Genomic DNA, 288,358 nt, shown 5'->3' on the forward strand with positions numbered 1-288,358 from the left:
CAGGCATGCAATGTCTAATTATCACGTCAGGGTAATTGGGGTGTCTATTACTTCAAACATTTGCCCTTTGTCTTACAAATAATCCAACTATAGTCTTTCAGTTATTTTTAAATGTACAATTCAATTATTATTGACTATAGTCACCCCGTTGTGTTAGCAAATGGTAAGTCTCATTCATTCCATTTTTTGTACCCATTAACAATCCCCAACACCCCATCATATGTCTCACCCCCACGATCCTTCTATACTCTCTCTGTGAGTTCAATTGTTTTAATTTTTAGCTTCACAAAGAAGTGAGAACATATGAAGTTTGTCTTTCTGGGCCTGGCTTATTTCACTTAACATAATGACCTCCAGTTTCATCCATGTTGCAAATAACAGGTCCTCAATCTTTTCATGGCTGAATAGTACTCCTTTGTGTTTTAATAATCACATTTTTTTATCCATTCACCTGTTGATGAATACTTAGGTTGCTTCCAAATATTGGCTATTGTATTTTTTGAGGAACCTCCAAACTGTTCTCCCTAGTGGGTGTACTTATTTACACTCCCATCAACAGTGGACAGGACTTCCCTTTTCTTCACATCTTCACTAGCATTTGTTATTGCCGGTCTTTTGGATAAAAGCAATTTTAACTGGTGTGAGATATGTCATTGTAGTTTTTATTTGCATTTCTCTGATGATCAATAACGCTGAGCACCCTTTCATGTACCTGTCTGACATTTGTATGTCTCTTTTTGAGAAATGTCTATTCAGATCTGTTGCCTATTTTTAAGTTAAATTATTAGTTTTTTTTTTCTATAGACTTGATTGAGCTCTTTATGGATTCTGTTTATTACTCCCTTGTCAGATGGGTTGTTTGCAAACATTTTCTCCCATTCTGGGGGTTGTTTCTTCACTTTGTTGATTGTTTCCTTTGCTAGGCAGAAGCATTTTAACTTGATGTAATCCCATCTGTCCATATTTGCTTTGGTAACCTGTGCTTGTGGAGTATTACTCAAGAAATCTTTGCCCACTCCAATGTCCTGAAGAGATTCCCCAAGGCTTTCTTTCAGTAGTTTCATAGTTTGAGGTCTTAGATTTAAGTCTTTAATCCATTGTAATCCATTTTGATTTGACTTTTATGTTTTGTGAAAAATAGGAATCTAGCTTCATTCTTCTGCATATGGATATCCAGTTTTCCCATCACCATCGATTGAAGAGAGTGTCCTTTTCTCAAGAAATGTTCTTGGTACTTTTGCCAAAAATGAATTCACTGTAGATGTATGGATTTGTTTCTGGATTCTCTATTCTGTTCCACTATGAGTCTGTTTTTATGTCGGTACCATGCCTTTTTGGTTACTATAGCTCTGCAGTGTAAGTCAAAGGCAGGTAATGGGATTCTCCCAATCTTATTCTTTTTATTTAAGATAGCTTTGGCTATTCTGTGACTTTTGTAGTTCCAAATATATTTTAGGATAGTTTTTTTCTATTTCTGTGAGGATTTTTTTTGGTATTTTGATAGAGATTGCATTGAATTTGGAGATTGCATTGAATCTGTAGATCGCTTTAATAGTATGGGCATTTTGAAAATACTCATTTTTCCAAACTGTGAACATGAAACAACTTTCCATTTTTTGAGGATCTTCTTTAATTTCTTGCATTAATTTTATGTAGGGTTTATTGTAGAGATCTTTCACTTCTTTGGTTAATTCCTAGGTATTTTATGTTATTTCTAACTATGATAAATGGGATCAGTTTTCTTGATTTCTTTTTCATATTGTTTGCTATTAGTATATAGAAATTCTATTGATTTTTTTTTTTTCTAATTTTGGATCCTGCAGCTTTCCTGAATTTGTTTAACAATACTAATAGTTTTTTTGGTGGAGTCTTTAGGTTTTTGCAAATATAAGATTATATCATCTGCAAATAAGGAAAATTTGATTTATTCCTTTCCAATTTGGGTGCCCTTTATTTCTTTCTTTTGTATGATTGCTCTAGCTGGGACTTCCAGTACCATGTTGAATAATAGTGGTGAAAGTGGGCATCCTTGTTGCGTTCCCAATATTAGAGGAAAGGGTTTCAGTTTTCTCCCATTTAGTACGATACTAGCTGTGGGTCTGTCATATGTGGCTTTTATTATGCTGAGTTATGTTCCTTCTGTACCCAGTTTTTTGAAAATTTTTATCATGAAGGGATGTTGAATTTTATTAGATGTTTGTTTTAACATCAATTGAAATGATCATGTGGCTTTTGTCCTTCATTCTGCTAATATGATGTTTCACATTGATTGATTTGCATATGTTAGCCATCCTTGTATCCCTGGGATAAATCCCACTTGGTCATGATGAATAATCTTTTTAATGTGTTGTTGAATTTGGTTTGCAAGTATCTTGTTGAGGATTTTTGCATCAATCTTCATCAGTGACATTGACCTGTACTTTTATTTTCGTTGCTGTGTCTTTCTCTGGTTTTGGCATCAGGGTAATAATGACCTCATAGAATGAAGCATTTGGAAGTATACCCCCCACCTCTACTTTTTTAAATAGTTTAAGTAGGACTGATGTTAGTTCTTCTTGAAATCTTTGGTAGAATTCAGCAGTGAAGGCCTTGGCTCCCAGGCTTTTTTTTTCTTCTGGGAGATTTTTTATTATGGCTTTGTTCTCATTACTTGTTAGTGGTCTATTCAAGTTTTGGATTTTGTTATGTTCAATCTTGATAGGTTGTATGTTTCTAGGAATCTATCTATTTCTTCTAGATTTTTACATTTATTGGCATACTGTTGCTATTGTAGCCAGTAATGACCTTTTGAATTTCTGTGGTATTGGTTGTAATGTCTCCCGTTTTCCTCTCTAATGTTATCATATTATTATTATTTTTGAGACAGAGTCTCTCTCTGTCACCAGGCTGGACTATAGTGGTGCAATCTCGGCTGACTGCAACCTCTGCCCCTGGGTTGAAGCGATTCTCCTGCTTCAGCCTCCCAAGTAACTGGGACTACAGGCACGTGCCAACATGCCCAGCTAATTTTTGTATTTTTAGTAGAGACAGGGTTTCACTATGTTGGCCAGGATGATCTCGATCTCTTGACCTCGTAATTCACCCACCTCGGCCTCCCAAAGTGCTGGGATTACAGGCATGAGTCACTGCACCCAGCCTCTAATATTATTTATGTGGATCTTCTCTCTCGTTTTTCTTACTTAGTCTGGCTAAAGTGTTGTCAGTACTTTTTATCTTTCAAAAAAAAAAACCTCAACTTTTTGTTGCACTGATCTTGTGTATTATTTTCTTCATTTCAATTTCATTTATTTCTGCTCTGATCTTTATTATTTTCTTCTCCTAATTTTGGGTTTGAGTTTGCTTTTGTTTTTCTAATTCTTTAACCTGCATCACAAGGTTATTTACTTCAAAATTTTCTTCTTGTTTGATGTAGGCACTTATACACTGCTCTTTCAGTGTGACTTTTACTGTATCCCATAGGTTTTGGTGTGTTGTGTTTTCATTATCATTTGTTTTAAGAATTTTTTTATTTTCCTCCTTAATCTGTTCATTAACCCACTGGCCATTCAGGAGTCAATATTTTAATTTAGTCTTTAGCAACTACTAAAGAAAATTACTTGTGTATTATATTATGAAAGGAGAACCATTTGACTTTTGATGTGGCTGTAAGTACCTAAATCGGGAAAGACTCATTCAAAAAAATCACAAGCTACATATGTCTCAATAGCAGAAGAAATTCAATTTTGAAATTTGCAAAGATGATAACTGAAGAGCCAAATGGGGAACAGTGAGTCACCCCAAGGACCAACAACAGCAGGAAAAAGGTACTGCCTTTATGCCTGGAAGGACAATGAAGGTTGTGGTATTGACGGAGCCCGGAAGTCAGAGCTTTACATTGAGAACCAGAGTGGAGGCTGTCCAGCATCAACTATGTCCATGAAGTGAGGAGTAGTCCGGTGGTAACTGGAGAAGCAGAGAGACACTGTTACTTTCAGCGGCATTCCATGTTGAAAGCAGAGCAAGAAAGGGCAAGATTCCATGGCTTTTCCCCTCTCCCTGCTTTCTAGTGTTCCATGGGTATCTCCTATTAGCTAAATATATGGAAAGTGACATATCAAAGGATCTGGGAATGTTCTTCACTGAGACAGAGACCAGAGCTAGAAGAAAACAGAGAACACATAAGGACAGTCAAAGTTAAGTAAAATAAACGCAACTAAAGGAATCATATTACCTGACTTCAAATTATACTAGAGAGTTATAGTAACCAAAAAGGCATGGTACTGATGTAAAAACAGACACATAGGCCATTGGAATAGAATAAAGAACTCAGAAATAAGTCCATACATCTATAGTGAACTCAGTTTTGACAAAAGTGCTGAGAACATACATTACGAAAAGAACAGTCTCTTCAATAAATGGTGCTGGGAAAACTGGATATCCATATGCAGAAGAATGAAACTAGACCCCGTCTCTCACCATACAAAAATAAAAAATAAAAAAATAGATTAAAATGGATTAAAGATTTAAATCTATGACCTTGGGGAAACTCTTCAGGACATTGGAGTGGGCAAAGATTTCTGAGTAATACTCCAGGGAAGAAAGAAGACAGAGAATACCCAAGACATCAAACAAAAAAACTGACTCAGTACTCTCTTAGCATAATTCTGCTACAATTTATGCTAGCATAAGAGTATGTTCTAGCTATGCTGAAGTACTGAAGTATATGTAATTTCCAAAACTATGCTGTGTCTTGAATCTGTGCCTTTGCCCAAGCTGCTTTCTTGCTGGAAATGCCCCTTTTATTTACATCCCCTTGGTAGATAGCTACTTATCTTTAAAGATTTGTTACTCTGAAGCCTGTCCTAACCACCTTTTCCTATTCCACTAGAATTAGACACATCCTCCTTTTTGTACCTATTGTACTTTCTCTATATAAATACCATAGCGTTTCATCATTATAGTTAACATGTCGACCCTCTCCTACTGAATGGTAAGCTGGAGAGAGTAAGAGCTTATTTTCATTGTTTCAATGTTTATGACACCTATCACAGTGCCTGGCTTATAATTCTGCACATAAATAGGTAATGAGTGACTAAGTCGTTAGATGGATAGTGGATAGAATCCCAGGAGATCTAAATAAATATTTACTCACATCCTGCCTTCACAGTCTAGTGTTTCTACTACAATTCTAACCCTTCACTTTCTGATATTGAGATACATATTAACTACTCTGTTAATTGATTGCAAAGATGAGAAATCCTTTTCTTTCTTGATAGACTCTTTATTAACCTCCTATTTGACTATAAAAGACTATTTTAGGAGTTAAGAAATACTGAGGAATGTATAGTTTAACTGAATCTTTTGAATGACCTCAAACCAATTAATTTTTTTATGTAGGCTCACCTTAGTACATATTAAAATAATTTGTATTCTGATTAATATATTTAGCTGTATAACTGAATTTATTTTAAAAAAACCACTACTATTCAATAAGCAGATCAATAAGTATGTGATGTTAATTTTATCCATCAACTTGATTGGGCCATGGAGTGCCCAGATATTTAGTCAAACATTATTCTGTGTGTGTCAGTGAGATTATTTTTGGATGAGGTTAACATTTTCATCAGCAGACTGAGTAAAAAAGATTATGCTTTGTAATGTAATGGGTCTCATCCAATCATTTGAAGACCTAGATAAAACAAAAATGTTAACCCTTTCTGCATTAAGGGAAACTCCACCTGCCTGGCTGCTTGATTTTTTTCTGCCCTTCAGACTTGAACTGAAACATTTGCTCTTCTCAGAACTTCAGCCTGCCAGCGCTTGAACTGGGACTTATACCTCATTGGCTCTCCTGATTCTACAGCTTGCTAACTGCAGATCTTGGGATCTCTCATCCTCCATAACATGTGTGCTAATTTCTTATAATATGTATTTTTATCTCTCTCTCTCTCTCTCTCTCTCTCTCTCTCTCTCTCTCATCTCTCTCTCTCTCTCTGTCTATTATCTATCTATCTATCTATCTATCTATCTATCTATCTATCTATCTATCTCTCTCTCTCCTATTGGTGCTATTTTTCTGGAGATTCCCAACTGATACAGATTTTGGTACCCAGAGTTGTTTTAGAGGAACATAATTTTAAGAGTATTTTCTGAATTGATTCTGGGATTTCTAAAATTGGCTCCTTAATTTGCTTAGATTTAAGTATAATAGTAACTCAATTTCCGGTAGTAAAGAGAGCACTGACAGTCTATGGCAGGCAATACAGATACATAAGATGTCACCATTAGAAATTCTTAACCATTTAAAGGAAACAAAGATCTGGGTAACTGTATAATGTGATATTTTTGAATATTTTCTGCAAACTAACAAATTTAATGAGATGGGCTGGCTGAGCTTATTGTCTGAATAAAGTGGGAAAAGAAAAGAATGATCTCAGGGATTTGAATTCTCAGCTCAAACATCACATACACAACTTGAAAGCTTGTATGTGTGCCTTCATAGAAACGTTTATCTCCAATAAGGGCTGAGATTGCTGAAAGTCAAATGCAGAATCTCATTCTGTGATTAGTTTAATTACAATTCAAGTTGAACTTCCAGCATTGAAAGGTGTTTACAATTAAAGTGAGGGCATGAAGTGGAAAGAAATGGCATCCTGAAAGCTAGAATGAGACAGCTTATGCCTGTCCAGTCATTATATTTGAAGCACATAACTTGTCTGGTTTTACAGATTGACAGCAGGCAAGGAATTTTGCCTCAGGATACATCATACCTCAAGTATAAACCATATCTGATTTAGATAACACTTAGTTGAGACTTTGGACTTCAGACTCAGAGTTGGGATGAGCTAAGAATTTTAGGGCTATTGGGATGAAATGACTGTGTTTTGTATGTGAGAAGGACAAGAATTTAAGGGGGTGAGGGAAAAATGTTAAGGAATGAATTGTGTTTCCTTCAAAAATATGTGTGATAAAGACCCCAATGTTAGGGTATTCAGAGATGGAGTATTTTGGAGAAAATTAGGTTTAGATGAGGTTATGAGAGTGAGGCCCTCATAAAAAAAATTAGTGCCCTCATAAGAAGAGACACCAGGGAGTTTACTCTCCCTCTCTCTTTCTGCTGTGTGAGGAATTGTGAGGAGCTGGCCATCTGCGAGCCACGAAGAGAGCCCTCACCAAAATCTAATCATGCTGGCATTCTGATTTCAGACTTCCATCCTCCAGAACTGTGAAAAATACATTTATGTTGCTTATACCATCTAGTAAATGATATTTTGTTATGGTAGCCCAAGCTGACTAAGACATTGTACCAATGTAGATAATGCCATTAGTTTTCGGAATCTACTTAAACCAAATGAGCACATGAGCTTTGTTTCCACTAGCAGCGTAATCTACATTGCTTCTGCATCTTAAGAAAGCTGTATGTAGCAATATTTAAATTGGTATCAAGTTGAACTAACCGAAATATGTTTAAAAGTCCTACATAATATTTATTATGAGCTATAGTCTATGGGAAATTATTATTGGTGAGAATCTGTAAAGCAGGTGGCTATCATTTTGGAAACATAGTCCAAAACCATATACAGTCAGGGTCTTGCCTGCTGTGTTGCCCAGACTGGAGTGCAGTGGCATGATCATAGCTCACTGCAGCCTGGACCTCTTATACTCAAGAGATTGATCCTCCCACCTCAGCCTTCTGAGTAGCTAAGGTGCCACCTTGCCTGGCTATTTGTTTTTATATTAGTATTTTTTAGTAGAGACAATGTCTTACTGTGTTGCCCACACTAGCATCAATTTCCTGGGCTCAAGCAATCCTCCCTCTTCAGCTTCCTAAATTCCTGGTATTAAAACAATATTTTATGCCAGTTTTAATTTATAGGAAGAAATATAAATTTCTAGAATAAAGCTTTTTTAATCAAGTAAATCAAGTGAATCATATTGACATTTAAATTAAAGGTTTGACAGTTTATAAAATCTTCAATTTCTATATCTTTTTATACTATTCAAGATAACTTATAGCTGACATATAGTTTCTACTTTAACATGATGGTATCTCCCAATGACACATTTATTTCTAAATTCCCATTCTCTCTATTAAATACTCAAGCCAATGTTATTTAGAACAAACACTGCACTTCCCTGGAAATTTGTTTGTAGGCTCTTCTATTTTTATCAACTCTTCATTACAATTTGATCTTATACAAATTATACTCATAAGTCAAATGATTTGGCAAACAGAGACATTTCGCAGATCAGATTTAAATAGTAGCAACAAATATTTTGAAATATTTAATAGTTCAAACTTTTTAGTCATTTTTTCCAAATGTGTAAAGCAAGTGAACATACTTAAAATAGCAACAGTAAAAAGTCAGTGTACTAAACAGAGACAGTCAACAGCTGGTAGAAAATTGAATTGAACTTTGTCCAGACACAATAGAAAAAGGAAATTAAAGGCTTCAAATTGCTTATAGCAGACCAGAGTAAATCCAAATGCATTTTGGGGTCATTAAAACATCTTGAACAATTTTCCAAAGATTTTAGTTCAAGAAGCCCCCCTCAAAAAAAAAAAAAAAAGAAAAAGTAAAAGAAAATTTACCAAGCATTACTTTCCTATCATATTTCATAAGAAGGTTAATCCATATGTTTCTGATTCATTTATACTTAAGCCATCAAACAGTTTTTGTGCAAGAGCTATTTGATTTCTAAGAAATCATTTGAGCCTTTTATAGAAGTCCACTCATTTTCTTTGAAGTAAGTTTTGCAAAACTGAAAATACTTGACTCACTTCTTAAACTTAGCTTTTAAGGTTTTGTACAATCACAGAACCTCAGATTTTAGAAGAGATAGTAAATGTAATCTATTCCAACGTCCAATTCAAAATAGAATGTCTCTTAAAAATCTTTGGCAGATAAAAATTTTATTTACTTCTTGATTATTTGCAGTGATAGGGAACTCATTATTTCAGAAGAAATTTTATCCCATTAAACCTCATCATCTCTTTTATCCTATCACAGTTATTTAGCATTCATAATATAATGGTGTGTGTGTATGTGTGTGTATTCACATGTGTGAATTATGACTTATTTCTTTTATTAGAGAGCCTCCTAGTACTTTACTGCTACTTTGTATTGATTCTGATAATTTTAGAATTTAGCTGATGTAAAGAAACTAACTCAAGTTTGATACACTAATATTTTTTCTTAGAAAAGGAGACATATCATCTTTTTTATTTTTATTTTTTTCTGTCACCCAGGCTGGAGTACAGTGGTACTTGGCTCACTGCAGCCTCCACCAGCCAGGGTCAAGTTATTCTCCAACCTCAGCCTCCTGAGTAGCTGAGATTACAGGCATATGCCACCACAGGCAGCTTATTTTTGTATTTTTAGTAGAGATGGGGTTTCACCATGTTGGCCGGGCTGGTTTCGAACTCCTGACCTTGTGATCTGCCTCCCTCGACCTCCCAAAGTGCTGGGATTACAGGCGTGAGCCACTGCGCCTGGTCCGCAAGTAGATATATTTTCTAGGCAAGGAATATGAATTGAGATATTACAAGAGACTAAAATAAACATGTCAACAGGGATTACATAATACAAACAACAGAATGGAAGATGCTTTAGAAATTATCTCATTCAAACATTATGAATTTACAGAGAATTACACAAAAGCTCCAGTTTTTCCTAGGTAATGTCTGATACAACTGGTACTGGATTCTAAAAATCAGAACTCTAAATCCAATGCTTTCTCCATTTGTGTGAGTGGTGTCGTTTGGTAGGGTATGGCAAAAGAATGTAAGAGAGAAAAGTGAAAGCTTTGAAGATTCAAGTTACAGTTGTATTCACTGGTAAATTCCAAGCTGTGTTGCTTAACTGTATGATACATTGAATAGATATGTGAACTTCTTGAAGTAGAAATCTATCAGTGGATGTGAAAGGAATACATTATTCATTCAGCAAAAGGTATATACTTAAAATAAAAATCAAATGTGAAATTTTACAATTAAATTGATAGGATAATAAATAGTTTAGCTGGGACTCCAAATCTTTGACTGTGAATCAGACACGTTTGGGATTCAGGCAAGAAAATACCTGAAGCTGGGTGGAGTAAGTAAAAAGTTTGTCAATGGTTATGTTATTGATCTATGGTATTAAACATGGATTGTGTGTATAATAAATCCTAAACCAAATCAAAGGCAGTCCTATTTGTGAAACTGTCGGTACTATTCATTTAATTTATGATACCAGGTTGCCAGAGCTACTAAAAAACATATAGAAGGATCAATCATCATTTGAAACATTTGAAAAAATGTTATAGAGCCGGGCGCGGTGGCTCAAGCCTGTAATCCCAGCACTTTGGGAGGCCGAGACGGGCGGATCACGAGGTCAGGAGATCGAGACCATCCTGGCTAACACGGTGAAACCCCTTCTCTACTAAAAAAAATACAAAAAAACTAGCCGGGCGAGGTGGCGGGCGCCTGTAGTCCCAGCTACTGAGGAGGCTGAGGCAGGAGAATGGCGTGAACCCGGGAGGCGGAGCTTGCAGTGAGCTGAGATCCGGCCACTGCACTCCAGCCTGGGCGACAGAGCGAGACTCCGTCTCAAAAAAAAAAAAAAAAAAAGAAAAGAAAAAATGTTATAGAAACCATCACAACTGGTTTTTGACTTGGGGCAGGGAGTTGGACAAGTCTGCACGGGATCTTAGAGCAGATATTGTTGTTATTTCTCTGTGGATAAAGAAAGATAAAGTTAAGAAATATTACATTAGCAAGAAAGGTAGAGCAGTAGTTTTATGTATGAATTGTTAATACTCCTTAGAATTGGTTTTTTCTTTATATATTTTCTTACAGCTAATATATTTTCATTTTAAAGATTTACCTTTTAAAAGTATTAAACATCATATTTTATTCAGTTAGCAGCTATATTACTAGACCCGTAGAGATGAATGGGGGAAAAATCTAACTTCTGAAATATAATTGTTTTTTTTTGCTTTCCAGAGGAGTAATTGAAGTGTTTACTTTTGTAATAAATCATCGGGCAGATCTAGATCTGATCTCAGATTCCAGGGCTCTTTCCTTGTCTCAGAGCTTCCTCTTTCTACTAAAACGCTAATGGTGAGTTTTAATAACAACAACAAAATAATAATTTAATTTGCTTGCACAGTGCAGGTGGTTGCTACCAAAGTATAATTGATGTATTCAGATGATTTTAAATGCCAGGTGGTCATTTTAAGGTGGCACATTTTTATACATCCTGATTATTATGAGTAGCAGAGACTCTGCCAAGATTTGCATAACTACTAAGCATCCTTACGTATGTGACGGCCTTAGATTCTTTCAGCAGCCCTGTGAGACTGTCAAATAAAAGCAAAGACCAGGAATATGAAGTTACGCTCCCAAGCTTGGAGGATTAGTAAGTAGCAAAGATAAAATTTTAACCCAAGCTGCCTGGAAGCCACTGCCCAGCTTTCTGAGTGTTCTAGCCACAATGAAGCAGGGGGAAGGTCAGAGAGACAGAACATAAGAACTCTTAAAATTGTTTACATCCACGTCTGTATAATTCCATCACTCCAACACTGAGAATAAAAATTATAAAACGTTCACAGTTTCACCAGGCATATGCAAATGTTAGAGTCACTATCCTTTTTTTTTCACTAAAATACATAATTATTAAACCTTAAATGCATTAACACCAGAGTTACTCAAATCTAAGTACAAATGCCTACTTTTAAAAACCATATATGTGAATTGTCACAGACCCTTGCTCATAAAGCAGGGATTTTAAAGTAATCAATAAAACGGTTAACTTTTGTATAAACAGCTCACATCTGTGACTTGCCAAGGTGAGACAACTAAAGCTTGGGGAACTTAAACTGAGCCTGAGTCTCCTCCCTAGGTTCCGAGTGACTTCTGCTGCAAACAATTCCCCAGAGGAAACAAAAATACCAATATTATCGATTTTTAAAAAACATGTAGTATATATAACTACATAACATATTACATGGTACTATTTGGTATATCTATATAGTTCTAATTGTTAGTTGATAATCTTTTTCTGAATCATTGTGCCAAACTCAAGGACCCTAAAGAGTACTTGAATTCGGACTGAACAATATTTATCCAATTTTAAAAAGCACATATATGTATGCAGTGATGGGTGCCACACTACGTATCTTAATGCGATTATTTAATATTTACTTCTTAAATCTTAAAATGTGAGTCCTACTTTAATTATTTTTTTCAGTCCATAATTTGTCTAATGTGATGTTTGCTTGCATTTCTTCATCCATAGAACACTGTAACTCAAGAGGTTCCCTTTACTGTTCTGTCCAAGTACTTACATCCAAGAGGTGATTGGCTGTACCACCATGACTCTCCACACCTTGAAAGAACATGCAACATCACTGCTTTGTGTATTGTCTTTATCTGTTCTTCCTCTTTATGTCTCTTTTATCTTTTTAATATTTTTTTCTTTTCTATGATTTCCTTTCCATCACCATTTACCACACTCAATTCCATGATTCCCTGCATAGCTTTCTCCATTTAGCCAGATCTAACTGCTGTGATTCTGTCGTGAGAGGTGGAAAGATTACAAGTGTAGGTGACAGAAGTGTATAGCTGCTATAGGTTTTTGTAATGGATGTCTGCTACATCTTCCCTCCAACTCAAAGCTTGGAAATTTAAGTGTAGGACTCATTTTGGGAATTTTCTGCAAAAAGGAAAATCCTCTTGTTCCCATTAGAGTTTATTTGTGAAGTCCTCTTATGCAACTAACACCATGTGGGAAGAAAGAGAGGATTAAGAACATCACAATAGGCACAAAAATAGGGTCAATTTTCACATTACACAGTTAAATTAGAAAGGAAGGAAATAAAGACATCAATGGATAAAATTAATGTAATTGGAGAATATTGTAGTCAAAGTAGTTTGTTTGCTCTAATCTTGCACATGATATAAAAATGTTGTTGTGAATGGACCCCAGCTGCAAGTAATCACAGTCAGAGACTAAATGGCATCAACAGTGATGATCGGGTAGAGAGGCAAATGCCTATGCAGCTTTTCTTAGAGGGGAATAGATAATTAACAGTCCCATGATTAATGCATAAAAGTGTGTTACAACTCTGAAAATTAATTCATATACCCAACCTAAGAATTTGAAATGATGAAAAAATTGTTTCCAGCTCTACAGTTCTTCTATTTATAATTTTCTTTTCTTTTTTTCTTATTCTTTTTTGAGATAAGGCCTCACTCTGTCATTCAGGCTGGAGTGCAATTGCACGATCTTGGCTCCCTCGACATCCCAGACTCAGGTGATCCTCCCACCTCAGTCTCCTGAGTAGCTGGGACTACAGGCACGCACCCATCACACCTGGTTAGTTTTTGTATTTTTTCGTAAAGACATGGTTGTTTGCCATGTTCTCCACACTGATCTAAGACTCCTTAGCTCAAGCAATCTGCCTGCCTTGGCTTCCCAAAATGCTGGAATTACAGGGGTGAGCTACCGTGCCTGGCCTATTTTTTCTTTATTTAAATGGCATAGATAACCACCTTGCTTGTATGGTCAGTCCATCATCAAAAGAGTCATTTAGTATGAAAGGCCTTGGAAGTGTGTTTGTACCAAAAAGGAGATGGGTACCTATTCCTCAGTATACCAAGTAGTGTGTGATCATACATGTAAAACATTGCTCTTTTTGCCATCCAAATTTAAAGAGTAGCATCATCATCATCATCATCATCATCATCATCATCAACAACAACAATACACACACAGAAATTCAGGAAGAGAATGAGTCTTACAGGTATATCTCTACTGCTTTGGACTACAGGAATATTATATTTATTTAAGAATTGGTTAGCTTTGGTTGTGAATATCTTCTAAGTAAATGATTAAACCCAATGTTAGTCTATGAAAACCTTGAGTCTCTCTTGGACAGATCTTCACAGAAGAATACAGGATATACCCCTAACAATAACTGGGTATTCACTAATACCTTCTCCAGTGATTTTCTCTCTGATGGTATAAGTAGCACTTGCTTAGAGCAGGATAAGCAACACTTGGCATTCTGGGTCACTAATTTTATTCTGATATTTGGGAGGTAATTTCAGTAATTTCTATAGTAATTCAAAATATCATTTTGCTACTGAAGCAAATACAGGGTGTTGAATTTGCATGGATATAAAATATAAAATGTGAAGCATATTATTTATTTAGTTTTATCTATCTTAACAATCCCTGCTAATAGAAGCTTATTCTCACCCGCATTAAAACAGCCTCTGTACAAGTTTGCTTTCCATCACATTATTCTCTTTATTTTTTCATAGACATTCTCACAATCTGAAATTATCTTGATGGTATTTGGATTACTTTTTAATTATTTGTGCGATGCCAGAATGCAAGATCCACAGAAGCAGAGTTCTCACCTATCTTGGTCGTGCATATTTACACATGCCTGTATCAGAGCATCCTTGGTTGTTCGGATTTTATTCATTGAAACGGATGATTGAAAGATTTAGTTAATTGGATTTTTTAAAGCTTTAGAATTATTGACCTAATAGATTCCAGGCACACTTCTAAATGATTTTCCATAACTCGCTAGCTATTTTGAGGTTATTTCTATTTTTAAGAAGATGACATAAGAATCTAGTAGGTTAAATATTTTATTCTAAAACATAGAAATAACTGTTATGTCTTCAACCTAACCCTTTCTCTGTTACATTCAGTGTTAAAATTTACAAAGATGAACTGAGCTGAAAATAATGCAGTGGTTAAAAGCTTGGGTTTTAATATTAATCTAAGTTGATATCTAACTAAATCCACTAGTTTCTAAACATGACCGTAAGTCAACCTCTCTAAAGTGAACATAATAATTCCTATTTCCTTGAGTTGTGAGAATTGATGCAGTAATATATACAATGTACTTAATACAGTGCCTGGCATGTAAGAAGCTCTGCCACATAGTAGCTCTTCTTATTACTTGTTTGAGTGAATTTTCAAGGAAGGATGGCATGCAGTCTGGGCGTGACCTGACAACAGAACTAGGAATTAAGCCAGAGGAAAGCATGATCTTTGTGAGGAAAATACAGTTGGTTCCATGAATGATGCTGTATAATGTGGTACACATGCAAGGTCCATGCTAAACATCTTGTTTACTTCTGCAGGTATTAAAATGTTACAAATATTAATATACTTCCCTTAAAATTAAAGTTATAACATACAAATTACAGGATAACTCTTATGTCACCATCAAAAGTTATTTACATTATACAAATATAGAATCTTCATACAATCTTTTTTCCCCAGTTGCACTGAAGTATAATTGATAAAAACAGAAATCTTACATGTTCACGGTATACAATGTGATGTTTTAATACACGACATATTGTGAAATTATTACCACAAGCAAGCTAATTAAGATATTCATCACTTCACATGATTCTGTGTGTGTATATGTGCATGTGTGTGTGGTGAGAACACTTAAGATCTACTATTTTAGCTATTTTCAAGTATACTATACGTTATTATTGACAATAGTAACGATGCTGCGCAAGATACCTCTAGAACTTCTTCATCCTAACTGAAACATTGTAACTACTGGCCAACATCTCACCATTTCCTTCCCTGCCTTAATCCTTTGACATTCACAATTTTACTCACTGCTTCCCTGAGTTCCACTTGTTAAATTCTACATATAAAATGAGACCAAGAGGTATTTGTCTTTCCATGCCTGGCTTATTTCACTTAACATAACATCCTCCAGGTTCATCCATGTTGTCTCAAATGACAGAATTTTCTTGTTTTTTTGAGGCTGAATAGTGTTCCATTGTGTATTACACCATTTTCTTTGTCCATTCATCTTTCAATAGACATTTAAGTTGATTCCATATCTTGTCTGTTGTGAATAATGGTGCAATATACATGAAAATGCAGGTATCTCTTCAACATACTGACTTAATTTCTTTTGGATATATACCCAGAAGTAAGATTGCTAGATCATATGGTAGTTTTATGTTTGCTTTAAAATGAATCTTCATGCCATTTTTCATAATTTCTGTACTAATTTACATTCCTACCAATAGTATACTGTTTTATCCACATCCATGCCAAAAGTTTTAAGTGTTTTGTCTACTGAAAATAGCCATTCTAGTATGTGTGAGGTGATATCTCACTGAGGTTTTAATTTGCATTGCTCTGATATTTAATGATCTTGAGCATTTTTTCATATACCTGTTGGCCATTTGTATATTTCCTTTCAAGAAATGTCTGTTCTGTTCTGTTGACCATTTTTTAATTGGGTTGTTTTTTGTTTGAGTTCCTGAGTTCCTTATATATTTTGGATATTAGCCCTTTGTTAGATGTATGCTTTACAATTTTTTTTTCATTTTGTAGGTTATCTTTTCACTCCATTGATTGTTTCTTGTGTTGTGTGGAAGCCTTTTAATTTGATATAGTTGAATTTTTCTCTTTTTGCTTTTGTTGTGTGTATTTTTGTGGTCATATCCAAAAAATAATTGCTCAGACCGATATCAAGAAGATTTTAAAAATATTTTCTGCTACTAGTTTTATAGTTTGGGGATTTTAATTTAATTCTTTTATCCATTTCAAGTTGATTTTTGTATATGGTATGAGATAACGGTCCAATTTCATTCTTCTGCATGTGGATATCTGGTTTTCCTTTCCAAAGGAAAAGAAGATATTTTACTGTCCCTACTGTGTATTCTTGGTACCTTTGTCAAAGATTAGTTGAGTATATAAATGTGTGGATTTACTTCTGGGGTCTCTATTTTGTTATATTGGTCTTTATGTCTTATTATGGCAGTATGATGCCATTCTGTTTACTACAACTTTGTTGTTTATTTTGAAATAATGTAGTTTAATGCCTCCAGCTTTGTTTCATTTTGCTCAAGATTGCTTTGGCTATTCAGGGCCTTTTCTGGTTTCATATGAATTTTAAGGTTCTCTTTTCTTTCTCGGTAAAAAATTCATTGGAATTTTGATAGAGATTGTATTGAATCTGTACTTTGCTGACATGATTTGGCTGTGTCCTCACCCAAATCTCATCTTCAATTGTTGTTCCCATTATCCCTATGTGTCATGGGAGGGACCCAGTGGGAGGTAATTTAATCATTGGGACGATTACCCTCATGCTGTTCTTATGATAGTGAATGAATTCTCACGAGATCTGATGGTTTTATATGGGCCTTTCCCCATTTTGCTTGGCACTTCTCCTTGTTGCTACCATGTGAAGAAGGATGTGTTTGCTTCCCCTTCTACAATGATTGCAAGTTACCTGAGGCCTCCCTAGCTATGCTGATCTGTGAGTCAATTAAACTTCTTTCCTTTATAAATTACTCAGTCTCAGGTATGTCTTTATTAGCAGTATGAGAATGGACCAATACAGTAAATTGATACTGAAGAGAGTGGGGCACTGCTGTAAAGGTACCCTAAAATGTGTAAGTGATTTTGGAACTGGGTAACAAGCAGAGATTGGAACCATTTGAAGGGCTCAGAAAAAGACAGGAAAATGTTGGAAAGTTTGAAACTTCCCACAGACTTGATGGGCTCAGAAGACAGAAAGATATGGGAAAGTTTGGAACTTCCTAGAGACTTGTTGAATGGCTTTGACCAAAATGCTGATAGTAATATGGACAATGAAGTCAGGCTAAGGTGGTCTCAGATGGAGGTGAGGAACTTGTTGAAAACTGCAGTAAAGCTCCCTCTTGCTATGCAAAGAGACTGGCAGCATTTTGCCCCTGCTCTAGAGATCCATGGAACTTTGAACTTGAGAGAGATGATTTAGGGCTCCTGCCAACAGAAATTTCTAAGTGGCAAAACAGCCTGACAATGTGATAGAAAAGAAACCCCCATTTTCTGGGTAGAAATTCAAGTGGGCAGCAGAAATTTGCATAAGTAACGACGAGCCAAATGTGAATCAACAAGACAATACAGAAAATGACTCCAGCGCATGTCAGCGGCCTTCATGGCGGCCCCTCTCATCACAGGTCTGGAGGCCTAGGAGGGAAATATGGTTTCCTGGGCCAGACCCAGGGCTTCCCTTTTCTATGCAGCATCATGGCATGGTACCCTGCACCCTAGCTTCATCAGCTCCAGATGTGGCTAAAAGGGGCCAAGGTATAGCTTGAACCATTGTGTCACAGGGTGCAAACCTCAAGTCTTGGTGGCTTCCACAAGGTGATGAGCCTATGGGTGCATAGAAGTCAGGAATTGAAGTTTGAGCAATTCTGCCTAGATTTCAGAGGATTTATGGAAATACCTGGATGTCCAGACAGAAGTTTGCTGCAAGGGTGAAGCCCTCCTGGACAACCTCTCCTAGGGTAATGCAGAAGGGAAATGTGGGGTTAGAGCCCCCACACAAAGTTCCCACTGGTACACTGCCTAGTCCATCTGTGAGAAAGTTGCATCCTCCAGACCCCAGAATAGTGAATCCAGCAACAGCTTGCACTGTGCACCTGAAAAAGCCGCAGACACTCAATGCCAGCTCATGAAAGCAGCCAGAAGGGGAGCTGTACCCTGCAAAGTCACAGGAGTGGAGCTACCTAAGGCTGTGAGAGCCCACCTCTTGCATCACTGTGCCCTGGATGTGAGACATGGAGTCAAATGTGATCATTTTGGAACTTTAAGGTTTAATGACCACCCTATTAAATTTCAGACTTGCATGGGTCCTATAACCCCTTTGTTTTGGCCAATTTCTCCCATTTGGAGTGGGTATATTTACCCAATGCCTGTACCCCATTGTATCTAGGAAGTAACTAACTTATTTTGATTTTACAGGCTCATAGGCGGGAGGGACTCTCCTTGTCTCAGATGAATCTTTGGACTTGGACTTTTGAGTTAATGCTGTAATGAGTTAAGACTTTGGGGAACTATTGGAAGGGCATGATTGTATTTTGAAATGTTGAGGACATGAGATTTGGGAGGGGCCAGTGGTGGAATGACACTGTGTGGTTTGGCTGTGTGGCCACCCAAATCTCATCTTGAACTGTAGTTCCCATAATCCCCACATTTCATGGGAGAGATCCATTGGGAGGTAATTTAATCATGGGGGTGGTTACCCTCATAGTGTTTCCATGATAGTGAGTGAGTTCTCGCAAGATCAAAAGATCGTGTAAGGGGCTTTTCCCCCCTTTGCTTGGCACTTCTTGCTTTCACAATGTGAAGAAGGACATGTTTGCTTTCACTTCCACCATGACTGTAAGTTTCCTGAGGTTTCCCAAGCCCTGCAGAACTGTAAGCCAATTAAACCTCTTTCCTTATAAATTACTCAGCCTCAAGTATTTATTAGCAGGGTGAGAATTAACTAATAAATACAATTACCTTGGGTAATGTTGACATTTTAACAGTACTGATTCTTCCAATCTATGTACACAGGATAGAATTCCATTTAATTAGGCCTTCTTAAATTTCTTTCATCACCATTTTATAGTTTGCATTGTCCATAGTTTTTATTTCTTTGGTTAAATAGTATTTTATTTTTCTGATGCTATTGTATATGAGATTTTTAAAATTTCAATTTAGGATCGTTCATTGTTAGTGTTCAGAAACACTACTAATTTTTGTATATTGATTTTGTATTCTGCAATTTTTAAAATTTGTTTATTAGTTTTAACTCTTTTTTGGTGGAATCCTTAGGATTTTTGTGTTATTTACAGAGACAATTAAATTTCTTTCTGATTTGATTGCCTTTTTTAATTTCTTTGTGGTTTTGCTTTTGTTTCTGCCTAATTACTCTGATGAGGACTTTCTGTACTGTATTGAATAGAAATGGTGAAAATGGGCATCCTTGTCTTGGTCCTCATCTTAAACACAGTTGACTGGGATGTTAGCTGTGGGCTTGTCATATATGGCCATTTTTATTATGATTATATATGGCATCATGTTAAGGTACATTCCTTCTATACCTAATTTTTGGGGAATTATTATTATAAAAGTATGTTGAATTTTATAAAACCCTTTTTCTGCATCTATTGAGATGATCATATGAATTTATCCTTTATTCTCTTAGTGTAGTGTATCACATTAATTGATTTTCACATGGTGAACCATCCTTGAATCCTAAGGATAAATCCTACTTGACCATGATATATGATTATTTTAATGTGCTATTGAATTTGTTTTACTGGTATTTTGCTGAAGATTTTTGCAACAATGTTCATCAGGAATATTAACTTGTAATTGTTTTCACATTATAAAAACTTTCATTTCTGATTTCTTTTAAATAAAAATAAACTCTCATAGGTCATTTATTCCTTTATTGAAATGATAAAAATAAACCACAAATTATATAAAATTAGTAGCCTCTCTCAGTTAGCATGTGAGTGAATATAAAATAGAATTAAAATTCTACCAGATAAAACAAATCTAATTTTTAGAAATGTACTTTATAGATGACCTGAGACTTTTTTATGTTATTGTAAGTAAAAACTATAAAATAACTTAAAGGTGTCTTCAAAATTTAGCCTGTGAGAACTCAACAGTCTGCCATGTTCCCTGATTCAAGGCTGCCATATTCCCTGCCTCAGAGCTGCTCACCCTATAGAAATTATGATCACATTCTATACTGCTTATAAATAAGTCCAAATTTATTTTATTACTATCACAAGAACAACCTTCTATGATTAGCCAAAGTCTTATGAAGCCAGACTATTTTAATATTTGGACAAAACTTGTCAAACACATTAGCAAAACATTAATGTGTTATATTACTAAGCCCAAAACCTTTATGCATGGGGTATTCCATAAGTCTATCCCCTAAAATATAGTTAATTTAGAGTGGCTTTGCTTTACAACATGAAACAGATTGTGTCTTATATATTATAGCTCAGTTAGTCCTAGCAATTTGGAAGCATGTAACAGAGAAAAATAAATCAAGCTATTTTTAAAACTGGGAAACCAAGTTAGAGCCTCCAGTGTAAAGTTTATAAAATAAAACTACAATCTGAATACAAAAATAATTTCAGTCTTGGAGTTTGCCACTGAAATCCTTTTGGATTTATATCTTACTTTTACAGTTATTATTTGTATGTGTTTGCAAAAATGAAAAACGAAAAAGGTGAAGTTAGATTCTTAAAAGATGGAGAAGAATGATTGGCAACAATAATAAAAAGAGGAGGAAAATGTGTTAGACAGAGCTGTCTCTCTCTGGCCCTTCCACTAGAGACAATGAATTTTAACATGAAACTTTGTGGGAGCAGGACAGAATTTGAATTTTTAAAACTTAGATTGCTGAATATTTTGTATCCAGTTTTTTATCATTAAATTCTGAAAGTCATTCCCTAATACTGAGTACTTTATTTCAGCTTTAGGACAAATATTAGCCTCAGGAAGCCTGGAATCAAGATTATGCTGCCTCTTCAGGGTGTCACTGAGCAAATGCCTTTCTTAGTTTTCGATGGATGTGAAATGGGCCTATAACACCTAGCTTGTAAGGATGTTTATATACAAGCTGATGATTGTACAACACTATGTAAGTGCTAATTGACCTGTATTTGTGTTAAAGATTTTGTAGTTATAACTGCATCTTGCCAGGTATAACTGCAAAGCCTTTTTTTTCATAGTTTTTTAATGAATATTCATTCACTAACCCTCTGGAAAGTAGGTTGGAGTTATGAGCATGATGGGTGGAGGTAAAATGTGGCTATTTTAACCTGATTTTGAAAAGGATTTCACTACTACTCATATAGGCTGTGCTTATAGCACTACTAAAACACATTAACATTCTACTTGTGACTATAAATCCTGATGCCTAGAATGAGTCTAATATTTTGACTACAAAAAGGAGACCTGATGAAATTCCAAATGAGATGTAATGAAGTCTTAGTTTTTCATGCCACAAAATATCACCAATTAACAAACATAAATGATGAAATCACTCCACTTGTAAATAGCAAATATAATATTTCCGTGTCCCAGAGTGATGTGATGGCTACTGGAGGCAAAAAAAAATTGTTAATATTTGTAAATGTCTTAACAAGTATATATTCCACATAAAGTAATATGTGGAATTTTTAAAACAAACAATTGTGGTATGTTTGAAAAAGTGTTTAAAAAGAGATATTCCAATGAATTTTGGTGTATACTAATCAATAATTAAAAACAATTTTCCTCAAAAACAAGAAAAATATTTGGAACTTTCTTAAAGACTCTTAATAGAAAGAAAAATTTTGAATGGTAATTCATATGTGGCAATCTGCCAAATAATAATTTTGTTTTGATATGTCTAGGCAGCAGTAAACTTCTTTCTCAAGAAGATAATTAAAAATAATAAGAAAAAATGCAATCTGTAGGAGTTATTATAGATACTTGTAGCCAAAATATAGAGTTATAGGGTAAGAGCATTAAATACACTTCTGAATAATGAAGGTATGTTCCAAAACTACTTTTTAATGTCTTTGGTTTTGAAACTTGCCCTGTCATCCATGTCTCTACATGTTCTCTCCTGCCTTGGTACAATGGACAGGTAAGAGGAGTTTTGTGCCATCTGAGTAGCAGGTCACACAGCTAGTCTAAAATCACTTGGATATGATTTGTTGATATCGCTTAGTGTTATTGATCCAAAATAAATTGCTCCAAGTTCACATCTGCTAGATTAACGTATTTCTCTAGTGCTGTCAGTTAAAAATGTATTTTCATGTAAGCACCTGTACATTTTCCATGAAATATATTCATGTTCCTTCAGCACTTACAGAGCATAAATATATTATTCACACTTTCCTCCCTTCTGCATCATGAGACAATTCTGGTTTTTTTTTTTTTTTTTTTTTTTTTTGAAATCTTTTTTTTTTTTAATTTATTTATTATTATTATACTTTAAGTTGTAGGGTATATGTGCATAACGTGCAGGTTTGTTACATATGTATACTTGTGCCATGTTGCTGTGCTGCACCCATCAACTCGTCATTTACATCAGGTATAACTCCCAATGCAATCCCTCCCCCCTCCCCCCTCCCCATGATAGGCCCCGGTGTGTGATGTTCCCCTTCCTGAGTCCGAGTGATCTCATTGTTCAGTTCCCATCTATGAGTGAGAACATGCGGTGTTTGGTTTTCTGTTCTTGTGATAGTTTGCTAAGAATGATGGATTCCAGCTGCATCCAAGTCCCTACAAAGGACTCAAACTCATCCTTTTTTATGGCTGCATAGTATTCCATGGTGTATATGTGCCACATTTTCTTAATCCAATCTGTCACTGATGTACATTTGGGTTGATTCCAAGTCTTTGCTATTGTGAATAGTGCTGCAATAAACATACGTGTGCATGTGTCTTTATAGCAGCATAATTTATAATCCTTTGGGTATATACCCAGTAATGGGATGGCTGGGTCATATGGTACATCTAGTTCTAGATCCTTGAGGAATCGCCATACTGTTTTCCATAATGGTTGAACAAGGCTACAGTAACCAAAACAGCATGGTACTGGTACCAAAACAGAGATATAGACCAATGGAACAGAACAGAGTCCTCAGAAATAATACCACACATCTACAGCCATTTGATCTTTGACAAACCTGAGAGAAACAAGAAATGGGGAAAGGATTCCCTATTTAATAAATGGTGCTGGGAAAATTGGCTAGCCATAAGTAGAAAGCTGAAACTGGATCCTTTCCTTACTCCTTATACGAAAATTAATTCAAGATGGATTAGAGACTTAAATGTTAGACCTAATACCATAAAAATCCTAGAGGAAAACCTAGGTAGTACCATTCAGGACATAGGCATGGGCAAAGACTTCATGTCTAAAACACCAAAAGTAACGGCAGCAAAAGCCAAAATTGACAAATGGGATCTCATTAAACTAAAGAGCTTCTGCACAGCAAAAGAAACTACCATCAGAGTGAACAGGCAACCTACAGAATGGGAGAAAATTTTTGCAATCTACTCATCTGACAAAGGGCTAATATCCAGAACCTACAAAGAACTCAAACAAATTTACAAGAAAAAAACAAACAACCCCATCAAAAAGTGGGCAAAGGATATGAACAGACATTTCTCAAAAGAAGACATTCATACAGCCAACAGACACATGAAAAAATGCTCATCATCACTGGCCATCAGAGAAATGCAAATCAAAACCACAAAGAGATACCATCTCACACCAGTTAGAATGGCAATCATTAAAAAGTCAGGAAACAACAGGTGCTGGAGAAGATGTGGAGAAATAGGAACACTTTTACACTGTTGGTGGGATTGTAAACTAGTTCAATTCTATGTTTTTATCTTCTGTTTCATCAGTGATTCCCTTGCATTTAAAAATGTTTGTGAACTGCAAGCTACATAATTTATTTTTCTTGCAAATTAGGAGTCCCTCCAAATTTTCTGCTTGAGGAAAAAACACCAGCATTGGAATGAACAGGAGAACTTAAACCAACTGGGAGTTGACATATTAAATGTAAACATAGCTTAGGTAGATAGATCGGTAGATAGAAAGATAGATAGATAGGGTAAATTACACCTTTCCTTGGTTAACACATCTAAACTTCTTGAAGCTATGGTTTCAAAACCTATGATATTTTCTTCTTAAGTACAGAAAAGCTGAAAAATTAAAAACTTAAAAACTAGTGTGTGTACAATTTACTGGATACCAACAATCACGAAATTGTTTCTTTAGAATTCCAAGTATATATACAACTATACATATATGCACACATATGTTTAAAATCTATTTTATTTGTCCATTTATTTATTTATGAAATAAATATTGTGACTACAAAATTATTTGAGGGCAAATTATCTTCTTAGATACTGAAAGATAAATAATAAAATTAATCCCAACTTTTAAATATATAATTTTATGTATTATATTATCAATATGTATTATATTAGCCATATGGTTTATATATAAAAGACCTTGCCAAGCTATTCAGATATTAACTTTATCAAATACTTATTTAAAATATTTAATAAATATTTTATTAAATATATGTATTTATTTATATTATGAATTAGGAATAGAAGACATTTATGAACTTACTTGGTTTTTTTTCTGCCAGTTTAACAGAATACTAACCCATATTTCAGTTCTCCATATTGATAGCCAATACACACTAAAAACACACCAATTATCTAGTAGGGCAATTACATGGTTCCATAAGTTATCAAGAAGTAGCTTGGCAAGAGGAAAGAAAATTACAGATAACCTCTGTAATTTTTTGTTTAGCAGCTTTGCCACAAAATTGTTTTGGGAAAGTAGTTGATTAGCAGGCGGACATAAAAACATGATTTTACTAAAAGAAAATCCATATCTCCTTTCAAATCTACTGATGTTTTCTGTAATTATAGAATAGAAGATTTTTTATTTGTTAAACCAATATTTTGGAAGTGTATGGTCAAATCAGGAGAAGCAGGTCTATATTAAGAAACACTGGGGTTTTCTATCTTCCATTCTTCCCTTTCCTTTCTTTTCTGTTTATTCCTTTTCTTTCATCTTTTCTTTCTTTTTTCTTTTTATTTCTCCTAGACAGGCAAATTCAAAGAGCATCAGTAGCTAAAAAGTTCCCAAATACTCTACACGTGGTCAATACTAATGATTACACTACCAAGATTCTAGTGATTTAGTGGTTCATTGCTAATCTCACTCTTACACTTTCTCTGCATGGTTTAGTTCCATCCCACAACTTGAGTTACTCTTTCATCCAATGACAGCACCACTTACTGTGTTATGTTGAGAAGGTAGTTGTTGCCAGTTACAACTGACTGAGAATTTTATAACTGAGATAAAAGCCAAAACTTTCTAGTTTAGATCCCAAACTTTCCTAGTCCACAACTGTGGTTCAGAGACAGTAAAAAAAGTTTGAAGGTGGAAGGAGAATACATTTTGATTTCAGTGTCTGGAGTGATGAATTTTTGAAGCTCTGTTGTGTCTGTTACTATCTGTGACACTCCGGATGTGTTTTTAAAATTCTCTAAACCTCAGTGACTCTATGCAAATAAAATAAAATCATGGAGGGGGGATAAAGTATCTGACACACAGTGGATCAGCAAATGTGTGGATATTATAATTTTTAATAGGAAGAGCTACATTCCTATGAAGTGACAGAATTGTGATGATTCAGGCTTCTTGACTTTTAGTACATAATTCTTTTCATTATTCCATATTATCTCATATTTGTCTGGAAGTAGGGAATCGTGTCATAATATACACTTGGAATTGCCAGATGAGAGGTATAGTTTTGGTTCATGGCAAGCCTCAAAAATACTAGCATATAAAAATATTTTAATATATTTATTAGGGAAAGCCAACAACTACAGGGTTTAAAAATGTGAAGACAACTTACAAAGTAGTATATGAAAATATGGAGAAAATATTATAATTTATTTCAATACTGCAGATTTGAAAATACTTTGTGAATAATGTTTGCGCTAAGAAGAATTTCTTTAAATTAGCAACTGGATTTTCTTGCATTTTTAAAGCAATATTTCCTTAAGAAAAAAGCAGGCTTAGTTTTTCTGTGACACAGAAAATTCCTATCGTTTTCACTTTGTTCCAAAATTATATTAATGGAGTTTTTGTCATGGGAATAAATTAAAATGGGGCATACCGCATGTGGAACGTGATGGTATTTCTGCAGCATGCGATTTACAAGAAAACAATCTCATTTAGATCTTATCACTGACCGCGTGGCCAACACGGGGGACCACCTGGAGCCCATGTGTAACCTCTCCACGCAAATGGGTTCATTCAGTAAGAAACATGTGATTTTTAAGAGATTTCATTTAGAATTCTTCAGAACAAGTTTATGAAAGGATCACTTATATTTAGATTAGAACGGGCTATTTCTTGCAGCTGTGCAAATTTCACATTGTATTGAAGTCCTGGAGATTTCTGACAGAAACGTAAGTTGAATGACACTGACAGAGAAAGGGACACCTTAGCAAAAACAGCCAAAACCGTGACCTTTCCATATCAAAATATCTAAGTTTTAGCACCTTCTGCATAACCCTGTTGCTTTTAGATGTGTGACTTTCCAATATAAACGATAAAATATACCATTGTATTAAACTTTCATGATCATGCCCTTTTATCATCGACTTTAATCTATTTGTAAACTAACAAGGGCAATAAGACTGTATCTAAAAACAAATCACAGAATCAAACAAACCAAATTCAGATACAATAATAAGCTGGCAATATTAAAATATCAGAATTGGCATTGAAGTATTTATTTATGTTTAATGAACTTAGAAATGAAAAAAGAGTAGAACATACATTTTTGAAATGTTTCTAGGATTTGGAAGATTGTTTTAGGTTTTATTGTAGGCATTTTCCCATAGCAATTCAAATTGTGCTATAAATCTACATATATCAAACCAAAGCATATTCAAAAAAAAATGGCCTATACAATGCACCCATAAATTAGAATCTCCCAAAACATGTCTTCTCTCAGGACACTAAGGACAAGGATAGTGGGTAAACCAAAGTAACTTTTTTTTTTCTATGTAGTATTTAATTAAATCAACTGGAAAATGCTGGTAATCAAAAAGTTTTGAAATCACTATTTATCATTTATTATAAATTCTTAAAAACATTATATAAGTGATGGATTGTACATTGGGAGAAAGAAAGAAAGAAAGAAAAGAAAGAAAGAAAGAAAGAAAGAGAAAGAAAGAAAGAAGGAAAGAGCACATGATAAAGAAAATTTTTATTTAGTATTACTGTGTTCAACAAGTTTCAAGCTGATTGTTTCTCTGGTTTGTGAAATTTATGCTTTTAGCTTATAATGTTCCAAAAGAAATAAAACCACCCACTGCATGTAAGTCAATATCATTCTCTCTTCATTTTTCTGTTTTGCCATCCAAATTTTTTTTTTTCGAATTCACAGTTTACAAAATAAAAAGAGAGTCTTTATGGTCCAACAATCAAGAGACCCTCTGAGTACAGAAGAGCCAAAGAGGAGGCCAAAGGGAGGTGGAGAAGGGAAGAGAGGAGGCAAGATATAACACATTCTCAGGATAAATCCGATAGGAAATCGCACAAGTAAGGCATTCAGCCAACTGCCATATGCCCTGACAAAGATACCAACAGCAGCAGTGAGCCCAGGGAGCTGTTTTATCATTAGCCCCTCACCCAGCAGTGGTAGAAACTCATTTAGCCCCATGCTGGACTTTCATTAGGCCAGACTCGCATCAGATGGTCCCGTGCTTTGGCTCAGGAGCGGTGTGGCCCTTTATTGGGGGAGGCAGCCACATCTCAGCTCAGCAGGGAGCCCAGATTGGAGTGTTCCTCGCTGACAGATGCCAGGGCCTCAGCGGAGGACCCAGTGGCCAAGGGGGCCTGATGCAAAACTATCCTTTATGTTGGCATTTTGTGGCACAAAACCTATGGAAAAGGAAAAAATAATAATCCTAAGGCTTTTAAGTTTGTCTTTAACCTGACTTCCACTGAAAGTAAGATAGAGTGAAAAAGAAAATCCACAAAGCTGAAAGCAAAGAGAAAATGCCAAAAAATCTTCACTTGGAATCACAACAAAGAGCTGAGCTGACACTGACAATCGTTTTGTTGTTGTTGTTTTTTTTCCTCCGGACTGTAATAAAAAGTCAACGAAGCAAGGGATGTCAATATATTCTAATAACAAAGATGTGAAATTTTAGAGGGTCCTTTTCCTTCTTCTTCGTAGGGAAGCTTTAAAATATGCAGAAATAGAGAGAGCAAGTATCCAAGTCTAGTAGATGCATATAGGAAAGATACGTTTCTTTAAAAAAAAAAAAAAAAAAAAACTAAAACTTACATCATAGCAGTGATACATATTGTGGTTTTGGGAAGAAAAGAATTTAAAAATTGAATTTGTGTTTATTTCTTCTAAATCTGTAATTCTATCAAGAATCACAGACAAAAGGAGAAAACTAGCTGATGCTTTTTTTTCTATTAGACTCTTCAAGGAGGAAAAAATGGTGTTTTTAAATAATCCCTGATTATTTATAAAACTATATTCCAATGCTTTATTATCTGAAAGCTTTTTAGAACTATATAGGAACCCAAAATGTATCTTTCTGTTCATTTTTTAGGTGTCTGTGAATTATAGAATAAATAACAGATGATCTAGGAGAAATAGAAAGCATTTTTATTCTTTTATTTCATTCATTTAATTGGGTTATTTTTATGCCAATTACAAATGCCATTACTTTATATATAAAGTTTTCATGTCAATATGGTAAAGAATACTTTTTAAACGCAAGTTATTTTATATTTACTAACTCTTCTGAAAAGTGTATTTCAATTTATATAAAAGCAGCAGATTGAAAGGCAAAGGAAAGCAGAATGAACCTTCCTAATATACAGTATTTTCTATGGAAATTTATTTATTGTATATTTAGAAGATTTCAATAAAACATTAGCAAATTACATAACAATCTAAAATACCTGTGATATTCTGAGCTCTGAATGCTGGTCGACAAATCAGGAAAAAAATACTTGTCAGTTTCTCATCTTTTCAAAGATGAGTGCCTAGTTATTGCAAAGTAGTCTAGTCTCCTTCTTCATCTTCTCTTGGATGAAGTTTGCGGATATCTTTAGGTCAATGGACCATAGGGAGCTTTCTTGGTGCAGTGAAGCCCTTTATAGTACATTTCTCTCCAGGCATCTCTATTCCTGTTTGTCAATGACATGTGGCTTATCATCCAGTTAATCATCCTGGTTTATGTCAATTTACAGACATATTAGGGAGCATCACTGCTGATAGTTTCTTTTACAGAATTATTAAAAATGAACTTTTGGTATTTCTGTATACTCTTTTATTTATTTAAATAGTAATACTATTTGAAAGAGAAAATCTTTTTGTTTACTAAAACTAATGGTGCAAAAATACTGCAAAATTCTTTTTAAAAGAAAACAAACAGACATGCATACAAGCAACTACAAACCAATAACCCAAACAAAAAATAAATAAGAAGCTGAAATTATTGCAGTATCATTGATATTTTGAGATCAGCTCTCTCTGGCTTTTAATTTTAGAAGTAGAGCTAGTGTAGGTATGTTTGAAGGTGTGTGTGTGCGTGTCCGTGTGAGTGTGTGTGTGAGAGAGAAAATAATTACCAGTGACCTACAGTAACAGTCCTTCCCGCCTAGATGTTTCAGCTGCATTTGACGTCGTTATTGCCTGAGACAACAGTCTGGCTGTGATGTTAACAAACTGGGCCAAGCCTCTTTGATGCACCACAGGTATTAGAAAGTTGAGCGCTCACGTAAGCCCTTGAGCAGGTGGGCTGTGTTGAAGCGCCACCTACTGAAACATTGAGTTTCCCAATCCTGCATTCCCAAAGTTGTCATTTACTACAGCACTGGCAAAACTGGTTCAGGGGAAAAAATTCCAGTACAAATGAAATCCTATTTTTGGCAAGCAGGACTCTATAAGTGTGTCAGCTTCCAACTTTACTGATTACAGCAGTTTGTCTATGCTGATGCATTTGTGATCTCTCTTTTCTGTGTAAGAATATAGACCAAAAGGAATACCAGCTTGCATGTTCATAAATTGGGTCATTTATGATTGTGGGAAAAGAAGGGAGAGGAAGGAAGAGGACAGGACAGTGTTCAATGCAATTTACACATTTGCAAGATTTTTTTCATAATAAAATAGATGTGAGTAAAAAATGTGACACAATCTCATACACTCGCACATGCACATACATAAATCTCTAACGGATTATATTCATCCTAAGGGAGGCGATTAAAATGACACCCAAATTGACATCTATATGCACATTCCCTTATTGTTGCCAACCTACTCTCTACTATTAAAAAAGAAAAGAAAAGAAAAAAGTGTTCAGGAGGAACTGAATATTCTATCTCTCTTTATAAGTGAGAATAAGAATACTGTCCAGTCACATTGCAAGAGGTATCACTAGCTCGTGACAGGCAGGACAAGCTTTAGTAACTGATCTTGAGGTTGGTTGAGATGTTGTTAGGTTTTAAAACAGAATGGCATGTTACAGATCATGGATATTGAGAAAGCAAGATGATTTTCTTTCTGAAACAATTTTTAAAATATAATGTCGCGTTTCTTCTACATAGCAGGCTTGCCCTTGGTGGGGAAAGCCATTTAGGGTGACAGCATAAGGATTTCTATTTGTAGAATTTAGGGGAAGAGATTATTTGGTTTTTCTTTTGATGCCATTTTTAAAGTTATGCAAGTAGTAAATCCATTCTTCATGGAAATATAGACTATCTATTTAAACAATATACCAAAGGCTAATTCTGACAGTGCTAATGTAGTTTTCTGAATCAAGGCCGTTTGTTTATATATATATAATATATATAAACAAATGTGTGTGTGTATGTGTGTGTGTGTGTGTGTGTGTATTTAAACAATGAAAGTAAAAGTTCCCAGGCCTGATATATTCTTAAAGTTCTCTTTGGTAAATATATATTTGTATGATATAAGTAAGAGCTGTGCAGAAGTCTATATAAGAAGAAAAGTCATTTATATACTTAACTACTGCAGCAACACATTTACATAGGCTCCCTTTAAGACTGCAATGCTTTATTACATTGACTTTTAGACTCATAAACTTCCAAAGGTAATACCCCTTATAACACTTATTATCTTTTTTCAAAACAACCACTGCCCTTTCATTACATAGAAAGTTTAATTGTCAAAGTCAAAATTAAATCCTATTAAGGGATTGGTTTAAAGCCACAAAGGAGTAAAACAAATTTGAGAAAGCGGCTTAATCCTCTTCCTCAGCTATGTACCATTAGGCTGAGGAATTGTGTTTCAATGTAAAAAGAACTTGGAATTTAGATTCAAAATATTTATTCACATATAACATTTTAGGTATTGCTCTAATTTATTTTTAGGCCATTGTTCTTAGTCAGAATTAAAAGCTGCACCCTTGGGAATTATAACCCTGGCAAGAAGTGGGGCTGGCTTTTGTGGCCTCCACTAACTCATTTGATCAAAAAGAATGGGAATTCTTTCCCTATTATCCATAAAATGTGGGTCATGGTAACTACTTTTTCTCCTGGAAAAGCTGTGGAAATAATACCTTAAATCATCAAGATTTTTGAAGAGAGACATTATTTTAAAATCAAAATTTCAAAACTTTCCTGAAAATGCAAATTAAATTTTAAGCTTAATTAATCCAAATTTGCATCTGGAAATACATACCAACAGGTATACTAACATGCTCTTATAAAAAGGTCGGCCTCAGAAACAATTCTTTAACTAGTTTATGAAAATGACCGACTTAGAACTGGTGCCAGAGTCAGCACTCCACGTTATTAAAAGGCAAATTTAAGGATAGGGTTTGTTACAGGCAAGTCTTCATTCTATGATGGAATTTTTTTTAAAGGTTTTCGAATATCTACCGGAATAGAAAAGGAAAATATGGGCATTAAACACCTGCAGCCCTGAAAAGCAGACCATCTCACTCAACAAAAAGAAAAGAATGAAGCCCCCCTAAGAAGAAACTTTTTGTCACTTTATGGAAGCATGTGCTGCTCAAAACTGCCCTTGCAAAAAAGCGTAGTGATCAAAATATGCACATGCTTCAGGTCATAACAACTAACACCTAAAATAACAAAACACAGGCGCACGAATACAATCATGAACATATTGATAAAATGGATTAGACTTCATCATCTTCTACTGTGTCCCAAACAAAATATCACTCATTCATGAATTCAGCCCCAAGGCAGAATCTGAGTAAATAAATGGGCCTTGCCCCATGCTCCAAGGTCACCACGCTCTGGCTTGGCTTGCTCAGTGGAGAGCAAATTCCAAAGTGGAGAGCACTCTGCCCGATTACACCCAGTTTCAGCCTGAAGACTATTAGGAATCCAAGGTAGCCGGTGCTTTGAGGTCATACACCACATACACACAATTTGGAAATAAAATAAGTGCCTAAACCAGTCTATCTGGTAGATACGCAAGGGTGCTTTTAGTTGGTTCTTTTCACCTTTAGACAATTATTTAAAATAAGAGTGCTTTCTTTACAAGTCTCAAAGTTGCCTTAATCTTTATACTTCGCTAAAAAATCAGTATGTAATCAAGTCCTCTAAGGAATGGTTTTAATTTAATGTATTCTGGATTTCATTTAAAGAAATCTGGAAGGACTTTCAAAGCAATGCAACTTTTTCAGAGCAAATGAAAAGTATGTCTTAAATGGTATTTGGCAGTTAACATCCCCCTAACGACACCATTGCTAACTTGTTTGAAAACGATGACTCCCATTGTCTGGACAGAAGTGCCCACTTTTCTCTCTAAGAATGTCCTATTAAGCTTAGTGAAACAATGCTAGGACTTAAGTCCATGGTGTACGATGTGGCCCAAGTATTAAGCATTTAAGAACTCACAGAAGATATAGAGTAAGATGGCGCAGATCAAACCTAATTATGTATGTATACATGTATTTTCTACATAAAAAATAAATACTTAAAAATAAATAAATAATAGCAAATGTCTTCTAGATATTTAAATCCAGATATTTCTGATTAAAAATTTCATGTTGCATATATAACTGGATTACATGGTTTCTAAGCCTAGTGCATAGCCTGGATTATCCTATCCTCTACTGGTTGACAATTCTTGATATAAATAATTTTATTCTTATATTTTTCAATCATGAAAATTTACATCTTATAATAAAATCATAAATACTTCTCTTCCAAGAGCAAATAGGTTGCTCTCTATACATCTAATTTTTCCTATATTCTCTACCAATAAGATTTTAATAAGAAATATTACCACTTACCCTCCCAAATACCTGCAAAGTATTTTCTTTATAAAATTATAAAATAAATAGTTAATTAAAAACTGAAACTTCCATACTTACAAGTTAAGAAAAGAAGTTTTGTAACTATTTAAAGACTATTACTCACTCAAAATACTGTATATATAAAAAGAAAAGCATGTTGAAAAGTTGATAATTAACTCAAATAAAAATCAATGTGACATTCGTTTGTAGTTATTTATATCATTTTTCTAAACTTCAAAGCAGCAGCAGCATCTAAATGTTTGTCCAAAGTTCCCAATTTTGGTTTTAACTGTAGCTATTTAGCTTGTAAAGCACAACGCTGGCCTAATTTCCAAGCTTTAGACCTTATTAGTGAACAAATTTCTATATTTAGAACCTCATGTTACACTTGATTCTTCACATACCTAATTTTTAGTGCCAAGCCCCTGATTTAGGTTCCTAAATGCATATTTCAAGCTGCCAACTATTTCTTGTCATAATAGGATTAAGTTGTCTATTGTGGATCATAAAATAGATAAGATATGCCAAAACTGTTTATACAAAACTTTAAGACCATGAGCTAGCAGAGTGTCAGTCACATTATTATCATAATCCTACAAAAACCATAAAGTCATCATTAGTAATTGGTTAGGTTCGTAAATTAGGTTACTGAATTAGCAGATCCAAAATAATACCAACGATTCTTTTTCTTAAATTAAGAAAACTGTATTTATAATAATTCTGCTAGAAATTCGGCATAAAAATTGGCAGCTGCCCAAGTTATCTGATATCTAAATATTTTACTTATGTAATGCTAGGACTAAAGGTAAGCTTTGGAAACAGCAAGCTCATTCTTTCATTTTATAGATGAGGTCAAGAAGCTCCTGATCACACAGAGAACTCAAGATTTCTGGTTTCTGGTGTATAGAGCTTGCTGCTACCTTTCCTGCATTTAACTCAAAGCTGAATAAATAATAATATCTTCTGGTGGAGTTCTCTGGTAGAACTACATTCAAGAATTATTGATCTGTTTACACTAAAACTCAACTCTTTTCAAATTTGGATGTAAGTCCATTTGAGAAATAAATAACCTCCGTATATGTTGACAGATTAAGTGCCAGTGGCTTTGAGAGTAGAAAGAAAGAGTGGTTATGTGAACCAAACGAAGCTCTCTATTCTCTTCCAGGTTATACCTGCTCCTGAGTCCCTTACTTTGTGTAGGTCATCTGGTTTATCTATGGAAACAGCAGGCCTGCTGGTACTTTTATGCTCAGATCAAAACTACATGCCCAACAGGGAGACACTTTTTGCCAAATTAGATCATTGGAGGTGGTGTCTTCACTAAGAAAAGGTGCAGGGGAGCATGGATGCAACTGATTCAAAAAAGTGCCGAGACCAAGAGGACTAAGGTACCCAAGACAAACCAAAGTCAAATCGAACGCTCTTTCACCCCTCTTCTTCCGCCTTTTCATTCTCATCAATTCATAGAAATGTAATTCTCCCTGGGCCACTCATCTTTGCTTTGGCACTTCGGTCCCTATCCCGTTGCTATCCAGAAACAGCTTGCTTCTTGTTTTATTTCTGCCCTTCTCTGATTCTGAAAAGGACAGGAAAAAGAACTATCTAGATGTCACTCAAAAGGCAAATTGAATTCCTTAAATAGAATCAACATGGGGAGTTCTTCCACCTAAAGCACATGTGTTCCCCAACATCAGAGAATTCATGGAGAAAACAAAGGGAATGACTTCCCCGAGGATTTATCCCCAACACCATATCAGAGAGACAATGAATGTGACCGATTAAATAAATGCACCGACTTCTTCAGTTAGGGTTGTTTTTGCTTTGGCATGAGAAAATGGAAAGTTCTTGAATGTTATGGAATATCTCCTATGTCAAGCCTTCCCTTGTTTTCTCAAGGAAATAAAAGTTTCCCTCATCTCTTCCCTTCTAAAAAATAGGTCTTTTCAGGCTGGGAGTGGTGGCTCACACCTGTAATCCCCACACTTTGGGAGGCCAAGGGGGGTGGATCACTTGAGGTCAGGAGTTTGAGACCTGTCTGGCCAACATGATGAAACCCTGTCTCTACTAAAAATACAAAAATTAGCCAGGCATGATGGCATATGCCTGTAATACCAGCTATTCAGGAGGCGAGGCAGGAGAATCGCTTGAACCCGAGAGGCAGAGGTTGCAGTGAGCCGAGATCATGCCACTACACTCCAGCCTGGGCCACAGAGTGAGACTCTGTCTAAAAAAGAAAAGAAAAAAAAAAGAAAAGGACTTTTCCATCTATCAGGCACTGACTACATCTTCCTGTAATTAGTAACTTAGGAGCCTGCCCCTAGCACCCTACCCAGCTGACAGCTGATTGAGAGCAGAGCCCATGATATTTCCATCTTTCTGTGTCGTTCAGGTTCTGCGTTCCTGGAGCACACACCTTCTCCCTGGCCAACCCCCATGGGGAATGCGTGTTCATCTTGAGAGAGTCACCTCCTTCCTCTGGTGTGTCTATGTACGTGTGTTCCCATTCGCATGTCCTAAGTATATTCAACCACATTACAACCTGCGCTGTGTGATATTTCAGCCTTTTCAAAAACTATTTAATATGGAGCCTGGCACATACTACACATAATTATAATCTAGAATTAAGAAAATAATATCCTGGCCGGGTGCCCTGGCTCACGCTTGTAATCCCAGCACTTCGGGAGGCCAAGGCGGGCGGATCACGAGGTCAGGAGATAGAGACCACCCTAACACGGTGAAACCCCGTCTCTACTAAAAATACAAAAAAAAAAAAAAAAAAAAAAAAAGCCAGGCGAGGTGCCGGGCGCCTGTAGTCCCAGCTACTCCGGAGGCTGAGGCAGGAGAATGGCGTGAACCCGGGAGGCGGAGCTTGCAGTGAGCCGAGATCGCACTACTGCACCCCAGCCTGAGCGGCAGAGGGAGACTCTGTCAAAAACAAACAAACAAACAAACAAAAATATCCTGAAATAGTTTCTAGAGTTTTTTTAACTCCTCATTTAATTATCTTGGTGTATTTCCTATCGAACTTAATGGGTAGTCAGTAAAACTGAACAAAAAACAAATTCAGCTGGGTGTTCTCTTATTAATGCTTTTATTCTCCCAAGAACTAAGAAGAAAAATTAACATTCTAAATTCGAGAGAAGAAAAATATATTTAGGAAATTTTAAAAGTGGAAATTACACTTTTACCTATTATTTTTATCATTGTTGCTTACTAAAATGTTAAAAATACATGTTAAAGAATTAGCAGCTACAGAGGGTCTTTGCTATTGAAATAGTCTTTACTTCATAATAATTAAAAAGTAAACATAATAAAAATTGACTTTTAGAAAAGACATTCTCTGACCAGTCACTTTAATGAAAATATCTGAGATTAATTTGAAACAGAGTAGCAATTTTCTTATCTCTTGATATGCAGAGATCTGAATGCTTTAGAAGATGAAGATACATGATATCCTACTTACAAAGAGAACATGTTCTGTAAAGCTGCCTAAAGCAGGTTTGTTTGGCAAACACTTACATTGGGTTTACTATATTCTAGGAATCATTCTGAGCTTGCTACCGATCAATAATCTAAATAGTATCATTAACTCCATTTCACAGTTGAGGAAACAGAGGCACATAGAAGTTGAGTAATATTCACGGTTCTATAGCAAGTGGCAAAGTTGGAATTACAATCTAGCCATTCCGATCACAAAGTTTATGCCATTGTCCTGCACAAGAACTAGAAAATGACAAATAAGGACTCTATGTACCCATGGGCTTACCTTACCTGTGGGATAGAAGTAAGTCTTAGGGGGAAAAATGTCTCAGTCTGAGTTGAAGACATTGATTAAACAAATCAGCTTACTTTGTGACAAACAATGTTTTACAAGTGCTCATCTACAGCAGCAATTGCTATCCCATAAAATACTATCTCTTTTTATGGTTAGAACACACAGTTAAAAACCTGCTGGGCACCTCAACTTGGCAAAACTACATGCAACTTAGTTAATAAGCCTAACCAAAGCTCATTGTCACTGCCCTATCAATGCTTAGTGGAGCTTCAAGCACTCCTCCAGGTACTCAGTGCAAACTTCAGAACATGCCTTTCGTTCTTACTCCCTTCTCCTTCCCCAGCCCCAGGTGCAGTTGGTCACCCAATCCTATGAATTTGGCTTCCTTACCATCCTTCAACTCCATTCTCCTCTCCATCCTCATTGCTGCAACCTTATCCTAGCTTCCAAGTTCTCTCCTGGGCAACTGCCATGGTCACCTCATGGTCTGCCAATTTCCAAGCTTTCTTCACTCATCCCAGTTCATCCCCCATACAGCTGCAGCAGTAGATGAACTTTCTAAAAAGCAAATTTAATTATTCCAGTTCTCTTCTGTGTTGCCATCATCTTCATTCTTCCCCCACTGCCACCTGCCCACGATAAAGTGTAAACTCCACAGGATGGAATAAAAGGCTGTAAATGACTGTGTCTAGTCTTGCATTGTAAAATATGGTAGCCATTAGCCACAAGTACTTTGAGCACTTGAAATGTGGCTAGTCCAACGGAAGTGTGCTTTAAGTGTAAAACATGTGCCAGATTCCAAAGACTTAGCATGAAAAAAGAATGTAAAATATCTCTTTAATAGTTTTATTTTGATCCCATGCTGAAATGATATTTTGGATATATTGGGTTAAGCAAAATATATTATTTAAATTACCTTTTTTTGTTTTCTTTTTCTTGCCTTTTTTTAATGGGACTACTAGAAAATTTCAAATTATGTACGTGGCTTGCATCAAGATTTCTATTAGGTTGCATTGACTGACTGTTAGTTCAACTAGCAAAGTTCAACTGCTGAACTTTGGGTAGCTTCCAGGATATACCAATCTGCCCAGAATGCCCTGCTTCCACTTCTCCACTTCCACAGCTTGCCCTGGTAAAGGTGAGCTGGTCTTGAAACACTCAATTTCCCTACAAAACTCTTACTAACTTTAATGCCATGTGCAAGGGCCTTCATTGTGCAGCCACATATGGGCGTCCAAATTTCCACAATCTACTCATCGGGCACATAACCATCATCATCAGAGCAAATTCCTAACTAGGGTTTCCCATGTGCTAAGCACTGTTCTAAGTGCTTTACTTTTATTCATTCAATCTTTATAAGAGCCCCCAAAGGAGTCCTCTAGTACCATTTAATCACCATAGCAATCCTATGTGGTAGGTATTATTCTCATGCCATTTTACAGATGGGGCATAGAGATGTAACCTTCCTCGTCACTCACCCAGCTCTGGAAGGTGCCCCTAGCAATTCCACTCTACTGGCTGTCTAATTTTCAGCCAGTTATTGCTGCTTCCACTCCAATCTTCCCTGCCTCATGCTTTTGTTCTTGCTGAACTTTTGCTTTACTGAATTGTCACACTTCATTATCCAGTAGCAATTGCTTGCTAGCTTAATTATCCACCATCAATTGATAAAATGCCCATGACAGGAACGATCAAACCATCTTGTTCACTGAAATATCCTCAGTGCCTAACAGATGCCTGGCACATAGTAATCAGTCAATAAATACTTTTAAATTGAAAAACAAAGATTCCAGGCCTATTGTTTTTTCTTCGGAACTACATATAGGAACCATAGACATATAAGCAAGACATAAAAATAATAGTAATCGTAATAATAATAGCAGTTGCCTAGCATTGAATGTCTGTTGTGACAGGTCATACATACACATTTTTCTCAGATCCTCACTGCCCTGTGTGGTGGGCACCATTGTCCTCAGTCATAGATGAGAACACTCAGACCGGAGTGCATCTTGCTGGAGGAATCACAGCTGCCTAAAGCCCCTGGAAGTGTTCAAATCACGATTTGATCCTTTCTCTCCATCGTAAGGCTTTAGGAAACACTACCTGAAACCAAAAGCCTACCAATACTAGTTGGAAAGAGAGTGGATTCTCTTTTCACTAAAAGTACCAGAGAGCTGCTTTCACCAGGTAGAAAGCTGGCCCATAGAGGGCACTGACCAGCTTGAAGTTTCTTCTTCCTTCCCTAGGGCACCAGGATATGGGAAAGCGAGGATGCTAAACACAAATTCTCCTTCTACTGCCTTGCACAGGGTAGCCCTTCGGTCAAAGGATCAGTGACAGTAGAACCATGTGTCTCTACTCAGTTCCCCTGCCCGTAATCCCCCACTCTGCCCCTAACTCTCCCTGTAGCCACATAAACCGTTCAGATCTGCAGGAGACCATATTTATTCAGACTTTAATAATTGAGCACCCCTCAAAAACTGTTTCTGTTTTCACCCAAATCTCTCCTAGGATTCAAGACTAAGCCCCTGCACTCTGAGGCTTTGCCTCATCAGGACTTGGTGATGGGCGCCTTCTACAATTTCTGGAAAACACAGTCTCTCAATAACTGGTTCTCAATCGGGTTTCATGTACACAGGCGTGCTTAAACTATACAACATTGCAATAGAGTTGATAGCAGAGAGAGAGAATATCTTCTCTTGCTTCATATTGTCAAGGTGCCCACTCTGCTGCTGAGCATGCTTTTGCTGAGTCATTCATTTATTCGGCAAACATTTATTGTGATCTTACCATGAGTAAATGCATTAGACCATGAGTCTTGGTGAAAATCAATATAAGTTCTTCATGGTTCTTGCTTTTAAAGACAAATATGTTGATGCACAAATATCTAGAAGGTCAAGAAGAATGGCATACATTCTATGGAAAATGAACATACCAAGTCCTATAGTTTTCTCGTGGAAAAATGGGTGAGGGCTGATCAAGGAAATTTTGATGGAAGAGATGACAATGAAACTGAGCCTTGAAAATTGGATGGTGGCTTGCAGCGACTGTCAGAGATTTTTTATGGCCCCATTTGGTTACATCACATCTATTATTATTATTATTATTATTATTTTGAGACAGAGTCTTGCTCTGTCGCCCAGGCTGGAGTGCAGTGGCCCGATCTCCGCTCACTGCAAGCTCTGCCTCCTGGGTTCACGCCATTCTCCTGCCTCAGCCTCCTGAGTAGCTGGGACTACAGGGGCCCGCCACCAGGCCCCACTAATTTTTTGTATTTGCAGTAGAGACGGGGTTTCACCGTGTTAGCCAGGATGGTCTCAATCTCCTGACCTCGTGATCTGCCCGTCTTGGCCTCCCGAAGCGCTAATATTACAGGCGTGAGCCACTGTGCCCAGTCCATTATTTTTTTTAAGATTACGTATTTATATAGTTTTAATGATTATCTAAACTAAATATAAAACTGGCCTATTTGCCCATTGTATGATTTTGAATGCATTTCTAAAGCTTCAGAGAATCAATTAATTTAATAAATACTAGTTAAGGGGCTGTCAAGTGTTTAGTAATTTAGGAAATCCGAATATATACAAAAGAGAGTTTTATATCTTCAAGGATTTTCCAACCTAATGAGGTGCTAGAAATAGTAACAGTTAAATATGCTGAGTACCTTCTATATGCCAGGTATTGGTCTAAACTTATTTTTGAATATTAATTAATATATACCCTGAAAACAACCAATATTATTCCCAATGTACAGATGAGGAAACTGGGGCACAGAGCAGAATGACACAGATGTTTTAATACAAACATAAAATGATTGGCATTACCACAGAGGTTGGATGCCATAGAGCAAGGGGGCCTAACCTAATGTCGGGGTTCTGAACCAATGGAAAAATGATCATTGTTTGGTTTCTTTGTTCTGCTTATAGACCATGACTAGATAGTTATTAAGATGAAACTATTAATTCCTTCTTCTTTTCTAGTGCTAACATCTTCATTATGACGGGCCAGTAACATTTATATAAAAATTTCACTTTTCTTAAAAGCATCACGTATATTATTTAAAAACTATATTTGAAGTAGTAGATTTCTGCACCACTAAAAGTTGAAATAATATTCAAAATTTACTGAAGGTACATAAACATCATTGTAAATATACTTCCAAAATCATTTTAGGTATGTTTTTTGGAGTACCTAAAATAATTACTTAACACAAGCAGGTAGCTCAGACATTCAATGGTAAATAAAATCAAATTCAATTCTGGGGGTGGGCATAATTCTATTGACAGAGAGGTCTGGGAGGAGGCAGAGAGCTGAGGGCAGCGTTTTGGTCCTGGAGTTGCCAGATGCTCTTTTCACAATATTCTGCAAGCTTTGGAGGAGGCTGTGGTAGAGCAACTATAAGATATGAATTTAACCCCTGTATTCAAACCTATCAAAAAACCAGCAGAGAGATAAGCCATCTAATAAGGATAGAAACAGTAGGGGAAACAAATGTGACTTCCTATCTTCAGGGTGCTCTCTAGGTGATGATAAAGAAAATCATGGAAGTTTAGGAATTGTGGATCTAAAGTTGATTTATTAAACAGTCAGAAGATTTTTTGCACAATATACTAGCTATAAATGCATAAAAAACCTGCAGGACTTCTCTGGAAATGTTTCTGCATTGATTTCATTGTTGCTTGAGTCAGATATGGATGTTTTCCTTTTATGCAAAATGCTGATGTGCACCAATTTGTGACTGGGTTCATGCCTTCAGGAATTCTCTGTAGGGCATGTAAGCAACCATATTGTAACAGTTTGAAATTGGAAGAATCTCATTTTCCATTTCTTTTCACTTACTCAGCAACAAAAAACTAAAGGCCAATGACAACCCTTCTCTTCGCCACTCATCTCATCCAGAAAGAGAAAATGCTTTAGTTAATACCTTGACACATTGTATTCATTTTCTGGACTCTTTCACCTTTTGATTACTGCACTGCTCTCTCCCAGTTCTTTATAGAAACAAGTATGCTCTGGAGACCACTGTTCATTTAACATAAAATATTATCTTCCAAGGAAGGTAATTACCAGGTGATGGTCCTAACACATCTCAAATGACATCAGTTTGCAATGTCCCATATGCAGTGCTCAGCAGAGGGTTAAATAAAGCAGCGGGTTAAGATTGACTTTCAGATGAAATTTATAAAGCACATACAGATTTTCTTTTCAAGAAAGCCTTTTGTATTTTTCTCTTAGTTATGTGCTTTTAATTTCCTGCACCTACATCAACATTTGTGGCACACCTTTGTTGGCTCTGCAGCAACTGTAAATATTTTGCAGGGAAGGCAATGCGTTGCAATCATACTTCCAAGTCTGTAGGACACAGTTGACCCTGTCCCCCTGTCCTAGTCTTTGAAAGTCAATAGGTGAAGCTTTTGACAGAGGGGACTTTGAAGATAGGTTGGAGCCCAGGGACTGTTCAGGATGTCCACTAAGCAGTAGAATCTGGCTGAATCACACTGTATTGGATTCTGATGAGTGAGCTGAGTCTATGAGGGCTCAAGGGCATTTTGTATGGTTAACCTCCAAGATACAAGAACACACTGGAAAAAAACTTGAGAAGAAAAAATAGTATGAGTAATCTGCCTATAGATTTTTAAGCAATAAACAGTGTATATACATCTCACTATTTGTTAAATATTACAAGAGAATAATTTCATCTAATATCATTGTAAAAGGGAACAGTGTGGCAAAGAAGTACAACTGTAGCAAATTATCTAATTGTGACCCTCTGCGTTTCACTATCTCTTGGGCTTTGTTTATTTTAATTATGGGTATCACACTGGACTCAAGGGGACACTCATTACGCCCAATTAGGACCTGAATCCAGGTGAGGCAGAATTGTTTAGGCATGAGTTGCCCTACGTTCAAATCTCAGTTCTGCTCTTACTATCCTTGTGACCTTGAGTATGTTATTTAATCTTACTAAGACCGCTTTACTTACTGTAAAACAATTACAACAGTCATAATACCAAATTCACTGATTTTTTGGAGAGAAGTTAGAGAATCTATATTAAGTGCCAGTGCTAAAGTCTAGTACATTGGGGAAAAACTGGCTGAATATTAAGTAACCATTATCATATCAAACAAAACCTTTCGTTGATTTATTATTTCTACACTTGAGACCTGATGAAATTTTCAAAACATTGTTATTATTATTATTATTTTGAGATGGAGTCTGGCTCTGCCACCAAGGCTGGAGTGCAGTGGTACGATCTTGGCTCACTGCAACCTCCGTCTCCTGGGTTCGAGCAATTCTCCTGCCTCAGCCTCCTGAGTAGCTGGGATTACAGGCATGCACCATCACACCAGGCTAGCTTTTGTATTTTTAATAGAGACGGGGTTTCACCATGTTGGTCAGGCTGTTCTCAAACTCCTGACCTCGTGATTTGCCCACCTCTGTGTCCCAAAGTGCTGAGATTACAGGTATGAGCCACCCACCCTGCCCAGCCATTTTTATTAAACATTAGCATATATTTAATCTTCGAGGCCACTGTAATTCAGAAAACACATGCGTTCACTTGCAAAAGATGCACACACACATACACACAACCCATAAGTCAACAACAGGACTGAGAAAAACATAAATCAGATTTGAAGTCTGTACTTGCAGCACCCAATCAGAAAGCAGAAGCCACACCAGTTTCTTAAACAGAGAATATTTAATGGGAAGAAGTGATAGCAATGTAGGAAGTTGTTACTTAGGTAACTAAAAAGATAAGAACACAATTAAGAAAAAAAAAATTAGAAGAAAAAAACAACATGAGTAAACTGCCTATAAATTTTTAAGCAATAAAAGTCTGTGTACATATATATGTGTGTATATGTATATATCACTATTTGTTAAATATTGCAAGAGAATAACTTCATATGCTATCATTGGAAAAGGGAACACTGTGGCAAAGGAATATTTGCAGAGGTACAACTTCTGAAAGCAGCTTTCATACTTACAGATGAGGGGAAAAAGGGAAGAGGTAGAATGATTCAAATTTGTGGGTTGGGACCCAGACCTCTGAGGAAGGGCCTGGTTTTGCAAGTACTGGCAAATTTGCAAACTGGACTCAACTGCTTCTGCAGGAAAAAAACTGCTAATGCTGGGGTGAAGAATGTTCCTAAGGTGAGGGTCACAGAGACAAGGAGCAGTAGAACAGAGCACCAGGGAGCCAGTGAGAAGGAAACAGGAAGCATTAAGGCTCTTCTTCTTCCAGCCTTGCCATCTCCCTCCAGTGTCCTCTATCTCCCCCCACCACTCTACCCGTGCCAACTCACAAAGCAGCATATAGGAGAGTGGGAGACAGAGATGATGCTGTATCTGAATTCCCGCTTTGAATCTGAGCCTTCCTGTCTAGCAAATAAAAAGAAAAAAAAAAAAAAGTAAAATGATCAGGCAAAAATAAGCGCAAACTTTGTTCTCAGAAAGCCTCCCTATGTCTTCCCATCTTTTAAGAAAAGCCAAACTCAGGACATCGAAGTACAAGTAAGAAAATATTCATGCCTCTAAAACAGTATGACTCAATCAAAGAAAAAACTGAATTATCAGAAATGTAACACCAAATTGAGTTAAAAAATAAAAGTTGTTCTCAACTAAGAAAAGCAGAGAAGAACCTCATTTGAGTGCAGTTAATCTCCGCACCACCCACCCCCCCAAAAAAAACCAAAACGGTAGCGCAACAATGGGGTTGGTCTGGAAACTACTTTACAATTTTCAAACTATTTTCAAAACAGTAATTTCTAATTTATGAGCTTAGATGCTAAAGATATTATATACTTTATAGTGAAGCCTATTAATTTGCTTTCTCCAGAGGACATTAGACACGGTTTTGGTTGTCCAATACAGTCAATGTGCCACATAACGTTTTGGTTGAAAACCATATGTGTGACAGTGATCCCACAATATTCTAAAACTGTGTTTGTACTCTACCTTTTCTATTTTTAGATAGGCTTTGATATACAAATGCTTACAATCGGGTTCTAATTGCCTGCAGTACTCAGTACAGTACCATGCTGTACAGGTTTGCAGCCTAGGAGCAATAGGCTCCACTATAGAGCTTGGGTGTGTAGTAGACTCTGCCATCTAGGTGTGTGTAAGTATCATCTCTGATGGTCACACAATGACAAAATCGCCTAATGACATGTTTCTGGGAATGTATCTTCATCATTAAATGATGCATGACTCTGTCACAATTCTCATGTTACTGTGCCTAGGTGAGTAGCAGAAATCACCACCAACTAGAAATTTTGGAAATTCTAGATATATATTTTCTCATTTATCCTCACAACAGTGGCATGCTAGTTGTGGCATTCAGCATCCAGGGCCTGGGTAGAAAGCATCTAGTGGTCAATGCTGGTGGCAGTGGAGCTCTCATTAGACACATCCTGTGTCCAGTTTGGGGCATTGTCCTCATGAGAGGGACTCTGGCTTCTCAGCTGTCTCAATGTCTTCTCCTCTTCTTGGTTACCTGGCTGCTCAAGGAGGTATTGTTTGTCCTCCGCACTCTCTGTTGGCTTCTCCCTAGGCACAGTTTTACACAGACAGCCCTGGATCTCGGTGAGTCACAAGATGAGGTCAAGGTAAACATTCTGAGGACAGTGATTCTGGTACCTGAGTTAGCCAGCTTCTGAGGGCTCCCATCTGACGAGGCTGAGAAGAGTGTGACTCTGTCTGAAGAATGAAAATGTTTTCGGCAGCTCTCTGTGGTTCTGCCTCAGAATCCCAGTTGGAGGAAGAACTAATAGGCTGTGTCCAGCCAGCCACCTACAGGAGTCCTGCTCTCTTCCAAGCTGTCTATCCTGTTTGTTCACCTTCAGACTGATCTACGGAGCCCTCCCTCTTTGGCCTCCCAATACAGCACTGTGTCCCAGCCACAAGACCTGTCACTGGGAACAACGTCTCCCTGGTAGAGCAGTGGGTGGATTGCACCATCTAAATTCCAGTTCAGTTAAGAGCCTCACCTGCAATCCGGGGACATGGATCCTTTCTCTGCCTAAAATTTGATATAAAGTAAATGAGTATTTGAAATTAACAAACTACAATACAGTTGACTTTATAGGGTCAGTTTTGACTCCCCATGCAGTCAAAAAAATTACATGTCAATTTTGACTCCCCCAAAACTTAACTAGCAATAGCCTACTGTTGCCAGGAAGCTTTACGAAAATATAAACAGTTGATTAACATGCTTTTATGTTATATGTATTATATACTGTATTCTTAACGTAAGCTAGAGAAAAGAAAATATCATTAACAAAATCACAAAGAAGCAAAAATATACTAACTATTCATTAAGTGGAAGTGGATTATCCAAGGTTTTATCCTCATTGTCTTCACATTGAGTGGGCTGAGGAGGAGGAGGAGGGAGAGGAGGGGTTGTTCTTGCTGTCTCAGGGGTGGCAGAGGCCAAAGAGGTGGAGGAGGTGGAAGGGGAAGCAGAGGAAACAAGGGAGGCAGACACACATTTTGTAATTAACAGAGATACATAGTAATTTCTGGCCCTTTTTTTTACTTATTCATTTCTCTAAAAAATGTTTCTATAAGGTACCAATCCTTCTTCCACCGCTTGCTTTAGTTTCAGCACCCATGTCATAGAAGGGTCTGTGTTGCGGAAACAGTCAAAAGCAGTCTTGAATCATCAGAACCCTTCTACCAAATTGTCGAACGTCAATGTGTTTCCCAGCACTGCTTCTCCTATGTCTTCTTCCTCATCGTCTGGCACTGATTCGGAAGCGCTCATCTCCATCAGGTCATCTTTTGTTAATTCCTCTGGTGTGATGTCTGTAAGCTCTTAAATTTCTTCAAGATCCATATCTTGAAATCCTGCACCCTCCATCTTTTTTGCCTTATCCACAATCTCTTTCATGATTTCCTTGATTGGCTCTGTTGTAAATCCTGTGAAGTCATGCGCAACATCTGGACACAGTTTTCTCCGGCAGGAATTTATTGTTTCTGCCTGGATGGCTTTCACAACTTTTTCAATAACAATGATGGCATCTTTAATGGTGTAATCCTCCCAGACGTTCATGATATTCTCTAGATTGAGGGTTCTATTCCATAGCCTTAACAATCTTTTCCATATAATACCCTGTGAAATAAAACTTAAAAGTCCTAATGACCTCCTGATCTGGAGGGCAAATTAGAGACTTTTGTGGGGGAGGCACATAGACTACTTTGATGCTTTTATGGTTGAACTCATGGGGTTCTTGGTGGCCAGAGACATTGCCCAATATCAAAAGAACTTTGAAAGGAAGTTGCTTACTGGCAAGGTCCTGCCTGTCTTCAGGGACAAAGCATGGATAAAACCAATACAGAAAAAGTGTTCCCATTGTCCAGGCCTTCTTATTATACAATCAAACAACTGACAGTTGGTGTTTACCTTTTCCCTTCAAGACTTGGGGCTTAGCAGCTTTATAGATAAGGGGAGTCCCGATCATAAACCTGACTGCATTTGCACAAAACGTAGAGTTATTCTTTTCCATTCTGCCTTAAATCCTGGTGCTCACGTCTCTTCCTTACTAATAAATGTCCTTTGTGGCATTTTTTCTTCTATAAAAGGGCATTTCCAATTGCATTAAAAACCTGGTCAGGAAGATGTCATTTCTTCTCAATTATTTTCTTTTTCTTTTTCTTTTTTTCCCTGTTCTTTATTATTTTTTCAAGATGGAGGCTTTTCTTTTTTATTTTTTGGAGATGGAGGCTTGCTCTGTCACCCAGGCTGGAGTGCAAATCTCGGCTCACTGCAACCTCTGCCTCCCAGGTTCAAGTGATTCTCCTGCGTCCGCCTCCCAAATAGCTGGGATTACAGGCGTGAACCACCACACTCAGCTACTTTTTGTGTCCTTAGTAGAGATGGGGTTTCACCATGTTGGCCAGGCTGATCTCAAACTTCTGACCTTGTGATCTGCCCTCCTCAGCCTCCCAAAGTGCTGGGATTATAGGTGTAAGCCACCACATGTGGCCCTCAATGATTTTCTTAATGGCATCTGGGACTTGTTTGCGGCCTCCTGGTCAGCAGAAGCTGCTTCTCCTCTAATTCTAACATTTTTAAAGCAAATCTCTTTCAAAAATTATCAAACCATCCTTTGCTGGCATTAACTTCCCCAGCTTTATGTATCTCCCCTTCCTTTTACTTCAAGTTGTTATAAAATGACTTTGCTTTTTGTCAAATCAAATTAGAGTTTATAGGTATGTCTTTCTTATAGTAATCCTACACCCACATAAAAGCTGCATTTTCTATACGAGATAAAAAGGTATTTTACAAAAAAGTGCAAGTTTTTTGTGCCTGCTGGCACAGGTGCAGCTACAGCTTCATAAATTTCTTTTCCATTTTTCACAATGGTTTTTTATGCTGGACCCATGAAATGAAATGGTGGGCAACCAGCAGCTGGTAGACCTCTACCAAGGATATATATCGAGCAATTCAAATAATTCTTGCAATATCATGACTTTTTGCTGCTTTTGGGGAGCAATTTCAACATCACTAGTGGCCCTTCATATGGGTCCCATGGTGTTATTAAAGATTTGCAGTGTTGCATTAAACATGATGAAGAATATGCAAGAACCACAAAGATCACTATTTATTGCAATACACTATTTACTGGAGAGAGGGACTATTCACTCAGGGATGATGAGCATCACATGTGTTTTAAGTGAATACTGGCAACACCTGAGCTCACCGCAATAGCAACAGGAGGTGGCTACAAAATTACGACAGTAGTATAGTATATACGACAGTGAATTTTATGCACTTATGACTTCATATTGCATCTTTGTGTTTGTTTATATTTCTTTCAACAGCAAATGGCACCACATATGGCCTGTAAATGTGTGCATAAGTTTTGAACATTTTAAAATGTTTATTATAGATTTGTGTATATTTTATAGTAGTAAATGTTAAAATAAACTAGAATGTACATGTATTCTATGCATTCATGACACATCTAATTTCTTGATTTTTTACATAGTTCCAAGTTACACAGTTCACCTGTGAGTTTTTTCAAATTGTCACAAATCTCCAAAAAATTTTCCAGTGTATTTATTGAAAAAGATGCACATGTAGGTGGACCCATGCCATTCAAACCCATGTTGTTCAAGGGTCAACTGTAAATCTCTGAAATGAAGAAAAACGTGACCATGTGACTAAGTTATCCCCAATACAATATAAGCAGGTGTGCATTTGATGTCCCTTGTACCCTACTGTCCTGTGCACACCAGTTCTACCATCCGGTGAATGCTCCGGGCAGGAGACATGTCCAGGGTGGGTCCCACTGCAGCATTCTCCAGATGTTTTCTCTGCCCTGTAGCCTCTTCTAACCTTTCCATGTCTACCAGTAGTCCTATATACATCCTATTGCCAGCCAGCCAGGGGTGATGTATGCTGACCGTGTAGTTTGGATGCTATTATGAAGGATACCCACACCCATACCCAGGGAATATTGTATACTAATGTTTCCACCCTTCTCATGCTCTTTTAAAAGAAGATTCTGTTGAACAAATGACTCTTGTTTAACAGTTCCCAAATGATATTTAGAAAGATGTGACCTCAAACCTTTCTCTTTACCAGGGAATACGCCAAAGGTTCTACTTATTTCCTTTCATTTTATAAATACTTGAAGGAGTCTTTCGAAAATATTAGGAGAATATATTTGTAAACATTCACAATAAATTCCTCTTAGATTTTACTAGAAAATTTTAGTTTGTGTATATGTTTTTTTTTTTTTTAATTTTCAAAATTCTTCTATTGCTGAGAGTTTTTGAGTTTTATGAGTCTTCCCGTCATGGTGCCTAGCCTGGGAGAGATTTTTAGCATCATAAACATCTACAAAAGAATATAAAATGACGAAGTGATCTAATCCCCATGGTACCACGTACAATAATATGAAAATGGGTCAAAAACATGTTCAAAGTTGCATAATTAATATTTTACCCTAAAAAATGTGGGAAGTCAAAAGCATGGCATGAATATGATGGCACTCTGTGGTCATTTCGAAATACAAGAGTGAACAATTAGAAAATTATCTTCCTTTTAACCAGCAAGTTTTCTGTAAAATTAGAGTCTCTCAGTTTTGCTCAGGGCCTGTATTTCCAGTGGCCATCCTGCCTTTACCTGCCGACAATGGACACAGTTTTTAAGTTCAATGAATGATACATCAAAACAGATGTTTGGTTTCCACAAACCACACCCTAAGCAAAAGAAAACCTTCAGATACTAACAAGCTAATGTAGTTTATGGGCATAAGAATTCAATGTTTAGGAGATTTCAAAAACAAGGTTTGCAGAATTATTTTAATTATTCATTAATATATTCTCTCTTTTGGGAATATCTTTTTTATAATACTCAAGATTGTATGGTCATTAAAAAAAACTCCAGAGGGCACAAGATTTTCCCCTCCTTGCCTGGGAAAGATTTCCTTTTGAGCTATAAATGTTAAGATCCTAAACCTTTATAGATGCCTTCTGGTGACACAAGAGGCTTGGGGACAAGTTTTGGAAAGAGATGCTTAACAATATTCCCTGGGAATGGACGATGTTAAAAAAAAAAAAAAAAAAAAAGCTACTGTTATTCGGAACCATATGAAATTGCTGATACTCAACTATTTTCATCTACAGAAGGGCCACTTCATATGGCTCAGCCTGCGATTCTGACTGATATACTGTATTATAGGTTTATAGTACCTTATAGTTAGCGGAACCCTTTCTCATACATTATTTTATTCCACCCTCAAACAATCCATGTGTTAGCAAAGTTATAACTATTTCTTTCTCATAGATGAGAAATCTGTGCTTCCTGGGGCTTCCTGGCCTGGATCATGAAACTCTAAAGACGCTGAGCTGATGCTGACTCCAACTGCAGGCTTCTTGGTAGCAGGCATGGCCTTCAAATACAGGTGTCTGGACCACTCCCAGCTGGGGCAGGAAGTGCAGGCCAACGTGGAGACAGAACTCATCTCCCAGCTGAATTTTCCTGGCTGTCCTTTTCTAATTTATATGAAAACCTGGTCAAATGCATACAGAAACAGAATCATTTCCCTACAGCAGGAATAATCCTTCATAACTGGCCTTCGTTACTGATGTTTGGAATGTATTTTTCCCCCAGTGGAATAAAGACTGTCGTTATACCAGTATTATTGGGCATATCTGGTTTGTTACAACTTTGAGAAGGGTGGACAACCTTAGGGGTATACTCATCGTATAGATTCCCATTAGTGATAGGAGGTGAGCAGAGTGGTAGGCAGAATTCTTAAGTGACTCCCAAGATTCCCACCCCCCGGTATACATAGCCTGTATATGCACCTTCCCTTGAATGTCTCAGTGGGACCTGTGAGTGTAATAAGGTTGTTATTCCCATGACTGTGTTATGTTCTATAAGACTGCTTCTTAGATGACTAGAGAGGGATTCTCCTGCAAGACGTCATACCAAATTCTGCCAATAACCAGTGAGCTTGGAGGAGACGCCTGAGCTCCAGATGAGACCACAGCCCCAGCTGACCCCTTAATTCAGTCTGGTGAAACTCTGAACAGAGGAGTCACCTAACTTGAACCTGGAATCCTGATCCATTGAAATGCTAAGGTAATAAATTTGTGTTGTTTTAAGCCTTTAAGTTTGTGGAAACTTGTCATCCAGCAATAGAAAACTAATACCAAGACATAGTGCTTCAGATACTTTCATGATTTGCCTACATAGGATTAACCCAACTTGCCTAACTATTCACTTTTATGGCTTGAAGAACATTTATGTGAAGAGAATAATCCATAAGCCTGTACCCTAAACTCAAAAGCTATGTTATGTCAACTCATACATTTTCTTTATTCAGTTTCTGGAAAACAACATAATAATAGACTTTCTGTGACATACATATATTTGATATCTGAACTATTCTCAACAATAGACATTTCTGTTTTCTTTTACAATATAGAGAATTTAAGTAAATACATGTAGTTTTGTTAGTTTTTTTTAACATAATATAAATAATTGCTGTGGTATATTAGATTGTGTTAGTGTTTGCATGGTCCTGCACGTTGGTTATGTATTAGCTTCATTTTATAGATGAATATATTAAACCATAGATTAGTTGAAATAATTTGTTTAGAACTAGTAACTGGCAATGTTGGAATAAACTCAGCTTTTCTGACTCCTGAGTTCAAGATTATTTTGATCATGGCACTCCTAAAAAAATAAAATAAAGAAAATACAATAACGGTAATGGAGAAAGGTGAATATTTTTTTCCACAAGAACTAAAATAACAATAGCAAAAATCCTTTGGTTAGGAGTGATCATATTGGTGGATGTTGTGTTTAAGCCAGTTTTCTCCGTAACTAACTTAGAGCCTCAGGAGCCTGGGATTCCCTCCTGAGAGAGCTCCACTCTCTGTTAATTCACCAGAATGTATATTTTTTACCTTGTTGATATTGATTTGATTTGCAGAAACTTCTTCAGGATTTCGACTTTCTGCTCATCTTTTGTGTAGATGTTTTCGATGACATTTACTGCTTTTGAGTCTGTCCCTACATTAAGTCTGTGTCTTTTTTTTTTTTTTTTTTTTTTCCCTTTGTGTGTGGAACTCCAGCGTAGTTTATACCCTGGAATCTCCTGGAGGTGTTAAGGTCATCTTGGGTTCTACCATATTCCAATTCTGTCCAGGTCAAATTGCTTTTACTGAGAGATGAACGTTCAAACAATTTAAACCAATAAACTATGTCTAGTATTTGTTTGTTATGTATAAAATATAAAAATAAGTAATTTTGTATCTATATTCACTTGCTAATGAATTGTATAAACCCTTAATGACTGGAATTTTTCATAAATTAAGTAACTAACTATAATTAAATTGGTTAAAAATAATTGAAGTAGACTTTATGGCCAATCAGGCATGAGATATCATCCATTGCAAAGGTGTTTAACAATTTATTTTCATATTATGGAGAAAAATATAGGTCAGAAGAAAATAGCAATGTTTTTGTATTTTTCTATAACAAAAGTTGATATAAACACTTTTTGGGCATAGTGTATATAAAATATTTTATTTCCCAATGACTACAATTAATTTTGGAACAATAGATTATCTACTTGATGCATGTATTTCAAAAAATACCAAAATCAGGGTTAAAAAATTAGAAGGCTTTAAAAAGTTTAATTGCTATTTCTTAAATTTTATTTTAAATGTAATGATCCAACTTAACCCAATTTATAATAAAATATAATTGGTTATGCTATAATATTATGCAAAGAAAACGTATTTCAAAGTAATGTGTATAGAATGATAATTTATTTGAATAATTCTGATGGAAAGAGCAAACATCAATATTGTTTTTCCTTTCATGTGAAGAATATGGATCGTTTCTCTACTCTTCTACATTTGTTAAGTTATTCCACAAGGAAATACATTATTTTGGTAACAATTAAAATATGATATTTTTACATTCAGCAGTTGTTACAGATAAGTATAAAGGAAAGGACTTTCAAAAGTCACTCACCTGGGGTGTGTTCTCCATGAACAGTTTCTGGATTTTGGATCAGTTCATCTCTGATTTCTCTGTCCTGACTTTTGACCATACTCTCTATCTTCGCTTTCTTTGGTTTCCTGGTATTTTCTTTCAAGTCCTGGTCTTGCCTCTTGACAACCTTTTTTTTCTTTTGCCTCTTCTCTGGTTTTCATTTTGAAAAAAATGAATGGCCTCCTTACTGGTAAATCCACATTTCTTAATCTCTATGTTGATAATTCCCTACTGTTAATGGTCTTCTTCTTCTTGAAACACTCTCTCCATTGACTTCCATGCCACCGTATCCTCCTGGCTTTCTTCCTCTCTGACCACTTCCTAATCTTGTTTACCAGTTATTTCTCGTGTTTTATTCTTCTGTGTTAAATGTATGCTTTCCTCTGGACTCTGACCTAAATTATTTTCTTTTCCTGTAATATGCTCTTAACCATTTGCCAAATCTTTACTACCTAAATGCTGCCAAAACCCACTCTTTTATCTTCAACACATGACTTCTCTTCTTAGCTCTATACCTATGTAAGTGAGAGCCCATATATCACATTCATTGTGTCAAAACCAGAGCTCCTCATGTGTCCTTCCAATCCTGATCCTCTTCTACGTTCTTTATGCAACAAATAATACTATCATCTTCCCAGCTGATTGTTCAGAAATTTTGGAGTCCTATGTAACCCCATCTTTTCTTCTGTCTCCTATGTTCAATTAATTACCAAAATACATTGATTTCCAAAATCTGTCCAATTGTCATTATCTCCATTATATTCTCCATGGTTTAATCCAACATCAACTGTTTTCTTGGCTAAAGCAAGTCTCTTAACTGATTTCCCCACATCTACTCTTGCTCTCCTAAATCTATAATTCACACTACAGTGAGGATTATTATTATTATTATTTTGCCAAAGCAAAATGGTCGTTTATTGTCTCAAAAAAAAATTCTTACTAACTCTAAAAGTCTCTTTATCTAGCCCCTGCATTCCTTTCCAGTCTTATCATAAATCTTCTGTCTATATTCCAGTCATACTGAATTTTTTCCCTTAGGGTCTTTGCATCGTATTGCATCATAAATCTATTTTTCTTCCATTCTGTTTTCTGGTTTAATGTCTATTCCTCTTTCAGTTCTCAGTTTATATGCCACTTCTTCTAGGAAGCCTACATTGATTCATCCCTTTCCTCAGACTCAGTAAGATCTCTTTCTTTTAAACTTCAATAGCACAAGTTAGTTCCTTAATATCTGCCATCTCCACTTGACTGTACATTTCAGGAGGGCAAGTCTGTGTGTACTTTGCTTTGCAGTTTTTTTTTCCCAGAACTTACAACAATGCAGACTCTATAATGATGCAGTCATGTTGCAGATACTCAGTAAACATGTGTTGAATAAAAGACTGACGGGACTGCTTTTCTCTGATGGGACAGTGTTGGTTCTTATATACCAGCTGTCCCCATTGTTCCGCCAGCTCCTTGTCAGCTGAGGCCTTGTCCCAATTATGAAAGAATACAGAGCATTTTTTCATGTGTCTGTTGGCTGTATGAATGTCTTCTTTGGAGAAATGTCTGTTCATGTCCTTTGCCCACTTTTTGATGGGGTTGTTTGTTTTTTTCTTGTAAATTTGTTTGAGTTCTTTGTAGGTTCTGGATATTAGCCCTTTGTCAGATGAGTAGATTGCAAAAATTTTCTCCCATTCTGTAGGTTGCCTGTTCACTCTGATGGTAGTGTCTTTTGCTGTGCAGAAGCTCTTTAGTTTAATGAGATCCCATTTGTCAATTTTGGCTTTTGCTGCCGTTGCTTTTGGTGTTTTAGACATGAAATCTTTGCCCATGCCTATGTCCTGAATGGTACTACCTAGGTTTTCCTCTAGGATTTTTATGGTATTAGGTCTAACATTTAAGTCTCTAATCCATCTTGAATTAATTTTCGTATAAGGAGTAAGGAAAGGATCCAGTTTCAGCTTTCTACTTATGGCTAGCCAATTTTCCCAGCACCATTTATTAAATAGGGAATCCTTTCCCCATTTCTTGTTTCTCTCAGGTTTGTCAAAGATCAAATGGCTGTAGATGTGTGGTATTATTTCTGAGCTGAACAATGAGATCACTCGGACTCAGGAAGGGGAACATCACACACCGGGGCCTATCATGGGGAGGGGGGAGGGGGGAGGGATTGCATTGGGAGTTATACCTGATGTAAATGACGAGTTGATGGGTGCAGCACAGCAACATGGCACAAGTATACATATGTAACAAAACTGCACGTTATGCACATGTACCCTACAACTTAAAGTATAATAATAATAAATAAATTAAAAAAAAAAAAAAAAAAAAAAAAAAAAGAAAGAATACAGAGGAAAGACAGAGAAATAACTTATCACTCTTCCTTGTCCTGACATGCCCTGGACTGGACCGTGCCTTTTTACAAGCTGCTGAGCCTTAGTTATTATGTGTGAGGAAGAGAGTATTTCTTGCAGCCCAAGAAAGTCTGTCTTTCTCTGCATTCATGGAGAGAATAGGGATAACTGTGTGTAATTGCTGGCTCTGTTCCTAATCAGAAGCTTGAAGAACCAGAAAACCCATGACATATTTCTTGTCTTCTGTCTGAGAGTTTGCACATTGACATCAATCAGTGGTCAGTGAGGAACTGCAGACTATGTGGAATGGGGCTGGGAGTGGAAGAAGTGTTACTGCTTCATCCAAAACAAATTTCCCCATTGTTTGAGAGTTGTTGAGCAATGAGAAAAGATGCAGTCAATTTGGGATTTTTTGTTTTGCACTTATGATCTGAAATCTTTTGGCAACATATCATGCTAGTCAAGAGTGGTGGAAGAGACATTACCATAATTTCTTCTTTAACGTTTGGGATCTAGATGGCATACAAAAAAACACAAAGGTAAGGTAAAACAAGACTACTGTTGACATAACTCTATTTATTGACATAGCTCTATTTATAGACATAGCTCTATTTATATAATGTTAAGCCAAACTAACAAAATAGAATACCTACATAATCTCCGAACAAAGTTTCAGAAAATTATTAAACATTAAACAAGATACAAAAAGTTAAAGTTTGGATGTTTTGACATTTCAAAGTTTTCAAGAATTAGAAATTATTTCTAAATTTTTCCAGTCACAGCCTCAGACTCACTAGAAGTTTGAAGAGGGATTTCACACTTGGAAAGATCATCTTGGGTTTGGTTATAGGCCTGTTCAGTCAAATCATTCATATTTTTCTTCTAAGGGGAAAGGCAAAAACTCCAAATGATTTACATAAATGTTCCTAGGAAAGAAACCCATAAACAATATAAGCAAATTAATGGGGAAGGATTGTGAAGAACTGCAATATGTCTGAGATTTTTATCCTATTTGGAGATGAACAAATTAGCCTGCCATAATTTCATGGTTGCTAGCAGAAGACATGAGACTCCTGGTTCAGAGACGAGGACTTTATGACTCACAGCACAGTAAGCAGCATGGACATCATGTCTGTGCTGAATCAGCTTGCCTCTTACCTTCCAAATCCTAGAGGGTAATACTGAAGGGCCCTGGTGGATCTTTCACATACAGTTGGTTTGTGTTGGGAAACCAACACATACAGCTGGGGAACCCTAAACTCAGGATACCTGAATGTTTTATAAGGGGTTAAAATCATATTGGCCTTTTCTGCCAGAGGGGAACTCTAAATTCCAAGGCTCTTCATTCTATCACCATCCTTGAAAAAATAGCCTCTGTGCTCACAAGACATACAAAAAAATGAAGAGCCATGATAGTTGTTAAAAATAAAGGGAAGGAACTTAGTTTTGCATTTTTCCGTTTTCTTTTTATCTGTCTTAGCTTAGACTTAGAAAGCGGAGGATACTTCAAATAAAATCAGTTACCTGTGCTGTTACAAGGAATGTACATGACTAGAAGTTTATTTATATCTTTTCTTTCTTTGTCTTCCCTCATCATGACCCAGAGTTAATTTGTTTAGTATACAGTAAGGACTGATAAATGTTTTTTATCTGTATGAATGCTTAGAGAGGTGTAAAACAAGCATCACTACAGCTCATTTCCAGAAAAGAGGCCACAGTTGTATAGATTTTTTATAAAATTACCAATGACTGGCCCAACCCAACTCTGACTTTGACCACACAACTCTCAATACTGAATAACATCAAGCTGTAGTCCAGAGATATCACTTAGTACAGACATTTATTGTTATTTTATGTCTGTGTTACACTGATGAAATTAAACAATACTATGACGCATCACTTTATTTATGCTTAGGAATACAAACAATTCTACCAGTAGTTTTAATGTTAGTTGTGCGTATCAGGTCATAAAACAATGAAAAACACTTTCTTTACCTATGGGAAGCTGATACCATCATAAATATGTGGCCTTCTCCTGCAGAATGTAAAGGCTGGTAAATAAAGGGCTCTCTGATTGATAGAAAAAGTGCTCATCCCTGTGAGGTCAATGAGTCCTTTAAAGGCACCCTGGTTCTATTGAGTGCCCTGGAAGAGTTCATTAACCTGACACAAATAGACCATTTACTCCTACCTAGAAGATCATGCTAATTAAATTGTTCTGTTTCCCCACTTATGTCCTGATTTTCTATGAATACTTGAATGTCTTGAGTCTCATTCCCCATGTCTTTGTTGAAAACAGAGATGATTACAGATTCATACTCTCGTACTTGAACAACTGTGTTATAAATCTCAGGCTTCTTTGGACTTCTTCAAAATCATTTTTGTACAACCTTGTCACAGTAATGTTATACTAAGATCAGTCAAGGTGGAGGATTTTTTTTTTGGGGGGGACGGAGTCTCACTCTGTCACCCAGGTTGGAGTGCAGTGGCGTGATCTTGGCTCACTGCAAGCTCCACCTCCCGGGTTCACGCCATTCTCCTGCCTCAGCCTCCTGAGTAGCTGGGACTACATTTCTATCTCGGCTTTGTTTCATTCCCAAAATCGCAGGTTTCTCATGAGTTTTATGTTTGCTGGATGAGTCGTTTAATGTTAAAGTGCCTTGTATACAAAACATCAATAATGATGTGAATTATTTGTTGTACTTATGTGCAATTGTCTATAAATATCTATAACCATTATCTATGCATAAGTTTTATAAACTTCCTTCTTGCTAAAATTCAAAAATGTCATTTCTCTTAATGCTAATTTCTATATTTGTGCTATGGATTTCATCCTCATCAGTCTCAAACTATAAGCAGTCTTCTCTCTTTTACATATACAACCTCTCTTTCCAAATCTCTCTATCTCTATGTCTCCCAACTGGAACTTTCCCTTTCCCAGTCGCTTTTAACTGTACTCATGTCTCCTCTATAAAACAACAGTAAGAGATAATCTCTAGACATCGTTTCTCTTTCTAGTAATTTCCTCTCTATTTTCTCCACTGTATAGCCAAACTTCTCAAAAGAATTAGCTTTATTACTGTCTCCTCACTTTATTCCAATATGGATTTGTCCACTTTATGCTATTGAAATTGTTTTCATTAAGGTTAACAATAACATCTATTAATAGATCATGGAATCCAAGAGATATTTCCAGTCATTTTTTGTACAAGTTATCCTAGCTGCATTTAAGATTTTTGATTACCTTTCAATATGTTTCTCTTATTTTGGCATTTAGACTCCACTTTCTCTAGATTTTTTCTTTTTAACTTTTGGCTGTCTTTTTTTTAGAACCAGCCTTATCTACATTAAACATGAAATGCAGGTCCCAGGGATTCTCTTCTCTTCTGTTGATTTCAGGCATATTTGTAGTTTGAATTATATCATATAGAAAATTTACAAATGTATAGCTTTAGCACAGATATCTTCTGATTTCCAGACCTATATATTCCACTACATTCTCATCATCTTCTTTTAGAAAGTCAAAGCCCTCTAAAACTGGAATTGTCCACTTAGAACTCATTTGCATTCCCTTACCCTTTCCACACACATAATTCTCCAAAACAACAACAACAACAACAACAACAACAAAAACACCATCTAACTTATCCCCACCAGAAATATTGAGTCATCTTTGATACTTCCCTTTCTCAAATACATAAGCAAATCCCGTTATTTTTTCCCTCCTAGACAGTTCTTACTATCTGTAGTCCACCACCCTGGACCACACTCTTAATATCTTCCTCAAAGATGACTATAATAGGTTCCCGGGAATCTGTCTGGCTCCCTTCTGATCCATTCTGAAAACAGGAGTTTTTGACATGTATGACTCTTCCAAAGAAATTATCTATGTCACTCTTTCAGCCTCGCATTGTCCTCAAGACAAAGCCAACTCCCCCATGTGGCCAGCCTTGCCTTTTCCAGATGCCCTCTCCATGTTTGTCTTCATCCTCTGTCACTGCCCACGAGGGCTCTTCTTTCCAGCCCTCATCTTACATGTGCTCCTTCCTGCCATGGTTATTGTGTATGCACTGTTCCCTCTTCTTGGGATGTTCTTATCATGCATCTTCATCAAGTTCACTCTACCTGATCCTTCAGCACTCGGATCAAGTGTTCCTTGCTCAGGGAAGCCTCTGCTGATTCACTGACTAGGTCAGTTTTCCTTATTGTATATTCTCAGAGCATGGTTTTTACCTCTCTGTTGTAGCTCCTGTCAACAGTAACAATTTTACATGTTTACATGATTATTTGGTGAATATCTGTCTCCACCAGAATACAATATACACAAAATTAGGAGATGAGTCTGTTTTTGCTCACTGTTGAAGATCACAGTTGAGAGGCATATAAAAGGCACTTGACGAATAATTAAAGAAATGACAAAAAAACCACAAAAGCAACAGTTTAGGAATGAAAGACTTGTAGAATAGAAGGAAGTCAAGAAATTCAGAAAGAAAGAAAAGGAGAAAAGAGAGAAAGAAGATAAAGAACAATGAGAAAAGAAGGATTAAACAAAAACTTTGAGGGAAAAAAGAAAAAGGAAAAGAAAAAAAAAAACAATGAAAACAAAAAACAAACAAAACCAAAAACAAGTATTAAATATTTGGCATGTCCTAAGCACCATCACCATGTTAAAATCTTTGTAAGTATTAGGCTTAAAACAAATCCAAAGATTGAACTATTCTTATGGATGAGACAACTGGGGCAGGGGCATAGGGAAGTACAGGGGCAACAGTCTGCTTAGGTGCTGGGAATTAAACCCAGGACTATCAGAACGGAGTGAAATGAGTTACCTTAGAATTTTTAAGGCCAAGATTTTAATTTTGAATTAAACATTCTGGGCAACACAGAATGTCTGAGCGCTTTTGCGAAGACAGCTTATGTGTTCCCAATAGCATATATAAAAATAACCTAACATCTGGCCGGGCATGGTGGCTCACACCTATAATCCCAGCACTTTGGGAGGCTGAGGCAGGTGGATCACCTGAGGTCAGGAGTTCGAGAGCAGCCTGGCCAACACGGCAAAACCCTGTCTTTACTAAAAATACAAAAATTAGCCAGATGTGGTGGAGGGTGCCTGTAATCCTAGCTACTCAAGAGGCTGAAGCAGGAGAATCACCTAAACCTGGGAGGTGGAGGTTGCACTGAGGCGAGATCATACCACTTCACTCCAGCCTGGGTGACAGAGCGAGACTCCGTCTCAAAAAGTAGATAAATAAATAAGTAACCTAACATCTTTTTTTGATTTTTTTTTTATTTTACTTTAAGTTCTAGGGTACATGTGCACAACATGATGGTTTGATACATGGGTATACATGTGCCACGTTGGTTTGCTGCACCCGTCAACTGGTCATTTACATTAGATATTTCTCCTAATGCTATCCCTCCCCAAGCCCCACACTTCCCAACAGGCCCCAGTGTGTGATGTTCCCTGCCCTGTGTCCAGGTGATCTCATTCTTCAATTCCCATCTATGAGTGAGAACCTACAGTCTTTGGTCTTCTGTCCTTATGATAGTTTGCTGAGAATGACGGTTTCCAGCTTCATTTATGTCCTGCAAAGGACATGAACTCATCCTTTTTTATGGCTGCATAGTGTTCCATGGTGTATATCTGCCACATTTTCTTAATCCAGTCTATCATTGATGGATATTTGGGTTAGTTCCAAGTCTTTGCTGTAATAAATATACATATGCATGTGTCTGTATAGTAGCATGATTTATAATCCTTTGGGTATATACCCAGTAATGGGATTGCTGGGTCAAATGGTATTTCTAGTTCTAGATCCTTGAGGGATCGCCACACTGTCTCCCACAATGGTTGAACTAATTTACACTCCCACCAACAGTGTAAAAACTTTCCTGTTTCTCCACATCCTCTCCAGCACCTGTTGTTTCCTGACTTTTTAATGATTGCCATTATAACTGGCATGAGATGGTATCTCATTGTGGTTTTGATTTGCATTTATCTGATGACCAGTGATGGTGAGCATTTTTTTCATGTGTCTGTTGGCTGCATAGATGTCTTCTTCTGAGAAGTGTCTATTCATATCCTTTGCCCACTTTTTGATGGTTTTTTTTTGTTTTTGTTTTTGTTTTTTTTCTTGTAAATGTGTTTGAGTTCTTTGTAGATTCTGGTTATTAACCCTTTGTCAGATAGGTAGATTGCAAATATTTTCTCCCATTCTGTAGGTTACCTGTTCACTCTGATGGTGCTTTCTTTTGCCATGCAGAAGCTCTTTAGTTTAACTAGATCCTATTTGTCTATTTTGGCTTTTGTTGCCATTGCTTTTGGTGTTTTAGTCATGAAGTCCTTGCCCATGCCTATGTCCTAAGTGGTATTGCCTAGGTTTTCTTCTAGGGTTTTTATGGTTTTAGGTCTAACATTTAAGTCTTTAATCCACCTTGAATTAATTTTTGTATAAGGTGTAAGGAAGGGATCCAGTTTCAGCTTTCTACATTTGGCTAGCCAGTTTTCCCAGCACCATTTATTAAATAGGGAATCCTTTCCCCATTTCTTGTTTTTGTCAGGTTTGTCAAAGATCAGATGGTTGTAGATGTGTGGTGTTATTTCTGAGGTCTCTGTTCTGTTCTACTGGTCTATTTCTCTGTTTTGGTACCAGTACCATGTTATTCTGGTTACTGTAAACTTGCAGTATAGTTTGAAGTCAGGTGGCATGATGCCTCCAACTTTGGCCAGAACTTCCAACACTATGTTGAATAAGAGTGGTGAGAGAGGGCATCCTTGTCTTGTGCCAGTTTTCAAAGGGAATGCTTCCAGTTTTTGCCCATTCAGTATGATTTTAGCTGTGGGTTTGTCATAAACAGCTCTTATTGATTTGAGATATGTTCCATCAATATCTAGTTTATTGAGAGTTTTCAGCATTAAGCACTGTTGAATTTTGTTGAAGGCCGTTCTGCATCTATTGAGATAATCATGTGGTTTTCATCACTGGTTGTGTTTATGTGATGGATTATGTTTATTGATTTGCATATGTTTAACCAGCCTTGCAACCCAGGGATGAAGCCGACCTGATCATGGTGGATAAGTTTTTGATCTGCTGCTGGAGTCAGTTTTCCAGTATTTTATTGAGGATTTTTTCATCAATGTTCATCAGGGATATTGGTCAAATATTCACTTTTTTTTGTTGTGTCTATGCCAGGCTTTGGTATCAGGATGATGTTGGCCTCATAAAATGAGTTAGGGAGGATTCCCTCTTTTTCTATCAATTGGAATAGTTTCAGAAGGAGTGGTACCAGCTTCTCTTTGTACCTCTGGGAGAATTCACCTGTGAATCCCTCTGGTCCTGGACTTTTTTTGGTTGGTAGGCTATTAATTATTCCCTCAATTTCAGAGCCTGTTATTGGTCTATTCAGAGATTCAACTTCTTCCTAGTTTAGTCTTGGGAGGGTGTATGTGTCCAGGAATTTATCCATTTCTTCTAGATTTTCTAGTTTATTTGCATAGATGTGTTTATAGTATTCTCTGGTGGTAGTTTGTAGTTCTGTGGGATTGGTGGTGATATCCCCTGTATCATTTTTTATTGCATCTATTTGATTCTTTACTCTCTTTTTTATTAGTCTTGCTAGCAGTATATCAATTTTGTTGATCTTTTCAAAAAATCAGCTGCTGGATTCATTGATTTCTTTTTGTGTGTGTGTCTCTATCTCTTTCAGTTCTGCTCTGATCTTAGTTATTTCTTGCCTTCTGCTAGCTTTTGAATGTGTTTGCTCTTGCTTCTCCGGTTCTTTTAATTGTGATGTTAGAGTGTCAATTTTAGATCTTTCCTGCTTTCTCTTGTGGGCATTTAGTGCTGTAAATTTCCCTCTACACACTGCTTTATATGTGTCCTAGAGATTCTGGTACGTTGTGTCTTTGTTCTCATTGGTTTCAAAGAACATCTTTATTTCTGCCTTCATTTCATTATTTACCCAGTAGTCATTCAGGGGCAAGTTGTTCAGTTTCCATGTAGCTGTGCAGTTTTGAGTGAGTTTCTTAATCCCAAGTTCTAATTTGATTGCACTGTGGTCTGAGAGACAGTTTGTTGTGATTTCTGTTCTTTTACATTTGCTGCGGAGTGCCTTAGTTCCAATTATGTGGTCAATTTTAGAATAACTACAATGTGGTGCAGAGAAGAATGTATATTCTATTGATTTGGGGTGGAGAGTTCTGTAGATGTCTACTAGGTCTGCTTGGTGCAGAACTGAGTTCAATTCCTGGATATCCTTGTTAACCTTCTGTCTCGTTGATCTGTCTAATATTGACAGTGGGGTGTTAAAGTCTCCCATTATTATTGTGTGGGAGTCTAAGTCTCTTTATAGGTCTCTAAGGACTTGCTTTATGAATCTGGGTGCTCCTGTATTGGGTGCATATATATTTAGGATAGTTCTTCTTGTTGAATTGATCCCTTTACCATTATGTAATGGCCCTCTTTGTCTTTTTTGATATTTGTTGGTTTAAAGTTTGTTTTATCAGAGACTAGGATTGCAACCCCTGCTTTTTTTTTTTTTTTTTTTTTTTTTGCACTCCATTTGCTTGGTAAATCTTCCTCCATCCCTTTATTTTGAGCCTATGTGTGTCTCTGCACGTGAGATGGGTCTCCTGACTACAGCACACTGATGAGTCTTGACTCTTTATCCAAGTTGCCAGTCTGCATCTTTTAATTCAGGTATTTAGCCCATTTACATTTAGGTTAATATTGTTATGTGTGAATTTGATCCTGTCATTATGATTTTAGCTAGTTAATTTGCCTGTTAATTGATGCAGTTTCTTCATAGCATCAATGGTCTTTCCACTTTGGCATGTTTTTGCAGTGGCTGGTACTGGCTATTTCTTTCCATGCTTAGTGCTTCCTTCAGGAACGCTTGTAAGGCAGGCCCAGTATTAACAAAATCTCTCAGCATTTGCTTATCTGTAAAGGATTTTATCTGTCCTTCTTTTATGAAGCTTAGCTTGACTGGATATAAAATTCTGGGTTGAAAATTCTTTTCTTTAAGAATGTTTATTTAAGAATGTTGAATGTTGGCCCCCACTCTCTTCTGGTTTGTAGGGTTTCTGTCAAGAGATCGCCTGTTAGTCTGATGGGTTTCCCTTGGTGGGTAACTCGACCTTTCTCTCTGGCTGCCCTTAACATTTTTTTCTTCATTTCAACCTTGGTGAATCTGACAACTATGTGTCTTGGGGTTGCTGTTCTCGAGGAGTATCTTTGTAGTATTGTCTGTATTTCCTGCATTTGAATGTTGTCCTGCCTTGCTAGGTTGGGGAAGTTCTCCTGGATAATATCCTGAAGAGTGTTTTCCAACTTGTTTCCATTCTCCCCATCACTTTCAGGTACACCAATCAAACGTCAATCTGGTCTTTTCACGTAGTCCCATATTTCTTGGAGGCTTTGTTCATTTCTTTTTACTCTTTTATCTCTAACCTTGTCTTCTCACTTTATTTCATTAATTTCATCTTCAATCACTGATACCCTTTATTCCACTTGATCAAATTGACAATTGAAGGTTGTGCATGCATCATGAAGTTCTCATGCCATGGTTTTCAGCTCCATCAGGTCATTTAAGGTTTTCTCTACACTGTTTATTCCAGTTAGCTGTTTCTCTAACCTTTTTTCAAGGTTTTCAGCTTCCTTGCAATGAGTTCGAATATGTTCCTTTAGCTCAGAGAAGTTTGTTATTACTGATCTTCTGAAGCCTACTTCTGTCAACTTGTCAAAGTCATTCTCTGCCCAGCTTTGTTCCGTTGCTGGCAACAAGCTGCAATCCTTTGGAGGAGAAGAGGTGCTCTGATTTTTGAAATTTTCAGCTTTTCTGCTCTGGTTTCTCCCCATCTTTGAGGTTTTATCTACGTTTGGTCTTTGACGTTGGTGACCTACAGATGGGGTTTTGGTGTAGATGTCCTTTTTGTTAATGTTGATGCTATTCCTTTCTATTTGTTAGTTTTCCTTCTAACAGTCAGGTCCCTCAGCTACAGGTTTGTTGGAGTTTGCTGGAGGTACACTCCAGACCCTGTTTGCCTGGGTATCACCAGGGGAGGCTGCAGAACAGCAAATATCACAGAACAGCAAATATTGCTGCCTGATCCTTCCTCTGGAAGCTTCATCCCAAAGGGGCACCCACCTATATGAGGTGTCTGTTAGCCCCTACTGGGAAGTGTCTCCCAGTTAGGCTACACAGGGGTCAGGGACCCACTTGAGGCAGCAGTCTGTCTGTTCTCAGAGCTCACACACAGTGTTGGGAGAACCACTGGTCTCTTCAGTGCTGTCAGACAGGCACGTTTAAGTCTGCAGAAGTTGTCTGCTGCCTTTGTTCAGCTAAGCCCCCAGAGGCAGAGTCTAGAGGCCGTAGGCCTTGTTGAGCTATGGTGGGCTCCACCCAGTTTGAGCTTCCCAGCCACTTTGTTTACCTACTCAAGCCTCAGCAATGGTGGATGCCCCTCCTCCAGCCAGGCTGCTGCCTTGCGGTTCAATGTCAGACTGCTGTGCTAGCAGTGAACAAGGCTCTGTGGGCCTGGGATCCTCCGAGCCAGGCACAGGAGAGAATCTCCTTGTCTGTCGGTTGCTAAGACCTTGGGAAAAGTGCAGTATTTGGGTGGGAGTGTCCTATTTTTCCAGGTACAGCCTGTCATGGCTTCCCTTGGCTAGGAAAGGGAAATCCCCTGACCCCTTGCACTTCCTGGGTGAGGCGACACCCCACCCTGCTTCAGCTCTCCATGGGCTACACCCACTGTCCAACCAGTCCCAATGAGATGAACCAGGTACCTCAGTTGGAAATGCAGAAATGACCCATCTTCTGCCTTGATCACGTTGGGAGCTGCAGACCAGAGCTGTTCCTATTCAGCCATGTTAACCTAACACCTTTAACTAGATCACGCAGAAAAAATTGGTTAAAATAGTTGACTAGGTTAGCTATTAAATAACCCTTATTTTATTATAAAATCATACTTCGATTTGAAAATAATAGTTCATGTTCAGTACCAACAATGACTATTTTTTGAATGGGCAAGGAAGAAGAATGAACATTAAACTTTGATTGAGTATCTTCATAAGACAATAAGACAATTTATATTCTCAGGCTAATTTTCAGTTTAAAAGACATGAAGTTCTATACTTTAAAAATAATAAGAATTTTTAAGGCCAATTAAAAGTGTGATTAAAAGTGTGAGAGTGTGGCAATGATAGACACACTAGGTAAGAGCAAAGTGAAAACAATTTGTATTTGTTCCGTAGTTATATCCAGGTGAGGCAAGGCAGTGTCAGTCTCTACTGTTTCACATGCAGGTCACACAAGCTTCACGTCATCCATTAATATAGGTCAATATATGTATTATTCTTTTTGTTTATTTTATTGAAGAGGAGACTGAGTCTCAGACAGACATAGCACATTATACAAGATCATAAAATTAGTAAGTAGAGAAACCAGGGTTAGTCTGAACAGAAGTCATACGGGTTTTCAATTTCACATGCTCCCCCATAGGACTGATTATGGAGAATGGGACAAGAAGGAGGATATAGCACTTTAGCAGCTAAGGTCATTAGTTTAAAGTAGTTTGAGAAAAAAATCCACATATTTCATTAAACTTTCTTAGTTTAAACATAACTATTAACTAACTTGTGTTTACTATCCTGTACTTTCTTAAAAGCACTTGGCATGCAAGATATCAATTTAGTATTATGATCACCCATTAAAATAGGTAATATAGCTTCCAATTTACAGATACAGAAACTGAAGTGGAGACATGTTAATTGACCTGCCCAATATTATTCAGTAAGTGTTGGAGTGGGAACATGGACAAACTGTTTTCCAAAACCCGGTAGTATATTGGATATTCATTGGAAACAATTTTTTTGAAGAAAGGAAGTTGGAGTATTCCTAAACATGAAAAGAGAAAAAGCTAAATTGCTGGTTAAATAAGAAAAGGAAGTATTCATAATTCAACAAGATCTTAGTTTCAAGAGCTACATATTTTGTAACAACTTTAGGAGTAAAAGAAAAGAAAGGAAAATAAATTTTGCTTTTATCATAATTATTAGCATCCTACTCTACTATTCTTCATTCATATTCTTAGTATTGTTAACTAATTTTAAGCAGATGTTAATGGTCTGAAAAAAATCTATGCAAAAGAAAGCCATGTTAGTCTTTCTTGATAAAATATATATTGCTATTAAGAAATTAATGAAAGTCTAAGAGCCATGATAAAAACACATTATTTATAGAAAACATGTAGTATCTTAAATAATGAACTGAGTCAAAATTTCAGCTTTCAAGTCAAGTTGAATAACCAAATGTTTTTCATGTTTATAGAAAGCATGTGTCTTGGGTATGTGTGGACTTTTAAAATATATAAGCTAATTCTTAAAAGCCTTCATGAGGTTTAGACTAGGTAACTGGTTGCCCAGCTAGTTTGGGAGAGCATCTGATTTCTCAATTTTTAGAAATAATTTAGAAACCTCAGTTGCAAAGAAGCTAACAGTATTCCCATTTCCATCCCTAGTTGATGGAAAATAGCTTTTAAATATATAACAATACATAGCAGTAATTTCCCAACTTAAGAAATTAATTGGCACACACAGTTATGAATAATAGAGGAGAAAAGAGTTGAAAATAGGGACATAGAATCTCAGAGCTTCTACTTTGATAAAACCCATTTAATAATATTAAAATAAATGAAGATGCAGTAGAGTTCCCTATTTTTAAAATAGGTTGAATGAGACTATAGGAAAAAAAAACCACACAAATTTAAGCAGTGAGAAAGGATACTCTTTTAGGTTCTTAATATTATAATGACCTCCACATCATCTACTTGAATTAGTATAATTTATCCTATTCAGATTTTTCAGAAGTTGATATTATCTATGAGTTTCTCTGATTTTCAAAAAGCATGTAAATTGCCTTGAATTTGTATATGCAAATCCATTATCTCAAAGCTAGAGAGAGCTTTGGAAAAGCTGTCTTGTTAGGTGGTAGAGGAAAGGTACTCCTCCTAACTTCAGCATTCCCTTAAAGAAAGGTCAATCTAAAGTTTTCCATGTTTGCAGAAACCGTCTCCTACCCTCCTTTCCCCATTACACATGGCCAAGAAAAGAATCTGCTCTAATAAACAGGTCAAAGTTTAAAAAGTAGCACTAGATGAGAAGAAAAGGAAGTGTGTGTATCAACAAGATCTTTTTCAGGAGCAAGGAATAATCAGGAGAGAATCGAACTCAGATGGACGTCCTGGCTTCCAGTGGAACAGAAACTCAAAATCAAAGCCCTGTCATCTCTCCACGTCCCTTTTAAACTGTGGCTTCAGGGTCTGTAAATTGTCCTCTATGTGATCATTGGCGCTGACTCTATGGAAATTATTTCTCTTTGGAGTGCAGGATAATGCAATAATTGAGAGCCTAGGTTTTATAGATAGAACAGAATTAAGATAGTATTCTAGCTCTGACACCAGGCAGGTGTCCTCAGGCAATTGACGTATACAAGGGCCTTGGGTAATTGTACTTATACTTCTATTTATATAAGTGCCTTGGGCAATGGTTTCTACTCTCTAACCATTTTAGGAATAACTTAGGATGCCTATCTCACAGGACCACTGAGTGTATTTGATGAGATAAAATATAGAAAACTCTCACACTTTATTTGCTAGTCCTGTTGATTTTTCTTTTAAAGGTAGCTACTATAACAATTATAAAGAGTAATTATAAAGAGAAGAAGGTGATGAAGGAAGCAAAAAGAAACAAGAAAGCAAAAAGTGAACAAAATAGGGTCACAGTTGCAGCACCGCCTTACTAATATGTCTCTGGGCTCCTTGTTGATAATCACAGAATCTTATTTTACTTTGGACTTGTAGCCAGAGATGTGTATGTGCAACCATAAATTCTCTCTTTGCCCCTCCCTACCTTCATTGCATAGGTCTTCGTCATGCCTAGACATCCTTTCCTTCATCAGACACTTTTCCCCTCCTGCAGTCTTTTTGAATGTCTAGAGCCTATGGGATGACCACTCCCATTCTAAGACAGCACCCATTCCCCATCACTCCTATCATTTCCCTCAGAGCTCCATATTCAGTAGCCTGTCCCTTGGAAAACCATCAGACAAAACAGTGGCATTTTAGTGTTAACATCTAATAGAAACTTTAATGTATTATTTGCCCAAAGGTTTTTAAATGACTGTATCCATCAGGGTTCAACCAGAGGGACAGAACCAGGAGGACAGATCCAGTCAGAGATATTAGAGATTTATTATAAGATACTGGCTTGCCTCATTGTGAGGGACACCAAAGCAATTCTGAAATCTGAAGGACAGCTGTCAGGAGGGACAGGCCAGAACACTTAGGTATAAGCTGAAGTTGCTGCCCAGAAATTGAAATCTTTTCCTCTGGGATTCCTCAGTACTTCCCTTAATATCTTTCAACTGTTGGAATCAGGTTCACCTAGCGTACCTAGGATGTCTCCCTTACTTAAAGTTAATTGGTTACGAACTTTAATTATCTCTACAAAATACCTTCACCACATACCTAGATGTGTGATTGAATAACTAAGAATTATAGCCTAGCCAAATTGACACATAAACTGACCATCACACTCCACCCCTTGTCAACTTAACATTCGTGTATCTATATATCCTTAAACCGTACTTAATCTCCAAAGGACAATAGCATAGTTGTATTTCTGTCTAACATGGTATAACTATTCTGTCCATAACCAAAACCATGCCAGCTTGTTTCCCAGCAGAGGATAGAAAGCCTTTAAATAATATTCACCCCTCTCCTTTGATTTCCTATAACTTAAATACTGTGGTGTAAAGTTAATTACAGATACCTTATGATAGATAATAAAGACATAAGAAAGAGAAGAAACAAAACTATTTGACTAATACATATACAAATATATTTACAATTTTAAAAAAGGACACTCTCATTTTGAAACTGGCCATGTGGTCATAATTTGTATTTATAAGCACCTCTTCCTGTACCCAATCCATATTCACTTTGCCCTCAGAATGCACCTCAGCTGGTTATGGTTTGTTGCTTCATAGAGTAACTCAAACCTTCATTCTTGAAGAGTCTGGACAATTAGAAGTCTTGGCTGAATTGGGCTGCTTAGTTTTCCATTAACTGGAAGTCACAGGACATGGTAGTAATTAGAGATGCCCGAAGCCATCTTCTGCATTGCAGACACTCTTCCTTACCCCCACAATGTAGTAGCCGTGAGGTTTTCCCCTGGTAATCAGGATCACTCACTCCAACCAGTTCTGCGACTGCTTTCTTTGCCTTTGACCTAGAGGCATAAAGAGCTCAAAGTGGCCAGTTGGCAGTCATAACTTCCAGTTCAATGGGTTATTGTTATGTATCCTAATGGAAACATTTCTCTCTTTGGAACCAAGACCAGCAGTGCCCTAAGATCACAGCGATGGGGAGCAAATATTTTGCTATTCGATCCCTAGCAGTAGTATAGAGTGGTGCCACTCACATTTCTGCCTCTTGATTCCTGGACCCATGAGTCCTCGCCATAGGACAAGTAGCACCATATATTGGATGCTTAATTTAGAGCATATACAGCCACCTGGAGAACACTGCCCCAGTTCTGTAAGGCATTTCCACTCAGTCAGTGCTGTAACTGAGTCTTTAAAAGGGCATTCCACCACTCTATCAAGCCGGCTGTTTCAGGATAATGGAGAACATAATAAAATCAGTGAGTTTCATGAGGATGGGCCCATTGCCACACTTTTGTTTGCTGTGAAATGAGTTCCTTAATCAGAAACAGTGTGGATGAAACAAAATGATACTGGATAAGGCATTCTGTAAGTCCACCAAAGGTAGTTTTGGCAGAAGCGTTGTGTGCAGGTCAGGGAAATCCATACTCAGGATAAATGTATATTCCAGTAAGAACAAAATATTGGCCCCAGCATAAAAATCCATGAATCAAGCTGCCATCAGTTACCTGGCTGATCACCCAAGTGAATTATGACAGCTCAGGGACTTAGTGTTAGTCTCTAGTGTTGGCATATTGGGCACTCAGCAGTGGCTATAGCCAATTTGCTCTTAGTCTGACTATTTCTTCTTTGAGACAAATGTCCAGGTGCACTGCTTAAATTTCTGCCCTGTGGCAGGAATTTTTTGCACCACTGTCCTTAAGAATAGCTCAGGAAGAGGCTGATGTGCTATAAATGACCAAGTTTCTAGAGGGTGCCTTCAGATCATGAAGAACCATCTGGACCCAGGCCTGAGTTCTTTCTTCCTTAGTCAGTTGATTGTAAGGAACTCTTCATGAGGTGAGAAGTGAGGTCTGAGAGAGAGAAGGTAGCGTAGCAGGATTAGGGGTCATGGGCATTTGGGACACTCCTTCATGCAGCTTACACTTGCCTTCAGGCTAGTGGTGGAATATTTCAAGAAGAACCCTGGAATATGAAAATTCTCAGAGGGTTCTACCAGGACTTGCTGGTAAAGCAGGAATTGCAGGGGTCAGGCCCAGCATCAGCCTGTAAGAAATCGCATTGAAGGGCCAATTATGAATGAAAATAACTCTGCCTTTTGTAGTAATTTATCTCATCTTTTTCTTGAATGTGGATTTTCTTTAATAATGTCCTTAAGGCCAGTTGGCCAAGGCCATATCCCAGTCCTATTTCCCGGGTCAAAAATAGAAGATTTTTGTAGTGCCAAGGGGATGTTTTAGAGTTGAAAATATCACTTTAACTCCCAATTTCTCTAAGTCTTCTCAACATATGCCAAACCGCTATTGTGGTTTAGAAATATACTCCATCCTTTATTAATATCAGGCTGTGAAAAGGCAGTGTGAATATAATTAGAGACTTTTAGTTTTTGTTAGCCAAAAGGTATGTCTTGAATAATGAGTAACTCTTTGTCTTCATTCATGCATTTAATGCCTAGTAGTTCCCAGCTTAACACGGGAGTACTTGCCTTTTTCATTCTTATACAGCACATAGATAGAAGACACCAAGAACCTACAAGTAAGAGTTTACCCAAAACCCTGGGCTTCTACTCCCTCAAGATTACACACGTTAAATTGTCTTTTATCTGAGAATTGTTAAAAAAAAGAATATTTGCCTTATTTTCTTTGTTAATGGCTATATTGCCTCTAAATTGAGTTTTTACTTTTAAGTGTATAATATTGTGTAATAGCTCATGTAATAGAAAAATATTCATAATATAATTCAACCTATATTAAATAATACACTTGGTTTAATCTTAAATTCTTGGAATCATGTTGTCTAACATTCGCCATACAAATTTTATAAATTACATGCAACTGAGGTTGCCAGTTCAATAACAGGAATAAAACCCAGAACTAAATACTCAACCACTTAGTTTGACAATATATCTATTTTCAAAATGCCCTGACTAGGTTGAATGTTATTTCATGTAAATACATTTAAATCTTTAATCAGGATGACACAGGTTAATCAATTCCTTCATGCAAATATAAATTCAGCTTTATAAATAACTATTCATTTATCCTTTGTAACATAGAAATAAATTTTACCTTTAGAATTTGTAAGTTACATATTTGAAACACTTACGTTGCTTAAGATATTTTTACAGCTATATTATAAGATAAAATGACTTTTATCTCATTTTAGTTAAAAATTTTGTGCAGTATATGTAGTAAAACATTTTGATTATAGTGATTATACTATTTCTGGTGGATATTTTTAGACAATATATTTTTATAAGTGGATATCCAATACCAGCACTATTTGTTGAAAAGATTGTCCTATACCCTACTGAACTGCTTTGCAACTTGTGTTGAAAAATTAATGGATCATAAACATAATGATTTATTTACAGATTCCCAGTTCTGCTCTGTTTAACTACATGTCTATCATTATGCCAATATCATATTTTCTTGATTACTGTAGTCTATACTGTAATGAGAGATGCCCAAAGCCATCTTTTGCATTGCAGACACTCTTCCTTACCCCCACAGTGTAGTAGCAGTGAGGTTTTCCCCTGGTAATCAGGATCACTCACTCCAACCAGTTCTGCAACTTCGTTCTTTGCCTTTGACCTAGAGGCATAAAGAGCCTCTAGGCTCTGTTTCTTTATGTTTTGTAGTGGGAAAGTATGAATCCTCCAACTCTGTTCCTTTTCAGAATTGTTTTTGCTTTTCTGGGTCCTTTGCATTTCCACATAAATGTTAGGGTCAATTTGTCAATTTCTACAAAAAAGCCCATTAGGATATTAAGGAATGAAGAAAGGCTAAAGATCAATTCCAGAAGAATTAACATCTTAATAGTATTTAATCTTTCATTTCATGAACATGAGTGGATCTCCTTTCATTAGATCTTTAATTTCTCTTGTCAATGTTGTATTCTCTTGCACTTCCTTGGTTCGATTTATCTTAGGTATTTAACTCTTTTCATTCATTAACATCAGAGAGCTATGTCTGATGTTAGCTGTAGGTTTTTTGTAGGTGTCCTTTATCAGATTGATAATAATCTCTTCTATTCCTTATCTGTGAAAATTTTTGTTATGAGTGGGTCCTGGGTTTATCTTTCTGTGTTTATTGAAATTTTCATGTATTTTTTTTTAGCTTTATTCCATCAATTGGGCATATGACATTAATTAGTGTTTCAATGTGAAACCAAATTCTGTATTTCTGGTATGAATCTAACTTGGTCATGGTTTATAATCTCTTCCATATACTGCTGGCTTTTGTTTGCTAACATTTTGTTGTTGAGAAATTTTGTGTCTATATCTATATACATGAAAGATATTTATGCAAATTTGTAGTGAATTTTTTTGGCTGTAATATCAGAATAATACTATCCTTATAGTATAAGCTTTGGCAAGTATTCTCTCCTCTTCTGTTTTTCTGAAAGAGTTTGTAATGAATTGTCATTTTTTTCTTTAAATGATTCATAGAATTTACCGGGGAAATCAGGTTTGAGTTTTTCTCTGTAGGAAGACATTTTCATTTCCAATTCTATATTTCATTTGTAATATACCAATTAAGGTTGTTTATTTTTTTCTTGAGTCAATTTTGGTAGTTTGTGTCTTTCCAGGAATTTTAAAGTTTCTTCTGATTTGTTTAATTTGTTGGCATCAACTTGTTCTTATTAATCCCTTATGATCTTTACAATTTCTTTAAGGTCAATAGGAATGTCCTCTCTTTCATTCCTGATTTTTGGTAATTTGTCTATTCTCTGTTTTACTTTGTTGATTCTAGCAAAGTGTTGTCAATTTTAATGACCTTATCAAAGAACAAACTTTTCATTTAATTAATTTTCTCTGCTGTTTTTCTGCTTTCTGTCTTATTGGTTTTTGATCTAGTCTTTATTATTTTCTTCATTCTGCATGCTTTGAGTTTAGTTTGCTATTCTTTATCTGTTTTCTTAAGGTGAAAGTTTGTTCTTCTAATGTGGGTGTTTAATGCTGTAAATTTTCCTCTAAGTGCTACTTTGGCTTCATCTTGTAAATTTCAATATGTTTTGTTTTTGTTAAAACTTTCTTCTTAATTTCCTTGTGGTGTTGTTGACCACCAGTGTGTTGCTTAATTTTCAAATATTTGTGGATTTGTCCACATTTTATCAATTTGTTGATTTCCAATTTAATTTCATTGGGTTGAAGAATATATCTTGCATGCTTTTGATTCCATTAAATTTATTGAGGTTTCTTTTATAATCAGGCTTATAGTAGCCAGTCTTTATGGTTTGTACCAATTTAGCTGGGTCAGTGGAACTAGAGCCGCTTCAGGATAAAACTCCAATCTACTCTTATTTAGAGAATTTCTGAAAGAGGTAATAAGTATTTAGGATTTAAATGTGGGGAGATAACTCTGCAGCCAAATTTTTTTGATAAGCCTGAATATAATTCTATTTAAAACTGCAATGTGGGTAAATATCATTGTGAAGAAAAGCTCTGGATAAAAATAGTTATTCTGTCAGAACATACCCATGGGAAAAGATTTAGATGTAGTTCTAAAAATTGTCTTCATAATTAAAGAGTCAAACACTTTCTTTGATTTCTACCCAGGGAAAAAAAAATATGTATGAATTTATGGTCAGAAGAAAAGCTTGAAGTGAATGATTTAATCCAAACAGGATGTAATGAGTAACCACTTGCATCAGGCTTAATGCCAGATATTGGAACCCAGTACCAGGGAGCTCAAGAAAGATTAAAGAATGTCTACTTAACTAAAAGTAGAACATTGAATATTATAGGGCAAATTTTTATTTAAAAAAAAATCAAACTGCTGCATTTTACCTAATTTTCATCTATATTAGAAAAAAAGTACAACAAAACTTGTAAGCAAAGTATCTGAGATGACTGTTTTATTATTTTATTTGGTAAAACAAAAAAAATAAAACAACAGTCAAAGAACACTGTTGCCATCCTCTCCAATTGCCACCACAAAAAATGTTAGCAAATAAATATAATCTTTTTATGTTAAAAAGAACCTAAACCCAGGGGTTTTCAGCTCTGAGTAGAAAGATAATTGTCATATCTCCCTCTTCTGTCTTTTTTCCCTCTCTTTCTTCCTTTTCCTTCCTCCTTCCCTCCCTTTCTTCTTTCTTTCTTCCTGTCTTCCCTCTTACTCTTTTCCTAATTTTTCTCTATCTCCTCCTCCCCCTCTTTCTTTCCCTTCCTCCAGGAAAATAGGAAGCCAGTATATTGAGCTGAAATATCTCAGGCTTTAAATGCAGATAGTGGCCCCAAACTAATGTCCAAGATAAAATATTCAGTACAAAGATATACATAAGCTTTGACACTGATTCAGTCCAGACCAAATGCTGTAGAATATCTTAGTTTTTAAGGTTTGAATTATAATTAGAGTTTTGCAGTAAATAAGATTCAGAATAAAGTTTTACAAAAGCAAGACAACTCAAGTTAAAAAAAGGTACTTTGATAAATCTCAAATTTAAATATTGCTTCAATATTCTTCTTTATTTTATTGTGATTAAAATTTTCTAAAGTTTTGCTAAAGAGATCAATCTTTGAAACATCTTGACTTTATATTTTTACTATGGGCCTGACACTATAATGTGTGTGGTGACAAGCACAACATGTGTAGGATTTGCCCCTTGCCATACAGGAGCTGACAATAGAATGGTGAAATGTCATTGCAAGTGACAATAACAACAAATACTCGACAATGCATGAGGAGAAGCAGAGTACTAACAAATCATAGATGTAGAAGAGAATTTCCATTTGGGATGATTAAAAATGTTTATAGCTTGAAAGAATAAAATTAGTTTAATTGTACTTGCATTCATTAGAAATGATACTATTTTAGGCTATTCTACTATCCTCTGCAGCAAAGTGAGGATGGGGCTACTCACACTTTCGCTTATTGGTGTCTCTGCTAAATATGTAAAACATAGTACAATTAATTTACAATTTAAAAAGCCTCATTATTTTAGAATTTGATGAATATCTTGAATTATTAACTAAACTTTAATTGTTGACTTCAAAAATGAATTTTCCCAGACTTATTTTTATTTAGTTTTGAAATCAGAGTGCAATTTTAAGAAAAATTTAACCCACATGTTTTTATTAATCAGTGCTTAAATTATTTAAGTACATTATTGTTTTTCATGGATATTTTATGTTCCAAAGGCGTCTTGAGTTATTTTAATAACATTTTTATTCTCATAAAACACAATAGTTATTTTTTAACCAGAGGATTACAAAACAATCTGGAAGAAAAATAAACCTCAAGTCTTGACTCTTTGAACACTTTTTTCTTTAAGTACATTGCTACCACAGTTAAAAGACAGTGGGTGTAGCCACCTTAGGAAAGAGAAAACAGTTGGACCCAAACCAGTACAAGGCATTTGTGGAATAGCTTCCTTCTCCATTTATGAACAAAGAGCACATTCAGGTTTACAACTGAATGCAGGAGTATGAAGAATCACTAGGCTTGTTCATAGTGATTCAAGTAAAATTATTTGAGATGCATTTAGTGATGAAACCATGTCAAAATACAAAATATTTATAAGGAGAGAAAGAGCTCCATTTAGTAAATTTGTAAGAATGATAGAGATTCTCTTCATAGTCAGGAGAAGCCAGCCTTGACATAGTCCAGTGGCAACACCAGGACTTTCAGAATGAATCTATGCATGGACACCATGCATAGATTTTTCATCTGATCACTGCTCAGCCCAAAACAGCCACAGCTGTAGAGAAGTAAAGTAAGAAATAAATAGCTAGATAGACTGGATTATATGCAGGTGAACTAGGACACTGCTAGTGAGATTGGGAAGTGGTTCATCATGGAAAATTTCTCTTCACACAGGTTGTAATCTGGCATTCCATGATTAGGAATTTATTTCTTTGGCTAGAAGCTTTGTACTCTATAACAATTTCCATCATTCCATTAAAAAAACACAATAATCTTTCTTAGTCAATGAACATTAGTGATGAAGTTTATCAAATTCTTTACAGGGATTTTGAGTTTTGATGGGAAAGAACAAATTTTGCTTTTTGGGGAGAGTTTTGATAGACTAGATATAACTGTAAAAGTCTTTAAAAATGCACTTAATTTCCCAAGATCCCACCCACCTAGATTTAAAATGGCAGAATAAAAAGGAAACTTTCTACCATGTTCATAGTCAATTCCAAAAGCAATCTGTCAAGGGAATTCAATTCTGTAGTTGGTTGAGTTATTTATAATCTAATAAAGATCAGATGATATTTTCTGGTACAGTTCTCTTGGTGTAAATCTTCATGAACAATACCAATTTAAGGTTTTTTTTCTTCTGTTGAAGGCAAAATATCCAAACAGCAGTTAGATATTTTTTTTAAATCTTTTAAATATTATTTTTAATTAAATAAGTATAACTATATATATTTATGAGTAAAATGTGCTATTTTTGATATATGTATACAACTCATATAGTCCTCCCTCTACTCTGAAGAAAATAGATATTGACCCAGCTCTACTGGGGTAGCTTTATTGTATACAAAGGTGTAAGTTTTCTGCCAAAGGCTAAAGAGTTATCATCGAAACACTAGAGGTGCAAATCTAATCTCTAGAAAGCATGTGTGGCAACTCCCAAATCTGTCTCCTAATAATAGATGCCTGGTAATAGTAATGTCTGAATTTTTCTTAAATTTGGGATCTTTTCAAACATTACATTCGTATATTTCCTCATTTTATCACTGCATTTTCATAGAGGAAGGTATAAATCAATGATTTTTACAGATGTAGTAATTGAATCTTAGAGTAGCTATGAAAACCAAATCTTAAAAGTGCCCCGTGGTTCTATTCTATGAACTACAGTTCCTTTCTTATTCAGGCATCTCCTTCTTTGTTTCCAAGTGCAAGACATGGAAATCTCTCAAGGTTTCCTTTAAGAATATATTTCTGCACTTTTCAGAATAAAGTTTCTGAAGTCCATTCTAGGGGCGGGTAAGAGCCCAGACTCTGGACATTTAAAACTCCCCATGGGATCTAACATCTGAGTACCATGATAGATCCTTTTTGCCCTTCTCTCTTATTTCAGTACACCTGAACCGAAGTTGTAATTCTTGGAGAGTTTCAGAATGGGTATGCAGACCTGGGTGCTAGCTACTTTCTGCATGTTAAAAGGTAATTGAATAGGAGCAAATACAAGTACAATTGGATATGTAGGCTGGAGGCACTAAGTTGCAGTCTCAAAGAGGTCACACTGAAATGAATTTTTTAAAAGAACTATAAAATTGCATCTAAGATAGATGGGGAGCAAAAGCAATATTTAAATGAAATTGTTATGGATATAAGTCACTTTTCAAGCATTATAACTACTTCTACCATAAAATATGTTTTCACTTCATATATAAAACATTGTTATTATTCACATCTTATGACATGTTAACATATTAAAACTTAAATGTTTAATGCATATATTAAAATTTTGTGTCATCATTAACCCAGCTGATGAATTCTTTTTGGACAAAAACACTGGAAAAGATATATCAAGAGAGATAATTTTTACAATTAGAATAAAAATATGTAACTTAAAGTATAGTGAGATAAAAATGTCTGATTCAAAGTTCCAACCCCCCTTTTCTCTTTTCTCTCTCTCTCTTTTGTTTTTCTCACAGGAAGGAATCCTAGTGCCATTTGTTTTCCTATTAAATGACATTTCAAATACTTTATTATAAACATAAATTACATCTTTCAAGAAGGCAAATGACAAACTAAATTTGAGATCTGGCTTGCATTTCTACACCCTACCCAAGACTAAATAGATGAACAGTTGCTTTATAGATCGTATCTGAAAGATAAACAAAAAGAGACAGTATCTTATAGAAAACACGTCACTTGAAACTGACATCTGCCCTTTAATTCACGAACATCATCCTAAACCCTGTCACTTCACTTGACATCTGTTACATATCCTGATGCATGAAGTTGTGGAAAAGAGCAATCTTATTTGCAGTTGGTGAGAAAAAAAATTATATATATATATATACACACACACACACACACACACACACGTATACACACACACATAAAATTTTTTACACATATGTATGTGTGTAACTTTTTAAGCTGCTTTGATTTAAAGTGCTTTGATTTACCTACAGATATGACTTCCTCTTCATCAGTGTTTTAAAATGACAATGCTGCTGTTCATACACTAGTTCACCTACATCTAGTAATGGATGCTGTGAGAGATGCTGAAAGTCCCCTGTGCCCAAATAAACATCCTCTGTGATATAGAAAACTTTCACCATTAATTTGGTTTCTTTGAATCGAAGCATCTTAAGAAGATCCTTATGAGATGTCCACAAATTACCTGGGATGAGTCACTCATGAATACATTTGTACTAATTATCATCAGTTATTACATTAATGGAGAAAGGTTCCGTTGAAGTAGAAAAAGGAAGAACTGCAATAGAACGAGACAATGAGTGGGAGAAATCTGGAGTCTACATGTAGACGTTTGCTACTTGCAGTACAACCGTTTCTGCCTCACCTGGGAAATTGTTAGAAATGCAAATTCTCAGGTTCCACCCAGTGCCTACTAAAGTGACATGCTTGGGAGTGAAGCCCAGGAATCTGCATTTTATTTTATTTTTTTAAAATTTATTATTATTATTATACTTTAAGTTCTAGGGTACATGTGCATAACGTGCAGGTTTGTTACATATGTATACTCGTGCCATGTTGGTGTGCTGCACCCATCAACTCGTCAGCACCCATCAACTCCTCATTTACATCAGGTATAACTCCCAATGCAATCCCTCCCCCGTCCCCCCTCCCCATAATAGGCCCCGGTGTGTGATGTTCCCCTTCCCAAGTCCAAGTGATCTCATTGTTCAGTTCCCACCTATGAGTGAGAACATGCGGTGTTTGGTTTTCTGTTCTTGCAATAGTTTGCTAAGAATGATGGTTTCCAGCTGCATCCATGTCCCTACAAAGGACACAAACTCATCCTTTTTTATGGCTGCATAGTATTCCATGGTGTATATGTGCCACATTTTCTTAATCCAGTCTGTCACTGATGGACATTTGGGGTGATTCCAAGTCTTTGCTATTGTGAATAGTGCCTCAATAAACATGAATCTGCATTTTAATAAGCTCTTGAGATGATTCTGATGCTTGCTAACATTTGTCAAGCACTGGTCTGAACTTGAGAATAATGAGACCCACTGGCAGACTGAGAAGGGTGGGTAAGTAAAGCTGGAAGAAGTACCTCACACACCGCTTATGTTTATTTCACAAATTTATTTACATTCACCGTGATCTCAGTTATGTTTAACCTCAAACATAATACAAAATTAAATTGCCAGTATAAATTTATATCCCAAAACTCCTATGATATTTGCATATGTCATAATGACATCACTGGTTAAAAATGCTTATATTTAACAAGTATATAATTTCAGAAGTTTTGGGAGTGTTCCCTAGGGAAATTAAAATTTTAAAGAATCATTATCTATGCAAGAATTGTTATATCTGAAGCCACTGCTAAATCTTTGGGCATGAATAGTACAAAAACAAAATGATAACAAACAACCAAAAAATACTACTGGGAATCAAAGGGTTTAAAGAGACTTGTGAAGTCATCCATAATCTCTCAACTTGTAGATTATAATTGTGCTCACTAAGGATGAGTCCTTCTACACAGGAGATGTGGCTCTGAAGAAGACGAAGCTGGTGACTCAGCAAGAAGAGGATGGACTGGGCTGGAGTTGGGCTACCTTGGCCTCAGGACACAGGAGTTGAACTGAGGCCTCCTGATCTATAGGAAGCACCTTTCTTCCCTAAATCTGCCATGGACTTTGGTTAGGAGAGTTCTTACCAGCTTCCTGTGTGGACAAAATATTGGCTCTGTGGCAACTTGGAAATCACTTCTGCTCCTTAAAAAAGTCTAAGATTTTGGCTAGGCACGGTGGCTCACACCTGTAATCCCAACACTTTGGGAGGCCAAGGCAGGCAGATCATGAGGTCAGGAGTTCAAGACCAGCCTGACCAACATGGTGAAACCCTGTCTCTACCAAAACCACAAAAATTAGCCAGGCATGATGGTGCGCGCCTGTAATCCCAGCTACTCAGGAGGCTAAGGCAGGAGAATCGCTTGAACCTGGGAGGTGGAGGTTGCAGTGAGCTGAGATTGCTCCACTGCCATCCTACCTGGGTGACAGCATGAGACTTCATCTCAAAATATGTATATATATATAAGATTTTTTAAACTGGATTTGTTTTCATCAAAATGAAGGATTATAGTAATGTTTTTTTATTACAGAAATAAATTATCTAATTTATAGAAAAAGTGGGAAATCCAGGTAAACAAAGTACAAAATAAACACGGATATACTTCCTTCCCAGGGATGAGCAGTTACTTTAGCATCTATCTCTGCAGATCTTTTTATTGCTGTTTTACAAAAATAAAGTCAATACTGTATGTTATTTTACCATCTACGTTGTTCACCTATCAATATGTCCTAACACCTTTTCATGTCAATAATTGCTCTTCTATAACATTCTTAATGGCTACTGAGCATTCCATTTTATGGTTGTATCATAATTTATTTACCAAATTCCCAATTGTTTCTTATATGCAATTTCTAATTTGTAACTATTATAAAGTGTGTTCTGGTGACTCATCCTGATAGTTATGTTTTTATGCCTGTCCTTATAAATTCCCAACAATAAATTTGTAAAATATTTAACACATGTGTGTTACTAAATACCTACTCATCAGTTGACCTATCTTACTCAGATAAAGAAAATACTATGTGTACTTACCACTGAACTTCATCTTGTTAGATCTAGTGCATTCCTCAAGCCTGCAGGGAAGTTGTCAGAGCCCAATTTGATAATCAAATGAAGTCACTGCTCTACTCTACTTCATGGCAACTGGAAATTTTGTACCTAAGACTTTTGCATGTGCACAATTTTAACAAGATATCCTAGGAGCAAGACAATTTTAAAATTCATGTTCTTTTAGATTTTAGGAAGAGAATGTGGCATATATACTATGTATTGATGTTCCTGCTATGATTCCATATGTGTGTTACTGGAAAATCTTGTGTTCCACAACGTGGTACTCTAAACTTAATGAGGCCTATGAGGAAAATAAGTTTGTGGCAGACATCCCCAAATCCTTTGGAATTTTGTAATCAAAATATTAACAACAAAAGCAACAAAAAGCTGTTTTAATAAAATTGTAGCATAGCTAATCTCTACTGACATTTACACCTAGTGGCCCAATTAGTCAATCCTTTACCACACAAAATCATGGAGCTCTTGCGTTGTAGGGAAAGAAGTAAGGAACGATATTTACTTTTAACAGTGACCATTAAAAAAAAAAAAAAACCACTTCGACTTAAGGTGTAGCCTTCATTTATCTGCTATTTAATATCAGAGGAGGAGTTATCTTTGCAGAATTTTTGTTTACACTTGTAGCTTTTCCTGATAACTAAACCTACTGGTTCTAGAAACTTAGTAGTTCTAGATGCCACTAAGACAGCTACTACTAGTACTTGCAATTTTGTAGGTTTTCAGCTGGTTTTATTAAAATTATACATTTCTAGTGTCTTATTTATTTATGTTTTGCTTTGTTTTATTTTATTTTATTTTATTTTATTTTATTTTATTTTATTTTATTTTATTTTATTTTCGAGACAGAGTTTTGCTCTTGTTGCCCAGGCTGGAGTACAATGGTGCGATCTCGGCTCACTGCAACCTCCACCTCCTGGGTTCAAGCGATTCTCCTGCCCCAGCCTCCTGAGTAGCTGGGATTACAGACTTGCACCACCATGCCCAGCTAATTTTTTGTATTTTTAGTAGAGATGGGGTTTCACTATGTTGGCGAGGCTGGTCTCGAACTCCTGACCTCAGGTGATCCACCCCCCCCTCAGCTTTCTTGTGCTGGTATAATAGGCGTGAGCTAACATGCCCAGCTGGGGTCTTATCTTTAATTGTAAGAAAAGTTGCCCTAACTGCTTCAAAATATTAACATGCAAGAAAAAGACTAAACCGAAAGGAATTCTACATTACATTGGCATAATTCTCCCATTTTCAATAGAATATGAGTCAATTTATATTAAAGAAGCATAAATTATGGCAGAACAAACTGCATTGTCAACATTCCAGTGATGTCTAGGGTAGCACCCTGTAAGCTGATTCATTAATATTTGTTCAGTAAAAATTAAAATCTTCATAGTAAGCAGAATCAATAAAGACGATAAAGAGACTCACATTAGTTCGTTCAGGGTTAACACTGATGAGTTCAAGTCCCATGCGCTTTTATCACCAAAAAATACAGGGAAAACCCTTTTAGGTTTTGGTACAGCAGCTAGTGAATAATAGACACTTACCCCTTCATCAAGACCCTAGTGAAAGTTTGCAGAAGGCAGTTATGAGGACAGTCCACCAGTCATACTAATCTGTGAGTTCTCACCTGCCCCTGGTTAAAAAGCCTGGCATTCTTGCATTAAGTCAACTTCAGTTTCTAAATGTTGGAGACTTTTCATTTCCACATGCCCGGACATAACTCCTGGATTCAAGGCCCCAGTCATTCAGTCTTTCCTGACCTCCTCACTGTTAGCCCCACTGCTCCTTTCAGGAAACTCTCTTGACAGCATGCCAATAGGTTACAATGGCCTTGGAATAAGATTTCCTGTTCCCAGGCTTGCACTTCTCTAGTTTTTGTTTTGTTTTGTTTTTTTAACCTAGAATTACATTCCTCACTCCTCTCTGTGTCCAAATTTTTACTCTCAATTAATTATATGATAACCCTATTCTTAGCAACTCCTTCTTTTCAATTACTATAGAACTAATTACTAATTACCGATGATAATCATATCACACTCAATATATAAAGGCTTGTAATAGCATATATAAGTGTTATAGATAACAATTCTTCCCATTTCTCTATGCTGGGCTTTTGTGTGTTGTTTCTATGGCAGAAAACCATGCCTTTTCTGTATTTATAACTCATTTATAAAATGTATTTATAACTCATTTGCATCCATTAGTGTACTCCCAATAAACAGACTAATTTATCAGCTGGCAAGAAGTTAATATCTTGACTTCAAAGGAAGGGTGGAAGCAGAATTCCTTCCTCTTAAAGAGACCTCAATTTTTTCTCCTAAAGCCTTCAACTGATTGGATGAGGCCCACCTTCATTATGAAGGGTGATCTGCTTTACTCAAAATCTACAGATTTAAATGTTAACTACATCTAAAATATACCTTCACAGTAATATCTAGACTAGTGTTTGGCCAAACTACTGGCCATCATAGCCTATCCAAGTTGATACAGAAAGTTAATCATCACATCATTTGACCATTCCCCTTCTAATAGTCATTTAGATTATTTCTGGATAGTTAGCCATTACAAAAATTGCTACGTTGAGTAAGCTTGTGCATAACCAGTTCATATATTCATAAGCATATCTTTGCTGTACATTCCTAGAAGTATAATTGTGGGGTCAACTGTTAGGTGAATTTGCTATTTTGAGGAATATTAGCAAATTGCTTTTCATAGTGGTTGTAGCAATATACACTTACATCAGCAGTGTACAAGAGTTTCTGTTTCATCAAACCGTCCCCAACAGAGTGTATTGCCAAACTTTTTGAAATTTCACAAAATGAGAGTCGACAAATAGTACTATACTGATTGTCTCTTATTATGAATGAGGAGGAGCTTCTATTAAAATGTTTAACAAGCACTTATACTTTTTGTGAATAAATTGTTCATATCCTTTGTCTATTTCCCATTGTCTTATGATATTTCTATAAGTTTGAGTTAGTTCTATAATAATTAAAAATACAAAATATATCGTGTTTTTGAGTTGCAAATATCTGTTTCCATTAGTATATTTTCACCATTAGGATTTTTAATAAGAGCTTTTAGGCATTTCAACAGTTTAAATACATTTTAATTAAGATTTTATATAAACATAAGGAATTTGAAACATTACATGTACACAGATCAATGAATTTTCATTTAGTGAGTAAAGTTAACCTTCGTAAATACCATTCAGAGTAAGAAATAGTGCTCCATAAATACTTTCCCAAATGACACTTCCAGCTACTATCAGTTCCTCCCCAAAGGTAAAGACACCAACATACATCAGTTATGCCTGGGTTTAATATTTACATGTTTGTTTATAATATTTATTATGTTTATTATATATAAAATTATATGATTTATAAAAGTTATATAAAGAATCTGTATTTTTTGAGTGTTTGACTTCTTTTGTCCAAATTCTATTTGTAAGATTCATCCATGTTATTTTATATTAATTCCTTTATATATAATTAGTTTATCCTCAATATTGTATGTGTTAATATATCATAATTTATTAATTCATCAATTCTGAAAAGCCATTTGTGTTTTTGCCATTTTTAACTACCTTAAGAATGCTGCTAGAATATGCCTGCATCTTTTAGAGACTATATGCATACATTTCTGATGACTATATATTTCACAGTGGAAGTGTTGGTTGTGCTCAACATTAATAAATACTACAAACAAATGATAAACTGTGACTGTAAAATGTTAAACTCCCATCATCAACAGTGTATCTATCATTTTAATGTTAGTTCCTCTATGTAGTGGTCCCTTATCGTGTGTGTGTATGTGTGTTGTATTCTTCTGGTGACTCATGAGGGTGATCACTTTTTTGGACTATCTCTATTTAACATTTATTTTAAATTTCATTATTTTATTGTCTGCCAACTGAAAGTTTGATATGTGTTCTTTCTCTATCTTTCTGCTTGAAAGGGGAACTTGGATAATTGATTTTCAACCATTCTTCTTTTTTAAAAGTAGAAATTTAAGACTATACATTTTCTTCTAAGCATTGTTAGCTGCATTCCTCAAGGTTTGATACTTTATATTTTTTTTCTGGCATTTAATCAAAGTTTTTCTAATGTCTATTTTTTAAAAAAAATTATGCATTACTCAAAAGTGCTTTGTTTTCCAAGCTGTTGGGGGGATTTTTTAGTTTTCTTCTTCTTATTGATTTCTAACTTAATTTCACTGTGGTCAAAGAATATACTTTGAATGTCTTAAAACCTTTGAAATGTGTTGAGGTTTGCTTTATGATCCAGCATGTGGTCAGTTTTGCTAAGTGTTCCATGTGCTCTCTGTTGTCATTGGATGCAGTATTCTGATGTCAATTAGATCAGATGGGTAATTGTGTTTGTGGAAGACATTGTAAAAGATGGCCTTCAATTATCCTTGCCCCCTGATAATCAAACCCTTACATAATTCTCTCCACTTGAATGTTGGTGGATCCTGTGACTTGCTTCTTACCAATAGAACAGAATTATGTTATATAAGATTGTACTATCAGTCACTTTCACTTTCTGATTTTGATGAAGAAAGCAGCCCTGCTGGAAAGGCCCATGTGATAAGAAACTGAGACTAACAACTGAGGTTAAAATGAGGTTGACCTCTAGCTAATAGGCAACAAGAAACTAGGGAACTTGGTCTAACAGCCTGTAAGAAAGATAACTATGCCAAGAAGGGTGTGATCTTGGAAGTAAATCCTTCCCCAGTCAAACATTGAGATGAGGCTGCAACTCCATTGGACACCTTGATTGCAATTCTCACATGAGCCTCGGAGGCAGAGAGAACTAGATAAAAACAGTGCCAGGCTCCTGACCCACAAAAACTGTGAGATAGTAAAGTATGTTGTTTGAATCAGGCTTTCTTGTTTAAACCCCACAAACCTATTTCATTGTTATTTGTTTTCAGTGAGTCACCATTTATATGACTAAGCCACCCTCCTCCGTCTCTAATTCTTTACATCTTCTCATGTCTACTACCAGTTGAATGTAGATAGCCTCTGAGATTCAGAGTTCCAATTTCTGGAAATAAAAATATGATGTATTTAGATGATCTTTATTCTTTCTAGAAAATACTTTCACACAAGTCTATTTTCCAGGTTTCTCAGAGGCAGATAACATTGCTGCTTTTGTACTAATGAACACTCATAGTCCACTGACACAGAAAGGCAGGGATGGTGTCATGACATCCATGTTCTCAGTGTCTTCTGGGGCCTCTTTTTATTTTAGCAGGAAATTATAGACAGCAACCCCTCTGGAATGGGGATTTGCAGTATGGCAGACTTTGAATAGATTGGACAAGGCTCTAATATATTTGGTGTTCTATCTGTTTTTGCATTTATCTATAAATTTTCTCTACGGAACTCATGATATAAGGATCTGTACAGCTCTTATGTGCCTCTCTGTCCTGCTATTTTCATGGCAGGTGTTGCCTTGGAAGGTTTATAAATGGAGAGAAACTAAGGAACTGGCTCATGGATAGAATTCCATGTCTGGCAAACCTAGAAGGTAGATATCACGGCCATATATTTTTCTTGTCAATGCAACCTCTGCATTTAGGTTTATGTAAAGACAGTGGGACTAACTTAAAGGCCTTTATTCTGCCTACTTAGGGCAATCTGTCCTGGTTGATTGTATCAATTTTTCCCATGAAGTTTTTCACTTCTCTGCCCCTCTTCATTAATTATAGGGATAATAGAAGCACTGGGTATACATTGGCATATAAATTTTTGCTGCATTTTTTCTATTGAGTCTTTGCTACTTTTTGATTGTTATATACCTCAGGGGTATATAAATCTTTTCTTTTAGTAGGACATTATATTTTGCTATATTTTAGTGGATGTTAGGGAAAGACAGTTTTTAACTGTCATGATAAACTGCAAGTTCTCTTGACTGATTTTCCTGATTGACTTCGTGCAATACTATTTTTCCTATTAGAAAAAAATATTATTTTAATCTTTCTCATTGTAAAAAAAAAGTTCCCATGTTATTTTCTTTTTCCTTATAATTGAATTAACTATTCAGGGAAGCTCTTCAATGAAGATGTATTTCAAAGAGGATTCCTTCATTCAAAGCGAACTACCAGTATTTATTATTTCAGACCTATGCCATTCATTTACTCAATTTCTCAGCCAGAATATTTGGAAATCCTGAATTTATTCTACTTGATGACATTGCCTATATATTATCTGATCAGCAAATTTAATTCAATGCATTGTCTAAAATACTATTCTAATCTCTTTCTGTTTCCTAATTCAGGCTTTGGTTCAAGTCTTCATAACTTCTTTCCTATAGAAGTAAAATCTCCCATCCTTAACTCTTTCTTCTTTGAGTTGGTCTCTGTGGTATACCCATTCTAATGGGGTTAACATCCTTTAGTGTAACCCCAGTTGCCCAATATGTTATGTTCAAGTTTCTTAACATGATCTTCAGACTTTATCCTGTAACGTTATTTCTCTTCTTAAACCTCAGGAATGAACTGCTTAATTCTCTGAAATGCATGATGTTCTGTCATCTGATTTTTTTCTGGCTAAGATTCTGGTAAAATTTACTCATCATTCAAAACTCACACTAAGTAACACTTTCTATCCCCACACTCAGATAAGGATAATCATTGTTTTCCCTTTGTGCTCCTATAGAATTTTGTATCTATCATAACAAATCTTAAGAGTTTTTCTGTTTCTTTTTCTTTTTTGTCCTCTAGACTTTCACATTCTTCAGGGAAAGGTCTGTGTTTTATTCTTTGTTCCATCAGCAATTAATACACTGGTGAACATTCTGGAAAAAATATAAAATGTTAATGGATAAAAAAATATAAATGATCAAATACTTCTGGATCAGTATAAATCCATCATCGCTTTTAAAAAATGTCTAGCGTATATCCTTCAGGTAGTAGGAAAACAAATTTATTTTTCTATATATAGGAAAAATAAAATTCTGTGGGTACTATTAAATATCTTGTTCCACTGAGGTATTTATGAGGTGTCTGAATTGAATTGAAACTTCTCCCTCAAAACAAATCTTAGATACAAGTCAAGTGTTCTTAGGGGACTGATACTAGAAAAAGAAACAAAAAGCAAACCAAACATTAGGTTTTAGTCTAAGAATTTGAGTGCTTTTTTAAACCCACCAATATAATCAGATTTATATTTATTTTTACAGAAATGTTTGCTCAGCTAATGCATTCCTAATCAAATAATGGGTGTTCCATGATGGAAATTTCAAATAAAGTTCTTAAGGCTGTCAAAAACTAAATAAGCTAACCAGAATTATATTTCTTTGTTTCCTGGTGGATCTCATAAATGCTTCAAGAGGAATACAGCATACTTAGAAAGAGGCCAGCCAGATAGGCACTCAAGCGCAAGTGTACTCCTCCATTCCTCACCCTCAACCAATGATTTCATACATATATTCTGGCGAAATATGTCTGTTTTTGAATTGACAAATATCTCCATGATCTATCACATTTTAAAATTATTTGTGTTTGTTTCAAACAAACTCCATGCCGTCTCAAAATTAAATACTACAATTCCATTAACTAATCTATTTTGTGCTTAAAAAGAGTATCGTATGGCTAGTCACATGAATTCTAACCCATTAATGTGAATGATGATCAATTAATTTTTAACTTAGAGTGCACAAACGCAGAATGCATCCTGTTAAATGTAACTTTAGGAGATTTTGAAGTCGACTTTGAGTCCCTTTGTTGAATCTTACAAAAATCTTTGGCATGGTTCATTCAGCTCATTGGGGTTTTTCAGTTAGGCTCTTCTAAGCCTAACTTTTGAGACACAGCAATCGCAGAAAACTTACTAACACAGTATTCTTGAATGCCAAAATCGAGACACTACAGACTACAGCATATTACCAATGAAATGCTCATGAAAACAACCTCACTTTATTTTCAGTTTTGTGGTTCATAGGACATTAGTAATTAAGACAAGTTTTATGAGGCATCATTTTGCAAGACTTGATTAAAATGGATTTGAAAGCACTGGAATGAAATGGCAACAGTTCATGTTGTCTGTGTTTACTCTTGTTTGAAATTTCTCTCAATGGGAGGTGCCAGAACAGTGGGCCACAAGTTCAACCTCTGTAAGTTTGAGAACCTTATTTATTTGAGAAGAATCTGGTTCACATGTTGTAAGACAATCTGAGCAAAATAAGATTGATGCCCTATGAGCTCATGAGGCATTAGGACAATCAGCCATAGAGGGAGACAGCCAAGATGACATGTCACATCACTAGGACCCCAAAATGCTCAAGTCTCCTCTGAAGGGTGGTGGTTGTTGTTGTTGTTGTTGTTTTCAGTCTATCCAAGACAGGGAAAAAAGATTGCATGACTCTTAAAGAAATATTTGACTTCTAAAATTAAAACATTAAAAATAAACAGTAAAGAAGAAAGTTATGTAAAGACCATCCTTAAATGTGTTTCTTGCAAAGTCAAGTCATTCTTGGCAAACTTATTTTTAAATGGCAGTAACAAGAACAATAGTAGTACCTACCTTCAGGCTCTAGCTCTCGTGTTCCAGTTACTGTGGAACTCATGTTCTGGATACCCTTTATTTCCTATCATCTTCACAAGAGAGTTCTATGACTTTTGGAAAGGGGCAGGCAAAGAAATGGAGACTTCAAGACTTCAAAAGGCAGCAATTTTTCCAAGAGTGGAGGAGGTGAAATGTGATCTTAGGTATGTCCAATTCCAAAATCACCTCGTCACACAGAAAAGACATAATGCCTCAGTTAATTGAAATGGATAAAAATTAGTGTGCTCTGAGGTCAGCAGCTGAAGAGTGTAGGAGAGACTGTTCCCATTGCTGTAGGACACTGACGCTGGGTGCCGTCGCTGCCTAGGTGAGCCCCGGCTGCTGTGCTGCTGTTCCTGCTGCCCTGTGTCCCTGGGATGGGTCCTTAGCTATCACTCCTCTCTTTGTCCCAAGCCTCAGATTCAGGGCCTCGGTAGGAACATTCAGTTGGCCAGATATTGGCCATATGGTTATGTCATGGCTGTCAGAGGTGGGGGAGGGAATATCTGCTTCCTGTCGGGCTGCAGCCCACCAGAATCCACAAATAATACGTGCAAACAAGAACTCCAGAAAACAGGGAAGCTTCCAATTCTGCCTCTGCAACTTTTTGACCATATGATCTCAGCCACTATCCTACTTGTCTGCGTATTAAAGTAACATCCTCTTAACTGGTGCACCTGTGGCTTCATGTTGTCTCTCCATTCACAACAGAGTAGCCAGAGGACTCCTTTCAAAACACGTCCAATTGTGTTTCTTCTTTGCTCAGAACTCTTTGGTGGGTTCTCTTCTTGCTCAGAGTGAAACCTTAAATCTAATTTTCAGATATGTTGGCAGGAGTAAGGGGGCAACCAAGGAGAGATAGTGAGGCAGTCAGAGGCTAGCAAGATTAGAACGTTGTTTTTACACCTACATGTAAATGTTTACTTCAGTTCCCACTGGCCCCGATTCCCATGGGGATGATGTGGAGGTAGGCCCAGGTGGGTGCTGCACACACAGTAGGTTTGTGTCACTTTGGAGGAACTCCAAGCTTAAGAGACTCCAGTCTTAGAAGTGAGCTGCTAGTAAACCAACCTATGTTTCATAATAAACACCTTCTCTTATTATACTGGATATCAAATGAACCTGCTCTCCACATCAGAGGAAGAGGTCTTCTCTACCTTCCAAGGCTGTTCATTTGATCTGACATAAAAGCTACCACAAGACAAGCTGAAACAGAATAGATAATAGAGAAGCATCTTCCAAAACATGCTAACTAGGTATATGCCTATATTTTAATGTTCCCTATACATTTTAAGATGCCCAAAATATCTCATAACAATATATTAAAATAACATGAACTTTTTACATAGTTGGCCCTGGGTACTAAATATCTTCATTAGATGGAACTTGCTAGTTGTGCTGTTTTAATCTTCTACTTGTACTAATTATTTTCTATCAAATCTCTGATAATGAGAGAAGTTATTAAAATGCTTCATTATTTTGGATTTTTAATTTTATCTTTATATTTCTTTCAATTTTGACTTTGTATATTTTATTGCAATGTTTCTTGGAACATAAAAGGTGTTCATTTTTATTTTTTGCTAATGAGTTGTTAAATTTGTTACGTATGATTCTCTATATCTATAATAGTGCTTTTGTTTTAAAGATTATTTTGTTCTAAAGATAGTTATTGCTACACTTGATTTATTCTGTGAGCATATCAATTAGAATCCTCGCTGGAAACAGATGGTCCACTAAAGCTGAGTAATTGAGGATATTTTAACAAAGAGAATATTTTTAAAGTAGTGGACAAGATCTGGGGAGATAAGGGATTTCTGTAGTACCTGGAGTTACAGGGATTTTAGTCCCATGTATTTTGAAATCTCCCCTTTCCCATCCCAACAGTTACAATTACTGTTTAATGGAGTTGACATTGCACAGTAAATTCATTAAAAAGTTTTATATTTCTCACAAAACTGTCTGTCCATTCATTCTGTCAGGTTTCCTTTCCCAGTCTCTGGTTTATGTCTCAGGTATAGCTGGTAGCTTATCTAGCAACTTTTAGGCACTAGAACAGCTATTTTAAACCTTAAGACATCCAAATGACATGTAATATGAACTTCAGTCTCTCATCTTATTGGAAACTTCTACTACTACTCAAATCTGACTTGTGAATTCTACTAACCCTCCCTGCTACTTTTTCTCCACTCAACTGGGGTGTGGCAAATATTCAAATACTGGTTTTTTAATGTTGGAGTTCTTTTAAGGCTTTTCCCAGTAAATCCTCCCATATTCTTGCAGAGATCATAGAATTCCTTAAATGACACAACCCCTTCTGGTCTCCCAGCATTCACTTGGGTTCCTGGCTTCGTGGAACATTCCATGTGTATTAGTTTTCTCTTTCTGTGTAACAAATTACCACAGACTCAGCAGCTTAAAACAATACCCATTTATTATATAATATCACAGTTCTGTAAGCCAAAAGTTAAGGCAAGTTCAATTGTGTTCTCTACTGAAATCGAGGCATTGACCAGTCAGGGCCTCATCTGGAGGCTCTGGGGAAGAATCTGCTGCTAAGCTTTTAGAAATTACTGGCAGAATTCAGTCTCTTGTGGTTGTAGGACTGTGGTTGATGTTTCCTTGCTTTCTGTCAGCTAGAGGCTTTGCTAGGTTCTAGAGGCTATCTGCCCTCAAAGCCAGCAATGGTGTTATGAAATCTTCTCATACTTCAAACCTTTCTGACTTCCTCATTCTGTTAGAAGCACAGATCATAAAGCATCTATTTGTACTATGTGCAGATAAATATTTTGTAAACTTTCCAAAATTATAGCAGAAAATTGGTAACCATAAAATGTTACAGAGCTGATTAAAGAAAAACTAAAATTTCTAGTTTGAAATGAAAATTATTATGTGAAAAGAGGCTTCAGACCCTGAATATTCTACTGAAAGGAAGCCGATTGACAAAACTATTGAGTTACAAACACATACTACCTTTCAGGTAAGAGAAAGGGAGACTTAAGGGGTAAAATGTTGAGAACAGAAAGCTCTTCAATTTATTGTTTATTTAATTAATTTATTTTTAGAGATGGGGTCTCACTATGTTGCCCATGCTGAAGTAAAGTGGCTAGTCATAGGAATGATTGTGGTACACTGCAACCTCAAATTCCCAGGCTCAAACCATCCTCCCATCTCAGCCTCCCAAGGAGCTGGGACTAACAGGCATGTGCCATTGCACCCAGCTCAAACTATAACTTTAAAGGGTTTTACTGGTTGGGTCAGGCCTATCTGGATAATCTCCTTATCTGAAGGTCAAATGCTTTGGGACTTTAATTATATCTGCAAAATCTTTTCATACCAACACTGAAATTTGTGTTTGATTAAATAACCAGGGGATGGAATCCTTGTGAGTCATCTTTATATTTCAGTCCATTCCCTGGTCCACCAAAAGTCATATACCTCCCAAATGCAAAATACACTCTCCCTCTCCAAGTCCTTCTGATAGTCACTTATATGTGTGAATGTAAATAAGCTATGGTCCACAGCTATGAAGCAAACACGAATCTAGGTGTTGCTGTGAAAGTATTTTGTAGATGTGATTAACATCTACAACCAGTTGACTTTCTTTAAAAGAGATCACCTTAATAATCTGGGTGGGCCTGATTCAATCAGCTTAAAAGTCTTAAGAGCAGAATGAGGAAGAAGAAATTCCATCTCTGAATGGCACCATCAGCCTTTCCAGCCTGTCTTTTCTGATCACTTGTTCTATGGATTTTGGACTTCCCTAGTTAATCCCCACAATTGTAAATTGCAAGAAATCCATCTATGCCAAGACCAGCTCGGTCGTGGAGACCCAGCGGCGCTAGAGGAATTAAAGACACACACACACAGAAATATAGAGGTGTGGAGTGGGAAATCAGGGGTCTCACAGCCTTCAGAGCTGAGAGCCTTGAACAGAAATTTACATATTTATTGACAGCAAGCCAGTGATGAACATTGTTTCTATAGATTATAGATTAACTAAAAGTATCCCTTATGAGAAATAAAGAGATGGACCAAAATAAAGGGATGGGTTGGGCTAGTTATCTGCAGCAGGAGCATGTCCTTAAGGCACAGATCACTCATGCTATTGTTTGTGGTTTAAGAACGCCTTTAAGCAGTTTTCCTGCCCTTGGTGGGCCAGGCATTCCTTGCCCTCATTCCAGTAAACCCACAACCTTCCAGCATGGGCGTCATGGCCATCACAAACATGTCACAGTGCTGCACAGATTTTGTTTATGGCCAGTTTTGTGGCCAGTTTATGGCCAGATTTTGGGGGTCCTGTTCCCAACATGTCTGCCTATCTATCTACCTATCTACCTACCTACTATCAAATATATATATGACATATGTATTTCATATTTTTACATACATATAATACATATTATTGCACGTGTGCACACACGCACACACACACACACAGTCTCCTGCTGGTTTGTTCTGGTGAAGTCCTAATTGATAGCAGTCCACCAAAGTCTCATCCCACTACAATATCAGCTGAAAGTCCAAAATCTCATCTAAATGTCATTCGTTTAAAAGTCCTAAATCTCATTGAAATCAGGTGTTAAAGAGGCTCATCAGTTTAATTCATTGTGGGCTGTGACACGGATTCATCCGTAGACCTGAAAACTAAAGGAAAAGTTATGTGTTATCAATATTTTCCCAATGCAATGGCAAGACAGGCAGAGAATAATAATTATGGTTGTTTCATTCAAAACGGAGGTACATGGAAAGTGAAAAGAAGTCACCAGACCAAGGTAGTTCTGAAATCCAGTTGTCAACCTCTTTTAGGTCTCTGGGATTAATCCTCTGTGGTTCTCAGCTCTACTCTCCACATTCATGGTTCCACCCTCTGGATTTTCCTTTTTACCCCGTGAGTCTCCCTTTCTCTTATTGGAAAGGCAGTGTGTGTTTGTAGCTCAACAGTTTTGTCAGTCTGCTTCCATTCAGTAGAATATTCAGGGTCTCTTTTCACATAATAATTTTCATTTCGAACTAGAAATTCTAGTTTTTCTTTAATTGGCTCTGTAACATTTTATAGTTACCAATTTTCTGCTTTGGAAAGTTTATAAAATATTTATCTACACATGGTACAAATAGATGCTTTATGATCTATGCTGATAATTGCAATATTCAAAGTTGTTACAATTGTTGTTGTTACATCTTGTTTATGATGATTCTCTCTCATAGCGTGTTGATTCCATAACTGCTAGGTTATTACAATTGAATAATCATTTTTACTAATAATTTGAGGCCGAGGATGACAGATCTTCCTTCTGAGTAGACTTTAATTTACTTCAATTGGTATAAACAATCTCGATGTAGCTTAATTAAAGTTCAAGCCTTGAGATTCCATGCAAAACCCCTTTAGGATTGCTTTAACTTGCAGGGGCACCTTTTTGGGGTACATTGGCCCATATTATTTTGGTCCCATATTATTAGTTGGGGAGAGCAAGGTTAACCCTCCCTGACTTGGACAGGCTTCCTTACATCTCAGTTTTTCAGGTATCATTTCTGAATCGAAAGTTTCCCTCAATGCAGAAGCAGGTCAGAATGCTGGGCTTCTCTCTGGGTTCTCACCTTCTCTTTGAACATTGGCCAGGTAATTTGTCACCGTCTTGTATAATTTTTGAAGCTTTTAAAAGTACTTTAAATAAAACATTACATACAGAGTTTTTAGTTGTCCTTGGTGAAAGGATTGGTTCAAATGACTCAGCCCACTATTGCTTTGTGTAGGAAAGTTTCTGAACAAAACATTTATACTGCCTGTTTCATATATGGACAAACTTTTTGAAATTCTAGGCTTTTTTTCTGGGGTTCTAGTTCCAAGATTATGAAGGCTTAAGATGGGAATGGGGAAACCCATTCCCACGTGGGTTTACAATACTTAACCTCCATTATCAACTATTTTTCTAGCCCCTCTCTTTTCTAAGTCAATTTTGAGTTTTCACTTTCTTTCTGGCACATGGTAATTCTTCTGCTCCATGTTTTCAAGATAAGCTGGATTTTATTTTTGTTTATTTGTTTACTTATAAATAGTGCAGATGCAACACATAAGCAAGGAGGTTTAGCTATTATTTCTTTTTGTTTGTTCTATGGCTATATTGGAATAGAAGCTCTCCGTATCAATTTACTCTCCACAGTGTTGGATGCACCCCCTGCCCTGCTTACACATATATTCATTAGTATCCAAACATTTCTTCCTGAACCCCAAGCATACTAAGTGATGCATATATTAATACTTTATAAGCTGTATGTGTGGATATCCTTAAAGTTTACCTTTGTCTAATTTACAAATTTCTGCTTCCCCTCATTATATTTAATGTTTAATATCTCCAAACAGGATTAAAAACAAAACTCAAATATGTTATTCACTTCTGATAGCAAATTTGATATCATTGCTTCATAATTACACATATCATCGGTTGACATCATTCTAGTATGGATAGCTCAGTGACGTTACCAAGGTTTAAACTTTATTATTGATTTTCCAGTGGAAGAACTTACATGTTTTCCTACAATAGTCAGATTATCATAGAAGAAGTAAATTTTACTAATGTGTCAAAATTCTATCCACCAGATAATGTCTAGGAAATCATAGCTACCTGCTATGGTTTGAGTGTTTGTGTCCCTCCCAAAAATTCATGTTGAAACCTAAGGCCTAATATGACAGTATAAAGAGGTGGGCGTTTAGGAGGTGATTAAGTCCTAACGGTGGAGCCCTCATGAATGATACTACCACCTTTACAAAAGGACTCCAAGGAACTAGCAAGGCCTTTTGCCTTCTGCGTTCTGCCAAGTAAGGACGCAGTAACAGAGCGCCTCTTGGAAGCAGAGCAGCCTTCACCAGACACTGAACCTGTTGATGCCTTGATCTTGGACTTCCTCAGTCTCCAGAGCTGTGAGAAAATAAGGTTCTGGTTTGTACAAATTATCCAGTATCAGGTAGTTTGTAATAGCAGCACGAATGGACTAAAACACCATCCAAAGAATGAGCAGATGAAATTCCAAATTTGCTGAAAAGACTAGTTTCAGCTTCTAGGGTGAGAAAGACCTAACTGAAGCCTGTCTGGGATTAGTGTTTCACAGTGGTAATAACACAATTATCTTTCTGGTTTTCCTTAAAAGTAAATGCTCCCCTAACTAACAATCCTGAGATGATTAAAAAACTGAAAGACGGCAGGGCATGGTGGCTCACGCCTGTAATCCCAGCACTCTGGGAGGCTGAGGCAGGTGGATCACGAGGTCAGGAGTTCAAGATCAGCCTGCCCAGAATGGTGAAAGCCCTGTCTGTACTAAAAATACAAAAATTAGCTGGGTGTGGTGGCGGGTGCCTGTAATCTCAGCTACTTGGGAGACTGTGGCAGAGAATTGCTTGAACCCAGGAGGCAGAGGTTGCAGTGAACCGAAATTGTACCACTGCACTCCAGTCTGGGAAACAGAGTGAGACTTCATCTAAAAAAAAAAAAAAAAAAAAAAAAATTGAAAGACTTAGCTTTGACTACATCTAAGAAAGTCAAAGAATTTCAGATCCATAAGGTTACTTAAATATTCCAGGTAATGGCACCCTGCCAGACAGATAATTTATAGAATAAGTGATACTACATTCCAACACTAATTTTATAACAGTCGTGGGGGGTCCTGCTATGCAATTCAATTCTGAGACCAATCAGAGTTAATGCGGATCCCCACAAAGTAAGGGCTCAATCTTATATGACTGTTCCCACTTAAGATACAAGATACAAGTCTTACATATCCCTAAATCACCCACCCTTCAGCTTGCTGTGGCTACAAATTCAGGGTTTTCAGAATCTCTCTTCAGGTTAGATAAATGAGATACTTTGGACACTTGTCCCCACCCAAATCTCATGTTGAATTATAATCCCCAGTGTTGGAGGTGGGGCCTGGTGGGAGATGATTGGCTCATGGGGGTGGATTTCTCTTGCAACTTTAGCACCATCCCTTTGGCCCTGTCTCTGTGATGGTGAATGAGTTCTTGTGAAATCCGGTCATTTAAAAGTGTGTAGTACCTCCACTCCCACCTTGCTTCTGCTCCCGCCATATGAAATGGCTACTTCTCTTTTGTCTTTTGCCGTAATTGGAATCTTTCTGAGGCCTCCCCAGAAGCAGATGCTGCCAGGCTTCCTGTAAAGCCTGCAGAACTTTGGACTAATTAAACCTCTCTTCTTTATAAATTACCCAGTCTCAGGTACTTCTTTATAGCACTGCAAGAATGGCCTAATACAATAATTCACTGGAATGATTCACAGAACTCACTGAAAGCACTATACTTACACTTACAGTTTTGTAATAAAAGAGACAACTCAAGAATAGCTAAATAGAAAAGACAGGATGAGACTTGGAGGGTCCCAAGCATAGGAGCTTCTGTGGAATGCACCCCCTTCCCAGTGTATCCGTATGTTCACCAACCAGGGAGCTCTCCAAGCCTCACTGGAGTTTTTATGTGGGATTCATTACATAGGCATGATCAATTACATCACTGATCATGTGATTTAACTAAATCTTCGTCTCCTTCCTCCATCAGGGGATGAGGCTGAAAGTTCCAACTCTCTAATGAAGTGTATTGTGAGAACAGAATAAATGAGCTAAGCTGGGACACTATCGGGAAACTAAGGGCCCACCCCAAGTCACCTCATCAGCATCAACTCACGTGTCCTCTGAAGGGGCTTGTGATGGTTAACACCAAGTCAACTTGATTGAATTGAAAGATACACGGTATTGATCCTGAGTGTGTCTTGGAGGGTGTTGCCTAAAGGGATTAACATTTGAGTCAGTAAACTGGGAAAGGCAGACCCACCCTTAATCTGGGTGGGCACAATCTAATCAGCTGCCAGCGAGGCTAGAATATAAGCTGGAAGAAACATGTGAAAATAGAGTCTGGCCCAGCCTCCCAGCCTACATCTTTCTCCCATGCTGGATGCTTCCTGCCCTCGAACATTGGACTCCAAGTTCTTCAGTTGGAACTTGAACTGGCTCTCTTTGCTCCTCAGCCTGCAGGGGGCCTATTGTGGGATCCTCTGATCATGTGAGCTAATACTTAATAAACTCATATATATATATATATACCTATTTCATTAATTCTGTCCCCTTAGAGAACCCTGATTATGAATAACACTCAGGGAATTCCAGGGGTTTTTGAAGCTGTATATCAGGAACTGGGGGAAAACATCAGAGATATTTTTTAGCATACCACGGACACTTAATAAAATGCTGTCATAGACTCTAAGAACAGTCTTTGTTTCAGGGAAGAGCAATTACAATAGCAGAGATAGGAAAGACATAAACATTCAGTGTTACTACGGCACGTGAAATGGGCGCACATCAGTGTAGCAAAAGATAGATGAAAGTAGGAAATTATATAAGAGTAATTATCAAAAAGGAAAAACCACATTATACATATTTCACATACGGTCTTGCTCGTGGGCAAATAGATCTAAGTGATTGTTATCCCAACATATTAACAACAGATCTGGATTGGTAGTAGAAATCTCATTGGAATAATTTATCTCATCAGGAATAGTTAGTTTATACAGCCTCAAAGAAAAGGATTTAATTTTAAGATGGAATGAGTTTAGCTTCTCTGAATTTTTTTCTAGCAAGAACAGCTGTTCATATATATTTGCCTATTCCCCAAATTCCCCTTGCCAGTCCCCCAGAGAAATTGTCTCAGTGAATTCAATAAGAATTGTATTATGGAGAAACTCACTGATCCTCATTTTATTATTTACAAAGTTACAGTTAGGAAATGTCAATATTTTACTATCAGGAACCACATGATCCTGCCCTGGGTAGAAAGAATGATATGGAATGGTGGGGAAACGATCATGTGTAGAACCACAAGGCCGGGGCCATGTTCCTGGACCTGACATGAATGTAATGTGTGATTTTACGGCAACCACTTAACCTGCATGAGCTCATTTGCCAAATAAACACATTAGACTTAGACTTGCTTGGTTAAAGATTGAATAATTCAGGATTCTATTCCTATTGACTTCAGACTATAGGATAATAATCCGATCTATAATACACTTACACATACACAAGTCACCCAAACTCTCTTCACACAAATAGGCAGTACTTCAGGCCCTAAGAGGGATTGAAAATATAGATCCTGAAAGAACCTCAAAGGCGGATATCCTTATTTTTATTGATTAGCATAAAACCACTTTAATAAATAATAATATAGAGCATAACTTTGCTAATGGATCAGATTTCACCCCTCATTGGCTTACTTTTTACTCAGGCCATGGCTATGACAATCAGGTTTTTGGCATCCTACTGCAGCTCTGCACATAGTTTTCTACACCAAGGCCCCCCTGATGCTGTAGCAGGGGAACCATGCAGAAGTTCACTAAACTCAGGCATACACGAGGGAAGTGATGGAGAGTCAATGGCCCATCGAGTAATCCTGAGCAATGGGAAAGGAATCAGATCGAAAGCTGCCCCTCCCTTCTCTCCCTTAGAAGCACAAGTTTGAGGCTCATTCTGTACAGCTTTTCAGGCAGTCTTGGTAGGTGTGAGTCTTAGCTGCCCTCAACAGTGATCAGATGAATGATGCATACTGTTGGCTTTTCCTTGCTCCTCATTTCAACCTCCTATTTCCCTGTAATCACTTCCCAAACAAACCATCTGCACACAAGCTAATGGCTCAGGCTCTGTTTTTGGCAAGGAGCATATCAAGGCTAGGACAACCAGTAGTAGAAATATCCTAGAAAGCAGACTTTAAGAGGAGATTCTGGAACTCGATTACTCACTGACTGTATGGCAATGAGGATGCCATTTCTGGCTGTAAGCCAGGTGGTAACATTAATCTTGACATTCAATAGCATTGCAATACTAGGACTCTCACTAGTAGCGAATTAGGATAAGTTGTAGGTGGAACGTAACCCTGACTGGTCTTGAGCAATGTAGAATCTATGGCATCTACAGATTGGTTGTATTTTGTTCGCTGCTTTAGAAATCTTGTAAAAATAAAATAACAGTTCCTCATCTAATCATCATCAACTTCAGACATGCTGTGTAAGCCAGAAGCCTCCACGTTTCTAAAGGGCTTTATCTCCTGCAGCTGGGGAGCAGGTTGTGCTATAAAGCAGATATTAAATTTAATTATGTGGGTAGCAAAGCTAATAAGGAGACTAAATGCCTCCGTGGGGTTTCTGTATAAAAGTTCCGGGAGAAGAAAGAGCACCTGGCACCTGGATGGAAACCTTTGGGATGGTGAGCCTGAGAATCTTGGATTCTTAGATTCCACCGAAATCTCCTTGCTAGAAGAGAGCTGCATATCCATGCCTGGAATCCCTGAGATAGGTGCTGGTCAAGATGAAGACACTCATCCTCCTCAAGTCTAGTTTCGGCTCTAATCATGACTTCTAGCTTAATTCATACGGTCAGGTTGCAACATAGGCCAAATGGAAAGATACCATCCCTGTTCTGCAAGGAAATATCAAAACCCTAAAATAATTGCAAAATATGGATATTATGTTTCACTAAGTAATAGGGAGTGGATCTTGAGATCAAACAGAGAATTGTGGAATATAAGGATGAATGGATAAAAATGTCTTCACATGGAAACCTGCTCATATGGCTTCTGAGTTTAAATTCTGCAAAAGCACATTGGGAGCCGAGTATGCTGCAGTGACAGCATGTCTCCTTGAAACTTGAACACACCAGTAGTGGGCAGTAAATTAGGCAGGGATGCTGCAATCACTTTGTCTTAGTATATAGTTCGAGGGGCTCAGGAGGTAGGCATGTTTAAATTGAGTTTTTATGTAAGGTAAGGGAACCCACCATCTGATTAGGTTCCTTGGAAGGACCTAAGGTACATGTCACTAAGAAAATAAGGAACATAGTGAAAGTATATATGCAAGTTGGCGCTGGTTGTTCTTTGTAGGTTGAAGTTGACAATAGGAGATCTTATCATAAAATTGGGCTCCCGAATATTGCGAAGGCTTCTGAAATGGTGAAGGCCAGGTGGCACTGAACTCACAGAATTAAAATCCATACCATAAATGAGATGGGCAGAGGGGCCTAAGTAGCAAGCAGTTTGCCTTGATCCTTAAGAATCTGCGGCAGTGACTGATAGTCCATGGTGTTCCTAGGTGCAAAATAGATGAACAGCCAATATTTTAGACTTACTTAATTTAAAAATTCCAAACAATGGCAAGCAAAAGACTGAAATCAGCTGCTGTAATGGAAAATGGCAAATCTTTACCCAATTTTCAGATCTAAACCAATTCATGGTAATAAATTTTTACCATGTGTGGCAGCGTGGCTGTCAATGCACTTAAAGCTATGACTCCCACCTGGTCACCACCACTTATACTGGTGATGAAAGAAATGGCAAATACTTTGAATGCCACAGTGAAAGTCATATGTGCCACAGGATGAGAAGAAAACCACATGAAATTTCAGAGTCTGCGATACCAGTGGGTTTTAGGGATTAAATTGTCTGGAAGATATTCTGAGAAATCTCTTCTAAAGTAAAGAACCAGTGTTTTTCCTTGTTGTCTTATAACCATGAAGAAAGAGGCACAAGACCTTCTGGAGATTTTTGGATTCTTTTATGCTTTTTATGGAAGCACACTATAAAGAAAAGCCACACATCATTAGTGAAAAATGGTTCCTGGTACACTGCTAGGTTCAATGAAGCACTTAGTATTTCATCACGGGGCATCAATTAAGTATGTGAGAACTCCTCATTATGAATTGGGTATTTTCCCATACACTGAGTCAAGAACTGCAGGAATCTACTACCCAGTGGAAATAGCACATTCAGAATCAGGCCAGAGCAGACCCTGAAAATAAACAAACAATAAAACACAGGAACTGATGGTTTAGATTCCCACGGCACCTTCCTTTTAAAGCATGATGCTTCTTGCTTAATCCACGGTTTTGTTTTTGGTTTTTTTTTTTTTTTTTTTTCTTTGAGAGAGAGAGTCTTGCCCTGTCATCCAGGCTGGAGTACAGTGGTACGGTGTTGGATCACTGCAACCTCTGCCCCCCAGGTTCAAATGATTCTTGTGCCTCAGCCTCCTGAGTAGCTGGGATTACAGGCATCTGCTACCATGTCCAGCTCATTTTTGTATTTTTAATACGGACAGGGTTTCACCATGTTGGCCAGGCTGGTCTTGATCTCCTGACCTCAAGTGATCCACCCACCTCAGCCTCCCAAAATGCTGGAATTATAGGCCTGAGCCACCCCCAATCCCAGCCACTTAATTTACATTTAGTCCCTCACCTGAAAATTTTGACTAAAAAGGAAAACTCCCAGGCTTGTTTTGCAGAAAAAGCCAGCTAGTTATAAGCATTCTTGCCAAAAAGGAATACTGCTACATGCTGTCTAACTTGGGGTAGACTTAAAGGATGACTACGAAAGGAAATTCTCCCAGTGAACAAAGCTGAAGAAATGTATTTGGTCTTTCAATTTGAATAGAGAGAGAAATAACTGAGGTACATATATATATATAAACTCTGGGCAGCATAAGTGTCTTGACTGATTGATCATAAGATTAGAAGGAACAAAATTGAAAAGCAGAAACAAAAACTTAGGGCAGTCATGTGGATGGATCCATGGGAGTAGATCTTAAGCCCACTCTCTTATCACATCCTCCAGAAAAAGTTTCTTAAGAGCAAGCATTCAACACATATGACTTGCCAGCTACTACAATGCTAGAACAGTGAGCCAATTAACTGAGGAATCATGAAGCCATGCATGTGCCCGATAGCCTGTGCACCCTCTGGCCAATCATGATTTTGCTACAGCCACAGCTCAATGACAAACCTGCCAACAGAGAATGAGGCTGAGTCCTCTAAATGACAGCATCCATTAGAGAGAAGCAGCAATCTCTTGATGGTAAGTTGGTCATTATGGAACCCTACTACCCTGCAAGGTATCCTTATCAGACTGATAACAGCTCCAGTTTCCTTACCATCCATAGACCTACAAAATTCCTGATTACCAGCATGCTGCCTTCACAACAATATCTTACACAAGAGGATCCATTATCAAAAGAGTGTCTTACTAGTCTTGACACAGTACTCATTGGTCCTGCCATGTAAGACATCACTTATAAGCAGTCACTTAAGAATAGTGAAATTGCCAGTTAAAGTCTTAATTTAGGGGTCTTCTTGGGAACTCAACTTGGGTTTCGGTGCTCCAGGATGGGATATCCATGTTGATCCCACAGCTGACACATGATACTGATTGCTAGGTGATGTCAATTGCTACAGTATATGAGTCCTGGGATCAAGTGATGCTGCCCATGAGCCTTTCTTGCCATTATTTTAAATAAATCCAGTTGCAGAACCTGTATTTCCCATCTCTGAACATGTAGGTTCTGCCAAGCTAGATATCCTGGTCTCTAGAGGAATCACTTCCACTAGGGCATGCGGCATAGCTTTCAATGCACTTAAAGCCTTGACTACCACCTGGTCACCATCACTTATACTGGTGGATCAACAGGCAAGGAACAGTTACTAAACTGTTAAAGGCAATTGCTGCATAATGGAGACAGGAAAGAGTATATCTGGAACCCAAGAGATCCACTGAGGCAGCATTGGGCACTCTGTGTCCAGTGATAACTGTATATAGGCAACAATAGCAATTCCAACAACAAAAAATGTGCAGCAAATCATGGTTGAGTCCCTTAGGAATTAAGGTCTGGGTTGTTCTACTAGGTAAGCAACCTAAACCAGGTGAAACTGAGTGAGGTGGGGGATGTCAGGTGGTGGAGGAGAGACATAATTCCTGTAAATTACTATCTCAGGACCAGTTTCAGCTCAAGTGACTGCAGCTTGTTCCATAAACTCTAAGCCTTTTGTAGAGACTGTAGCTTGCTAGCATTTGAAAAATTACTGGGAGGTTTGACTTATTAAAGACACAAGAATATCTGAACTATGTAAGTGTCACACCAAGTGTCAGGTTCCAGCCCATGCTGAGGTCTGAGGGGAGTGGGTGGATGGGTGGCAGATAGCTGAAAGAACACTTGGGGGCCATACGCAGGTGAAATATGGTTTTATTCAGCAGCTCTCTCACACTGTCTACCTTTGTCTTGGCTGCCTGCTCCTGCTCTGCAGCTCCTGCCACTCCCACACTTACAGCCACACTCCCTGGCATGCTTGCTGGTTTCTGGCTCCCTCCTGTCTGACTGCAAGAGGGCCAGGTCTCCCTTACAGGGCCAGCAGTTTCACTCTCTCTCTCTCTGGGCACAAGCCACATGTACAGTGTCAGCAGGGCAGTCATACGTTTTACAGACAATGGTGGCTCAGAGCCTAGTGTGAACTTACACAAACAGGTTATATAACAAGTGGAGTTATGCACCTGCACTCCAAACTCACTGAGTCACGCTGGCCCAGATATCTGCCGCAGCCTATTCTTGACCAAAGCAGATCCATTTTCCTTACCATAAGTTATGGAGCCCATCTTTTATTCACGTCCCTGTTGTAGAAACCGGTTTAATGGAGGTGTAACCTGGCCTTAGCTGCATTGTCTTCCTGTGCTGAAGCCAGGGTAGGAAATGTCCCTGGAAACCTACTGAGCACTCACACAGGAAATTTTGGAGTCCTGTTGATGTTAGTGCCCCATGGGGACTCTTGACAATAGAGGACAGGAGGCAGTAAACGGATGCACCCTACTCAGTTCTGTTGTGCCGGATCCCGTATTGACTCCAGTAGGAAGGAACTGTGTTGGAGAGGGCGAGGAAGAGACCCCCAGAGCCAGTGAACAAGACACAGGATTTATTGGGGATTTACATATGGGGCAGGTCCTGGAGCAGCCAGCTAGATTGTATAATGGCTGTTGTTTGTAAAACTCATACAGTTTATACAGCATCTTCATTTAGCACCCGCCACCTGGCAACCTCCATTTTACCCCAAAGGTCCTTGGTTCCTTGCACATCCTGTGAATGGGCCAGGGATTCAGCTGTGCTTTACAGATAAGGAGAAAATTTCTGTCCTTAGCCTGAAACTATAAACACACATTCTTCTTAGACCGTAGGGTCATTCTCTGGGTATGCTTAAGTTATTGCTTAATTTGATGCCTAGTTGTCCATACAGCATAACAATTTAGGTAACATACCTTTTGTTTTAAAATGTAGGTTTTATTATTTTTCAAGTACGATGAGGCCAACAGATTAAGAGGGACTTCCATTGCAAAGATAGCGCATTACTCCACAGTTCCCACACCATGCAGGGCCACATGGGAAACTACCAGGATACTAGGTATCAGAAAGTGGGAGTGGGCCATGGGCAAGGCCTTTTATTGTGTGTGTGTTTTTTTTTTTTTTTTTTTTCAGGAAAGAATGGACCAGGCAGGATAAGCAGGGCAGAAAGGGTTAGGGTTGGCTGGTTGGAATAATTTTAGCAGGCTCTGTGTGGGGGTTGACTGTAACAATGTAGTACCTGGCCCTAGGGGTATTAGAGCAGGAGAATAATGGTGTGGAGTGTAAGAACCATTAAATGAGGCAGTCATCAGGTGTGGGTGCTGGATCAGTTTGTTGGCATATGAAAAACACGGTCCCAGGAGACCTCTTACCAGCTATCTCTGGGAATGGGCTAACTTTGAGAGGGGCAGTCCCTCTAGGGTCAGCAAAGGCCCAGATATCAAAGCATCAGAAATACAAAAGATAAAAAGGCATGGTTAATACACCCTTGTATTTGCTTTTCTTCCTCTTTTGCTTTACTTTTTTCAGGTTTGACTCCTTTTCCCTAAAACTGCTTTACAAATAAATTATCTTTACACTCACTCTAGTCTCATGCCTTGCTTTCATAGGCTTTCACAGGGGATAGTCTCTATTTCACAGAGAAAGGGGTGGGTGGTGGGAGAATGCCAGGTAAGAAAAAATTCTTTCTAAGTCACTGATTCACCTTTAGATTTCATTTCAACGTCACAGATTTTGACTCTGTGCATATTTAACAGATTCAGTGGCCATGACTTTACAGTGTGAATGTTGCATTTCTAAAGAGAAGTGATTTGTGAAGGTAAAAATGCTGCATTAATAGAAAAGCAAGTCTGGCTGAGAAGATGGTTTTAAAGAACACAAGTTGTGTTTTTGTTTGTTTTTATGGATGTGAGCCACAGAAGAAACCTCTCCTTGATTACTAGTAAAGTTAAATTTAAAAGCATGTATTTTGCTTCACATGGAAAATGGGATCTAAATCGTGTATAGGGTATTATTAAAGATAAGAAGAGACATATAAAGTAAAAATCAAGAATAATGTAATCAAATACATCACATATTCTCTTGGACATTCGCAAACTGCTGTGGCATTTTTTTTTTCTTTTTTGCATTAAGAACCAAAGGAATTGCTGGAGTAGTTGAGCACTAGGGACCTCTTTGAGCAAATGTGAATGTTAACTGATCCTTGATTCTTCTTTGTCAAGACCCCGGGATGGCAATCCCACCATGACAGGGGGAAAAGCAATCCCCATTTTATGTTACCCAACATCAAGGATTGTTAGGGCCCCCTGTTCTCCTGGGAGCACAGTTTGTTATTCCATCTTCTTGGTGTACGTCCTTCCAGGCAGACACCTCCCACAGCATTCTCATAGACTGACTTGGAAAATGAAAAGCCATCCAAGATTGCATTTAAAAAGCCCATCACATGGCATTTATTTTTTTAATTAGTGAAAGAGTTTAGGAATTCAATAGAAAAAAAAGAGTTAAATTATTTTGCTGCTTTAAACAGAAAAAGAAAAAAAAGGTCTATACTAGATTAACTACCTTGTATTTCAGAATGGGAAATTCTTTGGCACGAGTCATCAATTTTGCTCTATCTGAGATTTCCCTGTGTACTTTCTTAAGGGTCTGAATTTGGAAATCCAAATACATCAGGGACTAAATTACTTAGAAATTACCCTGAATACCAGATTAGTGAGATGATCTAAAAATAACTGAGGTAATGTAATGCAGAAGGTAACTAATGACCTGTAAATGCAGGTTCCTCTACAACTCTTCCTTTAGGGAGTAGTTAATGGTTCTCAAATGGCTTCTAGGGGAACTGGATGGTGCAGAGGACTTGGTAATTGGAGACGATACAGTGATTTTGCCATTATGTCCTTACTTGAAGAACACATAAACAAACAATCTTTGTAATGTTGATGAAAATCTATTCATAAATGCTTAAGAAATGCATCAAATGCTGATAACAACCCAAAAACCCGCACTGCTGTTCAGACTTCTCGAGCTTACTTGTCAGAAGCCATCTTGCAGAGCACACAACATTATTTTTTCCCTTTGTCTTTTCTGCAGCAATAGGCTCTGCTATCACTCCAGTGTAAAACTTCTGTTGCAAGCAAAAGTTAATCAGAAGTTCTTTCTTCATTTGTGCCTATTTCAATTGGTCCTTATATAGATAATCAAGTAATTTAGGGACTAACACAGAGAATGGAGGACAGGAGGGTAAAGAAGCACTTACTACAAGGTACAACGAGATAAGAGAACCATGAGAGGAAAAAAAATAGAGCTGAAAGGGAATCTGTAGTTACAACCAAGCTCTTTATTTCATAGCTGTGCAAAATGAAACAGAAAGGCACTAAATTGTCTTGCCCCAGGTAAGGTACTTAAGAAACAGTAGAGGCTCAGGTCTTGCCCCCTCCCTGTTGAGTGTTCTTGCCTCTGCAGCACACTGTGTCCCCTTGAAAGGCATTAGGAAACAAGCCATAGCATTTTGCTGCAAATTGCTGAGACATAAGGTGCAGTAACAGCGGACAGACTAATCAGCACAAAGCAGGTAGTAGCTAAAGTTTTCTTTCAAAGTTGGCTAAGCGACCCTATATTTGTAGCCATAGCTGCATGGCACTAATTAAGAAGTGAAAAAATGGCATCCAAGCAGCACTGCTCTCTCCATACTTTTTATTTTATCCAAACTATGCAGAACAGAAAGTGAGGAGAAAAGGAAAATCTCAATTCTAGCTAGTAATTGGATCACACTTGCTAATCAAGCTAGCTATTCTAACATTTTATAATTGCAGAAGTTTTAAAGAGAGATCTGAAAATCGCATCAGGCAGGTAAAAAGCGTCTGTGAATGCAAATCAAAGGCCAATGTCAATGTGTGTGAATAGAAGAAAAGAGGAATAAATAAAAAAATAAAAAAAAAAAAAGAAGAAAAGAGTACTCTTTTTCTAAGGAAAGGGTTCAGAGTTATCCGTGGTCTGGTATACCAGAAAGAATACAGCCTTTGGAATCAGATTGGTCTTGAACTACTATCCTTTACCAGCTATGTGCCTCCAGTCTTCTGACTCTTGCCCTCTTGACTTAAGAAATTTCAACTATCACATGGGACTAATAATAAAAATCAGTTTACTTGTCAGGATTAAATGGGATAATACATTTAAAGCTATTATAAAATGCATACTGAATAAGTGGCAATTTTGATGTTTCATTTTTTATTTTATTAAGAAGCAATTCAAATCCATATAAAGAATAGTATATCACTATGATCCTATCACCCAGCTCCAATAATTAAAATCTTATGGCCAATCTTGTTTCTTCCATATCTACATCCATGCCCTGTATCATTTGGAAGCAAATTCTAGACATTATTTTTTTATCTTTAAATAGTTCAATATGTATCTCTGAAAGATAAAGATCTTTTATAACATAATCCCAAATTACACACACACCCCTAAAATAGTAATAATTCTTACTATTATCAAATATCGACTCACTGCTCAAATTTTCAAATTGTCTATGGATATTGTAAGTGGTTTTGTTTTCCAGCCTATTCGAATCAGGATCCAATTAGGATTGGTTGATGGGTGGTCGCTGTGATGAAGATGAAAAAGATTGCTGGCATTGAGTGGTATAATTTTGGAATGGAAATAACATCTATAAGTAATATGACATTGCTACAGGATTTTAAAGACGGTATGACTAATATATGACTAATAAATCAGGTCAAATCTTTTCACTTTCTTACACTTACCTCAAAGGAATGATGAACTTAATTATCATGGCAAGTGCCCCCCATCACAATACATCTGCCAGATTCATCCTGCTCTTTTCCTTAGTTTATTTTATGGACAGAAAGACATACGAGATCTGTGTGAGTGCAGAATGAGTATAGGAGAAGTGTGAATTGGGGGTTTGGTGGTACTGGCCTTTTTGAGGAAGTAAGTTTTTTGGGGGGGGTACATCTGTTTTTGATGTCTATATATGGTAGCAACACATATTCTCGTCCTATCGTTGTACTCAGCACCAATTGAGTTCCTACCAACACTTTTACAAAGTCCATTTTTCTCTAGAGATGTAATTATTTGTAAAAAGCAGCCAAACAAGGAAATGGCCCATATCCTCATCTTGCATTTGGGGAGTAGGCTACTACAGCAGACTCATAATGGAAAAGTAAATCAGAATGAGAGAGAACTGGGGAGATAGTAAGCAAACTCAGAAGTATGCAATCAATAAAGCTGGTGGAAGATGCTTCTTTTTCTATTTCCCACTACCCTCCAAAAAAGATGACCTATTTACAAATAATAATGCAATTTTTTTTACAATTAACTTTAGTTTCACTGTATACAGATAAAATACATATATATATAAGCATATATGTACACACACATACAGATATACACACACACATACCTATATATACACACATACACACACACACACACACACACACACTTGTTTTGAATTGAGGACGAATGAGATTGTATGCAAGGAGATAAGAGAGACCATACCTCCAGCTGTTGACTGTATCTAAGGTGATGTGCTTGAAAGTAATAAGAAGAAAGGTCTATGACAGAGCTGAAGAAGCAGATGGATGGATGAAACAAAATACCAGATGTTACCTCGATGTTATTCTATAAGTCATTAATGTGCATTTGTCTACAAATAAAATTCTTAAATATTTGTAGCATATCATGGATTAAAATGTCAGCTCCTGTTGAATAATAACTAGAGTCATACATGCTTAAATGAGTTAAACCACCACCATGCAATTGTGTTCCAGTTTCACTGAACTTGGTCCAGACCCTGTTGAATTATGCCATATGTAAGACATTGTTTAGTTCACACAATTGTTTAAACAAAGCCTGAAAAGTGAGGTTGTCCTCTGAAATAAATCACACATTTTTAAAAGGGATCTGAATCTACTTTGGATACAAATGTATTGCTACACAATAATTTAATCATAGGTTTAAGTAGCATTTTGTGAAACATAAGAGGGGAGGCAATCAAATCAGATATGAAGAAAGCCCTATTAGAATACACTCCTTGAATTTCAAAAAATCATGTAGAGCAGTTTCTGGTATATATGGTGTTTAGCATGAATGAATAAATCAAGTACAGCGTAATCTTGCCAGACAAACATGGACTTCCACCAAGTGACCAGTGTCCTAGTGAAGGATATCCATCTGATTTGGCAAAATGGACTCAGATAAACCATTCATAATGACTTTCTTTCCCACGCTCCCTATTTCATTATCAGTTTCTACGGAGATTATTTCCTACATATTAGTGATGCTTTTCTCATCACTTTTGCTGCTTGTCTGATTTGTTTTGTCTCACTTTATCTAAAAGGTTGTATAAAACCTACAGTCTTCAGCATTTTCAGTCTGGCTTCTTTTACTTAAAATGATGCATTTTAGGTCCATTCGTTTTGTTGCATCTAACAATAGTTTATTCCCTTTTTATTTATAGCTTGGTATCATTCAATTGTATGGATCTACCACTGTTTGTTTTATCCATTTCTAAGTTGAATGATATATTGACTATTTCCACTTTGTGGCAATTATGGATAACACTCATCTAACCATTCATATACCAGTTTTTGTGTGAACATTGGTTTTCACTGCATTTGGATAAATACCTAGAAATGTGTGCAATTGCAGCATCATATATTAAGAGTGCATTAACTTTAGAAAAAAATGACAGAACATTTTCAAAAGTGGAGGCAATAAATTTTGTTCTCACCACAACTATGTAAGAGTTTTAGTTGCTCCACATCCTTGGCAAAATTTTTTATAATCAATTTTTTTATTCTAGCATTCTAGTAGGTGCATAGCAGTATTCCATTTTGTCTTTACTTTGCATTTCTACAATAAAAAATTGTTGAACACATATTACATGCTTGTTTACCATCCCTATATCTCTGATGAAGTGTCTGTTCAAGTATTTTTTCCATTTGTTACTGAGTTGTTTGTTTTCTTATTACTGAGTTGTGAGAGTTCTTTATATATTATGAATACAAGTTATTGATCAGGTATGTGACTTGTAAATATTTTTGCTCAGTATGTGCTTGTCTTCTCATTCTCTTTACAGTGTTTCTGAAGAACATGAATTTGTAATGTTGATGAAAATCAACTTATCAAAATTTTAACAGATCATGTTTTTAGTGTCATATGTAAGAGATTTTTGTACAATGCAAGATCACAGAGGTACTCTCTAATATTTCCTTCTAGACGTTTTGTAGTTTTACATTTTACAATTAGGTCTGTGATCCAATTTTGAGTTAATATGTATATAGGTTGTGAAGTTTATGCTACATTTCTTTTTTTCTTTGCATATGTGTATCAAAATTTTCAGCACCATCTGTTGCAAAACATATTGTTTGTACATTATATTGTCATTGCAACATTGTTGAGAATCAATTGACCATGTATGGTTGGGTCTATTTCCTGTTTTATTGCTATCTGACATTTTTGGTTCTATTGTAAATGGTTTTCAGTTTCTTCTGTATTTCAATATCTGGTTTTCAATTTCTTCTGTATTTCAATTTTTCATTGCTCACATTTAGAAAACTAATTGATTATTGTAGATTAGCCTTACATGTTGTGATCTTGCTAAATCCTTTTATTTGTTAGAATACGTTTTTAAATATTCTTTAAAATTACCTATCCAGAAAATTATGTTTTCTGCAATTACAGTTTTATTTCTTCATTTCCAATCTGTGTAATTTTTATGTCTTTTTTTTTTCATTACATTATCTAAGAACATCAGTATAATAGTAAATTGTCATGGGGTGAGTGAACATGTATGCTTTGTTTTCATTCTTAGGTAAAACACTCAATCTTTTGCCATAAAGAATGACATCAGTTGTAGGCTTTTCATAGATTGCTTCTACCAGGTAAGGTCACTTCTTTTCCTGTTTTGCTGAGGCTTTTTATTATGAATGGGTGTTAAATATTGTCCATGGAATCTCAATTGTTAAGTGTATGAACATCATGTTGTTCATATAACTTCCTTATCAGTATTTCAATTACTGTATGATCTGTAGTGATGTCTTTATTTTCTGTTTCAGAAGTTTGGAATGTTTGTCTTATGTTGGATTTTCTTCATATGAAGAAATATCAAAACTTGATACCAAGTTTTAACTGTAGGCTTATCCTTTTTGTCTTTTCAAAGAACAAACTTTTAATTTTTTTATTTTTCTGTTGTTGGTCTTACTGGTTTCTGCTCTAGCCTTCATTAATTTTTCCCCTCTACTTTCATTGGGTTAAATTTACTAGCAATTTTTAATTTTGTTAAGGTAATGCTTATATATGTGATTTAAATCTTTTCTTCTCTCATATAAGCACTTATTGCTATAAATTTCCTTGTAAACACTGCATTAACTGCATCGCAGATATGCTGTGTTTTCATTCCACTCACTTTTTTTTCCTTAATTTCCATTGTGATTGTCTTTTTGATCTATGGGCTTAAAAAAACAGTTTTGTTTAATTTCCAAATATTTGAGAATGTTTCCAAATATCTTTCTGCTGTTTGTTTCTATTTCAATTATGTTCTGGTAAGAAAATACACTTAACATGAGATGAATTCTTTTATTTTGACAAAGTCTTATTTTGGACCAGAATATAGTATGTTTTACTCAATAGTCCATAGGCACTTGAAAAGAATGAGTATTCTGCTATTGTTAGGTGGAGTGTCCTATAAAGGTCAAACTGGTTGTTATTGTTTGAGTCTTGTATATCTTTACTAATTGCCTGTTTTCTTTTATTGAATACTTAAAGAGGATTGTTAACGGCTGCAAATACTGTTGTGGATTTGACTATTCTTTTAATTCTAAAAATTTTTAAACTCTTTCAAAGCTCTGTTGTTAGATGCATACACATTAATGAGCTTTCCTTTTCTATGGCTATTTGAATTTTTATTATTATGCAATGTTTCTATTTATCCTTGATAGTATTTCTTGTTCGAGGTCTAATTTATCTGATATTAATATACTCAACATTTCAACACTCTTTTGATTCATGTTTGCATGGTTTTACCTTTTCTGCTCTTTTACATTTTTTACATTTCTATACGCATATTTCACATGTGCATGTATACATATATACATATATATTTTCTTTTAGACTGTATATAGTTTTTTTCGTGCAACATGATAATCTAGGCCATTTAAATAAGGTAATTATTGATATCTTTAAAATAAAATATAATATCTTGTTAGGCATTTTCTATTTGTTTCATCACATCCTCAGTTCTTTTCTTTCTTTCTTTTTTCTTGCTTCTTTTTTACTAATTTTTTTTTTTTTTGAGATTCTAGTTTATCTCCAATGCTGGCTTATTTCATTTAAATATTACAAAAAATTTCTAGTGGCTTAGCCTGAGTCTACATATGCATTTTTAATTAATTACAGTCTATCTTATAATAATATTATATTACTTTATTTATATTGTATAGATCTTACAATGAAGGATTCCCTTCTATCATTAGTGCTATTTTTGTCTTTCATTTTATTTCTACATATGCCAAATGGCATTGATACTACTTTTGTTATAGAAGTCAGTTAGATTCACATTATCTAAAAGTAAGAAGAAAAATGAACTTTATATATATCCTTTCCTTGTCTCTTTATCACTTTGTGTAGTTCCAAAATTTTGACTGCTGTCCTATCTTCTGCCTGAAGAACTTCCATTAATATTTTCCTTAAACTAGTTACATTGGTAATAAGTTTCAATTATTTTAGTCTGAAAAGATCTTTATATCTTTATTTTGAAAATAATTTCACTGGATATAGAATTCTAGGTTGACAGTCATTTTCTTTCTACAAAGATATCACTCCATTGTATTCTCTGCCTAGTTTTTCAAAAAAAAATTGCTCGAATTCTTATCTTTATTACTTTTATGTGAGTTTTTTCCTCTATTAATCTTTGATTTCCAACAATTTGAAACTCTCTCTCCCTCTCTTTTCCTTCTCTTCCCTTTTTCTCCCTCCCTTCTTACTTCCATGTTTTGTTTTGTTTGTTATTTGATTTATGTTGCTTATCATTCTCTGAGCTCTTTGGTCATGGAATTTGGTATTTTAATTTAATTTTTGAAAATACTCACCATTATCTCTTCAAAACCTATTCTGTGACATACTTTCTCTTTCCCCCTTCAGCGATTCTTTATACACACACATTGGATCATTTGATATTGTCTGACATCTCTTGAAATCTGTTTGGTTCTTGTGGTTTTTACTGTTTTTCTTTGTGTTTCAACATATGTAACTTTTATTGATCTATCTTGAAGTTTATTAATCGTTTTCTCAGCTGTGTTGAATCTACTGTTTAGTCCACTGAAAACATTATTGTTATTTCTTTACCGAATTTTCATTATTGTCTTGCTCTTAGGTTTTATCAGTCTGCTGACTTCTCCAGCTGAACAGGCATGCTTTCTACCTTCCTTGCCAGAGACTTTAGCATATTAAATTTCTTCTCTGGTATTTCCAACAACTGTGTTATGTCTGAATTTGATTCTTTTGATTGTTTTGTCTCTTGACAGAGTATTTTTTTTCTTGCTTCTTTAACCATCTTATAATATTTCATTGAAAGCTGGCATATTATGTAAGACAATGAGATTGATGTAATTAGCATTTATTCCCTGAAATGAGCATACATCTGTCTTTTCTTTCTCTTTCTTTCTTTCTTTCTTTCTTTCTTTCTTTCTTTCTTTCTTTCTTTCTTATTCATTTTCACTCTTACTTTCTTTGCTATGCTTTTAGTATAGGAAGGTGAATGTATCAGGAATTTAACTAAATTTAGTTTTCTTGTTACTGTTGTAAGGCTCAGTGAACCTCAGCCTTCGATTCTTTTAGTATTACATTCTATGCCAGGTAGGGCAGGTATGCTGAAATGTTTTTCTCACTGTTCTATCTCTGCCTTGTATCTGTGTCTCAGATAAGGTCTCTTTTTACATTGCTGAGTCTCTTCCAGCAGTATTTGTTACTCCATGTTGCTAGCCTGCAAAAAGGAGAGGAGGAACATTCTCTCCTTTGGTTTTAACCTCCAGTCTTCTCCAGGGCCTTCTCAGTGATTTTGCATTGTCTCCAGAACTAAGGGATCTCTGACTGTCTAGGCCCAGGACATATTCCTGCCCCTTTCCTAGGGACAGGGACCTCTTTTCCTACAGGTAAAGGTTTTTTGTCTCTCTTTCTTGTCTTTGTTTTTTCTCTGTCCCTACCTGCACACATATGCCTCTACGTGCTTTATATGTGGTCTCAAGGAGACAAAATTTTTGCCCTTTCTCATGCAGTTTAGGTCTTTTGTTCCATATGGGTGATGAAGTAGGAAATCTGGGTGAGACTTGATGCCTTTCCTACAGTGAGTAATGTTCCCCTCCTTCCAACAAAGGAGGCTTTGTTGGGACTTTCACCTGCTGCTAATGTTGCTTATGAGCACAGCAAGATCTGTGGAGAACTTGCTAGGGGCTGTGAATTCCTTTGGAGCAGCAGCCCTAGAGATTTTATTTGCTCACACTATCCCACATATGGCCTTTAGTAATTTATTAGAAAGATTAGTTGAGTCTTTCTGCTGACTTACCTTTTGCATAGCATCATCCTCAGGTAAGCAAGGATTTAACCCTCTCTCTCCTTAGGGATGCCTATCTTTCATTAGATATTTTAAGTTAGTTTTTGCCCAGTGATCTCAACTCTCTGATGAATTCAAGAAAAGTTGTGATTTTTCTTTTTTTTTTTTTTTTTTTTTTTGAGACGGAGTCTCGCTTTGTCGCCCAGGCTGGAGTGCGGTGGCCGGATCTCAGCTCACTGCAAGCTCCGCCTCCCGGGTTTACGCCATTGTCCTGCCTCAGCCTCCCGAGTAGCTGGGACTACAGGCGCCCGCCACCTCCCCCGGCTAGTTTTTTGTATTTTTAGTAGAGACGGGGTTTCACCATATTAGCCAGGATGGTCTCGATCTCCTGACCTCGTGATCCGCCCGTCTCGGCCTCCCAAAGTGCTGGGATTACAGGCTTGAGCCACCGCGCCCGGCCGATTTTTCAAATTATCACTTTTTTTTTTTTTTGGAAGGGGTTCTTGCTGTGTTGCCCCAGCTGGAGTACATGGCGTGATCATAGTTTACTGCGGCCTTGAACTCCTGGGTTCAAGAGATCCTCCCATCTCAGCCTCCAGAGTAGCTGGGACTACAAGTGCGCAGCACCATGCCTGGCTAATTTATTTCTTTATTTTGGAGATGGAGTCTTGCTATGTTGAACTCCTGGACTCAAACAATACTCCTGCCTCAGCCCCTCAAGTAGCTGGGATTAAAGGCATGAGCCACCATACTTTGCTGATTCTTTTTGTTATAATTCTGGGAGCAAAGTGTTCCAGCTTTCTATATCCTAAGCAGAAGCTCAAAGTTCCCAAAATGTTTTATCAATACAAAAGATAAAAAAATACATTCTTTGACTTTTTAAAGAAGAATGTATGGCAGAGAACAAATTAAATGATCTCAGACAGGCTTATAGCAAATATCAACTATAAATGACTGATTATGAGTAAAATGGGAATTCAGAAGTGAGCGATCAGGGAAATGATGGGAAGGATTACTTTTCTATTATGCTTTAAGTTCTGGGATACATATGCAGAACGTGTAGATTTGTTACATAGGTATGCACATGCCATGGTGGTTTGCTGCGCCCATCAACCTGTCATCTACATTAGGTATTTCTCCTAATACCATCCCTTTCCTAGCCCCCATTCCCCAACAGACCCTGGTGTGTGATGTTCCCCTCCCTGTGTCCATGTGTTCTCATTCTTCAGCTCCCACTTATGAGTGAGAACGTGCAGTGTTTGGTTTTCTGTTCCTGTGTTATTTTGCTGGTTTCCAGCTTCATCCATGTCCCTGCAAAGGACATGAACTCATCCTTTTTTATGGCTGCATGGTATTCTATGGCATATATGTGCCACATTTTCTTTATCATGGGTGGGCATTTGGGCTGGTTCCAAGTATTTGCTGTTGTGAATAGTGCTGGAATAAACATACATGTGCATGTGTCTTGATAGTAGAATGGTTTATAATCCTTTGGGTACATACCCAGTAATGGGATTGCTGGGTCAAATGGTATTTCTGGTTCTAGATCCTTAAGGAATCTCCACACTGTCTTCCACAATGGTTGAACTAATTTACACTCCCACCAACTGTGTAAAAGCGTTCCTTTTTCTCTACATCCTCTCCAGCATCTGTTTTTTCCTGACTTTTTCATGATCACCATTCTAACTGGCGTGAGATGGCATCTCATTGTGGTTTTGATTTGCATTTCTCTAATGACCAGTGATGATGAGCTGTTTTTCGTATGTTTCTTGGGCGCATAAATGTCTTCTTTTGAGAGGAAGAATTACTTTTTAAGAGAAAGAGCTACTCACCATTTGGGTAGGATCTGAGGATTTACATAATTTCAATATATTAACAGCTTGTATTCATCTCATCAAGAATAGATATAGTCTGAGAAAAAAAAAAAACAGAACAGTCAGTAGTCTGCAGTTTAACTGTTGGATTCAGTATCTTTGCCCATGTATAGCCAAAAATAGCTAGTAACATTTTGTTAATTAGGCCACACATGTTTTCCCTTTCCTGTCGTTCAAAATAAAAGCAATAGCGAAAGAATAAATAGAAAGCTAAATAAGATTGAAAAAAGAGATGGTTATACTCACAAATGTTACTTAATTAAGGCTGTGGCAGACACCAAGCTATAATAGTAAATGTAATTTTAGAAGGAGAATCCAAATAGAAAAAACATTACTGCTGTTATTCAGTTCCAGAAATGATGGTGAAAATTTCTAAAAATTCCAATAATAGACATAAGAGAATAACAATTGCTATGGTAAGTAATTTTGTTAAAAATGTCATAGTCTGAAATCTAGGTCTTTGTTAAAGGTTTCCAAAACTCTAAATCAAGAATGGATTATAATTCAACTTTGTTGAAAGGTTTTAAAGTCTTAAATTCTACTCTTTAGGACTGAACAGATTTCAAAGCCTTAAGTTAAGAATGAACTATAATTCATCATTGAATTGCAGTAACCAAGTATTTGAAAGAGAGAGAAAGAGAAAGAAAGAAAGCTAAATAGCTTTCTATTTCTGTGAGTAAGGAGTCAGTTATCAGAAATTCCATATTGGTAAAGTCTTCATTTCACTATAGGTCAATACAGAAGAAAGAAAACATTTTTCTACAAAGGTCTATGTTGCTGTCAGATGGCAGCACATTAAATTGTTTGAAAAATCCACATCCTGGCATGTGAGTATTTTTCAAAGCTAACTATTCATAAAATGTTGACATATCATTACTGTAACTGTCAACAGACACGGATACTGGTATGATCACATGAAATTCTATTCTCGAGGAGACCAGAAATCACAAGACTACACTGAGAATTTTCAGAATGCTACTACCCAAAACAAGGAAATGGCCAGCTTTATCTCAATGAATAACAATATAATGAGAAGAAACAACTTCAAGAAATATTAAATTATATTGCCAAGCAATATAATTAATAGAACTCTGTAGTGACTCATGATACTATTTGAATCACTCTAACTTCACGGTTAGTTGAAAATTCTTATTTTGAAGTTGTTTCGTATAATCATATTGAATTGATTTTCCTATCCCAGCATAACTGATGGATGTCATATTAATAGCAGTAGATTCTATTCACCCAATTATTCTGATATGTTTTTTAATCTAAGGGAAGATATCCACCAGTGTATCTCCATTTAATTAATGGTTTCAAAGTATAAAATAAATGGCATTGTCCAAAACAACTCATATTTTTTGTAAGTAAAATAAACAATCTTTGCAATATGTCCCATTACACTAACTTTATAAATTTTTTCTATACCTTTTAATACAAGGTTGACAAATATTATTAAATGCTAAATCTTAAAGTTAGAAGGTGGCTTCAGCTGTCATACGTCGATTCTTCTTTCTGTATGCAAAACTGAGGTAAAGAATAAACAAGTTGCTCAAGATTTCACATCAATTAATCAAAATAAACTACTTATTTTGTCATCTGTTGCACTTTTGTTGAAGAGAACCATGTGTGTTCCACGTCTGGCCAGGACTGGGTAACTGGTACTGAACTTGCCTCACACCAAAAAAAGCCGTAGAAGTGGATAAAATACAGTAGAGAAAAGACATCTCTATTCAGACATTGTACAATAAGCATCTCGGGTCTGTGATCATTGAGAACAAGGTAAACAAGTGATCTGAGCCCCCAAACAAACTCACAATCACCCTGGGTTTCTGCATAGGGTAATTCTCCTGCCATGGAACACAGAGGAGGAATCCAAGCTAGTGGCAACTTTGCTGAATTGAAGAGACACGTCAATCATAGACTGCTGAAGTGGTTAGAACTTGGACCAGGAGGACTTTAGAAAAGGTGGCTATGAAGAGAGAAGCCCCTAGAAATCTGCATGGGGATTCACATGGCTGAGAGCTCATATGGCACAAACTTCCACAAGGCCTAGAAGAGATCTGAGAATGATACCAGAGATTATGCGGAGCTGGGAGATTTTGAAATTCTACCCTTTCCAGGGCAAAGATCCCAACAAGCATCACGAATAATCTGTTGAGACACAAAAAAAGCCACGCCTAAGAAGTAAGAGCCATAACCTGTAAGCGCCATGCTATAGAACTAAGCTAAAGTTTAAAATAGATCCACTCTAAAAAATAAAACTACAAAATAGATAACAGGTATAAAATAATTGTGCAATAATTTAGTTGCCTACCGAAACAAAATTCTATACTCTTTAAATGGAAACATTATAATCCAAATATTATTCTTCTTAATTCTTGCTAAATATTATTACAATTTCTAGCCTAAAATAAAAGTTACTAGAGAATGAAGGAATATTAAATATTATTCACTAGAGAATGAAGGAATATTAAATATTATTCACAGTCAAGAGGAAACAGGATTAACACAAAAGGCCCCAAGATGATCTACATAGTAAAATTAGAAGACAAGGATGTTAAAATAGATATTAAAAGCATATTCAGGAACTTTAAGAACCACATTGTCATAATGAATGAACAGATGTAGTGTTACCAAAGAAATTGAAACTATTAAAAATGATAAAGGTGAAAAATCTATAATGGAAATTATAATGCCTTAATAAAAATGCCTTTAATTTGAAAATATGTATTGTATGGAATTAACAGCAGATTAGAGCAAAAAGGAAAAGTTGTCAGTGAATGTGGAGATACATGAATGAAAATAACCCGACATGAAAACACAGATTAAAAATGATTTAAAAGATTAATAGACTGGAATGACAATATCCTGTGAAGTCCCAAAAGGAGAAGAGAGATAGTTAAAGATGTATGTTATAGTATAAAAAGAAACAACTAAAAAAGGTAGAAATGTAACTTAAAAAGTAATATAAAAATAAAATTAAATAAAAAGATTTTTATTTGCCTCAAATTAGAGAGGAAACTAGGAACACAGGAACAACAATAACGACAGAAAAGGGATGAGACAAAAAGAATACAAATAGGAAAATGGTGTATGCTGAAATTCAACACCATCAGCTATTACATTATATATAAGTGGATTTCCAAGAATGAAGGTTGATACATCATTAGTAAGTCCATTATTATAAGCAAGAATATTAATACACTTAAGGAGAAAATATCATATGATTAGTTCTATAGATGCTGAGAAACTTTCAAAAATGTCAAGATCTACTTTTTATGAAATAATTTTAAAAATAGTAATTAAAGAGCATTTTCTTAATATGAATATGAATATAATATGTATGACTAGGAATATATGCATATGTATTTTTATTATAATACACATTAGTTTTATAGAGTGTTCTCCAAATTGACTTTACCCTTGTTACTTAGGATAATTCTTGGAATACAACTGATTTATTATTTATGTTTATTCTGTGGACAATTGCCTTCCAGTTGGAGTTATCTCATTAGAATAGATAGTACTAAACTTGTTCATTAGCTGAAGTGATCAGTTATAACACCTCATCCCTGCAAAGTACATAGGTCAGCCTCAACTCAAAGACTGTGGCTGTTACTGATGATAGCATTGGCCGAAATTCCTCATGCATCAAGGTGGAGTCTGTGAAATTGCTAGTACAGTCCGCTTTACCTGGTTTGATGCTTTGGTTCAAGTGGAAAAGTCAGTACAGAAATGTAAAGAGAAATTCACATGACTTAAACATGGACACTGATAGGTCGTAAGATTCATTCTATTGACAGGGTCTGGACCCTCCAGAGTATGGCTGAAGTCAGTGCTTCAGGGTGGTCTCATCCTTCTGTTGATTATAGCCTTAATTAAATAATGTATGAGACAACTGAATGGATTTGGTTCTAGCTTCCGCTGGTTAGATTAATCACAATGGCTGCTGGAGTGGTACACTCATGTGCACGTTTGCCAGAAGGCAAAGCTTGTAAAAATGAGGGGTAGGTATTGTTGAGAGACAATTCTCAAAAGATCTCCACATTTCTGAACATCTTGAGAGCAGATGTAATAATGGCCCTTTTGTTCTGGATGTCTGTATATCAAAGGGCCTCAGAAGATAAAGACAACGTAACAAAGATAATGTCTCATTTCACAGCTAAGTTCAGGCATGTTTGCTTGTAACCCACTGAAAAAGGCTCAAATTTTCAAGGCTCAAGGTTTCTCAGCTGTAATGCAAACTCACCACGTGTGCAGCAGCCACCAGGTTCCCTCTGCATTGCTGCATGTGACTTGGAGAACTCGGAGAACTGACTCAAACATAATGCTCAGCCTTCTTGCCATGCTGTGAGTGGTGAATTCCTTCCTTCCTTCCTTCCTTCCTTCCTTCCTTCCTTCCTTCCTTCCTTCCTTCCTTCCTTCCTTCCTTCCTTCCTTCCTTCCTTCCTTCTTCCCTCCCTCCCTCCTTTCCCCTTCCCCTTTCCCTTCCCCTTCCTCCCTCCCTCCCTCTCTCCCTTCTTTCTTTCTCTCTCTCCTTCCTTCCTTCCTTCCTTCCTTTTCTCTCTCTCTCTCTCTCTCTTTCTTTCTTTCTTTCTTTTTTTGGAACCAAGACTGTTGCTTATTCCACTACCATCCATTAAACGATGGCAAGATAATTTATTAGCTTGCAAGTAGGGTAAAATTTCAGATACTTAACAATTCTTGACAGACAAATATGGGAAAAAAAAATCCTAAAATTTTGTACAAAGAGAAATAAATGAACTGAACTATATTTCAAATGGATAATATTAGCACAATTAAGGGTGTGGGAGGACAGACTAACCAAAGTAACTTTTTTTGGACCATGTCTTCATGCTAAAGGCAAAAAGAACTGTGAACAAATAATAAATTACTAGTAGCAGATTTATTTTTCACAGAGGTGTGGATTAGCAATTCTGAAACTACTTTCTGTGTATTCTAGGACTAAGCACATAAATAAATATACTGTCCTTCGTAAGAGCCAGTTTTCTGACTTTCAAAATAAGGAGTAAGAAATTAAATGGGAAGTTTCTGAAACTGAAGCATCAGTGTGAAAGCATGGATCTTAATGTAGACATATGATAGATAAATGGATATAGATATATATGCATGTGGCTATGTATATGGTGAAGTATACACATCTATGCAAATGTATGCATGTTGTATGTATATATCTGTTATTAATTTCTTAGCTCTGTTCACTGAGAGAACCTAGACATAATAATATCCCATTAGCAATGACTTTAGCATCTATACCTTGGTTTCTGAATATTGTTCTCCAAAAGAAAGACACAGGAATCCATAACGTAATTATGGATTACTTATTGATTTCTTATTTAATTTTAATTCTATTATGATCAGAAAACATACTTTATAAAGTTTCAATTTAATACCTTTTCTTCATGTTTTCTGTAAGTCTTATAATATGTATCTTTAACTTAACACAATTTACCTTCAAATAATACTGTACCACTGCCTGTATCTTTCATGATATTGTTGACATGCATTTTGTTTCCTCCTGTTCTTCCACCCTTACTCTATGTTATTTTTGTGTAGTCAATTATTGTTTAAGGGTATAATAAATTTTAAAATTTTATAGTCATCCATATATTTATCATTGCTGATGCTTTCCATTTTCTTCTGATCCAAACTTCGATTATCCTTTCCCATAAAGAACTTCCTTTCACATTAAAAAAAAAAAAATTTCTTGTAATGTAGGGAGTCTGGCAATGATTTCTTTCACCTTGTGTATGCCCGAAAAAGTCTTTATTTCTCATTCAGTTTTGAAAGATATTTTTTTTCTGGACAAAGAAATCTAAGTTAATAATATAACCCCCCAAATAAAAATGGCTCTACTTTCTGATTTGCATAATTTCAAGCAAATTCTCCTTTTCTTATCTGTGTTCCTCCGCACACACTATATCTTTATTCTTATGCCGCTGGTAACCTCGTTTTCTGTGTTTTTTGAAAAATTGATTAATTGCGCTTGGTGTATTTTTCTTTTCTTTTTGTTTTTTGTTTTTGTTTTTGTTTTTTTGAGGTGGAGTCTCGCTCTGGTTGCCTGGAGTGCAGTGACCTGATCTTGGCTCACTGCAACCTCCGCCTCCCGGGTTCAAGAGATTCTCCTGTCTCAGCCTCCCAAATAGCTGGGATTACAGGTGCCTTCCATGATGCTCGGCTAATTTTTGGATTTTTAATAGAGATGGAGTTTCACCATGTTGGCCAGGCTGGTCTCAAACTCCTGATCTCAGGCGATCTGCCTGCCTCGGTGTCCCAAAGTGCAGGGATTACAGACTGGAGCCACCACACCTGGCCATGTATTTTTCTTTATGTCTATTTTGCTTAAGAATTTTTGAGATTTTTTGATTTGCAGGTTTGCAGTTTTCACTAAATTTGGAACATTTTGGGTCATTATTTTTTAAATATGGTTTTGCCCCCATCCTCTCTTCTCTTATTCTAGTACTCTAGATATGCACTTTAGGTTGCCTGCTAATGTCATACAGATTACCAATGCTTTAGGGGATTTTTAGTTTTGCTCCATCTCTCCTTCTCCTTTTCTGTTTCTCTCTCTCTCTCCCCCCACCTCCTTCATTTGAGTAATTTCTACTCCCATGTCTTTTTCTCTGCTGTGCCTTAATATGCTGTTCCTCTCATGCAGTGTTTTCCATTTCATATATAATTCTTGCCGTATCCAGAAGTTTCATTTGAGTCATTTTTCCATCTCCTATTTCTCTCCTCACCATAGTCATGTTTTCCTCAATGTTTTTGAACTATTCACAAGATTCATTTTAATGTCCTCGTCTGCTACTTTATCACTGTCAAACCTTGGTTTGATTTTATTGACTAATTTTTTCTCCCTCTTTATGAGTCATATTAATAGTTTTCTGCTTATTTGCATACTGTATTATTCAGGGTTCTCTAGAGGGACAGAACTAATAGGAAAGATATATATATATATATGTGTATATATATGTGTAAAAGTTTATTAAGTATTAACTTACATGATCACAAGGTCCCACAATAGGCTGTCTGCAAACTGAGAAGCAACGAGAGCCAGTCTGAGTCCCACAACTGAAGAACATGGAGTCTGATATTCCAGGGCAGGAAGCATCCAGCATGGGAGGAAGATGTATGCTGAGAGACTAGGTCAGTCTTGTCGCTTCACATTTTTCTGCCTGCTTTATATTTGCTGGCAGCTGATTGGATGGTGCCCACCCAGTTAAGGATGAGTCTGCCCTCCCAGCCCACTGACTTAAATGTTAATCTCCTTTGGCAACACCCTCACAGAAATACCCAGAATCAATATTGCATCCTTCAATCCAATCAAGTTGACAGTATTAACCATCGTAACTCCACCCCTTGTCAACTTGAACCCATACACATCTCCTAAGATAATCCATAGTCTTCAAATAAAGACAATAACAAGATCATAATTATGCCTAACATAATATAACTATCCTTCATACAACCAGAAATGCACCAATCCCCAACCCAAATACTATTACGTAAAGTTAACAATACTTAAATGCTGATATGAAGTCAATAAATCTTATGTTACATGATAAAGAGAAAGGAAATAAAATGAAGATATTTTCTTAGTACAAGTGTATGCATGCGCAAACATGTTTTTAACAAAAGGAGGAGGAAATACTCGTGACAATTACAGTTCTCATTTCTGCAGCTGGTCACGTGCTCATAGCTGGCATTGATGACTTCTACTATCCATTCTGTATTCCCTTGGCCTTCAGCAAGCACCTCAGCAGATCGTGGCTTTTTTCCTAGTGGAGTGACCCAAACCTTCATTCCTGAAGGGTCTGGATCATTTGTAGTCCTGCCTGGATTGGGCTGTTGTAGTTTCCCATAGACCTTAATCACAGGGCATGGTAATACTAAGAGATGCCCTAATGGATCTCCTGTCTTCCATGCAGACTCTTCCTTACCCCTGCTATGTAGTAGTAGACTGATTTCATCTTGATAGTTTGGGTCAATCACCCCAGTCAACATTGTAACTCCCTTCTTAGCCTGTTGACTTAAATGTAGGAGAAGTCTAAACTGTCTAGGTGGCAATCTCAACTTTCAGTTTAATGGAATTGTTGTTGTGTCTCCTGATGGCAGCCTTCCTCCCTCTGGAACTAAGACCTCTAGGCCAGCAGAACATAATGTCATGGAAACAGGAAGCCAAAATTTTGTTAGTGGGTCACTAAGGGTGATGATGAGTGGTGCCACTTCCACCTCCATCCTTTGATTCCTGGACCCATGAATCCTGGATATGAGAGAAACAGTACTGTGTATTGTATGCTGATTCAGAGAATACATGTCTTTCTGGAGATCTCTGCCCCAGCCCTGCAAAGTATTGTCACCTAGTTGGCATTGTAATTGTGACTTCAAAAAGGCATTCTATCAATCCAGCTGCTTTAGGATGATGGGGAATATGGTAAGACCAGTGAATTCCATGAGCATGAGCCCACTGCCATACTTCTTTAGCCATAAAGAGAGTGCCTTGGTCAGAGGCAATGCTGTGTGGAATACCATGACAATGGATAAAGCATTCTTCGAGTCCATGGATGATAGTCTTGGCAGAAGCATTGTGCAGGATAGGCAAAACCATATCCAGAGTAAGTGTCTACTCCAGTGAGGACAAACCTCTGCCCTTTCCATGATGGAAGAGGTCAAATATAATCAACCTGTCACCAGGTAGCTGGCTGATCAACCCCAATGAATGGTGCCATATCTAGGGCTCTGTGTTGGTCTCTGCTGCTGGCAAATTGGACACTCATCAGTGGCCATAGCCAGGTCAGCCTTGGTGAGTGGAAGCCCATGTTGCTGAGCCCATGTATAACCTCCATCCCTGCCACTATGGCCACTTCGTTCATGGGCATCCATTGGTCAATGACAGTGGTGGCTGGGGAAAGAAGCTGAATGGTATCCACAGAATGGGTCATCCTATTCACTTGATTATTAAACACCTCATCCACTGAGATCACCCGTCGTTGAGCACTCATATAGGATACAAATATCTTCACAGTTTTTGACCACTCAGAAAGGTCCCTCCACATACCTCTTCCCCAAATTTCTTTGTCACCAATTTTCCAATCATGCTTCTTCCAAGTTGCTGACCGTCCAGCCAAACCATTGGCTACAGCCCATGAATCAGTATATAATTGCACATCTGGCCACTGTTCCTTCCATGCAAAGTGCACAACCAGGTGCACTGCTCAAAGTTCTGCCCACTGAGAAGATTTCCCTTCACTGCTGTCCGTCAGGGATGTCCTAGAAAGGGACTATAGTGCTGCAGCTGTCCACTTTAAGGGGGTGCCTGAATATCATGCAGAACTATCTGTGAACCAGGCCTTAGTCTTCTCTTCCTCTGTCAACTGATGATAGGGATCTCCCCATGAGGCCATTGGTGCAGGCTTGGGAAGAGAAGGCAAGGTGGCAGGGGTGGATACCGTGGGCATTTGAACCACTTCCTCATGTAACTTACTTGTGCCTTCAGGACCTGCTCGAGTCTGATCACGTATATACCACTTCCATTTGATGATGGAATGCTGGTGTGCATGACCCGCTTTATGGCTGGATGGGTCAGAAAGCACCCAGTTCACGATAGGCAGTTCAGGTTGCATGGTGACTTGATGACCCATAGTTAAACTGTCAGTTTCCAACAAAGCCCAGTAACAGGCCAAGAGCTGTTTCTCAAAAGGAGAGTAGTTATCTGCAGAATATGGCAGAACCTTGCACCAAAATCCTAGAGATCTCCATTGTGACTCACCTATGGGGGCCTGCCAAAGGCGCCAAACAGCATCCCTATCTGCCACTGACACCTCAAGCACCATAGAATCTGCTGGGTCATATGGCCCAAGTGGCAAAGCAGCTAGCACGGCAGCCTGGACCTGTTGCAGAGCCTTCTTCTGTTCTGGACCCCACTCAAAACTGGCAGCCTTTCAGTTCACTCAATAAACAGGCCAGAGTAACACACCCAAATGAGGAATGTGTTGCCTCCCAAAATCCAAATAGGCCCACTAGAGGCCAAATGCAGCAACTTATCTTTCCCCTTACAAGGAGTATCTCAACAGGCCTCACACCACTGGATCCCTAGAAATTTTACTGAGGTAGAAGGTCCCTGAATGTTAGTGAGATTTATTTCCTACCCTCTGGCATGCAAATGTCTCACCAATAAGTCCAGCGTATTTGCTACTTCTTGCTCACTGGATCCAATCAGCATGATGTCACCAATGTAATGGACTAGTGTGATATCTTGCAGAAGTGAAAAGCGATCAAGTTCTCTCCGAAGAAGATTATGAGACAAAGCCGGAGAGTTGATCTACCTCTGAGGTAGGACTAAAGCTGGCTTTGCCAGCTGAAGACAAATTGCTTCTGGTGGGCCTTATGGACAGGAATGGAGAAAAAGACATTTGCCAAGTCAATGCCTGCCTACCAGGTACAAGGAGATGTGTTAATTTGCATAAGCAATAAAACCACATCTGGCATAGCAGCTGTAATTGGACCCACCACTTGGTTAAGCTTATGATAATCCACTGCCATTCTCCAAGATCCAGCTGTCTTCTGCACAGGCCAAATAGGAGATTTAAATGGGGATGTGGTGGGACTCATCACCCCTGTGTCTTTCAAGCCCTTTATGGTGGCACTAATCTCTGCAGTCCCTCCAGGGATGTGATATTGTTTTTTGATTTCCTATTTTTCTAGGTAGACGCAGCTCTATTGGCTTCCTTTTGGCCTTTCCCACCATAATAGCCGTGACCCTACCAGTCAGGGAACCAGTGTGGGGGTTCTGCCAGTTGCTAAGTATGTCTATGTTAATTATGCATTGGGGAAATGACCACAGGATGAGTCCAGGGACCCACTGGACCAACTGTAAGTCAGACTGAGTTAAAACTCCATTAATTACCTGAACTCCGTAAGCCTCTATTTTAACTGGAGGACCACAATGATGTTTTGGGTCACCTGGAATTAATGTCAGCTCAGAGCCAGTGTCCAGTAGTCCCTAAAATGTCTGATCATTTCCCTTTCCCCAGTGACAGTTATCCTGGTAAAAGGCTGGAGGTCTCTTTGGGGGAGGATGGCAGAAAGATTCACTGCATAAACTGTGGGTAATGTAGTGGAGTCCTTCCTCAATGGGACCCAGCCTCCCGCTCATTCAAGGGGTTCTGGATCTGTAAACTGGCTCAAGTCTGGAAATTGATTAAGAGTCTGTAATTCTCTGTTTTTATAATTCAAATTAGTCTTTTGTCCATTTGACCCAGATGTTTTCTGCTTGTATAAATTAAGTAGGAATGCAGTAGGCTTCCCATCAATTTCACTTCTAGGAACACCGTAATTAATTACCCAAAGCCAGAGCTCTACATGAATCAGATTATTCTGATTGCTGCTTTGGCTCTGCTGTCCATTAGGGTAGTTACATTCATGTGGCCTGAGTGCTGCCACTTGGCCCCTGCTGGAACCAATTATTCCCATTGTATTTAAATTTTGCCACCAGAAACCAATTATTCCCGTTGTATTTAAATTTTGTAGTTCACTGACTGTATTTCCCACTGTTAGATCTTATATACAGAGGAGAGCAATTACAGGGGTCATCAAAGATGCAGGTGCTGCCCTTACAAATCTTTTTTGCAAGGTATTGGTCAAGGGTATATCTTCTGGACCCTCCCAGCTGGGATGAGTAGGTCTAAAGTGACCAATTCACTCCACCATCCCAATCTCCCTAAGCCTTTGGATCCCTTCCTCTACATTAAACAAAGGGAGATCAGGCGTTACCAGCTCGCTCACAGTGGGCCATCTTGTAATTCATATTTCAGCTAATCAAGCCAATGAACTATTAGAACCTTTTTTTAACTCCCCCAGCTGAAAAATTAATAACATAATTCTTTCTTAGTGGACTCAAATCAGTAAATTCAGCCTGATCCAACTCTGTGTTCCTTCCACCATTATCCCATACCCTTAATATCCATTCCCATACTTATTCTTCAGATTTCTGTTTATATAAATTAGAGAACACAAACAATTTTTTTCGAGTGTAGTACACCTCCTCATGGGTCACACTCTCAACCTCACCTCTAGGGGCCCGCTGGGACTTTATTCTGGTTATAAGTCTAGAAGCAAACATGGGTGTTGGGAGTGGCTCTTAAGGAGAATCAACATTATCTTGCTTGCTTACACTGGACTTATTTGTGAGACAGTTGCGTGCCACAGGGTAGGAAATAAATCTCACTAACATTCAGGGACCTTCTACCTCAGTAAAATTTCTAGGGATAAAGTGGTGTGAGGCCTGTTGAGATACTCCTTGTATGGTGAAAGATAAGTTGCTGTATTTGGCCCCTAGCCGGCCAACTAGTGGGCCTATTTGGATTTGGAAGGCAACACATTCTTCATTTGGGTGTGTTACTCTTCCTTCAATCCAATCAAGTTGACACAGGGTAGGTCATCACTATTGCTTCAGGCAGCACAGGGTTTATCTCCTCAGAAAAGGTGGAAAGGCTGATGGCAGCATGGGTTGGGGAGGGGATGTTGTCACTACTGTGAATGGCGAAGCTGTTCCTTCTGGCAAAAAAGTTCCTTCAGAGTTTACAAACCCAGTGTCCCCAGCTTCATCATGGTCCTCCCACACATCCCCATTCCAAGTTGCAGAGTCCCATTCTCTTCCAATCACTGCCCTCCCTTTAACAGTAGACTCCTGGCTAGGCTGTGCATGCACCTTTCATTGCAGGTCAGCCATTTGCATGATAAGAGCTGTGTCTGTTTTTCCACAATTTCAGTTCTTTCTCTACAGGAGATAAACTCTCACTCAGGGTAATCTTGGCAGATTTGAGGCTCAGTACCTGCTTCTGAAGCCAGGAGACAGAATCCATGAGTTCATCATTTTCTTTCATCACTTTATCCACTGAACTTAGGAGCAACCAACCAGCTTCGTTGTTCTTTGGTCCTATGGTCAAAGGTATTATGTATAGAGTCACTAAACTTCTTACTTCTCACAAGCAGTGAATCAAGAGTGTCAAATGCATTTATTTTGCATAACTCTCTAAACAGTTCACACCAAGGACTATTAGTGTTCTCCATACTATTAGAAGTAGAGTCCTTAGCATTTTTGGGTCTAATCATATTAAGCAGCCAACTCCAGAAACCCCCAAACCAATGAAAGAACTCCATCCTTAATATTCTGTTCCTCTAGAACCACTCCTTGTACCAAAATATGTATTAGTCAGGGTTTTCTAGAGGGACAGAACTAATAGGATGGATCTATATCTATATTTATCCATATATAGATATCTATATCTATTTATAGACATACATCTAGATATATATCAATAGAAAGGGGAGTTTAGTAAGTATTAACTTACATGATCACAAGAGCCCACAATAGGCTATCTGCAAGCTGAGGAGCAATGAGAGCTAGTCTGAGTCTCAAAACTGAAGAACTTGGAGTCCAATGTTCTAGGGCAGGAAGTTTCTCCCGCAATGTTCTAGGGCAGGAAGTTTCTCCCGCAAGGGAGAAAGATGTAGGCTGGGAGCCTAGGCCAGTCTCATTGCTTCACATTTTTCTGCCTGCTTTATATTCCCAGGTGGCTGATTATATGGTGCCCACCCAATTAAGGATGGATCTGCCTTCCCCAGCCCATTGACTGAAATGTTAATCTCCTTTGGCAACACCCTTACAGACACACCCAGGATCAATATTGCATCCTTCAATCCAATCAAGTTGTCACTCAGTGTTAACCATCACACATACCAACTAATTTTTTTATTAGATGTTGGACATTTTACATTTTACAATGCAAGGTACTGAGTTTTGTTACATTCCTTTAAGAAATGTTGGATCTTGTTTTAGTGTGTAGTTAAATTATTTTGCACTAGTTAAATCCTTTCAAAGCTTTGTTTTTAAGCATCATTAAGGTATGTTCAGAGAAGTCTTTACCCAGGGTAATTTAGCCCCACTGCTAAAATAATAAATTTATTATTTATTTATTTATTATTGATAATCTTGTGAGAATTCCACCTGAAACCCCATGTGTGATGACGTCTTTTCACTCCAACTGATGGGAATACAAACTCTTCACAGTTCTGTGTGAGCCACAAAGGAGAGCATTCTCTCCTTTGGTGGTTCTTTTCTCAGGCTCAGATTGTTTCCTCACACATGTATGTAGGTCAGTGCTCAGCAAAGACTCTGAGGATCTCTTTGCATGTCATTGAAGGTTTCTTTCTGTGCAGTGCCCTCCTCTCAGGTGTTTTATCTTGCACTCTGATCTCCTCAACCCAGTGAGGCCTTCAGTCCAGTCTTCTGGTGATGAATTCTCTCAGCTAACTCTTCTGCCGCTCCCATATTGCATCAGTACTTAAGGATGCCTTTAGATACTTATCCTTTAGACAATAATCTGATGAGTAGAGATCATCACTGTTACTTGTTTTCTTTCTTTCAGGCATCACCATCCTGTACTACTAGCTGTAAAATGTTTTAATCCGTCATTTCACATACTTTGTCCAATTTAGCTTGTTGTTCAGTATCTGATGATACATCTAGTCCCTATTATTTTATATGGACCAGAAGAGAGAATATGGTACAGCTACTTTTGAAAAAAATTGCTCCTTTAAAGGTAAATCTATTCAAACACTAAGACCCAGCAATTCCACTCCTAGGAATCTTTTCAAGATAAATGAGAACACATGCTCATAAAAACACTTGTATGAAAATTTTCATGACAGCTTCATTCATAATAGCTCAAAGCTGGAAACTACTCAAATTGCAATCAACATGAAAATGTATAAACAAATTGTGGGATTTTAATACAAGGAATATTACTCAACAATAAAAAGGAATAACTTACTGCCATACATAGCAACAAGAATGAATCTCACAGATATTATGCTGAGTGAAGCAGGATACAAATTAGATTACTACCTAACCTATGATTGCATTTATTTGAAGTTCAAAAGCAGACAAAATTAAGTCATGGTGAAAAAGAATTAGAAAATGATTGTCTCAGTGGCAATTCAGTGAAAAGTAATAAAAGAGAATGTTCTTGTGTGATACAAATGTTCTCTATATTTATAGAGGGGTGAGTTATGAGTTTATGCATATGTAAAAAGTCAGCAAAATTTGAATTTAAATGTATATTTTATTTTACATAAACTTTCCCTAAAAAGCACTGTGAATGGGTGATAACTTTTAGTTATTAGGATTGTTTTTCACAGGGAGAGGAACTAGCATTCTAAAATTACTTGCTATAGTTTATGTACATTTCTGTATAGTCTGGGCTTGCCCTCATGATTAACTATATTGAGAACAATGGGAGCTAGATTTCTCACTGTTGGAGAATAAAGTTGCAAGTATGGAAAGGAGGGAGACTAAATTCTACCCTGTGGTATTAGATTATAATCATAAGCATCAGAGAAAATCTATGGTTTCAAATGTAGGAATCAATACAGGAATAATCTGCATATCCACTGTCCATGGCTGAAGAAGCAATGACATATCAATGTCATTGACAAAGATCTAGCACTCACCTTGGTTTCTAAACATGATTCTCCATGAAAAGAAAACAGATTTCCTTGGAATAAAAAAATGATTTTAGAGCTAGTATAGGGAACGTACAAGATCATCCTAGAACATCATATTGAACCAGAAAATCACAAAGTGCTCAAAGAATGATGAATGATGCAGCTATGTCAAGAGGACATAGGACACAGTTTGATGGAGTTCCTACTGGTCAAATCTCAAACATTTTGATCATAAAAATAAATGTTGATAGTAATGGATTATATACTATAATATGCTGGTAAACTGGCTCTCCATAATGGAAAAATAAAGAAGCCCTAGTTGGCAGCATTTGCTGATTTCTATATTATAAATACTCCATTATGGGTGATTTTAAGCTACCAACATTATGCCAATGCACATAGATTTAAGAAAAGTTGCCTAAACGTGGTTCTCATGAGTAAGTGAGCTGGCCATAAGATACCAATTATAACTGTAGAAAAAAGTAAGGATACATAAGTGTATACATATTATCAATAAATGATTAAATTACTTAATGGAGGAGAAAGGAAACTCTTGCTTATGGTGAAATTTCAACTAATATGGAAGAAATGATGGAGTTGAAAACAATCAATGGATGCCAAAACTAGCAAGGAAAGTTTTAATAAAGAGCTCTAAATGTACACAATCTGGAAAAAAAAAATAACTCTAAAATTACTTAGTATTTACCAAAAAGAACATTTGTGTAACTTCACAGTAAAGAGAGCTAATGGAGTCCACTTGCTTTATTAGTTTCAATTTCCAACACATACGGCTTAGACTATATAACGAAGTACTCAAGGTCAGTATCTTCAGTATTGAGACAAACTGATATTATGTACCTCCTATGAGAATGCACACCTGCTGAATCATTCAGGATTCTCCAGAGAAACAGGACCAACAGGATATATTTATACAAAGAGATGTATTTTAAGGAACTGGCTTATGTGGTTGTGGGGGTGGCAAATCCAAATCTTTAGGGCACGCTGGCAGGCTGGAAACTCAGGTAAGGTTTCTACGTTACAGTTTTGAGGGAATCCTTAGCTTTGCTTTTAGGCCTTCACTGTTTGGATGAGGTCCACTCATATTATTGAGGGTTCTCACTTTGTCCAAAAGTCAACTGATTCTAGATGTTTACCACATCTATGAATTATTTTCACAGGAACCTCTAGATTAGTGTTTGACCTGACAAATGTGGACCACAGCCTAGCCAAGTTGACACATAAAATTTAACCATCCCATCTGCCAAAAATTCGTAATCTGAATTCAATTATAAAAATAGACAAATAGAAATGGTGCAACATTTTATGAACTAACAGGTCTATTGCCTTCTAAATGTCGAAATAAATGACAAAAAGAAGACTAAGAATCTGATTTAGATTAAAGTAGACCAAAGAAACATGACAATTAAACATAATCTAGGACCCTGGATTTTATGTGGTGTTGGATAAAAAAAGTTCCTGAGATAATTGATGAAATTAGATTACAGAATGCAGGTGAGGTAATTTTCTAATTTTTACTTATTTTGCTGTGGTTGTGGAAGAGAAAGTCATCATTCTCAGGAAGTACTCACTGAAACACTAGAGATAGAGTGTGCACAGTATCTTCTTCTCCCTAGATAATATCTGAATCGTGGAACCTGCAAACATATTTTCTTACATAGCAAAAGAGACTTTGCAGATGCAATTAAAAATAGAAAAATGAAGAAATTATCCTTGATTATCATGGTGGGCCCAATGTAATCACAAGGTTCTTAGAAAAAAGAAAGAGGGAAGAAGGAGAAGTGGAGGCAGAGGCTAGAAGATTAGAAGAGAGGCTGATTTCAAAGTGATGCAAATGCTGGCTTGCAAGATGGAAGGGGCTACAAGTCAAGGAATCCAGGCAACCTTGAGAAACCAGAGGACTGAGACAGCCTCTAGAATGAGGAAAGGGTAGGGAGCAGATTCTCCCAGACCCTCCAGAAGACCTGCTGATACATTTTTTTTTAGCCCCAGAAATCTCATTTTGGATTTCTGAATTCTAGAATGTTAAGATAAGGAATTTGTGGGGGTTTTTTTCTTACTTTTCCATGTACATTTTATTTTTAATTTTTAAAAATTTCAGATTCAGAGGGACATGTGCAGGCTTGTTACATGGATATATTACATAATGGTGAGGTTTGGACTTCTAGTGTACCCATCACCCAAATAGTGAACATTGTACCAACTAGGTACTTCTTTTAACCCTCGGCCTCTCCCATGCTCCCCACTTTTGGAGTTCCCAGGATCTATTATTCCCATTTTTATGTCCACATGTAGCCATTCTTTTGTTCCCACTTATAAGTGAAAGCATGCAGTATTTGAGTTTCTGAGTTATGTGTTACTGTAGCAATAGAAACCTACTACACACTCAAATGGTTCCGAAAAAGGTATGCATTTGTTTGAAACTATATATAAAGAGACAAAAACACAAAAACAGACAAAGCAGACATAAAACATTAGCAAATTTTGGTTAAAAGTCTCTGGGAGTTCCTCATACTATTACAAATTTTCTTTGAAGTAATGCTAAAACAAAAAGTTACAGAAAAGTACAAAAAAGATCTGTGTCTTTTAAAAAAAAAGATAAAGAAATGTTTACAGTTAAATTGACGGGATGGATAGAATTTGCTTCAAATAAACCAGGAAGGAGGTATGGATGGGGAACTTCGGATGAGCGCTTGTTAGGTAATGTGTAAGAGTTTTGAGTGTACTATTTTTGTCTGTTTTTGCATTTGTTTCAGATTCTTCTCAAAATATTCAAAAACAGGATCATTTTATCTAAAACTCGGTGGAAGGGAAAATGATGCAATACTAACATTTCATGTAACCATCAGTCTAGCTGGGCAGTTGGCAGCCTCTACTGAAAAGAAAAAAATTGGCATGAACTCTAGCAGTTTGGTGTCCTATCAGTTTAATGTATTTTATTTACTTGAACAGACAAACCAGGAAACAAGAGGCTTTTCTCTGATTATGTCAGCCAGCAGACGTTAACCTTTCTCTACTGTGAAGGCTACTCTTTCAGTTTCTGCACTTCGTTTGGCTTTTTGTTTGTTTTTGTAATCGTAGGCACGACCAAAAGTGTTTAGAGCACTCTGTTGAAAATGGCAGTATTTGAAGAAACTGGATGTCACTTAAAATATGATCCTTGGATAAACATCACATGCTGCTGGCCTTCTTACAAAATGAGTAAGCACTGACTGTCTTTCTGGCTGCCAAAGCCACTTCGATTTTCCTGGAGCCCTCCATCTAGCAGGTAGTTTGAGGGGACTATGGGAAGGAGACAAATGTCATACATTTGGATTACCATCTTTATTTGCTTCACTCGCCCTCTTTTTTGAGTAAAGGAGTTAAGGACATGCTTCTATACAATGAAAAACGAACTAAAATTATTCAGAGAGTTAACCTAACTTTTTACCCTTCCCCAGTGAGACATACAAATAAGGGCTTGCATTTCTTGGCCAGATCCGATGAATTTAAATTTTCCATTAACATATAATAGGTTTAGACTATAAATCCCTTTGAGCGTGGGAATCGGTGAGGAAAAACGACACTCTGTAAGCTATTGCTCAAATAAGCTCAAACATTTATTTTAGAATATACCGTGCCTGTAAAGAGAAAGATAATACATTTTATGTGTGTCAATTTTTTACAAAAACAGCAAGATTTTTTAAAAGCCATTTTATCTCTGAGAGATTCAATGACCATATTTGATGACAAGCCAGATGGCAGCATTCTCTAGACCCGGTGCCAAGACGCATGACAGGAGCCGCAATTTACCTTCCGTGGTGAGGCTAGCTGCTGAAGCACACCACAGCTGCGGGCGAGCGGGCTGCTGCCGGTAGGTGCAAGCACAGTTGGTTCCCTCCCAATTTGGATGCAGCAGGTAAGAGGCTGAATCAGTACCCAGCAATTATGGAGTTGGCATGCGCTGCATTGTTTACTCACAGTAATATTCCTACTGGACTTTATTAAAACACCATCTGTTGTCAGGGCAGACAAAGAATCCAAATAGAAATACATAGCAAGACAGAGAGAAAAAGAGAAAATAAGAGCATGCATGTGTGTATCGGAGGGCTGCTACAGGATTTGGTTGCATTTCTAAGAGGCCACGTTTGACCCTGAGGGTTATCTTTTAACATGACATCCCTACTCTCCCAGATTTTTGTTCTGGGTTTCTGCTGCCAGCTAGGCCAAAACAATTTGTGGTCCAAATGAAGTTGGCTGTGTGTGAGTCAGGCTGGGATTGAAGGCAGCGAGTGCATGCGTATGGGTGGAAACCAATCACATTAGCATGACTACAAATTAAAACCAAAATGATGCAAAGTCAAGTCCTCCCACTGAATGATGCTCGGAGTAAACTTCTGAGTTCATGTCCAGAATATAGGCTGAGTAATAAAGGATATCTGCCAATAATAATAATACCTTCAGGGCACAAGGAAAAGTGACTGTTTTTTACAATCAGCTGTTTTCTGTCACTTTTTTTAATCCTGCAGATGGGGATCAGATATTTCTAATACACAGCTGGTCTCTGCAAGTGGCCAAGTGTAATTTTTCATACACCCACATACCATTCCAGGTGAAATTAATTAGTCAGAATTCCTCATCAGAAAATACACTAATAAAATGTGATGCAAGTAATTAAATATGCAAATACAAGAACGACGGCATTAAAACTCTGATATGTCATTTCAATTCTTCTAATAGACATCTGTCTATTCGGAACTTCAGTGCAGAACAAAATCAGAAACAAAACAAACCTTAAAATAAAAAGTGTAAACAAGTCCCAATGCATGTGGCAAAACGCAAGCTGCAGGAAAATGAATCTAAAACAAGCACTGAATACTTTCCTGGTAAAAGAGTTGGCTCAGCTCAAATATATATTGAAATATTACGGAGCAAATGAATTAGGAGCATTTGGAGAAGCCAAGGGGAAAGCTCATGCAGTGTATGATGTCATCGTCTGCTTTGCCTGACATTCAGACCCCTGATATTCTTGCCAGAATATGAGCAGGCATTCTAATTTACAGAAACGCTGTTTACCACTTTGCAAGCCATACCAATATTTACAGAGAATTCAGTGAATGAATGAAAAGAAACAGCTGCGACTCCTTCCACCTCATTGCCCGTTTCATCTGTAACTCTCCTCCTCTGTACTGTCTTATTTATAGTCATTTTGTTGAGCAATGGATGGGGTTTGGCAGCATTCAGTACACTGATGCCTGTTTGTTAAACACATCACTATTCCTGCTATGAATTTTCCCTTTCCTAAGTGTGTTTTATAGAGAATACCATGATTGACTGACTATATTCCGCATTTATATTTTAATAGGCTTCAAAATGCATGAATACCCCAATTATGTATTTTTTTCCCCTAAAACTGCTTATATGGTGGTTTTAAGGCTGTTCCTAATACTGTAATTTATACTTACTGATGATATTTTGCTATTTGATAATGTATGTGTGCTACAGTATAAGTTACTACAAAAAAAATTCTAAAAAATAAAAAGACACAGTTCTTTCCTTCAGGAAGCTTAAAATTTAGTTGGGGAAATCATATATGTGCCAAAACAACAGAAGGCAATATTAAGTTATAAGTGATGAATATTACCATGTAAAGCCAACTAGCAGAAATGTAGAAACTCAGAGGAAGAAGCAACCAGCGAAAGAGTTATTTTTCATAAGCTCTAGCCTGTGAAAGTTAAAAAGACTATGAATAGGTCAAGAGCAAAGAACAGAGCAGGGTGTTTAGGGAACACTAAACTAGGTTCTTGGGCCAGAACAGCAAAGGCAATGATGATTTCATGAGAAACACTTTTCAAGAGGCTCCCTTGGTTTATTCCACCCTGACCAAGGACACCAACCTACCGGAGAACATGGTCAAGACTTTCATGAAGGAGAAAGGAATAGAATCTCTGGAAAAATATGTTTAGCCTCAATCAAATTTAGATGTTCAGCCTTGCCTGCAAAAAGGCTATATAAACATTTGGAGACCAAGGGTTACCAGGAAAGAATAAACTGGTGAATTGATTGTAGTAATTGAAAATATTTGAATAATGAGGATACCTTGCAGGACCTCAATGCCCTTGTTCTAAATTTGCTCCTGCTATATCAGAAGAATTTTGTTTAGATCCTCCACTAACTCCTGGAACAAACCAAATGAGCATGCACATTTGATGGTTACAATAACCTGGGCTAGAAAAAGTGAGCTCCATACTCAGGGCATCAGAATGATAGATGTTGAGCCTCAGCCAGGGTTGAAAGGAAGGAGACTGAGGTCAAAGACAAATACAACAACTGTCTCTGTATTAGTCTGAGGGTGAAACCAAACCATGGATTAAATAAAGGCATTGCAAGGTGTGAAGGCAGGAAGAGCCGGAATAGGTGAAGCGATGAGGTGCCAGCGGCACATGTGAGTAGACTGAGAATAGAGGCTGTCTTAGTTCATTTTGTGCTGCAATAACAGAAGACCACAGACTGGGTCGTCTATGAAAAAAAATCTAATTTTTTCCACTTCTGGAGGCTGGGAAGCCCAAGGTCAGAGAGCGGCAGCTGGTGAAGGCCTCCTTTCTACATCATCCCATAGTAGGAGGTGGAAGGACAAGAGAGCAGAAGAGCAAGAATGAGCATGAGAGGGCTGAACTCACTTTTATTCAGGAACCCCCTCCTGAGACAACTAACCCACTCCCTCAATGATGACATTAATCCATTCATGAGGATGGAGCCCGCATGCTCTAATCATCCCATAATGGGCCCATCTCTTACTACCATCACAATGGCAATCAAATTTCAATATGGGTTCTGGATGGGACATGCAAAAAACAGCAGAGACCATGGACATTATAGGGTTATCTGAGCCCTGGCTTTATGTGGTGCTAAGTAGGGGCCCAGGCACAGGCTGTCCAGGAAAGGAAGACAGAAGAGAGAAAACTAAATTGCCATTTTGCCATTTTACCCCAGAGTATACATTTTATTAAAGACTTTCTTCTCATCCTGATACAAATTGATTCCATTTAAATAAAAGCTTAAATTATATCACCATTAACTTCACGTCTTTAAATTATATCATTAGTAGCTTAATTAACAGGAAAAGTTGACAAATTGATAACTATCTACTTGGAATGATTCGAGATTGAAAGATATTTTCTTCATAAACTATTCCCAAAGAACTATTTCTACAAGGTAATATTTAGCCCATCTGTTTTTTTTGTTTTGTTTTGTTTTGTTTTGTTTTGTTTTTTTGAGAAAGAGTCTTGCTCTGTTGCCCAGGCTTGAGTGCAGTGGCATGATCTCGGCTCACTGCAAGCTCCGCCTCCCGGGTTCACGCCATTCTCCTGCCTCAGCCTCCCGAGTAGCTGGGACTACAGGTGCCCGCCACCATGCCCGGCTAATTTTTTGTACTTTTAGTAGAGATGGGGTTTCACCGTGTTAGCCAGGATGGTCTCGATCTCCTGACCTTGTGATCCGCCCACCTCGGCCTCCCAAAGTGCTGGGATTACAGGCATGAGCCACCACACCCAGCCTATTTAGCCCATTTTTACCTTCATTTTCCCAAGTATTCCTAACCCTGCCTCACTGGAAAATTCTATGGGAATAAGCTTCTGGTTTAGAGATTATGCTGGAAAAATAAGAAATATCTCCTTGTCCCTTTGTCGTCACAGTCCTTCCTTCCATCCACCATATGCCAAATGTGGATCTCTTCTCTGGAGCTGATGTCTTCACACGTAGGCCATTGGTTTTTGCCATTCATTCAAGACATACACATGAAAATGTCTGTGGTTTTTGTGGAAAAATAGCTATGCAAACAACTGGAACATTCTATTTGGGATCATTTCACCATTCTCAGTGTTTCATGTTTTACACACACAGATGTACACACACACACCACACACACTGCCCTGTGGTTTTTAACCCTTGGTCAAAACCAAAACAGAGCCCATAAATTCAACAAGGTTGTCTCTGGTCCCCAACTGTGCTGTCAAGTAGCCCAAATAGTACTACGGAAATGATAACCCTAGGGTGTCACCACCCTGTCACTGCAGACCTGGCTGGCTCCCTTGGGTGAGAAGATTTGGAAATAGAAGAATAAAAATATCCTAAGGCTTGTGTTTATACCACAGAATAGAAAGTTAAGAGAGCCTTTAGGGAAGCTCTTCATGGCCCTTTCTATCTTGAATTGCACAAGACATTTCTTCTCTATAAGGCTGGACCCCAGGAGGTGAAGCAGGACCTTGGCATTATATAAATATTGACAGGAAGAATGCAACTGCAGGCTTTCCACAGGCACTCCTTGTTGTGTTGAAATGCCAAGAGCCTCTAAACACAGATAGAATCTTCCTTTCTTTTGCTCTTTTTCCAATGGTAACAATAAGTATTTAAGGCACAGATCTCCATGGAGTCTCAATACAGGGACACTGGATTGAAACATCTAGTGTTGATGAACTGATAAGTGGTAAAGTCTAACACTTTAGCACAGAAGTCAGGACTATTAGGGAGCAGAATAGCTGTCATGGAGACAGACATCTTAGGGGTCTCCTCACTGAATAGTTGCTAAGAAGTTAGTGACAGCTGCTAGGGGAAGCCTTCAGATCTAGCTAAAAGGAATTAGAGTCTGTCTTTATATTTTAAAAGCTTGAATACTAAAACTGGATTCCTGGCACAGCAAGGAATCTAGTTTTGCAGTTACTGCCAGCAAGGAACATGCTCTGGTTGTCTTCCAGGCACAAGCATAGTGAAATTAAGGGAGTTTTCCTGCTGAAGGAGAAGTATTTGAGACAAGAGTGATATGGTTTGGCTCTGTGTCCCCACCCAAATCTCATCTCAAATTGTAATCCTCATTATTCCCACGTGTTAGGGAAGGGACCTGGTGGGTGGTGATTGGATAGTGGGGGTGGTTTCCCCCAGGCTGTTCTGGTGACAGTGAGGAAGTTCCCATGAGAGCGGATGATTTTAAATGTCTGGAAGTTCCCTCTTCTTACTCTCTCACCTGCTGCTATGTAAGACATGCCTGCTTCCCCTTCTTCTCTGATTGTAAGTTTCCTGAGGTCTTCTCAGCAATGTGGAGGCCTCAGGAAACTTTTTCTTTATAAATTACCCAGTCTTGGGCAGTTCGTTAGAGCAGTGTGAGAACAGACTAATACAATGAGTGTCTCTATATCTTGAATTATTAGAGAGAATGAAGAATTCTTGGCGAGGATTGAGAAAATGGTCCAAGACAGAACTTTTTAAAGAAGATTAATTTGTAGTCAATAGGAAGAATGTATATATTAATACATATATAAAAGAGGACTGGGCCGGGGACAGTGGCTTATGCCTGTAATCCTAGCACTTTGGAAGTCCAAGGCAGGTGGATCACTTGAGGTCAAGAGTTCGAGATCATCCTGGCCAACAGAGTGAGTCTCACTCTGTCACCCAGGCTGGAGTGAAGTGGCACGATCTCGGCTCACTGCAGCCTCTGCCTCCTGGGTTCAAGTGATTCACCTGCCTCAGCCTTCAGAGTAGCTGGGATTACAGGTGTGCACTACCCTTCCTGAGAAACTTTTAAGGCAAAAAAGTATGTAGAAAATACACAGAAATTTTCCAAGGATCATGAGGGTTAAGAATTGGGATTCATGTCTAACACTACAGAAAGCGTCTATATAAATTCATAGAGAATAAATAAGTTATTTTGAATTCCAGTGGAAAAAGCTGAAGAAGACCCCAGAATACTACAGATGGGATAAGTTAAGGATGAAATATGGCTGATCACAGGAAAAAAAAAATGCCTTATTGAAGAAAAGAGAATAAATAGACCTGAAAGCAGAAAAAAATCCCTAGGTCAAGAAATTATAATCATTTATGTAAAATCATTTAACATAGAATGCATGTGAAAAGGCAATGGAGTAAAGATCAAAAAACAATAAAAATGATTTTGGTTTGGAGGCAGCTCAGAGATTATCTTGTCAAATGAGATTATAGGTAACGTTTTCCTAATACAGATGATAATTTGGCATAAAGGCAATTTATGGTCATAGCAGAATTCAACTGTTGGGTGATTGCTGCTTTTCATTCTTCTAAAAGTAGAACATCTAAAAAATTCTTATCTTTTCTGCAGTTTCATGAACCAGGAAGTTGAAGGATAATAAGGGAAGCCCTTATACTCAAGTTAGTTCTAAGCATCATTTAATAATTTGAACTAATGGGAAATGTAAGGGAGACTGTCCATGTCATTTTAACTCTTGGTTACCAAGGAAATACATTAATGATGATTAGAGCCAAACAAAACTGAGATAGGATCGAGTTGGGATGGAAAAGCATGCCATGGGTTTTGGCATAAGCTAGATCTAGTTTTAAGCCTCCTAGACTCAATTATTTACTATCTTAGAGACTTTGATCAAGTCAACACTTCTTTTCTGAGACTTTTGTTTTCATTTCTAATGAGTAGTTTATATATATCCAGAATACAGTGTCATTACCATATGCTGCACTAGATCAAAAACTTTGACTTCAGAAATTCTGTAATTCTCTCTTCTATCAATAAGGTCACTGAAATGGAAAATTACTGTAATAATTCAAAATCTCGCAATTAACTATGTCTGCATATGGGGAGAGGAAGAATAGTCATACTGGGCCAGTTACTAAGCAACCACTTTGTAAAACCCTATCTCACCAGGCTGAGAAAAGAACAAAGAAATGACGCTTCCTATTAGACCCTATTCACCCCCTTTAAAGAGGACACATCACCAATGAAAAAATGGCCAGTCATTTCTTTAACAACTTGTTGGTAAATGGGGTTTTGCATTTCTATGACTCTCCTTCTAATTTTCCTATATTAAATTTTAATGTTTCTTGACACATAGACCTCTTTGGGAGTCATGGAAGCTACAGTAAATAAATGAATGCTTGAAAAACCTAACAGATAGTTGCACATATATTTTGTCCTAGAACCCATTTATGGATCCCCAGATAAAGCGAAACACAGAAGTATATTATTTCCAATTGTTTATATTTTCACTCAAACTCCAAAAATATTTACTTATTAAAATGAAATGCAGATATTAAAACACAAGGAAATTATGAAAGTTTATGAAAAAAGAAGACAAACAAAAATATTCCAAAAGCCAGTTTTATAAGAAATACTGCAATTAAAAAGACGGAATGGGGATATGATGGGATGCAGGACAGTGTATTCTTTGCCTGATCCCGTTTGAAAATTTAATGGGACTCATAATTTCAGAAAAATGGACTACAATCTGCAGATGAGAGTCAACCTGTATTTTATTAGCCTAAGGGGAAAAAAAAAAAAAAAACACTACTGTAAAAAACCCACAGCTGTTTTTCCAGAAGATGATTCCACAAACTACCTTGCTGTAATTACGTGGGCCACTTTTGTAGTGCTGATTCTTGTTTTTTGTTTTGTTTTGTTTTGTTTTTGTTTGTTTTTATTTTTCATACCTACTGAATCAAATTCTCTATGATGATGCCCATAAGTGTGCTTTTAACACGCATCCTGATCGATCTTTAGCTAAGCTAAAGTTTGAGAAACACTTTGCCATCGTTTTAAAGATCTTCATTAAGAGTATCTGATATCTAACCAAAACTTAAATCCTACAATATTAAATTTCACTTTACTGAATGAAATACATTTCCAATCTAGATGGCCCTATATTTTTGGTATGGATACTTTTTATGGATTTGTTTGTATTGTCCATGGGAAGTTAAAAGTGCTACAACCCTAAGGGGTAAAAACTATGCCTATCTGTGATTGTCATCTTGTTCAGTTAATAAGAAATAATAACAACTATATCATCTTGGGAAGTAACAGGAGTTGTAGTGACCACTTTCACCTTGACAGCAGAACACTAGGATCTCCAGAGATTATTTTCTGAGAAAGGCATAATACCCAAAACTGAGTGTTACTTAAACTTTTCAAAAGAAATAATTTCATAATGATATGAACGTTGTAAGTCCAACAAAATTCAGGATGTATCTTTCCTTTAATTCTGATTGTAGAATGTGTAAATTAGTAGAATAAAGAGGGATACATTTTTCTCTTTGGTATCACTTTAATCTTTCAAACTTGTGTTTATTTTTTCTTTTTCCCAGGGAGAGAATACAGTGGGGAAGGGAGGTTTGGAAGGAGGGAGCAGACACAATGAAACTGACAACCATTCCAGAAAGAATGTTTTTTATGATACAGGAGTCCATCAGGGATTCAACAGAGGTAACTAAACTAATTACAAGAAGTTAAACAGCACCCCTCCCCTAAGGATGACATTCAGTATTGACCTGCTAAGAAGATAAATGCCCAGCACATTTATTGTCATAGGGGTCAGTGCTTGTCCTATACTGAAACAATCAAGAATCTGCTGGTTCTCTTGGCCTTGCGTCACCCGCTACCTGTATGAGAGCGTCGTACATACAGGGAGGAACCTGTCACACTGGGCAACGCACGCATGCTGAGGCCATGGAACGCCTGTGCCAGCACTTTCACATTCTTATCAACGTGCTCCAGCTCTTGCTGGAGCAACAAGAAGGAAAATTTTGGCATATCAATGTAAATCATTGCATGCTCTTTGGAATAGAATAATAATCAAATTGATTTACTAGCTATGCACAGCTCTCAGAGAACATTTGAAAGTGGGGGGTGGTTTTAATAGGGTGGAGAGGTTGGCTTTTCCTGAATTATTCATATATAATTAAAATAAGAAGTGATCAGCCTTATCTATCTATATGTTATTAGTTTACTAACCAGAAAGCTGGGTAGTAATTAACTCTAATTCCTGGAAGCATACTGGAGTGAGAAGAAGGCAGAGAAGAAATTCTACACCTCATGTGTGTAATATCTCACCCTTTCATGTCCTGTTGTGGCCCAAATAAAAGTGTCTGATTTATACCAGCAGAGTTGGCACCAGCTATGTGCACATTTCTGCTATTCTTATTGTTTATTGTTATATGTTTAAGTACCTAGGAGGCATCAAGAGGAAACCAATGGGAAGACCTTCTCCATGACTATAAATTCATAGTCTTGAGAAATGATGTTGATAGGTTTGGACAGGAATAAACACATCCCTAAAAGTCGTACACTTTGCCATAATTTTGGTACCTGCGCAAAACTAAATGGTTTTTTTTCTTCTTCTGTCTTCTCCAAAGCCATGCATCACGCTAAATTCAATCCTAAAACTGAACAGGCAAATACCTCAAGTGCATGATACATTGACCTACCTTCAGTACTAGGCTAGCACTATCCATAGCATAGGATGGATGCAGTCATTCCAGGACACACCACCCTGAACACTAATTCTATCAGCAGAATAATAGGGGAACTACAAAGTCCTCATCATCCTAAAACTGTGTTCAGGATCCTCATTTGACAAGCAACATGGGAATGGTAGATGCAAAATGACAAGATTTGTCCACAATTTCTTAGAAATAATAGTTCTACTTGATTCTCTATTCAGAAAAAAAAAAAAAAAAAGAGGATGTCATTATTATAGACCAATGAAAGAAATTATTTGATTAGGGTAAAAATAGAAACCTGTCAGATGTAATCTTATACACTGGACAAAATATTTACAATTACGCTACAACTTTTTTTTTTTTTTTTGAGATGGAGTCTCACTCTGTCACCCAGGCTGGAGTGCAGTGGTACAATTTCCACTCACTGCAATCTCCGCCTTCCGGGTTCAAGCGATTCTCCTGCCTTAGCCTCCTGAGTAGCTGGGACTACAGGCGTGCGCCACCAGGCCCAGCTAATTTTTGTATTTTTAAGTAGAGACAGGGTTTCACCATATTGGTCAGGCTGGTCTGGTCTCGAACTCTTGACTTGTGATCTGCCCTTCTCGGCCTCCCAAAATTCTGGAATTATAGGCGTGAGCCACCGCATCCCGCCACAAAATTTACCTTTTCTACTCTATAGTGTAGAGAGGCTGTATATACATTATATATATACACACACACACAGCCTCTACAGTGTAGAGAGAGTAGAAACATATAGTGTATACATATTTGGACACAGGCCCTTGAAACATATAGTGTACATATATGCTATAGCATTTATGCTGAACAGCAGGTTCAAGGGCCTGTGAGAAACATATCATATATACATGTTTCAAGGACCTCTGACCAATTTACCACCAGATTCAAAATCTACTTTAATATATACTTAAGAGGATTGAATTCACTTTTTTGGTCTTCTCATTATAGCCTCTGACATTTTTAGTAGCGCTTTAGTAAGACTTATGTATGTTTATGTATGCATATGTCATTTATATATGTAGATAGATATGTAAAATACCTACATATTTATATATGCCTATGTACATTTATATATGTAGATAGATGTATAGATAAACTACATATTTAAATGTACATATGCATATATACACCTATTTAAGTCTTTATTATTTAATAGTATTATTGAGCATTCTTAAATATAATTCTATTATTATTATTGAGAATCATCTGTTAGAACAGTTAACATTTAACGTCTTTGTTCCTTCTATGCATAAATATAGGTACACAGTAATGTTGTTAATCAACGATTGTGGGTAATTAGATGAAATGACATGCTTTGTGAATGAGCAATTAAACTTTTTGGACGGTGAAATATTTGTTATTTACTGAGTGTGGTTCTAAAAATATCTGCTGAGGTGCTTTTATAGGCAAGTCAATCTTCTTGTTCTTTCTTTTAGGATAGCTTCTATGGCATGTCGTGAATGTTAGAACAACCCCCCTTTTCACAATTTATCATGAGAAAAAAATCCAAAAACATTACAATAGTACATGCACAAAGGTGTTTATTGCAGTATTGATTACTGCGTTTACTGCAGTAATGAGCATTTCAAACCACCTAGATGCTCAACAACAGAGAGAAATAATTATGACTTATATAGAAGAAACATACAACCTCTACAATATTTTCAAACTACTAATTTAAAAACTGGATGGCAACTGGGAAAAGAAAGATGTTCATGTAAGTATCCAGAATGAAAAGCACAATGTAAAAGTGAATTTTTTGTTACATTATGCACACGTAGTCAAAAACTACACAATGGCAGGGGAAGTAGCACATTCACTACCACTGGTGGGTTTTTACAACTTTTATCTCTGTAATTCTTAGTCTATGATATATACAATTAAAACTATTTAAGGATATCAGGGCATTCATTACTGCAGTCTTTTATGACATCATGACATTTCTTCAGCATGCTTTGGAACCAAATACTCTCTGTGTCACTGCAACTTTTTCTTCAAATGCAACTATAGTAAGTGAAGTTGTACTTTTCTCTCCCAGCTCTAGCATTTATGCTGAACAGCAGATCCCTCCTGCTTTGGGAATTCCAACCAATCGCTGCCCCACCTCCCCACTCCCACCCCCCACTCATCAAGGTTTCAAAGTATCTGCTAAAAATAGCTTCCCTCAACACATGCTTGGTACCAGTGTTACTTTTCCATTGCTGCATGACAAATTTCATTTTAAAACAACACACATTTATCATCTCACAACTCCCCAAGGTCAGGTGTCTGGGCCTGGGTTAGCTGGGCCTCTGCAAGGGCTCTTCTGACTGCAGTCAAGGTGTCTGCTCTTGCTGCCGTCTCACCTGAGGTTCAGGATCTCTTCCCAAGCTTATTCACATGACTGAAAGAATTTTCTTTGAAGTTTGTATTAGGTCATTCTCACATCACTATAAAGAGATACCTGAGGATGGGTAATTATAAGGAAAGGGGTTTATTTGGCTCATGGTTCTGCAGGCTGTACAGGAAGCATGGTGCCAGAATCTGCTTGGCTTTTGGTGACGCCTCAGGAAGCTTACAATCCTAGCTGAAGGTGAAGGGGGAACAGACATGTCACATGGCTAGAGCAGGATCACGAGAGAGAGGAGGGAGGTGCCACACATTTTTAAATGACCAGATCTCATAAGAACTCACTGTCATGAGGTGAGTACCAAGGGGGATGGTGCTAAATAATTCATGAGACATCCACCCCCATGATCCAATCACCTCCCACCAGGCCCCACCTCCAATATTCAGGATTCCGTTTCACATCCAAACTATATCACAGTTGCAGGACTAAAGTCCTACTTTCTTGTCAGTGTGGGGGTCGTTTTTAACTCCTACAGGACCAGCAAGGCCCTCATTTTGCTCTTAAAGTTCAGCAGGAGAAATTCTTTCTAGTCCTCTGTCACCTTGCTTTATATAATATAATGTCATCATGAGAGGGACTATGCCACCAGCTGGTTCCTATAAGGTAACCTAATCATCAGATCCACTGAAGGGGAGGGGATTAAACGTGGCATGTACACCAGTAGGTGGAAACCTTGACAGCCATCTCAGAATTCTGCATACCACTAGAATTTATTTTATTTCTTTATACTATACACAGGATAAAGAAATTAAGAAATTTCTGCTTCTTTCTAAGAAAAAGAAATAAATAAATTATTATGTCAGATATAAAATATATAAATCAGAAAATTATGTATAGTATCTTGGTTCAACGGAGCAAAGCAGATGAGAAAGGTAGGATATTCTTTTATGCAGAGGGGCAATAGCTTTGTATGATCTGTGGGAAGGACAGCATTGCCTCAGTGAAAAAGTAATGACATATTTCAGTTTCACATAGGAATTTTTAAATTAATGACATTAAATTGATAAAGAGCTGGTATATTATTAAGGAATGAATTGTTATTCTCTCTCCTCAATAATCTGGTCTGTAATTTGCTTGCATTTCCTCACAGATTAGTGTTTTTGTTCAGGTATATCTCTAGAGTAGCCTCTGCAAAATATGGCAGATGTTACAGTAATTAAGAGTGCACCTAAACTAAAATGCATTCTGCTTCCCTTCAGCTCGACTTTATGCATGATTGTGTTAATATTTATACGATAGCCTATGTAGTTTGAAAGCATGCCAAGTTAGTTAGGACCATGGGTACACTCATCAAAGAGGCAGCTCTCTACTTTCTTCCTCTGAGTAAATGAAGTCAGGAAAATGGGTAAGTTAGCTGCTTTTCTAAGGTTTTGTGACTAATCAGCGATGTAACCATGATTGTGACTCATATTCTGACTATTTGCTTGTGTGCCCACAGCCGGCCTAAAAATGTGAGCACCGGCCGGGTGCGGTGGCTCACACCTGTAATCCCAGCACTTTGGGAGGCCAAGGTGGGTGGATCATGAGGTCAGGAGATCGAGACCATCCTGGCTAACACGGTGAAACCCCGTCTCTACTAAAAAATACAAAAAATTACCCAGGCGTGGTGGCGGCGCCTGTAGTCCCAGCTTCTCGGGAGGCTGAGGCAGGAGAATGGCGTGAACCCGGGAGGCGGAGCTTGCAGTGAGCTGAGATTGCGCCACTGCACTTCAGCCTGGGCCACAGAGCGAGACTCCTTCTCAAAAAACAAAACAAAACAAACAAACAAACAAATAAAAAACATGTGAGCACTACGGGACAAGCTTGAGTTGCAAAAGCAAGCTGAAAAGAACCACCCTCTTAATTCCCCAAAGAGCATCTCTTTGCAGAAACCAGGTAATACCATAGACTCTTGTCTTCAATGAATTTACTGCATCTTTAGACACAAACACAGACACACGGATGTTTAATGTTCCCAGCTGTCAAATTTACTGAGTTAACATCCATTTAGGATCATAGCTTAGCACACCCATTCTAGAAGTGACTGAACAGTTTTTCCTAGTTGATCTCTTTCAAAGACAGCAGACCACATCTCTGCACCCGGTAAGCACTGCAACATCATCTCGGATAATTGCTTAACTCTCTATGGGTTTCTAACAAGCACCCTTCACACTGAAATACAGCTTTTTAAACCCTTTAAGCTCATCTCTCTGTTAATGGAATCTGCCTAACTCCCTGCTGGGACTGACTAGCACCAAATAAATATTCTTGGAAGTTATCATTTTCTTATTTACTTATGCAATAGCACACAAAGATTTCCTTGGTTAGCAGGTGTTCCTGTTCTCCAAGTCCAAGTCAAAGCAGAATTTGTCAGATAAAGGGAAAGACACATGTCCTTCTAGGAGTTAATCAATACCTTTCAAAATGTTTCTCTTGCAGTGCGACTGGTGTTCATCCTTTCCTTTCCATTTCATTCCCATTGTTCTTTTAATGCTGTTAATTTTAGGTGGTAGATACTTGTACTTTGCTTTCTTTTTTAAAAAATTTTTCGGCCTGGTGCGATGGCTTATGCCTGTAATCCCAGCACCAAATTTGGGAGGCCGAGCTGGGCGGATCATGAGGTCAGGAGATCAAGACCATCCTGGCTAACAAGGTGAAACCCCATCTCTACTAAAAATACAAAAAATTAGCCAGGCGTGGTGGTGGGTGCCTGTAGTCCCAGTTACTCCAGAGGCTGAGGCAGGAGAATGGTGTGAACCCGGGAGGCGGAGCTTGCAGTGAGCTGAGACCGCCCCACTGCACTCCAGCCTGGGCGACAGAAGGGAGACTTTGTCTTTCAAAATAAATAAATAAATAAATAAAAATTTTCACATTATTTTTCATTCCTTCTAGTAAATTTTTTCAAATAGTCTCACCAAGAATGTCTACTATCTTGGCATATAATAATAGGTCTACAGACATCAGAACCTCACCATTCACTTCCAAACATATCCTAATAGACAAACTTTGTTATCCTGTCTTAGTCCATTCAGACTGCTATGACAGAATATTACAAGCAGGGTGACTTACAGACAACAGAAATTTATTTTTCACAGTTCTGAAGGCTGAGAAGTCCAAGAACTAGGTGTTGGTGGATTCAGTGTGTGGAGAGGGCCTGCTTCCTGCTTCAAAGCATCTGTCTTCTCACTGTGTCCTCACACAGGGTAAAGGCTGAGGACATACTCTGTCCTCACACAGAGTATGCCTGCGGCCTCTGTCATAAGGTCGCTAATCCCATTCATGAGGGCTCCACCCTCATGACCTAATCACCTCCCAAAGGCCCCACTCCCTATGACCATCGCACTGCCAATTAGGTATCAACATACGAATTTTAGCGGGGAGCACAAATGTTTAGACTATATAGTGTATCTCATTCTATCTGAACGTTGAATCTATCAGTCTGGGGTAACTTTTACAGATTGCATCAATTGGAGTAAGAAAAGACGTTTTGTAGCTGACAGCACTTAACCCAGCCCCACCCCTCTCTGTTCCTCTTCCTTGTGACCCTGTGGCCCCTCCTCAAGGGAGCCTGTGCTGAACTTCAGAGTTTATAGCCCCTCCTGCTCAGAACTTGCCAAGGCCTATAAAACATGAAGCCTTCCCAATAGTATTTTTTTTTTTTTTGCCTCATCATATAAGAATAATACTTTCCTCCTCTACCTACAAAACACTCTGTTGCAAGAATCCCCACATAGGAACTGCTCATATATCACTCCTCCAGGTGAAATACTTGAATTTAACTGGGGTTCTAGAAGAAAAACTAAATCCCCAGAAATACATCTATTTTGGGGATGTCAGGCTGAAAAAATCGGTGACACCTAGGGAAGAAAACATGTCACTACAGTGTTCCCCAAGTCACTGTATAAATTACAAAAATTACTTTATAAATTAAATTTAGATTTTCAAAGCACTTTCATATGAATTAGTGCACTTGGGACAAACAATAGTTTGTAGTGGTAGGTAAGCTTTTAGAATCACTTTTACTTATATAGTACAGAAAGGTTAAACGATTAAGCAAGATGGGCCAGCCGGTTATTGGAATTAGGGCTAAAATAAAACTACAGGTCCTGACACCATAAAGCTTGGACTCAAGTAGATTACGAGAGGTCAACTCAAATCTCACAAGTAGTAGGAAAACTTAATCCAAAGGGAGGCCTTGGTTTGAATTGTTTGTTCATTTGAACCTTGTAGATAATAAATAAAAGGTCCAGGATTTCTATTTCCAAATAACAAACCATCATTCTATTCTTCAAGTATGTTGTACAACCTCCAACTATATCATGTGAGTTCATCAAGAAAGAATTTGCATTAACAACTTCATGGTCTCTTTGACCCTCTTGCAGGTGTGAGTGAAGTGCTTGGCTCTGCGAGATGGTCCTGGTCCAGCACTTTTCACAATTATCTCCTCTTGCATTCCCACTGAGCCTTCAGAATTGTGTGGCCTTTCAACTTTCTGAAAGGCCCTCAGTGTCTCTTAATTCACATTCTCTACATGTAGTTACATTCAGATCACTTTACAATTTAATCTTTGAGCAAAACTGTAAATCATCATGTCCCACGACATTACAATTGTGGGGGGGAAGGTGTTTGGTATCGCATCTAACTGCTTGAAAACTCTGAGTATCTCTAGACACAGTCAATATCCAGGTCTCAGATATGCATTTATTGTGTTTATTATAATGACTGCCTTTGTATTCACTGCAATCATTTTCTACTGTTTCTTCCTTTGTGTAATCATTTCTTCCCTTCCCCTCCATTATATTTTAGAGTAATTCTGTATTCTGTTTTTTGAATACACACTTTTCTTTCTTTTAAAATAATTTGCTGTGTATATTTCAGTTTTACAACCTGATGTAACATTGGGATTGCAGTGCTTACTATCTCTCTCTTATCTGTCTCTTACTATCTATACTATACTATCTCTCTCTCTGTGTATATATACGTAGCTACATATCTATGTATATATATGCATACACACAGGTATATACATATACCTGTATATATGTATATGCATATACCTGTGTATATATGCAAATCTATATACATATATCTGTGTATATATACATATATGTGTGTATGTATATGTGTGTATACATATATCTGTATATATACATATATGTGTGTATGTATATATATCTGTGTATATATACATATACATATATACATATGTGTGTATATATACATATACATATATACATATGTGTGTGTATATATGTGTGTACATAATATACATATATCTGTGTATATACACATATATACATATACATATATCTGTGTATATGCATATATACACAGAGAGAGAGCTAGTATAATGATCACTATAGTGAGGCAGTTTAACCTATCTATCTTCTCACATAGTTGTTTTTTTGTGTGTAATAAGAACACCTGATATCTACTTATTTAACAAAAATTCCTAATACAATATAAAAATTCCTAAAGAAATTAAAAATGGAGCTGTGTTATGACCCAGCAATCCATTTCTGGGTCTATAGCCAAAGAAAATGAAAACACTACCTTGTAAAGATCTCTGCACCCCCATGTACATTGCAGCATTATTTACAATAGCTAGGCTATGGAAACAACCCAGGTGTTCGCCAACCAATGGACAAATAGACAAAAAAACAGTGGTGTATATATGCGTGTGTGTGTGCGTGTAGTGCAATATTATTCAGCCTTAAAAAAGGAGACAATCCTGCCTTTTGCCACAACATGGACGGAGCTGGAGACATTATGCCAAGTGAAATAAGCCAGACACATAGACACTTTTTAAAAAATGGAGCACCTGTTTTCCTAACTTGTCTCTTAGCTAAAAATTCTTCAGCAGTATTCACTGCTTGGAAAACAAAGCCCTCAATACATAGCTTCTCATTAGATAGAGTTGGTTCTCACTCTTCATTGTAGATGTGTTTAAAAAGTCACCACAAACACTGAATTACTGAATACTGAGCCATTGTTCCTAGGAGAAATACAGGGTTCGTTTCCTATGAACCTCTGGTGACAGCATTTTTGTCAACCAAACAATATACAACCTTGTTTTGTGTGTGTTTCCCTGTATAGATACCTTATTTTTTATATATTGGTTCATTACCATTAAACTCAAGGCTATCAACATGACACCTATGCTTGAATGAAGCACCTAACACATATTTTCTTCATAGGGCATGTTGTAGCCTCTTGTGCTGAGGACCACTGGAGAGCACTCAACACTACCAATGCTCGGAAGCCATTCTAAACAGCACAACACCAACAAAAAGTACAAAAATGAAAAAACAATGTGGCATTAAATAGACTGCTAAAAGGACACTTGTCTACAACAGAGAGCTGAAAGAAGGCGGAGTGCCACATTGTTCTATGCCAATTGGAATGATGTGCAGAGGGAGATGGGGGTGAACATGTTCATAAATCATGGTGGAAGCACTGCAAGGTCGTGGGGTTACAAATAAATATTAGGGACTAGGTGAATTTGAAAATATAGAAACCTTGAATAATGAGGATCAATGGAATTTGCATTATACTGTGAACTTAATTCCACTATCACCCACACTAAAAAAATAAGCCATGTTCTTTCCAGAACAGAGGCTTCAGTAGTCCCAAGGCTCACCTTGTATTCTCCTAATCCTATAACTCTTTTTTACTTTATGCCTTTGGTTTGAAACCACTCCTGTATTTGTTCCTTCATATAGCTTTGTGGTTAAAATCAATATCTCCTCTGCAAAAGCACTGGAGAGAAATCACCATTACAGAAGATGTCATATTCTCTTTCAGTTAAGGATTATTTTTATTCAAAAATGATCCATCCATGCCTCACCTGTATCCTAGAAATTTAAGCTAAAGCTCCATGAAGGTAAGAACCCTCTCTCATATTTCTTTACATCCTCAGTAGCTAACCCAGAACCCAGCACATACCAAGGGCTCGATAAATATTTACTAAACTGAATTTGATTTGAATCAGATTGAGATGTATTGCCATTTCTTATGTACCCCTATAAAAATCCTCTATCAATGATACAATTCTGTATGCCATGTACAAGAAAACATTCTGTAAAAAATGGAGAAAAGCTTACAATAGTCTCCATAGAGAACCAGAGGAAATAATAAGGTAAGAAGTAAAGTAGGTATAGAGGCAGCAACCTGGTTAGATGGGTGCTACATGAATTATTTATTTATTTATTTATTTATTTACCTACTTACTTATTGAGATGGAGTTTTGTTCTTGTCGCCTAGGCTGGAGTGCGATGACACGATCTCAACTCACTGCAACCTCAGCCTTCAGGTTCAAGTGATTCTCCTGCTTCAGCCTTCCAGGCATCTGGGATTACAGGAGCCCACCACCATGCCTGCCTAATTTTTGTTTGTATTTTTAGTAGAGATGGGGTTTTACCATGTTGGCCAGGTTGGTCTCCGTCTCCTGACCTCATTGATCTGCCTGCCTCCCAAAGTGCTGGGATTACAGGTGTGAGCCACTGGACCTGGCCTGCTACGTGATTTAAATTGAAGCTGTGTCTGTGTAGCCGGCACAGCATTTTTATATTACACATTATCTGGGTGTCCTGATGCAAGTGTGAATTTGGGTGGGGAGTGACTGACTAATGGCTATCCAGGGTGGGCTAAGCCAGCTGCTCTTGGCACTGTACTGGAGCCTGATAGGCTCCCCACCCCCATAATTCAAACAGATGGTAGAACACTAGAACACTTGGGTGCATCCAGAAACAAACCCAAGTAGGTCAGAAGAGTATTCCAAAATATGATCTTACTTATTTCAATGTAATTATAGCCACTGTAATTTCTTACCAAAAGAAATAATAAACATACTCCTTCATTTATCTTAAACTATGCTTAAATAATAGCACTGGGTGAAATTGTTATATAAATTAAGTTAGTTATGCATTAAGGAATAATATCCTGGAAAGCTAGATTTAAAATAAGATATTGATTATATCTGCATCTAATTTGTGGGCTATGCTAGTGTCTCCTCAAGTACATGGGGTGAAGACGGCTTTGGTTCACAAAGTTAGTACATCATCTTTCTCACCCTGGGAGTTCTTTGAATTACAGATTTCTCCAGCTCTGTCCACTCTGAGATTCTGATTCAATAAAACTGAAACTTTTTATGTTTCTCTTTAATACTGAGCACAACTGGGTAAGATACGTTTTATTACTATTTTCTTCTATACATATATAATTTAAGATTCTTATTTCAAATACATTTCTTCTTGAAGTATGTAATGAAAAACGGAAGCATTTGGAGAGACATCATTTTTTGCTATAAACAAAAGGATCACCATCAGTGTAGAGATTTTAATTAAATACTTTATCTACTTAATTTATCTACTTAACTTTAGTAGCATTCCTCAAGAAAAAATAGAAAATTAGCAAACACTGTCTACAAACTACACGTAAGCAAATATGTCTTTAGTCTATCAATCAGTTGATTGTCTATTTACCTACTTATCTCTGTCATCTATTGGCTTAACATTTTACTCAGATTGCCTTTTCTATGGCGCTTCCTACATAACTACCATATACACCTATTTTTACAAGTATGTATGTTTCTTTTGTTGATTGAATTCCTAAAATCAGAAAAATACCATTATCAATCCATCAATGTGGATTTCTTACCTCCATCACCATCCAACTTACAGTCATTCCTTTTAATTTTAAATACTCTAACTGGGCACAGTGGTCCATGCCTGTAGTCTTAGCTACTTAGGAGGCTGAGGCAGGAGGATCACTTGAGCCCAGGAATGGCACCACTGCACTCCAGCCTGGATCACAGAGCAAGAGTCCAGATCCAAAGATAATAATAATAATACTTAAATTAATTGTAAAGAATGCTTGAGTTTGGTGACCTTAACAGAAAAACAATTTTATCTTAGAGTACATTTTAAAATACACACACACACACACACACACACACACACACACACACACCCCATATGACAGCAGAAATTCCCTCAGCCACCTGAATAGACTAGTCTTAATATTGGTGTGATACTTATTTCTGTGGGTGGTACAGGTTTAGAAGCGAATTTTCCCAGAAATGAAGACAAAGGAATGAGTAAAAAGTACATCAGAGGATATCTTATCTGTACTAACCTGGAGTCTCATGCCAAGAAGTACGTCCGGAGTAATTATAACTTCTGTTCAGATCTCTCTTAATTGGCATTATTCAAATACAGAAAATTGAGTGAGAGTGTGACCTTGTTCACACTAGTGAACTTGTTCTCTGGAGATGAAAACTGACAACAGGCTTTTTTGTCATCAAAGGGTGAAGAAATGTGACAATCTGGGAACTGGTTTTAAGGCCCCATCTGCTAAACCAGAGAGAAATCAAGATTTTACAGTTCTATAAATATTTTAGTGTATCCCATCATTTATGAACTGTGGCAGCTATCATAAAACGTCTCTGACTTTTGTTACAACTGCATATAAGGCCAGAAAATTGCATCTCGTGGTAAACCATAAAAACCTAAGTAAAAGCACCATTCCTTTCAGTATATTCTAAAAATATACAACCTTCCTGTCAGTACATGGCAGGGTAGTTACCATCCCAGGATGCCTGTTTCTTTCTCATTTTTTTATCTGATCTTACCCTGGTCTTTCCAAGCCCTTTTGTATTTCAGTATCTTTTTATGTTTCATAAATAACAGCTATTGCGGTATAACAGCTGAAATAGATTTTACTTTGTCACAACACACTGTAAGCAAGAGACACTTGGATGATGTTAATGCTGCCTTACAATAAGCCTTTATTTTTGACCTTATGTTTAATTGCTTAAGATGTGATTCTCATTTTTGTCTCTACTGAGTTTTTTAAATATTATAAATAAGATCGCTTAATTAAGAGGCAATCAGCACATTTACAAGGAGAAGCTACTGCTAAGAAACGATAGGCAAAATATATATAAAGCTGACTTGACAGTGAGATTAAAATGGTGATTAGTGGATTGCCTCATCTTCTTCTTCCACATACTCTTGTTCTCGGACTTTCAAAAATGTATGATACGTGAGATATTTTAACTCTTAAATATGATTTGATTTTTCTGATGGCTTCAGAAACGTGGTGACTGTGAGGGTCACATCACATTTCAAGGACGACAAACGATTCACATTAGCATCTTCGGACCAGGCAAAGGAACGTTTCTCTTATTACTAGACTGTGGTTTGATAGGCTGCAAAAGTTAACAAGGCAACAGATCCCAGGGCTCGAAGTCACTCGTCGAAATCCGAGAGCATACGCACACACTCCTGTTGCATTCTGAAATACAAAGGATGCTCTGTGAATCATAGTTTGGGGGATTAAGCTATAATATTATCTTTGACTCTTATTTCTTACACACAGATGAATGTATGATTCTCAGTGTCCAAATTCTACCTGAGCGTTTACCCAAGTCCAATATTTCTCAGCTTATTTATTAATATGATTTCCAACCCCCTAAAATCTGCCCTTCCACTCCCATCTTCCTCCCTATAAATAAGCCATTTTCATTTGCAGTGAACAAAGCCAGCCTCATACTTGGGATGGGAATGTGAATGTGAGGCAATATGAAGCCTATTTACTGTTCATGAATGTTGGACACACTCAGATTTGTGACAAATGCCCTCTGGGCTTGTGCTCTCAGATATAAGTGGTGGGAATAAAGTCATACCTTGGCCCTTCTCTGTCCTCTATACAGAGTCCAGCTCTGGCCTGGGAAAATACTTTCAGACAAAAAATCTGAGCAGAAGAAGAATGGGCAGAACTCTGGGAACATTCTTGAGGCACCAGCAGAACCTCTGCAGGAAGACGAGAGCATTGCTGGTGTGAGCCTAGGGACCCCCACTGCCCAGAACTGGCATTCCTTAATGCTACTACTGAAATTGTATTAATATTAACAGGTGTTAGAAAGCATTCTGAGCCTGAACTTTTAACGGCAATGACAAGAGGAGGCAATACATATTTCTGACTGAGAAACCAGTGGCTTGGAACATCTGAAACAAAGCTTTCTGGATGCACTGACTTGTGAAAACTATATTCACATGCTATACAACAGAACCCCAAGCAAGAGAATTAGAACAGAGAGCCACAGCAATGGGAAGGACTTACCTTGATTCTCAATGGTAGCCCATGAATTACAGTCTCATGAAACAGTCCTAAAAGTTTGGCCACTTGCTAGCAAAGATGAGCTCCTTTAATATCTCAAATCCTTAATTTTCTCTTCTGCAAAATAGGCCCTTTGAGCTCCCCATACTGGCAATGTACTACTGGCAGAACTATGCTACTTGTGAAACGTCTTGAATAACACCCTTCTCTCCTCATGTTGTAAGAATCAAAGTATCTAAGATAATGAAACTCTTAGCAAGTTCCTGAAGCCGAGTAAGTACTCAATACAATGTAGCTGATGTTGGCATCACTATGTCGGTGAACCTTGCACATAGTGTGTGCTCAATACATCTTGATTGAATTGAATTAAATTGAACAGAGATGTAGGGAGTTTTATGTAGGATTATTCTTCTACTTATTACAAACTGTCGTGCATGAGGACATTTCAGCTATATTAGAATAGGATTGAATTGAATGAATATGAAATAATGCCAAATGTGATACTAAGCACTGTCTGCTATTTACCTTATGAAATTCTCTTTTAATACTTTAATTAAGTGATTTTTTCCACTTTACTGATAAATACTAAATTTCAGAGAGGTGAATTTACTTGCGTGTGTTTACATAACTGAATGGCAGAGTCAGGGTTTGAACTTAGGTTACCTGGTTCCCATACCAAGATGCAAAAAGGGATAGACAATGGTTGCCTGAAGAAGCTGAAAGGTTCCCATTAACATTCTATTTGTCTCAATAGAAAAGTAGCATTATTCCTGCTGAGTAATAAAATGATAGACATCTTAATATGTTACCTAAAACTTCCTATTTCTTAAAGTGTTATGGTTTGTGGGAAGTTCTGTAACTGGAAGTCAGTGGCTAATGAGTTGTGCATGGTCTTCCCCTCTCCAGGGAGTACTGATGGGGGTGGAACATCAGGACTACAACTACCACAACATGTTGTGTGTCCTGAGGAAGACGGTATCTCTCATCTGCTCCCACACTAACCAACAGAAGGACATTCCAGGAACATTTTGCTGTACCTTCTCTAGTTTGGTGAAGAAAAACAGAACACTATCTGAGAACGTATTTGTTGTTATTTTTATTGTGTTGTGGTTTTTGGCCTTTCGCTGGGAGACGGAAGTAGAACCGATGAGTAGAAATTACAAGGAAATAGATTTAAATTCCAGAAAATAAGCAGTTTTCCAACCATGAGAGCCATTGTTGAGTATCACCTGCTCTAGAAGGTATTTCATCATTTGGAAGGAAATTAAACAGACGACTTACCGGTTACTTTTTGACTCTTAATTCTAAGATTCGATGGCAGAAGGCAACCCTAAAGCAGATATTCTTTAACTGATAACTCCTCATGACATGATTTTTAAAGAAAATGAAGTCTAACCATTTTAAAGAATATTGGAGAGGCACAGTACGAGAATTCATTCCATTATGCAACCTGGACATACTGAGACCCTTGTCTGTTTTGACCAAGGCAAGTGTGTTTCCATCCTTGTGAACCACACAGAACACCAGGATCTAGTTGTAGACAATGAATCTGGTAGAGTCAGACAACATATAAAAATAAATGAAAGCTAGGATATTTCAAAACCGCAAGGCAAGGGAGAAATTTTAATCAAAGTAGACCCTGCTGTATTTTCTGTACTCTTCTCCATGGTCCGCGGTCCACCGTGCTTGTCAAATCTGACTGCTGACAAGATCACGGTCTTGGGATAAACAGTCCTGAATTCCATTTCTGAGCTGCCCACGGGTATCACAAAGCACAATCCCTTCTCTCCCTCTTCAGTTAGGAGTTTATGATAGGCCTGATATAATGACTATGGATTGGGAGAATTCATTTCCTAAGCAGGAAGTGAGACCAAGAGGAAGTTCAACAAAGCTGATGCATGTTGTGGTAACTAAATCCTCGTCTGCATTTAATCAAAGGGCACTGGTGAGTCACAAGTGGGAGAGCAGGAATCCCCATGCCAGCAATCAGCGCAGAAGGCCACATCAAATGCCGCCCCATGCTTGACTTCCTCCTCTCTATTGTTCCGCAGACATTCTTACAGCGGAAGATGCGACATAGACAGTGTGTGCTTTTAAGTCCTTGTTTTCAAGCCACATGGCTTTTACAGAAATGTGTGCCTCAAAGCCACAAAGACAGGCGAGTACAATAATATTTACCAAAAGCTCAGGGACCTTGCCAGATTTGGACCTGAGACACTGATGGCTGTCTGGAGCCTCCCGCTCCAGCAGCTCTGTGTTTAGACCCAGGGGAGATGCTGTGCTTCTCTCTTGTCCATGCTGGCATCTCGCCTGGCTGAAGGGGCATCTCCCCTTGTGTGAGTTATCTTGCTCCCCAAGATCTCAAGGGGACTCCAAGGCAACTTTGCCTAGAGCTTTGCACTTTGAAAGTCTGCCCCTGGAAACTGTTATCTTGTCATGGCACATGGGCCTCTGTGGGAACTGTTCTTCTCTAAGGAAAGCAAATCAGTCTTATTCGTCACAGAATGCTGCCTAAAACACGAACTATAATGTGCAGTGTAGGAAGATTATACTGTACACGAAGTTATAGAGTAAAAGTAAAAGTTAACGTTCCAAAACTACAAACAGAAAACTGTATCTAGATTTACTTTCCTAAAGGAATGCCAATGGAATAGAGGTTAGAAAATTGTGATGTTCATTTTCAGACCATTTCCTTATTCTATGAATTAAATCTGTAAGTAACATCAATTTATACTGAACAAGTTTGGAGATTCGGAACAACATGATTTTGCAAATAGCTCATTGTCATGTTCTTACTCAAACTGAAGCTACATACCGCTTTGGAATTCAGCCATAAATTTCACATTTTTTTTTTCATTACTTTATTTGGGATTTGAAATTTGAATCACTAAAACATTAAAATATATTTTAAATGTAAATACCATGTCATATTTTCTTTAATTTTCCATATTCATTTGGTATCTAAGTGGTTTCCTATAATCAGAAGAAGCCATCATTGTTGGCTTCGTTAAATTGGTTGTTTTATTCTCTATTTCCTCTTATTAATCGTCAATATACAACATTCATTAAATATTCATCCCAGAGAGTAAGATATGAGGGTCTGGGCTGAGGGAGGTTTTTCTCTTTTCCACTTGTCACCAAATGCATCCCTTCATGATCAACAGAAAATTTTCTGCAACAATTCTAAAAGTCAATTCTCTATTGAAATCAAATGTGAGGTTAATAGTTTCTTAAAATGTTTACTGACAGTTCACCCAGAACCTGCCAACTTAATGAGCAGCTTTTGTTCACAATTTAAGGCAGCTGTCCTGTTCTGCTTAGGAGACATTCAGTACTAGAAGAGAAGTGTTAACGCAGATCACAAGTAAGGGACGTCATAGAGCTTTCTGCATCACTTGTTCTTTTAACAGAAGGGATCTGTGGATGAAGAACAAGCTTCTACTCAATATTAGAAAGGCAGCAACTTTTGGAAGACAATGTGGTGATTCCTAAAGGATCTAGAACAAGAAATACCATTTGACCCAGCCATCCCATTACTGGGTATATATCCAAAGGATTATAAATCATGCTGCTATAAAGACACACGCACACGTATGTTTATTGCGGCACTATTCACAATAGCAAAGACTTGGAACCAACCCAAATGTCCAACAATGATAGACCGAATTAAGAAAATGTGGCACATATACACCATGGAATACTATGCAGCCATAAAAAAAGGATGAGTTCATGTCCTTTGCAGGGACATGGATGAAGCTGGAAACCATCATTCTCAGCAAACTATCACAAGAACAGAAAACCAAACACCACATGTTCTCCCTCATAGGTGGGAATTGAACAATGAGAACACTTGGACACAGGGCAGAGAACATCACACACTGAGGCCTGCTGGGGATGGGGGCCTGGGGGAGGGATAGCAGTAGGAGAAATACCTAATGTAAATGACAAGTTGGTGGGTGCAGCAAACCAACATGGCACATGTATATCTATGTAACAAACCTGCACATTGTGCACATGTACCCTAGAACTTAAAGTATAATTTAAAAAAGGAAAGAAAGATAGCAACTTTTCTACTCTATGAACTTTTCATAAGCTCCTTTACATATAGGTGTTTGCACAGCTATTTGTTTTTCTTAGTTACATTATTTCTTGTGGGGATCAACATATTGGCTTGGGGAAAGCAACCTGATCATGTAATTGCATCCAGAACAAAGACTCCTAGGACCCGCTAGGCTGGCATGAGTTTACAGCATCCTATTTACACTACCAATAGGAAGACCACCTTACTTCAAAGCAAAATAGAGAATGTTTTTCTTTAGGTATGTTTTTCAAAACAAGACTTGGTGTATCCACAGAAATTAGAGATAGAGAGAGAATATTAAAACGTTTCCTTTGCTTGTTCCAATTGTTTCTTTACTTTTAGTTCCTTTTTTTCATTGCAGGCTTAAATAACAAACACAACGGGAAATGGTCCTGCTCTCCCATGAAACTATAAACGCTCTGCAAACACTAGAACAAAATGGAAAGGAAAGAAAAGAATAGAAAAGGAAGGGGTTTTAGGTTAAGGCATTGACTCTGCTGTCTTAGAAAATATAGCTTCCTTTCCACAAAACTTCTGTTCTTACCCATCGTGCTTTCGGTGGCCTTTCCTGTTCTTCATAACATGCAAGAGAAGAATCAGTGGGTCACAGTGAACACCATTAACCTAATGACTTGGAGAGCTTTGCCCTGGGCCATGATTTACATTCTTATGTTCTCAAGACTTAATTTGGTTTAGCCATGACTTAATTTCTTCAGGGGATTGAGCCCAGGGGCCTCTAATAATTTCCATGTCTATAGTACCATGTTGTTGGTAAACCACACTCAGGAATAATCAACAGAGGCACAATCTACTTTATTTATTAATAAAACTTACTAACTAAATAGCACTGGCAATTTTGTTCCATAACCACTCCTTATAACGGGTGCTTCCTATACTTAATACTCAGTTCAGCATTGCAATATAAAATCAATAAATAGCTAAGAACAGTTTGACCATCTCATTTTTGTGTTGGGGGCACAGTCTAAGAATCCAACTTCCCATTTGTAAACATTTCCACTTGGAAGTACCTCCTAGAAGAGTTCGTTGTGTGCCACTAACATGCCGACAGTAATAATGCATGGGTTTCATTCTCTATTACGCTGTTTAAGTTAAACTTTTCTTTGTATCATCAGTGCTTTCGCCTGAGACTAAATGATTCCCAATCTGCATTCCCTTAGACGATGCACAGATCATTTGAGAATGGCTTTCCCGTTCTGACAAGCTTGCAATTTTATTTAAACAAATTCTTTCCCCCAGATTCCCTACAGAACAGCTATTGTACCCTTTTGTTGATTGTAGTGGACATATTGCAGATCTCCAATTACCTCCCCACGGACCACCCACCACAAGAAGGTTTTGTCTTGCCAGCACAGAAGCACTGGCAGCCTCTTGCCTCCTGGAGACTGGAGCGAGGCCTTTGTCTCAGCCCTGTCTCCAAGTTTAACAGACTCCACTGGCCCTGCATCTGTGCTTGTCCTGACATAGAACAACCTAATCAATTACGCCAAACCACTTTGGAGTGAATACATTGTCTAACAGAATAATAATTAGGTGGTAAAAAGAAAACATTATAATGTTCTTTTGGATAGGAGGTTGACAGTTTCCAGACAAATGTAAGAGATTTGTAATGTGAAAATGTAGCAATGGGGCAAGAGATTTGCTATTGAAAAGAAACAACTAAGTACAATGGGACACATGGGCGCCAAGTATGCTCACAAATCTCTGAACATTTACAGTCGAGATCTTACATTTTCCACTTCTTTTTTTAGTCTTCTGAAGTAGATAATTTAGTTAGTAAAATTCCTTATTAATGATACAGCATTTGAAAGAGCTATTTGTATTATGAGATCTGATGTAACTTACATCAAGATAAATCACGGGTCGAAAATTAACGCATTGTTTTGCATAAGTAATGTAGGTTGTGATTCTTGAAATTCTTTTCCCAGGGAATTTTGGTTTACAAGTGTGATCTCTGGAATGAGGTATTACCTTGTATTCTAATTTTTTTCTTGATGCTTTTCCAACATAAGTAATAATAGCTCTTTAAATTTCAATAATCAAATGCTACTTCAATTGGTATACAAACTATTTTGAAAATACACACTTAGAGTTATAGTCACCACTTACCATAGACTTATAACTTGAATTTTGAAAACTAAACACCCTCTAAAATTATGTGAGTTAATACAATAGCAGAATAAACACTAAAAGAATTTAATCTACTCTCTCTTAAGTCTTTCTTCACTAACCTAAGGCTAAATTGTTGTATGAATTTTTTTATCAAAAAGATGAAATTTTGAGATTTATGCATAAAATACTTTAACTCTTTAAAGTAAATAATATATAGAATGCAGCAAAAATATTAATGGCTTTATAAAAACGAAGAGCAGAGAATCATAATTAAAGATAACATAAAATGTTTTGGTCAACTTCAACCATTCCTACTTTTCTTCATCACTTCAGGACCCAGTTTTATTGCTTAATAATTGGATAATTTTGAATTACATACCATAATTAAGGTGGCAAGTATTAGATTATTAAATTCACACTCCCTTTAAGTTACTTATGCATTATAATTAGTCATTACTGTCATGCTTAATAGTAATAAAATGATACTCGAATAACCTTCTATCTACTTCCTTGATTCTAGAAGTTCACACCCAACACGCACACACAAAGAGCGCACATCATACATACCATACATACACATCACACACAAAATGTCATCGCATTCCACAATCAGAGCTGCATTTCATATTAATGAGAATTTTTTTTTCTTTGTGTGTGTGTGTGTGTGTGTGTGTTGCAGAGTTCGGAGACATTTATTGTAGGACAATTAAAAAGCAGGCGTTTTGTAGTTTGGAAGAAACTGGTGGGGCAATAGTGTGCGTGCACAAGCACATATACACATCCAGTTCTACTCTCTGGTTCTGTGTTTTTAATCACCTCTTGGGGAACCATTTAAAATACCTTCTTACTCATGCTTTATGTGCAACTGAAGTATAACAAACATGGAAATGTACATAAATCATAACTCTACAGATGAGTGAAATATCACAAAGTAAACACATCTTGCAACCAGCAGCCAGGCAAAGAATAGAGCATACTCAGAAGTTCTTCTCAAGCCTCCTCACTCAATATTTTCCCCAACGGTAACCACTATCCTGAATTGTAACACCATAAATTACTTTTGCCTATTTTACGAACTTCACATAAATGGAATAATTTATTATGTATACTTTTCTCTGGCCTCTTTTGCTCAATATGACATTTTAGGGATGCATCCACGTTGTTGCCTATAGCAGCAAGTCTTCTTTTGGAATGCTCTGTAGCGTTCCATTGCATGAGTATACAGTAATTTTTTAATCTGTTCTAATTTTGAGTTGTTTTCATTTTGAGCTAATCAGAATATTGCTGCTGTGAGATATTATATAAATGTCTTTTTGGTGAAGATCTACAGGATATATATGTAGGAGTAGAATCGCTGAATTGTATGGCATTTATATTCACTTTCAGTAGATATTGCCAACTTTTTTCCAAAGTGCATATACCAATTTATACTTCTCTTTTCAATTCATGAGCGTTCCCATTGCTCCATATCCTCACCAGCATTGGCATTAACGAATTTCTCATTTTAGCCATTCTGACGTTTTGTATTAGAATCACATTGAGTTTTGAATTTTTATTTCCTGTAAAGCTAATAAAATCGAGGTTTCAAAAATACATTTATCAGCCGGGCGCGGTGGCTCACGCCTGTAATCCCAGCACTTTGGGAGACCGAGGCGGGTGGATCACGAGGTCAGGAGATCGAGACCATCCTGGCTAACACGGTGAAACCACGTCTCTACCAAAAATACAAAAATTAACCGGGCGTGGTGGAGGTGCCTGTAGTCCCAGCTACTCGGGAGGCTGAGGCGGGAGAATGGCGTGAACCCGGGAGGCGGAGCTTGCAGTGAGTAGAGATCGGTCACTGCACTCCAGCCTGGGTGACAGAGCGAGACTCCCTCTGAAAAAAAAAAAAAAAAAAAGTTTATTTACCTTAAATATGAAGCCAAGTCTGAAACGAGGTTCTCTTTAGTCGTGGGGACCTGAACTTACTCATCTTTCAGACTTGGCTACAGATGAACCACAGCTTCCTCACTGCGGTTCTGGAGGATGCAACTGTTCTCTCATTCAGCACATCTACCTTTAATGAACACAAACCCTGGGAGCATTATGTAGGGTTTTGGAAAGGAGTATTTTCTCATTCCAGACTTTTCCATGGACTTTTCCACTGGTTGGTATGTATGTGTCCTGCCGTGCTGATGGCCGCGTTGATCAGACCCATCCATTCATGTCAATTCATCATCGTTTGCTGTGCAAAATCCCTCTCTGGTTTGAATCATTTTTGCTTCTTATTTCCATTTCTCACCCCTGTTATGCTTTCCTTCCCACACGCAACTACTATAATGTGTTTAATATGTATTAAAACACAATCTAATTATATTTCTTCCTTCTCTTACTCAACACCAGCACAAACAGCGCTGCAATGAACCTGCACACCCATCCTTTTATGAACCTGCTTCACAATTTGGCATATACACTCTGGTACAGTATATTTAAGTTAGATTTGACTACTACTGAATGCTATGCAAAAGGACATTGGCACTGCATAAGGTGTTGTTACCCTCACATCCCTTCTAACGCTAACATTATCCTGCTTTCGGATTGTTGACATCCTAATAGGTTTAAAGTAATCTCGCTGTTTTAACATGCATATGTCTAATGGCAAAAGAATTTATGTATATCTTTACGCGCTTTTTTGGTTTTGGGGTTTCTTCTTCTACCTGTTCCTATATTTTTCCTATTTTCTCATTAAGCCTTTCTTTTTCGTGTTGGTTTATAGGAATCCTTTATATAATCTAGATATTTGTTCTTTGTTGATTCTAAATATTGAAAAGACTGTTCCTAAATCTCTCATTTTTCTGTTGTCTTTGTACATGGCATGCTTTGTGAGCTGCAATTCTTACCTTCATGGAATTAAATTCATTAATTTACAAGGAAGATACAAAAATTATAAAGTCTATGCCTCAAATAATACATTCCTAAGGCAGAAATTAAGGAAGAGCAAAGAGAAATCCATTTAAAATAGCATATATAACACACAGCTTTCTGGGTTCCATTAATCCAGTGGAAACAAGTAAGGAAGGATATAAAAAACACAGCCCAATCAGCAATTGTATCTTATGGATATATCAAAATTTATGTCCCAATAATATATATTTCTTCTTTTCAATTGCACATCAAATATTCAAAATTGACTAAATATTATGTCAAAAAGGAAAATCTCAAATTTCATAAAGTATAATTTTAAAAAATTATCTATTCAAAGAAAGCAAAAATTAAAAAAAATTAAAAGTCTTCAACTTAGAAATTTAAATACAAACAGGTTTGTATTAAGTAAATCTTAGAATAAAAGGGTTAAACAAGCCAAAATTTCAGAATTTTTAGATCTAAAGAAAACTACATATAAGAATCTATGGGACCTAAAATATAAGGAGAAAAAATAGGTGAAAATGACAAACACACAGCATACAGAAAATATACACACATTTATAATAAGAGAAATACAAACTATAACTACTATTTCTGACTTTCCAGACAAGCCAAAATTCAAAGCCTTGACACTTTGTTGGTGAGGACAAGTGAAATGAATATTTTTATTTATTACTGATGGCAGTGCTAAATGGTGCAACCCATAAGAAGAAGAAATTTGGCAAAACAATATTCGTTTCTTCTTTGATTCAGAAATCCCCATTTGACAGACATACCTGATGGTACATTTCTGCAAACATGAAACATCATATTCACAAGGGTTATTCACTGTCACGGTAAAACATCAGAACCAGCCTAAATGCTCACTAATAGTGAATTGGTTGAATAAGCCAATGAAATATCATGTGGACATAAAATGAATGAGGAAGACCTTTATGAAGTTCACTATTGCGCATTTATGTTGCTCCATGAAGGAAATAGATTGATTTTTACAACATATTATTAAGATCAAAATTGTGTAGATAGTAAGCTACTTTTTGTGCAACAAAAAACAATTATTTTTTTCCATTTGTTAAAAAAGAAAAGCAGAAAGGATAGATGGAAATTTAACAAAAAATGTTTGCCTCTAGGTGATTGATGGTAATGGTGTGGAAGGATTGAAGTGGGAAAGAAACTTTCTAAGAATACTTTGTAATATATATTTAGCTTTTGAACCAAAGAGGTTTATTTTTCATGTTAAAAATATTAAATAAAAAGAATGTAAAAAGCAAATCTTAAAATGGAATATCAACAGAAAACAAATGAATCTATCAGATTGATTAGATAAAATACAAGGAAAAATAATTGATTCAAATAACATTTGAACCCGTTATTTTGCATACAGCTACTGAGATACGTTTTGAGGACAAAAAGAGCTTCAAAGAAAATTAGAATTTTACTTCATTAGGTTTATTGTTGATAGTGATATTGGTATAATAATTATAAAACTATGTTTTGATAAAGTTAAATACAACATATATTGATATGAACACGGTATTCTTACTGTAAAAGGGAGATTAAAATAGCAAAACATAATATGAGAAAGGTGAAGAGAGCCCTGTGATGTTGAATTTCAATTAGAAATATCAGAATGAAGGGGCTCAAGACTTTTAAAAAGCCCTATTTTCTAGTTTTGACCATTGAAATGTAACCAACAATACTCCAGCACCAGTAAGCACACTGGATGCTCAGTTCTTGCTTTCAAAATACCATCCTGTACTTAAGGAACCAGGTCTTTGTGAAGGAGGGCTAATTCCAGGAAAACTACCAGGTGAGACTGAAGAGATTGCTCAGATTAATGAGGACGTGTCAGAAATGGCACAGGAACCAGCTTGAAGTGATTCCCACTGGCCAAATTTGTGACGATTGAGCAAGATGAGAAACATAATAGATGATAACACACTAAGTTACAGATATTTGCATGGTGTATAGCAGTACCAAAAATGAGAAGTGGTAAGAGAGAAAAAGCTTTTCTTTACAAAAGAAAGCAAGCCAATACATATAGAAGAAAAGCTCAAATTAGGAGAAAAATCATTTTGCAACTATCCTATAATACTTGGTTTTGGAAACAATCATCAATGGATACTACCTCCTTTGGGTAAAACGTTGCTATGAAATAGGATAGTCTCAAATTTTAACACAAAGATTAGTTATTATTTTCAAATGGGAAAAGGCATCTTTACAATGGGAAGATGTTTGTCGTCACCTGTAGTAGCTGCTATGGACACCCCAGCAGATCACCATGGGGTGTGTCGCCCAGATGCTGTATTTTGATCGCTAACAAAGCTCAGCTACCCATTTCTTCAGAGAATCCCTTCTGCTGAAGGGAGCCACCTTGCCCTTTAGGTTTCCCCCGCCCCCAGCCCTGCCCATGGCAGCACACATCCAACAACTGGCTACCATGAAGACATAAAAGGCCAGCCCCACGGAACCAACAGGAGGAGCTCTGTAACCTTCTTTATCCTCTGGAGCTACCCGCTCCTCTCTTTGCCCACCCACCAGGGATCAGGCCAAGATTGAAGTTTAGCTGAGACCACACCCTTGGCTGCTTCTTGCTCTCTTCGTCTCCTACTTCACTCACCCCCTTACAGGTTCTTCCCACATCACACCTCAGTAAATCCTATACCATAATCCCTGCCGAGATTTTAAGTCTAGGTAACCCAAACTAAGACATGCCCTTAAGTAAGCAAACTTTGCCTTCGCCAAAGTGACAAAGTTACATGTTGTGCTCTGGAATGTTATGAAATTTTGTTCCCAAAAAATACTTAACCTGAATCTAATTATGAAGAACCAATCAGACAAATCCAAATTGTGCCAGATATTTTAAAAGACTAAGTGGTGCCCAGATTCTTAAAAATAATGACAGTGCATATTTAAAAATAGTGAACAAAAGTTTTTTTAAAAACTTGGGAATTGTTCTGTATTATAGAAAACTAAGAATTATACAATGAAATACTGTGTATTACCTTTGGTTGGATACTATATTTTTTTCCCAAAAACCAAGCTTTAAAAGAAATTTTAAGAACATTTAAGCATACTGAAAATTGACTTAATATAGATAATTTATATAATTGTGGAATGTCTTGAGGGTGACATAATAGTATTGTGGTTGGTGAGAAAAAGTGTTTTCTTAGGAGATAAATGTTTAAACTTAGAAGGGAAGTGTCATGATGTCTATGGCTTTTAATTGTGTTGGAAAATAAGCATGTTTCTTTTCTGTATATATGCATTTACGGAAAGAGAGAAATAGAATTGCAAATCATTAACAACTGGGAAGGGTATAACATGTATTTACTTTATTATTCTTTCAACTTTTCTATAGAATTGAAAAGTCTTTTATAAAATGTTGAGTGGGGGAAAGCAGGAATAATTTGACCAACAAAATAAATATTGATAGTCTTGAGACTATAATCCAAAGAATAAAATAAACGTACATGCAAAAATACTAGTATAACTAAATGATTGAAGTAAATGCGGGAGAAAGACAACTTACCATTCAGAAGGGACAAATTACTATTAGGGCACCACAGCAATAATCGCTGCAGGAAATCCATTGATCAATGCTAAAATTGCTAGGCAAAACTTTAACACCAACAAGACATTTGCACAGCCCCAACATATCTCCAACAAAATATTAATTGCTGTGGTGTTCTTGGCCTAAGACGCCATAGATTCCTCAATACACCTTTCTCCAGGAGATGAATGTTAATTCCCCCTACCTTCAGAAAGGACTGGATTTAGTGACCCACTTATTAAAAATTGAATACAGAAAGGGAACCAGAGTAAATTCCTCAGACACTTGCAGATGTTTTCTTAACCAAGTGGCCTGGTTCCCATCACTAGTGATCATACAGAATACTATATGTAATATGCCTTATATGATGCAATGAGAGGGCATATCATTACATGGTATTTTTCCTCAAGATTTATAATATCAATCTAATCATAAGAAATGCCCATCAAGCAAACCTAAAAGAAGGAAAATTTTACAAAATTGTTAACCAGTGCTCTTCAAAAATGTCAAGGTCATAAAAGCAAAGACTAAGAGTAATCACAGCTTGGAGGAGGCTAAGGAGACACAACAACTAAATGCAATATGATATCTGGATTGGATTCTGAACAGAAAATAAACTTAGTGAAAAACTGGGACATCCAAATGTTAATTTCTTAGTTTTGATCATTTTATTATGGTAATGTAAAGTCAAACTCTGAGGAAGCTGAGTAAAAGGAATACAGAAACTCTGTACTCTTTGCAACTCTTCTGAAAGTCTAAAATTATTTTTAAGGTCTTTTTAATTTTTGGGAAAATTTTAGTATAAAATATGGAGAAAATCATGTGGACTGGGGACTTTTTAAGAGGGGTGGTCTTTGAGTCCTTTCATGCTTATCGTCCTAGTTGAATTTTCCTGCTGGTCATTTTTTCCCTCAACTGTGGTATTTTTTACTCTTTCCAGTTGCCGTAGTTTGGATGTTTTTCCTCTGAACCTCTTGTTGAAATTTGACAGTCAATGTTGGAGGTGAGGACTAATGGGAGGTATTCGGCTCATGGATTTGGATTCCTCACAAATGACATGGTGCCATCCTCTCTATAGTACATGAGTTCTACAAGAGCTGGTTGTTAAAAAGAACCTGGCTCCTCCCTCGTTTTCTCTTGCTTCCTCTCTCGCCATGTGATCTCTGCACACACAGGCTCTCCTTCCCCTTTGGCCTTGAGTGGAAGCAGCCTGAGGCCCTCACCAGATGCAGATGCCAGAGCCCTCCTTTTTGCAGAGCCTGCAGAACAGTGAGCCAAATAAACCTGTTTTCTTTATAAACTACTTAGCCTCAGGTATTCCTTCATAGCAACACAAACAGACTGAGACAAAAGTTTATGGAATTAACTACATTTTCTGATTTGTTTTACATTTTCTGTTAAATTTATGTTGTGTCTATAACTATGCTTCCTTTGTCATTCTTTGAGTATTTGCATTTTTGATTTGTCGTAATTACCATGCTAGTTGTCCATTTCTTTTATTAACCTTTTAAGAGAAAGAATTTGATTTGTCTAATTTCTATTGTATTGTTGTTCATCTATTTCACTGATTTCTATCTTGTTCTCTATTATTTCCTTTTTCCTGCATTTAAGGGTTTGCTGTTTTCCTGTTTTTCTGACTTCTTGACTAGAAACCTAACTCCTTTGTTTTCAGAACTTGTTGTTTCTTGACAAATATTGTATCAATTATTCATGAGAGACCCTACAAGTGCAATGATTCTATTGCAGAGTTCAAAACAAGCTCTATTTTTGCTTTCCCAAGAAAAGCACTCGTTTTCTTATGCAATTTGAACTCTTGGCTGGCTTTTGAAGCTATTAGCTAATATGTTTATTCTTGATCTATCAATTTGCATATTGCAATATCACCAGACAAAGATTTGTTTCTGTCTGTTTTTGAGTAGTATTTAGAAGGGAGGAGCAATTAACTGTCTCTGGAGACTTTCTCCATTTCAAACTCTACAGGAGTCATTTTTCTGTCTTTTTCTCAGATCAAACAAGTCTCTATTTTTAATTCTTAGGCAGTTCTGCTCAGCTTGACACAGTATTTGGTGTTGATATTGAAAAATAGGACATGGGTCCCTCTTAGGCTTTTGAAACAGGAGTCCTTTTCATATGCCTATGACACTGATGAACTGCCAGAGTTCTGTGGAGGAGGAGAAACAAGTTAATAAACTACCCTCACGGCAGGCTCCACTAGTTGTCTTTTATCATAGAGGAAGTATTGAAAGATTGAAGGAAACTGCCTTTTGCACCACCCTGGGCCTGCCATCCTTCCCCAGTGCCAATTAAGTATTTCATACATTTTAAATAGAAATGAACTTTTCAGTGAAAAATTTCCACAAAGCGAAGCAAGCAACCTTTGAGGCATTCATCATTTAGAAGAATAAATATGAGGCAAGCAAACCAAATGTGTATTTCTCCAGAACTTTGACCACCATCTAAAATGGAAGTGTCCAGGGGCTCTGTTTTGAATCAAGTGACTCTGAGTGGTTCTTCTTTAACAACAAAGTGAGAGAATTGAAAGAAGAAAGAGAAAAAAGGAAAGAAGGAAGGGAGGGAGGGAGGGAGGAAGGAAGGAAGACAGACAGGAAGGAAGGAAGGAAGGAAGCAAGAGAGAGAGGAAGGAAGGAAGGAAGAGAGGGAGGAAGGAAGGAAGGAAGGAAGGAAGGAAGGAAGGAAGGAAGAGAGAGAGGAAGGAAGGAAGAGACAGGAAGGAAAGAAGGAAGGTAGGAAGAGAGAGAGGAAGGAAGGAAGGAAGGAAGAGAGAGAGGAAGAAAGGAAGGAAGGGAGAGAGAGGAAGGAAGGAAGGAAGGAAAGAAGGAAGGAAGAGAGAGACAGGAAGGAAGGAATGAAGGGAGAGGAAGGAAGGAAGGGAGGGAGGAAGGAAGGAAGGAAGGAAGGAGAGGAAAGACAGAAAGGAGTATGCATGTGAAAATTCATCATGTTGATACAATCTCAGTAGAATCTTAATAGTTTTCTTGCTACAGCAATGGCTACTGGTAACATCTTTTAGCAGACTCTGAATATTTTCTTCTCATTCACTTTTTCTATTAAGCCACTCCAAAATTCTCAATATATTAAAATTAATAATTCTTAAGAGACAAACAGACCCACAACCTTAAACGTATATTAAATTACTTTATTTAAAAATTCATCTTGTAAAAGAAAAATGTCCTATCACAGCCCAAACAACTAAGGTACCTTTCTCATTATCTTCCACAATTCTAGCCATTCAGAATCTTGAAAATAGCAGCAACCTATCATATTTTTCCTGAGAAAACTGCAACATAACTTGGGATCTGGTCCTTTCTCTCTCTATCCCTTCTCTTCCCATTCTAGCATATTATCCCACTGTAACATTTTATGAATAAATGTAGAAGAGAATTTGCTGAGATTATGTAAAATAATGAGACATGTTTCTAAACCATGGAATCAAGAATAGGCTTCTACAAACAGGCAGAAGAAGACCTTTAGTTTTTCATAGGAAAAGGTGAAGGGAGCTCTTCTACATCTATGTATGAATGGGATAAAGCTGTATAGATTTGTTCATTCATGCAACAAATATTTATTAAGTCTTTATTATCTGCCAGTTGCTATGGGATAATATGTAACCCCACACTTGTCGTGGGCATTGAGTCTAGCAGTTAATCCTCAAATATAGATTTTCTATGTTTCCATAGAAAAATGAGCAAGATGCACTGGCTCAGAGAAAGGCCAAGGATTATCTTAGGAACAACCACATTATATTCTCACAGTTGTACAATTATCAGTCTTCCCACAATGGTACTCTTTGAAGTGACTTCAGAGGAGTATAGTAACATTAATCACAGTAGACATTTATCATGTGGAAATACTGTGTCAGATACTGGGCAAATGCTTCTTTTTAGTCTTTCAGTTAGCCAGGCTACCACCAGTAAGGTTGACAGTGTCATCCTATTTATAAGCTCTTGTAATTGAAATTCAGAGAGCGACATCAGCTTGTATGATGTTCACCTGGGCAATAAGGACGAAACTACAATTCATAGCTGAGTCAGATGATGATAGGACCAAATCGCTGTACTTGCAGAATTCCACCCTTCTGTTGCTTTAGCAGCTAGTGGGTTGTTTATTTTTCAAGCCTAGTATTCAGGCCATTCCCAGTTAATTAAAACAAACCAATAAATGAACCAACCAACAAAAATCTAAGGCATGACTGACAGGGGCTAACCAGGTTCTTGTAGGTGAGACAAAACTTTGCTGCTCTGTAGAGCTAACGGGATAATTTCACCCCTACTAGAAAAATCCTCTTGAATGGTTGCATTAGAAGACCTTCCCTCTGTTTCAGTTTGCTCATTTGCCCTAACAAAAAATAAATTCCCAACGACACTCTTGGCATATCTGTGGTCTCTATGTTTGTGACTTTCTATTCGCTATTTAGGGCCAAGATTGGTCTATAGGAAGGTTCATGCAAAGAGTTACTTGGGAATATACCTTTCAGAGGGGGGGGAAGAAAAGAAGTGTGGCCTCTAATCATGTATCTGTCAGTTTACTAAGCATATCTAAAAACGAAAGAGTTTTATAGAAGAGAGTTATTAGCGACTTTCTAAGTAATGAATTAACAATCATTTGGAATGATAAAAAATATGTAAAGTACTAAGGAGCCTCTCATGTAGCCTCATTAGGTGATTGGAGAGGAGTCTTGAGTTCTTCTAAGACAAGGGTTCCATTGTCTCATCTTTGTATTCAAAGAGTCTCTGACTTTGAATAAAGAAAACATGATAATTTTTAATTTTGGATACACATGTATTTTAGATATTTGGAACAAATAAATATTGACTTAAATTTAGTAAGTGGATGTAGAGAAAATAGTAGGAAATATATGTGCCTTGAACCAGATTGACCCAGGTCCACATTCTAACCCAGCTATTTACCAGCTATTAATATAAGACCTTGGGCAAGGGACAACTTTTCTGAGTCTCAATTTCTTCCTTTGTAAAATAATGAAGATCATTTTATAAGAGAATATTTTTGCCTAAGGAATCTCTCATAAAATACTGATCATTGCCAATGTGAAGGAAAATTTTAGAGGCTTAAATCAGGGTATTTTGTTTTCCAAGGGGACTGCAAAAAATTAGAAAATCAACTTCCTGGTTATCTTCTAGGTCAATAATTCTTTTGTCAATGCTTTTCTTGTAAATGTTCAACTTACACTGAACCTACACTTTTCTAGTCAATGTACAACATATGCTAAAAAGTTTACCTTTTAAGAAAAAAAGAAAGACCAACGAAATGTATATACCATTATTATATATGGCTTATTTTATAGGTCTTATAACTTTATAATTTCCTTTTAACTAGAGAATCACAGGAGAAAAATGCTGACTTGAAATTAGATATTCAGAAATGTTCTATATTTTGAATAACAGCCTGTAAATGAGAGGACACAATATTATTCATCCAATATTAGGAATAGCAAATATTCCTAAGTATATATCTGGCTTGAATACTTAGAATTGTCGGACTGTTTTATGCATAACTATTTTATAAGCAGAACAAAACATTTTTCTATATATGTAAAGTAATTATTTTTCCAGTGTATAAGACTCCACTGATATAATGAGTTCAATTATGATACCGGATCACTACATTTTCCTTCAGTATGTTGTGCCAAAACTTAAGCACAGAGGCTTGTTTGCAATTACACAAACAAAGTTTTTGTGTTATGGAAATATGTTATAGATTTTTCTCACCAGAGGCCCTTGATAAAATGGAATAAACAATAGAAAAGTAGTTAGGCAGCCTAGGATGCTGTCTTGATTCAGCCCCTACTAGAATGACACCCTGAAAAGTCACTTTACCACTTTGGACATTTGATTCTTCTCTCATGACACTGTCATGTTTCTGTGTAACCTTGAAGGATTTCATCAGCTCTTATGTAATCCAGGATTCATGGCAGGACTCAAATGGTATGAAACAGTTAACTATTCTTTTTAACCCTTAACTTCAGTATTTCAATCACGAATATCAATTCCTTAACCAGTGTGGTGGTTACACAAGTATTTGTTTTATAATTATTCCCTAAAATACACAAGCCTACATTTAAATACTAAGTGTTGTACTTTGTGTATATGTGTGCATGTTGTTTTGTTTTTTTTTTTTTTTGAGACGGAGTCTCGCTTTAATTTCTAAATGTTTATGAAGTCGAAATGAGTAGTAGAATATGAGAATAAAAATATGCATATTTTTTTCTACAGGACAGTGGAAAGCACAAAGATGAAATGTTTTAAATAACCTGCTTTTTTCTTGTGATGTCCTTTTACTGTTTGTTTGTTGTCTTCCCTAAACCTAGTAACAAAGGCGTTATTGGTGTGCTATAAACTAAAAACTAACCAGGCAGAGGTTTGCAATGAAGTTCTTCTTGTAGAAAATTATCATCATTACCAGTAAATGCTGTCTAATGGACAAAATCTTTGCTAATCTAGTTTCTCTGCTTATGAAGATTTATTTTGATGAAAACGTGTTAATTTTTGCACCTTCCACCATGCACACAGACACTCTTTCCAGGTGCTGGAAATGTAATGACCCAAAGCCTTCTGTAACCAACCCCCACTTCGGATGGGACGAATTTAAGTATGTCTTTCAATTTTTTAATTTAATATAGTTTTTCTTTTTATTTGTTATATTTGGCTGTGGTTGGTCATGAAACTCTTTGGGATCCAATAATAAACAAAATCCAGTTACCCCTTCAAAATCACCCCAATTGCTCATGGACTTTGACCACCTCTCTCTTCACCGCTACAGTGTTCCCAGCAAATGCAGATTCAGCCTTGGTTATAGATAGAGCCTTTCATCCGACTCCATGAAAAGTGTGGGGCCCCTGGGGAAATGTTGGGTCTAAGAATATTTATGTTTCACAGAAAACAAACAGGACTGGAAGGGGTTGTTTGAAGAGTCACATGCAGGATATTTGAGTTCATCCTATCCTTTGGGCAAAGTATAACCCACCTAAGGCTTAGAAGTGGTGAATTTCTCCATGCTTCCTACCATTTTTCTTTCCTCTTTTCCTCTTCCACCTCCTGGCTCCTTTCCTTAAATAACTTTTTTTTTCCCCCACTAAACATTAAGCTCATTGATTACAAGGATGGCACAAAGTGACCTAATGATGGGTCAGTCTTAATGAGAAAAGCGGCTGCCTGTGATGTGGCCTGGCTTGGGCCACCCCCCCACTGTGTCCCTGCATGTCAGCCTTATTCTCCTTTAAGAGACTAGAGCGTGGAAAATCAACAGAGAACCGCCCGGTGCCTCCTCACAGAATGGACCATGTGCATGGCTATTTAGCCCTGTAAAAGAGAGCACATTTGCACAAATGGGAGTGAACATAAGGAGTCCTTCAGAAAAGAATGGGGCCTTGGCAAATTTATAGACTCCCCTGAAAGAAAGTGATTACAGATCATTATCCAATTGAGGCAGATTGATGGGCTGGGGTCAAAGTAATATTGCAGATCTCACCAAGGGGACAATGGCTGCTTGTCACAGGGAAAGAAAAGAAAGGGAAGGGAAACTACCACACAGAGAGGAAAGGCTTAAGCTTTACCAACTGCTATGAAAGGGCCTGGATGTGTGTGTCGTAACTTTTCCTGAGCACCATGTTTTATTTTATGTTACAAAGGACGTGCCATTGAGATCAAATTGGGCATTCAAACGTAACCCAATAAAGAACATACAAATGGCCTAAATACAGACTGCAACTCTCACTTCTTTTCTTCCAAAAGGCAATAAAGCAACATAGATAGGGAAGAGGATGATCCATCTGGAAATGTGTAATTCTGTCTCTCTCAAATAGAACTAACTCAGAAAATACAAACATGCAAAATACAATAGCAGTAGATAGAAGTTCTTAATGCTTACAAATACAATATCCTTTAGCTGATAGCCAGGAGATGAACAGATTTGACTTTGAAACTTGGCAACATCTGGTCAAGCAAAACTGTAGCCCTGAAATTGAATAAAACAGAAATAAATGCATTCCCACTGTTTCCTTTGCATCGATTCCTAAGTGTTTAAAAGTGCTTTGCATTCATGCCTTCTACAAAATGCAGTACAAAAGGCAAAAGAATAGCCAGCACGCCAATGTGCATTTGCCTTTAGATAGGTTTTTGGGACCTAGAGACTTACAAGTGTCAGGCAAACATTTATTCAGAGGAGATCTGATTTTTGCCTATTTTGTTTGGTGTTTGGGTGAAGAAAGTATTAGCAAGGAACGAAGAACTAATTTAGATTCTGAACATAGTTTACCCTGAAGAAGCGTAGTCAATTTTCTCACATACAGACTGTTTCTGAACAATAAGATTATTTTGGTTTCTCCAAGTTATAGTCATCTACAATTTGAGTATATATACACACATACACACATACATGCATATATATGTGTGTGTTTTGGAAATATTTTATAGATTTTTCTCACCAGGGGCCCTTGGTGAGATGGACTAAACAATGAAAAAGTAGTTAGGCAGCCTGGGATGCAGTCTTGATTCAGCCCCTATTAGAATGACATCCTGGATAAGTCACTTTACCACTTTGGCATTTGATTCTTCCCTCATGGCATCGTCATATTTCTGTGTAACTTTGAAGGTAACACATACATAAATACATATGTATGTATGTGCATATGTATGTATGTATATGGAAGGAAAACACAGTTTGGAAATGTAAAAGTTTTTAGCTTTTTTTAAAGGATAAAATTATGGAATTATGGATTCTATCACTGATACCTTTTTTCTTATTAAGACAAATAGACTCTGATACAATGAATAGTTATATTATCATTCTTTTATATTTTAGAGATATATATAGCTTACTTTCCTTCCTCATTAAATATTGTAGATGTAAATATATTGTGAGATATCAAGGAAATTCATGAATCAAGACTTCCTTCTTAAAACTGCTTTTTTTTCCTGTTTTCCCCATCACAGGGTCTTCACTGTTCCTAATGAGCTCTTAATGAGCTGTCAATTGCTTATGCAAATAGAGAAGGAAACAGACGCTGAGGAGTTGATAGATACTCAGTTAAAGTATGACACTGCCTAACCTCTCAAAGTTATTAAAAATGGAAATTGCTCTAACTTAATAACCAGTCTTGACCCTCCTTTTCCTCCAGGTTTTAACTTTGTTTAGGTATCTGATATGAAAGAATCTGAGATATCATTGCTTTACTTCAAGAGTACTGGTTTTATGTTAGAAAATACTGAGTGCATAGTAAAGATTTTAGGTTTAATGTCCTGGACAGATCCCAGATGAAAAGAAAGAACTGAATGGTAATTGTTTATCTTATTGTTGACATGTATGCTAAAAGACTCGGAAGTTTATGTGCCAAATTGATAACACTGCTTATCTCTCAGGAGAGGAAATAAAAGGGGTAAACAGGGCTTTTATTTTTATATACATATATATTAAATAAATTAACCATAAATTAAAAGAAAATAAAAAATAATCCCTTTGTCCTTTGAGGAATTCAAAAATTTTATCTAGAAAATCAAGTTGATTTCCCAAAAATATTTAGGATTCATGAACATTTATACAAAAATGAAATTCTTACCTCTAAAGAGTTTATTTTTTCTCAAATTTTATATAAAAGCCACTAAAGTATTAATCAATATACTTTTCCTACATCTATGCACATATTGAGACTTGAAGGAATCAGAAGTAACTCCTTTAAACTCAAGAACCTCAGCAGAGATGAAATGGTACAATGTAATGCTGATATATGATTATACTCCAGAAACGACACTTTGTAGCTAGCCTTTAGAGACCTTCATGTCTAATACAGAACAAGCCAACTGAGGTCAGTGATGGAGATGAACATCTGGGGTCAAGGGGGATTGCATGACAGAATGGGGCTGGGGACTGTCTTTGACTGCCATTGTACTCATTTACTTGCTATTGCTTTACACCTAGATGAGGATCCAGCTGACTTCATATGTGTGCCAACCCCTTGTCCCCAGTTCTGCCTCAGAGGCCTAATGTACTGGAGGTTAGGAATGATAAACCCAGAATGTGGTATCCTTTCCAGGATGTCCAGACTATTGGACTTAGCTGGGGGACCAATTTTATTAAGTATCTAAAGGGAGAAAAGTGCTGAGGAAAAAAAGGGCCAGGAAGCATGGTAAATGGGAGCTCAAAAAAGTAAACTGATCCACATTCCCATTTATCTGGGACTGATCCTGAGTTGGAAACAAGAATAGACAAGGGGCTTGATACTCATGCAGGGGCAAAAATATTGCTTGACAAGCTAATTGCAATTGTAACTCACATGTACCTGATTGCATGTTTCACAAATTACCAGGGTAACTTAGAAGATAACTGAGCCGGTGTCGGTGAGGTCCAAAGCCTCTTAGGGTTCTATGCTGGATTCAGTAGAAGGTGAGCTCATTTTAGTTGTCTTGGCACAGACAGATTGGCACATATCTTTAGAGACTGATATCATCTTGGAAAAAGTACCTACTTTCTATTGGAGGTCTGCTGTACATGGTGAGGTTCTATAGTAAACCCAGAAATGACAAGCCTTGCTGTGAAAGATAGGGTAAGTTCAGGCATAAGTACACCATGTTTTAGGGTTTTCTCACATCTCCATTTTCCAATAGTGTCCTCTCCTGGCTCTGCACTGAATTGAAAATAAAGACAATAGAAAACTCCAGTCTTTCAGACTACAAATACTTCGTAAGTTTTTCAGCACATCAGATAATGAACAGACAGGAATATGCCTAGTGCTTTGAATTTTCCCAAATGTATATTTGTATATATTACAAATGTATATAAAGACATTTCTAAAAATTCCTCCAAATGCAATACGGACAAGGCACATTGATTTTATAAAGCATTCATTCAGGCTGAGATGGAAATTGATAGTGTATCCTTTTGGTCAACCACAGAACAAGCATAGACAAAATGCAGCTAGAATTACCAACCTGAACACCCTTCGACTTTGCTTTCCTCTTGAAATGAATAAGAATACTTATTTCATTCAAACAGTTGCTGTATTCTAATGTACATCATGGGTCTGTCTGTAGAAAGAGAAAAATTAAAGCTTGTACATTATTCTCTAAAGAGTATATGTGAGCAACAAAATACTTTGAGAGAATGGTAGCTAAATTCTAAGGAACAGATTTACATATTATGTGTGTGTCCAACGCGGTTAAGGTAAGGTTTTGATGATTTGGCAGAAAGGACCATATATTGTAAACATGTATCTATTTATGTAGATATTCTGTAAAGAAACCAGAAAAGAACTTTCATAAGGCTGTGGCTGGTTATATATGGCAAAGTGAATGAAATGTTGTAATTTGACTATTTGGGGACTGATTTGGTTCATATTCTTAAAGTTACCTTTGATTGCCTAAAATACTATCTAGAATGCCTCAAAAAAATTTAAGAGAACAGAAAAAAAGTGATGAATCCCAATAGATTTAGAATTAATTTCAATTAAATGGGATAAAATAATACATTGTTTTTATATTATATTTTTAATATATTTTCAATCTATTTTTAAATGGATTATGAACAGTTTTTAGTATTTCACATTCAAAATACTTTAAAAAGGTTTCAGCCAGTTACAGTTAAATATCCCTTTCCATAGATATTTTTCTCAACCTTAGTTGACTCCTACAAGTTTAGGGGCTTATTACAGCATTGCTGTTCATTCTTAAAAATGTTCAGAACATTTTTTTTTTGAGATGAACTCTCACTCTGTCGCCCAGACTGGAGTGTTAGTAGCCCGATCTCTGCTCACTGTAACCTCCACCTCCTGGTTCAAGCAATTCTCCTACCTCAGCCTTCCAAGTAGCTGGGACTACAGGCGCCCACCACCACACCTGGCTAATTTTTTGTATTGTTAGTAGAGACAAGGTTTCACCATGTTAGCCAGGATGGTCTCCATCCCCTGACCTCGTGATTCGCCCGCCTTGGCCTCCCAAAGTGCTGGGATTACAGGTGTGAGCCACCGCACCTGGCCCAGATCATTTTTATGATCATGACCACTATATTTTCAGGTGCTATGATTTTTGAAATACTATATTGATGCATTATTTCATTTAGTTCTTGAGGAACATTATAGATGATTTGAGGCTAGAAAAGTTAAGCAATTTCTTAAGGAAATACATAACAAAGGGAAAATAAACTTAATATAATACTAACCTGTTTTACTTCTCTAAACCTGGTTGGATCTGCTGGATGAATGAAGACAGGTCACACACTCTCGAATAAGGGAACTGGACCCATTCATTTCTGGGATGCCTTCTTGATTTCCAAATTGAAAAGTGCTTATAGAGCCTCAGAATTTCGTACGATAGTCCTGTTATGTTGCAGACATTAGACACCCCAGTTTCTGAAGTTATTGAAAGACAATGAAAGACAACAGTCCCACCTCAAGGGCCTTGTTTGCATAGTAGTAAATGAGGGCAACATATGGAATGTGATCAGGCAATGACTTGATCCATGTATTATGTAAAGTTAGATTCACTCAGGCCCTCCCTATGATTAAATTAGAGGTTCAAGCCAAATTTGACTTGGTTGAAGCCAATAGAAGTCCACTTAATGCATTTTAATTGATTGAATGAAGCATCTATTGAATATTGACTGTGTATATAACATGCTTTAAATAATGCTAAAGAAACTTACAAGAACTTTGTACGCTGTTTGATCTGAAAGAATTCACGTAACTTCCAAGAAGTGAACAATCTGTTCCATAGAAGTAGTTGGGTTCATTCATTATTGTGCTTCACTAGTTAGTGATAAGTGGAACTTTTCAGACTCCTCCACATAATACGGGAAAATTTCAATGGCAATTATCACCCAACTTTTCTCATCACAGAACACAATTACCATATATTTCTTCACATCTGTGACAATTTATTTTTACATCTCCACCAATGGATACATCTTTTCATAAACTTGGCAAAAGTGTTTCTCTTTTCCCCCTAAAAAAAGTTCCCACACTAGAACATCTTTTTACTCTTACAGGAAATAGTGTTTTTCAGCCATGAAAACTATTTCACTTCCTCACAAAGTCTTACATTAAACTTCAAAGCATAACCACAGAATCTTTCACAATTTCATAATACTACCAAACCTAGATTTTTTCCCCCAGTTTTGCCAGAAAACAAAATGTGTTTTGTCCCAGAATTGTTTTCTGTAAGAAAAGAGTCTCCCCAGAGATTAAGGAATTTTTAAAAAGTTAATACTAAGTAATTGTAGTATTGTGTACAAGACAGCATAACACAAGCAACATGTCTCAAAGACTAAATTGTAAAGAAGTGATTGTGTCAGATACTGTCACAAGGTAGCAGATTATTGGTATCAAAATGAACAAAGACATCTTTATCAAGTGTATTACACTTGGATCAGAGTAAATGCATGCATTACCCATCTTTCTCCAGGAAGGCTTTTTCTATACCTAAGGATGTATGCACCCTTATGAGGCCAATGTAACTCCATGTTACCACCCCTTTCCTGATGAAGGGTTTGATCAAATCTACATTGGATGGTTCCAGACCCACTTGTGATTCCAACAGCTTAGGGAAGATATTACGAATACGTTCTTGCACAGGTAACACAGTGTAAACATTGCTATGTTGCTCTCTTTAGTGATCCTAATGGACTGAAGACAGGCTGAATGCAATACTCTTGGGAATAAAGTGTTTTTTCCTAACTAACAAGTGTCCATTCCAGCATAATTTCATCATCATCATGAATGTTGATTTCTATCCCAATATATAATGCCTTTTATTTATATAGCAAGCTATTAATTTTCAAAGTACTTTAATATAAATTTCCCCATTTTGTTTTTATTCTGCTAATCAATAAATGAAGATTTTCACTGATACATTCAAGGTTATATGGCAGTAAATGGAAGATCCAATACTAGAGATTAGGTCTTCTGATGCCCATAAAGGTATCATTTCATTCTATTGTGATGTCTGAGTATTTAAAAGATATTTACTGAGGTTGCAGGTGCATGGTATGCCTGTTAATGCCTTTATTTCAGCAGAACAAGCTCTTTCCATTATGTCTAGTAGAGACAGGATTTTCTTGCCTATGTTATTGGAATTACATAGAAAAAGATCTCTGCCCAAGTTGAGCTGGAAAGACCGATTCCAGTGCTCTGTGTACACTATGATTTTTGGCTCATGAAGAACAGGATGATATTTTAAATTTATTATTGAGATAGCTTTAATATTCACACATAGTCATGAATGCATGATGTAAAGGACCCTCCTAGTTATTGCTAAAGAATGACAGTGGGAAAGATATTTGAAAAGAAATGGAAGAGATTCCTAAAGAAAACTGACCAATAATACCTCATATTTATCATTGCCATTAATCTAAGATGAAATAAATTGTTTCAATAAATAATATTATTGTATTGTATCATTTAACATAATATTTTGGAAAGCATTACGAGACCACCAATCCATATTAGCAGGGGTGTGCTTAGTGACCTGACGGCAATTTGTATCTGGGCCCTATTCAGTCTGCTGAGGAAGGGGGGTGAGTCCCCTTTTGACTGTCAGTCTAATTAACCCCTCTTCTAGATGGGAGACTATTTCATCCTTTCCCATTGACGTCTGCAGAATATATGTGAGGTTAAGAAAACTATGACTTTCTATGATCCGAAAGCTGATGATAATATAATAGAAATACAGAAATTCAGAGCAGAAAAGGACATAAAACATAATCTAACCCCAACTCCAATTTACATGTAAAGAAACAACCTTGGATATAACTGTCCGAGGTCACAGAACTAGTCAGTCGAGCAGAGTTACTCCTGCACCCATTTCTTGGGCAGACTGTTTTCTTCTTCAGATTTTACTGTGCTTATCTAAGAAGTACCATCAATCTTAAAAACTGGAGGAAAGAGAGATAGAAAGAGTGAGACACACACACCACACAAACAGAAAGAGAGAGAGAAGGTAAAAGAGAGAGAAGATAGATCTTCAGCAAGCAGGAATGAAAGAAAGAAGTCATTCTTTTTTATTCTGGGCTTTCTCTAAACTAGTACGTTTCAGATGATTTATTGAGCTCAATATTTAAACATTTCCCTTTAAATCGTCAAATAACAACATACATTATACTCATACTTAGCAAATTGTGTTACATGGCTAACATGTAGGTTGAGGTTATTTCTATATAAACCGAGGTCATCAAAATTAGACAAACACTACATTAAACTGATAATTTAAATACTTGCTCTTTCCCACATGTTCTTTTTGGCCAACTTAAAGAACATTTATTTTTGTCTATTTGAAATTTTAAAAATTGGAAGAAGTGATTTCAAATATGTCAAAATATTTGCCATGGTCTACACTAATCTGTTTTAATGCCATGCCATTCACTGTAGGTGGTCATTGAATGCCTTTCTCTAGGAGACGCTGTACTTCAAACATGCGAGGCTATAAATCTTGGGAATGATAATAAGTCTCAGGCCACTCAGGGTTTCAGTAGGCCGTGTTGCTCATTTGTATAGCAGAGGATCTGAGTCCAAACCTTCCTGCAGCACAGAGACAACCGGACGGCAGACGGTGACATGCTCATTGCTCTGGGGCTCCAGGCCTTAAGCAATGTTGATACTGGTGCATTTTGACCCTGGCTAATTGAGCTGCATTTCCTGTGATGCTCAAGAGTCCTCTGCCCATTAGTCCATCTTGGAGCTGTGCTAGCTCTGCCTAATAACTGCATGAGATTGCTCAAATGTATTTCCCTGTGACGGGAAAAAATGCCTGGTTTCTTCATTTGGCATTAGGTCACATCATTCATACAAGAATGATGTCAAGTCACCTCTTATGAGAACAGTAAAGGAAAAAAAAAAACTACACTAAATTGTGAGATCGAATGTTAGGTATGAGAGCAAAATAGTAAACAAAGTCACCTTGAGATTTTGTTTGATTAGCAACTATTTGGACAAAAACAAAATGAAAGACTCAAGTTATTTTGCTCTTTTGCATAAAGACAATTTCCACGTAATGGACAGTGGTTCTTTATCTCCTGCTGGAGTAGGCTATGTCATTCTTTTTTTTTTTTTTTTTTTTTTTTGAGACTGAGTCTGGCTCTGTCGCCCAGGCTGGAGTGCAGTGGCCGGATCTCAGCTCACTGCAAGCTCCGCCTCCCGGGTTTACGCCATTCTCTGGCCTCAGCCTCCCGAGTAGCTGGGACCACAGGCGCCCGCCACCTCGCCCGCCTAGTTTTTTGTATTTTTTAGTAGAGACGGGGTTTCACCGTGTTAGCCAGGATGGTCTCGATCTCCTGACCTTGTGATCCGCCCGTCTCGGCCTCCCAAAGTGCTGGGATTACAGGCTTGAGTCACCGCACCCGGCCGGCTATGTCATTCTTTAAGTTTTCAGTTTTCTGCAGCAGGGACATCCCCCTTCTAATGCCTATTATTTAAGTATTTTTGAGTAGACAAATGTCAGCTGGTAACTACCACTGGCACCATGAGAGATAAAGAAAATCATGTGCTAAGAATTCTAATTGTACATACGAAAAGTAAACCACAGTTGATTTCTTTCCATTAAAATCTTGACCTTGAGGATGATTTTTAAAGAATATATATTAATGCTATCCAGACTTGAGATGCTTTCTTTTCCATGAGCTTTGAGGGAGGAAAACAGCTGCGACGGCAATGATATATCTTTAATATCCTAAAGGAAATGTCAGCTAAGTCACTTACCCGACTTATATTGACCATAAAGACTTCACTGGGCCATTTCATTAGTTTATTGGGTTAAATTGAATAAGAAGGGACCTTAAATGAATTATAACCAGCTTGTGGAATAACAAATATATTGTGTATGAGAAAATGAGCTCCATGTGACATCCATAGCCACCATATGTAAAACGCCTATTATTTGTCCTGTCTCTTTGAAAATCATTTTATTGGAATGTATTAGCTAAACCAAAACACATGACTGTCCTTCTTGGGACATGAAAGAAACCACTGAAGACAAGTTTCTGGCCAGCCCCTGCCCCCAGCATGTGAACACGCTGGGAAAAGCAGCCCTGAGGAACTTTTTCCAGTGTCCATGTAATAGCAAGTGTATCACATGCATGCTGAGCCATTAGCTGCCTCTGTCTAAAAGAATTTGGTCAACATTTAGGAATTCACTTAATGAAAGGCTAGTCTATTAAAGCTCTGTTGGCCAGAAGAGCAGATTGTGTCTTTCTTTCCAACTTCCTGGGTCACTGCAAGTGATGCTCGGCAGGACCCCCATGTGATGTAGCCCAGGCCCTGGACAACAAGCCAGCATTGTGACATTAGAACCTGCAACTTTTTTTTTGCTGTGGATTCCAGACTTTATTTCTAGGATGCAGTTTATTTTGCACATCGCTGCATCAGATTGCATATTTTAGTTAATGCATGATGTGAAATTGTTCCTGGAAAATGCTCTCAGGTGTTCTCTCATTAAGGGAGGTGCATCCGTGATACAGCAGGGTGACCAGGTCATTCCTGATGCACAACCCAGTGGAGGCGAGAATTCTCACCACCAGCAAAGCCCTATGCATCCATTGTCAGAGACGACCTCCTGCAGGCTAATGCAAAATGACTATTTCCTTAGAACTCATTTTTAAGGATTGGTGGAATAAAAACTTGAATCCAACATAGAAGGAATTCCCTGACAAAGAAGCTACATTAAATTATAAAATGAGTATTTCTGTAGTGTTGAATGTGGTGTTAAGGAATTTTCCCAGATGTTTCATTCTTGCTTGTATTTCCTATTTTCATGGGAAAGTGTTTTTATTATTTTTAAACCATCTGGATTGTTGTAAGCAGCAATATTAAGTAAGACTAATATTCTTGGTAATGAATTTAATAGTTATAATAATAACAACAAACTTTTTAATGCATGCTACTTATAATTTGACTAGTTATAACTACAGTAGTATTCTAATAATTTTACGTGTATAACTTCATTCAGTAACAAGGCAGTGAGATAAATACTATTGTTATCTCGTTTTGCAGTTAAAAGAAAAGGCTTGAAAGTATTTTTTCATAGTTACAGAGATCTGCCTAGTTCTAAAGTTTTCTCTCTAAACCACTATACCACTTCCTTGCAAGACCTTCGAAGAGATCTTTTTTTTCTAAATGACATGACGTGGTAAAAGAGCATTGATTACTTTGTCAGCAATAACAATGACACTTTTGAATGAAATACAATTTTATCCTACTTTCCAAAGAATCAAGGGCACAAGTTTTCTCTGTGATGATTCTATGCATTTGGATGAGCAATAAAATCTCATGAAATAGCACCACAGATGACTGCTGACTTAGATCAGAGGGAAGGATGTGGAAGGGAAGGGTTCTTGTGGAGTGGTGGTGTCGGGTGACAGACATGACTTCTATTATTTCTCCAAGAGCGATACATCCAAGAGCTTACAGAGTTATGTGCTTACCATGGAGGATACCAGCAGTGATGATAGTTAAAACCAGGTCCCAACACACACATATATGAAAGGCCATGGATTTCTATGCAACTGTTAATTAACCCAGTTGTAAAGTTGAGAGAAATATTGCTTGAAATGAAAACAGGAGCTTTGGAAGTGGCCTTAAAGGTGAACCAAAACAATCTCCTGATGTTTTAGATGAAAACTCGAAAGTCAGAGATAGGAAGAGGTGACATTTACCTAACCATACAGATTTTGAATGGCAAAGACCAAACTAGAACCCAAATCTTTTTAAATTAAATCTGAGTGTTCATTAAATCAAAACATAACTCAGTGACTAGTGCATAGAAATATACTCAATAAATATCATTGCTTTTTCCTCCTTTCCAAATTGTGATCCAGTGTGTACTATTCATGTCTGTGACTACTCTTCTGTTAACAACAGTGAAGGAAAATCATTTATTGCAAGCCTTTTCTGTGTTGGATGTGATAATAGGAGACTCTTTTTAAGCAGAACTGTTCCAAAACCGAAAAAGAGTATAAGAGCTATTATAAAAAGGTACCATCAACTCTGCCAGACTTCAAACCAAAGGCATTGAAAATGGATCTACATAGAAAAAGGTAGAAAAATTTCAAAATCATTTGATCATTTAGATTTTACAATGGCCTAGTGATCAAAGAAAAAGTTTATACTTTGGGGTGAGAGAATTGCTTGGTTTAAATTTTCTGAAAATTTGGACTCTGTATCCATCCTTATTTTATACTTGTAATTACAGCCTATCTATAAATCTGTTGGGCTGAGAAAACAATTCCCCCAAAATATGGCACTTTGGAATGTTAAGTACTTTGAAAATTGAAAGGCCTCAAAAATAGGTCTCAGAACCAAGATCTTTCTCTGACCTTTCCCCGTCTTCCTGTCTCTTTAATTCCTTTTTCTAAAGCACTGGGAGGCACTCTCACTGGAATTTTCTAATCTGACGACAAAAGCTTCTTTCCAAAAGAAATGTGGTAAATCTCAAGATCTTAGGAATCCCATCAAATAACCAGGAAAGATCTACCAGCAAATAAGAGAAGAGATTGGACTCCTCACCACTCCCAAACAGACTTTTCAGCCATTCTTCTGAGGGCAGCTCTGGGAGATTACCTAGGGGACTTTATGTGCATAATAAGACAATTTTTGTACTTAGGCAGTTTCATCCTTCTCTTTCTTATAACTTGTCCCATCCAGCTTCCAAAGAGAATCCTTTGCAAAACACAGCTTGAACACCTCTAATCCAAAAATCCAAAATGCTCTGAAATCTGAAACTTCTTGAGCACCAGCATAACATACCAGGTGGAAAAATTCTGATGTTTCTTCTCACAAAAAAAAAAAAAAAAAAAAAAAAAAAATGTTGGGCACAGTGGCTCATGCCTGTAATCTCAGCACTTTGGGAGCCTAAGGCAAGAGGAATTACTTGATCCCAGGAGTTCAAGACCAGCCTGGGCAACAAGGCAAGACCCTGTCTCTATAAAAACATTTAAATAATTAGCCAGGCCTGGTGCCACATTCCTATAGTCCCAGCTACTCTGGAGGCTGAGGTAGGAAGATTGATTCAGCCTGGGAGGTTCAGGCTGCAGTGAGCCATGTTCACACCACTGCATGCAGCCTGGGTGACAGAGTAACAACCTATCTCCAAAAAAAAAAACAGTGTGTGTGTGTGTGTGTGTGTGTGTGTGTGTGTGTGTGTGTATATATATATATATATATATACACACACACATTACACTCACCTTTCAATTAAAGCACAGCATTGTAGGTGGAGACCAACCACCCCTGTTTGCTGTTGCTGTAGTTTAACAGCTGGTGCAGGTATCTTGTGATGCTCCCGTGCTGCTCAGTTACCCAGAGCACATTATGCTTTCACTGTGTTAGTGGCATGTCACATGTTTCACTGTTAAGTGCTTTTGTGTGAATAAGTACAAGAAAACAATTGTTGATTGATAGCATATAAATTCAGTCAGGAATGACAGTGATGCCACACAGCACAGATTGTCCACAGTGGGGGCTGAGTTACTGACATCTTTGTTTTCTGATAGTTCAATGTACACAAACTTTCATACACAAAATCATTTAAAACATTGTCTAAAATTACCCTCAGGTAATCTCTGTGTATCTAAGGGTTATAGGAAACATAAATGAATTTCATGCTTAGACTTGGGTCTCATCACCAAGATATCTCATTATGTACATGAAAATATTCCAAAACCCAAAAATATCTGAAATCTGAAACACTTTTGATCTCAAGTGTTTTGGATAAGAGATATTCAACTTGTAATGCCTGCCTCCTGGGACTATATATCTTTTCTCTACAAAGAGGATATTTAAGCCTCAAACATCTGGTCCCTTTAAATCTCATACTTGTGTACGGCTTCCATGTTTATGCATGTTAAATATATTCTCTATGTCTTTTTCTCCTGTGAATCTGCCTTTTGTAACTCATTTATAGCAAACCTTTAGAGTGGGGAGGAAAACATTTGCCTTCACCCCTACAAGTCGTCAAGGCTTCCAGGCAATATTACTGAACTGCCCCTGACTGATAACTCCTAAGTCTACTATATTCAATGAGTTCAGAACATATCTTCACAGATAATGGTAACACAATTATTTCACTTCTTCAGCCTCGGAAGAGTTTTCGTCATGGATGTTTGATACCACAGACCTATATAAAACAGTTGGTGACTAGTTTACAAAAGATTAAATCTCTCTGGGAACAGTATCATTCACATTAAAAACTCCGTAAAATATCACTTTGAAAGGCTATTTTGTCCCCTTGATTGATTGTCCACAGCAGCCCAGTCTCCAAATAATTAAACTGATTGACTTGGATCTGTTGCTAGAAGTTGAATTCATGTTAAAAAAAAAAAAATCTAGCCATTTTGTGAAGTTCTTGTCATGATTTCTTCTTTATATTGGATAACCCAACTGCCTCACCTCCAGGGAAAAAAATAATATTAGCTCTTGTCATTTACAGTTCTCAGCATCTTTCATCTGCGTGTCACAAGGTTTGTTATAAATACCAAAAGAATAACAACTGTTATAATCGTGTCTGAGGAGAACTTGAACTTCACCTCATTTCATAATAAATAAATAGAGATAAAGAACACTGTGGTGCCTCAGTGGCACAGGACCAACTCACAGCAGAACTGACAAAGTTAAATTTTGATTCTCATTCCCTTTTTCTCATGAATTTCAGTTTTATTGTAATTAGCTTTATTTTCGACACAATTTCAGAGCAACACAAAAGAGGAAAAAAAGGAACCTCTCTACTTATCACTCCTATTGTTTATTTTTTAAACAAAAGTATAGTGGAGAAACAAACAAAAAAAATTGTATCATCTCCTTGGAATAGAAATTGTGCTTGCTGGTTAAAGTAGGAAGCGTTCAATGTTCCTCCCACACTCCGATGCACACGCATACACAGACACCCACACAAACACACACAAGGAGGTCTGGGGAGCTTCTTTCCTCACTGGACAGTATGAGAGAGGAGTGAAAATGTAAAAAGAAAGAAAGAAAAGAAACAGGCTTTACATATCCCGATAAAGCTATTCCGCATCCAAGATAAGTATGCAAAAAAAAAAATACCCCACCAACTTACACAGTAAATGGAAGCCATTCGGAGTATTAAAGCCCGCTCAAATATAAGCAGTTGATGCCAATATTCTTACATATACTGGTAAAGACATGAAAATTCTTTTAATATTGAAGTGAGTTGCACTTGGTAGAACAAGAGAATCATAAGTTACAATTTTTCCATGAATTAATATATTAACATAAATACATTAATTATTGTTGTCTAACAATAATAATGTTAATGTATTTATACGTAGGTTTTGTTTATACCTCTGCATTCCTAGATTATCTAAACATTGGGTAGTGGTAATCAATGTTACTTGCTAAATTATGGAAAATATTTCAGCAAAATCTTGATATTTTTTCTTTTGTTACATGTAGCTGTCAAGCCCGTTTTCAGGTTTTAGTAGTTTAATTTCTTTTAATGTTTCCATAGAAATAACATTAACAAGATGACAGATTGGAGGTAATAACATGACGCCTCTGACATACGGTAGAATTTATCTTCATCATATGTCTGATAATATCCTCTTATTGTGTAATGAACCCTGCTATTTGTATCTATCATACTTTTACTCATTCATCTTCTTAGCTACTAAAGATAGAATTTTCATCCAGTCTCTGTTATAAATGCAAATTTATACTCTTCTATATGTCCTTCATTATTAGTGGTCACCTAATAAATTGGCTTTTCATATACCAGTTCAAGTGGCATTAGCTGGAATGCATATGATGACCTAGACTCATTTTATATATCAATAATCTCAGTTGCAGGAGAAATTATTGTAATTAATCTTTTTGGCAAGTCTGCAGAATGTCAAGAACTACAAACACCTTTCTACTGCAAACATCCGTGAGGGTAGAATCTGGGGGAGAGAAGTATGGAATGAGATAGAAGCTCTGGCATCTACCTTGAGACCCAGAAGGTTTCCAAGTGAAGGATCCATTCCAAAAGCCCTCCTTTCCCCTTTCTCTTCTCTTTTGTCTATAAATTTTCACAGTATTTATTCATAGCTTGCACTTGGCTGGCAGAAAATGGAGAAAGAAGCAGGACACGAGTATGTATGCTTTCTGGAATTCAAAAGATATGAGTTATAATTCTAAATTTGTCCTTGGCTAACATGGATTGATTGCTTATATAATTCACTCTCAGTTATACACTGTTTCTCCATCTTTCCATGAAAGAGTTGAAATCGAACATGAAGGGCCTGCTGTGTTACAAGAGAAATACAAGTCTCTTGGGATTTAATAATAAAATCACCTGACTCCCAGCTTTCACAGAGCCTGCATTCTGCATAGAGAAGTAGCTAAGGAAACAAAGTTTTACTTATCATAAATTAAGTCAAAATAATTTTATGGCAGTCCAACAAAGAACTACTGAAGACCTATGATATGCCATCTGTGAGCTCACAATAAGCCAGGGACAAGTTGGAGTTAAGAAAATGAGTACGTTGAAATGAATTAGGCACTATAAAGTTTAGAACAGCTATCTATTTTGATAGAGGAAAGATTGATAAAGGAATGGGGAATTCTGTTGTTTGGTGGTGGATCAATAAAAGTATCACAGAGGACACACTGATATATGAGCATGCATTTACCAGAGGAGAATGGCAGGGAACGAAAGACATGTCCAAAGAGTTGGGGAGCTTGGGAAACCTTTCAGATGAGATTTAGTGAGATAAAGGGCAGGAAGAAGATGGGACCGGTTTGTTATTTATATATTTATTTAGCAAATAGAATGGGTCATTTACTTACATATCCCCTAACATAGTATACTATTTTTGTAACTTATGCAGCTAAAAAAGTGGTAATGTATTATTAATAGACTACATAGAGAATCTGATGTGAGAAAGATGATAACATGTTGAAGTTAAAAATAAAATAACTACCAAAAAATTAACAGGCTAGATGGGAACATAATGGCAGCTCAAGTCTACCTCTTCTCAATTTGTTTTTCTAGAAATGTTACCAAATAAAAGAAATGACAGCAACAAGAACAACAAAAACACTCACACAAAATAAATCTGTAACAACATAGAAGAGAGAACAAATGCAAACTCAAAATGTAATGCAATGTAGCCCAAAGTTCCTGAGATCAGCAAAACCTGCACAAGAAACTGCGACAAAAGTTGGTGCAGAGAAGAGAAGGATGGCTGGGAGGTGGGGGGCAATGGGGCCAGATTTTAGCAACCAAAGTCAATTTTGATATCTTGAAAGAGAAGGCTCCACCCTGACAAGGATTGCCATGGACTAGGTGGAAATGGAATGTGGAGCATTAACTGAGGAAGAGTATAAAACAATGCTGCCAAAAGGGCATTCGTGGAGGACAGGGAAAGGGCAGTTAACCCAGTGTATCAAAACCTTGGAACACAGGCTGTCACCTATTAGCCTCAGCCAGTGATAGAAGGCCTCTGAAAACAAAGTAGTTTCTGAGAGGCAGCATTGGCCTAAACACACATCCAAGCTACAGTATTAGCAATAATGTAGCAATCGAGGAGCCCTGAATGGAGAGACCTGGAAAAGCACCTTTGTTTCTTTCCCCTTTCACATTAGCTTTTTGCTCATTGCTGGTCCTGAAAAATCCATTTCTTCAAATATAAGTAGCCACAAATAAATCAACTCATAAACTAAACAAAGATAGTATTAAAAAAAAAAATCAGGCCAGGTGCAGTGGCTCAGGCCTGTAATCCCAGCACTTTGGGAGACTGAGGCAGGTGGATCACAAGGTCAGGAGTTCGAGACCAGCCTGGTCAATATGGTGAAACCCCATGTCTACTAAAAATACAAAAATTAGCCAGGTATGGTGGCTGGTGCCTGTAGTCCCAGCTACTCAGGAGGCTGAGGCAGGAGAATCGTTTGAACCTGGGAGGCAGAGGTTGCAGTTAGCAGAGATAAGGAAGTATAAATTTTTATTAATGAAAAACTGTTGCCACAAAATATATAAAGATTATAACTCAATATCTTAACATGAACTTTTAAAATTTAATTTAAAAATGCTGAGGTAACATATAAACACAAAGCAGAAAGGCAAGATATAGGAAAGTTGGTGGCCAGATAATATGAGGAGATGGTAAAACAATGACAGGACATGAAATGGGAACAGGTAGAAATTGAAAAAAAATAGGAACACGTAAAAATGATTTCAAAAATATTAACCTACAAGGTGCCTACAGATAAAGAGATACCAATGAAAATACACCAAGGGATACATAAACAAAAAAAAAATGAAGAAAATGGAAGTGAAATGATAAATTATAAAAATTTGGAGAGCAAATGATAGATATAAAAGGAGAAAGAGATCTAACATATGCATGATGGAATTCCTTAAGAAAACATTAATAGAATACAAAAATATTTTTTAAATGTGCTGAAAGTCCCTGTGAGTTTCTGCTCCCCCTTAACCACTGTGGCCATTGACAAATGATTATAGAATTTAGGCGTATGAAAGTCAGTTTCTTGCATCACCTCAGGACAGCTGGGAAGCATACTTTACTTCTTAGAATTACCATGCGGGAAATGGCTGCAGCCTACCTCTGCGGGACTTTTGCCAGCAATTACATTCTATCTTGCTGCTTCTCTTTTTTGTCCTGCTTCCCCTACTCTCTTCCCAGTCTTCCCTGTAAACATTTCCTTAATAAATAACTTGTATAATAAATGGACTTGTACTTACTATTCTCAAAGTTAGCTTCTAGGGAACCTGATTAAACCAGATGCCAAAAGTACCTTCAACGTTACCTCCTTCATTAAAAAAAAAAAAAAAAAAAAAATCTAGCGAATAAAATACAACAAAATTTCTCTTATTATTATACAATATAATAATATTGTATAATATTGTATAATATAATAAAATCTCAGTCGAAAGCCAGCATCATATATAACGGGAAATTGAAAAACCATTTATACTAAAGATAGGAATTAGACAATAATATCCATTATCACTAATATTATTTAGTAATAAATAATATTATCTTCAACATTACAGGAGAACACAATTAGTAATGCACAAATTGAAAACAAGAAGCTACAATAGCTACTATTTGTTGATGATTTGATTGATCTGAAAAACCCAACAGAACTGAAAACCTACTATAAAAGGAAAGAGAATTACTGTGATTCAAAAAAATAATATATAGAAGCCAACAACATTCTATTATACAAACAAGTAGCGTGTATATATATATCTAAATATACACACACTGTATAATATGACACATACGACACACATAATATGACATATATTTGTATAATATGACACATATTCTAGACATATAATATGTCTAGAAATCAAACCAAATAAAAGAGAGAACCATGACAAGAACAACAAAAACACTCACACGAAATAAATCTATAACGAAATAGAAGAGGGGAAAACAGCAAACTTGAAATTTCATGCAATGTAGCCCAAAGTTCCTGAGATTTGATTTCTGTTCCTGTTGTTTGTTTTCTAACACAGTCATTGATATCCTCTCTTTCAAGATATCAATATTTACTTTGGTTGCTATACATATAGCATGTGTATATATCTATATATACACACAGTTTGTATACTGATATATGTTATAAACCATATGTAACATATATACACATATATCAATATACATATATACATGTATATATTAATATACTTGTCTAGTAATAATCTGTTAATATAGTAATAATTGTAGTTAATAATAATATGGTAACAATTATAGTAATATAATATAATAAAGTAATATTTATAGTAATAGTATAGAACAATATAGTAATAATTAGAGTAATAATGTATTCATCTATATTACTAGATATGTATATTTAAATATAATACTATCTATAACATATATACACACATATATTAATATATGCGTATATACAAATTAATATATACATACATACATGTATATATGTATATATTAATGTATACATACAAACACATGTGTGTGCATATGTTATATATAGTATTTATATATTAATATACATGTCTAGTAATAATATGTATTCATATACACATGTATATACATATAGAGAGAAGCAATGAAAAGTATAAAATGTCTAAGAATCTTTATAAGAAATGTGTAAAAACTATGCGAGGAAAAAAATTCAAACTCTATTGAAGACTCATAAATAAATTGTTCAGTTAGAATGTTCTTAAATAGAAAGGTTCATAGTTATAAATGTGCATTGAAAAAGTAGAATATACCAGACTAAAGAAAAAGGTATGATCTCGCCTTATACTGTTTTTAGGCAATTACATTCAATTTAAAAATACAGATTTGTTGAAAGAAGATATGCCATATAAAGAGGAAGAACAGAAAAACTGTAGTGGCTATATTAGTATCAAATAAAGTTGACATTATAGATGAAAGAAGACATGTAAAATGATAAGATTATTAAGTAATCAAGAAGACATAGCAACAATAACTGTGCAGACACTTCACTTCAAAATACACTAAGAAGGATTTCCACTTCTGGGAAGATGGAATATGTGCACTTTTTTATATTTCTCTTGCTAAGCATAACTAAAATACCTGGTAATTATAGATACAACAAACGTAAGAAGACACCACAAGGTGGAGAGAAGACAGCAGAAAGGCTAGAGGTCTCAGTATCTGGGGAATAACATTGTGGTTTCAATTGAAAATCATCCATCATACCAAAAGGCAGGAAAATCTGAAATTGAATGAAAAAAGATAATTAACAGATGACAACAGCACAATGACACAAATGTTGGAATTATCTGGCAAGGAGGTTAAAGCAGACATCATAAAATTTCTTCAATGAGCAATTATGAACAGGCTTAAACAAATAAAAGAAAATAGAAATAGTCAGCAGAGAAGTAGAATGTCTAAGCCAAGAAATAACATATACAAGGAAGAACCACATAGAAATCTTAAAACTAAAATAAATTAACTGAAATAAAACACTTAACGGATTGACCCAACAAAGTAATGGAGAGGACAGAAGAAAGCGTGAGAGACTATGAAGCTAGAAGACAAATTACCCAGACTGACAACAAAAAGATTCAGACCAAAAAAATAAAGAAATAAAATAAAATGAACAGAATCCCAGGGACTTGTGCAAGTACGGCAAAAGATTTAACAATCTTGTCACTGGATTTCCAGAAGAGAAGAATGAGTAGGGCTGCAAAGTATTCAAATTAACAATGCCTGGAACTTTCCCAGAGTTGGTCCCAAAAAAGTACATAAAGCTAAAGATTCAAGAAGCTGAGAAAATCTCTCAAATAGGATAAATCCACAGAAATCCAGATCAAGATACATCACTGTAAAACTTTTGAAAAGAAAAGGAAAAAATCTTGAGGGCACTCAAAGGAAGAGAAAAAGGAAAAGAAGGAAGGAAGGAAGGAAAAGAAGAAAGGGAGGGAAGGAAGAGAAAAGAGGAAGGAAGGGAGAGAGAAAAAACGGGAGGTGGGTAGTGTCGGGAGAAGGAAGGCAGCAGAGATCTTATCAGATACCACAGAAGTCAGAAGGAAATGACACACATTTTTTCAAGTGCTGAAAGGAAAGAATTATCAACCCAAAGTTCTATGTCAATTAAAAATATCCTTCAGGAATGAAGGAGAAATCAATGCACTCTGTAATTCAATATCCTATAAAATATGTAAAAAGTATATAATATTATATATTTTCACTGAATCATAAAAGTAAGTATGTGCCATTTTTGCTTTGCCCTGGTAAAGGCATTATTAACTGCAAATACTTCATTATTCACAATATTTAAAATAACTATTATTGCTTTTTAAAATTATTAAAAATATTTCATCAATGGCACATGGTCATTAATGATGGTCTAATAGTCATGTTTTTCCTTGATCTTTTAAATTACATACACTGAGAGCTGTTTTGTGTAACGCACTAACACTTCTCTGTGATAGTAGAGATACAAACATGCTATTCATAAAAATTAACATTTTCAGATTTTTTTCAAGAAATTTAGATACTTTGTGAAAAATAAAACTAATAATTACAATAATAAATCAACATCAAAATAGCCCTTGAAAGATCCTAGGATTCAGAATAGTACAGTAACAGGCAAGAGAGCAAGATTGAACAGAATCCTGTGGCGTTAATTTGCAGTATTTGTCTTGGATATCATGATCATACAGTGCCAAATGGAATTTTCTATGCACGACAACATGTATTGATGTATTTCTTTCTCCCTGGTAAAAATATTGTGCTTTCTCTTTGGTTGCTATGTATATGAAACTGGTTTCCAAGGTTTCCTGGGCTTGCGACCAGATCCATTTGCATCTATCACCAGGATCATTAGGGGAATTTGCTCCTGCCCTAGTTTTCGGGTTTGTCTTGTTCCACACCATTATTCATCCCAACCTTGACCATTCCTGAGACTTAATAATTTTTCTCCAATTGTTCTTTAATAAGAGGCAAATAAGCCAATTATACTGTGTGACGCCAAATTTCTCAACTTATGTTGCAAAAGATTTTAACAGCTTAGCATAGAAAAAGTTTTTATTCAAATAAATGACTCTTGGACACTACTTTCTCCTTCTATGGGAATCTTAAAGCCTGACAAAAAAAGTCCAACTATCCTGTGTTCACGCTGACAGTACGAAGACTGGAAGAAATTGTAGCTGGAGATTACTGAGAAATGTGTTGCTACTAAACTCTCTCTTAAACAGTGTAACGAGGCTGAGTGTGGTTGCTCACGCCTGTAATCCCAGCACTCTGGGAGGCCAAGGCCGGTGGATCACCAGGTCAAGAGTTTGAGACCAGCCTAGCCAACATGGTGAAACCCCATCTCTACTAAGAATACAAACATTAGTCAGGCATGGTGGCACATGTGGGCCTGTAATCTCAGCTACTTGAGAGGCTGAGGCAGGAGAATCACTTGAACCCAGGAGGCAGAGGTTGCAGTGAGCTGAGATCGTGCCTCTGCACACCAGCCTGGGCGACAGAGCAAGACTCCGTCTCAGAAAAAAACAAAAACAAAGAAAGGAACGAAAAAAAAAAACAGTGTAATGAGTGATTTCCCAATACACATAAAGTGGTTTGAAGAAGTAAATTTATCATCCAAACAATGAAAGCTCTAAAATTTACTTTTGAGGAGAAGAGACATTTTACGGTTTTAGCATTCAAATTTTTAGTATACAGTCTTGAAGCTGTCAATACACTGGATCTGCCTTCCATCTCTCTTGACCATACTTTATAGTTAGAGGAGCTTGCTGCTCTGGTTTTCCTGAAATTATAAAGATTTCTTGAATTTTACATCAAATAAAGACTTTTCTTGAAAATTTTCCTTCCTCTGGAAAGCACATTCTTCTTTCTTTTTTGTTTTTTTAAGCAGAGCATCTTTGAAATGAATTAAAGGGTTCAGAAATTGTAAAATTAATTTTTATTAATTAGAAGTTATTGGTTGAGATATTTTTTATCTGTATTTTATACAATATTTATTTTAATACAGTAGATTTTTCACCCACTGATTTGGCTTCTATGTAAGAAAATAGTCAACCACCAACCACAAGTGATTACAATGCTTGACTGTTTTCTTACATAGCAGCCAAATCAGTGGATAAAAAATGCACAGTATTAGAAATGAAGGAGGGATTTAAATATTTAATCATTTTATTATTTTTTTCTTGAGCATTAAACTCACCAAGGAGCCGCATCAAGGTTGTGCTTTGTGTCATCACCCCACCATCCCTGGAGAAATTCATAGCACCTCGATATAGTGGTTGCCTCAAGACAACTAACAAAGGAAAACCCAACTTCAGCCAGAATTGCAGGAGCTATTCTTGAAATTCACATATGCAGTACCTTCAATAAAGGAGAGAGGACACTGCCCTGGGAGGTCTTTGCCTTTGGTCTGGCCACACGGTCTTCCTCATGACATATCTGGTGGGAGCATCATAAATGCTCATAATTTATTGAGTGAAAAACCATAGCTATAGAATACAATTATTTATTTATTTTAGCAAAACCTGAGGAAATTGAACATCAATGGGACAGAACAAGTGTTTGAACTGAGCCCCAAGAACTCACTGTGATTTGCATTCATGTAAACACCTACATTTTTTCGTTAACTGAACTGATTTAACTGCTAATTAAAACTAGTCAGTAAGCACAATGCAAAATTAATTAAACCATTTAGTGGAGAGATTCAAATTAGTGAGAGCAATGCATTGGACACTATGAAAGCAAGTGCAATTGCTACTTGTCATCAGGCAAAATCATTCTGAGGGTAAGTGCGTTCCCCAGGGAGAAACGTGAAGGAATAAAAATCATCTTGTTGATTGTATGATCTTTTATTAAGCAAATGTGCTAAATTTCAGCTTATCTTTTAAATAGAAAAACTAGAGTCTTATAGTTGTTTAATAACCACTAAGGACATCTGTGAAGTAGGAACACTATAGTAAAATTGATCATTTTTCAGATTTTATAAAGGTAAAATTTTAAGCCATGTGATACAGGAATATTGCTTGTCTCACCTAACGAAATAAGTCAAACAACTTCTTTTCCGTTCTCAACCTGTCAATTCCAGACAGCCTTTTACTTAATAATAGTCTTCTGCTAAAGAGGTGACCACTTCCACTGTCAATAGATATATCATTTTGACATGCTGGGCGTTCTTTATTTTCTTAAAATTTTTTTCATCTGACCTTGGATGATTTTCTTCTTTGAATAACTTCCCACAAAACATATGGGACCTCAGTCAAGGGGAAAATAAAAACTTTTTTTCTTAGTACTCAAAAATAAGAAGATAGATACTTCAGTAATCTTTCTTACTTCCTATGAATGCTGGTGATATCTATAGACATTTCTTATATGTCAAACTCTGTTACCTTCTGTCACCTTACATGAGGTAATATTGCTTGGGGAAGTGTCTAACCTACGTAGACACCAGTTGTGTTCAGAACTGAGATAATCATGTAATCTACATTCTCTAAAGAAGTGTATATACACACATATACAGTCAAGCTTAATGACAGGGATATGTTTTGAGAAATGTGTTGTTAGGCAGTTTCGTCATTGTGTGAAAATCATTGTGTATTTACACAAAACTAGATGGTATAGCCTTCTACACACCTAGGCTATATGGTATAACATATTGCTCCTAGGCTTCGAACCTGCACAGCATGTTACTGTACTGAATACTGTAGGCATTGCAAGGCAATGGTATATATTTGTGCATCTAAACATAGAAACAGTACAGTAAAAATACAGTATTACAGTCTTAGGGAACCATCTTCGTATATGCAGTTCTGACCCAAATGTCATTATGTGGCTCATGACTGAATATACATACAAACACATGTTTGTTTTCTGCTTTAAGTACCATTGCTAGCATACCTTATATGATCAAAAATATATTATGACTATTTTAAAAAAGTAATACTAAATAGGATTTTCCATACTGAAACACAATGACCTTTTTAAAGACAAGCAAATCTGGATTCAGATTCAACAGTGTTTGTTTTTTATACTTCTGATAGGATCTCTGGGATCAAATAAGTTTCTAAATACACTTCCAAAGAAGTGGAGTTAGAGAAGGCAGATGCTAGCAAAACCATGGCGAAAGAACTAGACTCACTGTGATCAGCATAATCAATGCCAAAAGAAGGAATTTTGAATTTATAACTAAAACAAATTTATCAAGAACCAACTCATTTAGTGTAAATGAAACCTAGTCTTTATGGTCCCCCTAGCCAGGGAAGAAAATACTCTTTGATAAGTTACAACTTGCCGATTGGTAGGTTTCCTCACTATGGAAAATACTGGCCATAGGATCTTGCCATCTGTTTTTCTCTAGACTATGAGATGGATTTTGAGCCTTTCAACTATGCAAAATACATCTTGGCCATGAAGTTTATCCCCCATCTTTTGCAGCACATCTAGTAACCACCTTGACTTTCCCCATACTTGAATTATACCATGAAAATAAGGGCAGAAATAAGAACCTATGGTAGCCTATGGGAACCTATAGTAACTCGTATTCCACCCGTTCAATACCTGTTAATTCTAGAAACGAGATTGGAGTAGGGTGTGGAGAAGGCAGTGTCAATATACCAGATTTGAAAACGTGTTTTTGTTAGATCCCTCCAACAAATATCACCAAGTGCACAAGAGCCAAAAGGCTGTAATGTCCTTCAATATGCTTTCAAACCACAATGTGTATTGAAGATGTAAGGCTACTACCTTTCTTATCCTAAGAATACGTTGTGTTGATTGAAGTTATGTCCCTCACAATAATCCTCATGAAAACAGACCTATAATAATAATCTTCAAGGAAATTGGGCAACTGATCAATTGCAAGTTCTCTAACTGTTTATTTAGAGAAGCACTCTACTGTATCAGTGCTAGGCAATTATCCCAGTGGCCCCACCCTAAAAGTAAACTGTCACCCTTCCATGATCTGTAAGACTATCCATTCAAGGACAGGCATTTAAAGTTGGGAGACATTGGCTCTGTCTGTCAAGGGTGTGCCCAACCTCATAGAATGTGGCTGAGATGGACTTCTTTTATTCAGAGCAGCTTTTTATTTTATTTATTTACGATTTTTTTACAGTAATTTGATAGTTCTTTTTCTGTTGCAAGCAGTAGAAAACTAACTTAAACCCTAACTTAAGCGGGGAAAAAAAAAGGAAACGCGTTAGTGCCTTAACTGAAATGTATAGAAGTAGCAGCAAATCCCTTAAGCCCTGATGGATCCAGGTTCAAATAGCACCATCATGTGTTTATTACCTGGCCCCTTCTCTTCTCACTCCCTCTCCCTCTCCCGGTCTTTCACTCCTATTCCTTATCTCTCTTCAGTTCTTTGAGTTCCGCTTTCCTCTTTTCCAGTCAGGATGTCTCTTCTGCCATTCCAAGGCTCACACAATCTTCCAGGGCCATAATCTCTAAAAGGAAACCTCCATCTCTCTCTCCTAGAATCAACATCAATTCCCTCAAGAGTCTGTTGCTGGAGAATTCCAGGTAATGTGCTCCGGTCTTTGATGAGGATGGCAGGGCCCTTGGATTGATAGAATATCCCCCACAGGTGGGAAGGGGAAAATCCTCAAGGCAAAGAAAGATACCGGATGAAGGGAAAGGGACGCCAGACAGGAACAAAACAATAGACATTCGCTGCACAAGGATTTTGATAATGAAGACATCAAAGAGATAAGGAATTGGAGTCAATTCATTGCAGAAAGCATAAAGTCAGAGAAAAAGAAGGAGGTGTCTGAAGACTTAGATTCTGGTGCTGATTCCACTGTTAAATTTGACAGCAAAAAGTTTGTCCCTTCTTGGTCTCTGTTGTTTGTTTGTTTTCTTATAAATGGTGACTTTGGTTGAACTGATCTTTAAGAGCATTCTTTTAAAAAAGGAAAAATAATGTGCGTATAATTAATTCTTGCTTTCTGAAAGTATCTCTGACGTGGGCACAAAAAAAAAAAATGGAGGAGACTCTGCCTGCTCCTCTGTTCCCATATTCTGTTCATACTCTGTATTCTGTTCATACCCCTGTGCTTCTTATCATATTTATCATATTTTAATTGTCAAAAAGGGTCAGCTTTGAAAATGTTAGGACATTCAACAGCTCTCTCTTCAGCTTTCTCTGTCTTTCAAATGTGTCATCAGGCCACAGATAATCACTGATTGTACTCACTCTTTTGCTTAAGTACTCTATTTCCAGCTGATAAGACATACACACACACACACACACACACACTCACACTCACACATACCCACACAGGAAAGCTGTGTTTTCATAAAAATTCATGGCAGTGTGTTTGGAAAATTTAGGTGACAACATTCACAAAGATTGGTCATTCTTTAATTTTCAAGCGTATTTTATTTTAGTCAGTATTATTGGTCAGATTTTGTACCACCAAAATTCATATGTTTAACCCCCCAGTGCCTCAAAATATGACTGTGTTTGGAGGTGGGATCTTTACAAAGGTGATTAGGTTACAATGGGGTCATTCCACTGGGCCCTAATCCTATCAACTGGTATATTACAAGAGGAGATGAGGACGCAGACAAAACAGAGGAAAGACCATGTGAGATGCAGGGGTAGATGGCCACCTACAAGCCGAGGAGAGGGTTGCAGGAGAAACCCACCCTGCTGACACCTTGATCCTAGACTTCCAGCCTCCACAACTGTGAGGAGGTAAATCTCTATTACTTCAGACTCCCCATCTGTGGTAGTTGTTACAGCAGCCCTAGCAAATGAATGTACCTAGTAACTGTAACAATGGGAAATTATTTGCAAATTTGGAAAAATTTGTTTGTAATGAATGTCATAGGTCTTATTTTTTGTAAAATATGGGTGAATACCCTGTTAATTCCATTACCAAATAGGAAAGTGTTTAAATTACATTATAAAGAGAGTATGTCTGTGAAATGAACACTATTTCTCAAGTAGCACTAGGTAAAACCCATGAAATCAGTATTGTTTATAGCAAATGAGTGTCTCATTAGTGACATGTTGAGGGTACACCTAGCTAATAAAATTTCTTCCACTATTAGTTAGTATAATTCCTATACGCTACTTGGTATAATTCCTCCAAAGAAGGCATTGGGGCCTGCAGGAGTTCCTTAAATAAATCTTCAATAAATGTAAAAACACAGAAGTCCACAATCTTAAAGCCTTCCCCGACATTGTTCTAAGAGAGAAGGAGAGTAAAAGGAGTATTTTAACTTTATTAAAAGTTTCCTTTTCTTATTGTTTAATTTTTTCCTGTATTTAGTCCTTATGTTTTTCACATAAAATAAGATGCCCTATAATTTCACAATCCTATCCAAATTATCCTTTTCTATAGATTACCGAGCATTGCATATATATCACTATTATGATTCATAGTGACGATAATTTGATTTTCCTACACCTTAATCTCTGTAACTATAGCTCTAGCATAACTTCACCATGGTGATTCTGAGAAAATAACAACCTTAACTACAGTTTGTGTCTACAGCTATAGAGAGAAGACAGTGCAATATGAGATTGAAATATAAATGCTTCTATTCTGGATGATAATTGTGATGGCAATAAATTATTTTCCACACCCAAAGCATACAAATGTGTGTATATATATGGGGAAACCAACTTGAAGGACTTCAGATGCCTTATTAAAGTTCTTGTAATTAACAGCATTTTTAAAAAAGATGACGTTTGGAGAAGTTCCAAGTTGTAGCAAGTCAGAAAAAAATTGTGGAATAGATTAGCAGCACTAAACACGCATACACATATGTAGACACAGAAGCAGTTCACTACCTCACTCATGATTCATTCTGGACCAAAGTGCTAATGGAGTTACCTTGAAAGAGTAGATTTCTGAAAACAATTTTTAAAAACTACACAATTATGCTTATATAAGTGCATTTTCATCAAGAAAGTATGAATTGTGTATAAAATAAGATATACACTGAGGCAATACACTAAAAATGAGCATTAATTATGTAGAGGACTTCTGTGATTTGGAACTGGCAAGTCACTGAATTGAAATCCCAGAGCATGTGAAAATAGAGTTTCAAGCTGCTTCCGATTACAAGATGCTGACACAACCCAGTGACAGTTTAAAAATCCAAACGAAAGGTGTATTTATAGTTTCCAAGCAGAGCTTTGGTTTGGTTTGGTTTGGTTTAGTTGAATTTTGATAACCAGATAGAATGATGTGTAGGTATATTTTTATATAAACAGGCTACTCCTTCCTATACCCTCACTGTAGGGCTTCTGCCATTAGAAGCCAAGATCCAAGAGCCATGTCTCTGTCTTTGTTACTTTGGGGAAGAGCTGCATCTTCTCAGCCCCAAGGGTTTATGTAGCTTCTTAGGCAACTGTGGCTGTAAAGATGGAGAGGAGTAAGAGGGTTGGGGGGCTGGAGATAAGCAAGCCTTTCTCCCTGCTGGAAACTGCTTGCTGGACACATCTTTCAGAGTTAAGCTCATATCATCCTCTCTCCCGTTATACACGTAAATAAGAACCGATCAGGCCAGGTGTGGCGGCTCATGCCTGTAATCCCAGCACTTTGGGAGACCGAGGTGGGTGGCTCACTTGAGGTCAGGAGTTCGAGACCGGCCTGGCCCACATCGTGAAACCTCATCTCTACTAAAAATACAACAATTAGCTGGGCATGTAGCAGGCTCCTGTAGTCCCAGCTACTCAGGAGGCTGAGGCAGGAGAACTGCTTGAATCCGGGAGGTGGAGGTTGCAGTGAGTTGAGACTGTGCCACTGCACTCCAGCCTGAGTGACAGAAAAAAAACAAAAACAAAAACAAAAACAAAAAAACAACTTACCAAGTACAACTTAAAGAATTTCTAGAAGGCCTTTAATGCTGCAAAATCTCTCTCACACATTTACTGAGCCTGTGGCTTTATCCTCTGTTGAAATTCTTCGTCAATTTATCAAATATGCAGCTTTCATTTATTTTAATTTTTACATTTTGATTCATATTCACTTTTAATAGATATTCAGATAATTTTTTTTCTGAAGGAAGGCTACCTTATATTTGTATAGTGTTAGTAATTTGTGAGGAATATATACAGAAACTCTATATAAAATATGTCACCGTTATTACACTGGTCCATAGCGACATCTAGAATTCTGAAGTCCAAAATTATTTGTTAATTCAAAGGACTCTCATTATTGATTTGATGGGAAAACTTGACTTAATCTGACATAAGACCATTTATTTTCCCTATTTATCCCACTGAATAAGAATAGTCATACATTCTTTAAAAATATGACTATGTTTTGTTATGAGTTATTATCCCAGACCCTGAGTGTTGGTAAAATATGCACTGCAGTCATCTGGAGCTATCCTGTTGAAAGCTTTCAGGGTCTTCCACCTCTAAACTCCAGGAGCAATAGCTTCCCACTATGGCTTCCTGCTTCTATTCCTGGCCCCATGCACAAGTCTATTTCCTAATTTACAGTGACCTTAGTTATTCTTTTAAAACCAAATGTGCCCCCTCACTCTCCTGCTCGCAACTCTCCACTGATGATGAGTCTGAAGGCCCTGTCTGTGGACTATGTGGGCCTCCATGAGCTACCTTAGTTCACTCTCCTCCCTCCGCTCTCACCATAGCTCCACAGCTCAATGACCCTCTTGCTCTTTCTCAAACCATCTCAGGTACATATTTCTCCCAGGGCATTGCACCTGCTGATAACTCTGCATGGGAAGTTCTTCTCCTAGATGTTAACAGGGCTCTCTCATTCCCTTCATTGAATTGCCATTGAAATTTTAGCTCCTTAGACTGTTGCCACCAACCCTCCTGAAATAGCATTGCTACCTCCCCTTGTACCTTCCATCCCTGTATCCTGTTTTACTTCTTGTTATCACTGGTCATTACCTGTCTCCATGTATGTATGTGTGTATATACAGGGTTGTTTTTTAGTGTTTTACTTCCTTTACTAGAACATTAACATGAATCATGAGGTCAGGGAATGCCCCTTGTTTAACCCTATAAAATTCTATAAAATGCCTCACAAATATGAAGTTTTTAATAAATAAATCTAATTGCTAATAATTATATTTTTATATTTATTTTGATCTGTGTATGTATTCATTAATATATTTATCTATAGTATTTACTGATTTGTTTGCATGAGTAGAGTTTTTTGAGTTAAAATTAATTCTTTCCTTAAACTGTAGCCAGCCCTGTCACCTTATCAAAACTGCCACAGAATCCAGTGAAATCAAAATTAAACAAAACTACATTATATATTTTCATTCAAAGGCATCATTTCTTGATAAGATCTGAAGAGCAAAAACAAAAGCAAAGTAATCAATCAAAGCTATTTCCTGCAGAGACAGCAATCAAAGGTAGCTTTCTTCTTTGGAGTTATTTTGTTAAGTACTTTATCAATACTCTTAAAAAGTCTAACATTATGCAATTACTATCTCAAGTATTTTAGCAAGCTATCTTTTATTGTGAATCTACAGATCTATAATAAAATGTTATCTTCCTTGTAAGTGGCCCTTGTCAATAGGGTCATCTGATCTTAACACTGAGATGCACAGCAATGTAAAACCCAAGACTTGGGTACATTCTTTCTTGCAGAAGTTTCCATCTTACACTCCCTGATGGAATCCCAGGCAACATAAACAATAACAAAGCAATAGGAGGTGCTGCAGCAAAGAAAAAGAGTAAATTTGAAACAGATAAAACTTCTAGGTAAGCCATTTACAACATTTTTTTTTTCCATTACAGAATACTCCAGGTGGGGAAACATGGCTAGGAAAATAAGTAACTTACATGTGACAAATGCAGACACAGGAGACCCACCTTTTTCATAAACAAGTAAAATACATTGTAAGTCAAGGCTTAGCATGGGTGTGCATGTCAATAAAAACATCAGGTCTAGTTACTTTGCTCCTTTGTTCTGAGTAGCTCAGAGCTTTCTGCCAAGAAGAAGAGGGTGGGGAGTTTTTCATGATCCATTTAAAAATAAATAAAACTGGAAGTAGAAAACAGATGACATGACTAGGCACAGACAAGGGAAGAGGAGCAATTAAACTATTATTTTGCAAGTAAAATTAATTATTGCCAAACGTCTACAGGGATATTTCAAAAATACTATTCTTCACCTCAGTTCTCTACTGAATTTTCCAGCATGGGGAACACCTATGTCAATCCACATCCTGAATTTTAAGTTGAGTCCTAAAGCAATTGCACATTACAATATAAAGAAAGACATTTAACTATAGAGAACACCCATATGCATAATTTTTGAGACTATAAAACCAAAAAAAAAATTGCATATATACAAACAAATTATAAGAATCCTCTAAATAGTTCAAATGCAGAAACTACTTATTTGCATCAGTGATCTGACCCACCATTGGAGCACGTTATGCCCATGAGTTAGGTATAACGAGATCAAGGGAACGTGTAAAAGGAAGAAAGAAGAAACTGGGGAAAAGCTTAAAGGAATTTGCCAGAGTGACATTTACACATCTTAAGAGCTTTTCAGATATTTCTTGTGTTCTAACAGCTATGTCTGGGGTATGTTACCTTCATTTATTTCACAATGAACTAGAAAGCAGTTTGGGGATGTCATTAAAGTTCATCAGAATTCCCTTTCTGTTTCAGAGAGCATGTTAATATTGCCCTTAAAAAAAAAATCAAAAGAAAGCTGTCCCACAGTTTTAGATGTGGCAAGTCACAATGTGTTATATTTTCCTTCATGTAAACTCTGAAACTCTCAGCAAAATATCATCGTCAAAGTTCAACCAAGTTTTAACCCAGTGATATCTGGAAACAAACAACAAAATACAGTTAAAAATAATATCATGAAGTAGGGTTAAGTTGAACCATCTCTCAGTGTGCATTTATTAAAAATTGATTGACCTTTCAAAGAAATTGTGATTAATGTATTCCTCTGCTAAATTCTATATGGAATGAAAAGGAAATTTTTCAGACATCATTCGGACTCTACCATTAAGGAACTTAAACTTGGTTGGAAATAAAAGATTTACTTTAATCCATAAGACCATTAGAAAACAATTCAATTTGGTTTATATAAGTAATGCTGAATTGTGTATTTTTAAAGAGGAATTTTAGAAATAATGAACAGAGATTGCTGCTGTTTTCTTATAGATTCAACTCAACTACTCTTTAAAGATCGAAATTTCCATCTATTTTCCCAATGTCTCCTTTTCAATTTAATTTGGTCTTATGATCCAGAAATTTGAAATATGTTCCTTCATTATTTATGCCTTTTATTAAAAATGCATCCCTCTGTTTGGGAGGCCGAGGAGAGGGGATCACGAGGTCAGGAGATTGAGACCATCCTGGCTAACACGGTGAAACCCCGTCTCTACTAAAAATACAAAAAATTAGCCGGGCGTGGTGGTGGGCGCCTGTAGTCCCAGCTACTCGGGAGGCTGAGGCAGGAGAATGGTGTGAACCTGGGAGGTGGAGCTTGCAGTGAGCCAGGATGGCGCCACTGCACTCCAGCCTGGGTGACAGAGCCAGACTCCGTTTCAAAACAAATAAAAAAATAAAACAGTATCCCTCTGTCTCTTATGTCTATCTTAAAAAAGTACCCTTTCCTTAAAGTCTGTCCAAATTTCCCAACTGAATACGATCATGTTGCACTTTTGTACTGCCTGCAGATACCGGTAGATGTGAAACTCATTTTTTCTGGCTCTGTCTGTATATGATAGAGGAGGCCAAACTTGAGAGCAGTTTAAGTAGCACATCCCAAAAACACAATAGTACATGTAGTAGGCTGAGTGATTAATAACAAGTCAGTGCCAGGTTCCTTAAATAGTAATGAGCTTTTATATTCCTTTAAAAGTTGCTCTGAATTGAAGCATTTGGAAGTAGAATGTTAAAATTTTTTTTGAGATTTATACTTTCTACCATGATAAACAAGATGAGTTTTATCTTCTCGCCTTAAGTAAATACAAGTTCAATAAATACATAATTAAAAAACCATTTTCAAATATTAAGCAGTAGATTATGCAGGATGGTTATCCCTTGTGAAAAAGAAAAAACAGCAACAACAACAAGTGAGACCTGTGCTTTTCTGCGTACTTTCTTGGCACGGGTTACAGACTGCAGTGCAAGGAGGGAAGAGAGAAACATAGGTAAATAACTTTGTTGAATTGAAGACGACAAAGAGATGAAAATCTCAGGAGGCCAACGTGTGATAAAATACTGGATAGTTGGATGCTGAACACACAGGCTTCTGAAGATTCCTCTCAGGGATTCTCTGAAGCGTTTGCTGAGTACCGAACAGAACATGAATAAGAAGAGACTACCCAAAGATGAGGAAAGAAGTACCAGAAATCAGTAGGCTGAAAAATTTCTGGAACACATAGAGGGACTATAGAGGGACTGGGAATATTTAGTGTTTCCACCACCCAGAATGAAGAGACAACCAAATACAAGGGACATCAGGTAGTGTTCCCCATAGGATTTTACTCTGGTATTAAAACTAAATGAGAACCAGACTAAAAGCTGCACTGGAGCATGCTAACCATCTTAGAAAAATCTTGGAAAATTCAACTTATTCCAAGTAATTTAACTTTATGCAAGAACAAATTTCAACACTATTATAGAGAGAAACACACAGAATCAAGCATTAAACAATGTAAAATTCATAATATCTGGTATCCAATCAAAAGTTAACTGACATTCGAAAACACAGTAACGTATGATTCCATAAATAGAAGAACAATCAATAAATAGAAACAGGACTAGAAATGACAGCTGCTGAAATAAGAACACAAGGACAATAATACAGCAATTATAAATAAGTATCATGGATTCAAAAAGTTACAGAAAGACATGATCATCTTAAGTAGATAGATGTTTTAAAATCTCACATGAAACATTAAAAATACAGTCTCTGAAATGAAAAATAAACCATATGTGTCTAACAGCAGATTATACATTTCAGGAAAAAAAAGATCAATGACCTTGAAAACACCACAAAAAACTACAAAAAATAAAGGACAGAAAAAAAGTATTGAAAAAACAGATAGTGACTTGTAAGATAATGGTCTAATATTCACATCATTGATATCTCAGTAGGAAAGAATGGGGTAGGAAGGGAACAAAAAAATTTTTTTTAATTAAATTCTCCAAATTTATAAAAGTGGTAAGCCAATATATTAAAGAAGCTGAAAGAGCTCCAAAAAAGAACATAAAGAAAACCACACCAAGAGACATCACAATCAATTTCCGAAAGCCAGTAAAAAAAGAGCCATTACATAGAGAAACAAAGATTAAAACAACACACTTCTTATCAGATAGTACGCGAGTAATAAAACAATTTAAAAAATTGAATGACATCTTTATTGTACTCGTAATGGAAAAAAATAAAATCAAAACAACTATTTACCCAGAAGTCTACCCAGAGAATATATCCTTCAAAAATAGAGGTGAAATAAAGAATTATTGCACACATAACAGCTAAGAAAATTTAACAGTAGCAGCCTTATACTACAATAAATGGTAAATAAAGTTCTATTAAGAGAAATAAAATGATCGAGATGGGAATTTGTATCTATAAAAATGAGTAAAGAATGCGGAAAATGTTAACTATTTGAATAAATATATATTTCTCAATGTTTACTGTCTTTAAAAGATAAGTGACTACTTAAAGCAAAAACAAAGAATGTATTAAGATATATAATATGGGTAGATTTAAATTGGATGATAATAGCACAAAGGACAAGAACTAGGAGAAAAAGAAGTGTATTGTTTAACATTCTTGCATGCTATATGAAGTGATATAATATCATTTGAAGGTAGATTGTGATACATTAAGGATGCATGTTGAAACCCTAGATCAAGAATATAGATATAAGAGATATTGTTTTTACCCAATAATAGAAATAAAATATTCCATTATTTGAAAACAAGGCAGTGAAAAATGAAGCAAGAAACAAAGAACAGAACAAATTTTTTAAATGTCAAATGTTACATTAAAACCCAACTGCATTGATTATTAAATTAAATATACATGGTCTAAACATTTCTTTTAAAAGACAGAGATTGTTGGAGTGGATAAAAATGTACACCTCAACTTTACGAAAGCTACTTAAACAATTAAAAGCAACTCATTTCCACATATAAAAACACAGATTGATTTAAAATGAAAGCATGGAAAATATATATATATATCATACAAACACTAGCCAATAGAAACAGAAGTAGTTATATTAATATTCAACAAAATATTTTTACTTCATTGCAATAAGAGGACTTAGAAAAAGCTTGTAGAATGAAATTCTTTCACTGGTTGGAAAATATTTTTTCATCCTTTTTAGGTAAATTTGCCTGAATTTTCCCTCTCAGTGGAAACCTTCCATTTGTGATTCCACACATTTGGATTTATTGTCTCAACAACCTATATCACTCTCTAGCTATAATTTAGGCATTCAGACCCTAATTGGGGTAATTTTCACTCAGCACATTTAGAGCACTGCTATTGGTTGCTCTATACCACTGGCCTGAAATTGGAACTTGCTACTAGGAAGTGATGAAGTTATTGAGGGAAATCTGGCCCTGGTTTCTATCAGTACAACACTTAGTCACATGAATATACATATACATACATAACTATCCATGTAACATTAGACTGTCACTTCAAGGTCATTATCTTGAGATCATTATGTGGAGGCATAAACAATTTTTTAAAGTTATGTCTAAGAGATTGTGAGGTTTTTCAAACAAAACTCTCCTGCCTCATCTCACACTCACACAAAAAAAGGGTAAAATTCAGTCATTTTTAACTTTCAAAGAACAGCAACAACAAAACAAAAGTGAAAAAAAAAAAAGAAATTAAAAGATCCATCTTGCAGAGAGACAGATCCAGAAATGAGGTTATTATCTCAAGTACCGGATGGGTTTTGGCCAACAACAGAAGCATCAGTAAGGGACCTTGCAGAACAGGCACACATGTCATCACCGTTAAGTAAAGTAATTACAGATTTGGCACCAGTGAAGCCTTTTTATTTGCCAAAATGTGGTGGTTTAAGTAGCAAACGATTACCACCGCTTTGAGCAGGTCTGATCATCCATCAGTTATTAATTCCCTTGGCATGCCATTGCATACCATGGCTGTTCCTGGGCAAATGAGCCAGCAAGGCTCCAGTTAAATTAAATTCACTTCTGCAGTCTGGTCATTCCTCAATATAACAATTTAACTGTGAGATACAATGACTTATGTGGTCTTTTTTGGTGACTGTCATACTCATCTGTGTTTCTGGGGAGAATGTTTCTGATTATCTTCAATAATTTGAAAGGGGTGAAATTTGTTTCAGAAGTCATGCTATAGACATAAAGAAAATAATGATTCATGCTATTATAATTTCTTCTTCATTGGTATCTGCCCTGTTATATTTTCAGTGCTCGTGTACATAGAGTTTCTTGCATATTTCAAAACTTCTTCATTTTGAATGTATTAGTTACATTCATCAAATACATGGTTACTATGGGTATGTCTTGGATGATGTTCTCTAGGTAACGCATTGGTTAAAATCAAATTGATACAGCATTTATCATTACCTAAGTTATATTTTATACTCATTGGTTCATTTGCACTTTTGTGTTTGTTTGCTTCTCTGTTTCTTTGTCTTCCACACTAGGGTATAAGCTCCAAGTTGCCAGAGGACTTATCTGTTCATCCATCAGTGTATCAGCAGCCTTGATAACAGTGTCTGGATCGTAGTAAGTCTCCATAAATATCCATCAAATGAATGGATGAATGAAGATTTTCAAATCCAAGAAAAGCAACTGATGCACTCATTTCCCTTATATGATGAAAATAAATAAATATACCAACAAAATGTATGTTTTTGGCTAATCCAGGCAGCCAGTATGAAATCCTTGAAAGTTTATACTCATAAAGAAACCTACATTACTGAATGGTTTGCACAAGTAAAACATTTTTAAAAATTTATTTCATTATCTATGTTATAGAAAGACCTCATCCTATTACTATGGAAGTAAATTGAAATGCAAAAATTACCTTTTTCATGTTTATGCTAATCTATAGTCCAAACATTGCTTAACAAAATGTTACTCCATGTCAAAGAAAATAATTTTTTTCCTCATTTTCTTATGTGGAAACACCAAAACAGACCATTCTCAATAAGTTGCAGAAATGAACAAAAACGTAATTCCTATGTTACCTTAGAGTATGAGATTGTGGCCAAGGTATGTATAATGTCATTAGGCATAATATTCTACACATTCTTAATCCTAGCTCTCTAAAGAGGGTCATGTTAAGCAGCTAAGAAACAGTGCATGCACACTTCTTCAGCACAAGCTTGTTTGTACAGATGCAAATAACGTTAGAGTGCAAAAATCTAATCTGCCAATTGGCTGCTAGATCTATGACATAATTGGTTTCCTGGCTAAGCTAAACAAATGTTTCCACTCAAGAGCTTTCTCTAAGATTTCACATAAAGACTAACAAGCACTTACCATGTTGAAGACAAAAATGCGAGAGAAATTGATTGCTTGTTCATTTCCGTAGAGCACTAATTCACGGGCCTTCGTTTGAGTGGATGCTTTCATTTCACTCTTTTTTTTTTTTTTTTTTTTTTTTTTTTTCCAGTTTCTGCTCTCCTCTTCTCTTCCAATTCTTATGAAGGATCAGTTTAGAGAGTTTCATGACAAGGCTGAATCATATGAAAGGGGACATAAGAAGAGAAACTCAGTGATCTTTAGTGATTATCTGCCAGAAAACCCTCTAGATCCACATAGAATTTTCTCCATAAAGAGTATAACACGTATGGAAAACTACAAAGGACTAGTAGAAGTTTTAATTTTCTGTATTTCTAAAATTTATTGCACTTTCATATGTTCAAGCTTCCTATGACTAAATGATTTTTCAAATTTTGATTAATAGCTATGTAAAAGAGAACATAACTATACATAGTCTCAATAATTTAAATTTTTACCAATGTTTTTTGTAAACATTAAATACATATTAAAGATTCTAGCCTAGCAGTAATTAATGCACAATTGAATGTATTTATATTAATATAAATATTATTTAATTGAATTAAGATTCAAAAATGGCTGTATTTTGATTTCTCCTTTTCAGATCAACAGTGAATGCTAATGATTATGGCCACATATCCTAGGAAAATTGATAAGATATATTCTAGGGTCAAGATCATTTCACTGTTCAGAATGAATAATCCCTTTGTTCTCTTTCCCATTCATTCCATTTATGGATGAGCACACTTTGAGCCCAGTTCTGATTCTAATATGTCTATAATAATATTCTTCAACACAGACCTTATATTGGAGGGTATGGAGAATATTTAAATAATGGCTTCTTTTGGTGTTCTGAGGAGGACAGAAGAAGGAAGGGAAGCGGGGGAAGAGGGAGAGCAGAAGAAGAGATGAGGGAATAATAGTGTGGTGGTCATGGAGCTGTGCGGCCTGAATTTCCTTCAAGGGAGGACTTGCTTCCCCAGCTGTGGAGTCTTCCAGGTTTGTCTTCACTACAGACAGTAGATTGGTCTAAGGGCCTACATTTCCCAGGGCATTCCATATCCAACCATTATTCTAGGCAGAGGTGTAGAGGTTCAGCTAGTGCAGTGGAGGTCAAATCCAATGGGTCATATATTTATATTCTCCAGAGCTCTCTAGGGAGTTGATAAAGCCTTCTTTGGAGCTGGATACAGTTCAGTTTCTCCCTTTGCCTAGTCCAGTCTCCCCCACCACTGCCTCCTACAGGTCAGAATTCCTAACAAAGACATGCCATTCCAAACACCATCTCAGGACCTGCATCCAGAACCCAGTCTGAGGCATTCAGGGAGAGAAAAAGAGAAAACAAAGGAATGAAAGAAAGAGAAATGGGGAACAAACCCTCACATTTGTTGAACAGTAAACTATATGGCAGTCATTGAGTTAAGCATTTTACAGAAATATTTAATTTAAATATTTAATCTTTATGGAAAAATGTAATGAGAACTTTATAATTATTCCTATTTTGTGCATATAGAAACTGAGACTCAAAGAGCTTTAGCAACTGTTCTGAAGTTAGACAGCTAGGAAATTGAACATCTTAGATGTGAATCCAAGGGGTTTCAAACCTCATCCATTGCATCACTCTATTTGAGCACCTACTCTTTGCAAGATGGCTAAGTTCCTTCAAATATGTTATCTCCATTAAATTTCATATTATAAATATTTTAAGCTAGTGAGACTGGCAGTGTCTTGATACCAAATCCTGACATGAATATTACAAGAAAGGAAAATCATAAGCCAATTTTACTCACAAACATTATTTTGTAAAATCAACAATCCTTTAAATGTATTGCCTATTTACTTTCTGGTACTTTTTGCTTCTTCTGCCATTTGTATGTGCCCATCTGAGATCATTCTCCTTTCACCTGAAAAACTCTTTTTCTTATTGCTTTCAGTGTGTCTTTACTGGTGACTAACTGTTTATGCTTCTTTAAGTATTTATATTTCACCTCCATTTTTGAACTATGTTTTCAATGTGTATAGAACATCTCTATTGGCAGACATGTTCTTCTATGATCTCAAAGATATTACTCTATTGTCTTCTGGTTTCCATTTGGTGGATTGAAAAGTTAGCCCTCAGTTTTATTTTTTGCTCCTTTGAAATCATTAGGTAATTAAAAAAAAAATTCCTAGCAGACCTTATGTAGGAAAACTTTTATAGCCTATGAATGATGCTTCCCTTCTCCGCATGGGATTAATTTCTCTCGTAGCAAACAGTGAATGTTGGAGCATGTCACATTGATCCAATAAGGGATTAGGATGAACTGGGACTGGCTTTAGTTCTTTTCAAGGGTTGATCTCTTTCTGGTGTGCCTTTATCCTTAAGGTGAAGCCTCTTCAGGAGTCTCAGCTAAAAGTGTAGAGTGTTTAGTAAGGTCCTCCTCGGTAAATCCCTGAATGTAAATTCTTAGCTCCTAAGTCATTGCGTATGCATAGATTTTGAGATTCTTAAAACCGGGAATCTCTAAATGCCTTGAGGAGGAAAGAGGACAGAGACTTTTGGGTTCACCTAGTTACATTTTCCTTCCCTATGGATCTTGGCTTTTAATGTCTCAGCTGCCTTCTTTGCTTTCTGTTGCCTTCAAATTGCCAGCTATAAAGCTTAAAAGTTGTTCTCAGTGAGATACTTGGTTTAATACAAGCGGTTTCATTGTAGCCAGAAGATAGTCTCTATTTGTTTTTCTTCTTAGATCTCCCATTAGAAAAAAGTATTTGATTATATTGCATGCTATTTTTATTAAATACAACCATTTTGTGAAGTGAGATAATATTTTATGTTATTGACTATGCCACTATCTTTTTCTTCATTTATTTCACATTCGGAGAGTTCCTCTGCATACCTACCAGGATGTAATGCTCAAAAACGTGGTCAACCACTCTACTTTTATATCTCTTTCCAGCAGTTTTCCTACTGTCCTCTCAAAAACACAAGATTTCTCTTCTCTTCTCTTTCCTTGCCCTGCCTTTCTGTTCTTTCCAGAAAACTATCTCTATTCCTAAGACTTTTTTTTTTTTCCAAAGCAACTTATAACCAGGGTATTCTGAGGTGGAATAAGAGAAGGGCAATGATGATTGGCTTCCCAACTGCTTGCAGGTATAAATGCTTCAGACAAAAATGTAAATTGATTGTAAGTAAAGAGGACTAATACACACTTCTACGGAGGTCAAACTAAATAGACTTTTCTCCCAAGTAAATCTACACAAGATACACCTGTGGGCATTGTAAGTTATTGTAGTTAGCAATTTCTGGTCATCCCAACAACCATATCAAAAAAAGAGCTCAACATCACTGATCATTAGAGACATGCAAATCAAAACCACAATGAAATACCATCTTCCACCAGTCAGATAGCCATTATTAAAAAGTCAAAATATAACAGATGTTGGCACGGTTATGGAGGAAAAGGAATGCTTATACATTGTTGGTGGGAGTGTAAATTAGTTCAACCATTGTGGAAGACAGTGCAGTGATTCCTCAGAGATCTAAAGACAGAAATACCATTTGATCCAGCAATCCCATTCCTGGGTACATATCCAAAGGAATATACATAGTTCTATTGTAAAGACACATGCATGCCTATGTTCACTGTAGCACTATTCACAATAACAAAGACATGGAAACAACCTAAATGCCCATCAGTGAGAGACTAGATGAAGCAAATGTGGTGCATATACACCATGGAATACTACGCAGCCATAAAAAGAATGAGATCATGTTCTTTGCAGGGACATAGATGGAGCTTGTGAGGCCATTATCTGTAGCAAACCAATGCAGGAACAGAAAACCAAATACCACATGTTCTCACTTATAAGCAGGAGCTAAATGTTGAGAACACATGGACACATAGAGGGGAACAACATGCACCGGGGCCTATTGGAGGGTGGACGAGGAGAGGAGGGAAAGGACCCAGAAAAATAACTAATGAGCACTAGGCTTAATACCTGGGTAATAAAATAATCTGTACAACAAACCCCCATGAAACAAGTTTAACTATGTAACAAACCTGCACATGTACCCCTGAACTTAAAATAAAAGTTAAATTAAAAAAAAAGTCTGTTGATTAGGTTGGTCAAGAAGAAACAATATTGAGTTAAATCTCTTTGTTACAACAAACTGATCACGTACACTTGAGACACAATAATACCTTAACTTCTTCCCCATAGGTGAGAACAGCTCTTACTGATTTCTGTCTTTTGTGCAAGCATACCTTCCCAGATGTTTACATGTTCAAAGTCCTATATCCTATGTTTCTTACCCTTAGAAAGTTTTTTCTTACTCCTACTTCTCTGAAAGTGATATAAATCACTAACTTATTTGAATAATAAACAAATAAAATGGTATATAATTTTTCATTCTCTTCCTAGAAACTTGAATCTGATTACTTTGAATGCAGAGACATAATCTAATATTATCAATACATACTGAGCAACCTCAGCTTTCTTGATCTGTTTGAATTTGTAATGTAATATTTCTTCAGAATTATTATTTTAAACAGTCAGACTTATCTGTATCACCATGCAGTGATGTGTGGCTCTATTTCTTAAAGATAATGAAATGTTGGATGGGTCCCTGCTAACATTCCTGAGCTCAGTAATGCATTTACCTCCTCTACTACCTCTTGAAGAGACTGTGGCATGAAACAAACTAGCTTCTGCATTATTACATTTCCATGACTAATAGAAATTAAATAAAAATTAGTATTTGAAAAATATCACATGTCCACCAATTATAAACATTTTAGGCAACCGTTTTCTACAAATTAAAAACTAAAAAAGAATTAATAATTAACAGAAATAAGATGAAGCCATATATGTCTAGTCTGCATATAGTAAAAAGAGAATTAGAGTCCATTATCTCTACTTCTTCTGTCATTATGATTGACATTTACATCTGAATAAGACCTAAGAGTCATTAAGTATAAATGTTCTGAATTTACATATGAGGAAACATTGAGACAAAGTGGTTAGATAATGTTACACAGCAAGGTACATTCGCAAATAGAGTGCTTCAGAGGAAAGTGGTGGGCCTGGCTGTTGAAAGATACTGTGAAAATTCTAGGGCTAGTGAGAGCTCAGTTGGATTTAGCAGAATCTGATAGACTCTGTTTCCTTAAAGATATAGATGGTCGTATGGCAGGATACACAGGGCTTCTCTTCAAATAACACCCCTTTCCCATGAGGCATCTCATGAAAAGGTATTTAGCCCTAAAGAGACAGTCAAGACACCCGCTTGTGGTTTGTAGTAGTCTCCACTGAAAGGACTTTTGAATCATTTCTATTTAATTTTGATTATTTTGTTTTCTTCAGTTATACCCTTTTATTCAATTAGATTTTAATAAGTGTCCTTAATCTTTTTTAGTAAGTCCTACTAAATAATTGTGCATATATAGATTTTAAATAATTACTTTTTAAAATCTAACTTTGAAATGTGGAAAGGAAAATGACAAAGAAGTCACACCTATAAATAATATTCATTTCTTTTGCAAGGGATATTGAAAGCTTTTCGTCTCTGCCAGTTACAGTGTCCCTTTTAGCCCTGCTCACACAGAAGGCAACCATAGAATGGGGGCCTTAGTGATGAACTAAAAGTCTCTTTCTGTTGTTCGAGTTCCCAGCTCATGCAGGATAATAATGAGGTTGCCTTCATGTAATGCTGTGGATTCTTTTTTTTAACAAGTTAGGCTTCTTCTGTTTCTAAAACCTCAATTTCTTTAGAAAGAAATTTAAGGTGAAAAATTCCTAGATCTAGCCCAAAAATTTCCTAATGTCGGCCGGACCTTGCTAACAAATAAAGGGAAGAGGGTAGAGGCACCGACAAGAGAAGGGCTCTGGATGTGATCATAGAGATTAGATTTAGTTGAGTCAGACATTCTGAATTTTCCATTACCATTTTTTTTTTTTTAGAACAAGGTCCAAGAGATTAAAAAAAAAATCTCTATAAATCAGTCTGTTTCTAGTGCGAATTTTAGGCCATTCTCCATCAAGACAAGCCCTCAGAAGGAGTCTTCCTATACTCTCTTTCCCACCTGTGAGAGCTCAGGAGAATTAGTGTATATAAAATACATAATAAACCAGGGGAAGCTGTATTTTTGTTGACTTCCCTATAAACACAAAAGAAGAAAATACTCTTTTAAATTAACAAAGGCTTGACAGGAGCCCTAGATATCCTCAGGAAAAGAGCTCAATGATAGTGGTAACTTCTTTTTTTTAATATAATTTTAACTTCTATTTTAGATTTAGTGGGTACATGTGCAGGCTTGTTACCTGGATATACTGTGTGATGCTGAGGTTTAGGGTACAGTTAATTCCATCACCCAGGAACTAAGCATAGGACCCAATAGTTTTTCAGACCTTGGCCCACTTCCTCCCTCTCCCTGTAGTGGTGCCCAGTGTCATCGTTGCTGTGTTCAAGTGACAGCTTCTGAAGACTCATTTTGGTCATGTGTGGTTACCATCCACAGCTGGCTGACTCCTCATAGAGCCACCTGCACCTCAGGTCAACACATGACTGAGATGAACCCACAACAATGAGATCCAAGCTCCCAGCCAGCGCCTGTCCACCAAACCTCATTGCCACGGCTCAACCTGAAGCTTGTTCCACCGAGATACATTGCTTGATGAGAAAATCTTTTCTGTTGTTATTGCTGTAATCATCTTTTCTGTCTTCATAGAAGAATCAAGAGACCTAATTCATATCCCCAAACGACACTAACCACTTTTAATGCTTCTTATTTGTAATATGTGGGTCTTAAAGTAGACAATGCAAAAAGAAAAAGGAAAACAAAAACAAGCAAAAGTAAGTGATGAAACATTTAATCCTAGCTCTAAGCTTCTGTTATTGATGATGCATTCACATCACTTTTATATGAAGTAAAAACATGTTGGGTGTGTCTCTTGAGCAAGAAAATGCCCGATGAGCCAAGAATCATACCATATGGCTCCATGCCCTTTGGATGCTCACAATCAACTACAGAAAACAAAACAAGTCGTAAGGAAACTATAGCATAATAGCACATGTATTTTTGAGCACTAGGCAAAAAAGCTTCTTGTTAGAGAGATGAAGTATAAATGACCGCTGATTTTTCTGAAGTAAAACTATGACAACTTTTGATTAATCCAACCACAGAGGTTAAAATGTGATGGGCCTTTTAGGCCTTCTTCCATTTTCTCTTGATGCTTTCTAGAGCAACAAACTGACTGGGTTCCAGAATGTGGGTTTGCTTCAGGCAGCATCACGCATCAGACATTTTATGGTCTACCTATTTCCTGATGAAAAGAGAAGTTCCAAACCCATTTTCATCAACATTTGCAGATGCTCTCTTCCTCCAAATGTCTTTTTAAGTATCTAGACAGAGCAGTCTGTGTCTAGCGATCTCCTCTTCTGGCTATAAGTATAGTTACATGTTGCAATAGAAGACATCTTCCAAGGACCTTATATTTTAAAATAACAAATATTATTTCATATCTAGATACACATGGCCTAGAAATTAATATGATCACCAATGAGAATTGTGACAAAGTCCTCCCTCTTGTTCACAGAGATCAGGACCGGGGAGCAGGGAGACTTGGATGAAGTTCCTGGGAGAGTTTCAGTATAGGAGCACCATTGACAACTGGAGGAAATATCTTTGTCCAAATCATTATGCCGCCAGGAGTGCTTGGAACTCAGCTGCACACAGTGGGAGCCGGCAGCTCTCTGAAGAGGCAGATGGAGCTACATGAGGAAGCGAGGAAGCAGAAGCTCCAATCCTACTTGGAACCATCCCCTTTCCTCCTTTGTCACTCAGCCCAAGAGATTCTGAGATTGTGTATTCTTTCCTGCAACTGGAAGCATAGAGTTTATTGTCAAGACAGGCGCTGCAAGCTTTCCTCTGGATGCCCCTCCAACCTTTTCTCTCAAGTCCCAGAAGAGCAGAATCAGAGGGAAGTGTCAACGAGGCTTTCAAGGTCAGTGTCAGGCCAGTTAGTTGATGAAGCTTCAACTTCATTGAAGGAAAATATCCATTTCCTCTTTCTCTTGTATATTTTCTGCTGGTTAAAAATAACGCACACGGTTGCCAAGAATAAAAGGGAATTATATTTCCCACCATTTCTAATCTTCTTGAGTAGAACCAATTTATTTTGTGTTGAATGAGGGTGCTCATATGCCAAAAGGTAGCCCTGGGACTTCATTGAGATATGAAGGGAAATTGAAGCACAATAAAACCCCATGCATGATGGTTTGCACCAGATCCATAATTACCACAGAACATGTTCTTATGTAGACAGGTGCAGGTAATTAAGCAACACATTGACAATTTTTCAGTCCCTTAGCCATTTCCAAGGGAGCTGGGATAATGCCATGCTCAACAGACAAACCTTTCTAGAAGGGATCAGGAATGACGAAGAACTTTTACACCACTGTCCAGTCTCATATGAAACAATGAAAATTTCACTTTGTTCCTTTAATTGAGTGTAAAATTTATCTCTTGTACCTGATATGGCTAATTAGCTTCTGGAACATCATTGGCTATAACATATTGTATACAAAATTAATGTTAGGCTGACACAACTAAAGTCTTCAAATTTCAAAACTTCTTGGAACACGAACTTTGTTAAATAAGTATAATCCACTAATATACTGACAAAATTGGATGTGAAAAATAATATTAAAAATAATAATGAGGCTGGGCATGGTGGCTTACGCCTGTAATCCCAGCACTTTGGGAGGCCAGGGCAGGTGGATCACGAGGTCAAGAGATTGAGACCAGCCTGGCCTAAATGGCGAAACTCAGTCTCTACTAAAAATACAAAAATTAGCTGAAGATGGTGGCGCACACCTGTAGTCCCAGCTACTCGGGAGGCTGAGACAGGAGAATCGCTTGAACTCGGGAGGCAGAGGTTCCAGTGAGTCAACATTGTGCCACTGTACTCCAGTCTGGCGATAGAGCAAGACTCTATCTCAAAATAATAATAATAATAATAATAATAATAATAATAATAATGCCCATTTATTGTTTGGCCTTATGCAACCATCATTTAACTTAAGTACATAGCAATTCTTGAGGTAGGGATTATCTCTATTTTATAGACAAGGAAACCTAGAGAGATTAGGCCACTTTCTTAAGGCCCCAAAGCTAGGAGTAATAGTATTTGGGTTTAAGTATCCTTCAGTGCATAGTGTTGATGCTTATGGATAGCTAAATTGCACATCAATTGGGTGGTGTGTATCTTTGGAAACAGTTGGGAAGCCGTAGTGAATCAATAGTTGAATCTTAATTTATGATGGATTTTTCAGTTTTTCATTAACAACATTGGCCTGAAATTGGATTTATAAACTGAAGTTGCTATAAGCATATTGAAGATCAAGGTCATAATAACATTCTTTATTAAAGAATAAAAATATATTCTCTTCAGAACTTGGGTCTTGTTGCAGACCTGCAATTGTAGGAATTGCATGATGGCTATTTGTTATGGGTTGAATTGTCCCATGTCACCCTCCTCCCCACAATGCATATGCTGAAGCCCTAACCAATCCCCTCCCACCTAGAACCTCAGAGTATGACTTATTTGGCATTAGGACCTTAAAAGAGATGTTCAAGTTAAAATGAGACTATTAGAGTGGAGTGGGTGCTATTTTTTTTTTTTTTTTTTGAGACGGAGTCTCGCTCTGTCACCCAGGCTGGAGTACAGTGGCATGATCTTGGCTCACTGCACCCTTGGCCTCCCGGGTTTAAGCAATTCTCCTGGCTCAGCTTCTGGAGTAGCTGGGACTTGGGTGTGCACTGCCATGCCTGGCTAAGTTTTTGTATTTTTAGTAGAGACGGGGTTTCACCATGTTGGCCAGGATGGTCTTGATCTCCTGACCTTGTGATCCACTCGCCTCAGCTTCCCAAAGTGCTGGAATTACAGTAACTGATTGGAATTTCAATGTAACTGATGTCCTTATAAGAGGAGTGACATTAGAATACATAGAAAGACACCAGAACACACATTCACTGAGGTAAAACCATGTGAGGACACAGGGAGAAGGCAGCCATCTGCAAGCCCAGGAGAGAGGCCTGAGAAGGAACCAACCCTGTGGACGCCTTCATCTGGGACTTCCAGCTTCCAGAGGTGTGAGAAGATACATTTCAGTTGTTTAAGCCAATCAGTGAATGGTATCTTGTTACGGCAGTCCTAACAAACTACTACAATATTTTATGCCCATATTTATGAAATTCAAAAACATAAACTCTGACTGACAAGCTGGCAAGGATATAGTAAAATTTAGAGACAATAAATGAAACAGAAAGGTTGCTTTAAAAAAAATTAAATGTAAAAATGATCCTAATTAATTAACTTCAAATACTTGTGTCCCACTTATGTACATGAGAGCCAATTCAGCTTTTGCCAGTTCCAATACAAATGAAACCATCAGGGCAATGGACCACTATTTTGAATATATATGGTGATTACGCCTCTTTTCATTATTGTGTCTTGCCTAGGTCTCTAAAACATGTAATCTAAAAGAATGGAGCACAATTCAGGGAACTAACTGGAAAACTATGGCTATATTTTTTTTCTATCAGTATTTTTTTATTTTTATTTTTTATTTTTGACAGGATCTGGCTCTGTCGCTTAGACTGGAATGCAATGGTGCAATCTCAGCTCACTGCAGCCTCTGCCTCCTGGGCTCAAGTGATCCTCCCACCTCAGCCTCCCAAGTAGCTGGGACTACAGGCACAAGCCACCACATCTGGCTAATTTTTGCATTTTTAGTAGACATGTGGTTTTGCCATGTTGCCCAGACTGGTCTCAAACTTTTGAGCTCTAGGGATTTGCCTGCCTCAGCCTCCTGAATGAAGAGCTGGGATTTCGGGTGTGAGCCACTGCACCCAGCGAGTATCTTCTTAAAAGTCATTTGAGAAATTCAGTTAAACTCTCTAGGCCTCAGTTTCCCCACCACCAAAGTAAGAAGATTGAACTAGGTGAACCCCTGGCATTCTTTAACACATCAGTGTTTTATATCCGTGCCTGAATGAAGCAGAAACAGTGAAAAGAGGATTTCTAAAGAAAGGACTTCTGGGCCTTTTGCCTGGAAAATAAAATATAAATAATGAATGTAGAAACTTATTATAAAGACCAGGAAAAGAAAATTGCTCTGATGAGGATATTGACTAATTATTCTCTCATTTAATAATTTTAAAAAAAAGAGTTAAAGTGGATTTCAATGAGCAAGAAAAACAAATCATTTTTTTTTTTGTTTTTTTGTTTTTTGTATTTTTAGTAGAGACGGGGTTTCACCATGTTAGCCAGGATGGTCTTGATCTCCTGACCTCGTGATCCGCCTGTCTCGGCCTCCCAAAGTGCTGGGATTACAGGCTTGAGCCACCACGCCCGGCCAAAACAAATCATTTGTAAAGGAAAAACAGACCTAGTTTTGAGGGTGTCCAAATACTGGAATAGGCGGCAAGGCAGCACTAAATGGTTTTCTCCCTGAGAGACTCTTTTAAAGTAATGGTTAACCACTTAGTTATTTGTTTGATAAACATATTAAGCACTTATTACGTATTAGGCAATATTTTGGGTGCTAGGTATAGATCTGTGAGCAAAAATACAAAACGGACCCTGTCATTATACTTATGGAAAATAGTAATAAAATTAACACAAACATAGTAGCAAAATCACTTGAAGAAAATGTACATGGGGCTATGAGAACTTCCAACAGGAAACAGGGAAGGTTTCCCTGAGGAGGTGTCCTTTGAGCTATTTGAGTTATGGTCTGTAAGGAGCACAAAGACACCATTAGTGTCCTGTACCACACCTAAGCTCCCCGTCGTTCTTACCAACAGAATCCTGCTTTATTTGTTATTGTTGTTCTCAGTATGTGCTCAAAGTTAGATAACTAATTTCTAGCCTTTGTTGCAACTAGAAAGATCGATGTGACATGATTTTTGCACAGGAGCAACAATCAGAACGCTGCATGTGATTTCTCAGAAAAGGTTATTTTCCTAATATAAATGCTGCACCTTTCTCTTTGTCATTTTTCCTTCCTGCCTGGAATAGAAATGCAACATGTGGAGGTGCAACAGCTGTTTTGTGGCTATGAAGAACAAAGCCAAGTGACATTGTGGCAGATCAGGATCAAAGCATTTCTTGACTTATCTGCTACTGATAGGAATTTAACAATTTTTCTGAGCAGCAAGACCAGATGGAATTAGAAATTGAAGTTTTGATTCCAACTATTAATAGTAGGTCAAATCTACAGAGGCTCTTAACAAGCATCCAGTGGTGTCGCCATCCAGGCTCTCTGTCACTCAGGCTGATGGATATTTTCAGTCTGATCACTCTTTCTTACAACTGTACTCTTTCCCTCCCCATCCCCAGTGTGGTTTTCACTCATCAAGTGTCAGTCATCTTTCCTGCTAAACCTCCTGTCAGTTTTACTTGGTATTATAATTATGTAATTTAATTACATATTACCTAAAACAATGAAACATGAGTGTCAGATAAGTTTGGAGCAACTCAAAGATGGTAAAATATGTCCCAGTGGGTTAAGGCAAAGCATTCGTTATATTAATAACCTAGGAGAAACTCATAAAACCCAAGAAACATTTTGCACTCAAATTGCTACATATGTCTTCATTCTCATTCTTGCTCCAATTAAAAACTAGACATTACAAATGAGGCAACATCAGTATAGCTTTTGTTCAAAGGGCCGCAGGAAAATATAAGAAACTCCAATTAACCAAATGATAGAGAAAGGTCTTATCAAAAATTACCCCAAAAGGTGCATGTATATGCTTTAGCTCAAACGGAGAAGATTGCATGTATTTATTTTTCAAGGCTTCCTACCTTAAGTGACTTTTGTATTTAACCAAAATCTGGTCCTGATGGAGTGAAATATTGATGGAGTTTCTGCTCTATTGTTACTTTAATCAATATGTTATACCATTATTTTAAATCTGTTTCAAAACTGAACATTTTGACCCAATGATTAATCTCATCAGATCCTCTGGTTTACTATAGTAACTGTATATGGACACAAAATATGGTTTAAATATCATATGAGGTTTATTGTTCAATCTCTGGCCAACATTTTTTCCAAACATTGTCTAAATGTTTAACTAAACATTAGTAACATTGATACATACTAAAGCGGGCATCAATCATGAACTGAATTTTCTGTGCACATTAAATTACATTGGCCTATATCCTCTCATTATGTAAGACGTCCTCTGAATACAAGCAAGGCACACTAGGAAATGCATAAATTCTTCTGGGTCTAAAAAAGCAATTATTTCATATCTAAAGAAATAACTTACACAGCCATGCAACACTAAGTTGTTCCCTTGCACCAAATGATACCCTAAAATCATGAAAGAGTTAATTACCTACTAGGATGCCGCACTGGCATTCACCAGTTTTCTTATTTGATATATACTTTCTACAGGAAAACAATATGACAAATTGCCAAAAAACAAAAACAGAAAACAAACAAACAAACAAAAATCCCACTGCCTAATCATAGAGGTCCTTAGTAGCTGAGTGTTGGTGATTTCTTACAGGGCTGCTGCCTCACAGCTGCAGAGTAATAGCATTATCTATGGATTCACAACAGCTGTAAGTGCTGCCATTTTCTACGCCTGGGTAGAAATCCTTCCTATTACGGCTTATTGTGCCAGTGCTGGGTCCACTGACTATCAGATAATTTTATTGCCTACAGTAGCTCTAGAATCCTACATCCATCCGGCGAGCTCTCATCTAACTCGATGGCCAACGCAGACTTCTGCCCCGTTATGCTTACACAGTCCTGGTGGAATATATTCCTCTCCCATGAACCTACAGAAGATGCTGATGATGGTTTCTTTTGTTTTGTGTTTTGTAGTCCAGATGTGTCTGTGTTCCTCTTGGTTGTCTCTGTCCTCAAACAGCAGTAGCCAAATCTATAAATAATAAATATAAAGTTCAAATAAGCCATGAACAGAGGTTGCAAATAAGCCATGAACAGAGGTTGCAGTGAGCCGAGATCACACCACTGCATTCCAGCCCGCATGGCAGAGCAGGACCCTGTCTCAAAAAAAAAAAAAAAAAAAAATGTAGGCATTTCAATGCCTGCTTCAGACAAATAAGCCATGAAAGTAGAAACTTAGAAATAGAAGTTACTACTGTCTTATCTAGATCAAATTGTATCCCTATTTCATTTGAAGACATAAAAATGCCTTGCAGTAAGCTGAAGTAGCTATCAAATAATGTGTTCTATAGTTAGAGTTCAAAACTTGACTGGTTTCAACAGTTTTGCCCACAGAAAAGCTGGCCTAGGGGTTATAATTATTTATAATCATGAATTTGATGTTCCTGTACTATTCTCAGTACGTAGAGGTCATGAAAGTAAATGGGGTCTCCCAAGAGAGGAGAGGGCCAAAATGTGACTTTAAGGAACACTAACAAGAGAGTGTACAAGGAGTAGTAGAAAACCTGGATAATGCAGAGGGATGGAGGATAAGGAAAGAAGGTTTTCAAAGCTATGGGGGCCAGGTGCATGGCTCAGGCCTGGAATCCTGGAACTTTGGGAGGCCAAGGCGGGCGGATCACCTGAGGTCGAGAATTCGAGACCCAGCCTGACCAACATGGAGAAACCCCGTCTCTACTAAAAATACAAATTAGCTTGGCATGGTGGAGCATGCCTAATCCCAGCTGCTTGGGGGGCTGAGGCAGGAGAATTGCTTGAACCCAGGAGGCAGAGGTTGCGGTGAGCGGAGATTGCACCATTACACTCCAGCCTGGGCAACAAAAGTGAAACTCCATGTCAAAAAAAAAAAAAAAAAAGTTATGGGTACACAAAGGCATACAGAGTGGTGTAAGGAACTTTGGAGACTCAGAGAGAAGAGTGAGGGAGGAGAATGAGGAATTAAATAACTACATATTGGGTAAAATGTACACTACTTGGATGACACGTGTCCTAAAATCTCAGACTTTACCACTATATAATTAATCCATGTAATCAAAAACCAGTTGTACCCCAAAAGGTATTGAAAGAAAAAAATATATTTAAAAAATAAAAATAAAAAAGAAGGTTTTCTGAAAGGAGAAAGTGTTTGCTGTAGGAAATGCTTCTCAATCATCAAGTAAGACCTAGAGAATGAACATTGCCCATGAGACCCAACCACAAGGAAGCCCGAGCAACCCTGTCCATCACAATCTCCTCCAAGCAGTGTGGACCGAAGTCAAATTACAATGAAAAGACTTGCAGGGTTTGTCCAGTGGAAGAAGTTGAACATCTTAAATATTAGGAGTTAATAGAGGAAAGAGGTTAATAAATAGGAGGGAGAGAGTCATCAAAATTTGAAGTCCCTCCACTTAGCACCAAGTCTTAGTAGCAAGTCTCCAAGATGGCTTCCACCTCCCGGTAGACACACAGCTATGTAGCGGCCTCCATTTTGCTGGGATTGATCTTTGTAACAAACAGAATGTGATTAAAGTGATGCTACATCATTTCTGAGATTAGATTTTTAAAAACACTGTGCTTCTGCCTTGGCTGTTTTTCTTGCACTCTCCCTGGGGGAAGTTAGTGGTCATGCCTGAGGAAGCTCAAAGCAGCCTGCTCAGAGGTCCACATGGAACTGAGGTCTCTGTCCAAAAGCCGGCAAGGAGCTGCAGTCAGCCAAAAACCATGTGAATGAACTTGGAAGTAGATCCTCCACCACTGAACCTTGCTTGACCATAGCCCTGACCATTACTTTAGCTCAGCCTCATGAGAGCCTTAGAGTCAGAACAACCCAGACAAGCCACTTCTAGATTCCTGTACCTCAGAAACTGTGAGAGAATATGTGTTCAGTGTCTGAAGCTGCTAAATTTTGTGGTGATTTGTAACAATAGATAGCTAATACAGTAAGAAAGAAAAGCCAAAGGAAAAGGGATCCATGTCTCAGAGGAACACATTCGCTTGAGGTAGGAGGAGGAGTGTCACTCCTGTAAGAGGAGGTAAGAAAAGATCCCGTTTTTGTATGGATATAAGTAGACAGGTGAGTCTCGTTAATTTTATAATGTACACACTTTTTAGCTTCACTTTCAGTGTGAGTTCGTCTTCAGTGTGTCTTACCTGGAGTTTGTGGAAAGACAACAGATTCAGTCATTTTCCCATGCCTGGTGGTTGACAGAAGCAAGTAGCTAATCAAGAACACTGTTTAGCTGGATGTGGTGGCGTATACCTGTAGTTCCAGCTACTCGAGAGGCTAAGGCAGGAGAATTGCTTGAACCTGGGAGGCGGAGGTTGCAGTGAACCGAGATTGTGCCACTGCACTCTGGCCTGGACAATAGAGCGAGACTCTTGTCTCAAACAAAACAAAACAAAGCAAAAAAAAAAAAAACAAAACAAAAAAATCCAACACTGTTAATCAGTTGATAAAAATGATGGAATGTGATGTCAAAGCTGGAGAGACCAAAAAAGGAAGCCTTGTTGGGGGAGAATTAGGAGATTAAGTCAAGAAATTAGTAAAATAAATAAATAAACAAACAAATAAAAAAAAATTAAGACCTTGAAGTACAGGCAGGTATGGCTAGAGAGTGAGATGTCCAAGATAGTGAGTTTAGTAGTGGAACCACTGTGGTTAACAAGTGTAGGGAGAACGTGGCAGTGTGTGGCTGCTAAAATTGATTGGCCATGAGGAGACCACTAGAAACCATGGAGTTAGGCTGTCAGTGGATCATCTATGTGGACACAGAATTGACATGGGAAGACAAGAAGACTTTAGTCAGTGCAATGGCCAGGGAGCCAAGGCGTGTAGAATGTCCTCATGGGCAGCAATAGGAAGGGTGGCATTGTATGTTCAGATGACAGGAGCCGTAAATGAGTGGCAGTTTTAATAATCAGGTGCAGAAGGAAGGCTGTGGCATTGGGAATTGAGGAAGCTTGCACTAAGGCAGGGTGGTTAGGGAAAAATGGGAGCATTCTCAAGGGAGGGATTCAAGGGAAGTGGAATCCTGGTGGGAAAGGCTGTTTCTCTGGCTAAGGAAGTTCTTTTCTTATTTTTATTTATTTATTTTTATTTTTGAAATGGAGTCTCGCTCTGTCGCCAGGCTGGATTTACAATGGCGCCATCTCGACTCACCGCGACCTCTGCCTCCTGGGTTCAAGCGATTCTCCTACTTCAGCCTCCTGGAGTAGCTGGGATTACAGGCACACGTCACCATGCCTGGCTAATTTTATATTTTTAGTAGAGACGGGTGTCTCCATATTGGTCAGGCTGGTGTCGAACTCCCGACCTCAGGTGATCGGGTGTCTCCATATTGGTCAGGCTGGTGTCGAACTCCCGACCTCAGGTGATCTGCCCGCCTTGGCCTCCCAAAATGCTGGGATTACAGGTGTGAGCCACCACATCCAGCCTTCTCTTCTTAATATGTATCTAGCTCACTGGCCTGAATGGAGATTTCTAGTGGCTAGAACATTCCCACACTGCCACCCAGGGGGATGAGTGGATCTGCACCTAGCACTCATGGAAACCATTTTCTGCACCCTTTACGGGGAGATCTGTGGGTTCACACAAAGAGCTGGAGGAAGCATTTGGTGAAGGTGTTGGAGGTAACTAGCTCTTTGCATGCTAATTCTGACTTGTTTTAGGAAAGATGGCCAACTCCATGTCTGGTGACTGGGAAATGCTCCTTCTGGGAGAATGAGATTCGCTGCTAATGATCTGGGGCTTGGAGGCGGCAGACACTGGGTCTAGATCCCTGGACAGGATGCAAGCCAGGAAGAAGTCGACATAGCTCAGAACCGCTTATGACCTGTTAGATGGTATCATTTCTGAAAATACATCTAAATTCATTGGGGGAAAAAGGCTGTTCTAGACTTTAGATAGAGTAGTCTTACCTGAGTGATGGGCATTTGCCTTGTTGCCTTGTATATAAATGACCAAGCTGAATAAAGCTGCTCTCAGGGTGGAGAGGAGGGATGGGCCCAAAAGACTTACTTGTTTTATAACTAATTGTTGCTTCTATTGATGTGCTAAATTGCTAATAAAACAGTGATTTAAAATTTAACTTCATGGTCTCATTCTTAAGAAATCAATTAATTAGCAGTTACATAATATGTTAGATGTTGCTTTGTTTGCTTCATGCTTCCGTTTGACAGCAATCTTCCTTAAGATCCATAAAAGCTGGGTTCCTTTCTAGTTCCTTGTCTCAGAGCTTGCCCAGCGCCTTTCATATAATAGGTATTCCATTGTGTTTGTCGAGTGAATGAACAAACTCCAGAATAAGCTTGAGACAGCTGTGGGAGCTTTTCAAATGTGCTGTTTCTTAATTTTTTCTTTTTTTTTTTTTTTTTTGTTTGGGACAGGGTCTCACTCTGTCACCTGGGCTGTAATGCAGTGGAGCAATAATATCTCACTGCAGCCTTGACCTCCTGGCCTCAAGTGATCCTCCTGATTCAGCCTCCTAAATAGCTAGGACTACAGGCATGCACCATCATGTCTGGCTAATTTTTAATTTATTTTTTTTAGAGATGGGGCCTTACTATATTGCCCAACCTGGTCTCAAACTCGTGAGGTCAAGTGATCCTCCCACCTCGTACTAGGATTACAGGTGTGAGGCACTACACCCAGTCTGTCCCTTAAAACTTTTGCAGCAATAAAAATTTATATTAGAATGAATCTTTAATTAGTAAATGGAAAACTAGTGATATCTTTAGAAACTAATATGTGACAATAAAATGCAATATATTTATTATATTTACCATATCTATCACTTCAATAATGTTTAGTATTATATTTTCAACCAAATTTTCTCTACCCATGATCATGACAACTTTAAAAAGAAGTGTATAGTCGGTTCAGTAAACAGTCTGGTTTTGTTTACATCATACTAAGGATGAGAATAAATGATAGTTTCTGAAAAGAAAATGCATTCTCATGTCATTTAATTTTTTTCAACTCTGCACAAACGAACCTATTCATCTATAATCCATTTCTTTCCATTATCATTTTTACAATAGTTCAAAAAGTATTTAGCTGACATAGTTCAAATGAAATTTTTTATCAACAATCACTTATTCATTAAATGAATTTATTGCAAAGAAATAATCAGCTACATATATTTATATTAGCCAGTCTTGGTTTATTATGTGCCGCTATAACAGAATACCTGAGACCAGGTAACTTATAAGGAACAAAATGTATTGAGTTATGGTTCTGGAGGCTGGGAAGTCCAGGACCACATTAGGACCCATTTTCTCTGCTTTCAAGATCCTGCCTTGTATATGCATCCTCCAGATGGAAGGGAAATGCTGGATCCACACATAGTAGAAAGGCAGAAGTGCTAAGAACATGAGCACTTTTATTAAGGCATGAGCCCTCATGGCCTAATCTCTTAAAGTCCTCTCCTCTAACACCTGTTACAATGGCAATTAAATATCAACCTGACTTTCGGAAGGCACAAACATTCAAACTAAAATATAGCTGAGCAAAAAAAAAAACATATATACCAAATAAAGAATTATGGTAATATTTTGATCTTCAAAGATCTAAAACTGGAAAAAATATTCAAAGGTGCAACAAAATTATTTACCTCACTTCTTCATCAATTGTTCAGTCTATTCACCATTACCCAAATGCTAATTCCTTAGAGCGCACACAAGTAGCATTTCCACAATCCTAATCACCTACTTAACATTGTTGCTAGGTTACACACGTGTGCATGCATTGTATGTGTATAAATCACATGAATACAATCACTTTTCCTATAACATAGATGTTTTGTCCTATATGTAATCTTCTTTAAGAATTGCACATTATAGAAAATTGTAGCTCTATAGCTAAGTAACTAGCTAGCAAATGCTGACATTTGAAATTAGATTATTTCCTGACTACGTTTTTAATAATTATGATATACTAAATAGTAGTTGATTATGAACAATATGCTGAGTAAATAAATATTCAGATAAATGGAATATTCACTGACAAAAAACAATGTTCATATTCGTAGAGAGATGAGAGGGCAGAAGCTACACTTCAGTGATCTTTAGTAATGTTATTATTTAGAACGTTTACAACATTTAACAGGAGAATAGGATTGGTCGGTTTTATAATTTTATCTCTATTGTAAACATATGACACCACATTCCCCAAAAGCACATGATAAAACTAAGCATTCTGAAGCTTTAATGATAAAAATTAAGGCTAGGTAGAAATTATCCATAACAGTTCTCAGTTTTCTTTCCATCCTGGTTCTAAATATCGAGAGCTTAAAGGCCATTTGGGAGCTTTTGTGTGGCATGGTAAAGGAATTATTTTGAAAAGACAGTTTTTTTATGCAGAATATTTTCTCCTGTCTGTAAAATACTAAACATAATGAAAAAGTCAGGCACAGTGGCTCACTCCTGTAATCCCAGCACTTTGGGAGGCTGAGGAGGGTGGATCACTTGAGGTCAGGAGTTTGAGACCAGCCTGGCCAACATGATGAAACTCCATCTCTACTAAACATACAAAAATTAGCCGGATATGGTGGTGGGCACCTGCAATTCCAACTACTCGGGAGGTTGAGGCACGAAATCGCTTGAACCTGGGAGGCGGAAGTTGCAGTGAGCCAAGATCACACCACTGCACTCCAGCCTGGGTGACAGAGAGAGACTCCATCTCAAAAATAAAACAAAAACATATTAAGACACACAAGGCAGGTTATATTTACATAAATAGACAATAGTAGAATAGGAAGAATTGGTGCTTCTCCTTAATTACACGACAAAGCTGAAGCATCATAGATAATCCCCTCCTCTCTGCTTCTGAAACCACGTTTCAAAACACGTTCTTGAACAGAATACTTTTTTGTTTGGAATCAATCCTCGAGGAGAAATACCTGGGTTAGAAAGCCCTGCTCTCACAGAAGTCTCCATTGGTTCCCTGCAGTGAGTGGATTTGCAGAGTATAGTGATGGTAGCTGACACTAGACATTCATATTCCTTATATCACCCTATATATCACGTCTACAGGGAATTACAGGATGCATGCAAACACAAAAATCCTCCTACTCTCTTAATCACATTCCTGTTGGCCTTTATTCATGCCAGGCTACACCTCCCTGAAAGAGTTTTGTATCTATCAAATTTTCAGTCACCACCAGATGAAGAAAGAGAATTGAAGACCAGAATTAGTGGTTCTTTTTGTTTCTTGGGAATATCCATAAATTTTTAAAGAAAATGACTTCAAATTAGGCATATGTACTAATCCCAAGTGAACATAAATTCACCAAAACCCCAAAGAAACATTCCCCTCAAATTTTGGAAAGAATATTTTAACAGACCATTAATTGTCTGACTCTAGATTTATATACATGGTCACTACTACATTTCTTTTCACTGCATTCTTGTTCAGAATAAGTACAAACATTGGTGTATGTGTATGTGTGTGTGTCGGGGGGTTCATCAAATGTCTTCAAAGCTATTTTGACTTATGAGCAGACTCTTATAAAAAAATTTATTTTTACCAAAATTAGTTTTCCTACTCCTCCTAATAATACGATTTTCTGGGCATATTTTTTAAAAGAATGGAATTGTTGTGTGGCCCATTAGATGAATGTGTTGATACATAAAAAGCTTTTATGAGACAATTTTATAAGCGGAAGAGTGTCTATTCACATGGAAATTATTGCCTGGATTAAAAATGCTTTAAGCCAGAAGATTGGCAAATCAAAATTTCTTGTCTCAGTTTCTTAGAAAAGCGCCTTTATTTCTAAATCCATAAGTCAACACACTAGAATGAAGCTATTTATTGCTCAGATGGCACAATCAAAATAACAATGACCTCCTTTTTCCAACTCCAAGTGGAAAAACAATTGATATTATTTACTTAAATATTGAAAAGAAACTTTTAAATACAGAAAACATGTGTTAGAAATGAGTAAGAGCTAATCCCTAAAGTGAGGTAGGTTGAAGTTCTGAGTTTCTGAATTCTACCATGAAGTTGCATTGAATCCATCATGTGCTTTTCTTTAAATCTTTTTACCTCTTGCATGTCATTGTTTTCAAATGTGTAACATTATTCTAGCCACAATACGGACACTAATTCTTTTTCTTTTCTTCCTTTCTTTTCTTTTTTTTTTTTTTTTGGTGACGGAGTCTCACTCTATTGCCCAGGCTGGAGTGCAGTGGCAAGATCTCAGCTCATAGTAACCTCCGGCTCCTGGGTTCAAGCGATTCTCCTGCCTCAGTCTCCCAAAGTGCTGGGATTTCAGGCATGCATCACCATGCCCAGCTAATTTTTGTATTTTTAGTAGAAATGGGGTTTCACCATGTTGGCCAGGCTAGTCTCGAACTCCTGATCTTGTGATCCGCCCACCTCAGCCTCCCAAAGTGCTGGGATTACAGGCGTGAGCCGCCGTGCCCAGCCAGGACATTAATTTTTAATTTCATTAGGTATAAACACATTAATCCATTTACTTATTGTAGGTGTCCTGAATATTAATAAAATCTTACGAAAAAGAAAACCTAGAACCAGAAAAAAGGAATCTTTTGAAGTGAAGCACACAGAAAATGGCAGAACTAGGAAGGAACCAATGTGTCCTGACTTTAAGTTCAATGTCTTTTTCATTAAATTATGCTGCAGAACTATTGAGATATGCTATTGATTTGGAGTATCCTAAATAAAACTATTCTTTCTTATACTGTAAGGTTGCTATCAGCTATCAATGGTCTCAATTGTCTACTTCAGTAAGACAACATGAGAGAATATAATCATTGAAAAGAATCCATAGATAAGTATAAAAATACTAATGTTTGAAATTCACTACAGTATTTTTCATCAAAACAAAGAAAATATTAATTCAAAAAGTATGCCAAATGCAGTGTACCAAGAACTGTTTGGAAAGTAACAGCAGTGGTTTTCTTTGTCTCAAAGTATTCTCTGACAAAGTCAAATATAACTCAGTGACCAAAAGGGAGAAGCAACAGCAACTGAACCAACAGGAATACAAGGGAAAACGATCAGAATTGTGCATGGACTTAATAATCAAACTTGATTCATGTAGATCTGAAGATACATAATAATGTCTATAACTTGTAAGATGACATTGTTAGTCCCTTTATTAGATAATTCTTTATTTTACAACACTTTTAGTAGCACTGTAAAACGTATATGGAAGGAAGAAAGGATATGGATAATTAGAGCTTGGTGTGGAAGATGGATTTTATAAAATTATGAAATCCAAGTAAAATAAATAAGCTGTCAAGAACAAAAACCCAGAACCTTGCACCTGATAAAACACCATTGTGTTGGGTCTAGCATCATGCCAAGTTTTTGTGTCATTAGATATGCTGAATTAGAACACTGTATATGTATTTACTGTTCCTATAGAAACTCAGTACATTGAAGAATAAGGGAATTTTGACCAAGGTTTATGACATGATGGGAAAACACAATGGCAAGAATGAAGTCATATCATGATGTCTTACAGGTCCAGACTCAACACCATGTAATCAAAGTCAGCTATTATTTTTAGAGAATTAGTTGAGTTAATAGGTTGGCAATCTTTTTTGGGGGGATTATTTATTTATATTTTCTTCATATCTTATGTCATTCTTTCCCTAGTAAAGAAGTTTCAAAATTCCACTTTTGGCAAAAAACTGAAAGTCCTTTGTTTTGTTTTTGTTTATGGAAGTTCCACTCCTTCCTAGTATATAGAGAACAGAGAAGAATGTCATTTCCACTCTAAGAATCCTACAGTGGCCAGGCACGGTGGCTCATGCCTGTAATCCCAGCACTTTGGGAGGCCAAAGTGGGTGGATCACGAGGCCAGGAGATCGAGACCATCCTGGCTAACATGGTGAAACCCCATCTCTACTAAAAAAAAAAAATACAAAAAATTGGCCGGGCGTGGTGGTGGGCATCTGTAGTCCCAGCTACTCTACTCGGGAGGCTGAGGCAGGAGAATGGCAATGGCGTGAAACCAGGAGGCAGAGCTTGCAGTGAGCCGAGAATGGGTCACTGCACTCCAGCCTGGGCGACAGAGAGAGATTCCGTCTAAAAAAATAAATAAATAAATAAAAATTAAAAAAAAAAATCCTACAGTGACAATTGGCAAAAGCCTTTAACCTTGGGTAGAAAGTTGGAGTCCACTGATAACAAAGATAGAAAGATGGGCAGGAATGCTACAAAAGCATCCTAGAGCCTCAGGACTGAGGCTGAAATAGAAAAACTGAGAACCATCCTTGGTACACCACGAGGTTTTCATTGAGTAACAACTTACAGCCGTCTACCATCTGCTCAAGGACAAGAGAACCACTTCTGTGGCACAGGTGCGCACAGGCTAATGAGAGCTAAATGTCAGGGAGGGATTTTGGAAAAAACTCTTCAGCATTCCAGCTCTTATAAGTAGCATAGGTAGTGGCCATGCTCCGTAGAAACTATTTAAGATGGAAGTACACTGAAAGTAACCAGAACAACAGCAAAACCGAAACCCAGCCAACTGCTGACCATGTTGACTCAAGCCTGAGTAACAACTCTCTTGCAGAGGAAGAGGCGTGCCTACTTCTGGGCATAAATACTCATTATCACAGTCCTTGCGATTCTACCATAATGTCTGATATTCAATCAAAAAATATGAAGTACCCCAAAAATAAGAAAAGAATGATCTATTGCTAAGAGATGAAAGTGTCAACCAAGCCAGATTAAGAGATGACACACGAGAATGACCAGATAAGGATGTAAAAATCACTCTATTAATATGTTAAAGCATCCTGCAGAAAAGGTAGACAACATTGTTTTAGAGTTTTCCAGATAAATTGCTGTGTGTGTGTCTGTGTGTGTGTGTGTGTGTGTGTGTGCGTGCTGGTGTCTTGAAATGGAAGGCAGTATGGAAACAGAATTTTTTCTTCTTGAGGATCTCAGTCTTCTTGAGGATCTCAGTCTTCTTGAGGATCTCAGCCTAAGGCCTTCAACTGATTCAATAAGGTCCACCTATGTTACAAAGGATCATCTGTTTTACTCAAAGTCTTCTAATTTAAATATTAATCACATCTCAAATATACTTTTACAGTAGCATCTAGACTGATATTTGACCAAGTAACTGGATACCATGACCTAACCACGCTGATACGTAAAATTACCCATTATAACTGGTAGATTTGAAGAGCTGATAAAGCATGAGTATAGACTAACATGAAAGCAAGAAACTCCTGGAGCAGCAGCCACAGGAGGTCTTTATATTTTCTTGGGCTTTCATTCCAGGAACTCTACTAAACTCTTACTTCAAGGATTCAAGAAAGACTTTCTCATGGTTCTGACAGAAGGAAGTGAGAAATAGCTGTTGTGAAACCCTCCCAGAGCTAACTCCACAACAAAGTCCTACTCTCCAGAAAAAAGAGTTCCCCAGAGGGCAATACTGAAACCTTATCCCACCTGGGAGAAGAAAATTCCTCCCCACTCCAGCCCACTCAGACTTTCTTGTCTCACCCACAGGAAGAAATAAAACATATAGTAAAAAAGGAATAGGGCTTCAATGAAACAGATTGGGGCTGTTGCAGCCAGAGAAGGGAATAGACCACAAATGGGCAAAAAATAAGCTACATCCCTGAAGGAAGGATAGAAACACATGTGAAAGTGACATGCATCCCAGAGACACAAATCCACTAAAAGATGAAAACTGTATTATGATTACCACAGAGTAATCAAGATGTCTATCACCACACATGGTTACCCTTTGTGTGGATGTGTGTGTGATGAAGACACTTAAAATCTACTCTTTCCAAATTTCAAGTAAACAATACAGTATTATTAACTATAGCAACCAATTTGATTTGAGTAATTATTATACTATGTACATGTATATCAAATCATATTGTAGACCTTGAGTCTATACAATTTTTGTCAATTATACCTCAAAAAGCTAGAAATAATTAAATAATGTAACATAAAATGTCTCTGTTATTTTAAAAGCAGTTGATGATTTTGATCTAAAATTGCTACTAAAATACACAATGTTAACTTCACCAGAGGTTAGTATAAACGACTAAGGAACTGAGTTTAAAAAGTATAAATTGAGATCCTAAATCCTAAACATGAAGTAAGATTAATGAGTTGATGATGTCTTTTAGGACAATATTTTTATCTAACTTTTTATTCCTGAAAATGACAGATGCATAATATGGAACCAGACTTACTTAAATGTCAGTGATTACCTTAGAAACTGTGAAACAATGTGTCAATGTTAAGAGCTTAAACTCTAGAGTCTCATGTTTGAATTCCAAACCTGCTGCAACTTTAATTTCATGTGACCTGATGTAACTATGTATTAGTCTGTTCCCACGCTGCTGATAAAGACATACCTGAGACAGGGCAATTTACAAAAGAAAGAGGTTTAATGGACTTACAGTTCCACAGGGCTGGAGAGGCCTCACAATCATGGCAGAAGACAAGGAGGAGCAAGTCATGCTTTACATGGATGGCAGCAGACAAACAGCAAGAACTTGTGCAGAGGAACTCCTCTTTACAAAATCATCACATCTCGTGAGACTTACTCACTATCGCAAGGACAGCACAGGAAAGACTTGCCCCCATGATTCAATTACCTCCCACCAGGTCCCTCCCACAACACGTGGGAGTTCAAGATGAGATTTGGATGGGGACACAGCCAAATCATATTAAAGTGATTGGATTCACCCACTCCACTTTCTCACTGGTAAAATGTACATTATAGTAAACACTATTTTATACAGAAAAAAAAGACCAAAACTTAATTCAAATATGTTTGGACTCATCTCCTTTCTTTCATTCTTCTACCATACCAAGACTCCAGTGGCAAGACACAGACTCTCCGAGGAACAGTACAATACAAAGCCCCAGAGACAAGGGAGGAAACAAAAACAGGGACACTAAAGGAATTTGAAGCCTCAGGTACCTGACAATAAAAATCTTAAACCCAGTCTAACTCCTAGTTAGGTTAATGTCCTCACACTGAAGGCCTGCTTACTTCAGAATCTGTCATTAATACACTATGTCTAGCTTTCAGCAAAACATTACAAGGCATACCAAAAGGTGAGATAAAATGTGGTCTGAAGAAACAAAGCAATCAACAGAACTAAACTCAAATATGACACAGGTACTGGAATTATCAAGGAATTTAAAATGACTGTGATTAACATGTTACAGTATCTAATGCAAACAGTAGACCATATGCAAGACCAAATGGTTGATGTCAGCAGCAATATGGACAGTATAAAAAATCCAAAGGAAATCCTACAAATAAAAAGCACAGTAACAAAAATAAAGAATGCCTTCAGCAGTTTATCAGAAGACTTGATGCAGCTGAGGAGAGAATTATGGAAATTGAAGAAGGGACTACAAAAACTGCCCAAATATTAATACAAAGAGAAAAAAATAATTTAAAAACCCAGAACATCTCAAAACTGTAGGACAATGTCAAAAGGTTATATGTATGTAAATAGAATAACAGAAGGAGAAATAACAAATAAAGAAAAAGCAAATTTGAAGTAATAATGGCTGAAAATATCCAAAATTAAGACTGACACCAAACCACAGATCCAGGAAGGTCTGACAATACCAAAGTAGATCATACTCAACCTGCAGAAAATCTAAGAAAAAAGAAAATCATGAAGAAAGACACAGGGGGAAAACCTACCTTTACCTATAAAGAAACAAGGATAAGAATTACAGCAGATTTTTTTTTTTTAATCAGAAACCATGTAAGCAAGAAAAGGAAGGAGTGAAAGCCTCAAATTGTTAAAGAAAGTAATTGTCAGTCTAGAATTCTACACCCAGGGAAATTAACCTTCAAAAATTAGGAATAAATATGTTCTCAGTCAAGCCAAAATTGAACAAATTAATTTCCAGTAGACTTGTACTCTAAGAAATATGAGTACTTAAGGTAGAAGAAAAATACTAAAGGTCATAAACTTAGACTGACATAAAGAAAAGAAAAATGTCAGAGAAAGACTAAATAAAAATTATTTTTAAAATTTTTTCTTATTCTTATCAGAAAAATAAGTATTTAAAGGAACAGAAGTAACAATGCATTAGGTGATTATAGCATTAATGACAGCAATGCCTTAAGGGATGGGAGGGTGAAATTGGTAATATCGTTATAAGGTAACTGTATTATACTGTTAATAATATAATGTTATTTGATGATGGATTTAAATATTTAAAATGTATACTGTAAATTTTAGAACAACTAAAACAATTAAAGAAAAAGAAAGATTTAAGCAAATACAATGAAAGAGAATGTATCACAGAACAAGAAGCTTAGGGAAACACAGGCAATGAGAATACAAAGAAAAGCTCAGGTGGGTACACATCATAGTCAAACTGCTGACAATCTAAGGTAAATAGAAAATCTCAAAGTCAGCCAGAGATAAAGACACACTACATGCAAAAGAAGAAAGATCCAAATGAGAAAATACTGCTTGCCAGAAACTGTGCAAGCAAGACGACCAAGGAGAGATCTTTAAAATACTCAAAGAAAATTGTCACCTAGAATTTGATAATCCTTAAAAATATCTTGCAAAAATGAAGGCTAAATAAATAATTTTTTGACAAAGCAAAGATGAAAAAAGTTATTGTGAGCAGACCTGTACTACAAGAAAGGTTAAAAAGAAGTTATTTAGGTAGAAAGAAAATGATATCAAATAAACAGATCTACACAAAGGAATGAAGATCTTCAGAAATGGTAAAATTGTGGATAAATCTAAAAGTCATTTCAAAATTTTGAGTCATCTTAAAGATTATTGTTTATAGCAAAGAAAAATGCTAGCAATTTATTGTGAGGTTTAAAATATGCAGAAGCAGAAGTAAATTATATAATGATAGCAACATGACAACTGGAAGAAAATGAAAGTCCAATGAAGAAATGCTTAATAAATGTTGATTAAATATTTGAAAATCCACTGAAAATGAAATTCCACTGAAATAGACATACACCACACCTCTGCAAGGGATGTCAAAGAATTTGCAGATACATTTTGAAACAATTTAAAGATTTCACTCCTTCCTTTTCTTGCTCGCATGGTTTCTGATTTTAAAAATCAGCTGTAATTCTTATCCTTGTTTCTTTATAGGTAATGGTGTGTTTCCCCGTGTCTTTCTTCATGATTTTCTTTTTTGTTAGATTTTCTGCAAGTTGAGTATGGTGTACCTTAGTATTGTCTCACCTTCCTGGATCTGTGGATTGGTGTCAGTCTTGATTTTGGATATTTTTCAGCCATTACTACTTCAAATTTGTTTATTCTTTGTTCATTATATCTCCTTCTGTTATTCTAATTATATACACAGAAGCAGCAACAATCTGTGATGCTTTTGAAGTAATTAAATGAATGAGGTCAAATTTAATATTATAATCATGATAGTTTTCAAAATCAAATGATATTTGTTAAACACCTTTGCTTATATCTTCGATGGAAAAATTATCTCCCGACTGAAGTTTTAGTAAGAGAACCCATTCAGAATTTAGTTCACACACACAAAGTTTGGCATATAAAATGGAAAAACTTCACCCTTGATAGAACGTACAGAATATTTTTGTACTATGGGAAGCTACTACTATTTTCCTAACGTGAGGAAAAAGAGTAATACCACCCACTGGAGTGCCTTATCTTGATCTGTATCTGTTGATATTATCCTTTTGTTTGTGTCTTTCTTTAGGGTTGCTGATGTGCAGTTAATTAAGCCATGCATTGAAATCTTGTGTGGGGAACCTGTGGGTGTATTCTTGGCAAGAATCTCGGAGGTGGATGCCTGGCCAGGACCTGCAGGGTTACTGGATAAATGTCACTAAAGTTTGACACTTCTATGAAGAGAGATGTCTACACAAAGTACACATCCCAGTCATTACTATTTATAATTATATTTGGTATCCTATATGGCTCCGAAGTCTCAAAGGACCACCAAACTCCATGTGAGCAAAACTTTAACTCATCTTTCCCAGAACCCCTTCTGCTTCTTCAAAGTTAGTGCCCATACTCTTCCTCCTACTAGTATCTTACAGTATTCAGCCTTTTAATCATTTGTCTATGTACAGGTCCCACAGCCAATTAAGCATTAAGTTATCTAGACTTGACTTGGTGAGTATTTAAGATATTTGTACCATCCTCTTTATTGCTACTCCTATTTACTCCAATATTTATCACCAAAGTTATTGCAATAATTTTCCAGCTGCTTCCCTATATAGTATCTTTTTGTTGCTGTCGTTAACTCTGCATTTCTCCCTAGCTGCCTGAAGAAATGGGATTACATCACTCTTTTGCTTAAAATCCTTCCACAACTCTCATGAGTTTCAAGAGATGCTCTACCTAGGTTCCCTGGGCCATGAGCTCTTCATTATCTAGCCCCTGTCCTTCTCTCCAGCCTCACTTTCTGACATTCCTTGCCATAAACATATACCAGAAAAACACACCCCACTTGTGTCTACACACACACACACACACACACACTTCACTTTTTCTTGCCTTTATTTCTGGTCCCACTCTCTGAACAGACAACCAGTCACCACCCATCTTTTGGGATTCAATTCAAGGTTAATTCCTCCAGGATGCATGAACTTTTTTTCCGCCCCTGCCCCCTGTCTCCCTGTGCCATCACAATGCAGGCATCTCTCATGCATTAGTATTACCAGTTTATGTCTTTCGCTCCCATTAGAAAGTCAACATTCAGGGGCTGAAACTATGTGTTCATCTTTTTACCCACAGCATCTGTGACTCAAGAAATGCTTAATACATGTTTGTTAAATATTTGCATTTATGGGAAATATGGTATTCATTATTTAGGCAAGTGTGTGTGACAACAACCATAATTGTTTTAACTATGTCAGTTTCAAAATATATCTGCAAATTCTTTGACATCCATTACGGAGAGGTATGTTGTATGCCTCCTCTTCTTGAAACTCGGCATCGTTTGATCACTATGGCTACCAACAGAGGAGAGCAGAAGTGAAGTATGAGCCTCACAGGGCTAGCTGATCAAAGGTGTTGCAACCTCTGCCTAGCTAGCTGGTGTTCCTGTTCTTCAAGTCTTGATAGGCCACATAAGCAGTTTGTCAGCCCTGAGGCTACCTTGCTGTTGGGAAGCTCAGTCTAGACCATGTGGAGTCCATATGGCTGTATTCTAAGACTACACGAAGAGAGAAAAATATGATCAGTCTCCAACGGTCCCAATGCTTCCTCCCACCACCTCTGTTTCAGCTACAGTTGCTCTCTGTCTCCAAATGTATTAGAGACCCCAAGCCACAACTGCTTGACTGGTTCTTTCTAAAATTTCTCACCTACAGAAAGGATGAGAGATAAAAATGATTATTACTGTTTTAAGCCACAGAAGATGATTTGTTATACAGCAAGAGAAAACTGGAACATTTATTTTAGAGAGTAATTAAAGATAATGGATTATAAACTCAGAATTAAAGTCTTTTTAAATTAAATAATATTTCAGCTGGGCACAGTGGCTCATGCCTGTAATCCCAGCACTTTGGGAGGCCAAGGTGGGCAGATCACCTGAGGTCAGGAGTTCCGACAGCAGTCTGGCCAACATGGCGAAACCCTATCTCTACTAAAAATACAAAAATTAGCCAGGTGTGGTGGTGCATGCCTGTAATCCCAGCTATTTGGGAGTCTGAGACAGGAGAATTGTTTGAACCCGGAAGGCAGAAGTTGCAGTGAGCCGAGATCCTGCCACTGCACTCCATCTTGGGTAACAGAACAAGACTTCGTCTCAAAAAAACAAAAAAGAAGTAATAAATTAAATAATATTTAATAATGAAACTAGCATTTTTATTTTTGAGTATCACATCTTTGTATACACAAATACTACTTCAAGAGAAACGAAAATACAGTATGCCAATAGCACAATATTCTAAAATTCTGGCAATCAAATTCTTTAGTAGAAGGTGATATTTAACCATTATTTTTACTTTTTTGTTTCTGGAAAAGGATATGCTATATCATCCTTTGGGTAATTTGGGTTTCTTCTGTTACTACCAGTCTGTGGCAATAGGGAATCAAGAAAAGTCTGTAGTATACCTTCCTAAAGTCAAGTTTCTGGCTGAGACCCACTAAAAAAAATTTAGTATGGCCCACAATGGTCCGAGGAGGAACATCTTCATAGCAAACAGATCTCTGGACACTGAGAAAAGCAGAGCAAGACCATACCCCAAGACAAATTTGGTGACCCAGAATCCATGGGACACGTTAGCAAGCTACTCACCAAGTTAAATGATGACCAGCTAGTTCCTCAGAATCCTAGAAGAAAAGAGCTAGGCTGGAAGACAGAGATTCAATTCAAGAGTCACTTAGTAGTCACCAGAGCTTAAAGAAAATGCATATGCATGACTTTATAAATCATGGAGTCCTCGGAGACTGTATAAAATAAAGCCAATTATAGGGTTCTCCTCCTCCTCCTTGATAGAATAAATCTCCAGAAATTCCTACCTACCTGAGTGCAGTGTTAACTCACAAGTATTCATATACAAAGCTGAAATTTGTTACTATATTAATATTTCTGATTCTTGGTATTCAAGTCTACCAGATGCTACAAATAACAAAGGCAGACCAGAAAATTCAAGAGAAAAACATGCTAATAACAGGAGATGCAAAAGAGACAGGTATGAATGCTAAGGGAAGAAACAGAAAGAATAAAAAGTAGACATTGGACTTTCACTAGAATTAGATGGGTTGAAGCCGACTTTAATGCTTCCGCTAACAAACAATGCTGCCCAAAAATTATGCTGAGAACAAACGAGGAACTAAATTTGAAGAAAAAAGCAATGAAAAAGTAGGGTTGGGCAACCAGGGCTAAATCTGAACATGTCCCGTGGTATGTGAAATGGGGGTTACAATCCATTTTAGCTGAGTTCAAGGAAATGAAGACACAAGTTTTATTCCAAGAAATCATTCAGTTTAGATAACCCTTTTTCTCAATGTTGATACGCTCAGGTAAGATGATGGCCCAGAGCATCACGGCAATGCCAGACAATGAAAATCACAATGAGCAGGTGTTGGTGGAAAGACAGTGGATGTGGGAGGGTCCACGCCAGGCTCTGAGGTATGCGATTGGACTTTCCCAGAGCCACAGAAGGGAGGGGGCAATAGAGATGAAATAGCTGGCTCCAAATGGGCCTCTGTTTGGGGGTTCTGCTGTGAATTTTGTTAAGAGTTTTGCTGCTCTTAATTTAAGGTATAAAAATGTAAGATATAAAGAAGTGCAAGTCTATGAAACCTCTTGACTTAGTAAAGCAAGAGTAACTCACAGTCTGCTGGGTTTAACCTCTTGACTTCCAAACAGGGTCAGGCAAGTTTTGGATGTTTTATTGTCCAGCATGCTTTCTGAACCTCTTTCTTCTTGCTCCTTTCAGAAATTATTCTCCAACCCCATGTGGTTGTGGTTGAGTTTCTCAGACTGTTTTTGACTCCCCTACAAGGGTAGGCCCCAACTGCAATAATTGCTTTACAGACAAGTAATTCATCTAGAGGGAAATTTCTGGGATTGATCCACAGATGTCAGGAGCAAGACTTCCAATTCTTGCTGGAGTGGCTAATCTAGGAGGATGTGAGCCTGTGGTTGTTGCTTTGTCTGCCAGGCGGAGACAGCTTGCATAGGAAATGGAGCCAAACAAAGTCGGAAAATGGAGACAGTGGTTTCACGTCTATACTCAAGGCCCTGGAGGCAGCTCTCTTTAAGATATTTAAGATCTTGCTCCAGGCCTCACAGGTGTTGAGCCAATAAAATTCACTTTTTTCTTTTAATTTGGGCTAGTTTAAATTTTGATCACTTCCAAGTGGAAAAAAGAATTCTTACTACTTCAAATGTTTATTGCAGGAAGCCAGAGAGGAGTGGGTGCCGACCAGGGGCCTGACAACTGGGCCATTTAGGGCTGAGCTAAGCACCCAACATTTCTCGAATGTGATGTTCATGACAGGTACCTGTTATGTTGCCTCTTGGTTCAACTGATGCTCTTAATCATGGACCTGGGTCTCAAAAAATAAAACAACAAAATATAGCTTTCTAAGAAGATATAAACACATTAGGCCTGTGTTCCTAGAGGGCAAATTGCCATTTTAGTCACCATTGCATCACACAACCCAGCCTAGTGTCTGTCCCATAAGGACTCTTCATGGTTGAATTTAAATGTATATGTACTGTGTTTTAGAAATATTGTGATCATAAATAGTTATAAGTCAAATGTTGATATTTGATAGACAACATTTTAACTATGCAGTTCATTTCATTAGTTAAGGATGATGTATAAATAGTACATGAGTGTCTGGATGACAACACGTCTTATTCCAACTCTTGGAAAAAAATTAATCTACCCAAATTTCTTGAAAGTATATGATTAACAAAACCAACAGGTATTTATATCCAGCTGTAGTTCTTGTTTCTCTACCTAACTTATTTAATGTAAAATGACCATTTATTTATAAAACATAACCATATAATATCCTTTCAAAGATGACAGTAATATAATAAAAAAGACTAGCATAACATAAAATATCTGCCCAAGATTATGTACTTATACGTAGGCAATATAGCAAGATACATTTTAAAATATTTTAAAAGGGTTCTGTTAAATAATCTCTTGAAACATTTTCTATTCATAATATTGGCAGAGGTAGTGAGAACTCTAAAACTCTTGGATAGGCTTTTGCTATACTGTGCTGAAGTAATTCTACAAACCTTAGAGAAGGAATTGGAAGAACTAGACAGAGTGCTAAGTCCAATAAAAATTAGACATTGAAACAGTCATCCTACTTGTATTTACTAGATAAAATTATATACAGCAGTATTTAGAACTTTGTGGGGAAGCCTAGCATTTAATATTTTTAAGAAAATATAATTTTTAGCAAAAAGTCATTTATCAAAGTTGGTTTTAAAGGATTAATACCTAGCACTTTGGGAGGTCAAGGCGAGGATCACTTAAGCTCAGGAGTCCAAGACCAGCCTTGGCAAGATGGTGAGATCCCATCTCTCCTGCCTGTACTCCCAGCTGCTCAGGAAGCTAATATGGGAGGATTTCTTGAGCCCTGGAGTTCCAGGCTGCAGTGAGCTGTGATGAGTCACTGCACTTCAGCTTGGGCAACAGAATAAGACGCCATCTTCACAAAAAAAAATTTTTTTAAGAATGATAAAAGCATATTTGTATCCATGTTCTAATTGTAGGCCACTGTAACATTTTTTTCTTACGTATTTGGCCACATAGTCTTCTCACTCAATTTATTATTCTGTGAAGTAAATTTCTGTGATTCTTAAAGCCATATTGGGTAATTGTTTGAGGTTTTGATTCATAAAAATAAGTTAATTGAGAATTAAGGAAGTGGAGATTCATTTGTACTTCATTTCCTACATGACGTAACTAGAAAAGCTGTATGATTAAACAACAATTTATTAGATATATGTGGTTCTCTGTATCATACAAAGCCCTTTCACATATTTTCAGCTTGTCTCTTATCCAGCCCTGCATAAATAGAATTGTTTCTATTTTGTAAATGAGGTAACTAAAGTTAAATGAGTAACTACCCCCTCCTTATCCCTACTTTAAAGGAGAATTTAATGTGCTTTAAATGAACAAGTAGCATTATTTATTCCATAAAATCATTAAGCTGACTACTGCAGCATATAGGAAAATGAAGGAAACCCATTTTCTGGTTTCATGGAGCTTGTACTCTAAAAGGAGACGTGATGAAATAAATTGACAGACAACTATGTTTTTTCAAAAAAAAGGAAACTCAGTTTTGGAATTGAGCCAAATCTCATGTTTGAAAGGCTCATAAAAATATATTTGAAGTGGGACATTAAAAATAGGCCTTAGCGTTTCCTTAATTAAAAAAAGTACAAAGGATAATGCCCTTTTGTCCCGTATGAAATTTTGTCTCATGAGAATAAGGGAAGTGGATCAGTTCATAAGTGAGTTACGCGTCAAAGACAAAGAAGCGACTGCATCTAAACGCTACAGTCTAATTCCGGGTTTGTACTCCAAGGAGCAGCCAAGGGAGCAAATCAGGCAGGTTGAGGGCTGGGAGGTATCAGAGTGAAGCTCTAAATCTTTTTGCCATTAAATCCTTCAACTGAGTGTTTTTTACATACGCAACGTAAATATTCTAAAACCCAGTCCTTCTATTCTATATCCAGCTTTAGCAACAAATTGAGAGACCTCTAGTAATATTCAGAAATACTTGGGTCTTTCACCAGAACCCATGGTTAGTTTTCTTTAGCATCAAGTGTATCTCTAAATGAAATGTATCACACACACAGGTAGAGAATACTATACTGTGTCGGGAATGGGTGGGTTCTTGGTTTGGCTGAAGCCGAGGACCCTGGCAGTGTTACAGTTTTTTTTTTTTTTTTTTTTTTTTTTTGAGACGGAGTCTCGCTCTATCGCCCAGGCTGGAGTGCAGTGGCCGGATCTCAGCTCACTGCAAGCTCCGCCTCCCGGGTTCACGCCATTCTCCTGCCTCAGCCTCCCGAGTAGCTGGGACTACAGGCGCCCGCCACCTCGCCCGGCTAGTTTTTCGTATTTTTTTTACTAGAGACGGGGTTTCACCGTGTTAGCCGGGATGGTCTCGATCTCCTGACCTCGTGATCCGCCCGTCTCGGCCTCCCAAAGTGCTGGGATTACAGGCTTGAGCCACCGCGCCCGGCCTGTTACAGTTCTTAAAGATGTAGTCCGGAATTTGTTCCACCAGACGTTCAGACGTGTCCACAGTTTCTTCCTTCTGGTGTGTTTGTGGTGCTGCTGACTTCAGGAGAGAAGCTGCAGACCTTTGCAGTGAGTGTTACAGCTCTTAAAAGCAAGGCGTCTGGAGTTGTTCCTTCTTCCTGGTGGTTTAGTGGTACCGCTACTTCAGGAGCGAAGCTGCAAACCTTCTTGACCAGTGTTACAGCTCAGAAAAGCAGCATGGACCCAAACAGTGAACTGCAACAAGATTTACTTTAAAAAGCAAAAAAAACAAACCTTTCACAGTGTGGACACCCAAGGGGGTTGCTACTGGCTGGCTAGTGCAGCCTGCTTTTATTCCCTTATCTGACCGCACCCACATCCTGTTGATTGGTCCATTTTACAGAGAGCTGATTGGTCCATTTTGACAGAGTGCTGATTGGTGCATTTACAATCCCTGAGCTAGACACAGAGTGCTGATTGGTGCGTTTACGATCCCTTAGCTAGACATAAAAGTTTTCCCAGTCCTCACTAGACTCAGGAGCCCAGCTGGCTTCACCTAGTGGATGGCAGACCTAGGCTGCGGGCAGAGCTGCCCGCCAGTCCTGTGCCTTGCCCCCGCCCTCCTCAGCCCTCCTTTGGGCTGTCGTTGGGGTGGCTCAGGCCACGCAGGAGTCTATGGGGTGGATGCGGGGAAGGGAGAGGGAGAACACTGCTAGGGGACCCCGCACACCCTCTGCAGCTGGTGGCCCAGGTGCTAAGCCCCTCACTGCCCTGGGCTGGTGGCACCAGCTGGCAGCTCCAAGTGTGGGACCCGACCGAGCCCGTGCCTGCAAGCCTGCTGGAATTCGCGTTGGCCTGTGAGTGCTGCCTGCAGCCCAGGTTCTCGCCCACGCCTCTCTTTTCCTCCACACCTCCCTCAAAGCAGAGGGAGCCGGCTCCAGCCTTGGCCAGCCCAGAGAGGGGCTCCCACAGTGCCGTGGCAGGCTGAAGGGCCCCTCAAGTACCACCGAGAGTGGATGCCGAGGCTGAGGAGGCACCCAGAGTGAGGGCTGCTAGCATGTTGTCACCTCTCAATACTTTCCTTTGCAACCTTTCTTCTTCTTGGAGATGACACACATTGTGTTAGTCTTCCCTAGAATATTCTGTTCCATTCAGCTTTAGAAGGCAGTGGAATTCTAGAGAGTTGCCTGCCTTCATCTCTTAAAAACATACTGAAATCCAGAACCTAGGTCTCAGTTTCTTCCTTTGAATGAATTGCTCTTTCTCATATATCACATGACACCAGTTAGTGGTCTCAGTTCAGCTTATTAGAAAGGTAGCTTGTGAAGTCAAGGTCATAGGTTCACTGTTTTCAGAAGCCAGTTAGCTCATCCTTGCTTCATCACTGATGTCTGAACCCACAATTTGGTAGTCTTTTTACAAAAATCAAAGGTGAACTTGATATAACAAATGTGACTGTCCATGCATATTATTGCACCTATAGATAGATACACAAAGCTAGAAGTCATACTCAGTAATAATGCACCTATCACAAATTTAGGGTAAGGGAGAGCAGGGTTTGAGTCCCACCATTAAATGACGTGTAACCTTGGATGAATTAGATTTTAAATCTTATGAAGTAACAAATGTCACCTTGTTTCTAGTCATCTGCACGGATACTTCAAACTCAAATTTGCATAACCACACTCATTCCCTTCTTGGCACTTTAGTCTAATTTTACTCTTAAATTTTCTGGCCAGGACCACTCTCAATCCTGTTACTGAAGTCAGAAATCTAAGAATTTTCCTAGCTTCTTCCTCTTGTGTTTTCATTTATTTAAAAAAAACGCAAAACATCGGTCTCCTAAAATATTTCATATACCACCCAGTCTCATCTCAACCCACTCTTCCTTATTCCTGGTCTCTTCTATTTCTGGCTTGAATTACTGGAACAAACACCTAACTGTGCTCCTGCCTCTCTAGACTCATTCCCCTTCTTTCTAGTCCTATCTACAGACTTCTTTCAATGACCACAGAGTGATGTCTCTTAAATGCGTATCTGACTATGCAACTTTCAGGCTTAATATTTTTCAATATTCTGCAAGGCCTTAAAGGATGCAATTCAAACTTCTTCTCTCCTGACTTCTAATAGCCTCATAGTTCACATCAAACTCTGCCTCTTGCCATATTTTTCTTTGTGTAGTATTTCCTTTTTTTTTTTTTTTTTTTTTTTGCCATTGCCTCTGGTCTTCCCTCTATATGGAAAGTTATTCTCCCTTTGAGCAGCAGGGAAACTGCTACTCACCCTAAGTCAAAGTTTAGATGGCTCCTCATGCGCAAGATTATCTACAATTCACTGGGTCAACTCAGGTTTTTTTCCTGCAAGAACTCTCCACACCTTAGAAAAATTTCCATTGTTGGCCGGGCGCGGTGGCTCAAGCCTGTAATCCCAGCACTTTGGGAGGCCGAGACGGGCGGATCACGAGGTCAGGAGATCGAGACCATCCTGGCTAACACGGTGAAACCCCGTCTCTATTAAGAAATACAAAAAAAAAAACTAGCCGGGCGAGGCGGCGGGCGCCTGTAGTCCCAGCTACTCGGGAGGCTGAGGCTGGAGAATGGCGTGAACCCGGGAGGCGGAGCTTGCAGTGAGCTGAGATACGGCCACTGCACTCCAGCCTGGGTGACAGAGCGAGACTCCGTCTCAAAAAAAAAAAAAAAAAAAAGAAAAGAAAAATTTCCATTGTATTTTAATTGTTTCTTCTATTTCTTTGCAACACATTCTAAGATCATTACAAATAGAAATTGGAACTTGATCTCTGTTTCCCCTATATTTATCATAGTGACTGGCACAGAATGTCAACTAATAGCTATTTACAAAAAATAAAATGTGAATTTTTATTATTATTATTGAGATGGAATCTTGCTGTGTTGCTCAGGCTGGAGTGCAGTGGCTCAATCTCAGCTCACTGCAGACTGAGTTCACAGATTCTCCTGCCTCATCCTCACGAGTAGATGGGATTACAGGCATGCACCACCACACCAGACTAATTTTTGTATTTTTAGTAGAGATGGGGTTTCACCACATTGGCCAGGCTGGTCTTGAACTCCTGACCTCAAGTGATCCACCTGCCTCAGTCTCCCATAGTGCTGGGATTACAGGCATGAGACATCATGCCCAGCTAAAGCGTGAATTCTAATTGGAAAGAACTTAGTCTGCTAAGCACCTGGTAGTTTATATGTTTTAGTTTTAAGAGCAAGAGAGGGTTAATAGTCCATCAAGGACAATCCAGAGCTGCAGGGACATGAAGGGTAAAGATGAGCCTGGGTGCTGACTGGGAGAAAGGCTAAATTAGGAACCTCAAAATCAGGAGGGGGTTGGCTCAGAAAACATGAATGTCTCACTGCCATTTTTACCTTGCTTTCTGCAGAGTTCTGTGCGGTGTGATCATTTGCTAATGCTCCTCAGCTCTTCGATCATGATTACTAAAATAAAGCGGGTGTGCACACAGGTTTGTGCCTGTGGGGTGTGTGTGTGTGTTTGTGTTTGTGTGAGAGAGGAAGAGAGAAGACAGGGAGTGAGAGCAAGGGTACACATGAGAGAGAGACAGAATGAGAGAATCTCCTGTTTACCTTTGAAAACGGGGCTTTGTTTCATGTCTGGGTAGGTGTGCTACGTACAGCATCACCTAAGTGCATAGGTGCATAATTTTACACTCAGATACCCAAACAGCAGAGGAAACCGTGTGAACTCCTTGAGAAATCTTGAGCATAGGCTTTGAAATAAAGGGTTTGAATCAGTCTTAGTGTTGAAGAGTAAGGAAGCTCCCCATCTAGTCTCTGAGTGACAGTAGGAAGCCTGATGCTGGAGGTCAGTTTCGTGTTGGCTAATAAACGCAACTTCCTACCTTGCTCTAACTTTTAATCCCCAGAGTCTGAAACATGCCCTCATTATGAATTAGGGAGGTTCATCCACCCTTTCTGTTTTCTGTGGGTCTGAATATCCAACTATTTCTACCTGGACCAGTAAAGTGATCACCAGAAACATATTCCTTGATGGATGAAGTCATTTCCTGGTGCATTCCTGCAGTGTAAATAATTCAGTAATCTTGTCTCTCATAGAAAGTCGGTCCTGAGCTCCTCCATCCTTTAGAATTGTGGTTTTGGCATGCACGCATCACAGTGCATTCCTTCTCATTGCCTTAGACATTAGCTTTTTAGGGTTTTGTTCATGAAGCTTCCCAGGTTTTCATTAGCTTGTGCAACTTGTTGCGATGTACTTGTATCAGGACTCTTGGGGAGCTTTATTATCCATTATATTACATCACTGCATGGGCCAGGCACCTTCATAATTAGGCTGAAAGAAACTAAAAGCATTGCACTCGTGGGCACAGCTTGGGCAGCATCATCAGATCAGAGGGTGTTGTAAGCTGGGAGATGGCCATTAGTGATCTCCAAAGTGCCAGAGCTCTGCCAGTTTCCACTGATTCTCAGCCACCTTCTTTTCCTTTTGGAGTGTAAGATTAAAAAAAAAAAAAGATAAAGTTTAACCCTGCATCATTCACATGAGTTTACTGTAATTACCTATTCCTAGACCTTTGTGTTCACACTTCTTCTAGGAAAGGAACATGGTGATTTTGCTGTTTAATTTATAAGACATTTTGTAACCATTATTGCAAAATCATTTTGTTCTATTCTCATTTAACTTTCAGAAAGTTCACAAATTCAATTTATTATTTTTTATTCACATTAATTTGTTTGCCAGCTGCCCTGTCCTCCTTTCTCTTCTTGAAAACAGTCATGGGACCACAAGATATACCATGGAGTTAGTTCATGGTCATAATTAGTATTTCTTCACCAGGATACTGACTGATAAGAACAAAGCTCCCTTTAATCTAGGCCACCCTCTTGCAATTCTCCCAACACTGATTCCCTTTGATATAAGAAGCCAATCAATCGTTTTTTCCCCACACCCCCTTTTTCCAATATTTTCATCTGAAGTGGATGCATTTTAATGTATTTATTTTTATTTTATAAATGTTTATAAATTTGCTGAGAGATACTCCTAATATCAGTGGCCCTGCATCTCTTAAGACCAGGCATTTCCCACTACATTTCTGTTCCAATGTCCTCATTAACACTTCATAGTTTCTTACGTAGGGCCATTTCACTTTACCCAGATTTTCTCATCTCACTGAGCTCTGGCTGTCCACCCCAAATCAGAACATCACAAATCTGCTTATTTTTAAAAATTACTTCATTATTTTTAGCTTTTCCTGGGCTTAGTCCATCTCCATATCTATGTTACTAACAGATTCAGAAGAATGGAGATTTGAGTAAACTGGGACATAGCATGTCAAGATGTCAGTTCTTCATAAACGTGTGGATAAGCTTAATATCTTGCCAAGTAAACTCTTTGAAAAATGATGTCTTTTGAGCAGGGACACATTTGCTCTGGAGATTCTAGCGAAGAATTTGTTCTTGCCTTTTCCATCATTTGTCGGCTGCCAACATTGCTTGGCTTGTGGCTGCATCACTCCAATCTCTGCCTCTGTGTCATGCCGCCTTCTCCTTTGGTGTCTGAAATCAAGTCTCCCTCCACCTCCCTCATGGAAAGAAGCTTGTGATTATTTTAGGGAGCACATGTATAAGGCAGGATAATCCTGCCATCTCAAGATTGTTGACTTAATTACACTTGTAAAGATCATTTTTCCACAGAAGGTGACAGTGACAGATTCCAGAAATTAGGACATACGTATCTTTAGGGTAAGGAGCATTTTTACCCTATCCTACTGGCTCACTCATATTCTGCCAGTAGAAATGTGGTTGGGACAACATCAGGAAACAAGTTGTCAATGTGCGTCACAAACTTGAAATGACCACACACTGTAGTGCCACTACAATGGTAATAGTAAGTCATTAATGGGAATTATTACATTTATAAAAACTTAATCAAAATTATTTTTAAAATAGTTACTCCAAATATTTAACAATAAATAAAAATGTCTACAAATAAAGTGTCATTATTTTAAATTGTTGTGAGAAATATATAACTGAATAGAGTTCATAAGAAAACATTAAAGGAAAAAACAATAAACTAATAAATGTATTATACATCATTATTATAACTATATTTATTTTTATGCCATTTTCATATTATTAGCATGTTTATGTACACATAAATACAAATTGTCCACAGAAGTCTGTAGGCAATTTTATGCTTTAATAGCTCCAGAAGAATAGGTACTACAGATGGTTTTACATTTTTAAATGACTTTTTAAATTTATTTTACTTTTTGTAGTTTTGTGAATTTTGAATTATACATTTGTTGTTGCTTTTGTTAGGCAAGAAGTCTTTGTATTTTTCCAGGAACTTTCCACTTCATCTAAATTATAATTTTTTGGTCGTTTTTGTAATACTGTCTTATTTTTTAGCAAATGTTTAATTTTAGAATACTTTCAGATTTACAGACAAATTGCAAAACTAATACAGAGAATTCTGACATACCCTACAGCCAGTGTCCCATATTAGAAACTTAAATTGGTATAGTATATTTGTTACCACTGAAGAAGCAATATTGATACATTGTTATTACTTAGGGTCCATAATATATTTAGATTTCCTTATTTTTTCCCTAATTTCCTTTTTCTTTTCCAGGATCCTGTCCAACCATATCACTGAAGAAGTGTTTGTCAGGTTTCTCCACTGTAAAGTTACTACCTTCCCCTCTTCCCTTTCCTTACCTCTTTCTTTGGAAGACATCACTATGGACAGCCCACATTTATGGGAGGAGAAGTTATGCTCCACTTTCTTGAGGGGTGACTATCCACATAAATTAATTGAAATTCTTTTGCATGATGGATATTTATTTTATACTTAGGGTTATAATCCAATACTATGATATTCATTTTCTTGCTCAAAGTTGTCCAGTTTTGGCCATTGGGAGCACTGCAGTTGACTTCTGTGTCTCTTTGACATGCCCCTGACCTCACTCCATCATTGGGTTTTATTTTAGTACATCCCTACCTCATGGTACTACAAGAAGCTCCAAACTTATCTTGTATATTCCTTATTCCTGCCTTAGAAAGAGTCATTTGATTTCTACCTCAATCCCTGGTTCTTTTTATTGGAGAGTAGTATTAGATGCCAATCTGAACATTGGTGTACTTGTTGTTACTGGGGCAAATAACATATTTTTAATTTTAATTTTTTTACTTCAATTACTCTCCTTAATTAGAGGAACTGAAAACATACATTGAAGTTTATCATTTTATATTCACCAAATTAATAATCTAAAGATATTTAAATAACCATACTTTTAAGTAATGTTTTTGTTAATTTACAGCATTTACACATATGAGAATATTAAAATTGCACTAAGCCTTTTGAGACACCCTGTTTATACAAATATTTATTTAACAATGATACTTTTTTATTATCCTCTGTATTTTTTCAAACTTTCTATGCAATGCAGATATTCTAAAATTCTCATCGCTTTTTGGCATTTTGGCTAAGATCAAGTGAAAATTCTCATTAGTTCCTTTTATTAATAAAAATTAAAAGTTCAGAAAATTTGTGTTATGTCAAGAGTTGTTAAAAATAATTATAATGTTACTTAATAAAAACCAATTGAGTCTTTTCTAAAAGAAACACACCATAATAATAGATGTTAATGGTAAAATTCAAGTCTAAAATATCATGCTCCTGCAAGTAGTTTATAATCTACTAGATAAAGCACATTTATTCAACTAACTATAAAAATAATGAGATAAATATTAACCAAAAGGAAGAACATAAAGCTTAACTCTAGTGGAGAAGAGCATAATGAATTCTGACTTGAACCTCAACAAATTTCCTGGAAAAGGTGGCATTTATTTTGTCCCTGAAGACTGAATAAGATTTTGACAGCCAGGGTAAGGGCATTTCAAAAGAGTATGAAGCAGAAATAATGAAATAGAAAAGGTCAGAGACAGAAAGATGTCCATTTTGACAAAGACATAGAATGAATGGGAATGCTTATTAGAAGTCTGGGGCTTGAGGCTGCTCTGTCTATGGAGTAGCCATTCTTTTATTCCTTTACTTTCTTAACAAACTTGCTTTCACTTTGCAAAACAAAGAAGTATGGGGTTTGAAAAGTAGATTGGGAAACGATCCTTTCAAAGCATCAACTTTTATTTTATTATTATTTTATTTTATTTTTCCATAAGTTATTGGGGTATGGGTGGTATTTGGTTACATGAGTAAGTTCTTTAGTGGTGATCTGTGAGATCATCTGTGCACAGATGGTGCACCCATCACCCAAGCAGGATACATTACACCATATTTGTTGTCTTTTATCTGTCGTCCCCCTCCCACTCTTTCCCCGAGTTCCCAAAGTCCATTGTGTCATTCTTATGCCTTTGTATCCTTATACCTTAGCTCCCGCATATCAGTGAGAACATGTGATGTTGAGTTTTTCGTTCCTGAGTTACTTCACTTAGAATAATAGTCTCCAATCTCATCCAGGTCATTGCAAATGCTGTTAATTCATTCCTTTTTATGGCCGAGTAGCATTACCACCTTTTCTTTATCCACTCTTTGATTGATGGGCATTTGAGTTGGTTCCATGATTTTGCAATTGTGAATTGTGCTACTATAAACTTGCGTGTGCAAGTATCTTTTTCAAATAATGACTTCTTTTTCTCACAGCAGATACCCAGTAGTGGGATTGCTGGATCAAATGGTAATTCCACTTTTAGTTCTTTAAGGAATCTCCACACTGTTTTCCACAGTGGCTGTACTAATTTACATTCCCACGAGCAGTGTAGAAGTGTTCCCTGTTCACCGCATCCACGCCAACATTTATTGTATTTTTATTTTTTGATTATGGTCATTCTTGCAGGAGTGAGGTGGTATCGCATTGGGGTTTTGATTTGCATTTCCCTGATCATTAGTGATGTTGAGCGTTTTTTCATATATTTGTTGGCCATTTGTATTCTACAATGAACTCAAACAAATCAGTAAGAAAAAACAAACAATTCTGTCAAAAAGTGGGCTAAGGATATGAATAGACAATTCTCAAAAGAATCTGTTTTTCTAACATCTGTTTAGTCAACAGGGGTGGAAAGGAGGAGAGGTATCTGCCTTTATTATTATTAGTAACGGCTATCTGCCTGCACACTGTGCTAAAGATTTTTGTTTTTTAATGCATGTACTCATTTAATATTTATGATCTATCAGATAGGTCATAAAGATATAAACAATAACTACTGCTATTCCTGGCTTTCAAAAGATGAAACTGAGGCATTGAAAAGTGAAATAATCCAATTGATCAAGGGAAACAAAAGGAAGGAGGTAGAATATGACTCTAAGATGAATAGTCTCATTTTTTGGATGAAATTTGATGCATTTAATGCTGATATACTAGATAGGAAGAAGGGAACTTTTGGTGGAGTAAAAAATATATATATTAAAAATCATTGAATTAGGCTGAGACAGGTGGATCACCTAAGGTCAGGAGTTTGAGACCAGCTTGGCTAACATGGCGAAACCCTGTCACTACTAAAAATGCAAAAATTAGCTGGGCGTGGTGGTGCATACCTGTAGTCCCAGCAACTCGGGAGGCTGAGGCAGGAGAATTGCTTGAACCCAGGAGATGGAAGTTGCAGTGAGCCAAGATCTTGCCACTGCACTCCAGCCTGGGTGGTGAGTGACAGAATGCAACTTATCTCTTTAAAAAAAAAAAAAAATTGAGTTATTGCTTAACTTGAAGCACCAGAAACTAGGAAATTTGAAAACCAGAGTCAATAACATAGAGCAGGTCATGGACATGATTGAGGTCTCACTGGTAGACAGTATAGATTAGAAAGAAAGGGGGTCGGGGAATCTCAAGGACAGGAGGAAAACAATAATAACAAATACTGTTATAGAATGTCTACTATGTATCATGCATATGGTATATAGACTCACCTCAAATAAAGAATTTAAATTAACACCTATTAAATTGTTTAGCCTAAATCTGCCTCCTAATATATTTTAAGTCTAGCCTAAAGATTTCTCCATACACAGAGAACTATAAAGGTAACCTAACTGGATGTATAAACTTCCTGGAACTTATTCTCCTACCAACCACAGAGTTTCAGCCAGTTGCAGGTGGGCAACTGTTCCAACTGTGCTCAAATAAGGTAAATGCTGAGCTATAACCAATCCAGTTGCTTCTGTACCTCACTTCCATGTTCTATACAGCGCTTTCCTTTTTCTATCTATAAATCTACTTAGACCACGTGACAGCGGCAAAGTTTCTGGTTTAGGAACTGTCCAATTCATGAATTGTGCTTTTGGCTCAGTTAAATTCTGTTAAATGTAATTTGCCTGAGGTTTTTCTTTTAACAATCTTTTCACCTTAAGACAAAGATTATATCACTTTTCAGACCTTTTAGAAAAAAATAAGCTGGGCACAGTGGTGCATGCCTGTAATCCCAGCACTTTGGGAGGCCGAGGCAGGTGGATCACCTGAGGTCAAGAGATTGAGACCAGCCTGGCCAATATGGTGAACACCCGTCTCTACTGAAAATACAAAAATTAGCTGGGGGTAGTGGCGGATGCCTGTAATCCCACCTACTCGGGAGGCTGAGGCAGGAGGATCGCTTGAACCCAGGAAGTGGAGGTTGCAGTGAGCAGAGATCACACCATTACACTCCAGCCTGGGCAACAAGAATGAAACTCCATCTCAAAAAATAAAATAATAATAACAACAGTCATACCCCCTAAATAAATGGCAGTGACAAGGAATACTTCTAAGATTTCAGTTTTGGGTAAAAACACATTTACTAATTTACCTTACACAATAGTTTCTAGAATGAAAAATTATATGAAACAACTTTGAATTGTCTACCAGTGTTTGGGCAAATGTGTTGCTTGCAAATGTGCCCTGAGAGCGAGGAGGACAGCTGTCTCTTCTGGACCCTAAGGTATATTGTATGATTGTACAATTTCCACTTCTTTCAAAGTGCTCTCTCGTTCATCCTTTATTTTGCCCTAAGGATGTTTTTTATGCTCTTTCTTTTCAAGTGTAGTTTTAGTGCAACATAACCAAGAGCCTCACAAAGATTGAAAAGTAGATGGAGAATACTGAAAGAAGGAAAAAAAGAGTATCACAAACTTCCATTATGTTATGTTATAAACATAAACTTTATTGACTTTCAAATAGCATATACAATGTAGTTTGATTGTTTAATTGATATATTTTTCTATTTATGAAAATTATTGGGAGCCTAAGGTTAAGATGGATTATGCCACAGTTTTTCATATAAAATACCACAGTTTTAAAAATTCTATTTGTTGATCGGGCGAGCTGGCTCATGCCTGTAATCCCAGCACTTTGGGAGGCTGAGGCCGGCAAATCGCTTGTGGTCAAGAGTTTGAGACCAGCCTGGCCAACATGGTGAAACCCTAACTCTACTGAAAATACAAAAATTAGCTGAGCATGGTGGCACACACCTGCAATTTCAGCTGCTCAGGAGGCTGAGGCAGGAGAATTGCTTGAACCTGGGAGGTGGAGGTTGCAGTGAGCCGAGATCGCACCACCTTACTCTAGACTGGGGGGATAGCAAAACTCCATTTCAAAAAAAAAAAAATTATATTTGTCTTTTGTTTACTGGCTTCGCACTTACTGACACAGCTTTCAGGTACAAATAAAAGCCATTAGGTGAGGGATAGCTGTACATTATCTTTTTTTTTAATAACAACTCCTGTCACAGGTTTAAAAGATACAAAATTTAACCATCATGTTCCAGCATCATGGGTTATTTCTCTTATTTCTCATGGGGGTTGATGAGCTTATATGCAAAGTGTGGGGTGGGGAGAGAGGGGTGAGGAGGCTTATCCAGCTGCAATACAAATCCACTGAATTGGGATCCATCTATTTACTGATGTAGCCTGCTCAAGGTCTATGCTGGCTATTTCAGTGGCTGCCCTCAGTGGCTGGACCTCGGCTCAGACCCACCACATGCCACATCCTGCAGGATGCACCTTTGGAAGGTCCCTTGGCAAAGAGATGGAAGTGACGCAGTTCCCACCTGCTCCCTGGAAATGACAGTCCACAGAGATGTCAGTCATACCCTTCATGACTGACTACCAGTGATGACTGTTCACACTGCGTCCTAGGAAGTATGTTCCTCCACGCAGGCTGTGAGAGTCCAGGAAGGTCCACTGACTTGCTTATTTGTTTTTGCGACTGAACCTCAAGTTCCCTGGCTCTTACTAGGTGAAAATTAGCTCCAGGACAAACACATTTTCCTAGGCAAGGTTTAATAGGCTTGCGACTGGAGCTGTGCAAGGGAGCAGCGTACAGGGGAGGGGTCCTGATGCTCCCTCCTCAAAGGGCCTGGCTCTTGTCATCTTAAGGAAGTTGAGTCAGAAAAAGGAGTGATGTACAAGCATATTTAGGGGTTTTCTTAGAGCTTGTACAATGAGACGTTATGCCCTAATTGACATGGCATGATCTGAGAGCGGCGGATTAGCTCCACCTTTGGCAGAGATTTTAGTATTATAATAAGAAAAAAAAAATTAGTGAAAGGTCAGTGCTAGAGTCCATCTTATCTTCAGCTGGTTGTATCTGGTTCGGTTCTTATCAGGAACAGCAGAGTCTCCCTTCTGCAACCTTGAAAGATGATCAACTCCTTAAGGAATGCTAGAGTTCTGCTTCAGCAGCCTTGGAAGACATGACTTCAAGAAGATCGTTGGTGAGGTTCTTCCTTTTATGATTAGGAATTCAGCCTGGCCAGCTAAGTTGAGAGAGGCCTCCTTTCTGCTAGATTACTTGGGTCAGCTTGTTAAGGGAGGCAAGAAAACATGGGATGGAATATGGCGGACATGTGAGGCCCATTGGGATCTTAGTAACCAGGTCTCTTGTCTGCCAGGATTGAGTCTCTTCCCTAACCTGTCTCACATCAGAAAATTTCAGTCCCTGGAGCCCATGAGAAATCACACACTACTCTACAACAACAGGAAATTTGCATCTTGGGCTCACTGCTCATTCTGCTGTGCTGCTCCGAGATGTCTCCAGGCAACTGCCCTGCCCCGCAAGGTTAGCCGACTTCCAAGGGGACACTCTAGGAAGTGAGATCCAGTTCCTGTCTGTGCTTAAATGTCAGCTCTCTGGAGGCAGGGTCTCTGTATTCTGCTCACCTGACATCTCCAGAGTAGGTGTTCAGTGAAAAAAAAAAAACGAAACAAAACAAATAAAAACACCTCTTACTCGTCACTGGATGTCATCTAGGAGTTGGTTAATGATACAGGAACGGTGTATGAAGACCCGATATTGACTTCCCTCTTGTCTTGCTCTTCAAAAAGACTTGACCCCCATTCCCTTCCACAGCGGCTTTTTTTTTCCCTCATCTCTGGGGATGAGAAAAAAAAATATTGGTTCAAACTCTTCAAGCACTCTTTTAAATATGTTTTTATCTTATTCTTGGATAGTATTCTAGAACTTAGAAGTCAAAAATTGAACATCTGCATTCTCAGGTTCTACTGTAACCACTTTCCTCAGCATGAATTAGGTCTTTTCATTATACCTGGGCTGTGCAACAGGGAAGGAGAATATTTAAGATAACAATAAAAAATAACTATTCCACCCTAGTGTTGACATCCCTATTTCATGGAAGATGATTCTAAGGTTCAGAAAGATTGAGTGCCTAACCAAAAACCATACAGCCTGTAAATGTTAGGGCTGAATTTCTAACACCACTGCTGTTTTCGAAACCCATACAATGTCTCTTTTTATACCACTATAGGATGCTGTTGCTCTGGGTGGGGAGCTGGGAAGGCACTGCTTCCTTCATTGCACTTCCTAATCATATTTCAGCTCAAATATTGTTTCCTCTGGAAACACTTATCTAATCCTCTTAACCAATCATTCTCAATCAGAGGTGATTTTGCTCCCCAGGGACACTGGTAACATTTGCTGATAGTTTTAGTTTTCCGTACTAGAAGGGAACATTAGGAAGGGGAGTCAGACACCCAACTAGCACCTATAGTACGGCCAGGGGTGCTGCTAAACATCCTACAATGCACACTACAACCCCCACAGCAAAGAATGACACAGCCTCAAATGTTCATTTATGCTGCAGTTGAGAAACTCTGCTCTCAACAATGCCATCTCCCCCCGCTCTGTGCTATGACAGTAACAGCACCAGGTATTGCCCTGTCATAGTGCTTATTAGAGTTTACAACTCTGCATTTATTATACATTTAATTACAGGTTCAACATTTTCTTAGTACCTCACCATTCCCACTAAAGTGTAAGGTTGGCAGAGGGACCATATAATTTATTGCCCGAATCAGGACAGCTCTAAGGTGTTACTAATAAATACACTGGGACAACAGATATAAATGGGCTATTTCATCTGAGTCATAGAAGATTGCCAAGGGAGAGGGTAGTGTTGAAAGCCTGATGACAGTGCCTTAGTATTAAACACAAGATGAAGAAGGGAAAGAAGCAGTGAGTAGAATCTACTCTTAAGTTTCATGTTGAAGAAAATGTGATGGATAAAGTAAACCTGAAGAAAAGAAAAAGAGTAGCATGCATATATAAACACAGGGGATGGGGAAACTAACCCTTTATCTAGTGGTGAGAAACTTTCCATTAGAAAGGGAAATGTTGTGATTGTGTACAAAAGTAAAGGAAGAAATATCCTCCAAAAGAGTAGGGATTGAGGGGAGATCAGGGGCTTATTGGTGCCATTCTTCAGAGACACGGGGATTGAGGTGGAATAAAATAGAGCAGTTTCTCTCAAATGGTTTTTATCTCCTCATTGAAGTAAGAAGCAACAGTGTCTGTAACAAGGAAAGAAGGGGCTGTAGTGAATCAGACTATATATTCAAGAGCTCTGGGAGAATATATTCAAGAGGGTGTAAACATATGTGAATAACAAGATGGCCAGAAAAGGCCAGCAGGTTGCCCAAACATAGGGAGCTTGGAATTGTGGGAAAACCAAGCTGAGTAATGAGTTTTCTTCTGGATAGTCAATGGTTGTATGAGTTTCTAACCACTCAATTCCTAACATCCACAGGCAAGCAGCCAAAAGAATAAGAATGACCAAAACAATAATGTTCTGGCACGTTCTCTCTGAATCTCAGCCTCTAACCCGAACTCATTCATCAGGTTACTCTTCAATCTCAGTGTGTTAGTCCTTTCTCTGCTATAGATAAATACCTGAGACTGCATAATTTATAAAGAAAAGGAGTTTAATTGGCTCACGGTTTTACAGGCTGTATAGGGAGCATGGCTGGGAAGACCTCAGAAAACTTACAATCATGGCAGAAGGCAATGAGGAAGGAGACACATCTTCACATGGTCAGGGCCAGAGGAAGACAGAGAGCAAAGGGGGAGATGCTACACACTTTCAAAAACTAGATCTCGTGAGAACTCACTCGCTATCACCAGAACAGCAAGGGGGAAATCCATCCCCATGATCCAATCACTTCCCACCAGGTCCCTCCCCAAACATTGGGGATTACAATTTGAAATGAGATTTGGGTGGGGACACAGAAGCAAACCGTATCTCTCAGCTTCCATGCCTGTTCTCAGTGTTGTTTTCACAACTCTCCAAAATCCTCAGCTGCCAGTCACTTATTTCCTTCCCTGGGCACATTTAAAGGGAGTCAGGGGACAGAGAGAATACTGACACAATATCCAGATTACAGAGGAAGAAATAGAGTCACTCAGGAGAGGGGGTAACCGAGAGACAGCTGAAAGAATACCCAGGGAAACTTCAGCGAATGTGAGGGATTGGGAAAGTCAGAGAGATGATGGTTCATGGTCAGATGTGGGAATTTCAGACTTTGCATTGATAGCGTGGAAATATTTTTAAACAATGACAAAATCCGAGATGTAGTCATTAGTGTTGGTTGGTGGAGTCAAGAAGTAGTCAAGGCTGTTAAAACTGTGTTTATCAAGGACAATAAAACAAAGGTATTGACAATCAACAAAGATTCAGAGAATTTTTATGAGTTCCTCACACTTACACAAAAATTGTCATAGAAGCTTTGAAATAGTCATTTAAAAAACTCATCCACATGTATATTAGGGGCAGGGGGAAGAGGGAGAGGGAGGGAGAGGAGGGGAAGAGAGAGGGAGAGAGAATTAATGTAGGGCAAAGAACAATCAGTATCATACTTTTCATACATTTGGTAACCTCTCTCTATTTTGTCTATTGTCATAGCATAAGCCATATGTTGGAACCTATGTCAAAATCCCAGCCAAATTTGCAAAACTGACAATTTTATAATCCACTGGTCTAGTGATGAAAAACACTGTAAAAGAAGAAACTGAAAAACCCAGAGAAGACCAATAAAACGTTTGTCTTGTTCATCCAAAATAGGTGAAATCCTTATAAACTTAATAGATTATTAGAGGCAGTCCTGTACAATTCATTGGTGACAAATATTTTAGCTCTTCTTCTTAGATTAAAAAAAAAAATACACAGAAAAGTCACTGGCTTTTTTCAAGTGAGAATAGCTACTCAAGAATCTGTTCTCTTATCTCTAACCAGAACAGGAATTCAACCTTTGAATTCTGGAGCTAGTCTTTGTTCCAGCGTTACAATGAAATCTATCTGTCTCTCTCCCCACCCATCACTCACTGCTGTAGGGCTGTCTAGGATCTCTGATCACTAAGTAGACACTAAGGCCAAATGACAGAGAAACTGTTTTATTGGTGTTTTATTGTTGTGGACAAGTGAAAATACAAGGGGGTGGTAGTTGTGTTTCTTTTCACTTTATTTTTTTCTTTTTTTTTCTTTTAAATGTGTTTTTCTTTGGGGTTTAATATTTTTAAACTTCTGTACTGTGAAAGTTGGATCCCATATCCATGCAGCATAAATATATGACCATGTTTAAAGAGGGATCCTTTGAAAATTTATTTGCTATCTATCCAACTGGAGGGAGGACTCCAGAAAGCCTGTGGGTGTGCACAGAAACTCTCCCTCCTTTCATTTGTGAATGCCTAAAGCATGCCCAAACGAGCTAGGGTATGGAACTCCAATCTATAAGGATCTCCCAGGTACCATAGCAACACATCACAATAGTTTTTATACAATATATCATGGGCATGAGAATATTACTGTAAGACTCCTTTATGTGTAGATGGTTGATAAGATCAATTCCAGCTAACCTGATTATTACCATATTAGGGAGTTTCATGTCTACACAGCTGCCTTATCAACTTGAACGTGTTTATTGCTCTATTTGGGGTAAATATGCAATTACTCTGATAGCAATGATTTGCAAAGGTTAGAAACATGTTAAATTAAAAAGGCCTGAAATCATACCATGAATCCAACTTTTGAAACACTAAACCTTTGTTGAAATAGTTTCTTCTTCCTGGATCTCTCTCCTGAAATAACATTGATTGTTAATGGCTGACTATTACAGCAATAGATATTTAGAGACATGGAAAATAATCACATGGTATAAAGAATAAATTAAAAATCACCCTTAATTGTACCCTAAAAATATAAATTAAAAATATACAATTGTACACAGTTAATCTACTAACAGATTATTTTGTATACTGTTTTCCTATTTAACTTTTTATTATGGGTATTTTCTCTACATCCTTTTTAATTAATGATACTTCATTTAATTGGGTTCTAAGGTTGAGTATTTAGTCTATTTCTAATTTCTCTATATTATAAATAAGGTAATAATGAAATGTTTTTCTGTGTTTGCATTAGTCCATTCTCACATTAGTATAAAGAAATATCTGAGGCTAGGTAATTTATAAAGGAAAAAGGTTTAATTGGCTCCTGATTCTGTACAAGAAGCATGACAGTATCTGCTTCTGGTGAGGTCTCAGGGAGCTTTTACTCATTGCAGAAGGCAAAGTGGGAGCAAGTGTCTTACATGGCAGAAGCAGGAACAAAAGAGAGAGCAGGGAGGTGATACACACTTTTAAACAACCATATCTCATAAGAACTCACTCACTATACAGTACCAATGGGGGATGGTACTAAACCATTCATGAAAAACCACCCCCACAATCCAGTCACCTCCTACCAGGCTCCACCTACAACACTGAGGATTACAATAATTCTACATGAGATTTGGGTGGGTACATAGATCCAAGTCATATCAGTGTTTTAACATATATTTCACATACAGTCTAGAATCAGAACTACTGAATCAACTGATGTAAACCCTTTTAAACTTTAAACATATATTCCTTCCAGAAAGGTGGGCATACAAAGATTTGTATTTCCTTTCACTCACATGCCACTTGTTGCTATCATATAAGACTCTATGGTTTGACCTGCAATTAAAAATATTATATTGTTTTGCAAATGTTTTATTACTAGTGTTGAATTTTTCTTGTTTATTGTACATTTACATGTTTTATTTCATAAAAGATGTGTGTTCTTTTCTCATTGTGATTAGATTTGGCCTTTAAATTTTTTTTTCATTTTGCTCTAAAAGAACAAAGCTGGAGGCATCATGCTGCCTGACTTTAAACTACACTACAGGGCTACAGTAAACAAAACAGCTTGTTACTGATACAAAACCGGATACATAGACCAATGGAATAGAATAAAGAACCCAGAAATAAGACTGCACATCTACAACTATCTAATCTTTGATAATAAATGGTGCTACGATAACTGGCTAGCCATATGCAGAAGATTAAAATTGGACCCCTTTCTTATACCACATACAAAAATTAACTAAAATTAGGTTAAACACCTACATGTGAAACCTAAAACTATAAAAACCCTGGAAGACGATCTGGGCAGTACTATTCAGGACATAGGCATGGGAAAGATTTCATGACAAAGATGTCAAAAGCAATTACAACAAAAGCAAAAATTGACAAATGGGATCTAATTATGCTAAACAGCTTCTGCACGGCAAAAGAAACTATCAACACAGTAAACTACAGTGTGGGAGAAAATTTTTGCAAACTATGCATTCAACAAAGGTCCAATATCCAGCATCTGTAAGGAACTTGAACAAATTTATAAGGAACAAACAACCCCATAAAAAAGTGGACAAAGCACACAGACATTTTTCAAAAGAAGACATACATGCAGCCAACAATCATATGCAAAAAAGCTCAACCTCACTGATCATTAGAAAAATCCAAATCAAAAACCACAATGAGATACCATTTCACACCAGTCAGAATGACTATTACTAAAAAGTCAAAAAATAAGAGATGCTGGTGAGATTGTGGAGAAAAAGGAATGCTTATATACTGTTAGTGAGAGTGTAAGTTAGTTCAACCATTGTGGAAGACAGTGTGGCAGTTCCTCAAAGACCTAAAGACAAAAATACCATTCAACCCAGCAATCCCATTACTGGGTATATACCCAGAGGAATATAAATCATTCCGTCATACAGACACATCCACGCATATGTTCATTGCAATGTTATTCACAATAACAAAGACATGGAAACCTAAATGCTCATCAATGATAGACTGGATAAAGAAAATGTGGTACATATACACCATTTAATACTATGCATCCATAAAAATGAATGGGATCATGCCCTTTGCAGGGACATGGATGGAGCTGGAGGCCATTATCCTTAGCAAACTAACACTGGAACAGAAAACCAAATATCACATGTTTTTACATATAAGCAGGAGCTAAATGATGAGAACAAATGGACACACAGAGGGAAACAACACACACTGGGACTATTTGAGGGTGGAGAATGGGAGGAGGGAGAGGATCAGAAAATATAACTAATGAATTCTAGGCTTAATACCTGGGTAATGAAATAACCCCCATGATACACATTTACCTGTATAACAAATCTGCATATGTACCCCTGAACTTAAAATAAAATTTTTTAAAAAATGCTTTTTTATGACTTGAAAATACTTTCTTTACTTTTTTGGCTTTCTTCACAATTTTATTTATGTATAGATTGTATTTAGAAATCTGTTACTTTAAAATATATATAGTAAAATGTCTTGAAATTTTTATTTAGAGATCTCCACTCACTTTTATGATCTCTTTGTGAAATTAGATGAAAGCTTCCAAAATTTTCTTCTAGGTGTTCTATTATTTCAAAATTTTCATATAGTTTTATAATCTATCTGAAAAGTGCCCTAATGTGTTCTACTATTATAGGTTGCTCATATGCCTTAGCCAAAATGGATTTGTACCTCATATAATAAAGCAACATTAAGCAAAATCCACTTCTTTGATAAGAAATTTTTTTTTTTAGAATTTTAACTCTAATTTTGACAAAGAAAATGCTTCAAAAGTATGAAAGACATGCCTTTAAAAAAGTAGTATATCAATTAATTAAAGGTGGGTACAAGGGAATAAGAAATGATTGACATTTCTTTCCATTAAATGTTTAATAGAAAACATTTACCTTGGAGAAATATTGACATCTTTTTTTTTGCTTTAATAACAATAATGATATTTAGGTATTGCCTATTACCTTATCAGCACCTGACTTGTCTAAATTTTATTGCTGCTTCAAGATACAAGTCTATTTGTGTTAAGAATATGTGCTACCCAAATAGGAAAAAAATAGTAGTCTGCCCTTAATGTATTTACCAGTTTATTGTGGGACAGCATCATTTTCTAGGTCGATGGACTTTGAACATTTTTAAAACTTTTTTGTGTGTGTGTGTGTGAGAAGGAGTCTTGCTCTGTCGCCCAGGCTGGAGTGCAGTGGCACAACCTCGGCTCACTGCAAGCTCTGCCTCCTGGGTTCACGCCATTCTCCTGTCTCAGCCTCCAGAGTAGCTGGAACTACAGGCGTCCGCCAACACGCTCAGCTAATTTTTTTGTATTTTTTTTAGTAGAGACGGGGTTTTGCCATGTTAGCCAGGATGGTCTCCATCTCCTGACCTCATGATCCGCCCACGTCAGCCTCCCAAAGTGCTGGGATTACAGGCATGAGCCACTGCACCCAGCCAATTTTACAAACTTTAATCATATTCTATCACTGGGCATTTAGGTTGCTTCACAAATAAAGTTTTGCCAGTTTTTTCTCACCCAGAAATGATCAACTCTGCAGAATAATCCAAAAATTGTTTAATTCCTGTTTGCCATTTTATATGTTTGACAGATATGAAGAAGTGTTTCTTAAGTGGAATACATAACAATTTAGGTTCACTGTGGGTGGTACAGGATAAATTATTTTTTCTTTAAATTAAGAGGATCCTTACATTTCCTTGATTAATTCAGATATCTACATATTAGATTTACATAAGTCATGGTATTTCTTTATTTAGCATCATTTACTGTATTACTTAAGTCACATATTGAGGTACCACGCTCAAATCAGTTTTGAAGCGTGTGTCATAATTGATGATTTGCCCTATTATGCCAATTATTCCCATATTATTTTTAGACGTTTCAGTTGCTTTCAAGCCTACCCACCCATATAAATATTTTTGCTTTGTCTAATTTGAATTTGCCAAATGGATTTTATGCAAGGTCAACTCTCATCTAGACATGAAAAATAAAATAATAAAAGAAAAAAATCACTATTAAAAATTCCTAAGCACCACAATTGACTTGCTTTTGTTGTGAACTGGGTGCAATTATTATCAAGCTAAGTGCCTCTCATTAATCAATATTAATTATTTCTGCAAGGGAGGATGTAAATCAATATTAAGAATTTTCTGGAGATTTCACAGATCTCAATCAAGAATATGTTTGCATTTGCATGCACTGTAACAAGAGCCAGCTGGGAAATGCACCATTTGCTTGAAAAGGTGGGGAGCCCCACCTTTTAAAAAATCTCTGTGTCATTTTTGCAGACAAAGAAAGCAAAGTGCTGAGAAGCTACTTGTAAAAGTATTACTGTGAGAAAAGTAAGAACATATATACCCAAGTTTTCATATGAAAATGAATGGTCAACTCTGCAGAATAATCTATAAAATCTCAATTCCTATTTGACATTTTTATCTTCTGGTACTTCATTTTGCATAAAAGCCATACAGCTCCCTAGAAATCCCCAAAGAGCAAGAAGGGGGCTGAAGGTTGGAAAAGACAGAGAGAGCTCATGGGAGCCTGGACTACATATTTCTCCTATGAGATCTTTTATTACACCAACATTTCCCTCTTATCTTTCCATGTTGTCCGCCTGACTGGATTCTTCATTTGGGCAGGGTCTTGTTTATCTTGTCCCTTTCTCTAGCTCATTTGCCTAGTACAGTGTCTGGTCATGGTAGGACCTCCACTGTATGTATTCCTTGCGTGTCAGTGGAATGAACAAAAGCAAGGAAGAACAGACAGATGGCAGGAAGGAAGGGAATTAAAGGCAAAGAGGAGAAAGAGAGGAAGAGAAGGAGGGAGAAATGGAGGGAGGGAGGAAAGAAGGAAGAAAGGAAGGAAACAAAGAAAACGAGAGGGAGGGAGGGAAAGGGGGAGAGAAGAAAAGAGGAACGGAGGGAGGGAGAAAGAAAGGAAGAAAGAACCAGTCTAGCAGATATGTTAATTTCATGCAACTGACTCATTAAAAGTAACATTCATTTCCATTATACAAAGAGCAAGAAACGGAGAGAAGTACTGCCATCTTCACCAGCTCTCAAATTGTCTTCAAACTCTAGCTGTATCATTTGGTTTAGAATTTGGAAATTCCTGGGCATAGACGTAATGATATTCAGATGAAAGATTTAAAACTGCATTCCAGAACATTTCAATCCATAGTATTTCATCCTCAATTCTATGGAGATAGGAAATAATATCTTATACCAAGAAGGCATTTGACATCTATTAGTAAGTTCATCTGTAATATTAGATTTACCCTGGAAAGTTCAACTAAAACATACGGCAATAAAGGGACCACGTTCTAGAGAAAACAACTCCTAGCTCTTTTCCTTTTCCTTCCCCTCCTCCGACTTTCAGCAACATACTTCAGAAAAAGATAAACTCTCTGTGCTCCTGTCCAATTAGATCAGACTTCTAAAAAGAGGTAAAATCCTGATGTGTTCTGTGCAGCATTTGAAAGTATACTTCCTAAAAGGTTAAGTTATTATGTTTAAAGTTGACAGACTCATACACCAAAAGTTTGAGGTGTGCAATGGAAAAGCATCAGTATTAACATGAGTGTTTTAGCTGTATTACCACTTGTCAGTTCTTATGTCAAAACTTCGCAATGCTTCTTACAAAACTTTAATATCCCCATTTAGATATATTGGTTTAAATTGGTATTTAAGTTCTTGGCTGTGTGTATTAATGGCCATCACAAAGTTGGCTCTATAATTGTTAAGCCAATATAAACTGTGTTGTAAATTGTCCTATTTTTCACATAAGACCAGAAAAAAAAATGAACTACCTTACACCAGTCAGAATGGCTGTTATTGTTGGCCTGAATGCAGAGAAAAGAAAATCCTTACACACTGTTGTCAGGAACGTAAATAAGTTCAACCTCTATTGAAAATAGTGTGGAGATTTCTTAAAGCAATAAAAATAGAACTACCATTCCACCAGCACTCCCACTACTGGGTATCTACCCAAAGGAAAATAAATCATTACATTAAAAAGATACCATTGGGAGGCCAAGGAGATTGGATCAAGTGGTCAGGATATTGACCATCCTGGCCAACATGGTGAAACTCTGTCTCTACTAAAGATACAAAAATTAGCTGGGAGTGGTGGTGTGTGCCTGTAATTCCAGCTGCTCAGGAGGCTGAGACAGGAGAATTGCTTGAACCAGGGAGTCAGAGGCTGCGTTGAGATGAGATCGTGCCACTGCACTCCAGCCTGGTGACAGAGCGAGACTCCATCTCAAAAAAATAAATAAATAAAAATAAAAAAAAGATACCTATACGTGTATGTTCACTACAGCACTATTCACAACAAAAAAGTCACAGAACCAACCTAAATAGCCATCAATGGTTGATGGGATAAAAGAAATGTGGTGAATATATACACTGGGGAATACTACACAGCCATGAAAAAGAATGTAGTCACATCCTTTGCAGCAACATGGATAGAGCTGGAAGCCATGATCCTAAGTGAACTAATTAAAAAACAGAAGGTGAAATACTGCATGTCCTCACTTGTAAGTGGAAACTTGAAGCAATAGATACACATGGACATAAAAATGAAAATAATAGACACTGGGGACTCCAAAAGGGAGGACGGCCTTTACCTACTGGGAACAATGTTCCCAATTTAGGAAATGGGTACACTGTAAGCCCATATCTCACCAGTACACAATACATCCATGAAACGAACATGCACATGACACTCTGAGTCTAAAATAAAATAAAATGTAAACAACTATTTTCCTAATACAAATGATGCCATTTCATTCACTTATCATTTGTATATAGTTAATTCCTGAGGAAAATATTTTGTTCTCCACTTTCCCTAATCTTATAGGAAACACAAGGTATGCATTCTCTAGAAGAATCTCTTCTTCCATTCTCTTGTGCCAATTAACAACATCAGGAACCTTTTTAGAGGATGAAAAAGGTTGCTTTAAAGCCCCATAACCAAAATTATATCTTACTTATATTTTTCCTCCTTGCTGTTATATCACTAAATCTTTATAACAATGTTATGTATTTACATCACTCAATTTTTCTTTATACAATTTCTTTCTGAGCTGTAATGAGGTGAATTATCAACTGTGAGTTGTCAGCATGTGTGTGTCTGTGTATCTGTATGTGTGTGTCTGTGTGTGTGTGTGTCTATATGACGGTGTGTGCGTGCGTGTCTGTGTATTTGTGTGTATGTGCATGTGTGTGTATGTGCATGAGTTTCATCAAAATACTTGACTGGGTGGTGAGGTGGGAGTGAGAGTGATATTGCGTTAAAGGAAGTTTAGATTTTTATTTTAAGTAAAGAAAATATAGTATCTAGAATTATTTGTATTACACATAGCCTTCATGAATTCTCAATATTAACAAAAAATTTATAAAACAGATAAAGTAGAAAAATCATATTTATTGCCAAAAAAGCAAACAGTTAGTCATACAATTCTTTGCCATATCAATATCCCCTAAGGTCTACAAAATATGATTTGATTTGTAAATTCCTTGTTTCAGATTGTGTTGGCCACAGGTATTCCCCTGGGAATGTCGGACCCAAGGTTTGGTTAAGGAGCTTGCCTGGGAAAACTGTGTCACAGGAAATCCTTAAGACAACCTTTGAGGATTGTTTAATAGGTTTAATAATTTTTAACAAACAGAAATTAAATCATGTTCATAGTGCCTTTCCACTGATCAGCATTTCAGTCCTCAATCTACACTACCTCAACTGTACAACAATCCTCTGTGAGATTATTACTCTTCCCATTTTCTGGATAAGGATTTGGGGACTTCCCTGTCTAGAAGGGTGGAGACTTAGACCTGTCCATCTGCCTCCTAGTCTAGTGAACTTGCCATGCTATCACTGTTGCCTCCAGAGCCATTAGGCATTTAAGACTTTAAAAAAATTCCAGAAATAATATCAGAGATAGTTCAGGAAATGGCTATAACTTTCTCTATAAAATATTAAAGTTGGTTATTTGCTATCACCCTTGTACTCAAGGACAAAATTTATTCCACTTCTGAATTCAAGTCAATAATTGTTAGCATTTACGAGGAGACTTTCTCCCATATAGATAATATGTTTTGAACTTGCACTATTTTTTGAATCATTTTTTTGTGCACTACTGTTGATCTGGCTTGACTGGGATGGCCTTACAGGTTCAGAATACTTTAACTCAAAAGAATGATGTTTACAAGGCAATAAACTAGGTAGGTAGATAAATAGATTTTTTTTTAAATGACTTTGATTTCCAAAAAGATACAAAAGCATCCTTCAAAAACTGAAGCAAAGAAAACATTACAAGTTTTGAAATGTGACACCAGTTGCTATTTCAGGGCAACTCACCAATGACTAATTAATGGGCAGATTAGGTTTTCTTCCAATTTGCAACCACATGCAAATTATTTCTGGGGAATTACATCTAATTTTAGCATAAACTTTTTCAGATTACCTAAGTAGAAAGTAGACCAGTGATTCTCACCCAGAGCAATTTTGCCCCCCAGGCGATATTTGGCAATGTCTGGAGAAATTTTCGGTAGTTACCTCTGGGTGGGGAAAGTTACTGGTGAATTGTAAGGTGGAGGTCAGAGATGCTGCTAAACATCCTATAATTTGCAAAACAGGCTTACATAATAAAGCCTGGCCCAAAATGTCCATAGGGCCAAGGCTGAGAAATCTTGCATTAGATAAAGCATTTGGAATGTTAGAAAAATGGAAAGGAAAGAGCAGTAAGAAAACATTCGGCAACTGTGTGACACCAAAGACTAAAGGGTGCGTGAAAGTGAAAACAGCTGGTGTCAAAAATGAAAAGGCCAAGGGTACAAGTGAACACTTCTGTCACCACCACCTGAGGCTACTTTCTCAGGTAGCTCATGTCATGAAAGTTTGCTTTTCCAGACTCAGCCACCAAACCACGTCACCTACTCTTTCTCCAAGATGAGCACTGCCCATTCAATTCCCTTCTATTACCTACTAGTGAATATACTTTAGCTCAAAATGCTGTCTGCCATTAAAGTCCTAAATTTGGAATGTTCTTCCCCACTCAATGATATCTGAAAATGTGAGTTGCATTTGAGACCTTCCTTTTCTGATAGAATGTCCCTGATGTTCCTTTTCTGATAGAATGTTCCTGATCTTCTTCCTTCCCTGATTCTTCACCCAGGGAGTCACCTTCATTTTTCTCTGAACTCACCTAAGCTCAGGAGGAAAAACATTTGTACTCATGTCCTTTGTGATAGCGACTCTGTGAACCATTCACCAACTATCCCTGTCTCTAGCATTCATGTATTCAAAACACAGCAGGGCATTATTACATTTGCCCCATTACACTATTTTCAAGATATCTACTTTTCTTCCTTACTGCAATTGAACCTATAGTCTGTCATTCACATATGATTTTCCTAACACACTTTTTTTTTCTTTTTTCTTTTTTTTTTTTTTTTTTTTTTGAGATGGAGTTTTGCTCCTGTCACCCAGGCTGGAGTACAGTGGCACAATATTGGCTCACTGCAACTTCCGCCTCCTGGGTTCCAGCGATTCTCCTGCCTCAGCCTCCTGAGGAGCTAGGATTACAGATGCCTGCCACCATGCCCGGCTCATTTTTGTGTATTTTTAGTAGAGACGGCGTTTCACCAGGTTGGCCAGGCTGGTCTTGAACTCCTGACCTCAGGTAATCCACCTACCTCTGCCTCCCAAAGTGCTGGGATTACAGGCATGAGCCACTGCGCCCGGCCTAACACACTTTTCCCTTATATTTCCCACTTTTACACAAGCAAGCCAGTTAGTTTTTGCTTTTTTTTAACTATATGCCTTGACCCAATAAACACTTGTTGACTTCTGTTTTAACAGCTTCCAAAGCCATAAAATAGGTTCTGACAATCCAGAGGTTACCTAAAAGAGCTCAAGTGTGTAATTCTTCAGGAAGTTTGCAATTTATTTGGTTTCAAGCTTAAAAAACACAGCTATTTGTCATATTTCGTATTTCTGGCTCAATAGACCGAAATGATGTAGTTCGTGTCTGCTCCCCACTGTATAAAGGAGGTAAAATGTCTAGTTGGTTACTTCTGCACAATGTTCTTATCTCAAAATAATACTGAGTTTGTTTCATCAGATCTGTGTTCATTAACATCAGTAGAATTATTTGCCAGTCACCAATCTTTTTTCAACAATGACAAATTCTGGAAAGGAAGAGTTAAACATTTTGACAATTGTGTCAAAACAAAATAAAAGCTGAAAGCTACCTGGAACAGCACCTCTCTATTCAGATGAAATAAAGAATCCATTCTCCTGATCTCATCTCACATGCCACTTTCTTTTAAATGCTGTTTCATCACAGTTGAAAAGAAAAGATAGGAAGCTTCACAAAGACACCTACGGAAAAAAAAAGAAAAAAAAAAAAGACCCTCTTTCTTTATCATAAGCTTTCACTTGGTGACAAGAAGAAATCCTGTCTGCTGATGTGGACAAAGCAGTCTTGGACTCGATACAACCTCTTTTTTATGAGATCTGATCAAAGTCCTCTATATAAAAGTAAGTGGAAGAGCCAAGTTTTTTGTTTTACCTTAAAGACCTTCCGCTTGATCTCAAAATCTAAAAGCTGCACTTCTAGGAGCTTTGGAAATTGAATTTTTTTATTAGCTAACAGAATAAAACAGTGCAATTTCTGTTTATTAGATATCCCCAACATACTCATTGCTGACATGGTACCCTAGGGAACCACCCATTTTGGGGCACAAATGACATAACACAGCCTATGCTCACTCAGCACACAGATTGAATTGAGATTAAAGTGAGTTTGGGAAAATCTTTCACAAACATGTTTGTTATTGACACAGCATGTATAAAATGATTTACATGACTTAAAACTTCTTGGACATTTGTTTATAGCATTCCCTTGACAATTAACCATTTCCTTGGAACATCTTGGCAACTGCTGTTTCAGGCCTTTAATTAAATTTTCTGTTCCTTGTTTTTTGGGTTTTTTTTTTTAAGTTTCAAATTTTTATGACTTAACTGTAGAAGTAAATTGTAACATCATGTATGCATTTCTTTCTTTTTCTTATTTCCTGGAATGGTTTATTTATTTAATGAATTTATTGTGTATAATTAAGGTATACAACATGATATTATGGGATACATAGAGATACTAAAAAGGTTACTAAGGTGAAACAAATGAAGATATCCATCATCTTACAGTCAACCATTTTGATTTTGTTTTTGTGGCAATAGCAGCTAAAAGTCTACTCATTCAGCATGACTCTCCTATGCCATACAATTTCATTACCTACAGTCCTCAAGTTGTACATTAAGTCTCTAGCTTTGTTCATCCTACATATCTGCTACTTTGTAGTATCCTCTGACCTACATCTCCCCCATTTCTTCCCCACCACCCCTCCTTAGCCACTGGTAACACTGTTTTGTTCTCTATCTCTGATATATTTGAAACTTTGTTTTTATATTCCACATTTATTAATAAATGATATAAAGCAATATTTGTCTTTCCTTGTCTGGCTTATTTCACTTAGCATAGTCATATGGTAGCTCTCTTTTCATTTCCTTAGAAACATCCATACTGAATTCTTTATTAGTTCTAAAGGTGGTGTTTGTGGAATCTTTGGGCTTTTTTACATGTGGGATAATGTAATCTTCAAATAGAGATAATTTTACTTCTCCCTATCAGATTTCACTGCCTTTGGTTTTTTTTTTTTTTTTTTTTTTTTTTTTTTTTTTTTTTTTTTTTTTTTTTTTTTTCTTGTCTGATTGCCCTGGCAAGCACTTCCATGACAATGCTGAATGGAAGTGGCAAAAGCAGACATCCTTGCTTTGTACCAGATCTTAGTGGAAATGTTTTCAGTTTTTCCCCTGTGGGGTTTTCATAAATGGCAACTGTGGGGTTTTCATAAATGGCCTTTATTATGCTGAGGAACTTTCCTTTTATACCTAACCTCTTAAGAGTTTTTATCAAGCAAATACATTGAACGTTGTCGAATGCATTTTCCACATCAATTGAGATAATCATGTGGTTTTCATCTTGCATTGTGTTAATGTTGTGTACTACATTGATTAATTTGCATACATTAGACGGGACTTGCACATCAGGGATAAATCTCACTTGTTCATGATGTATAATCTTTTTGATGTGTTGTTCTTTTTTTTCCATTTCTTACCTATTATTGCATCCAATGGAATGAAAGCTCTATGAGGAAGGGGGTTGTGTTTTGTTCACTCTACCAGGACGCCTAGAAGAATTTCTGACAGGTGGTAGATGCATACTCTTCAATACACATTTGTTGAATGATTATCAAATCCTCTCACTGTGCCTCAACCTGGATTTAACCCGTGAAAAGATCCGGGTGATTAATAAGTCATTGTTGACTCAACATGTTAACTTGTTTACAAATGTAGGATTGTAGGTCATTGTTATTTATTGAGCATTAATATGCACAGCCATATTCTCACTTAAGCCTTAGAACAAACGTGCAGGATACAGTTTATTACCCAAATTTTATAGATGAGGAAACTGAGAGAGAACATAGTAGGTAAGTTGCCCCAATTACAGTGCAGAGCCTAGATTCAAACGTGGGTCAGTCTGATTCCAAAG

The sequence above is a fragment of the Macaca mulatta genome, chromosome 4 (genome assembly GCF_049350105.2).
Source record: "Macaca mulatta isolate MMU2019108-1 chromosome 4, T2T-MMU8v2.0, whole genome shotgun sequence".
Classification (NCBI taxonomy): Eukaryota; Metazoa; Chordata; class Mammalia; order Primates; family Cercopithecidae; genus Macaca; species Macaca mulatta.